At 44.6% G+C, this 270,539-nt stretch overlaps 7 protein-coding genes and 1 non-coding gene across 14 annotated transcripts; 3 read left to right on the forward strand and 5 right to left on the reverse strand.

Annotated features, from left to right (window-relative positions):
- The first annotated feature begins 2,909 nt into the window (after positions 1 to 2,909).
- LOC116408911 (transmembrane 4 L6 family member 1-like) lies at positions 2,910 to 12,704 on the forward strand. The gene is made up of 6 exons (XM_031897334.1): positions 2,910 to 3,146; positions 7,202 to 7,383; positions 9,269 to 9,334; positions 9,741 to 9,886; positions 11,431 to 11,617; positions 11,735 to 12,704. Exons 2-6 carry the CDS (start codon positions 7,213 to 7,215, stop codon positions 11,747 to 11,749), a joined length of 585 nt encoding a protein of 194 aa, XP_031753194.1. The 5' UTR covers positions 2,910 to 3,146; positions 7,202 to 7,212; the 3' UTR covers positions 11,750 to 12,704.
- Positions 12,705 to 13,660: 956 nt separating this feature from the next.
- Positions 13,661 to 36,392, reverse strand: LOC100492076 (high affinity choline transporter 1). The gene is made up of 8 exons (XM_002940139.4): positions 36,034 to 36,392; positions 30,078 to 30,191; positions 25,645 to 25,800; positions 24,770 to 24,918; positions 19,568 to 19,711; positions 18,745 to 18,898; positions 18,431 to 18,648; positions 13,661 to 15,820 (listed from the first exon to the last, which is right to left on the reverse strand). Exons 1-8 carry the CDS (start codon positions 36,209 to 36,211, stop codon positions 15,320 to 15,322), a joined length of 1,614 nt encoding a protein of 537 aa, XP_002940185.1. The 5' UTR covers positions 36,212 to 36,392; the 3' UTR covers positions 13,661 to 15,319.
- Positions 36,393 to 54,847: 18,455 nt separating this feature from the next.
- vstm5 (V-set and transmembrane domain containing 5) lies at positions 54,848 to 72,211 on the forward strand. 2 transcript variants are annotated; one of them, XM_002940140.4, is made up of 4 exons: positions 54,848 to 55,250; positions 66,657 to 66,983; positions 67,839 to 67,976; positions 71,541 to 72,211. In XM_002940140.4, exons 1-4 carry the CDS (start codon positions 55,220 to 55,222, stop codon positions 71,576 to 71,578), a joined length of 534 nt encoding a protein of 177 aa, XP_002940186.1. In that variant the 5' UTR covers positions 54,848 to 55,219; the 3' UTR covers positions 71,579 to 72,211. The 2 variants fall into 2 exon arrangements, with proteins under 2 accessions (XP_002940186.1, XP_004912166.1); XM_004912109.4 differs by having other exon boundaries at positions 54,852 to 55,260.
- Positions 72,212 to 75,943: 3,732 nt separating this feature from the next.
- On the reverse strand, positions 75,944 to 88,575 carry med17 (mediator complex subunit 17). The gene is given in 12 exon segments (NM_001016974.3): positions 75,944 to 76,253; positions 77,721 to 77,880; positions 78,017 to 78,134; positions 78,608 to 78,745; positions 78,903 to 79,087; positions 79,921 to 80,051; positions 82,405 to 82,557; positions 83,440 to 83,524; positions 83,628 to 83,764; positions 85,153 to 85,372; positions 85,696 to 85,862; positions 88,334 to 88,575. Coding segments are annotated over 12 exon segments (1,920 nt in total). The 5' UTR covers positions 88,554 to 88,575; the 3' UTR covers positions 75,944 to 76,047.
- Positions 88,576 to 91,951: 3,376 nt separating this feature from the next.
- cep295 (centrosomal protein 295) lies at positions 91,952 to 140,008 on the reverse strand. Of its 6 annotated transcripts, none has more exons than XM_031895777.1 (29): positions 139,946 to 140,008; positions 123,604 to 123,741; positions 122,745 to 122,945; positions 121,925 to 122,049; positions 120,853 to 120,946; positions 120,654 to 120,770; positions 120,115 to 120,255; positions 112,957 to 113,140; positions 112,613 to 112,780; positions 111,118 to 111,309; positions 109,519 to 109,625; positions 109,079 to 109,294; positions 108,687 to 108,781; positions 107,613 to 108,600; positions 107,221 to 107,344; positions 105,155 to 105,334; positions 104,129 to 104,347; positions 103,715 to 103,821; positions 102,757 to 102,904; positions 101,762 to 101,989; positions 100,937 to 101,091; positions 100,679 to 100,838; positions 99,300 to 99,907; positions 98,616 to 98,756; positions 97,699 to 97,810; positions 96,569 to 96,754; positions 95,526 to 95,634; positions 94,991 to 95,090; positions 91,952 to 93,849 (listed from the first exon to the last, which is right to left on the reverse strand). In XM_031895777.1, exons 2-29 carry the CDS (start codon positions 123,709 to 123,711, stop codon positions 93,814 to 93,816), a joined length of 5,349 nt encoding a protein of 1,782 aa, XP_031751637.1. In that variant the 5' UTR covers positions 123,712 to 123,741; positions 139,946 to 140,008; the 3' UTR covers positions 91,952 to 93,813.
- Positions 103,560 to 103,630, reverse strand: LOC116409395. The gene has a single exon (XR_004221836.1). It is a non-coding gene; the product is annotated as a small nucleolar RNA U2-19 (small nucleolar RNA).
- A 297-nt stretch (positions 140,009 to 140,305) lies between the features above and the next one.
- Positions 140,306 to 163,244, forward strand: smco4 (single-pass membrane protein with coiled-coil domains 4). The gene is given in 2 exon segments (NM_001016119.2): positions 140,306 to 140,349; positions 162,573 to 163,244. A coding segment is annotated over 1 exon segment (180 nt). The 5' UTR covers positions 140,306 to 140,349; positions 162,573 to 162,644; the 3' UTR covers positions 162,825 to 163,244.
- Positions 163,245 to 165,257: 2,013 nt separating this feature from the next.
- Positions 165,258 to 213,875, reverse strand: deup1 (deuterosome assembly protein 1). Its single transcript, XM_002940141.5, has 13 exons — positions 213,788 to 213,875; positions 209,686 to 209,752; positions 205,591 to 205,762; positions 204,585 to 204,680; positions 203,846 to 203,968; positions 201,711 to 201,824; positions 197,133 to 197,387; positions 194,367 to 194,512; positions 192,823 to 192,910; positions 187,814 to 187,990; positions 182,436 to 182,593; positions 169,355 to 169,616; positions 165,258 to 166,018 (listed from the first exon to the last, which is right to left on the reverse strand). Exons 2-13 carry the CDS (start codon positions 209,742 to 209,744, stop codon positions 165,848 to 165,850), a joined length of 1,821 nt encoding a protein of 606 aa, XP_002940187.1. The 5' UTR covers positions 209,745 to 209,752; positions 213,788 to 213,875; the 3' UTR covers positions 165,258 to 165,847.
- Between the last annotated feature and the right edge of the window lie 56,664 nt (positions 213,876 to 270,539).

Below are 270,539 nucleotides of genomic sequence, written 5' to 3' on the forward strand. Positions count from 1 at the left end.
AAAAGTTGAAACCTCACCCTGATAAGCCTGTTGTGCAACGCAGTGAGATTAATCATGTGAAGCAATGCTATTAGATTTGCTATTAGATTTGCCTTGTGATTAAATGATAGACGTGCAGTAGATATGTGTCTATATACTGTATTCCCCAGTTCAGTAAATATGCCCCTTACTGTATTATTGGGACTCATTTACAAATACTGATGGAGTCAGGTGTCTGGCTAAGGGAATTACTGGTTGATGGATATAGGTGCCCCACTTTAGCCTCCTACTGGTCCCCTAACCCCCTGCCCTGTGGAGAAAGGCCCTTCCCTATGTACAGCGCACTTGATTTATATTCTGAGCCCTATATTAAATGGGTTTTTTGTTTCTTTTTACAAAAAAGGTAACAGAACCACTTATCTACCAGTAGGTGGCAATGTTTGCATTCTTTGCAAATTGTGCAGACTTCAAAGCCGCTGTTCTGTGGCTCCTATGGGGCTTATTTAGTATCTGGGGTAGCTTCAGATTGTGAATATTGCGACACTGTGCCAAATACAGGGATTTTGCTTTATTAACGTGTGGAATGTCCTAAGTACAACTTGCAGTTACTAAGCAGCACAAGTGGTTACAGTTACCATAGGGCACTGCTGCCAAACTACAACTGCTAAAACTCCTAAAAGCCCCTTAGGGCTTCTGGGTGAACATCGTCAGAGCTATATACCCTCCTGTATATTCTGGAGTCCCCCAGGTTAATATATTGTGTTGGTTGTGTGTTACAAGTGTAATGGCGAAGACACATAGAGCCACTAGTAGCAGCTACTTGTCATGGCTACTAAGTGCCAGAAAATACCCTGACATAGCAAATTTCCTTGGCTAAAACACACGTAGACTTCAGGCCAATTTGGCAGCTTATCTACCCGAGCATGGGCACCCCCCAGGGGCCTACTGACTGATATATGGCCTAAAATTGGGCAGATCTTAATTGGGCAGGTTTGGCTGATGAGGCCCTCTGTCCGACAGTGCCTATGCCCGATGTTGTAATTATCGTGTATGGCACCTTAATTGTTCATGACTGGGGAGTAACTGGGTGTGGGGTGTGTGGAGCATTGCCTGGAAAGTTGATATCTCTGTATCCCAGATGTAACCTTGTCCTCAAGTAGGGGCCCACCCTCTCTTCAATTCTTGCCCTGTGTATGTCCTTGCTGAATCGGGCTTCTGCACCAATCAATTCCATGATTCTGCATCTCCATATGGGATATTTGAACATTTCCTTAAAAGAAAGCTGAACCATATACAGTTAACAGAGACTGCAAGCCCAGGGGTTGTCGGCCAACGGTACCCCATTTCTAGCTGCTCCCATTGTTGTCCTTAGTTCTCCAGCCAACTCCCTTGTAGTAGTGTCACAAGCTAAACAACTGCTGAGTAGAAAGAGTAAAGGCTAAAGAGTAGCTCAGCCGTGGCATTGTGGCAGCAGCACTATAAATTCCCCCAGTTGCCATATTAAAGGACAGACTGATCCTCACACCCCATGTGATCTCCTGTGCCGCTATCTTAATTGAATTTCCCAGGAGTTTTATGGGCTGCACAAGTGCACCACTGGGATTCCTTTGCATCAGGTTTTGGTGCTGACAATAAAAATCATGATCCAACAACAGTTCTGGAGTAAAAAAAATGATTTATGTTTCCATTTTAGTGCAAACTGGGGGCTGCTACAGCTGTTGGGAAGGAAAAGGAGGTATCAGTGTCGTCATGAACATGGACATAAACATGAGCTCAGAAGGTCGGTTACTGACAGGCTCGGTCAGTGTCAGTGTCCGGGGAGTCACAAGCGCTGGGCACACTGATACCAGCATTCATGAGTCAGATATTCCCTTTGTGAGTGAATAGGGGTCAGGGAATAAAAACGAGCCAATACTTGATAAAATAAATTCAGACTGGAAAGATTAATAATAGTGTCACTGAAACCACAGTGATTAGGTGACTCACGGAGGGGACCTTGGTACAATGGTTATGGAGTTTCACCGGAGTCAGGAATGTGACAGTTACTGATAGACGGGCGCCCATATCCAGAGGGTGTCAGCAGTTGGACTAAATATATATTTCAGGCCTATAGTGTCTGCACCCTGATGCCAAAAATAATTATATGGCAGGGTGCACAGCCAAATTAAATGTAAAGCCAAATTAAATGCACAGAAGTGCAATGTGTTCATAATAAAGTTGTGATTTTTTTACATAGGGTGTATATATATATATGTATATGGCTATGGACCATACACCTTATTTCTCCCTTAATCCCGTCATTTTTTTATGTATACAGAATTAATATTTTTATCACTTGAAGATGGAAGAGACGTTATGGGAACGCAGTGTCGGCTGATGAGAGTTCTGTGATCATATAAAGGCATGGCCAATATCACCACTATTTGCTTTATCATACCCACTCTATCCCATCAAATCCCTTTACCCATTTACACACAGATTATCAGTAATCTTTTATGGAAACCTATGCCCTATTTGAACTCAACTGGCTCATATATATAAACTGTAGTTGTGTCCCTAGAACAAATACTTCATTTTTACCATTGTAACAGAACATTATATTTAAATTCAAATAAACCTATTTCATTTTTTTACTGGTCCTTTACATTCATGGCCATTGGTGCAAGTACAGTTGAGGGCTAAGATCCCCCGGCCGAGGGCAGCAGTATCAGTACTAAAATGTTGACGAGTCAATGTAATGGGCTGTACTTTTAGGATACTGTTTCCCAATGATTAGGCTAGAATGGGGTGCTAGAATTAGAGGGAAGAGGCTGGTTGGTGTATTTCCCATAGGCTAAATTGGTTTTGCCCAACCACGGCCCAGGGTAAGCCATAAATACTCCCTGTACCTGATGTACGTCAGTTACTGAGTGGAAACCAGGAACAGTGACCAAGAGAACAGAACTACATTCATTTGCAGAAAATCAATATCAGGGCTTATCTGACATCCCTGCAGCGCTAGGGGGGCCAAGGTCCTTCCAAATTCTTTGCAAAATAGTCCTGCTCCGGGATTGGCCGCTGGGTTTCCGTGCTGTTCTGTGGCAGGCGCCTAAAATCTGTGGATCTCTGTTGTATCTGGAGTTTTCTTACCTGTCTGCTGTTCATCTACATTATACCTTTCTGAACTGGTAAGTAGATGTGTGTGTGTCTGTGTGTGTGTCTGTGCCTGTGGGGGTACTATATAGTTACATAGTTACATAGGGTTGAAAAAGACCATCAAGTTCAGTCCTTCCAAGTAAACCCAGCACACACAACCTATACTTACCAATCTATCCACTCACATACAGACCCATACTGACCTATCTATCCACTCACATACAGACCCATACTGACCTATCTATCTACTCACATACAGACCCATACTGACCTATCCACTCACATACAGACCCACACTGACCTATCCACTCACATACAGACCCACACTGACCTATCCACTCACATACAGACCCACACTGACCTATCTATCCACTCACATACAGACCCATACTGACCTATCCACTCACATACAGACCCATACTGACCTATCTATATACTCACATACAGACCCACACTGACCTATCTATCCACTCACATACAGACCCACACTGACCTATCTATCTACTCACATACAGACCCATACTGACCTATCTATCCACTCACATACAGACCCACACTGACCTATCTATCCACTCACATACAGACCCATACTGACCTATCTATCCACTCACATACAGACCCACACTGACCTATCTATCCACTCACATACAGACCCACACTGACCTATCTATCCACTCACATACAGACCCATACTGACCTATCTATCCACTCACATACAGACCCACACTGACCTATCTATCCACTCACATACAGACCCATACTGACCTATCTATCTACTCACATACAGACCCATACTGACCTATCTATCCACTCACATACAGACCCATACTGACCTATCTATCCACTCACATACAGACCCACACTGACCTATCTATCCACTCACATACAGACCCACACTGACCTATCTATCCACTCACATACAGACCCACACTGACCTATCTATACACTCACATACAGACCCACACTGACCTATCTATCCACTCACATACAGACCCACACTGACCTATCTATACACTCACATACAGACCCATACTGACCTATCTATCCACTCACATACAGACCCACACTGACCTATCTATCCACTCACATACAGACCCACACTGACCTATCTATCCACTCACATACAGACCCATACTGACCTATCTATCCACTCACATACAGACCCATACTGACCTATCTATCCACTCACATACAGACCCACACTGACCTATCTATCCACTCACATACAGACCCACACTGACCTATCCACTCACATACAGACCCACACTGACCTATCTATCCACTCACATACAGACCCATACTGACCTATCTATCCACTCACATACAGACCCACACTGACCTATCTATCCACTCACATACAGACCCACACTGACCTATCCACTCACATACAGACCCACACTGACCTATCTATCCACTCACATACAGACCCACACTGACCTATCTATCCACTCACATACATAAACCATATTTACCAACATCAATACTAACTGTAGATATTAGTATCACAATAGCCTCGGATATTCTGATTGTTCAAGAACTCATCCAGGCCCCTCTTATAGGCATTAACAGAATCTGCCATTACAACATCACTAGGAAGGGCATTCCCCAATCCCCCCATTTGTGAGAAAAAAGAACACCCCCAACTGCCTATAATCCCCTCTAATGTACTTGTACAGAGTAATTATGTCCCCTCGAAAGCGCCTCTTTTCCAGAGAAAACAACCCCAACCCTGACAGTCTCACCTCATAGTTTAACCCTTCCATCCCCTTTACCAGTTTAGTTGCAGTCTCTGCACTCTCTCCAGCTCATTAATATCCTTCTTAAGGACTGGAGCCCAAAACTGCCCCCCATACTCAAGGTGAGGCCTTACCAGGGACCTATAAAGGGGCAAAATTATGTTTTCATCCCTTGAGTCAATGCCCTTTTTATACAAGACAGCACTTTATTTGCTTTAGTAGCCACAGAATGGCACTGCCTGGAATTAGACAACTGGAACCCACAGAATGTATAGGGTCCCAGGGGTCAGTCTGATTAGTGATACAGCCGAGGCCGTGCAGGTACCGACAGTGTAAGGTGTTGTGCCGCACACAGCCGCGCCAGTATTAATTGGTACCATTTATCCCTGCAAAACTCTGTGTATCGGGGGGGTATGTCCCAGCATAAACACCAATATCCTGCCTAGCGATCAAGTTAATCATTTAGAAGCAACGATATTGATCACACCAGGAATGCTGTAATATTTAACTGAGTATTATACTGTATAGCCAACTTCATTTTTCCAATATCCTGTAAGTGAATCTTTATTATTGGCCACATAAAGTCTTTTTGTCAGTAACCTATAGCAACCAATTAGTATTTAGCTTTAATCATTCTAGCACAGCTATTTTTATTACTATATTACTTTTTCTCACTGCCTCTCTCACATTCATGGGGCAAGGAAGGAATTCAAGGAATCTAATGTTACAATTACAGTATAAACAGTTAGAAGATTTATCAGTATAGCTGGGCATTTCTGCATATATACAGAAGGGACTCTCGATAACCTATATATATATACTCTCTATGCCCTATATAGGTACCTCAGTGTATTTTACCTTTTTCTATCACCTTGTTAATAAAAGGACAGGATTATAAAATTATATTTTAGTTGGGATCAAGTACAAGGTACAGGTATGGGACCTGTTATCCAGAATGTTTGGAACCTGGGGATTTCCCAGTAAGGGATCTTTAATAATTTGAATCTCCATACGTTTGGGCTTGTTTATCAGTTTTTAAGTTTGTTTTCCTCATTTGATTAAACTCACATGTCGAACGCTCCCCTAGTTATTAATATGGGAAACTCTTGTGAATAAAAAAAACTTTAATAAAACTCAAATATCTCAAGTTGAAAATAAGGCTTGACTTTGTCTCGGGTAACTCCTATTGACTTCTACAGAAACTCGCAAGCTTTTAGATGACGTAGATTTACATTTAAGGTTTTGGGGTGTTTGCACCCCAGACATTCCAGTTTTTGAACCATAATTCAAATTTGAACTCAAAGTCTACTAAGAAAATATTTTAAACATTAATTAAACCCAATAGGATTGTTTTGCCTCCAATAAGGATTAATTATATATTAATTTGAATTTTTTTTATTAAAATGGAGTCTATAGGAGATGGCCTTCCTGTACTTCCGTGCCTACTTGATAACGGCTTTCCATTATCCAATAAAAGATCCCATGTACTTAGTTTTCTGTTGTGTTTCCCCCCAGCTCTGTGAAGGTGTCACTGCCTAGCCATGCCTCAGCTAATCTGCCACTGGCAAGGCAACACTGGCAAGACTGGCAACAGCCCCCCTTTATCTGCTACTATAGCCCTCCCATTGTGTTATAATCTCTGAATAAGTCGGAATGGGTGTGGCCTAGAAGTGCTTCAGCCAATGCTTTTATCCCTCTTTAGGGGTTTGGTGCATAAACTGAACTCTGCACTAAAGGGAAAACTCCCTAGATTGGTTCTTCCCTGTAACAGGCACAATCCCAGGACAAAGTGGAGATGATGGAGAGTAGTTATTATTGCCAGGGTCGGACTGAGAAGCCGGGACACCGGGAAAAAACCCGGTGGGCCCCGGCAGCCCAGACCCGACCCTTGCCAGCGCTGACCCTTCCTCCCCTGGGCGTTAAACTTACGGGTGCTGAGGGGAGGATGTCGGGCGGGGACCCCTGTCGGGGGTTGGGGAGGCTGAAGGGGGCCCCTGCAGGGGGTGCAGTGGGGGCCCCTAGGGGGTGCGGGAGACATGGCCGGCACCCCCAGTCCGATCCTGACTATTGCTACGAACTGCAGCACCACTAAATAGGGCGTAGGAAGTCCTTTTATTACAAGGCAGTACTCAGCGCACTTGCACTCACTTACTAACACAGGGCAGCTGTTTGCCTACTTTATTGAATGAGGTGCAACAGAGCAGCATAGCTGGCCTGACAGTTGGTACATTATATGTTGCACCTATAGGTGTCTGGCAGAACAGTCTCAATGGGCAATTACACTGGGGTTCTGAGAAATTGTGGGTAACAAAAATGGCAAAAATGGATTTGTTGACCTCTTTGTTTTTCAGGTTCAGTTAAAATGTGCACAGGGAAGTGCTCAAGATTCATTGGGGTGCTCCTCTTCCCCCTCGGCATATGCGCCATCATTGCCAATCTGCTCCTGTACTTTCCCAATGCTCAGATTCTACAGGTGGAGCAGATAACTGATTTTGTCTGGTTCTTCAATGGTATCATCGGAGCTGGACTACTGGTATGAACTTTGCTTTTCTGTTGCCTCAATAATTATGGGCACCGGTGGGTCTTGAACTTAAACAGGGACTTATTTATAGAACAGATCTACAATAGGAGTATTAACAAACAACAGTGCAGATCTCTTACATATCACAGGTCAGGATTTTACTTGCAGTACTTGGTCACAATGACTTTATCCCCGCAGGGCAACAATGGCAATCAGGTTATAAGTCTCCCCAGTGGAACCCAGGCATTTCACTATCTAGCTGTAGGTCTGTATACTGAGACTCTACTCTGTGCAACAATACACCCGAGATAATAATCCCTCTACGATCCTTGGTTGGACCTACAGCCCTATCTGTCACACCTAGCGTGACCTATAACAGAACTTGCCTGACCTGTCTGGGCCTACCTGGCACCCAGGTTCCACTCATTCTCTACACCTTTCTGCTCTGGGAGAGATCTCTCACAAATAGACTCCTTCCACATGGTTGCAAAACCTTTTATATTATAACACAGTGCCACCTTATGGCCAAACTGTAGAACTGCAAAGGTCATGCTTTGACCCAGGAAAGGATCCCCTATAACAGGCTAACAGGCTGGTCCCATACACAATTATATATAAAATAGGGACTGGCCAGTGATCAAGCTATGTAAAATCTCTTACATAACTTATATAGTGGAATATTTGACCTTTATATCAGTCCCAGCATGGACAGCTACATAAGTGAATGTTTGTGTCTGGTTAAATATTTTTAAATTGTTTTATATTAGGCTGAAATTTTAGAGGAGGAAATCTACCACCCTCTATTATGTGTTATTAAGGTTGCCACCTTCCGAGTGGGGGGAACCCCAGCGGAGGGGGGGGCGGATTTTGTGATGTCACAGGGGTGGGGCAGATAACATGAGGTGTGGTCGATGAGAGGGTTATGAGAGTGGCAATTAGTGATTGGTTTATCACAACTGTCAGTCTAACAGAGTCCTGCCAGATGTTCCTGATTTGGAAAACCAGCAAGGAGTTTTGACCCGGGCAGCCCTCCTGAAAACCAGGTTGTCTGGGTCAAAACTGGCAGGTTACAACCCTATGGGGCTGATTTACTTACCCACGAACGGGTCGAATGCAGTCCGATTGCGTTTTTTTTCGTAATGATCGGTATTTTGCGATTTTTTCGTATGTTTTGCGATTTTTTCGGATTCTTTACGAATTTTTCGTTACCAATACGATTTTTGCGTAAAAACGCGAGTTTTCGTATCCATTACGAAAGTTGCGTAAAAAGTTGCGCATTTTTCGTAGCGTTAAAACTTACGCGAAAAGTTGCGCATTTTTCGCGTAAGTTTTAACGCTACGAAAAATGCGCAACTTTTTACGCAACTTTCGTAATGGATACGAAAAACTCGCGTTTTTACGCAAAAATCGTATTGGTAACGAAAAATTCGTAAAGAATCCGAAAAAATCGCAAAACATACGAAAAAGTCGCAAAATGTTCGTTTTCAAGTCGGAACTTTTCCAATTCGGGTCGGATTCGTGGGTTAGTAAATCAGCCCCTTTGTGTTATTTCAAAAAGGTCTCCTTGCTGGGGAGAGTTTTGAGTGTTGTAGCTGAACAACAGCCTGAGAGACACAGGTGGGACATTTTCAGCATAAAATGTAAGTATAAATGTAAAGATATATATTTGAATTCATACAAATTAAATGTATGTTGGGTACCTTGTGAGTGCAGCTGAGGTTCAGGCAACGTAATGTAAATAATTCTGCATCTGTGGATCTACTGTCTCTTTTGCCGACAGCTCCCTGTGGGCCTGCGGTATGATCCAGTCATTGCCCCCTGGGCTAGTGATTTGGTGTATGGGTGGCACATGATGTTCAGGATGTACAAATTACTATTATTAATTCTTGCCCTACAGGCTTTCCTGCCCGCATTCATGATGTTGGGGGCTGGAGGCGAAGGATGCTGTGCAAACAGATGTGGGGTAAGCATTCAGAACTTTTATAATCACTCAATAGTAAATCCTCATCCCAGTAGCAAGTCTATTTGTTGCCACATGTTTGGCCCCTAGGGGGCACTCTAACACTAAAGTCATTGGCTGAGGAAAAAAAAATCTAGTATAGGATGTTTTTTATAGAAACCATCAGTCCAGTGTCTTCTCCACTGCTTCCATCCCAGAAATACAAACAATCCAATACCATATCAGAAGAAGAAGGTACAGTTCAGCCCCACCTGTTCTGTATATATATATTCTGTATATCCTGGCTTTGCATGCAAGGCCATGGCTGGGCATAGGGCCATCACCAGCTTAGGGTTTGGGTCGTTACGTCCACCCCTGCATTTCATCCCATTATACTTGTCTTGTTGTGACTTTCTCTGTTCTTCTACAGATGTTGTTATCGGTGGTACTGTCGGCACTGGGTGCTGCCGGGGGAGTGTATTGTGTCATTATCTCAGCAATGGGCTTGATACACGGACCTCTGTGTGACACTGGAAGTGGCAATTATGAATATCCCTTCAGGAATAGCACTGAAGAGTAAGTCAAGGGTCACAATAAATTAATGGTCAATAAATATATATATATATATATTTAATATATAATATATATATGTAGTTTTCTTTTTGCTGCTGTGGTGTTGTTTTCTCTGTCTTGCTTAGCATTCTTATCTCATTGCTAATGAATCTAAGGGTCAATATGTGAGAATAAGGAGAATAAACTATACTTCCCTATACAAGCTCGCCAGTGGCTGTAAGGTCTTACCCAAACAACTCTGTTAGCTGTACTGTGTACATATTGATTTTACACTCTCATACAAGCATTATATATAAATGACAACATGCCTTCCAATAGTTCTGGCTTTTGGACAGTTTCAAATTCTTGACCCCCAAAGGTGAGGCTTAACGGAAAGTGGCCAGATTTTTAAGTGGATCAGGAAATTAATGGTTTTGGTTTGGGGGACTTAGCCCCCCCCCCCCAATATCAGGCCCAGACTGGGATTCAAAATAATTCCCTTTTCTCTGTAATAATAAAACAGTACCTGTACTTGATCCCAACTAAGATATAATTACCCCTTATTGGGGGCAGAACAGCCCTATTGGGTTTATTTAATGGTTAAATGATTCCCTTTTCTCTGTAATAATAAAACAGTACCTGTACTTGATCCCAACTAAGATATAATTACCCCTTATTGGGGGTGGAACAGCCCTATTGGGTTTATTTCATGGTTAAATGATTCCCTTTTCTCTGTAATAATAAAACAGTACCTGTACTTGATCCCAACTAAGATATAATTACCCCTTATTGGGGGCAGAACAGCCCTATTGGGTTTATTTAATGGTTAAATTATTCCCTTTTCTCTGTAATAATAAAACAGTACCTGTACTTGATCCCAACTAAGATATAATTACCCCTTATTGGGGCAGAACAGCCCTATTGGGTTTATTTAATGGTTAAATGATTCCCTTTTCTCTGTAATAATAAAACAGTACCTGTACTTGATCCCAACTAAGATATAATTACCCCTTATTGGGGCAGAACAGCCCTATTGGGTTTATTTAATGGTTAAATTATTCCCTTTTCTCTGTAATAATAAAACAGTACCTGTACTTGATCCCAACTAAGATATAATTACCCCTTATTGGGGCAGAACAGCCCTATTGGGTTTATTTAATGGTTAAATGATTCCCTTTTCTCTGTAATAATAAAACAGTACCTGTACTTGATCCCAACTAAGATATAATTGCCCCTTATTGGGGGCAGAACAGCCCTATTGGGTTTATTTAATGGTTAAATGATTCCCTTTTCTCTGTAATAATAAAACAGTACCTGTACTTGATCCCAACTAAGATATAATTACCCCTTATTGGGGGCAGAACAGCCCTATTGGGTTTATTTAATGGTTAAATGATTCCCTTTTCTCTGTAATAATAAAACAGTACCTGTACTTGATCCCAACTAAGATATAATTACCCCTTATTGGGGCAGAACATAATGGGATGGATAATGGGTCCCATACCTGTACTTGTTGAAATGAACTGTAATAAAGGTTGCTTTTGGGTTTTTCCTCTGTGTCCCACTAGGGAGAACTATTTGTTTAACCCAGAGATCTGGAACACGTGCAGGGAACCTGAAAACATTGTGCTCTGGAACGTCGTCTTGTTCTCTATCCTTCTGGGCATTGGCGCCATTCAAGCTGTTCTGTGCCTCATTCAAGTCATCAATGGGCTTTTTGGATTTTTGTGCGGCACATGCATGAGGAAGAGAAAGGTCAGTTATCCACCATTGACAATAATTAAATGTTTTTCTTTTTTGGGGGGCACTTACTTCCCTTTACATATTTCCCTTTGTACCTGGCAGATTCTGACTTTGTCGTTTCTCTTTCAGACGGGCGTTGCCTGATCGCTGTGACACCAGGCAGAACACGAAGCTGCAAATAACTGCGTATTTGTATTTAAGGGACACTCGGGGAACTAACGTTATTTTAAAAAGTGTTAATATATACATTTATATACATGTAATTGTAGAAAACTTGGAAATCCCTTTCTCTATGATATTAAAACGAGAGCCATCCTCACTTGTGTGAGATAAAATGTAGCTGCGTGGCAACTGGCGCCACTTTAAGGGCATCATAACAGGATTCTGTGTGATCCAAAGGGATTGCAAATATATGATCAGGGCAAAAATGGCTTTTGCCCTGGGCCCCCAGTATCTTTTTCCTTGACTCTTTGCATCAGGGACCCTGCCCTTAACTCCAGCAAGATGTCAACATGTGTTCAAAATTATACCGGTGCAGTAACTTATAGCAACCAGCCAACCAACCAGATAATTATTAATAATTAGGACTCATTTATCAGCACTGGGCACATTTGCCTGTGGGCAGTAACCCATAGCAACCAGTGATTGTTTTTTTTTCAGCCAGCTGCAGGTAGAACAACAAATTCAACAATTTGATTGGTAGTTATGGGTTACTGCCCACAGCCAAATTTGCCCAGTGTTGATAAATGAGCCCCAACTAGTTAACGTTTGTTGTTCTGCCTCTACTGTACTAAACAAAGCTAACTGCTGTGAGTGGTCTCTGTGGGTTACAATATTGAAGTGGTATGCATTGAAGAAAATCTAAGAGCTATAGAAACTATGACCCTATGGAGGTGAGTTTGGGCACAGAGAAGCCAAAAAAGGGTTAAGTTGGGGTGGCAAATGCCCCACTTATACAGGGCCCTGGGCAGCTCCATGGGCTCTTTATGAAAGCCTTGTACTGAGCTACAATGGGTAAATTCTTATGATGAGAAGATAAAATTGTGCTTTTGTGCTAATTCCCTCATAATTACTTTGAATAAACTATTTTCCATGTTAAGATTCGAACTTGGTATTTGCCATAATGACGGTGACACAGCTGCATGAAGGATGGACATTTTTGCATTACTATCTACTGTGTGACAACTAATACTGTAGGGCCATGTTGGGAATGATATGTGCTGATCTAATGCAAATGGCCTGGTTGTGCCTCACAGTGGGTAAAACTCACTTACACACTCTCCCCACCCAAAGCTTTAGGGTGAAGACACACAGAGCTACAAGTAGCAGCTACTTGTTGTGGCTACTAAAAAATAGACAATGCTGATCATTTACTGATAATTGTCTCTACGTGTGTTTTAGCAGAGGCAATTCTCAGTATTGTCTATGGCAGGGGATTTTCTGGCGTTTAGTAGCTGTGACAAGTAGCTGCTACTAGTAGCTCAGTGTCTTCGCCATTGGGGCAGTTGGGGGAGATTAGTTGCCCCATGTCAAATCTTCGTTACCGCGAGCGACTAATCTCCCCGCAATGCCGTCCCACCAGTAAGAATGTAAATCGCCAGTGGGATGGCATACGTGTCATTTTGTTTTCCCAAAGTTGCCCCTCAAGGAAACTTTGGGCGACTTTGGGAAAATGAAGCGAAGCTTTTATCCAGCTGGAGTAAGAATACACCACACATCAGTACTTTTTACTATACTGTGTTAAAAATCGCTGCTACGTCTGGTCTCGGAGACTTTTTCAGTGGCCACCGGTAGGTGAATATATGGCCAGTAGGTTGGCCAAAAAGGTTACAAAATCTGTGTCCTTGTTTAGCTTGACCAGAAATTTTTAAAAAAAATTTTAATTTCGTACCATATCAATCATAACAGAATCCCTTTACCCTGTATCTGAAAGGATCGATAACACTAATTACACTTTCCTGTTTGTAACAATGATCACTGGCAAAGACAAAAGTTCTGAAAATATTCTCCCTTCACCAACCGTATCTAAATGAATTGATATTCCAGAAACTTTACTCAAATATGTCAATTTAGCTTTATTCTTAATAATTCTTTATACACAGTCATATATATATAACCTTATGTCCATGATGCATAAATATTACAGTAGGTTATACTTTCTTAGTTAAAGATGCAAATTCCATAATTAAACATTTATTTACATTCATGTATAGATACATCTTATTATGGAATCACTTCCTTCTGCTGTTTCTAATGTTTTCCTACTTGTCTCCTTATCTCTTGTGATATCTCTTTCCTTTTATTTATCCATCACTCTCTCCTATAGTTCCCATTTGCTTTCTCTTTATTTGATTTCCCCTTATGCCTTTCTGCTTTTCTACATTTCTTCTCTGTCTCTCCTCCTTTCCAGTGTTGGACCATCCCATCAGCAAACCAAGAAAATATGTGTTAGGCCTAAGTATCCGCGGGCCCTTCTGGTCCCCCAACCATTCAGCTTTCTATGTGTATATCAGGTCCATTCCGCATTTCTGTATGATACCAAAGAGAAGAAACAGAGGGAATAGACATAATACAGGTATTATGTTATCCAGAAAGCTCGGGCTTGGGGTTTTCTGGATAAGGGGTCTTTCCATAATTTGGATCACCATACATGGAGACATATTTACTAGAACTCAAATTTTTCTCACTTTTATTTTTGAAGTCACAAAAACGCCAACTTTTTCAACTTGTTTTAGATGGAATATTTTTATTTTGCCTCCAACAGGGATTAAACTATATCTTAAGGTGGCCATACATGGGCCGATTCTAGCTGCCAATATGGGTCCCTTAGACCGATTGGGCAGCTTATCTGCCCGTGTATGGGCACTTACGACGGGCCTGCCCGACCAATATTTGGCCTGAAATCAGCCAGATCTCAATTAGGCAGGTTTGAAAATTAGTTGGATCGATGGAAGCCTATACCCTTCCTTATAATTTGATCGTTTGGCCCCAGGGCCAAACAACCGAATTAGCCCAATACTGGGAGAAGATCCACTCGCTTGGCCACCTCGCCAAGCAAGCAGATCTTAGTGTGTATGGCCACCTTCAGTTGGGATCAAGTAGAAAGTACTGTTTTTTATAGCAGAGAAAAAGGAAATGATTTAAAAATGTTTAATTTGATTAGAATTGACTCTATGGGAGATGGACTTCCAGTAATTCAGAGCTTTTTGGATAATGGGTTTCTGGATAACAGATCCCATACCTGTAGTAGGAAATAAGAGGAGAACAGGAGAAGAGAGAAAGTGAATGAAAAGAAGCCTGTTTTCTAAGGATTCTGGAACACCCTGGTCTGTTACTCTTCCTTACAGTTCCTTCCATTTTTCTTCCTTTGGTTCCACTTCATATTCTTTATATATAGTTTTTTATGTTTCTTTCTCTCACTTCTTTCTCTCACTGTCAACTTTGATTTAATGACACGTTGACACATATTTGTATATTGAAAAAGATTATTTAAGAGAAAACACAAAAGGCCTCTATACTGTACATATATATTTCTATATATCGGTGCCCTTAAGGTAATATTTTACCTGTTGAGGAGCAGTTTGTATTATACGTGACCATAGAGTCTATCTCTTCCTATGTATGTTTTTATTAGGTTGGATAAATAAAAGCAAATAATCTGAAAAAAGAAAAATAATGGCGTATATATGGCAGCTAGCAGTGGTTTCCCTTTATTCAGGTCTTTTGTAAACTAAGCTCTTCCTCCAGCTCCTGTTGAGACAGAGGAGGTGTCTCTTTCCGAAAGACATAGCAAATATCCCACTGAGCGGGCAATATATTTTTCATAAACAAAAACTGGGCCAAATAAGATATGGCAACAATGGTGATCAAGCTCACAGTCATGGTGAATGTTTTGAATGGAAACTGCTGTATGAAGACACCATCTACAAGAATGCATCCTGGGTAATGGAGAAAAGGAGGGATCTTCAAGGCGCTTTCTCCTCCTAGAAGTCTCAGAACAAAGCCGAGTATGAAGCCAGCCGCTGAACCATACGTGTTGGTGCCAGGGATGAAAAGGGCACAACAAAGCTGTGGGAACAAGATAGCGTACACCAGCTCTCCGCTGAGAAACCACATGTCATACACAGAGTTGGACAGAAACGCGAGGCCCGTCCCAACCGATCCAAGCAGGACCATGGAGAGACGCATTACCCAGAGGACTTCTCTCTCAGACGCCTGCATAAAAGATAGAGAGTAGTATTACTACTAATGGGTTAGAACAATGTATATAAGGTTGTCTGACAATTCAAAGATGTAGAAAAACAATAATCAAGATGGATAAAAACAATTATTTGCGTTGACTCCAAAGCAGGTCATGGACTTCCCAACATGTATTACACACTCATTTCTTAAATTTAGACCTGAACTTCCTCTGGGTGGCCAGTCTCTTCAAAAGCCAACAGCCAAGGTTTATACCACCATCAAGCACCCTAAATAGACCTTCTAGTTGCACATAGCTGGCACCACTTTGGATGACTTAATATAGTCTGACAAATGCTATAACAATATGCATTACGGTTGTATCCTGGCTGCTTGAAGTGAACTTGGAAGAGAAGAACAGGGAAGAGGGGCAAATAATATACTTTAGTGCATATAAACATGTCCTACCTCATTCTAACACCCATCTTCATCATGCCAATGTTGACTTACATCATTTCCCCCCATATAGATATGATATAAAGCTCTTCCAGTTGTAAGAAGACCCAGTAAAACGTAGCACCAGATACTGAAGCCTAAACCAAACTCAGACTGTTCTAGTTCTAGTAGCACCATCTAGCTAAGGCCTAGAAATTTCCTATAGTGCCAGTCACCAGTGACTACGTGCCAGTTAAGACAGAGACATAACCTGTAGTTATGGGAAGAACTGTTGCCAATGGTTCCACTGAATCTGCCCAAAATACACTCAAAGTTCTTTAAAAATGGAAACATTTGGAAGCTGCTGAACCCAATGCCAAAATGAGGTCACTGATTGTTATTCCTTCTGCGAAACAAGCATTAAACCCTGTGTGGATTGTGTCTCCTCAATAATTCAACTTGAAAGCTGATGTCCTCTCAGTTCCTCATCTAGATCTATACTAGGGGTCCCCAACCTTTTTTACTCGTGAGCAACAGTTAAATATAAAAAAAACTGGGGGTGACAAATAAGGGCTGTGATTGGTTTAGTAGCCCAATTTTGACTGGCAGCCTACAGGAGACTCTGTTTGCCAGTACACATGGGGGCACATTTACTAACCCACGAACGGGTCGAAATGAGTCCGATTGCGTTTTTTTCGTAATGATCGGTATTTTGCGATTTTTTCCGTATTTTTTGCGAATTTTTCGGCGTCTTTACGAATTTTTCGTTACCAATACGTTTTTTGCGTAAAAACGCGAGTTTTTCGTAGCCATTCCGAAAGTTGCGTAAAATCTGGCGATTTTTCGTAGCGTTAAAACTTGCGCAAAAAGTTGCGCTTTTTTCGTAGCGTTAAAACTTACGCGAAACTTCGCACCTTTTAAGTTTTAACGCTACAAAAAAGGCGCAACTTTTCGCGTAAGTTTTAACGCTACGAAAAAATCGGGCGATTTTACGCAACTTTCGGAATGGCTACGAAAAACTCGCGTTTTTACGCAAAAATCGTATTGGTAACGAAAAATTCGTAAAGACGCCGAAAAAATCGCAAAAATACGAAAAAGTCGCAAAATGTTCGTTTTCAAGTCGGAACTTTTCCAATTCGGTTCGGATTCGTGGGTTAGTAAATGTGCCCCATGGTCTTTATCTCTTCAAAACTTAAATACACAAAAAGAGGTTGTGGGAGCACTCCAAGGCTAAATAAAGTATACAAATACAATGGAAGTGCAACTGATCTGGCCAAATTAACTACAAACATACAAAAAACATACAAAAAAACATACAAAACCAGCCCCCAGGTCAAGAATGGCAATAGTGCACGGGAGTGCCAGCCTTTGAAAAATATGACCAGAGGTAAATAGATAGGACCACCATACGGGGTTTACCTTGACGTGGTATGGTGGCTTACCAATCTTATGATCATAATTTTGTAACTAAAAACCCCTGTTTTTTGTCAATATACTGTATGCACTAGCATGAAACTAACAGACAATTTACTTATGAAACAGGGGACCAGGGAATGTGCATTGATCAATCCCTTTTTTTTTTTTTTTTTGTATCTCTTCAAAACTTGCCTCCAAAATGGGCACCTGTTTTGAGGCCTCTGGGGGCAACATCTAAGGAGTTGGTGAGAAACATGTTGCCCCTGAGCCACTGGTTGGGGATCACTGAGCTAAACAGGAGTAACTCTTTTGCCTTTAGCAATAGAATGAACACATTACTAGGATACTGTACAGTTAAAAATAACTCACCCCCTCCCTTAAGAATTGACTTTGGCTCTTGGCTAACTGAGCATGCTCAGCTCTTATCAACTCCGGTTACTAACCACACCCCCCAGTCTAGCAGCCAATAAAGAGATGGCACTGGTTTCCATAAAAACTCTGCTTTAACTGTGCACTCTGCAGGAGAAACCTGTTTTTCTTTTCTCCTAACCTTCTCTCCTGAGCTCAGTTTAACCGTTACAGGGCACAATCCAAGTAGGACTTTTTATCAAAGTAAGTTCTGCCTGTGTAAGCCTGCATTCTTGGTTGCATGAACTTTATAGTGCAAAGCTGCTATTTGTATGTGATCGATCATCTGCATTTTGAGGTCCTAAGCTTGATAAGCCCTGTCATTTAATTTTGTGGGAGATGTCTACTTTATACAAAAGGTCTCTGAAACAACAAAATATAGCTCACCTTCTTCCTTAGCAACCTTTTGTATATGTTGTAGGCAAACATGGAGCTGGCCGACAAAAGTGATGAATCAGCAGAGGACATAACAGCTGCTGCTATGGCTCCTAACCCAGCAACAGACACATAGGTAGGACAAAGATACTGCAGGACCAGGGGTAATATCATGTTCGACTCTCTTCTCTCATAGGGTGTTGGCAAGCCATAGCTAGTCTGGTTCCAGTCTTAAATTATAGCAGGAACATGTGTGAGATAAAACATTTACTGGGTATATATCATCGACAATGGCAAGTGAGAGAGTTCTAGTCTAGTTCCCTTACCTGTAGAGACAGCAACGGCACCAATCAGAATAGAGGGGACACCCATCACAGCACACAGCAACCCTGATAGGTAGGATGTGACCATGGCTTGCTTGGAAGAGGAAGCGGCAAGGACTCTCTGAAAATATGTCTGCCATGCAATGCCTCCCAGGCTCTGAAATGATCAGATGTGGGATATACAATGGAGAGGTAAGTTCTAGATCCAGTTCAAAAGAATATTGCCCTCAACTAGTATGAATAACCAAGCTTGGGTTCCTGGGCTAGCACGAGAACTGGGCAGCTACCAGGTGTATAGTCTGTTGAGGGAACAGAAGAACCACCTTTATCTCATGGTCCTCTTTTATGTAGATTCTCCTAGTATCTGCCCATATGTACATCATCCCCCCCCCCATCATAATAAATAAGTCATATGACTGGAGCTAACATTCTCTTATACAGTATATTGAAGGGGTTCGCAGAAATGATAATCAAACCTGCTTAATATATACGTTGGCAGTAGGAAGCCTATACTAAATGGAGGAACATTAGATGCCTTCAGACCTCCAGGTCCTTATCATGGATATTTCCTATGGACATAAAGCGTAATAATGAGGCCAGCGATAGCGCTCATCTGATCCCACTACTATGTGTACTATGTGTGTAGCTAGATTGTGTTGTTGGTAGAAACAAAGGCTAAAACCAGACTATAAAGGGCTAAATCTTCTCATTTTACCTACCAAATGCCTCCATGTATCATTGGAATCTGCCCAGTTCATCTATAATCACTCTATAGTAAAGTCCCGTAGACTCTATTTTAACTTCAGACAGAAGTAAAAGCGCTTACCAGGTATGCTAAATCATCCAGCCATCTTGCAATGTATCCTGGCTGTATTTTACCAATCCATGGAGCTTGGTACAATGCATTCACTGCTGTGTAAGCAATGTTTTCAGATGCTGAGTTTAGAAGAGCAAATGGTACACAAATCCACTACGTTTAAAATAAGAGATGATTAGTATGTCATGTGACTTTTATATATAATGTAAAAGCAGCATGGAGATTCCCTTCATCTATACTGTCCTCCCAGTAACACAATGATATTCTTACTGATCCAATAGCTGACATATGGCATAGGGCGCCTGTGCTGGGTTCCCTCCCCATCACCAGTAATAAGATAGGTGCCATCTATAGGTGTCCAGTCCAACTGGCCAAGCAGGACTAATAGTATGCCCAATATCCCCCACTGTATAGATAGGTGTCATCTATAGATGTACAGTCCAACTGGCCAAGCAGAACTAATAGTATGCCCAATATCCCCCACTGTATAGATAGGTGTCATCTATAGGTGTCCAGTCACACTGGCCAAGCAGAACTAATAGTATGCCCAATGTCCGCCTCTGTATAGATAGGTGTCATCTATAGATGTCCAGTCACACTGGCCAAGCAGAACTAATAGTATGTCCAATGTCCGCCTCTGTATAGATAGGTGTCATCTATAGGTGTCCAGTCCAACTGGCCAAGCAGAACTAATAGTATGCCCAATGTCCGCCTCTGTATAGATAGGTGTCATCTATAGGTGTCCAGTCCAACTGGCCAAGCAGAACTAATAGTATGCCCAATGTCCGCCTCTGTATAGATAGGTGTCATCTATAGGTGTCCAGTCCAACTGGCCAAGCAGAACTAATAGTATGCCCAATGTCCACCACTGTATAGATAGGTGTCATCTATAGATGTCCAGTCACACTGGCCAAGCAGAACTAATAGTATGCCCAATGTCCGCCTCTGTATAGATAGGTGTCATCTATAGGTGTCCAGTCACACTGGCCAAGCAGAACTAATAGTATGCCCAATGTCCACCACTGTATAGATAGGTGTCATCTATAGGTGTCCAGTCCAACTGGCCAAGCAGAACTAATAGTATGCCCAATGTCCGCCTCTGTATAGATAGGTGTCATCTATAGGTGTCCAGTCACACTGGCCAAGCAGAACTAATAGTATGCCCAATGTCCGCCTCTGTATAGATAGGTGTCATCTATAGGTGTCCAGTCACACTGGCCAAGCAGAACTAATAGTATGCCCAATGTCCGCCTCTGTATAGATAGGTGTCATCTATAGGTGTCCAGTCCAACTGGCCAAGCAGAACTAATAGTATGCCCAATGTCCCCCACTGTATAGATAGGTGTCATCTATAGGTGTCTAGTCCAACTGGCCAAGCAGAACTAATAGTATGCCCAATGTCCCCCACTGTATAGATAGGTGTCATCTATAGGTGTCTAGTCCAACTGGCCAAGCAGAACTAATAGTATGCCCAATGTCCCCCACTGTATAGATAGGTGTCATCTATAGGTGTCCAGTCCAACTGGCCAAGCAGAACTAATAGTATGCCCAATGTCCCCCACTGTATAGATAGGTGTCATCTATAGGTGTCCAGTCCAACTGGCCAAGCAGAACTAATAGTATGCCCAATGTCCCCCACTGTATAGATAGGTGTCATCTATAGGTGTCCAGTCCAACTGGCCAAGCAGAACTAATAGTATGCCCAATGTCCCCCACTGTATAGATAGGTGTCATCTATAGGTGTCCAGTCCAACTGGCCAAGCAGAACTAATAGTATGCCCAATGTCCGCCTCTGTATAGATAGGTGTCATCTATAGATGTCCAGTCCAACTGGCCAAGCAGAACTAATAGTATGCCCAATGTCCACCACTGTATAGATAGGTGTCATCTATAGGTGTCCAGTCCAACTGGCCAAGCAGAACTAATAGTATGCCCAATGTCCACCACTGTATAGATAGGTGTCATCTATAGATGTCCAGTCACACTGGCCAAGCAGAACTAATAGTATGCCCAATGTCCGCCTCTGTATAGATAGGTGTCATCTATAGATGTCCAGTCACACTGGCCAAGCAGAACTAATAGTATGCCCAATGTCCACCACTGTATAGATAGGTGTCATCTATAGGTGTCCAGTCCAACTGGCCAAGCAGAACTAATAGTATGCCCAATGTCCGCCTCTGTATAGATAGGTGTCATCTATAGGTGTCCAGTCCAACTGGCCAAGCAGAACTAATAGTATGCCCAATGTCCGCCACTGTATAGATAGGTGTCATCTATAGGTGTCCAGTCCAACTGGCCAAGCAGAACTAATAGTATGCCCAATGTCCCCCACTGTATAGATAGGTGTCATCTATAGGTGTCCAGTCCAACTGGCCAAGCAGAACTAATAGTATGCCCAATGTCCCCCACTGTATAGATAGGTGTCATCTATAGGTGTCCAGTCCAACTGGCCAAGCAGAACTAATAGTATGCCCAATGTCCCCCACTGTATAGATAGGTGTCATCTATAGGTGTCTAGTCCAACTGGCCAAGCAGAACTAATAGTATGCCCAATGTCCCCCACTGTATAGATAGGTGTCATCTATAGGTGTCCAGTCCAACTGGCCAAGCAGAACTAATAGTATGCCCAATGTCCCCCACTGTATAGATAGGTGTCATCTATAGGTGTCCAGTCCAACTGGCCAAGCAGAACTAATAGTATGCCCAATGTCCGCCTCTGTATAGATAGGTGTCATCTATAGATGTCCAGTCCAACTGGCCAAGCAGAACTAATAGTATGCCCAATGTCCACCACTGTATAGATAGGTGTCATCTATAGATGTCCAGTCACACTGGCCAAGCAGAACTAATAGTATGCCCAATGTCCGCCTCTGTATAGATAGGTGTCATCTATAGGTGTCCAGTCCAACTGGCCAAGCAGAACTAATAGTATGCCCAATGTCCCCCACTGTATAGATAGGTGTCATCTATAGGTGTCCAGTCCAACTGGCCAAGCAGAACTAATAGTATGCCCAATGTCCGCCTCTGTATAGATAGGTGTCATCTATAGGTGTCCAGTCCAACTGGCCAAGCAGAACTAATAGTATGCCCAATGTCCCCCACTGTATAGATAGGTGTCATCTATAGGTGTCTAGTCCAACTGGCCAAGCAGAACTAATAGTATGCCCAATGTCCCCCACTGTATAGATAGGTGTCATCTATAGGTGTCTAGTCCAACTGGCCAAGCAGAACTAATAGTATGCCCAATGTCCCCCACTGTATAGATAGGTGTCACCTATAGGTGTCCAGTCCAACTGGCCAAGCAGAACTAATAGTATGCCCAATGTCCCCCACTGTATAGATAGGTGTCATCTATAGGTGTCCAGTCCAACTGGCCAAGCAGAACTAATAGTATGCCCAATGTCCCCCACTGAATAGATAGGTGTCATCTATAGGTGTCTAGTCCAACTGGCCAAGCAGAACTAATAGTATGCCCAATGTCCCCCACTGTATAGATAGGTGTCATCTATAGGTGTCTAGTCCAACTGGCCCAATGTCGACCATTAGTTCTGCCTGGCCAGATATTTATGTAAGGATTCTGCTGGGTGATAGAGGTTATGATATGTGAACCACATTAACTGGTTGAGTTTTCTTGGACTCTTCACCAGTAGGATTCACTTTCTGGCCTGTAATGTAGACCTCTGGGTTAGTATGTGGACTTCCTATACTTCCTACTGTGCCTCCTGGGTTTTTTGATTTGGAGGTTTAGGAAAACTCTGGGCGAGGACTAAATTTGCACATATAGAGTTGAATGAGAACATAAAATGAATATAATAGTAAGCAGAGAAAAAACTCTTTGCTGAGTTGATTTACAGAATGCCCACAGATGCCAGTCCTGGTGCTTATTTTACTTTTCAATGCCATTGGACCAAAACTGGCACCATTTCTTAAAGGAAAACTATACACCCAGAATGAATATTTATCCAACAGATTTAACAGTTTTTATCATATTAACTAACCTATTAAAGAATCTCGCAAAAGTGGAATATATATATCAGTAAATATTGCCCTTTTATATCCTTTCCTTTGAGCCGCCATTTAGTGATGGGCTGTGTGCTCCCTCAGAGATCAGCTGACAGGAAGTGATGCAGCTCTAACTGTAACAGGAAGTAGTGTGGGAGCAAAAGGCAGAACTCTGCCCATTCATTGGCTGATGGGGCCTAGCATGTATGTGTGCCTTGGCTTGTTTGTGTGCACTGTGACTCCTATGATCCCAGGGGATTTATCTATTTAGGATTACCCAATGGCACATCCTACTAGAAAGGTATATTTTTATGAAAATGGTTTATTTAGATGAAGCAGAGTTTTACATATGAGCTTGTTTATGTAATATATTTGTATAGAGACCTACATTGTTTGGGGGTATAGTTTCCCTTTAATGGATATAAATGAACCCTTGTTGGCTGCGCTCAGCAAATTTGTTTACATTAAGAAAACTTAAGAAGCACAAAATCCCACACCCTCGGATGTTAGATGCCATTGTCTGGCTGCTGCCAATCAAATAATTCAGAATTTTAAAACTGATTTCCTTTTTCTCTGTAATAATAAAACAGTACCTGTACTTGATCCCAACTAAGATATAATTACCCCTTATTGGGGCAGAACAATCCTATTGGGTTTATTTAATGGTTAAATGATTCCCTTTTCTCTGTAATAATAAAACAGTACCTGTACTTGATCCCAACTAAGATATAATTACCCCTTATTGGGGGCAGAACAGCCCTATTGGGTTTATTTAATGGTTAAATGATTCCCTTTTCTCTGTAATAATAAAACAGTACCTGTACTTGATCCCAACTAAGATATAATTACCCCTTATTGGGGGCAGAACAGTCCTTTTGGGTTTAATTAATGTTTTATTGATTTTTTAGTAGACTTAAGGTACGGAGATCCAAATTACAGAAAGACCCCTTATACGGAATACCCTTGGTCCCGAGCATTCTGGATAACGGGTCCTATACCTGTATAACAAAGTGCAACACATAAGCACTATACATAAGTACTAAAATAAAACTTCAGTAACCTATTCTGTTGCCCCGTGCCCCTTACTTAGCCCAATGGAGAGGACCACTGTGAATACGGAAGGTGCTTGGGTGCAATGTTAGTAAGTAAGAGTGCTTTCTGCGCAGCTCGGCACTGACACACACAGATATATACAGAACAATCACTTACCAGACTGATTATCATAAAGAGAAGTTGAATTACGTCCGTGTAGGCGACTGAATACAAACCCCCGAGCAATGTGTATATTATCACCGTGCAAGCTGATATAATAATGGACACGTATCCTTTCACATCCAGGATCACACTCACCGTGGCTCCTGTAGGGGAATCCAGTCATACATAAATATTATATAAAGGAAATAAAAACCCTAACATCACTCACAGCACTCTTCTGAGCACTTCTTTTATTCACATTCTTTCTTTTCTAGTTTTAAAGATATTAGCAGTTTTTACACTAGGAATATAATGAATTTAAAACAGCCGCGCCTCCTGCTGTCCTTTTGTCCAGGGTCAGACTGGGGGATGAAGGGCCCACCAGGGCTCCTGCCCCAGGGGCCCTGCAGGTGCCCGTGCCACCCACCGTAACCCCCCCTCGCAGGGCCCCCCACTCAACGTCCTTCCCCAAGCGCATAAATTTAACGCGTCAGGGGAGCGGTCGGGCAGGGGGAGCCGGCAAGGGTCGGGTCTGGGCCACCGGGGCCCACTAGAGCCAGGGCCCACCAGGATTTTTCCTGGTGTCCCGGCGGCCCAGTCCGACCCTGCTTTTGTCCAACTGGACAGTAGGTAGAAAATTAGATTAGTGAGAAAATAAAAGTCTTGTGATGTTGCTCTGCCTAAAACTGACCAGAGAAATGTCAGGTGACTCTTCTGTACCCAAAATAGGTTTTTGAACCCAACAAATGAGAAAAACCACTAACACCACTATGGTTAGAAGAATTGGCTTGTACTGAACCACCTAACAGTATTATAACTGACACTCTCCAAAAGCAGAAAATGGGGTTCTGGGGTACTGAGGGTCCCTCTCCGTGTCCCCCACTACTCACCCAAGGAAGCGAGAATGGAGGCAAACCAGAAGACGTCACCCAGCAGTGGTGGTAGGAAAAGGATGCTCCCCATGGTGTTTCCAAATGTCTCCTGGAGCGGATCCATCATGGTCACGTAGTTTTTGGACCTCATCGGCTTGACAAAGAAAAGAGCTCCTGGAAAACAGAACAGCAGCGGCTGAAAAGGATTCATGCCCATCAGGCTCAACCTTCTGCTCAAGTGAACTGATCTGGATTTTTACCCACTTCTACTGCTATTCCGCCATTAAAGGGGGTCAGTAATTAGAAAAAAACGTGGAGGTTGTTGGTTCCCCTTACCACAGATTAAGCAAGAAGCTGTATGATGCTATTACATGGAGGGCTGGCAGCACTGCTGGGAAAGGAGTAGCACCATATTCCCATTGGTTCCTGTTCTGCTCAGTAATGCTGCCTGCCCTCCTAGCAAGAAGATAGAAACTGTTTAATGTGCGGCTGAGCTGATTGAGTGATTTTATATTAGAATTTGGGAGACAAAATGACTCAGAAAAGTCCCGTTGTTTTAGACTTAATTCTACTAGATACTGTATATCATGACCTGGATGAATGAGAATCTTCAGAGACGAGACAAAATGACACGTTATTTTATGAGTTGATATTTTATTTTTGGGTCTACATCCCCTTTAAAGCAAACATATTGTTGCAGTTCTTATATCTGTCACTGGGTGGCTCTGTTGGAGCAGCTGGGAAAATGAATGAACAGTACGAACATACACAGCAAATCTATGTGCAGTCAATAAGGTTTTTGTCCCACATCTGTTTTGGGAGTGATTGAAAAGTAAATTCTCAAATCAAGGAAGCAGTTAGGGAGTCAGAATAGCATATGAATAAGAAACTCACATTCAATGTGGTTTTTGGTTGCTGAGGTCAGTGACCCCCTGATAAATAGACAGACATTTCAGTTGCAGATTGAATAGGCACAATGGGAAGGCTAATAGTAACAAAACAATACAAAATAAATAATGAAGACCAATTGCAAAGTTGCTTACAATGGGCGCATATATAAAATACTAAAACTTAACAATGAACTTCCCCTTTAACCTATACATCATTACGTACCAAACATGCCCAGTCTGGCCTAATGTTCTCAGGCTGGCTGGCCATTGCCTTCCATAAATCCTGCCAGAGGCCTCCTTTACTGCTATAAGCCTCACAGACACAAACCCAGGCACAACAGGAGGAAGGATAACCCCCCCCACCCCCCACTAAGTTTGCTCACCGCTCACAGAATAAGATGCAGTGAAATTATGTGAACTTTGGGGTTTGATATAAAATGTCCTAGTTATAGGTAAGGTAAGGGTATGGGTAAGGGTAGTTTGTAAAGGGGTAAAATAAGAAGTTTATTTTATATGGTATAAATAGTAATATGCAGGTTTAGTCAGTAGGTGGAGCTAAGTCCACTTGTGAGCCTATATAAGACAGTACCTTGCTGAGGCACTTCCCCATGAAAACATCAAGGGCAGCGGCAAGACCACGTGGCCATGGGGAGGTTGGTATCTTGGGCTAGCTAGTGGTAGCAGAGGTAGGTGAGTTCACTCTAGGATTGAAAGGCAGTGAGGGGTAGCCAGAAAGGGCAGCCTGTTGTCCCAACGAGGAGTTCTTAGATAGTAGTAGAGTCCCCTAAGGCGAAATGAGCATTCAGGTGTAGGTTATAGGAGAACCTATGGGTGAAGTATGGTCACCGCAGAGGAAGGGGGTAACAGTCCCTAGTGAGCAGGGAGCCCCTGGAACAGCTAATGGCACCCTGTTTGTGCATCCACATGGGACAAGAGTCCTGGAGGCTTCGGTGAGAATGCTGGATGTGTGTGTGAGAAGCAGATAGAGAGAATCTGTAGTTATTGTGCATTATATTATTGTTATCCTTTGTCTGCAACCAGAGCAAAGACCCTGCACCTGTTGGTAAAACAGTAAGTGACTGTCAGCCTCAGGCAGCAACTTTACATTTGGCGCAGTCGGCAGGATCCCAAGTCATGGGGAGTGTGAGTGGTAGTGCCCACTGTGGGGCAGTGAAGGAAAGTCAAGTATTGGTACCTCTGAGTCTGGCTGGCAGGAAGAGGACCAGCTGGCGGTGAGAAGAACAGGAAGCTGCAACTTTACAAGTTGCCATTTAGCACTGTAATGGGGTACATTATATATACATATAGTTACATATACACTATATAACTGGTGCTTAATGATGGCACCCACACTGGCTTCTGTTCTGTGTTGTTTTTATGCCACGGGAAGGGATTTACATCCTGATTTGGATATCTAATGCAAATTGGGCTCCGAGACGCATCTGCCTTTCTTGTATTTACAGCAATTTTCCGTTGAAACAAAACAGGCCTCATTTATATAAGCGACACGAGAATTAGCCAACCATGGGACTACCACACTCATTTACTAGTGCAAGATATTGGTGCAAACTGGTTTTACCCCACAATTTCAGCCCAATGCCAACAGATTGCACAAGAACGTAGGTCCAGGTATCCAAAACAGACACAAATTAGCTTGGGTAAATAAGTGAGTGGTGTTTTTAGGTGCAAGAAACAAGGCCCTTCAAGTAAAATGGCAGGCGTTAATCAGGGCTCCCTTTGTCTGCACCCTATACTCAATTTATCAGAGCACTTGTGTATTGGATCTAGCAGCAGGTTGCAAGGAGTGTGTATATAGGCCCGGACTGGCAATCTGTGGGTTCTGGCAAATGCCAGAGGGGCTGCTGTAAGGTGCCATAGTCACTATTTATTGGGCTGCTGGGGGGGTATTATTTAACCTAATGTAACCAATGAAATGCCCAACTGTAAATTCATGAGCTGTTTAAGGGGTCCCCAACCGCCGCACCGCGGGCTGCTTTGTAGTGGGCTGCCTCTGTTCCTGGTCGCACTGAATATGCACCTATAAAAGCGTGCGCGTAACCCTGCCCACCCACCCTCCGGGCCATGGAAAATTTTACCCGCTTGCCACCGGTCCTTGGCACAAAAAAGGTTGGGGACCACTGGTTTAAATCACAACAGAGCCTTGTAGGCAGTGTCGGACTGAGAACTCAGGGGCCCACCAGAAAACCTTGGACCCTAGGCCCTTTTCCAATCTATTTTTCCTCCTTTCCTCACCCAACCTCTTTATTCTCCTAGCATCTATTCTTCCATTTATTTCTCCTTTTCCTTCCCATTCAGAAATAGAGAATAACCATGAAACAGGCCAAATGGTCAGGAGTAGGAGGGCCCACTGACACCTGGGCCCACCGGGAGTTTCCCTGGTATCCTGGTGGGTTCTATCAGCCCAGGTGTAGCAGGAACCTGTAGTTGGGCCCTTTAGAAAGGAAAATCCCTAGAGTCTGGCACAAAGAGAGATTGCAGATACAAAGAGAAATGGGGACACGCTGTAGGAGACGGCTTTGGCACTGAAAGCTGCCATGGTGCAGGGAGGTTCCTTCCCATCATGCCCTGCCATTGTTAGCGGCCAGTAATCCTACAGGCGCGAGGAGCCCCCATTAAGCCTTTGTGCAGTGTGTGGTCGGGAGAGGCGCTGCCATTCCAGCGGCGCAGTGTGAAAGCAGAGCAGGGAGCACAGAAAACAAGCACAGGCTGTTCCATCCCAGCAAAATAATAACATGGACACATGGGCCACTCTGTGCTGAAAGCTTAACCCTTTGCATCCCCAATAAAAATCCATAAAATTGTGAACATGTATAGGGCTGCTGTACAAAATCCTATATACACCATCATTAGTGAGTATTTGCCCTTTCGTCTAGGGTGCTTTCCTCTATGTCCCCCCCACTTCCCCCAGTGATTAGGGTAGCTGGCTAGAATGGGACGCTATACATAGGCCATAGCAACCAATGTTCCCATCTGGAAAATGAGGGTTGTTTTACGTGACACCCCATCCACTAGCACTTACAAGACTTACAAGGGTTTTGGCTGTCTGGGGATTATGGGAGTTGTAGTTCAGCAGCTGGATTTCAGGTTGGAGACCATGATATGTAGAATAAAAATGCCTAACAATGGCAGGTTCCTTTTTGTAGCTACATTTCCTTTGATGTAGGGGCCCCTGGCCAAACCCTAAAACTGCAATTGATCGGCCTCAGGTTACAGTTTATTTTCCCTATGTGTGACATCAGTGCTCAGCTCGGTACAATGGCGACTTCAGAGAATAAGGGAAAGGCGCAGGCAGCAGAATCAATACATGAGAAATTCTCAGGTTCCACAAATAGACTCCTGCGGCTCAGCAGATGGGCCCCTTATAACCTCTGTCCAAAGCCTCTCAACAAAAAAAAAATCTAGATTTTTAACCCTTTAACCCTGGGTATCACCCTGTGTAGCACTGACTTGGGTTCCCTTGCCATAGTGCTCATACAATCAGTATGTGGGGATCAGGCAGTGTGTGGGCTACGGATAGCAGAATAGGACATAAAGGCTTACCGATAATAAAGGTTGCGGCAAACCCCAAGGGAGCATGGACCCACGCCAGCCCTCGCGAGGGAAGATACACAATTTCTGCCGTCCCGTTGATGTAGGCACCTCCGACCCATGTTGCTAGACAGATGTAAAACATGTAAAATATATAGTCAATATATAATCCATAGTTATACAGGTCATGGAACTCATAGGTGGCTTTTAATATCCTCATATTTTACAACAGGGGGTACATTATTTATTATAATACACAAGTTTTAGTGAGTCATGTGACAGAAATGATATCACTAAACGATTATAACTGATGACATCACTAAGCACAGTTTATAAGCATATAATACCCAAGAGCCATGAATATGGCATGTACAGGTCATGATAACTTATATTATCCTCGTATTTTTCAATAGGGGGTACATTATTTAGTATATTACACATATTTTCAGGAATGACATCACTAATCACTGATTATAACTGATGATATGACTAAGCAGAGTTCATAAGCATATAATACCCAAGAGCCATAAATATCCTTTAAATGATATCCTTATAAACGGTGCTAAGTGATATCATCAGTTATAATCGTTGTTTAGTGATATCATTTCTGTCACATGACTCACTAAAACTTGTGTATTATAATTAATAATGTACCCCCTGTTGTAAAATATAAGGATATTATAAGACACTGAGGAGTTCCATGGCCATATAAAAGGCCAAAGGCCTTGTACAGGTCCTGGAACTCCAAAGTACATTATTTAGTATAATACACACGTTTTAGTGAGTCATGTGACAGAAATTATATCACTAAACAACGATTACAACTGATGACATCACTAAGCACAGTTTATAAGCATATAATACAAAAGTGCCATGAATATCCTGTAAATTATATCCTTAAAACATTGCTTAGTGATGTCATCAGTTATAATCAGTCATTAGTCATGTCATTCCTGGCACAGACTCACTGAAATATGTGTATTAAACTAAATATTGAAAAATACTGAGTGATACTCAGAGTTCCCTGTATAACTCAGCCTGCAGCCTTGTGCCTTTATATGGGCACAGAACCCCTCAGTGACTGCTAATATCCTTATCATTTACAGTAGGGGGTACATTATCCCTTATAATACATGAGTGATACTCAGAGTTCCCTGTATAACTCAGCCTGCAGCCTTGTGCCTTTATATGGGCACAGAACCCCTCAGTGACTGCTAATATCCTTATCATTTACAGTAGGGGGTACATTATCCCTTATAATACATGAGTGATACTCAGAGTTCCCTGTATAACTCAGCCTGCAGCCTTGTGCCTTTATATGGGCACAGAACCCCTCAGTGACTGCTAATATCCTTATCATTTACAGTAGGGGGTACATTATCCCTTATAATACACGAGTGATACTCAGAGTTCCCTGTATAACTCAGGCTGCAGCCTTGTGCCTTTATATGGGCACAGAACCCCTCAGTGACTGCTAATATCCTTATCATTTACAGTAGGGGGTACATTATCCCTTATAATACACGAGTGATACTCAGAGTTCCCTGTATAACTCAGCCTGCAGCCTTGTGCCTTTATATGGGGGGCACAGAACCCCTCAGTGACTGCTAATATCCTTATCATTTACAGTAGGGGGTACATTATCCCTTATAATACATGAGTGATACTCAGAGTTCCCTGTATAACTCAGCCTGCAGCCTTGTGCCTTTATATGGGCACAGAACCCCTCAGTGACTGCTAATATCCTTATCATTTACAGTAGGGGGTACATTATCCCTTATAATACATGAGTGATACTCAGAGTTCCCTGTATAACTCAGCCTGCAGCCTTGTGCCTTTATATGGGCACAGAACTTCTGTTGCAAAAGTGACTTTAAATATCCTTATATAATACAAGAGGGGGTACATAATTGTATATTCTATTGCTATGTTTTGTACATAATAACAAAGTTGGGAGATAAAGCTGATATTTGCATTAGATTTTTTTTTTACCATTAACCACTTGGTCTTTTATTTTCTTTTTAAACGATTGATCTTTAATCAATAACCATCTGGTATTCACTGCTTGGTAGCTAGGGTTGATTGAACCCCAGCACTAGTTTAGAAAGTAGGGTAACAACTGGTGTAACTCTAGGTTTAGAGACTTTCTTTTTTTTAGTAAATATCTTTCTATATTTTCTTAGGGCAACATGGGGCTTTAGGCAGCCCACGACACGTAGTGAAGAGGTCTGTGCCAAAGGAACCCAGTAAGTGGTCTCTGCTTGTGGGGCTCTACTGATATGGTATTCAGCCATTGCCCATGATATGTAGCATAGGTGAACTTTAGTTGTCCTTTACTTGAAATTCTCTTTGACGGAGGGTGAGTTTTGTGTTGTGGGGGAAGATAATTAAAGGCATTTTCTAAACAGATCCCTTCATAGTATCCCAGTGCCAATTCTAATTCTAAAACCCCAACACACATGGCAGGATAAATACAGTGCCAATTCCATGTATAATACCCCAGAACCCACAGCAGGATAAATACAGTGCCAATTCCATGTATAATACCCCAGAACCCACAGCAGGATAAATACAGTGCCGATTCCATGTATAATACCCCAGAACCCACAGCAGGATAAATACAGTGCCAATTCCATGTATAATACCCCAGAACCCACAGCAGGATAAATACAGTGCCAATTCCATGTATAATACCCCAGAACCCACAGCAGGATAAATACAGTGCCGATTCCATGTATAATACCCCAGAACCCACAGCAGGATAAATACAGTGCCAATTCCATGTATAATACCCCAGAACCCACAGCAGGATAAATACAGTGCCAATTCCATGTATAATACCCCAGAACCCACAGCAGGATAAATACAGTGCCAATTCCATGTATAATACCCCAGAACCCACAGCAGGATAAATACAGTGCCAATTCCATGTATAATACCCCAGAACCCACAGCAGGATAAATACAGTGCCAATTCCATGTATAATACCCCAGGACACACAGCGGGATAAATACAGTGCCAGTTCCATGTATAATACCCCAGAACCCACAGCAGGATAAATACAGTGCCAATTCCATGTATAATACCCCAGAACCCACAGCAGGATAAATACAGTGCCAATTCCATGTATAATACCCCAGAACCCACAGCAGGATAAATACAGTGCCAATTCCATGTATAATACCCCAGAACCCACAGCAGGATAAATACAGTGCCAATTCCATGTATAATACCCCAGAACCCACAGCAGGATAAATACAGTGCCAATTCCATGTATAATACCCCAGAACCCACAGCAGGATAAATACAGTGCCAATTCCATGTATAATACCCCAGAACCCACAGCAGGATAAATACAGTGCCAATTCCATGTATAATACCCCAGAACACATGGCAGGATAAATACAGTGCCAATTCCATGTACAGGTATCGGTCCCCTTATCCGGAAACCCGTTATCCAGAAAGCTCCGAATTACGGAAAGCCCGTCTCCCATAGACTCCATTATAAGCAAATAATTCAGAATTTTAAAACTGATTTCCTTTTTTTATGTAGAAATAAAACAGAACCTTGTACTTGATCCCAACTAAGATATAAATAATCCTTATTGGATGCAAAACAATCCTATTGGGTTTAATTAATGTTTTATTAATTTTTTAGTAGACTTAAGGTATGGAGATCCAAATTATGGAAAGACCCCTTATCCGGAATACCCTTGGTCCTGAGCATTCCGGATAATGGGTCCTATACCTGTATAATACCCCAGAACACATGGCAGGATAAATACAGTGCCAATTCCATGTATAATACCCCAGAACCCACAGCAGGATAAATACAGTGCTAATTCCATGTATAATACCCCAGAACCCACAGCAGGATAAATACAGTGCTAATTCCATGTATAATACCCCAGAACACACAGCAGATAAATACAGCACCAATTCCATGTATAATACCCCAGAACACATGGCAGATAAATACAGTGCCATTTCCATGTATAATACCCCAGAACACACGGCAGATAAATACAGTGCCAATTCCATGTATAATACCCCAGAACCCACAGCAGGATAAATACAGCACCAATTCCATGTATAATACCCCAGAACACACAGCAGATAAATACAGCACCAATTCCATGTATAATACCCCAGAACACACAGCAGATAAATACAGCACCAATTCCATGTATAATACCCCAGAACACACGGCAGATAAATACAGTGCCAATTCCATGTATAATACCCCAGAACACACGGCAGATAAATACAGTGCCAATTCCATGTATAATACCCCAGAACACACGGCAGATAAATACAGTGCCAATTCCATGTATAATACCCCAGAACACACAGCAGGATAAATACAGTGCCAATTCCATGTATAATACCCCAGAACTCACAGCAGGATAAATACAGTGCCAATTCCATGTATAATACCCCAGAACACACGGCAGATAAATACAGTGCCAATTCCATGTATAATACCCCAGAACCCACAGCAGGATAAATACAGTGCCATTTCCATGTATAATACCCCAGAACACACGGCAGATAAATACAGTGCCATTTCCATGTATAATACCCCAGAACACACGGCAGATAAATACAGTGCCAATTCCATGTATAATACCCCAGAACACACGGCAGATAAATACAGTGCCAATTCCATGTATAATACCCCAGAACCCACAGCAGGATAAATACAGTGCCATTTCCATGTATAATACCCCAGAACACACAGCAGATAAATACAGCACCAATTCCATGTATAATACCCCAGAACACATGGCAGATAAATACAGTGCCAATTCCATGTATAATACCCCAGAACCCACAGCAGGATAAATACAGTGCCAATTCCATGTATAATACCCCAGAACACATGGCAGGATAAATACAGTGCCAGTTCCATGTATAATACCCCAGAACCCACAGCAGGATAAATACAGTGCCAATTCCATGTATAATACCCCAGAACACATGGCAGATATATACAGTGCCAATTCCATGTATAATACCCCAGAACACATGGCAGATAAATACAGTGCCAATTCCATGTATAATACCCCAGAACCCACAGCAGGATAAATACAGTGCCAATTCCATGTATAATACCCCAGAACACATGGCAGGATAAATACAGTGCCAGTTCCATGTATAATACCCCAGAACCCACAGCAGGATAAATACAGTGCCAATTCCATGTATAATACCCCAGAACACACAGCAGGGTAAATACAGTGCCAGTTACATGTATAATACCCCAGAACACATAGCAGATAAATAAAGTGCCAGTTCCATGTATGTTGTAGGTTTGGGGGAGCTCAACCTTCATTGGAACTTGTAACATTAATAAGCTTTCTGGGTAGACAGGGGGGCTATGATGCAGTAAATACTGAAAAACTGATTAATAAATCTCGGATAAACTTTTCTTTTTCAAAACAAATGTTGCAGCTGAAAGTTGACGACATCTTTTTTGATAGGTTTGTCTTCCTTCTATTTTTCCCCAGTTATGGCAAGAAAGGTCTTTTCCATAGACCACACTGGAATGGCAGCAGTCCAACAACTCAAGGTGGTAAAGGAGTTGCCCTTAAATGACAGTTTCACCAACTGGAAAAGTCCTGCAATGTTTCGTTAATACCATATATACACTGCTAATTTGTTTGTGGTTGATTATTGTGATTCTGCCCCCCTTCAGTTGCAATGTTACTCCTTTCTGTTCTCCACTTCACTTCTTCACTTCTCCCAACCTCTCACAGACTCTTGGGACCAAGTGGCAGCATAAAACCCACCTGGGAGAGAAGTGAAGCCAAAAACAAATTCAAGAACCCACTAATACAAATAAAATGAGGATTTTTGACTGCTATTGGCAACACCGCAATCCTACAACATCCCAGTTTGAAGTCAGTAAATGAACCCTATTCTCCCCAGTGATATTTCACATTCCCAGTAAGTTATAATACTTTACCAGTTGTGGTGAAGAGTCCAACAAATATATTCAAGTTCCGACCCCCCACGATAGCCACCTCTGTTTGTTTTTTGTTCTTCTCGCTCTTTTTGGCTTTCCAGGCAGCCCAGAGACCGGTGACCAAAGTCATTGCGTAAAAGACGATGACGGCTATTAAGCCAGGGACATTGAGAGCCATTGTCAGCCCCGGGCAGATCTCAGAGAGATGAAGGAATGTGCTGGGAAGTCTCAGGACGAGCAAGGAGTGACATTGCTAGACAAGAGCAAGAATAGGATCTATATAAGGGGTCCCCCATACGTTCCAGACGTGCTGGCTCAGCTTGGAGGGGGGAGACCTCCTGTTTCCCTGCAAAACTTTTCTTGTCTGTCCAACAACAACTTGCTGAATGGGAGGTGTTTGGCCTCATTCCCTGGAGATTCATTCAGATGTGAAAGGAGGAAGGGGATTCACTTGGTGCCGGGGTGGGGGGATAACAGTATTAATATGGGAGTCTTGTTCGGACCGGTTCCCTCTGCGGATTTGTTAGGCACCCCTCAGTGATAAAAATCACTTAATACCCCAATCTAGTGCTCCTGTTCTTTATAAGACACACAAGCCCTGGGCAGCACGTAGCCATCTTGACCCCTTGGCCTACCCTGGGCAGAACGTAGCCATCTTGACCCCTTGGCCTACCCTGGGCAGCACGTAGCCATCTTGACCCCTTGGCCTACCCTGGGCAGCACGTAGCCATCTTGACCTTTTGGCCTACCCTGGGCAGCACGTAGCCATCTTGACCCCTTGGCCTACCCTGGGCAGCACGTAGCCATCTTGACCCTTTGGCCTACCCTGGGCAGCACGTAGCCATCTTGACCCTTTGGCCTACCCTGGGCAGTGCGTAGCCATCTTGACCCTTTGGCCTACCCTGGGCAGCACGTAGCCATCTTGACCCCTTGGCCTACCCTGGGCAGCACGTAGCTATCTTGACCCTTTGGCCTACCCTGGGCAGCACGTAGCTATCTTGACCCCTTGGCCTACCCTGGGCAGCACGTAGCCATCTTGACCCTTTGGCCTACCCTGGGCAGCACGTAGCCATCTTGACCCTTTGGCCTACCCTGGGCAGCGCGTAGCCATCTTGACCCCTTGGCCTACCCTGGGCAGCGCGTAGCCATCTTGACCCCTTGGCCTACCCTGGGCAGCACGTAGCCATCTTGACCCCTTGGCCTACCCTGGGCAGCATGTAGCTATCTTGACCCTTTGGCCTACCCTGGGCAGCACGTAGCTATCTTGACCCCTTGGCCTACCCTGGGCAGCACGTAGCCATCTTGACCCTTTGGCCTACCCTGGGCAGCACGTAGCCATCTTGACCCTTTGGCCTACCCTGGGCAGCGCGTAGCCATCTTGACCCCTTGGCCTACCCTGGGCAGCACGTAGCCATCTTGACCCCTTGGCCTACCCTGGGCAGCACGTAGCCATCTTGACCCTTTGGCCTACCCTGGGCAGCACGTAGCCATCTTGACCCTTTGGCCTACCCTGGGCAGTGCGTAGCCATCTTGACCCTTTGGCCTACCCTGGGCAGCACGTAGCCATCTTGACCCCTTGGCCTACCCTGGGCAGCATGTAGCTATCTTGACCCTTTGGCCTACCCTGGGCAACACGTAGCTATCTTGACCCCTTGGCCTACCCTGGGCAGCACGTAGCCATCTTGACCCTTTGGCCTACCCTGGGCAGCACGTAGCTATCTTGACCCCTTGGCCTACCCTGGGCAGCATGTAGCCATCTTGACCCTTTGGCCTACCCTGGGCAGCACGTAGCCATCTTGACCCTTTGGCCTACCCTGGGCAGTGCGTAGCCATCTTGACCCCTTGGCCTACCCTGGGCAGCGCGTAGCCATCTTGACCCCTTGGCCTACCCTGGGCAGCACGTAGCCATCTTGACTCCTTGGCCTACCCTGGGCAGCACGTAGCCATCTTGACTCCTTGGCCTACCCTGGGCAGGCACAGGCACAATATAGCCCATACACCCAGCAAGGGAGCACAGGTGAAGGTGGCAACACTCTGATGAAAAATACTCTTGAAAGAAGATAAGATACCAGCCTGGGGTAGAATGTAAGCGTATGTAGTCTTTCATTATGGAAACAACAGCTTCTAGGTGGAGTTCCCCTTTAAAGGGGTTGGTCACCCTAAAATTCACTATTAGTATAATGTAGAGATATTCTGAGGCAGTTTGCAATTGGTCTTTGTTTTTTATTTTCTATGTTTTTTTAATTATTTAGCTTCTGATTTAGCCTCCCAGTTTGGAATTTCAGCTCCTATCTGGTTGCTAGGGTCTAAATTACCCTAACAACCAGGCAGTAGTTTGAACAAAGGACTGGAATATTAATAGGAGAGGACTTGAATAGAAAGATATGTACTAATAAAGTAACAATAACAATAGGGGTTTTATTGGCAGCCGGGGTCAGTGACCCCCATTTGAAAGCAGGAAAAAGGCAGAAGAAGAAGGTAAATCATTAAAAAACTGTAAAAGATAAAAAATGAAGACCAATTGGAAAGTTGTTTATATTGGTCATTCCATAAAATATTAAAAGCTGACTTAAAGGGGAACCATCCCTTTATATGTCACTTTTTTATTCTAAAAAATTTGCAGTTAGTTTTCAGGTTTTTATTTTTTAAATATTTCATTTTTTTTTTGTTCTTCGACTCTGGGACTTGGGATTCCAACTGCCACTTGGTTGCTTGTTTGGAAGTCAAAATGGAAGCTGACCAGCAGAGGACCAGATAAGGAAGGTAGCCAATTAAAAATTAGAACAGCAATAAAATAGCAGTTTTCTTTGGTTGCTGGGGTCACTGACCCTGATAATCAGTTAGGATTTTTTATTGAAGGACAGAATTTGGTAGAATAACAGCTACTAATTGAAAAGTTACTTGTTAAGGTGAATATCCCCTTTAACCTACTAAGGTCAGAGGAATATGGGCTTTACCTATATAAAAGATCACAGTGTCTGTGTGGACCCTAAGGGGCTGATTTACTAACCCACGAACGGGCCGAATGCGTCCGATTGCGTTTTTTTCGTAATGATCGGTATTTTGCGATTTTTCGGCTAATTGTCACAAACTTTTTCGTTGCCATTCCGAATGTTGCGCAAAATCTGACGATTTTTTCGTAGCGTTAATACTTGCGCGAAAAGTCGCGAATTTTTCGCAGCTTTCGCGCCGAGTACAAAAGATTCGGATTCATTCAAGCTTCAGTATGGTGACTTTTCTTGGGCCGGGTTGGAGCTGCAGAGTGCCATTGAGCCCTATGGGAGACTTTCCTTGGGCCGGGTTGGAGCTGCAGAGTGCCATTGAGTCCTATGGGAGACTTTCCTTGGGCCGGGTTGGAGCTGCAGAGTGCCATTGAGCCCTATGGGAGACTTTCCTTGGGCCAGGTTGGAGCTGCAGAGTGCCATTGAGCCCTATGGGAGACTTTCCTTGGGCCGGGTTGGAGCTGCAGAGTGCCATTGAGCCCTATGGGAGACTTTCCTTGGGCCAGGTTGGAGCTGCAGAGTGCCATTGAGCCCTATGGGAGACTTTCCTTGGGCCGGGTTGGAGCTGCAGAGTGCCATTGAGCCCTATGGGAGACTTTCCTTGGGCCGGGTTGGAGCTGCAGAGTGCCATTGAGCCCTATGGGAGACTTTCCTTGGGCCCGGTTGGAGCTGCAGAGTGCCATTGAGCCCTATGGGAGACTTTCCTTGGGCCAGGTTGGAGCTGCAGAGTGCCATTGAGCCCTATGGGAGACTTTCCTTGGGTCGGGTTGGAGCTGCAGAGTGCCATTGAGCCCTATGGGAGACTTTCCTTGGGCCGGGTTGGAGCTGCAGAGTGCCATTGAGCCCTATGGGAGACTTTCCTTGGGCCGGGTTGGAGCTGCAGAGTGCCATTGAGCCCTATGGGAGACTTTCCTTGGGCCGGGTTGGAGCTGCAGAGTGCCATTGAGCCCTATGGGAGACTTTCCTTGGGCCGGGTTGGAGCTGCAGAGTGCCATTGAGCCCTATGGGAGACTTTCCTTGGGCCGGGTTGGAGCTGCAGAGTGCCATTGAGCCCTATGGGAGACTTTCCTTGGGCCGGGTTGGAGCTGCAGAGTGCCATTGAGCCCTATGGGAGACTTTCCTTGGGCCAGGTTGGAGCTGCAGAGTGCCATTGAGCCCTATGGGAGACTTTCCTTGGGCCAGGTTGGAGCTGCAGAGTGCCATTGAGTCCTATGGGAGACTTTCCTTGGGTCGGGTTGGAGCTGCAGAGTGCCATTGAGCCCTATGGGAGACATTCCTTGGGCCGGGTTGGAGCTGCAGAGTGCCATTGAGCCCTATGGGAGACTTTCCTTGGGCCGGGTTGGAGCTGCAGAGTGCCATTGAGCCCTATGGGAGACTTTCCTTGGGCCGGGTTGGAGCTGCAGAGTGCCATTGAGCCCTATGGGAGACTTTCCTTGGGCCGGGTTGGAGCTGCAGAGTGCCATTGAGCCCTATGGGAGACTTTCCTTGGGCCAGGTTGGAGCTGCAGAGTGCCATTGAGCCCTATGGGAGACTTTCCTTGGGCCGGGTTGGAGCTGCAGAGTGCCATTGAGTCCTATGGGAGACTTTCCTTGGGTCGGGTTGGAGCTGCAGAGTGCCATTGAGCCCTATGGGAGACATTCCTTGGGCCGGGTTGGAGCTGCAGAGTGCCATTGAGCCCTATGGGAGACTTTCCTTGGGCCAGGTTGGAGCTGCAGAGTGCCATTGAGCCCTATGGGAGACTTTCCTTGGGCCGGGTTGGAGCTGCAGAGTGCCATTGAGCCCTATGGGAGACTTTCCTTGGGCCGGGTTGGAGCTGCAGAGTGCCATTGAGCCCTATGGGAGACTTTCCTTGGGCCGGGTTGGAGCTGCAGAGTGCCATTGAGCCCTATGGGAGACTTTCCTTGGGCCGGGTTGGAGCTGCAGAGTGCCATTGAGCCCTATGGGAGGCTTTCCTTGGGCCGGGTTGGAGCTGCAGAGTGCCATTGAGCCCTATGGAAGGCTTTCCTTGGGCCGGGTTGGAGCTGCAGAGTGCCATTGAGCCCTATGGGAGACTTTCCTTGGGCTGGGTTGGAGCTGCAGAGTGCCATTGAGCCCTATGGGAGACTTTCCTTGGGCCGGGTTGGATATGCAGAGTGCCATTGAGCCCTATGGGAGACTTTCCTTGGGCTGGGTTGGATATGCAGAGTGCCATTGAGCCCTATGGGAGACTTTCCTTGGGAAAGGTTGGAGCTGCAGAGTGCCATTGAGCCCTATGGGAAACTTTCCTTGGGCCGGGTTGGATATGCAGAGTGCCATTGAGCCCTATGGGAGACTTTCCTTGGGCCGGGTTGGAGCTGCAGAGTGCCATTGAGCCCTATGGGAGACTTTCCTTGGGCCGGGTTGGAGCTGCAGAGTGCCATTGAGCCCTATGGGAGACTTTCCTTGGGCCAGGTTGGAGCTGCAGAGTGCCATTGAGCCCTATGGGAGACTTTCCTTGGGCCAGGTTGGAGCTGCAGAGTGCCATTGAGCCCTATGGGAGGCTTTCCTTGGGCCGGGTTGGAGCTGCAGAGTGCCATTGAGCCCTATGGGAGGCTTTCCTTGGGCCGGGTTGGAGCTGCAGAGTGCCATTGAGCCCTATGGGAGACTTTCCTTGGGCCGGGTTGGAGCTGCAGAGTGCCATTGAGCCCTATGGGAGACTTTCCTTGGGCCGGGTTGGAGCTGCAGAGTGCCATTGAGCCCTATGGGAGACTTTCCTTGGGCCTGGTTGGAGCTGCAGAGTGCCATTGAGCCCTATGGGAGACTTTCCTTGGGCCAGGTTGGAGCTGCAGAGTGCCATTGAGCCCTATGGGAGACTTTCCTTGGGCCGGGTTGGAGCTGCAGGGTGCCATTGAGTCCTATGGGAGGCTTCCAAAATCATGCTAAGTCTGAAAGTTTCGCCCGCTGCTTACGAGCGCTCAATACGAACAAGTCGCGACAAGATACGAGCGCATCGTAATGGCTACGAAAAACTCGCGTTTTTTCGCGCAAATTGTATTGGTAACGAAAAAGTCGCGACAATTTCCGCAAAGTCGTAAAGGCGCCGAAAATTCGCAAAAAATACGAAAAAGTCGCAAAATGTTCGTTTTCCAATCGGAATTTTTCCAATTCGGATTTGAATTCGTGTCTTAGTAAATCAGCCCCTAAGGGTGAATACACCGAGCTACTAGTAGCAGCTACTTGTCACGGCTACTAAACTCCAGAAAATCCCCTGCCATAGACAATACTGAGAATTGCCTCTGCTAAAACACACGTAGAGACAATTATCAGTAAATGATCAGCAATGTCTATTTTAGTAGCCACGACAAGCAGGGCCGGATTTCTGTTCTGGGCGCCCCGAGGCCGCCCCTGTTGGTCGTACCCCCCCTCCACCCGTGCGCATGCGCGAACGTGACCCCCCAGTGCGCATGAGCGGACACGCGATAACCCCCCGCCCCCCCCGCGCAGCTGCGAGTACGCATGCGCTACTTTAAACTCCTATACGGAGAGGTCCCCACTGCTCCGTATGGGAGCCAAATGTAAAAATTTTCTTCTGCCGCCCTAGGCCTGGGCCTTTGTGACCTCTCCACAAATCCGGGCCTGACGACAAGTAGCTGCTACTAGAAGCTCTGTTTGTCTTCACTCTTTAAAGCCATGTTCCAAAAAAGACTAAGCACTATTACTACTGCTCATTGTGGCCAAAGGTGATCACGGTGTCTTGTCCTACATAGGTGGAGCACCACAATCACCTTTGGCTACAATGAGCAATAGTAATTCCAAGTAAATACGTGATCACTTCTAAACCATATCTTGGGTGGCTCCACTGGCTGCTAGAATTTATCTCTGCCCCAACCCAAAAGGTAAAGAAATGAGCTGCAAGAGTTAAGTAGGATCTGGCTATGCTGCTGCCTGCCCTTATACACATAGTAGGAACGTAGAAAGACAGAGGAGGAAATCAGATTAAACAGAAACAAATGAGTACCTGCCACATTCTGTCCCTGCAAGGGCCACGTGGGCTCCCCTCATATGGCCTGTTTGGCGAAGGAGGCTACCATTGGGCAGTGGCCAGTCATCTTAGTCATCACCAAGCCTAAACAATCCATGTTTGCTCTATATCAGGGGTCCCCAACCACCTGTCCGGGGACCGGTGCCGGGCCGTGGGCTGTGCTGAACTGGGCCACCTCTGCTCCCAATTACCTGTGATCCCAACTCCCTGATGCGTTACACAGCCATGACAACAGCTATGTGAAGCCAAGGAAGATTTCTACTGATTACGACAAGGACCAAAGTACTTTATTAAGCTGTATGTAATAATAATACTAATAATAAAGTGCATAATATAAAATTTAACTAGCACTAGTTGTGCCGCACCCCCCATCCCCGGTCCTTGGAAAAATTGTCTTGCTTGAAACCGGTCCGTGGTGCAAAAAAGGTTGGGAACCACTGCTCTCTATCCCTCAGGGGGAATGCAATAAGGACCAGCAGTCTTATGCCTTAGGTTTATTGGCCTATTTGGACACATTGGGCAGGCAAGTTATAGGTTTTAAAGATTCTAGATTTTTAACAGGAAAAAGAATCATCGGCTGATTATGATTGTAAGCTCTATGGGGCAGGATCCTCCTTCCTCTTAGCATTTACTCTTGAATATAATCACATATATTGTATATATTTATTTATGTTCTGTTAAGTTCTAGATTTTAACAGGTTCTAGATTTTTAACAGGAAAAAGAATCATCGGCTGATTACAATTGTAAGCTCTGTGGGGCAGGATCCTTCTTCCTCTTAGCATTTACTCACATATATTGTATCTATTTATTTATGTTTTGCTATTGTATCGTTATTGCATTGTTTCTTATCTATTCTATTAAAGGAGACATATCATATTAAAAATTAAGAATGTACCAGTGAATTTTACTCCTCTAGATATAGAAGGATTGTACTTAAAAATTGTGTTTCCAACCAAAAAAATTCCACCAAAACCCCACTAGTCCCGACCATCTGTCCCGCCGACCCATCCCACTTCCTGCAAGCTGAATTCTCTGGATGTGCAGGGGGGCCGGCGGCTCTCAGTACATGGAACTGTAAGATAGGAACCAATCAGCAGCCAGGCTGACCTGATAGGGAACAGCAGCCTGTCTTTGCTTGTGTGACTGCAGGGCTGTGATTGGCTCTCCCCCTCCTACTGTGCTTCTGGCAGGGACCATTATGAAACGCCTACCCCTCATAGTGGTCCTATAATAAAATAGTATTTTTTAAGATTCAGATTCAGTTGTTTTTACACCCCTAATATAATGAATGTGTGACTGGAGCACCCCCTACTGTTCTGTCTGGGTAGGGGCCTAGGCATAACTGATGCAGGAAGCGTCTCCTGATACTTCTCTGCTCAGTTCTTTCTTTCCTGTCCCACTGAGTGATAGAACTGAGCAGAGAAGCACCTGGAGCTGATTCCTCAGTATCAGACTAGCGGGGCACTGGGGGAAAACCCACACCTGTTGGGCCCCACAGCCTGGGCATATAGGCAGGTTATACAGTGCAGTGGGGGAGCACAGGTGGGGCTAGAATGCATCAGGCAAAGATCAGCAGAAATCATTGGCACTAGAAGGGGGTGATACTAGCTGGTGTGTAGGGGTCTCTTAGCTGGCAGGGCTCCTCCCCCAGTCCAACACTCTGCTTCCTGGATCAGTAAATTAAGCTTTTGCCATTCTGTCCAACCCCTAGTCAGAAAAGCAGGGGCTACACATTCAGTTTTAAAACTGCTATTTGCAGGAAGTCTAAAAAAATTATTTAATAAATAGTACACTCTGAGGAAATTTATATAATGTAATATGTTTGGGTTTATGTCCCCTTTAATATACACAGCTACATGTACAGGTTTGGGACCTGTTATCCAGAATGCTCGGGACCTGGGGTTTTCTGGGATCTCCATACCAAATGTCTGCTAAAAATCATTTTAATATTGAATAAACCCAATAGGGCTGTTCTGCCCCCAATAAGGGGTAATTATATCTTAGTTGGGATCAAGTACAGGTACTGTTTTATTATTACAGAGAAAAAGGAATCATTTAACCATTAAATAAACCCAATAGGGCTGTTCTGCCCCCAATAAGGGGTAATTATATCTTAGTTGGGATCAAGTACAGGTACTGTTTTATTATTACAGAGAAAAAGGAATCATTTAACCATTAAATAAACCCAATAGGGCTGTTCTGCCCCCAATAAGGGGTAATTATATCTTAGTTGGGATCAAGTACAGGTACTGTTTTATTATTACAGAGAAAAGGGAATTATTTATTAAATAAACCCAATAGAGCTGTTCTGCCCCAATAAGGGGTAATTATATCTTAGTTGGGATCAAGTACAGGTACTGTTTTATTATTACAGAGAAAAGGGAATCATTTAACCATTAAATAAACCCAATAGGGCTGTTCTGCCCCCAATAAGGGGTAATTATATCTTAGTTGGGATCAAGTACAGGTACAGTTTTATTATTACAGAGAAAAGGGAATCATTTAACCATTACATAAACCCAATAGGGCTGTTCTGCCCCCAATAAGGGGTAATTATATCTTAGTTGGGATCAAGTACAGGTACTGTTTTATTATTACAGAGAAAAGGGAATCATTTAACCATTAAATAAACCCAATAGGGCTGTTCTGCCCCAATAAGGGGTAATTATATCTTAGTTGGGATCAAGTACAGGTACTGTTTTATTATTACCGAGGAAAAAATTAGAATTATTTGCTTATAACGGAGTCTATGGCAGATGGTCTTTCCATTGTTTGGAACTTTCTGGATAACGGGTTTCCGGATAAGGGATCCTATACCTGTACCACTATTTGAATAAAATATAGCTAATTGGGACAGACCTACTCTGCGTAGGGTTCCCAGATAAGAATGGGATTGCCTACCCTCAGTGGCGCTTACGGGGTGCTATAAGGCAGCGGTGTGACATCAAAGGCTTTTATTGGGCATAAAGTAAAACAAAGGACCCCCATTGTGGATTCCGGGCCTCAAACTGATTCCTCTCGAGGAACTCGCATCGGAGCAAATAACAGAATAATGAAAATAGCAACTTGTATTTCCAGCTGCAGCGTTTCCTTTTCTTTCTCGTGTTTTCTCTGCTCTGTATATACAGTCACGGCGAGAAAAAAACGCTTTCGCATTCACATAAAGGAGTCAGCGTGGGACTGCGCACACCATGCACTTACCCTCACCGCACATAATGGGACTATTTTCTGCACATGAGAAACCGCAGGAGTTGGTCCCGAATGACTGGAAATTCCTTCTTATTTATCACCTGCCACCGGATATACAGAGTAACACGACGGAAAATATATTCCCTATAATGTAATATTTACTGGTTACTTGAATACATAGAGGGTTATGTAATAAAAGGCACTAAGTTTGCCCAGGAGCAGTAACCCATAGCAACCAATCAGCAAGTAGAATTTACTGGTCACCTGTTTAAAAGCCAACATCTTATTGGTTGCTATGGGTTACTGCTCCTGGGCAAACATAGTGCCTTTTATTGCATATGGGGGATAGTGTCTTACATTTCTTACAATACATCAACAGAACATACAGGGAGACCAATGCAGTAAATAAAGGAAAACCAAACCCTCACAACATCTCTTCTAAGCACTTTTGCTACTTACATTTTTTTCTGGTTTTCAAAATATTAGCAGATTTTAAACTGATAATACAATGAATTTGAAACAACAGCGCCACCTACTGCTCAGTTCAGTCGAATGGATGCTGTTGGCTGAAAATTAATTTCTTGAGAAATGTCTCGTGATGTTGTTGTGCTTAGAATTACACAGAGAAAACATCAGATGGCTCTTCTCTGCTCACTAACTTCAATTTCTAAGCAAAACAACTACATTGCTTCTCTCCCAGTAGCCAGGCAGCTTGAAATGAATTCTGGGAGAAAAACAATGTTTTGTGATGTTTGTATGCTTAGAAAATGAAAGTGAGCGGAAAAGAAGAGGCATCAGATGTTTCTCTGTCTATGCAAAGTAACATTAGAAGACATTGCTTTTCTCCCAAAATTAATTTTCAGCTGACTGGCTACTAGGAAAAAAGCAATTTGTGATATTTTGTGATATTTCTCTGCTTAGAAAATGATGTTAGTAAGAGAAGAGTGATCAAATGCTCCTTAGGTCTGTTATATGCTGGATTACATTGCAAGGTGTTGCTTTCTCCCCAAATCAATTTTTTTAGCCAACTGGCTACTGGGAGAAACCAATATATTTATATATTTCTCCGCTTAGAAAATGACAGAGAAGGTTCATCTAACATTTCTCTGGTCAGTGCTAATCAGAGCAACATCACAACATATTGCTTTTTTCACAAAATTCATTTTCAGACGACTGTAACCAGGCAAAACTGAACAGCAACTGGCGATGTTTCAAAATAGAAAATAATACAGGTATCGGACCCCTTATCCGGAAACCCGTTATCCAGAAAGCTCCGAATTACGGAAAGCCCGTCTCCCATAGACTCCATTTTAATCAAATAATTCAGAATTTTAAAATTGATTTCCTTTTTCTCTGTAATAATAAAACAGTACCTGTACTTGATCCCAACTAAGATATAATTACCCCTTATTGGGGCAGAACAGCCCTATTGGGTTTATTTAATGGTTAAATGATTCCCTTTTCTCTGTAATAATAAAACAGTACCTGTACTTGATCCCAACTAAGATATAATTACCCCTTATTGGGGGCAGAACAGCCCTATTGGGTTTATTTAATGGTTAAATGATTCCCTTTTCTCTGTAATAATAAAACAGTATCTGTACTTGATCCCAACTAAGATATAATTACCCCTTATTGGGGGCAGAACAGCCCTATTGGGTTTATTTAATGGTTAAATGATTCCCTTTTCTCTGTAATAATAAAACAGTACCTGTACTTGATCCCAACTAAGATATAATTACCCCTTATTGGGGGCAGAACAGCCCTATTGGGTTTATTTAATGGTTAAATGATTCCCTTTTCTCTGTAATAATAAAACAGTACCTGTACTTGATCCCAACTAAGATATAATTACCCCTTATTGGGGGCAGAACAGCCCTATTGGGTTTATTTAATGGTTAAATGATTCCCTTTTCTCTGTAATAATAAAACAGTACCTTGTAACTGATCCCAACTAAGATGTAATGAATCCTTATTGGGTGCAAAACAATCCTATTGGGTTTAATTAATGTTTTATTGATTTTTTAGTAGACTTAAGGTATTGAGATCCAAATTACGGAAAGACCCCTTATCCGGAATGCCCTTGGTCCCGAGCATTCTGGATAATGGGTCCTATACCTGTAATTAATGTATATTGCAAAAGTACTTCACCTTTAAGTTAACTCTCAGAATGTTATAGACTGGGCAATTATAAGCAACTTTTCAATTGGTCTTCATTACTTATTTTGTATAGTTTTTGCCTTCTTCTTCTCAAAACAACAAATAATAAAAAAAAGACCAATTGCAAATGGTCTCAGAATATTACTCTCTACATCACACTAAATGTTAACTCAAGGGTAAACAGCCCCTTTAAAGAGTGGTTTATATTTTTGAGGGTTTACATTTCGCTGGAGCAAGAGGTCTATGTGCTTTTGTGCAGAGATCTCTGGATTCTCCTGGCTTTCCTTGCTTCCTTATATACACAGGGGAAATACACACAGCGCTATAAACCCGATTTATTTATTTACAGTGACCCTATCCTTATCATTTGTACCCTAACCTGTAGATTGTAAGCTCTTATGGTCAGGGCCGTCTGTTTTATTTATGCTCATCCTATCATTTGTAATTGTTTTGTCTCTTCCTGTCATGTTTGTTTCCTTCCGAATACATTGTGTAGCGCTGGGCGCAGTCTTGCTGCATAGTAATTGAACTATAATAAACCTTCCCCTATTCGCTCTCACTCTCTTGGTACATCTGCTAACAGCTGAGCACTTAACAGGGTGATTTACTACACGCAACATTGCATTAGTGCTTTTCTTTTCTATATTAGGCTGATCACCACCAATTGCTCATTGGTTGCTATAGACAACTATCCTGCAGCATTTATTTCCTGTTAGTACATTAGTATTTAAGCCCCGCGTGGCAACTTATTTCTTGCCCTCGTGTCAAGAAACCAATTATCAGGGCTGATTTAAAGTCTCCTAGGCCTGCAGCCGAATACCTGTCCATGTAACAATTTAAAATTGCTCTTTTGAGCACTTTTGCAGTTTATTACCTTTTTAGTCTTCGTGATATTAGCAGTTTTACACTGCTAAGATCATGAACGTATAACAGGATGGCCCCCTGCTGTTCTGGGCAGCTGAACCCCACAGCTAACATTACTAATGCAGTGAGCATCTCCTAACACTTCTCTGCTCAATTCTGTTGCTCCGGTCATGCTGAGTGTCAGGGGTATCAGTTGGTGTTTTTGCTTTCTGGACAGATCACGTGGACCTCTCCTGGTACACACTCGCGATAGGAGAAGTGTAAAACTGCTAATAGAATGAAAACAAAAAATATTATTAATGTAAATTGCATAAGTGCTCGGAAGAGCAATTTTACATTAGGGATATATCCCCCTTAAACTAAGATACAGACCATACAGTTTCCAGTGTACAGGGCTTTGCTTAGCAGAGCTATATAAGTCTTTTAGCCTCCAACATATGTTTTTTTAACCCTAAATCAGGGGCATTTCCATTTGCCGTTAAGCAGAGAGCTCAAAACAAGCCCGACAGCAAGCGCCTCGTGTCAAATACAAATACAGGAGAACAAAGGAGAGCCAAAAAGTCAATTCGTGGGCAGAGTCTAATTCCCCCGTGGTGGCAAAGACCTTTTATTTCAGGTCAGGATTAAAGGCTAAGTACGTGGTCTCAGCGGCACGTCTCACAAACTGCATAAAACATCCGTCATTTTCAATAATTGTCGTTGTTGATGAAAGAGGCTGTTTTTTTCCAGAAGAACATGCTCCCTGGGGGGAACCAGCCAAAGAAACCACAAGGGCTTGGGGATTATAAGAATGGCTACCCCCCCGCTGAGCTACGTCTGTCCGTATCAATTCCATTATGGCCCTCTATTGCCTTGTACTGGAGGGATGTACCATTTTGGGGAGAAGGGTGGGGAAAGGGGGGGCAGAATTGACCGATTGCCTCCCCTGAGTGGGTTGAAGGATTGCGCAGACCCCATAGGCTAGAGGTGACCGCACTTGTACAGAATTTTCCTCTACAATTTAGGGAAATCAAGATCAGACTGTTCAATGAGATGTGAATAATAGTTGCCATAGCAACCAGATAGCAATTAAACTGAAGGTTCATCTTAAAATAAACTTTTGGTATTATGGAGGGAATGGCAAGGAATTTACATGGCATTTTCATGTTTTGTGCTTTGCAGCTTTTGCGTTTACTGATATTTTGCCCTGTGCAAAATCCAGAATGCTCGGGACCTGGGGTTTTCTGGATAAGGGGACTTTCCGTAATTCGGATCTCCTACCTTAAGTCTACTAAAAAAATTATATAAACAGTAATTAAGCCCAATAGGATTGTTTTGGCTCCAATAAGGGGTAATTATATCTTAGTTGGGATCAAGTACAGGTACTGTTTTATTATTACAGAGAAAAGGGAATCATTTAACCATTAAATAAACCCAATAGGGCTGTTCTGCCCCAATAAGGGGTAATTATATCTTAGTTGGGATCAAGTACAGGTACTGTTTTATTATTACAGAGAAAAGGGAATCATTTAACCATTAAATAAACCCAATAGGGCTGTTCTGCCCCAATAAGGGGTAATTATATCTTAGTTGGGATCAAGTACAGGTACTGTTTTATTATTACAGAGAAAAGGGAATCATTTAACCATTAAATAAACCCAATGGGGCTGTTCTGCCCCCAATAAGGGGTAATTATATCTTAGTTGGGATCAAGTACAGGTACTGTTTTATTATTACAGAGAAAAGAGAATCATTTAACCATGAAATAAACCCAATAGGGCTGTTCTGCCCCAATAAGGGGTAATTATATCTTAGTTGGGATCAAGTACAGGTACTGTTTTATTATTACAGAGAAAAGGGAATCATTTAACCATGAAATAAACCCAATAGGGCTGTTCTGCCCCCAATAAGGGGTAATTATATCTTAGTTGGGATCAAGTACAGGTACTGTTTTATTATTACAGAGAAAAGGGAATCATTTAACCATGAAATAAACCCAATAGGGCTGTTCTGCCCCCAATAAGGGGTAATTATATCTTAGTTGGGATCAAGTACAGGTACTGTTTTATTATTACAGAGAAAAGGGAATCATTTAACCATGAAATAAACCCAATAGGGCTGTTGTAAGTATGGATATTGGGATTTGGCTGTCTGTGTGAATGGTGAAATCGCTTGGTTCCTTTGGTTCAGGGGACCCACCCAACAAGAGTGAGGGGGAGCTGCGTTGATTAATTATAATAAAGACTTGGGAAAGGCTCAGCCTCCAACCAATTAAATTCCTACAACAAACTGAAGGTATTATACATGAAGCTGTTGTGGGATTAATCCTGCCGTGTATTCTCTAGCCCTGCCGATGGACCTGTATCCATTGCCTTCCTTCCAATCAGGCAGAAGGCCAAGGTGGGATATATAAAGGGGCTGCTGGGAAAGTTCTAAGTATGAATATATATTTTTCCATCCACCGTCGCCAAACATCCAGGCGGATATGGACACTATCAGTCCCATTTTACTAAGTGTCCCAGAGAGAAGGTCTGTGGTTTCATGGTTCATCCCTATGTGTTTAGATTCACAGACAATGTTACAATAAATTGGTGTAACTTCCCCTTGCTGCCTGTAGTGTATCAGGGAGTGATAACAAAGCAGAGAGGGCAGGTTTTATGATACCATATCTGGAGTCGTTGCAGCAATGCCAATAAGCAAGGTCATTAGAAGATTTCCTTGATATTTTCAAGCTCCACCTAGTGGCAGAATGTAAAATATGTTTGTTAGCTCTGCCTTACATAAGTGCTGTGATGTAAGAGCCTTAAGGCTTATGTCAGACGAGGCGCCTGGCGTATATTTTCGGCAAGCGAAAATATTCGCCAGACGCCTCGTCTGACATTAGCCTAAAGGCCTATTGCTGCTCTCCATGGGATTTCTATGGCCCCAGTCTGTACTAGGACTCCAAAGATATTTTCCATCAATATACTGTATTACCATATCCTCTCCCTAAAGCATTTGGTATGAAATTAATTGGGTCACTACATGTAAGAAGCACCGTGCTAGGGGTTGGGTTTAATAACTCAAAACACTGAATAAATGTAAGTCTGCTGCTCCCCTTTCAGTTAAAATTTAATATATGGTAGAGAGTAATTTTCTGAGACAATTTGCAATTGGTCTTCATGTTTTATTATTTGTAGTTTTTTTAGTTATTTTATTTTTTGTTCAGCAGCCTGCCAGTTTGGAGTTATATGGTTGCTAGGGTCCAATTTCCCTTAGCAACCAGGGAGGGGTTTGTATGAGAGACTGGTATATGAATAGGAGAGGGCCTGAATAGAAAAGAAAGTTACAAAAAGTAATAACAATAATAAAGTTGTAGCCTCACAGAGCAATAGATTTTTGGCTGCCGGGGTCAGTGACCCCCATTTAAAAACTGCAAAGAGCTGGAAGATGAAGGCAAATAATTCAAAAACAAATAAATAATGGAGACCAATTGAAAAGTTGGTTAGAATAGGTTATTCTATAACATACTAAAAGTTAGCTTAAAGGTGAACCGCCCCCTAAGTAGTAAGTAAAATAATATATTATTAATTAAGAGTATCCCTTTTTAATATATTTGAAACTATATACATTTCTTGTAATTTTTTGTGTATTCCTAATTCTGTTTCCATGTGACATTTTTTTTAACAAGTTCCCTTGGTGCCCCGCCCCCTTGGCCTCTTCTAATTAACTCTAATTATCAGGTGGGGCTTCCTTGTATGGGGTGATTGATTGGCCCCATTATTCGGTATTTTTGCCTAGAGGTGCCATTGTTTCCCTATGTGCTGTGATTAGACTGTGTCTGTTTCTAGGGCAGGTACCTAGGCCTGGCTACAGCAATCAGCTAAGCAGCAACATAGCAACGAAAATGGATGGTAATTACAGTAAAATAATCAAATGGATAAAATATCTGCCTGATTTTAAAAGAAAAATTAAACCAAAATTACTCTCCTTCCCATTATCCCAGTTCTGTGCTTCCCCGGCAGATAAAGGCTGTGGATGAATGGTATTCAATTTGTAAATTGGGGCTGATGTTAAGTATAGTCTATATAGAACCTTTAAGCCACACTTCCAACACTGCTGTTCTGGCCCACATACTAATTATAGTGAGATATTGATTTCATATATCTGCAGCCTTGCTGTGAGGTAAAGGGGGACTAGGGATTGAAGGGATAGTTGGGGCCTATAGTAGCAGTGGGGGGATAATAGCCTCTGGGAAGGGACTGGGGCTGTGGGATAGCAGGTATAGTAGGGAGAGATGGTGCCTATAGTAGCAGTGGGGGGATAATAGCCTCTGGGAAGGGACTGGGGCTGTGGGATAGCAGGTATAGTAGGGAGAGATGGTGCCTATAGTAGCAGTGGGGGGATAATAGCCTCTGGGAAGGGACTGGGGCTGTGGGATAGCAGGTATAGTAGGGAGAGATGGTGCCTATAGTAGCAGTGGGGGGATAATAGCCTCTGGGAAGGGACTGGGGCTGTGGGATAGCAGGTATAGTAGGGAGAGATGGTGCCTATAGTAGCAGTGGGGGGATAATAGCCTCTGGGAAGGGACTGGGGCTGTGGGATAGCAGGTATAGTAGGGAGAGATGGTGCCTATAGTAGCAGTGGGGGGATAATAGCCTCTGGGAAGGGACTGGGGCTGTGGGATAGCAGGTATAGTAGGGAGAGATGGTGCCTATAGTAGCAGTGGGGGGATAATAGCCTCTGGGAAGGGACTGGGGCTGTGGGATAGCAGGTATAGTAGGGAGAGATGGTGCCTATAGTAGCAGTGGGGGATAATAGCCTCTGGGAAGGGACTGGGGCTGTGGGATAGCAGGTATAGTAGGGAGAGATGGTGCCTATAGTAGCAGTGGGGTGATAATAGCCTCTGGGAAGGGACTGGGGCTGTGGGATAGCAGGTATAGTAGGGAGAGATGGTGCCTATAGTAGCAGTGGGGGGATAATAGCCTCTGGGAAGGGACTGGGGCTGTGGGATAGCAGGTATAGTAGGGATAGTAGGGATAGTGGGTATAGTAGGGATAGTAGGTATAGTAGGGATAGTAGGGATAGTGGGTATAGTAGGGATAGTAGGTATAGTAGGGATAGTGGGTATAGTAGGGATAGTAGGTATAGTAGGGATAGTGGGTATAGTAGGGATAGTGGGTATAGTAGGGATAGTGGGTATAGTAGGGATAGTGGGTATAGTAGGGATAGTAGGTATAGTAGGGATAGTGGGTATAGTAGGGATAGTGGGTATAGTAGGGATAGTGGGTATAGTAGGGATAGTGGGTATAGTAGGGATAGTAGGTATAGTAGGGATAGTGGGTATAGTAGGGATAGTGGGTATAGTAGGGATAGTAGGTAGCATTGCCCAACATGAAAACCTGGTAAAGACCTAAGGTCTGGCTGGGGGTGCTGGGAGTTATAGTACAACAGGTTAAGGCCATAGGATGGACAGTTCTTAACATAATTAATGATCTTCCCAAGGTCACTTTTGCCCTGGGTCCCTGCACCACTAATGACACCCCTGGCACTAGGATCGGAATGTGATTGGTCAGTGTCCCTCTCAGTGTATGTCCCTATGACAATGAGGGGAATCCCAGACATCACATTGCCCCTGTCACACCCTGCCCTATAGGGGCTGCATCATTACTAATGGGCGGTGGGAGCCCCTGGTACAGTGAGTGGGTTCCTCAGTGAGTAGGAGACTGGGTGCTGCACCCATCCCTGCCGCACCGGCGCTGAGTTCCTGTTCCAGTTAAAGGGGCAGAGCCAGGAAACTGGACGAACCGGCGGCGGCGGCTGTTGCGCATATAAAGCGCTGGGAGACGCAGGTGAACGCTCATTTCAGGTGGTTCTGCCCGGGATCCCCCCCCCCTCCCCTTTCCATGGATCGGGCTCTGCAGGGGCCACAGGGGAAGCATGGAATGAAAGCGCCGAGCCCCTCAGTCTGATGAAGCCTCTCCGAGCCCGGACCCGAGTCAGAGCCCCGACATGGCTGCTCGCTGCGCTCCTCATTCAGCAGGTGACTGACAGTAAGTGCAAGCTCTGCGGGTTCGATACCCCTCTCCCCCAGCTGTCTCATTAGGCTGTCACTTTAGGCTGTCACTTTAGAGAGCCAGCGGCTCCGTATCGGCACATTCTGACAGACTCACATCACTGGGGGGGTCGGAGAGAACATATTCACAACCAATCAGTAGTTATTTGGGTGGGGGGATCATCCGAACCCCCTAATCCCTGTTTGTGCTGTACTTGTATTGCTCATAATGAGAGATTATCTTCTAAATACTTTGCTAAATATTTTATCTTCCATTTTTATTCTGTAACCCTTGTTTGTTAAATGACTGTGAGACCCCTGTGTCTGATCAGTGAATGTAATGATAGAGTGCTGATAGAGTGCTGATAGAGTGCTGATAGTGTGCTGATAGAGTGCTGATAGTGTCAGGCATGGGGGGGGGGGGGTCCAGCCAAGGCAGGCAGGTATCCGGGTACTGTGCCCTGGAACCCAAATGCAGGAGTCGCTGTGCAGCAACAGGCAGCATTCAAGGGGTTAATCAGGATAATCACAGGTGATACATATATAGAGAGAAAGTGATACTGTACATAGAGATATGTATCAATCCTATTAGCTCCTTACCCTCAAGAGCAATCATCATGTAGCTATCCAATCTATCTAATCTGTAGATATTGTCTATTTATCTATCTATCGATCTATTTATCTATCATCTATCTATCTATCATCTATCTATCTATCATCTATCTATCATCTATCTATCTATCTATCTATCTATCTATCTATCTATCTATCATCTATCTATCATCTATCTGTCTGTCTGTCTGTCTATCATCTATCTGTCTGTCTGTCTGTCTATCTATCTATCTATCTATCTATCTATCTATCATCTATCTGTCTGTCTGTCTGTCTGTCTGTCTATCATCTATCTGTCTGTCTGTCTATCTATCTACCTACCTGTCTGTCTATCTATCTGTCTGTCTGTATGTCTGGTCTATCTATCTATCTATCTATCTATCTATCATCTATCTATCTATCTATCTATCTGTCTGTCTATCTATCTACCTGTCTGTCTATCTATCTGTCTGTCTGTATGTCTGGTCTATCTATCTATCATCTATCTGTCTGTCTATCTATCTACCTGTCTGTCTGTCCATCTGTCTGTCTATCTATCTACCTGTCTGTCTATCTATCTGTCTGTCTGTATGTCTGGTCTATCTATCTATCTATCTATCTATCTATCTATCTATCTATCTGTCTGTCTGTCTGTCTGTCTGTCTGTCTGTCTGTCTGTCTGTCTATCTATCTGTCTGTCTGTATGTCTGGTCTATCTATCTATCTATCTATCTATCTATCTATCTATCTATCTATCTATCTATCATCTGTCTATCTATCTATCATCTGTCTGTCTGTCTGTCTATCTATCTATCTATCTATCTATCTATCTATCTATCTATCATCTATCTATCTATCTATCTATCTATCTATCTATCTATCTATCATATATCTTTCTATCTATCTATCTATCTATCATCTATCTATCTATCATCTATCTATCTATCTATCTATCTATCTATCTATCTATCTATCATATATCTTTCTATCTATCTATCTATCTATCTATCTATCTATCTATCTATCTGGCATCAGGACACGTTCCCCCATGCTTGCCCGGCTGGCCTGTTGCTGGCCCAGAGAATAAGGCAGGGTTGGGCTGGGTGCTGGGATTGCAGTGAGTGCAGGGCTGGAGCCAGCAGGGAGCCGCAGGGATGAGGTTCTTTCTGGCTTACAGACTGGCCCTGAATAATAAAAGAGAATTTCTGTAGTGACCTTTGGCTCATCGCTCGGCTGATCATAAAGTATGTGATTAACTCCCCGACGCGCCTGCATTATTACTAAGCAGATTTCACTGGCGAGAGTGTTCCATGGCTTTAGTGGCGAGAGTGTTCCATGGCTTCAGTGGCGAGAGTGTTCCATGGCTTCAGTGGCGAGAGTGTTCCATGGCTTCAGTGGCGAGAGTGTTCCATGGCTTCAGTGGCGAGAGTGTTCCATGGCTTCAGTGGCGAGAGTGTTCCATGGCTTTAATGGCGAGAGTGTTCCATGGCTTTAGTGGCGAGAGTGTTCCATGGCTTTAATGGCGAGAGTGTTCCATGGCTTTAGTGGCGAGAGTGTTCCATGGCTTCAGTGGCGAGAGTGTTCCATGGCTTCAGTGGCGAGAGTGTTCCATGGCTTCAGTGGCGAGAGTGTTCCATGGCTTCAGTGGCGAGAGTGTTCCATGGCTTCAGTGGCGAGAGTGTTCCATGGCTTCAGTGGCGAGAGTGTTCCATGGCTTCAGTGGCGAGAGTGTTCCATGGCTTTAATGGCGAGAGTGTTCCATGGCTTTAGTGGCGAGAGTGTTCCATGGCTTTAATGGCGAGAGTGTTCCATGGCTTTAATGGCGAGAGTATTCCATGGCTTCAGTGGCGAGAGTGTTCCATGGCTTTAATGGCGAGAGTGTTCCATGGCTTTAGTGGCGAGAGTGTTCCATGGCTTTAATGGCGAGAGTGTTCCATGGCTTTAGTGGCGAGAGTGTTCCATGGCTTTAATGGCGAGAGTGTTCCATGGCTTCAGTGGCGAGTGTTCCATGGCTTTAGTGGCGAGAGTGTTCCATGGCTTTAATGGCGAGAGTGTTCCATGGCTTTAATGGCGAGAGTGTTCCATGGCTTTAGTGGCGAGAGTGTTCCATGGCTTTAATGGCGAGAGTGTTCCATGGCTTTAATGGCGAGAGTGTTCCATGGCTTCAGTGGCGAGAGTGTTCCATGGCTTTAATGGCGAGAGTGTTCCATGGCTTTAGTGGCGAGAGTGTTCCATGGCTTTAATGGCGAGAGTGTTCCATGGCTTTAATGGCGAGAGTGTTCCATGGCTTCAGTGGCGAGTGTTCCATGGCTTTAGTGGCGAGAGTGTTCCATGGCTTTAATGGCGAGAGTGTTCCATGGCTTTAGTGGCGAGAGTGTTCCATGGCTTTAATGGCGAGAGTGTTCCATGGCTTTAATGGCGAGAGTGTTCCATGGCTTTAGTGGCGAGAGTGTTCCATGGCTTTAATGGCGAGAGTGTTCCATGGCTTTAGTGGCGAGAGTGTTCCATGGCTTTAATGGCGAGAGTGTTCCATGGCTTTAATGGCGAGAGTGTTCCATGGCTTTAGTGGCGAGTGTTCCATGGCTTCAGTGGCGAGAGTGTTCCATGGCTTTAGTGGTGAGAGTGTTCCATGGCTTTAGTGGCGAGAGTGTTCCATGGCTTTAGTGATCCGAGAGTGTTCCATGGCTTTAGTGGCGAGAGTGTTCCATGGCATCAGTGGCGAGAGTGTTCCATTACATCAGTGGCGAGAGTGTTCCATGGCATCAGTGGCGAGAGTGTTCCATGGCTTTAGTGGCGAGAGTGTTCCATGGCATCAGTGGCGAGAGTGTTCCATGGCTTCAGTGGCGAGAGTGTTCCATGGCTGTGAGATGCCTGGCAATGCCGCCGGCTGGGTTTGCTCCCAGGGGCTGCTCTTGTTTAAGCAGAAGAATGGAAATATGGCAAATGCTGATTGTGTCTGTGTTATGTGCATTTGATTTGGATTTGTTATCAGTCGTTTTACTAAATGGGAAAAACAAAGAACACACGGGCAACCTAAGTAAAAGGATATGTAAAAAAAACATAATAAGGAGGGGGCAATTAATGGGACATTAAGACAAAATTGAGACTTTTAGGAGGAGGTTTAATGATAAGGGCAGTTTGTTGCCAGTCTTGTATCCCCTAGCAACTACTCAGCAGGCAGTATAGAAAGAAAACATGATTGGTTGCTATGGGTTACTGGACCTTGAGTAAATGTTCCAACTATTATAAAACCCCATAGAATCTTGTAGAAAGAACTGTTTGCATTTTATTATTCTGCCTGCCTCCAGCTTGCAGGGCTTATACCAAACGGTAAGGGGAGAACCTTGTCCCGCAGAATATCAGGGAGGCAAAAAAGCAGCATCAGAATTGCCCCTGACAGCTTGGGATTTAAAATGAGGTTGCTAGGGACAGTGACCATAGTCAGAACCATCATCAGAATTCATACTAAGTAGCTGGCAGGGCCCACCTCCCCATTGGGTCTAAGTTAGGGTTGCTGGTTGTGAAAACTGGGAAAAGGGGAGGGGTCAGAATGGTGGTGTTGGGGGCGGGACCATGACATAAGGGGGTGGATCTGTGAAATTCATTGGTGGGGTTGTGACATTAGGGATACGACATTAGAGGACAGTGAAGGTCTCACAAGGCAGAACCAGATCGTATCAAGAAAAACCAGGCTCTCCTGTTCAAAACCAAGCAGGTAGCAACCCAAGATTGAGTTATAAGCCCCCGGCTACCCATGCCCCCCGGGGGCCCAGTTTTAATACAATGCTTGTCTAAACAGACCCTGCCCAACTATGTCCCTTATTAACCATAGCAACCCACTGATAAACCTGTCCCCCCATGATGGCGGCCTTGGCTGCAAATTGCCTTAGAATTCCGCCATTTATATCCCTCTCTATTAATATCAACTCTTCATTTAAAAACAGATGTGTCAAATATTTGAGACAAGTTAGTGTAAAATAAATATATATACAAAGCTCTAATTTTGCCCTTGGCCATGAATTAACCTCATAGGCCGCTATCACAGAAACAACCAATCACAAAGCTCATCGCTATATTTATATAATTGTGCATTTTTTAAACACTGGACTCCACCAGAATCCACCAGTGTCAGCCGCTCAATCTGTCATATTTCAAATTCCATTTATTCCATTCACTTTGCAGCTTTACATATTTTGGCAAATTCTTTGTCGTTACTAGAAAACACACTCACATCACAATCCCTGGGGCATAGACACTGATATTCTGAGACAATGATCTGGTTGCTAGGGTCTTGTTTACCTTAGCAACCAAACAAATTTTTAAACGAGAGTCTGGAATACAAATAGGAGAGGGACTAATTGAAAGATTAAGCATAAAAAGTAACAATAAATTAAACTTGTAGCCTCACAGAGATATAGTTTATTGGCTGCCGGGGTCAGCGACTCCCTTTCGAAAGCTGAAAAGAGGTAGAAGAGAAAGTTATGTTAGGAATAATTAAAAATCTATAAAAGATAAATAATGAAGACTACAAGGGATGTTTTGAACTGAAGGTCCAAATGGGGCTTTACATAGAGTTGATAAAACTACATTTGGGTCCCACAGGGAAATAGAATGGGTATGGGTAGAGCCTGGTAAAACGTTCTACATGCAAGTTCTTTTCTTAGTGCTAGGTTTTAGTTACCCTTTAAAGAAACTATCTAGCAAGATTTGGAAGTGGAACAGTACTTTTAAAGATAAGTAAAGCTCCCAAACCCATATTAGACCTTTATAGTTTCAGTGTAAATGCCGTCTCCATCTTGGACCATACCAAAAGCACAGAGCAACCTCAGTTTTTGTGTATGGCTGAATTTGGGATACATTTATGACTGTTATGTGCACCAAATAATCATTTCATATGTACCACTGCATACCATTTATATTATTATATTGTCTATTCTACGGCAGTATTCACACCTGTATCAGGTGACCTACTCCTAGGTACTTGTTATAATTGGTATATTTATATAAAAATGCTTATTGGCACCAGTTGGTTTTACTGGTGTCACCTACTATTCCCTTTGCAATGAATACACATTCGGAGGACTTGTCTGGAAGGCTTTTGTCCCTCTGAGGCACCCAGATGAGTCACGTGGTTTAAATGAAAGAGCGCTTCCATCCAATGGCTGGGTCCAGTTTTGCACAATTTGGTGCTTTTAGAAATGATAGTATTTAATCTGTGGAGTTTTGCCTGTATACTGACTCACTGTCATGGTGGGCATGTTATTGATCTAAGGACCCACTGACATGGAATAACTGAATGGTTGGTGAATATATATATACAGGTATAGGACCCATTATCCAGAATGCTCGGGACCAAGGGTATTCTGGAAAAGGGGTCTTTTCGTAATTTGGATCTCCATACCTTAAGTCTACTAAAAAATCAATAAAACATTAATTAAACCCAACAGGACTGTTCTGCCCCCAATAAGGGGTAATTATATCTTAGTTGGGATCAAGTACAGGTACTGTTTTATTATTACAGAGAAAAGGGAATCATTTAACCATTAAATAAACCCAATAGGGCTGTTCTGCCCCCAATAAGGGGTAATTATATCTTAGTTGGGATCAAGTACAGGTACTGTTTTATTATTACAGAGAAAAGGGAATCATTTAACCATTAAATAAACCCAATAGGGCTGTTCTGCCCCCAATAAGGGGTAATTATATCTTAGTTGGGATCAAGTACAGGTACTGTTTTATTATTACAGAGAAAAGGGAATCATTTAACCATGAAATAAACCCAATAGGGCTGTTCTGCCCCAATAAGGGGTAATTATATCTTAGTTGGGATCAAGTACAGGTACTGTTTTATTATTACAGAGAAAAGGGAATCATTTAACCATGAAATAAACCCAATAGGGCTGTTCTGCCCCCAATAAGGGGTAATTATATCTTAGTTGGGATCAAGTACAGGTACTGTTTTATTTCTACAGAAAAAAAGGAAATCAGTTTTAAAATTCTGAATTATTTGATTAAAATGGAGTCTATGGGAGACGGGCTTTCCATAATTCGGAGCTTTCTGGATAACAGATCCCATACCTGTACAGTATATGTAGTCTCCTCTTGTGAGCACTTTTATTTTCTGTGTTAACTGCTTGTGTTTTTCTGTGTAGTTTGAATTTGGCCAATCCTATTTGCATTGTGAGCACGGCGCCTAATTTCCATAGGACAGAAATACACAACCGGGATGTTTATATTATTATCTATGCTAGGGGCTGGCTCGGAACCTAACCCCACTGTGTGCTGGCTGAAGGACGTTGTGAAAATGCTGAACTATAAATAAGCTGCTTTCCAACAATAGCAAGTTAGAAACAGCCTATAATGTGAGCGTTTCTTTTATTCTCTTACAAGTGCAATGTTGGGTTGTAGGGCGTGGAGCTCTTACTGGATAATATTGTCTGTACCAAGCTAACGTCCCGGGGCTGAGTCAGAAAGAATCAGGGTTGGACTGGGCCAGCGAGACACTGGGGAAAAACCCAGTGGGCCCCAGATTGGAGATATGCATGCAGGGAGGCCCCTGGGGGGTGTGGGGGGGCGCTGGAGATGCAGTCCCAGTGGGCCCACACCCCAGTCCAACCCTGGAAAGAATCCATTTTCCTTAAGGTATCCAAAACTACGGAAAAATCCGGAAAACCGCTGGCCCACAGCATTCTGGAACGCAGGTCCCATACTTGTATAAACAGGCACATTAAGAGAACATTCAATCAGAATTCAGTATTTGTAACACTCTCTAGTTAAAGAGACAATGCCACAAAATCTGATATGTGGAAATTCAATATTTTCCGGGGCAGCCATAGAGAGAAATGACACGTTGGAAGGTTACGCTGAACACATTATGCATTTTGCTCAGGAGTCTGGCTTATATTTGGATCTCATAGCAATATTTATGTTCATTTTATTGCCGATTCTCATGGGGGAGTGTAATGCAGCTCCTAAGTAGCTGAGAGGCTGTACATTTCCTGACTTCTGCCCCAATGGAGCATTATGTTTACAATGTGCATTAGTGTTTCCTTGTCAGTTGCTATTTGCTCTGTTATTATGGCTTGGGCCAGGAATGAGAAACTATTGAGATTGTGTTTACTATGCTCAGCAGTGCATTTGTCTGTACAGTGACCCGCGGATTCCTCTATACTGGCTGATTAGTACAAATATTTGGCTACATATGAGTTTCTATGGCCTGCACGGAATTCATGGTCTCATTTGAGATCCGGGAGGCCATGTGAATGCTGTGACAGCTATAGGTGCAATCACACAACAGTTACAGTTCTACTTGGCACGTTCCCAGGCTACTCAGGTACTCAGCCCGTGGTATTTAGCGCCTTGCATTGCAAGAGACCCGCCAGGATCTATGTGGGTGCTCGGCCAGGGGTGTGACAAACCTGAGAGCAGTTTATTTTTCCCTGTATGAAGACTGAGCTCTGATAGGCTCCCCACATCCTACTTTGCGTCTACAGGCTACTATGTCTGCAGTGATCCTTCCCCTGCCCCTCGCTCACTGCTCCAATCTCTATACATATCCCCACTCTCCCCCAATGGCGTCCATGTTCCACCCCAGACACACGCCTCTTCTGCGTACCCCTAGTTCCAGCCCTGACCTCAAACATGACCAGAGTGAACCCACAAGTGGGTTCCAAAGTGTAATCTTTAAAGGAGACAGCAATTTTTAGCCCAAATTTAAATCAGGTTCCATATATTATCATTACCTTGATCAGGGGGCCCCCAAATGTAAAAGAGTTGGATTAGATATTGGTAGCCCCTATATGGACTAATAGCCCACAGGAGGCTCTATTGGGCAGTACATACGGTTTTATACAAGCAAAACTTGCCCCCAAGTCAGGAATTAAAAAATAACTCCCTGGTTTGGGGGCACTGAGAGCAACACCCAAGGGGTTGGGGAGCAACATGTTGCCCCTGAGCCACTAGTTGGGGATCACTGCTCTAGATGATGAAAGTGATTCCCTTGAAGTCTTCTTCACAGAAGAAAGACCTTGGGTGATACAGTTATAAACTCTTTGGATCAGGCACTCGAGTACCTGCCATAGGCCCTTAGTACTCCCTGATTACGTGGCACAGCTCAAGGACTGGACAGTAGAAGGCCCAGCAGCCCCGATCCTATCAGCCCCCTACTGATTCCCCCCCCTACTGATTACTAATTCCATCCTGACTAGAAGTGACCAATACTAGAGTAAAAGGCTTGGAGTAGGCCCATAGGTACAACCTGCCTCCCCAGAAACCCGTTTGTTAGTTGGGCACCAACGTTAACCAACTCATGGGGCAGAGAAGGACTAACCCAGCCAGCAGGATATAGCAGGTCCAGCTTTGTTTCTCTTTAACTATGACTGATTTAGATGGTTCTCTTGCCAAGTTCTTCTCAGGGCAGTTACACAGGTAAGTGCTATTTAACTAGATTAATCTCTCGGAAATGGGCGAGTCCAGGAGACTCCCATTGTACTGGAACTTCTTAAAGGGGACCTGTCACCTGCCTGACATCAAAAACTGTATAATTAAAGTCCTTTCCAAATGAACCCAATTCCTTTTTTTATTAACACATTCATACCCATAATAAAGGTATTTAAAAATCCCAGCTGTCAATCATACAATGCCTGCCCCACCTCTATGCCTTAGGCAGACAATTACTTTCACTTTCCATTCAGCACTCACTTTCCCCCTCTCTCCTCACTATCTAATTATTTAGCCAGTGCATGGGCATTTGCTTTAGGTCCTCCATTCTGGCACATACATAAGATTTTGGGGTGATACAAAACTTGCCTTAATAACAGTGCCCACAATGGTGCCTGCCTGCTTTCTGGGATTGGGTAATTCCAGAACTGAAGGAAACTATTTATATTATTTATTTAGTGTAAGTGATGTTTATTTTGCTTGAAAATATATTTTAATAGAATATAATTTGGAATTATTCCTTAGGGTGACAGGTCCCCTTTAATTCTATAGTTCACCCAATAAGTGCTGATATTGCTGTATTAGGCGGCTCCTTTGTGCTGGGCTGTAGGTTCCACTGTGACTGGAAGTCAGGGTACGTATCAAAGACATGAAACCTCTGCAGGCACGGACTGGCAATCTGTGGGTTCAGGCAAATGAGGGGCTGCTGTAAGATGCCATAGTCACTATTTATTGGGCTGGTGGGGTCTGTTTGGGCCTCTGGGTACTTGGAATGCCAGGGCCTATTTGGAATCCCAGTCTGGCTCCCACACTACTTCCTGTCATGTGATGCTTGAGGGAGCACACAGACCAGCACAAAATGGTGGCCCAGAGGGGCTGCTGTAAGATGCCATAGACACTCACTATTTATTGGGCTGGGGGGCTGTTTGGGCCTCTGGGTACTTGGAATGCCAGGGCCTATTTGGAATCCCAGTCTGGCTCCCACACTACTTCCTGTCATGTGATGCCTGAGGGAGCACACAGACCAGCACAAAATGGTGGCCCAGAGGGGCTGCTGTAAGATGCCATAGACAGTCACTATTTATTGGGCTGCTGGGGGGCTGTTTGGGCCTCTGTGTACCTGGAATGCCAGGGCCTATTTGGAATCCCATTCCGGACCTCTACCTCTGGCTTCTTCACTAAAGGGTGGTATCTCAATACATTTCAGTTATATACTGGGCTTCTCAGTGTTATTGGGGAGCCTCGGTCCTGCCTACTTTATAATATGGCTGTGCAGCGCCTCATTTCATTATAGCTTATACCTACAGCACAGGATGTTCCTTACTTTCCCTCCTCACCATGGGACGGGCCGTATAGGCGAGGCATGTACTGTGTGTGCAAAGAATATGCAGATCAATTGTAATCTCATCTTAAAGCAACATCTTCTAATAAAAATCATGAAACAGCTGCATATTTTTTAATTGTACAGGTATGGGATCCCTTATCCGGAAACCCGTTATCCAGAAATTACGGAAAGCCCGTCTCCCATAGACTGCATTTTAATCAAATAATTCAGAAATTTAAAACTGATTTCTTTTTTGTCTGTAATAATAAAACAGTACCTGTACTTGATCCCAACTAAGATATAATTACCCCTTATTGGGGCAGAACAGCCCTATTGGGTTTATTTAATGGTTAAATGATTCCCTTTTCTCTGTAATAATAAAACAGTACCTGTACTTGATCCCAACTAAGATATAATTACCCCTTATTGGGGGCAGAACAGCCCTATTGGGTTTATTTCATGGTTAAATGATTCCCTTTTCTCTGTAATAATAAAACAGTACCTGTACTTGATCCCAACTAAGATATAATTACCCCTTATTGGGGGCAGAACAATCCTATTGGGTTTATTTCATGGTTAAATGATTCCCTTTTCTCTGTAATAATAAAACAGTACCTGTACTTGATCCCAACTAAGATATAATTACCCCTTATTGGGGGCAGAACAGCCCTATTGGGTTTATTTCATGGTTAAATGATTCCCTTTTCTCTGTAATAATAAAACAGTACCTGTACTTGATCCCAACTAAGATATAATTACCCCTTATTGGGGGCAGAACAGCCCTATTGGGTTTATTTAATGGTTAAATGATTCCCTTTTCTCTGTAATAATAAAACAGTACCTGTACTTGATCCCAACTAAGATATAATTACCCCTTATTGGGGATAGAACAGCCCCTATTATTTAATGGTTAAATTATTCCCTTTCTGGATAACGGGTCCTATACCTGTATATTGTAAAGTTGCTTGAAATTGTGTTTCAAAAAGCTTGTGTTTGGGTGGAGTTCCCCTTTAACATACAGGTTTCCATTTCTTTTCCAGACCATGGTGTCACGCTTCACGTCCAGGACCCCATCATAAACACCACCGTGTCACAGGATATCGTTCTGGCCATAGAATGCCTGTGCAATGGGACCCCTTCCATCAAGTGGGATCACATGTCCAGCCGAGGCATCCAGCACATTATCCAATGGAAGGCGGGGTCTTACCTTAACATCTCGCAGAGCTACAGCGACAGGGTCCACAGTTACGAGAACGGTTCTATAAAACTGCTGAATGTTGGAGTGAAGGACACTGGGTTTTACGTGGTGACGGTCACCGAAGAATTTGGACTCACCAAACATGGTACAATTGTCCTTAATGTTCATGGTAGGTACCCCAAGGGCAGGCGTGATGTTGCGAAGATGCTTATTGGTCTTGGGTTTCTCTGGCATTTAATATAAAGAAAAACTATATTAATACAGGGTCAGACTGGACCCCTAATATCCAGTTATTCTGATTAAAAAGCAATATATTTCCTCCCTGGAGGGTTGGCCTTGCCTTGGCAGATGCTTCCTGTGTGCAAATCCTCTTCCTCCTTATTGGTTTACCTATTCTTAGCAACTTTTCAGTTGGTCTTCATTTTTTAATTTAGCATTTGAATTATTTGCCTTCCTCTTCTGACTCTTTCCATCTCTTACATGGGGGTCACTGACCCCAGCAGGCAAAAAGCAAATGCTCTGGGAAGCTACAATTTTATTGTTACTTTTTATTACTTATCTTTCTATCTAGGCCCTCCTCTATTCATATTCCAGTCTTTCTTTCAAACCACTGCCTGGTTGCTAGGTTAAATTGGACCCTAGCAGCAAGATAGCTGCCAACATTCCAAACTGGAGAGCTGCTGAACAAAAAAAAAAGCTAAATAATTACAAAACCACAAATAATAAAAAATGAAGACCAATTGCAAGTTATCTCAGAATGGCACTCTCTGCGTCACAATTTAAGTTAATGGTGAACAACTAATTAATGGTTTCTATGGTTTTCAAGAGTCCATAGAGAGGGCCTTGTTGTCCATCAGCGCCGCCATTCCTGGGGCCCATAGGGAGAGTATGAGGAAATGATAATTCAGGGCAGTAATATACATTTGTGTAGGGAGCTGGCAGTTGCTGGTGAGGTTGGCGGCAGAATGAGCGGCACCCCCTACTGGTGACTGATATCAGTTTATGTTCCACCACTTTCTTCCAGAAATCCTCTATGAAGACTTCTATTTTGTGGCTGTGTTCATTGCATTTCTGGCTGCCGGGTCGGCGGTTTTAGTCTGTTTTCTGTGGATTTGCAACAAATGCGCAAATATTTATCATAAGAAAAAGCAGCTCAAAAGAGGTAATCACTTGTGTTGCTCGTACTCACTGGGGCAGGGGAGGGTAAAGCTGGGCACACACAGCTCTATGGGGTTCAGTCACTTCCAGCAGAACTACAATAATCCTAACACACAAAATTAGTGGCACCTTTTAGCAGTTAGACTTCAAGCAGGTGATTCTCCTTTGTTTTGTTAGTCAGCTCGGCTGTGCTGATCCTTCTTCAGTCCAACCGGATTGAATTGTCAGAGGAAAAGCAGAGATCTGTCGGAGCAAAGCATGGATATTCTATGGCCACAAGCCCATCTCCAGGGACCTTATTGACTTTAATGTTCCTGAGTCAAACATTTACTAGGAAGAAGCTTGAGGCCCTAGCATTGTAGCAAATCTCACTGGAGGCAGATTCAGGAGAACAATGAATCAAAGATTGCGGATTATTCAAACTGTGGTCAAATAACCTCAATTAACAGCCAGACAGTTTCAAGCTGACCTTTAACAAAGTACAACAGTTTCTCCTCATCGCCAACTCAATGATAGGAGACCCAGGAAGACCCAACTGCTTCTCCTCACACCATCCATTACCAACTCAATGGTAGGAGACCAAGGAAGACCCAACTGCTTCTCCTCACACCATCCATCACCAACTTAATGGTAGGAGACACAAGAAGACCCAACTGCTTCTCCTCACACCATCCATCAGCAACTCAGTGGTAGGAGACCCAGGAAGACCAAACTGCTTCTCCTCACACCATCCATCACCAACTTAATGGTAGGAGACACAAGAAGACCCAACTGCTTCTCCTCACACCATCCATCAGCAACTCAGTGGTAGGAGACCCAGGAAGACCAAACTGCTTCTCCTCACACCATCCATCACCAACTTAATGGTAGGAGACACAAGAAGACCCAACTGCTTCTCCTCACACCATCCATCAGCAACTCAGTGGTAGGAGACCCAGGAAGACCAAACTGCTTCTCCTCACACCATCCATCACCAACTCATTGGTAGGAGACCCAGGAAGACTAAACTGCTTCTCCTCACACCATTCAACAACTCAATGATAGGAGACCCAGGAAGACCAAACTGCTTCTCCTCACACCATCCATTACCAACTCAATGGTAGGAGACACAGGAAGACCCAACTGCTTCTCCTCACACCATCCATCACCAACTTAATGGTAGGAGACACAAGAAGACCCAACTGCTTCTCCTCACACCATCCATCAGCAACTCATTGGTAGGAGACCCAGGAAGACTAAACTGCTTCTCCTCACACCATTCAACAACTCAATGATAGGAGACCCAGGAAGACCAAACTGCTTCTCCTCACACCATCCATTACCAACTCAATGGTAGGAGACCCAGGAAGACCCAACTGCTTCTCCTCACACCATCCATCACCAACTTAATGGTAGGAGACACAAGAAGACCCAACTGCTTCTCTTCACACAATCCATTACCAACACAAAGGTTGGAGACCCAGGAAGACCCAACTGCTGACAGAGAAACATAAGAAAACCTGACCAGAATTCACCAAAACACAGCCAAACAAGCCAAAATTCTTCTGGGTGAGTGTCCTGTGGACAGATGAGATGCAATTAGAACTTCAAATGAAGCCTTTAGTTAAATTAAAGACCATCCCTACAGTAAAACATGGAGAAGGTTCTGTGACATTTGGCGGTTGCTTTGCTGCCCATGGATCTGGGTGCCGTGTGTCTGTGCCATGGCTTCATGAAATCAGGAGATGAGCAAAGGCAGGAGTGCATAATTAAACCCAGTGTGAGAAGGTCACAGATCATGGGTAATCAGCCGATCCACACTACCACTTAGGAATTGGTTATAGACAAAGCATCTAAATCCCATGGAACACTTGTGCGGTGGAGGGATCTGAAAACTACAATTGGGAGAAGGCACCATTAAAATCTGGGAGAACTGAAGCTGTTTTCAAAAGAAGAGTGGTCCAAACTGTCAGTAGAGGGTTGTAGATGTTTGTTCATGGCTATTGGTATCCATATGGCCTGATACCAAATACTAACTCTTGGGTGCCAATAGTTTTGCCAGTGTTGGTTATATTTTACATCTGAAAGGAAGGTGACATCAGGAAAGCATGGGTTGGGTGTGGCTACATAAATATAACAGCTGGGTTGGAGTTGGAGTGGGTCAGTATATTTGGTTTAGAATATAGATTAGATAGATAGATAGATAGAAAGATAGAATAGATGATGATAGATAGATAGATAGATAGACAGATAGACAGACAGACAGATAGAATAGATGATAGATAGATAATAGATAGATAGATAGATAGATAGATAGATAGATGATAGATAGATAGATAGATAGATAGACAGACAGACAGACAGATATAATAGATAGATAGATAGATAGATGATAGACAGATAGACAGACAGACAGATAGAATAGATGATAGATAGATAGATAGATAGATAGATAGATAGATAGATAGATGATAGATATATAGATAGATAGATAGACAGATAGACAGACAGACAGATAGAATAGATGATAGATAGATGATAGATAGATAGATAGATAGATAGATAGATAGATAGATGATAGATAGATAGATAGACAGACAGACAGACAGATAGAATAGATAGATAGATGATAGACAGATAGACAGACAGACAGATAGACAGACATAGAATAGATGATAGATAGATAATAGATAGATAGATGATAGATAGATAGATAGATAGACAGACAGACAGATAGATGATAGATACATAGATAGACAGATAGACAGACAGACAGACAGACAGACAGACAGACAGACAGATAGATAGATAGATAGATAGATACATAGACGGACGGACGGATAGAATAGATGATAGATAGATAGATAGATAGATAGATAGATAGATAGATAGATAGATAGATAGATAGACAGATAGACAGACATATAGAATAGATGATTGATAGATAGATAGATAGATAATAGATAGATAGATGATAGATAGATAGATAGATAGATAGATGATAGATAGATAGATAGATAGATAGATAGATAGATAGATGATAGATAGATGATAGATAGATAGATAGATAGATAGATAGATAGATAGATGATAGATAGATAGATAGATAGACAGACAGACAGACAGATAGAATAGATAGATAGATAGATGATAGACAGATAGACAGACAGACAGATAGACAGACATAGAATAGATGATAGATAGATAATAGATAGATAGATGATAGATAGATAGATAGATAGATAGACAGACAGACAGACAGATAGATGATAGATACATAGATAGACAGATAGACAGACAGACAGACAGACAGATAGATAGATAGATACATAGACGGACGGACGGATAGAATAGATGATAGATAGATAGATAGATAGATAGATAGATAGACAGATAGACAGACAGATAGAATAGATGATAGATAGATAGATAATAGATAGATAGATGATAGATAGATAGATAGATAGACAGACAGACAGACAGACAGACAGACAGACAGACAGATAGATACATACATACATAGACGGACGGACGGACACAATGTTATTCTTTCCCTTTATACTAACACATGTTTCTTGGTTCCCCATAGCGGAGGAGATTGAAATGCGAATAATATCGGACCAATGAAGCACCTGATGTACATGATCTACCTCGAGATCCACATTCGCCAGAGGAAGATCACTTACTTTTATGGAAACTGTGAAAGAACTGTAAGGTTACTCTTCTATAGGCACTGACAGTATTCCCCACCATTGTGTAGAGGGTTGGTAGCCTCTCTGCACTCGGGGCACTTCTGCACTGACTTTCATGGGGGCTCATTTACTTACATTTGTTGTAACCCCTGGCAGCCAATGAAACTTTTTCTTTAATTGTTGTTCTGCAGCTGTCTGAACAAAGCTTATCTCTGATTGGTTGCTATGGGTTCCTGGGGGAAATATCCCCCAGTTTTAGTCAATAAGCCCATACTGTAAAAAAAGCACTTGATCATGGTTTGCACATAGGCAACTGCTGTGTACGGGGCAAGGGATCCGGCGCCCAATCCTAATCTCCAGACATTGATCTTTTCAACTGACAGAACCAGTTGGATGAGATGCCAGTTGCGGCTCGGTGACGTGTCACAACGCATCCATATCAAGCGGATACACATTGCAGGGTGGGAATGATAATTTATTTTGTGTGTGTGTGAGTGAGTGAGTCCTATGGTGACTTTGTTTACATTTTTATTGTCGCTATTTGGAAGTAAATGAATACATTAGTGAGTCTTGTGAGTCATTTCTTTCCAATGAAGGGGTTGCATACCTACTCAGTGACACTTGCTCCAAAATGGTGGTGGGGGGGGGTCATGTCTGAAGTTAATGGAGTGCTCATTGGCCATTTCTGCAGTGATATTACTGGCATGTTGGGGGTTAATGGAGTGCTCATTGGCTATTTCTGCAGTGATATTACTGGCATGTTGGGGGTTAATGGAGTGCTTTGGCCATTTCTCCAGTGATCTAACTGGTAAGTCTGCAGTTAATGGAGTGCTCATTGCCCATTTCTGCAGTGATCTTACTGACATTTCAAGGGTTAATGGAGTGCTTATTGGCCGTTTCTCCAGTGATCTTACTGACATGTCTGGGGTTAATGGAGTGTTTATTGGCCATTTCTCCAGTGATCTTACTGACATTTCAAGGGTTAATGGAGTGCTTATTGGCCGTTTCTCCAGTGATCTTACTGACATGTCTGGGGTTAATGGAGTGTTTATTGGCCATTTCTCCAGTGATCTTACTGACATTTCAAGGGTTAATGGAGTGCTTATTGGCCATTTCTCCAGTGATCTTACTGACATGTCTGGGGTTAATGAAGTGCTCATTGGCCATTTCTCTAGTGATCTTACTGACATGTCTGGGGTTAAGGGAGTGCTTATTGACCATTTCTCCAGTGATCTTACTGACATGTCTGGGGTTAAGGGAGTGCTTATTGACCATTTCTCCAGTGATCTTACTGACATTTCAAGGGTTAATGGAGTGCTTATTTGCCATTTCTCCAGTGATCTTAAAGGAACAGTAACGCCAAAAATGAAAGTGTTTTAAAGTAATTAAAATATAATGTACTGTTGCCCTGCACTGGTAAAACTGGTGTGTTTGCAACAGAAACGCTACTATAGTTTATATAATAAGCTGCTATGTCAACATGGGGGCAGCCATTGAAGCTGGGAAAAAGGAGAAAAGGCACAGGCACATAGCAGATAACAGATAAGCTTTGTAGAATATAATGGGGGTTTATCTGTTATCTGCTAAGTAACCTGTGCCTTTTCTCCTGTAAATGGCTGCCCCCATAGCTACACAGAAGCTTTATTATATAAACTATAGTAGTCTTTCTAAGGAAACCACACCAGTTGTACCAGTACAGGGCAGCATTACATTATATAGTAATTACTTTTATACACTTTCATTTTTTGGTGTTACTGTCCCTTTAAGTCATAACAGGATTCTGGAAAGAAATTCCTTAAGGCTCCTAGAAAAGTCCAATTTACATGGGTTTATCCTATAGGCTAAAGCTCACCCACTGGGTTTAAAGCAGAAGCCAGGATAATAGCCGATCAGATTCCCAACTACAGACCGGTTTCACCCTTCTTGGGGCTCATCAGTGTAGCGCAGGGTTTTCTGATCAGCTTAGGTAGAGCCAGGAGTGGGGATACACAAACAAGCTAAAGGGATTGAGGAGACCGCCTCATACGTATGCAAATAAGTCATAACAGGATTCTTAGTGACATGTCTGGGGTTAATGGAGTCAGTGATCTTACTAACATTTCAAAAGTTAATGGAGTGCTTATTGGCCATTTCTGCAGTGATCTTACTGACATTTCAAGGGTTAATGGAGTGCTCATTGGCCATTTCTGCAGTGATCTTACTGACATTTCAAGGGTTAATGGAGTGCTTATTGGCCATTTCTCCAGTAATCTATCATACGGACATGTCTGGGGTTAATAGAGTGCTCACTGGCCATTTCTGCAGTGATCCTACTGGAATGAAATGTTAATCTTCTGATGTTCTTTGTGCTTCTGATGCTGCCATTTAAAATGGGTGTGACCCAAAAATATTTATGCGCTACAAGCAACAGATCATTATTTTACTTTTTCCGTTTTTTAAATTTTAGGAGGTATACATTTGGCAGCCAAGTGGGCTTCATGTCCTCTGAGTGGGGATGGGGGGCTTCCCAAATCAAGTTATACCATGATAGGCCCTGCCTTCCTATAGCAGGACAGAAATCCATGTGTCTTTCTGATAACCAGCTGAAGCCATATTCACTATGCGTTACTGGGAGCCCACTATGAAGGTCTGATGGGATAGGATTTCAATTAAATGTCTATTTGCTGCCATGGAACTATATCAGGATGGCCGATGTATTAATGCTGGAATGAGTAAATAAATAGCAGTGAGAGGGCAGGGCTCTTAGAATCTCCTGGCTTCTCAAACAAGGGACAGCCATGGGCACCGGAGTCCCCGGAGCAGCTCAGTAGGTAAGTGGCCTTCACTGAAACAACAAAAGCACTGACTGCTGCTGCCCAGGGAGTCACTAGCAGGGTTTCAGTTCCTTTAATGGTGGCCATATCTGTATTGTATGACTATTTATAACAAGAAATGGCTTCTTATAATGTTACAGTCTGTTATATTCCCTTTTCATAGCCCCTATGCAATATCCAGACAGCAGCTTCCTTGGATAAGGGCAAATGGCCCAGCCCTGGGGGGGGGCGGAGGAGGACACATTGGCTGGAGTATTTCACGCTGGGATATGACCTGCTAAACCCCAGCCCAGATGTTCAAATATTTTCCTTAGCAGATTTTAGCTGATTGTTTTATGTACTCGCAGAATATGTGGTGCAGAACTGGCCAACAGATCCCCATTACAAACCCAAGGGGGGTAAGTGTGTTTGTGTATTGATCCCCACTGCTAAGAGGAAGGAATAGGCTTTACACACTGCTTATCAGGTTACACAGACCTCCCTGGGTTATGGGGTAAATGTAGTAAAACGAAGAGGAAACTGGAGCTCTATGCAAGGCCTTAGGGCAAATGAATGATCCCCATAACATGAAATCCTTATCCTACTTCAGACAGCATTCCCAGAGAAAAGTCCTAGTGATCCAATTATCCTGTATCTCTCTATGGACACACAGCCTCTCAAGCAAGTGAAGCCTTCCAAGAGGGTAATATATTAAAAAGGGCAACATTTCACCCGGTCTAGTATCCCATAGCAACCGATCAGCTGCCCCAATTACAGGTCACCTGCTTGAAAGCAAACAGCTGAATGGTTGCTATTGGCTATTAGACTTCCACAACTTTCTTTATCCCAGTGGGTGCTACCTACAAGCGGATAGGGGCAGGGACTGATGGGAAGATGTATTATCTCTGTTTAAGGACAAATAAAGGCCAGACAAGTTTCTCTCTATAAATAGAAGCCTATTAAAATGTCAACTCTTTAAATACCTTAAATCACATGCACTTGGAAGCTCTTCAACTATGCATTTGCCAAAACGGCTGAAATCTTCTAAAGTATTTACCCAGAATGCCCTGGTCTTTACCAAGACAGAGATTCTATGCAGTGTTGTTTATCTGAAAACCAGAGCTTATGCATAATGAAACCGCTTTCCTATCCCAACGTCATCGCTGACCTCCGGATTGCCCACCCTCCAAACCAGAAGTGCCAATAGAATAACCATACATGGGTTGCCATAGAAACACACAATTTAAAAAAGCACTTGTTCTGCTTCAGTGTCTTTAATGCAATGCTCAGTGGTGCAGCTAGCTAAAAAAAAAAAAGCTAAAAAAGGGTTGACATTTCCTTTTAGCGCTACGGAACATGTGTTGTATATTGATAAGAAATCAATAATCAAGTTGTATCTGCAAGTGAAGTCAATAGGCTTCCATGCTGCTTATCCATTTGGCCCAGATACCAGCCAAGCTCTGTTGCTCTTCAGTTTTGTGCAACTGCCGCATTGTCAAACACAAAAGAAAGGTAGAAAAATATTTATTTCAATGAAATAGTAGTGATTGGCTGCGGCCAAGTGTTTCTGGGATATTTGTCCCAGATAATAGTCTTCATTAGGGGGCACGACTTAGCAGGGAGTCAAAGCTGCCATTAGCAACTCCATCTTATAGACGAAGTTCCGACCTTCCATTTTGTTCCACTGAACCTCTTTGTACGGCCCCCGGAGATACTGCCACTTATTCTCCTGCAGGACGTCACCCTTGGGCAGATCCTTGCACTGGGACCGTGGGAACTGCACCATCACCTTGGTGCCACTCTCCGGCCCGTTCCTTACTGTAAAACAAGAGATCAAGGGTATATTAAGCTGTTTGGGGGGGTTACTGTGGCCACTGGCTCCGTTTCAGTTCATAACAGACTGGAGATTTGACCACAAAAGGTTAAGTGTAAATGAATTATTTCTGCAATGAAGACGGAAGAAAATAATCAGAAGATAGAGATCTGGTTCCGTTCCAAAGAGCTGAGAAATGAAACAGACACGAAGCATAATGCATTGCTGGAAATCTCTGCCAGTGGAGAGAGTGGCGACAGCAGACTCCATTAAGGAATGTAGTGTGTTATGAAAGCTAATGAGGCATAGGAAGGAAGGGAAGGGAGGAAAATAATAACATTAAATATTTAGGCAGGGCCCATCCTGAATATGGGATTTGCTTCTGGGCACCGGCTCATTAACAACGGTCTGGTAGAGTTTGGGTTAACAAAAGGGCATGATGGGTCAGCAGAGCGTATGGAAGAGATTAGTAATAATAAAACTGAGCCAGTGCTAGATTTGGATATATAAAGGGGATACAATGTTGCACTGACAAATGCCAAGTCAGCAAAAGGATCTCTTAAATCATATATGTCAAACACAAGGCCCGGGGGCCAAATCCGGCCCCCCTGGCTGTCTTATGTGGCCCTTGGTGACTGTGTCTGACCATCCAGCCTGATCATTTTCCTCACATAGTAACTAAGACTAAGGGGTATATGTATCATGCTGTGTAAAAAGTGGAGTGAAGCATTACCAGTAGTGTTGCCCAAGGCATCCAATCAGTAATCAGATTTCAATAGTAGCAAAGCATCTATTGGCTGCTATGAGCAACATCACCGGTAATGTCTTACTCCACTTTTTACACATTGTGATAAATATACCCCTTAGTATCTTACTAAGTATATTTATAAAAAATTTGGCCCGCAACTTAGCCTGTGTTTTAGATTTTGGCCCCCTTATGTGATTGAGTTTGACACCCCTGTCTTAAATGGATGCGGTGATCCATACGCGGTTGTACTGGTGCCTCAACCAGCTGTGAGGGGGGGCGGTGTTGCCATACGTCAGCCAGCACCTAGTATGTGGCAGATCAACTTGTTACCTGCACCCCTATTTCAGCTACTGCCTAATGCTTTGCACTGTGACTTTACTTCTGAGCCATTCCGACTAACAGACATTGAGAAAGCAGGGTGAAGACACACGGAGCTACTAGTAGCAGCTACTTGTTGTGGCTACAGAAATAGACATTTACTGATAATTGTCTCTACGTGTTTTAGCAGAGGCAATTCTCACTATTGTCTATGGCAGGGGATTTTCTGGCGTTTGGTAGCTGTGACAACTAGCTGCTACTAAGTAGCTCCGTGTGTCTTCACCCTGAAACAGAGAAAGATAAAGGGGATATATCTGGGGCAGGGATTGATGGGAATGATGTATAATCTTCTGTAGGGATACCACAGACATGGCGTGCAGACCCAGAAGCAGATACACAGACTCACCTGAAATGGCATAATCCCCATTCGGAGATGTCACTGTGATGGAAGATGCGTTACCAACGCTTTCTACTTGCCCAAGCCCCACGTGATTGGTGAAGCTCAGTACATGCCAGCCCATCACTTTCGCCAACTGCTGAACGGCCAGAACCTGGTGCTGTGACATCTGGCGCAAAAAAACAAAAACAACAAATTCTTATTTCTGCCACAGTTCATATAAATCATTTGTTGCTGCAACAATCTAATCTACAGCGTGTCCTCAGCGCTGAACTGTGATTGGCCATGGGTGGACCAGCTCGTACCTGTGATAGGAGGAAATCCTGCAGCTCCTGTTCTTGGTGGGACAGTGTGATCACGCGTCCATCCCTGTGTACCACCCTGATCTGATCCACCCCGATGTTCAGCTGCAGTTGGATAGACCTGGGATAAACATAAGGCCTTAAATAAAACATTATGCACATCAGGTTCATCACTCCTATGTCCCAATTTACCCTGTCACCTCCATGGGTTTTGGTACCAACGCCCTAACCTTAATTTTTTTGTTTTATTTGTGTTTAAATGTATGCTAGGAATACATTAACTTTAATTTCTTACAAGCACTCATTATAACCTACTGCCCCCAGGGTATCATGCATAAGGCCTGTTCATATCTGTGGGTGCAGCCATGATTGCTCTTATGAGGTCACCTCATCCGACTGCAATGGAAGATTCCCTCTAGTGGTCACACTCTACAGAGCATGTTACAAAGGGGAAGTAAAGCCACTAAGACTATGCAGCTTAACAGGCCATAAAATACAGCTCGAGGCCTGGAGCAATAGAACAGCTTTCCTTCCTGGGTTGCTTTCTGGAGAGAAACAAATAAATGAAATACTTTTGTGGGCTGGTTAACTCACTTGCAGATCTGTTCGTAGCCCTGAGATGTAATTAATACTTTCACACTCGACTCGTAAACGTCGTTGATACTTGACCAATGGGCCTGGATTTGTGGATCTTCGATTCGGCTGGCAAGGCTGTCAATAGTGCGGGCAGTTCTAGAGACCAGCAAGAGGAAAGAGCCAAGTAAGAAAAAGCAGAGGAGACACAGCTGATCTTACTACATACAGATGGGGTCCTCTCCATGCATAGGGACATGAATCAGAGGGGACACACATCGGTGAAGTCCTGGCTCTCCCAAGACCAACCCCTTACCTGCGCCTGAGGAAGATGTGCTTCGCTTGCTTGATGATTTTCTCCAGCAGACCCTCATTTTGCTGCATGAAACCCATTTCATTCTTATCAAAGGCCTGCGGTCCTGCCAGGCGCATTCTCTTGTGCCCAAAGGGTGCACTCGCAGGGTGGGGCATAACGATGTTGCTCAGAGTCTGCTTATGAAACTGAGAGAATAAGGGGCTTTTAGAATCTAACACACTTAATGAATTTTTGGATTCGGTAGTTTCAATGTTGAAGTATAATAGGACAAGATGATCCTGGCAAAGGGAAAGCAGCAGCTGCTTCAGTTGGCGCAGGGTGCCAGTTACCAGGCTGTATTTTCGAGCCTAATGGACCAATATGCTACAGTGTATGGCAATACATGGGATGCTATGAGCTGGCAACACTAGCCCTGTTCTTCAAAGAGAATGGGGCCAGGGATCAACCAGTGGGCAGGTCTCACATTCCTGCAGGCTGAATACCCCATCAGGAAAATGATGCAGTCTTTTCTCAAACTGTCAATCCTTGGCTCAGAGCAAAATGATTGGACCTCGCCCCCCCCACCCCACTTGCGAAGCTGAACTTTACCCTCAGGGTCTCTTCTTGCACTTTTTCCCTTTTACCTTAGCAGGGCATCGTGTCATGGAGACAGGGGGGGGATATAGCACCCCTCTAATGTCTAATAAACTAATGCTTTTATTCTCTCCACCTGATATTCACAGGTAACACTAGGTGGGGTTGTTATTTTGGGGAAATGCATTAGCCCCACTATCCCACCAATTGGGGCAATATTAAGCTCTTTTCATTCAGGTGGGATAGGAGAAAAGTATCCCAATTACAACCTTATAAACCGCCTTGCGCTGGGGAAGCTTATTATTATCTTTATGGGAAAGGCAAGTAGGATTGGAGGTTAACTGCTCTGATCTACGCAGGGTTACTGAGACTGAGGCATCATGGGAGCCAGCCAAAAGGCTTATGCTTCCTGAGGCTCCTCTGCAGTGATGGGACATAGGCCTACCTCTCTAATCAGCTGGTGTAGGTTGTGTTCCAGGACATACAGATGATCTTCCGCTCCCATCTTGTCACTGTTAGACTTCTGTGACTTCTTGTCATTCGAGGAGTGACACAGGGAAATGGACAGCTGTAACCCTAAGGGTGACATAAAAACAAAGCACAAATATTTTTATTTGCTTCACAACACACAATGGCAAATTTATGGAGACAGGACAACATTTCTTTTATCAGTCACTGAATGAAGGGAAACTGAAGGGCAAAACAGCAAAGCCCTGCCTTGCAGACAGGAAGGGTTAAGGTGAAGGGAGACTTGGCCCTTTGGATCAGTGGCACCTGGTGGCAACTGAATCTTCCCACTATGGTTGAACTTGATGGACGTATGTCTTTTTTCAACCCAACTTACTATGTATGTTACATCCCTCTGCAAATACACCTGGCACTAAAGTGGTACTTTGGTTACTTGTCCCAGGTGTATAAATAACTACATATGGAAGTACAAAAGCAGTACTAGACTACCAGCCAATCCAGTCCCTGTAAAGTGTAGCCTACAAAAGGGCTCATCCTATAAATATATCAGGCCTTCGATGCGGACGCTTAGTGAATACCAAACGAGCATCAGACAAAATAAAGGAAGTGCGGAGCGCTGAGCCAGGGAACAAGCTGTGCACGCTGAAAGATGGATGCTTTACTGGGTACTATAACAAAGAGATACCAGGGCAACGGCATAATGCCTCCGCTGCTGTGCCCCTCATTATGCCGCTGGATAAAGAAGACACTTGGAAACTTCCATTAGGCTCTGTACTATAAATAAAATGTTGTGGTTTTCGCTCTCTGTTGTCTGACAAAAGGAGGAGCTGCCATTTTACAAGCCAAGAAAACACTGGATGGTTTTAGGATTTCAGCATCAATCCAGCATTCAGCCGCACAATGTGGCCTTACGTGTCCTGGGTGCAATGTAAAGGCACAGAGGAAACCCATATAGCCCAGTAGCACAGGCAACGCTAATAGGCCTCCTACTATGCCTTTGTTTGGGAATCTATAAAAGATCTCTGATCAACACACTCTTATTTCGGGAAGTTACCTTTATGGCTACTGCAAACACTAAGGAAACTCTGCAATGAATGGCTGAATAAAGAGAGCAGGTCCCCAATACACAGGCTTTCCACCCATGATCCCCAATGCTCCCCTTTCGGATACCTGAGAGATTACTATACAGCTGCTGAGCATAAGTTCCTTCCAATCCTGCTATAGAGATGATCCTGCCCAAGCTGCTCACTATGGGAGTTCTCTAATAATGCTGCAAGGTTTGCTAGTAAAGTCTAGTATCCCCTAGCAACCCATCAGTCGTTTCCTTTGAAATAGTTCCTATTGGGTATTTAAAATACTCCCCAAAGGCAAACATTTGTTTCGCTGAACAACATAAACCGACATGCTTTTCAGTGCCTGGCCTCTAAGTATTTTTTTGGGGAAAAGGGGGTTGTTGGGACAATTGTCCCATTGCCATATTAAAGTGTCTATACAGCACATTTCTAGTTTAAAGAGCAGCTTCAATCATATTAGGACAGGGGTCCCTGGCCATTTTTTTTTACCTGTAAGCCACATTCAAATGTAAAAAGAGCTGGGAAGCAACACAAGCATAAAACATGTACTTGGGGTGCCAAATAAGGGCTGTAATTGGTTATTTGGTAGCCCCTATATGGACTGGAAGCCTACAGGAGGTTCTGTTTGGCAGTATTCCTCCAAAACTTGCCTCCAAGCCAGAAATTCTTTGAGGCCACTGGGTTGGTGAGCAACATGTTGCCCTCAAGCCATTGGTTGAGGAATAATACATTACACCTTTTCCTTGGCTTTAACTTAAAAAATATGTCTTGTTAGCCTTTATGGAGCAGGACACACAAGTAATACTTCGATAAAAAGAAACCAGCAGTACTGCTTGATAAGACTAAGGACCTGGGCCATCCCCAGAACCTGATGTGGTTCCTGTTGGCAAAATAAAGGTTAGGGGGTTTAGAATTATTGAGCAGTTCTGATGTATTTGTTGCACCCAAGTAAGGAGTATATGGAGGAGTTACACAGTCAAGACAGACAGAAAAGCATTGGTAGGTACATATTCTGTTTATGGTGAACCAACACCCCACCCCCCCACATTGTATAGAGTATGGATTACGGTAGGGCTACAGAACATTGCCTGCTCCAGCAGGACATTTGCAGTTTATGACCAGTCCAACCCAATTCCTGGGGCTTTTGTTGACACTTACCCAGTACTTATGTAATAACATACATAGCATGCGTTGTTAGTGTGCAGTTAGTACTGACTGGTTGCTGTGAATCATTATACTGTATCTGAGAAATCTTAATGTTCCTGACAAATCATTTAACCCCCCCTTATCCCAAGCCCCACAGTTTGGGGACCACTGGGTATTACTATTGGAGGAGCAACTACCCGCCGTAACATTCAGCTCATTAAGCACATAAATATTTATCTTACCAGGAAACGGCTGGGAGATGATTTGGTTTTTGACGACAATGTGAGGGATTTGGGATTTGATCTGAACAGCTTCGCGGGACAACTGGGCAAAGACCTCCTTACAGAGTAGTACATTCTGTGCAGCCTCCAGTCGGGTCTGCCAGTGCGGCGTGCCTGGAAAAGGAAGGGAACAAGTGAAACCACTATGAGGATAAAATCATCAGCCTATTGTATAGTGACAAAGGTATCCTGTGAGCCTTTGCAAGGGAATGTGCCTGAGTGAAGTTCTCACTTGGTTAGTGAAGCCTGCCTTCTTCTGGCACTAAGCCTCCTTTCCAAAAAATAATGGGATCTATTATGCTGCCTGATAAGATTTAGCAAGATGCAAACCAGCTGCAACTGTCCCTGCTCACATATCCTTAAGGGGATACTTCCATGATTTTTATGGGGTACTTTTTATTTCTATATTACACTGTTTACATAGCAAATAATTCCCTCTGCCAATTAAAATTTTATTCTTGAACCAACAAATGTATTTATTTAGGTGTAATATCGGTGTGTAGGCACCATCTCAGTGCATTGTGCCTGAGTCTGAGCTTTCAGCCAGTGCTACACATTAGAACTGCTTTCAGCTAACCTATTGTTTCTCCTACTCCCATGTAACTGGAGGAGTCCCAAGCTGGACTTGGATTCCTTACTATTGAGTGCTATTCTGATACCTACTGGGAGCTGCTATCTTGCTCCCTTCCCATTGTTCAGCTGATCGGCTGGGAGGGGGGGGGGGAGTATCACTCCATATAGTGCAAACCTTTCTCTAGGCCTTGTCTCAAGAGCTGGCATTCTCCTATTTACAAAAGGCACAAGGAAGGATCAGGCATTTATCTGCCGGTTAAAATACTGAGACTGGGCAGTGCTACAACTGACACAAGCCTAAAGTTCAAACAGAATTAAAGTTATATATGATACACTGCAGTATTTAATCCTGCTATCAAAGTCATTATACTGTACAAATTCACATTATAATAACAGCACAAAGACTAAAGTTGACTCATTTACCTGGTTTTGCCTTCGGCAAAGGACGTCTGAAAAGATTAACTGTTCCAAGGTCGCCTATGTCTGGAGCTTGCTTCTGAATTGAAACCTGCACAATAAATTGAAATATATATATATATACACACATATAGTTAATATGTATATTAAGATAAATAACAACATTGGGAAAAAGTAAGGAGTCTGAGACAAACCTTGAGATAAGCCGACCCTTCCAGGTCACTAGGGATGTGAACATCAAGAGGGCAGTAATCTTCTGGCATCTTTTTATCCAAGTCTATGTCTGTGTTTTTTATTACTTCAAATGTACCGTGATGAGGAAACAGAGAGCCTATAAACAAGAGTAAGACAGAATTAAACCCAGTTTAAAACATATTGAGAATATGCCGTGCAGTTTTGGCCTCTAGTGCTCAAACGGGACATTATTGAGTTAGAGAGGGTCCAGAGAAGGGCAACTAAGCTGGTAAAGGGTATGGGAAGTCTCAGTTATGGGGAAAGACTGGCCAAGTTGGGTCTGTTTACACTGGGGAAGAGGCGCTTAAGGGGGGACATGATAACTATGTATAAAAATATAAGGGGATCATATAATAACATCTCTAATGTTTTATTTACCAGTAGGTCCTTCCATGGACACGAGGGCACCCACTCCGTTTAGAAGAAGGGAGGTTCCATTTAAATATTGGGAAAGGGTTTGTTACTGTGAGAGCTGTGAAGTTGTGGGATTCCCTCCCCGAATCAGTTGTACTGGCTGATACATTATATAACTTTAAGGGGTTGGATGGATTCTTAGCACTCTGGGTCAACTAGCAGTTAGGCAGGTTATATATAGGCATTATGGAAGTGTCTCTTTCCAAGCAAACTTACTATGTTACTATGTAGCATTTGTGAAACCATTCGTCTTAGTTAAAGGAAGACTTAACCCCAAAAATGCTGCATGTTATACACGGAATTTACTGTCACATACAGCCCAATAATAGGCTTTCAATGTTGCCACAGCAGCTTCTCATCTTCTGATCCTATTCCGTCCCAGACAAACAATGAGCACAAGCTTTATAAGGCTGCCGGCCAAATATTCTCAGCACATTCTAATCAATGCCGCTGTTTTGAGAACTGGAAAATCTGCTGATGCCACCAACATGAAATGACGGCTGCCAAATTCCAGTTTAAAGGGGAAAGCCACCCAAACATAACTTAAGCTTTTAAAAAGTACGTTTTATTTCAAGCAACTTTGCAATATACATGCACATTCAAAAATATGCAGCCTTTTCATTGTTTTTACTGTAATAATATGGTTTGGAACAGTTCCCTAAGCCCCGCCCCCTGTTCCCCTGCTGATTACAATAGTCAACTGTCCTCAGCCTGCATTGTCCAAATCCCACAGTGCAATGCATTGTGGGTTATGTAGTTCCTGCATGCTGCCTGTAAGCTGTGGAGAAGTTAAATTGTAACATCAATGTTTTAGTCCCTCCTCCCCTGCCAGGATTTCAAATGATGCAGAAAGAGAAGAACTGCTTTGCAGCTGGATTGCAGCATAACAATGGTATTTATTCATGCCTTCTGAAGGCTGTGGGGTAAAGCAGTACCAGTCATGGCATGCCTACTTTGCTTAGATCGAATGTCCTGGAGAGTGGAGCTTTACCCCGGCTGCCCTGTGTACCCCAGAGATGGCAGAGTTCCCCTTTAAAGCTGCTGAACCAAAAGCAGCAGCGACTCTCTTACCAGCGCTACGATAGCTCAGGTCTCCCAGGATTTTGTCCCCCAACTTCCTCAGCTTCCAGTGCTGACGGAGTCTCAGTAATTCCGAATTGAAGTCTCTCTGTCGCTTATTCTCTTGGTTCTCCGCTACCGATTTGGACAGCCTCTCCGCGCCTTTCAGGAGGATTTGCGCCGCTGCAGCCAAGGACTTCTTCTTAGAAACCAACAGCAGGCCGTGCTGATTCTGGTGAGAAAGGAGCAGAATACGATTACATTTTATCCCCTGCAGATGCTCATAGGGTAAGTGCTTACTGCACTGAAATCAATGACTTTTTAGGAACAAGAGGCCAGGAGGGGGGACTCCTATGATATTCTACAGGCCAAAGCACAGACTAAAGGGCAATCAAGCCCAAGCACAGCTTATACATCCAATGGACCAAACCACTGGGCATTCTTCCCCTGGGAATAGTAACTACTAGCCCTCTCAGTCTATAAGGCTAATGGCACACAGGGCTGTAGTCACTCCATGGTCAATATAAAATACAATGTATGCAGACAGGTAGGTACCGGCTTGGGAGGGAGTGCCTCTTGGGAGACAGGATCCAGGTGCATGTATCTCTTCTCCTTCACTATGTTCAGGACATCATAGAGCACACACATCTCGGTGAGGGTGCTGCGCAGATTGTTCCTTACAGAATCCCAGGGCCACAGCGACGGCTGGAACTTTACTAAACCTACGGAACAAGATTCATGTGCTTTACTGAGGGGACATTTCATTAGCAAGTAAAGCAGTGATGGAGAGGCAGTCTCTGGGCAGTGGGACAGTGATGGAGAGGGAGTCTCTGGGCAGTGGGACAGTGATGGAGAGGGCGTCTCTGGGCAGTGGGGCAGGAAGTGCCTGGGCAGCGGGACAGTGATGGGCAGGAAGTGCCTGGGCAGCGGGACAGTGATGGGCAGGAAGTGCCTGGGCAGAGGGACAGTGATGGGCAGGAAGTGCCTGGGCAGAGGGACAGTGATGGGCAGGAAGTGCCTGGGCAGAGGGACAGTGATGGGCAGGAAGTGCCTGGGCAGAGGGACAGTGATGGGCAGGAAGTGCCTGGGCAGAGGACAGTGATGGGCAGGAAGTGCCTGGGCAGAGGGACAGTGAAGGCAGGAAGTGCCTGGGCAGAGGGACAGTGAAGGGCAGGAAGTGCCTGGGCAGAGGGACAGTGATGGGCAGGAAGTGCCTGGGCAGAGGGACAGTGATGGGCAGGAAGTGCCTGGGCAGAGGGACAGTGATGGGCAGGAAGTGCCTGGGCAGAGGGACAGTGATGGGCAGGAAGTGCCTGGGCAGAGGGACAGTGAAGGGCAGGAAGTGCCTGGGCAGAGGGACAGTGATGGGCAGGAAGTGCCTGGGCAGAGGGACAGTGATGGGCAGGAAGTGCCTGGGCAGAGGGACAGTGATGGGCAGGAAGTGCCTGGGCAGTGGGACAGTGATGGGCAGGAAGTGCCTGGGCAGAGGACAGTGATGGCAGGAAGTGCCTGGGCAGAGGGACAGTGATGGGCAGGAAGTGCCTGGGCAGAGGGACAGTGATGGCAGGAAGTGCCTGGGCAGAGGGACAGTGATGGGCAGGAAGTGCCTGGGCAGAGGGACAGTGATGGGCAGGAAGTGCCTGGGCAGAGGGACAGTGATGGGCAGGAAGTGCCTGGGCAGAGGGACAGTGATGGGCAGGAAGTGCCTGGCAGAGGGACAGTGATGGGCAGGAAGTGCCTGGGCAGAGGACAGTGATGGCAGGAAGTGCCTGGGCAGAGGGACAGTGATGGGCAGGAAGTGCCTGGGCAGAGGGACAGTGATGGGCAGGAAGTGCCTGGGCAGAGGGACAGTGATGGGCAGGAAGTGCCTGGGGCAGAGGGACAGTGATGGGCAGGAAGTGCCTGGGCAGAGGGCAGTGATGGCAGGAAGTGCTGGGCAGAGGGACAGTGATGGCAGGAAGTGCCTGGGCAGAGGGACAGTGATGGGCAGGAAGTGCCTGGGCAGAGGGACAGTGAAGGGCAGAAGTGCCTGGGTAGAGGGACAGTGAAGGGCAGGAAGTGCCTGGGCAGAGGACAGTGATGGGCAGGAAGTGCCTGGGCAGAGGGACAGTGATGGGCAGGAAGTGCCTGGGGCAGAGGGACAGTGATGGGCAGGAAGTGCCTGGGCAGAGGGACAGTGATGGGCAGGAAGTGCCTGGGCAGAGGGACAGTGGATGGGCAGGAAGTGCCTGGGCAGAGGGACAGTGATGGGCAGGAAGTGCCTGGGCAGAGGACAGTGATGGGCAGGAAGTGCCTGGGCAGAGGGACAGTGGATGGGCAGGAAGTGCCTGGGCAGAGGGACAGTGATGGGCAGGAAGTGCTGGGCAGAGGGACAGTGATGGGCAGGAAGTGCCTGGGCAGAGGTCCCTTTTTGCCCATCAGTGTAGGCAATGACATGGGGGGACAGGGGAGGTGCAGGGGGGTGTTCAGGGGGGACAGGTGGGGTGCAGGGGTGCAGGGGAGACAGGTGGGGTGCAGGGGGACAGGTGGGGTGCAGGGGGGACAGGTGGGGTGCAGGGGGGACAGGTGGGGTGCAGGGGGGACAGGTGGGGTGCAGGGGGACAGGTGGGGTGCAGGGGGGACAGGTGGGGTGCAGGGGGGACAGGTGGGGTGCAGGGGGGACAGGTGGGGTGCAGGGGGGACAGGGGAGGTGCAGGGGTGCAGGGGGGACAGGTGGGGTGCAGGGGTGCAGGGGGGGGACAGGTGGGGTGCAGGGGGGGGACAGGTGGGGTGCAGGGGTGGGACAGGTGGGGTGCAGGGGGACAGGTGGGGTGCAGGGGGGACAGGTGGGGTGCAGGGGGGACAGGGGAGGTGCAGGGGTGCAGGGGGGACAGGTGGGGTGGAGGGGTGCAGGGGGGGACAGGTGGGGTGCAGGGGGGACAGGTGGGGTGCAGGGGTGGGACAGGGGGGACAGGTGGGGTGCAGGGGGACAGGTGGGGTGCAGGGGTGGGACAGGGGGGGTGCAGGGGTGGGACAGGGGGGACAGGTGGGGTGCAGGGGGGACAGGTGGGGTGCAGGGGTGGGACAGGGGGGGTGCAGGGGTGGGACAGGGGGGTGCAGGGGGGACAGGGGGGTGCAGGGGTGGGACAGGGGGGGTGCAGGGGGGACAGGGGGGGTGCAGGGGGGACAGGGGGGGTGCAGGGGTTCCCTTTACCTTCTTCTTCCTCCTGCTCCGCCCATTCGAGCTCCCGGGCCGCTTCTGCCTCCTCCTCCCCGGACTCCTGGCTGAAGTCGATGCGCTGAGCCAGCCGGGCCAGGTTCTGGGACATGGACAGGGGCAGCACGTACGTCTCGGAGCCATCCAGCCCAACCTCCTGCACTTGCTTCTCGGCGGAAGACTCGATGCTGATATTCACCGCTGGGACCCCAGACATTGTTGCGCCGATAACAGCAACCGGGACGCACTACAGACACCAGCCCAACGCGCCTGCGCAAATCCCTCCGTCAGGGAATGTATGTACGTACGGTGCCTCAGTGCGGCCAAACCCCTGCACTCGCGTTTAGCCCGGTCTCCAGCTGGTAAATGTGTCCCGTTCAATTGTTTGATTTATATTATCCTGTGCTGGGACCCAAAATATCTACCCACAAATGTTTTAAAATGTCCTCAATAAAATAACAGAATTTTCTATACAAAGGAAATTGTAATTTTTGATGCTGGAGCCCCCATAAATGATGCCCATAGGCTACAAATGTAGGGGAATAGCTCAGGGGTGCAGTGAGTTTGGGTGGATCAGGGTATGACCGTGTGTGGGGGCATCTTTTCCTCATTGGGGCCCATTCTGCAGGCTGAGGTGCCCATTCTGCAGGCTGAGGTGCCCATTTAGAAAAGCAACTTCTCAGGGGCATCAGAACAGGCTGCTGTAAATATGAATGCAGGCCATGGGCTGATCTAAAGGCGGCCATACATGGGCAGATTTAAGCTGACAATTTGGGCCCCTCAGACCAATCCCGCAGCTTCTCACCCCATGTATGGGCCCTCTGACAGGCTTCCCCAACCATTATCTGCCCAAAAATTGTCCAGTTGTCAAGCAGGCAGGCTTGATTCTTCTGACGGATTAAAGACCTCATTGGCTCATTGATTTGTTCCTCGCTCTGACTTCTTGTATCCCTTTCATTATAATGTGATTATGTGGCCCTAGGGCCAAACAAGTACATTAGCACATGTAACACTTGTTTGGCTTATAAATGGAAAAACCCAAGCTAGTAATTGGTATAGAGCATGTGTTACATGCGACACTTAATACAAAGGAGTGGGCCTCCACTAAGTGGGAGGTATTAATGGAGCTGAGGGTGTAGTTGAACTACAACTATATAAGCTCGTGTGGTGCAGATAGAATAATGGACGCCAGAAAGGTTCTTGCAGATGAACTATAGTACAGGTTTATTGGACAAGGCACAACTTAAATAGTGCAAATAGGGTATATACTCACAGACACAGCAGTATAGGATTATATCACAATGGAGAGTAGCAGATGTGACACTTAAGGAACAGTATAACCCACTTAGAGGATGTGCAGAGTATTAGCTGGATACCTGAGATGAAGACCTTTACAATAGGGAGTGTTCCAGTCAACTATGGTCCAGGGGCACAGCACCTAACCTGAATCCTGCGTCTAAACCGGTCCCTTCAGAAAGACAACAGAGCCGGGGTAGGCGAAACCCTTTTACAAACTCCTTGATGGGGCTATTGACTGCCCTTACTAAATAAGCTATCTATGCTCACCACTCCTAGAGGGTGCTATTAATAAGACTGTCTGTGCTGGCTTTACCTCGTTCACGGGCCCTGTCTCCGACTTATCACTAGGGTATGAGGTCCCCTAGGGCACAAATTGGCTTCTGGGCCTATGTCTGGTCCAGGCTCAGTTGGGGCTCTGCCTGGGACACAGCATGCAGCCAAAAGAGGAAGACACTCCTCCTTGCAAGACACTATATAGTCTGCCAAGGGGAGTGGTCAACCAAGGCTAAACCTATTGGGAATAGCTTAATAACTGTAACCTGAGTGTAGAGGGCTCTGCCCTATAACAGTACAGATAAGGATAGATAGGGAAGTAAAGCCATAGGGAGCTTAAACCTATGGGTCCCTACACACACTTCATCCTGCAACAAGATAATGATCCCAAACATACGGCTATGGCAACATGGGATCTTAGGGTCAGACTGGAGGTGCAGGGCCCACCCAACCCCCTGAGCCCACATACTTTATTCTTATTTTAGGGAGAGGGGGATCTGTAGGCCGGGGGAGGGGGTGAGGCCCAGTCCAAACCTGCACGAGTTTCTCAAAGATGAAAAAAAAAAAAAAAAATGGAAACTTCTTGAATGGCCAAGCCAGTTACCCGATTTAATCCAATTGGGCTTGGGCCTTCATATGCTGAAGCAGAAACTTAATGGGACAAAGCCCCCAGGAAAGACAGGAGCCGATAGAGGCTGCGCTAGAGACTTGGGCAGGGCAGGACCAGAGAAGATACTCGGCACCTGGTAATGTCTGTGAATCACAGGCTTCAAGCAGTCACTGAATGCAAGGGAAATGCAACAGAGTACTAAACATGGCTGCTTTAATATACCGAACATTACTTCATCCCCAAACATTTACAGTGCCCTGAAGTGAGGGGGGATATGTATAAAGTCATTTCTACTAGTGAAACTGAAATGAATGCAAATAACTTAAAAGTCTGGAATGTGCATTTTTATTATGTCTTGTTGTTGGATTTAAAAATTTCCACTGAGGAGCAGAGGGGTAAATCAAGGAAAAATGTGTCTTTGCCCCAAACATTACGGAAGGCACTGTATCTGTTCTCATCCAATAGGCTCCACCCTCTCTCACCCTCTGAAGCAAGATCGCTTTTGGGTTGTTATTGAGTCGGGGGGTAGCCAAGCGCTGCATGCAACACATAGGGACAGATTTATTTTCCGTGCGCCCAGCGACCATCCCCCTCTTTTGGCTTCGGTGGCTTCTCAGTGGACATTTGTTTCAAAGAATATAAACCCACTCCAGAGCAGCTCTTCTACCACTGCTGCAATTTACTTTGATCAGCAGATTATACAGTTACGGTGAAGACACACAGAGCTACTAGTAGCAGCTACTTTTTCATGGCTACTAAATGCCAGAAAATCCCCTGCCATAGACAATACTGAGAATTGCCTCTGCTAAAACACATGTAGAGACAATTATCAGTAAATGATCAGCATTGTCTATTTTAGTAGCCGTGACAAGTAGCTGCTACTAGTAGCTCTGTGTGTCTTCACCCTAAGGGCAGTGACGGACAGGGAGATTAGTCGCCCCGCAACAAATCTTCTCTGCCGCGGGCGACTAATCTCCCCGCAATGCCATCCCATCGGCTAGAATGTAAATCGCTGGTGGGATGGCATACGCACCGCTACAATTCCTGGAAGTTGCCCAAAGTTGCCTTGAGAGGAAAATTCAGGCGACTTACGGAAATCGCAGCGACGCGTATGCCATCCCACTGGCAATTTACATTCTAGCTGGTGGGATGGTATTGCGGGGAGATTAGTCGCCCGCGGCAGAGATTTGTCGTGCGGCAACTAATCTCCCCGTCTGTCACTGCCCTAAATATAATCAATTTGAAACAGTGCCACCTGCTGGTCATTATGGCCACAATGTCGGGAGGAATTCGTTTGCCGAGTCCTGTGATGTTGCTCAGAACGAATTTTTCTATTGTTTAACGTTCATTCATTAATATATCGTTATCCCAACCCACCATGTGATATTTTCAGTTTATCACCACAAAGCCTGTACTGAAAGTGCTAAAACCAGTAGAATGAAGAAACATTATATTTATTTAAAAGACATATAAAAGCAATAAAAATAAGTTCCAGTACAACTGACCTATAAACTTCATAAATTAAAATATTTATAGCAAATAATATTAACAAGCTTGTTATTACATATTTAGTTACAAGGGTAACTCAACGAGTTGGAAAATAACTGGGATATCAGACATAAATGCTGGGGGGGGAATCTTAAGCAAAAAATAATTTATCTTTTTATATGATGCAGATAATAAAAAAATGAAGACCAATTGCAAATTGTCTCGGAATATTACTATTTGCAGTTTAGTTATTTCACTTTTTGTTCAGCAGCTCTCCAGTTTGGAGCATCAGCAGCTATCTAGTTGCTAGGGTCCAAATGACCTTAGCAACCAGGAAGCAGTTTAAACAAGAGGCTGGTATACGAGTTGGACAGGACCTGAATAGAAAACAAGTTAAATAAAGTAACAATAACAATAAAGGTGTAGCCTCACAGAGCAATAGGTTTTTGGCTGCCGGGGTCAGTGACCCCCCCATTTGAAAGCTGGAAACAGAAGAAGGCGGCAAAAATTGTTCAAAAACAGAGCGCTGCTCTGCCATATGGAAGACTTTAGCAGTGTAAAGCAAGGATTGAAAAATTTAATTTAATCTAAAATTAGGTTTAGGTTGCTTTTCTAAGCACTTTTTCTATTTACATTTTTTTTTTAAAAATTCCAGAGCAATCTAATGAAGTTATGTAATAGCGCCACCTGCTGGTCAGTTCCTGTAACTGTACAGAGAGATGCAAAAGGCAAACAGAACAGTGCTGCTGTTGAAGTGCTAAGAAAAGCAGCCTGAGCAGTATTATTTATTTAAGGTTTATTTACCCTTTAGGGTGAAGACACACAGAGCTACTAGTAGCAGCTACTTGTCACAGCTACTAAAACAGACAATGCTGATAATTTACCGATAATTGTCTCTACGTGTGTTTTAGCAGAGGCAATTCTCAGTATTGTCTATGGCAGGGGATTTTTTGGTGTTTAGTAATGATGACAAGCAGCTGCTACTAAGTAGCTCAGTGTGTCTTCGCCCTTAAAGGAGATACAAACCCTCAACACAAATGAATCTAAAATGACTCAGAGCTCTTTTAGATACTTTTGCAATTTAAGGCTCTGATGTTTTTTTTAAAGCTGAGCCAATAAAGTGCAGTTTTTATTGGCTGCGGCCAACAGCTTTCTCCCTTTGCTATTTATACTGGGGTTTTTTTCGCTCTAGTTTTCATGATATGAGCAGTTTTTAAACTGGCCAAATAGTGAATCTGAAACCGTGCCATCTGCTTTTTATTTAATTTTGTGAGAAAAACAACATCTTGAGAATATGTTACCAAAGATGATAAATCTGGCATTTTCCTCTGGTGAATTCTAATCCCAACACCATCGGACTTTCCTTTTATCAGAAAATTCATTTTCAGATTGTATGTAGGTGGCTAAACTGACCAGCAGGTGGCACTGTTGGCTCTAGTTCATTATACTGATAATATCTCAAAAGCAATTGTACAGCAATTTTCTGTACTAAGAGTTTACTTTTTCTCAAAAAAAACAAAACATTTTGGCTTTAGATCCCCTCCCTAAAATATAAAGTATAGTAAGTGTTTCCTTTCTATTTCACAGCTTCTATATTGCCGAAAGTCTTAGTGCAAAACAATAGCGGAGGGGGAGATTTAGTTAGAGACATTAGAACAAACCTAAAAACAAAAAAAATGTCAATTCTTAGTCTTGGATGCCAAGAGCCATTTCTTCTCTCACACAAATTAGTGGTTCAAAGATTTTTTTTCAAACAGTGTCTTTTTGAACCCCCCGTGCAAAGGTGGCGCAGTCTGTTCTTTCCAAGTTATTTCCTCCTGGATCTCAGCTTTTCCAGAGTTTTCTGTAATACAAAGTAGGAAAATAATATTGACTTGTAAAAACAGAAACTGGAGAATTTGTAGAAATTAAGTGGGGGGGGGGGGGGGCTGGCAGTGCTGCTGGGTTGGTTACATTGCACTCTAGGCCTGGGGAAGAGAATTCTGCAAATAAAGCTATGATCTGGATCAGATGAAGCTATAAGAACAGGAATGCAACACAACACAAGACTTGTGGGTAACAGGAGAGTAGCAGACATATGTAGCTGGGACACGATTGGTGGCTGTAGGCGATTAAAGGGGTACTAAACCCTCCCTGCTGCACAGCGCTGCTCAACCAAACTTTACTCAGTTGCTGGACTACAAATCCCACAATAATGTAACATAACAGGTTGAAGCATGCTGGGAGCTGTAGTCCAGCAACATCAGGGTTGTATTCTTAAAGCAATAATACACAATAAATGTTTCCCCTTAATCTCCACAGCATTAAAATAAATCCACCAATGAGAATCCCAGCTGCTCTGTACAAGTCTGACTCCTTGTTCTTTGTTCCTGCAAATGGAGTTAAGGTGGCCATACACGTGAAGATCCTCTCGCTTGGCGAGGACGCCAAGTGAGCGGATCTTCTCCCGATATCCCCACCTACAGGTGGGCGATATCGGGGAAAATGTAGGCTAATTCGATCGTTTGGGCCAAGCGGCAATGGGGCAGTCGGTGCGGGGACCGCATCAACGAGCCGATGCGGTCCCCGATCCGAATAAATCTTTTAACCTGCCCGATCGATATCTGCCCAATTTCAGGCCAGATATCGGTCGGGCAGGCCAGTCGTCGTTGCCCATACACGGCCCGATTTGCTGCCGAATCAGCCCAAGGGACCCATATCGGCAGCTACAACCGGCCCATGTATGGCCACCTTTAGAAGCAATAAACAGTTTCCCAGCACGGAACATGTCTGTTTAATTCCAGTTTAATACAATTAAGAAAACAAAGGGCATACTTAACAAGAAGATGCTGCCATATTATGCATTTATTATGAAGTTTTTGATCAGTAGAGTACTCAATGGAGAATTTTCTTGCATCTATAATTATGTATTTTGGCAACTTCTATAGCAAAAACTAGGGGGCGCAGTGGGACAGTGTTATGATTGGTGCAATTTATTCACATACCTTCTTAAACTCGTTAGCCTTCTCTCTGTTTCTGGCATAGGACTCCTTTCTCATCTTCTCCTCTTTTTTGGTTTTAACTTCGTCGAGCTGGTTGTACAACCTAAACATAGCAAAGGCTTGTGATTGGATGAGAAGGCATCCCTGTGTTGGGGTGGGCACTTACACAAAGGGATACAAAGATGGCAACATTGTTTTAGAACAAAAATTCTCTACTTAAGTACTAATGCCTTTTTAAATCCCTAGCCCCCCCCCATATCCTCCCAACCCCCCCCCCCCAAATCCTTCCCCCATTTGCCCCACCATCTCACTATGAACAGGAGAGAGTGGTGTGTGCCTACCAACCCCACGGCACTACTCTGCTTTGAATGCACAAGTAAGGCAAATGGATCAGTATTGGGGGTCCTCAGTGGTGCAGTTTGGGAGGGATTTATAAAAAGCTTTCACTCTCCTGTAAGTAATGACTATTCTTGTTCTTGCCCTGTAATGTAACGGCCCATAAAATACACTGCATATAAACACATGCAGTAACAATCACCTTATAGTCCTCTGGTGCATCTCTATCTCCGACAGCTTGCGCTCCTCCGGGGTACACACACGAACTTCTACAACCTTCTTCAGGGTGCTGCTGTCACTTGCTGAAGCTTCTAAAGGAATACAGATGTATTCATACTGGTTACACACACACACATTGTATACCAAGCATGCAAATGTAATGTAGTGTAATGTAATGCTGTGCACAATCCCTGCTTACAAGTTTACCTCCTCCTCTAGTGTGGAAGGACAGATACGACAACTGAGCAAAACAGGGGATTAAAGGATAAGTTTAAATCTTTAAAATGACTCTGTACAGCCCCCAGAATAACATTCTTTTCTCACTGCATCTAGATTTATTTTGTTTCTCTTTTACAAGCAGCTGAACTGCAGCTCTTTTACCGACTTCCTTGTCTAGCGTGAAGCCCCATCCCCTTTTGCTTTGAGCCCTCCTTCTTTCTCCAGCTATGAAGACCTCAAAGAGGTGCCTACTGTGCATGCCTGATTGATCTGAAATGGAGCAGAGGCAGTGTGCATGCCCAGTAGGCACCTTTTTGAGGTTATCATAGTCAGAAAACGAGGGAGCTAAACAAGGAAGTTGGTAAAAGAGCTGCACTTCAGCTGCTTGTAATAGAGAAATGGAATGCAGGGAGAAAGGTCTGTTATTCTGGGGGCTGTACAGAGTAATTTTAGGGGATTTTAAAATAAAAGGCTTACTTTTCCTTTAAATACAGATAGATGGATAAAGAAGTTAGCTTTATCCCTTTGATAGGTCGATAATGACATAAGAAGAGCAACTTTAAAGTAGATAATTGGAAAAGAGTAAGGGAACAAGGTGAGTAAGGTGACATTCAGCACCAGAATCATGGCAGCCTTCAGAGGTTGGAGGTAAAGCCTGTTGGATTGGGCCAGTACAGTTCCCCTGAGAGGCCAGTCAGCTCATTTGTTAATTTACTGTCCCGTTGCCTCCTGGAAGGCAGGATTTGCCCTACAATGCCAGCGCCCCTCTAAAGTGACTCTATGGCTCCACCCACACCAATAACCTACCGTCACAGGCAGACGCCTCCTCCTGCGCGCTGACTCCAACATTCGGCGTGGAGTTAAATACAGGGTTTCCGACTGCCGCAGCTTTCTGCTTGATTTGTTCAACTCGTTTTGAAGAGCTTTCGATAAAATGTTTTTTCTTCTTTAATAAGGCTTCCTGCAGGCTCACAGGGGATGTCCAATCAAGTGCTGAGCAAATAAAGGAAACCGTCGGTTTATACGTCAGAGAACAGGAGAGTTAAATACTAACAAATTCCGTGGCCCACAAGTGCAGTCTTGTTTGTGGTCCCTTGGCAACACTAAAGCTGGGGCTGGCTTCCCTTGGTTTGAATCAGGAATGTACATAAGGTGGTTCTATGGAAGGGAATGTGTAACTTACACTTTTGCTTCAGCACAGGGTCGGGCCCCGGCGGCCCAGACCAACCCTTGCGTCGCTCCACCTGCCCAACCGCGTTAAATTTACGCGCTCGGGGAAGAACGTCAGGTGGGGGGCCCTGCAAGGGGGGTTAGGGGGGCCCCTCGGGGGGGAGGCTATGGGCGTGGGCCCTTCACCCCCCAGTCCGACCCTGCTTCAGCATAATAGAGATTTCAGTCCCCTTACTGTAACTTTAAAGGGGCAGTCAGGGGCGGGCCAAGCCGACCGGGCGCCCTAGGCAACCCGGTCGGCCAACGCCGCCCACCTCCCCGCGATTAGATCGGTCATTGCCTCCGCCGCTAATGACAAGTGGCGGCGGCGGCAATGACAAAGTAGCACTGGGGGTAGGCAGGAGAGGCTCCTGCCTGGCGCCCCTCAATCGTTGCGCCCTAGGCAGCTGCCTCTTCTGCCTACCCCTAGTTCCGGCCCTGGGGGCAGTTCACCTTGAAGTCAACTTTTAGTATATAACAGAATGGCCTGTCCAAACTGAAAAGGTGCCTACTGGGCATGCTCACTGCCTCTGCTCCATTTCAAATCAATCAGGCATGCACAGTAGGCACCTCTTTGAGGTCTTCATAACTGGAGAGAGAAGGAGGGCTCCACCTGGACAGTTTTTAGAGATTATGATTTATATTTGCCTTTTCGGTTCTATTGTTAATTCTACTCAGGCATGCATCTATTCATTGTCCATTCTGTCATTCAAAGCCTGATAACTAACCTGCAAAGTGCTGTGGTGTAGATTGGTCAGTAAAGCTTGGTCCCGCTGCTGACCAGTCTGGCATGTTAAACATGGAGTGGTCCACTTCAGCTGGTAGGGGATGAAAGCAACCCTGTAAGAAAATAAACCGGTTAAACTACCAGTGGATTCTAGGCTCACACAGGGGGTAAAGCATCAGTACAAATAAACACGATCTCCTAGGAATTGAGAGAAAGATCTCCCCACAGAGATCTGTACCTCTATATATGCTCCCAGTGGCTCCCCATGTTCATATATGTGGACTCCATTATATACTATATTATATACACACACACTCCGTATAAAATGAATGATGATCGAAGATGTGCCTATTGCATATGCCTAGGTGCCAATATGTCCATCGTCACACTCAGAGATAAGGAGAGCTCAGCAATGGGAAGGGGGGGCGGGGCTTCACGCTAGACTAGGAAGTAGCTCAGAGCTGAAATCAAGCTGCTTCTACAGGGGGGCTGATTGAAGTCTTTATGTGCTTTTATGATAAAAGGCTTACTTATCCCTTATAACTAATTCAGGTTCACATGAGAAGGCAGCATAAAAAACAGTGTACCCTAAACCAGAATACACAAGTCACCCAAGTATATGATCACTTTCTGCTTATGTTTTGACGAGCACCAACGACCCCTAAGCTTAGCCTCTCAATAGCAGCCCAGAGTGCACTGAGCATGTGCAGTGTCACCGACTCAAAAGCTGCCCTAATACAATCAGATGATGGGGAGCTGCTGTAGACAATGTTACTTTAGAAGCACTGCTGAAACTCTGGGCCATATTAAACAGTAAGTACAATATATAAAATACAGCATTTCTAGTTATATTCTTCATTAAGAACATGTTATAATTAACAAAGGTTGGTCGATTGAGTTATGTGAAACGCCGATTACCTCTGCAAAGCTTGGGTCCACGTGGTGATCCGACATGCTAGTCAAGGTGGTAACGTGCTCTGAACCAGCAAAGCTGCTGTCAGGGAAACTCACTAGCGATAACTCAGGTTCTTCCATGATGCCTCGGGCATTGTGTGTGTCCTGGAAAGGAACAAAATTCATAGGAACTTGGGCAAATATTTTATACAAAGGCTGATACACATTTGTGCCACAAAGCATAACCAGGGTAACTATTTTAGTAACCTTCATTGGGTAGTGAAGGGCTCAGCCTATACTGGGACAAACTGGAGCATTAGCCAACTCCAACAGGAAAAGCATCACTGCATGGAAATCAGTTTGGACATCAGGTTTGTTGGGAAGCAGAGAGACATAAAATGGGGTGATAGTAATATGGAGTTGCTAGAGTACTCATCTTATTCTATTCTTACCCTAAGCCTAGGGGCATGTTTATTATAGTGTGTAAGCCAACACAGCAACCAATCAGCAATTAGATTTGAACTGTCACCTACACGATAGGAAACAAAAGCAAAGATCTGACTGGTTGCTATGGCAAACTCTCCGATGATGTTGGCTTACACACTTTAATAAACATGCCCCTATATCTACATTAACCAAAAACAAAGACAGTTTACATTAATTTGATTAGAAATTCCCCAGCCCAGTTTCAGCAATTGTTTTTTTTACCCTGAGAAGAGAAAAGCTGCCCAAAGAGAATGCAGAAGAGCTGATGGCAGATGAACTATCTGGGTGTACGCTGGATTCTGCCTCAGTAAGTGTGTCGCTTTTCAAGGTCAGAGATGAAGACTCCACTTCTGCCCCTTCATCACCGTTGGAATGCTGTGGCACGGAGCCCAGGCCTGGATAGTCCCCTACAGATGCCTCTATTTCTGCCGGTTCGAGTGCTTCGTACAATACAGGCAATTCATGAAGCTGCTGAGAGTCGCCATGTTTGGTTTTGCCGACAGCTGTGAGTGGGTGCTCAGACAGCTCAGATTCATTAGCCGTCGTTTCTGTGGCCATCAGCTCATGAAAAGAGCCCAGATCCTCCAGCAAGGTGTGGCTATCGGCCCGGAGAGGTTCCACGGAAGGCTGAAAGGCACCAGGGCTGCTGTTTGTGTTCCAATTGCCAGAGTCAACACTGGATGATTGTAAGGCATGTTGTTTAGATGCCTTCATGCTTCCATTTCCCAGATCATCAACTGCACTGCTGCATCCGCAGAGACCTGGGCTGCTCAGCGGTGGCTCATTAAGGGTGCATTCTGGGTGCAGAGGGTGGAACGATCCAGAGGAACCTGGATTTAAAGGAACAGCAGCTTTTAAGACATCGGGTATAAATCTCATGCAGTGCAACACGTCCCATTGAATTTCCTAGTACCCAAGCCAGATGCTTGTCATGATAAACACACAAACACATGTGCATAGAATTCCAACGAGCTCAGCTCAAATGTAGAATGATTCATTGCATGAAATGCTCACCAGCTTGTCAAACACTGCTCATTAAAGGGGAACTCTGGCTTCCTAACCAAAATTTGTTAAAGAGCCCCAACACAGAAACCCCATATTACACCTATCACTGTAATCTGCGTCTTCAAAGTGATTAAATACCATTTTTATATGCTGAAATCCAGCTGCAAAACAGTTCTTCTCTTTCTGCATCATTTGAAATCCTGGCAGGGGAGGAGGGTCTAAAACACTGATGTTACAAATTGTAACAACTTCTCCACAGTTTACAGACAGCATGCAGGAACTACATAACCCACAATGCATTGCACTGGGATGTTCCTTTCCTTATTGACATCACGTGTGCAGCAAGGGATTGTGGGATTGGGAGGAGGCAGGCTGAGGACAGGCGACTACTGTTACATTTATTTGAGTCACAAAGTAGTCAGCCAATCAGCAGGGGAACGGGGGGGCGGGGCTTAGAGAACTGTTCCAAACCATATTATTACATTAAGAATCATGAAAAGGCTGCATATTTTTTAATTGATGTATATTACAAAGTTGCTATACATGTTCGATGTAATTAATCCCTATACTGGGAAGCTTGCCACTCCCGTACATACCTAGAGTTTGATCCCCACGAACATGAGGGGTGATTTCCACATCCACGTGCTGCGCACTAGTTATGCCAGGGGAAGACATCGGACTATGGCTGCTGTCTGGATACTGGAAGCTATGAGATTGTTCTGAAGACCACTCTTTGCTGCTTGGGTAAAACGAGCTCTACAAATTAGGAGGAAAAAAAAGACAGACATTTTAATTTGCAATGAAATATTTCAGAGCTGAACTAAATGTGTATATGTGCAGCCTGCTGACACTACCTGGCTTGTGTTCTTTGACTCTTGAGAGCTGCCGGTGTTGTTTAATTGTGAATGGGAAGTTGTAGAGACATTGAAGTCAGGTTTCGGTTCCAGGGCATAGAAACCCGAGGGCAGGTGATTGTCATTCCCAGATACATCTAGAGCAGCAGTAGGAGCTGTGGGGAACAAAGCAGCAATAGTAACATGTCCCTTCAAAAAGTAGGAATAAATAACATTTTATATGCTGAAATCCAGCTGCAAAACAGTTCTACTCTTTCTGCATCATTTGAAATCCTGGCAGGGGAGGAGGGACTAAAACATTGATGTTACAAATTGTAACAACTTCCCCACAGCTTACAGACAGCATGCAGGAACTACATAACCCACAATGCATTGCACTGGGATGTTCCTTTCCTTATTGACATCACATGTGCAGCAGAGAATTGTGGGATTGGGAGGAGGCAGGCTGAAGGCAGGCTGAGGACAGGCGACTACTGTTACAGTTTGAGTCACAAAGTAGTCAGCCAATCAGCAGGGGAACAGGGGGTGGGGCTTAGGGAACTGTTCCAAACCATATTATTACATTAAAAAAAATAATTAAAAGGCTGCATATTTTTTAATTGATGTATATTGCAAAGGGTTCCCCTTTAATAACTCATTATTAGGACTGTATGGAGCCTCCTCTCAGGGTGAATGAACAGCAGCTTCAAAGTTCTCTCCAGATGTAGCAACTCTGTGTTGGGTACTCTGGGTTATTAGATCTGGAGTAAATTCTGCACCTACATACCCTAAAAAGCCCAGTTCTAGGTGTCCCCATTCACCGTCTTATTATTTTTTTAAACTCACTATGAAAGCTTAGATTTCTCTCTAGGGAAGCACTGAGATCCCTGGTGTATTTATCAATGATCTGCTGAATGTGGCTGCGCTGATCCGGTGCAGTCGACAAATATTCCGGGCTCGGGAACTCATCCCTTCTAGTCGGCTGTGGAACCCCGTTGACTGAGGTACTCCAGTTGCCGTGTTCCGCGCCATTGATAATGGAGAAGTTGCATTTGTGAAGGTCTGAAATAGTCTCTAAATGAACAAAATAGGGAAAAGGAGAGAAAAAAACAAATTAAAGAATCAACTATGGCTTTCCTCCTTGAAGTTAACTAGCTGGACTTGGTCTAGTTACCAATAGTAACCAAGTTTCAGTCAACTATATTTTACTTGAAGGGGTAGTTCACCTTTAATATGTTACAGAATGACCAGTTCTAAGCAACTTTTCAATTGGTCATAAAAAACTATAAGAAATAAATAATGAATTATTCAACTGACCTTGGTCACTGACCCCGGCAGCTAAACTAGCTCTGTGGGGCTACAGTTTTGTTAGTTACCTTTTTATAACTTTTTTTTATTCTATTCAGGCCCTCCACTATTTATATATCGGTATCTCATTCAAACTACTACCTGGTTGCTAAGGTAATTTGGACCCTAGCAACCAGACAGCTGTTCAAACTCGAGAGTTGCTAAACAATTATTGAAATAATTAAAAAACTACAAATACTAAAAAATGAAGACCAATTGCAAAGTGTCTCAGTATTACTCTCTACATCATACTCTAAAAGTAAACTCAAAGGTGAACAGCTCCTTTAAGACTGCAGCCAGCCTTTTAGGCACCAGAAGTATAGCCACATGGGCAGAAAGAGGGTAAGGGAAAATTACTGTTGTGAAGTCATCAGATGGAATTGTAACGGTCCGTTAAAGAACTTTACAAGTTGCCTTTACAGCAGAGAAAATACACATACACAATATATAATATATATTTTATATAAAATAATGTAAAACTAAAGCTTCCAAACCTAAGTTGCTAATGCTTGAATCGGCCTTCTCGCTGGTCAGAAAACTTCCCGTAGAGATTGTGGTTGTTGACAAGTGATCGCTGAAAGCTTCCCGGGCCTGCGTTTGAGCACTGTATCCAATGCCTGTTTTTCCCAGCTCAGCTGCCCCCTGTGTGAGAAAGACACATCTGATACCTGAGCTCAGATCAAGAGTAGAAACCACCATAGTTAATATCTGGATTATGCCATGGTCACCATTGCTCAGACAGGTAAATGCACATTTTCTCCATTCACTCATTACACAAGAACCCAGACACAAAGACACACACACACATAAGATATCTGGGCTCAGATCAAGTGTAGAAACCACCATGGTTAAGATCTGGATTATGCCATGGTCATCATTGCTCAGACATGTAAGGGTAAAGACACACAGAGCTACAAGTAGCACGGCTACTAAAAAAAAAAAAAAACACACTGCTGATCTTTTACTGATAATTGTCTCTACGTATGCTTCAGCAGAGGCAATTCTCAGTATTGTCTATGGCAGGGGATTTTCTGAAGTTTAGTAGCCATGACAAGTAGCTGCTAAGTAGTTCCGTGTGTCTTTGCCCTAAAGACACACACATATACAATCACAATATCTGGGCTCAGATCAAGTGTAGAAACCACCACTGTTAATATCTGGATAATAAAATGGTCATCATTGCTCAGACATGTAAATGCACAACATTCTCTTATACACACACACAGCCACACAAACACCCAGACACAAATGCACACTTTCAACTCCTATGCAGACAGACATACACACAGCTAATGCTTCCCCGGCACAGACAGATCATACACCAGTGTTAAACTGGTGATCAGATTTGGCTATGTTTCATCGTTGATCATGAAATAAAATGATCTCAGATAAATACCCAGCCTTCCCACTAAAGGGCATCTGTCTCGTTGCAGTTTTGCTATTCAGACTTACCAGCCAATCGGATCTCTCCTGGGCAGGTTGCTGAAAGTGGAATGCTGTTTTGGTACCAGCAGGATGAGGAGAAAGGCCTGAGTGCACTGAAGAGCTCCAGGATTGATCTGAAGAAAGAAAAACCAATTACCGACATGCACAGATTTATTCAAACAATAAAAACTGGCCTGCATGGTTCCAGTTAAAGAAAAAACAGGACATTAGGGGGAAGGAACATCAGTTTCCTGTATACCTGAGGGCTGTGGTCTCCAATGTCAGCCATGGATGTTAGTGGTGCATTTATGGACCACAGGATAGTATAAAATCATACCCAGAGATACTGTACAGACTAAAGAGTATAAAGGCACTTAGAGGGCTGTATACACCACAAGCCCTTTAGTAAATGGAGGAATGTATTAATAGATGTGGTTTTACCTGGGAGAGTCAAGTTATGGGATGAAGCAGCTGCTAGAGACAACATCTGTCTCCAAGATAACTTAGTCTGGCTCCTATTGCTTTCATTGCTGCTCGTCGATGTTCTGGAAAGATCCGGATCTCCGAGAGAATAGTTACCGGCTTCCCTCAGTCTGCTGTTTTCTTGCATGCAAGCAGGGGGCACAGACGAGTTCCCACCCTCAGCACCATCCTGTCGGCCTGGATTGAAAATTTGCAGTCATTAGCACCCATTTCTAGTATAAATAAATCTAAAGCAACTGGACTTGTTAAGTAATCATTGAAGACATAATCTTCAATGATTACCTAACAAGTCCAGTTGCTTTAGACTTATTTATACTAGATATACCATGACCTGGATAAATGAAAACCTTCATAGTCATTAGCACCCATGTATTGCGGCATATATCATCTAGACCCCCATCTGGTACAGCATTTAGACTGGGTAAAGGGGTTCTTACCCTTCATTACTTTAACATAGAAGGAACTTAAACATATTTGTCTGTGTTTCAAGGATAACTGATCCTACTCACAAAGCCACAGCCTCCTGGTGCATTTGCCCATGGGGCTACTGCCAGCCAAATAACCAGCAGGTAGAGGTGTAAATATTCTCTGAACTCCAACCTATCTAAATAAAATTGTGACATTCAAGTGGGATCAGATATGGCGGCTAAAGTTAGAAAGTCCAGTTTCTGGATTTGGTTCTGCGTTGTACAGTAATCAGGAACCTTTTGTAGCTCCTGCTGAACTGCAACTCTCAAAAGCTACCAGCAGCCAAATTGTCACAGGTCAGACAATTTACACCCATGCTATTCACTCACAGCACAGGTCATAGAAAATGCAGAATTTGTCATTTAACACAAAATATAAAGGATTTCTGAGCTCAGATCAAGTGTAGAAACCACCACAGTTTAGATCTGGAAAATGTCATGGTCATCACTGCTCAGACAGGTGAAAGCAGAAGAAGTCGTTATATAAAGTGCCTGTATTGGGATTCTCAGCTTGTACCTGAGCTGCTGTTCTTGTGTTCCGGCGGCCCAGTACTAGAAGGCCTGCCACTTGGCGTTTCCACTTCCAGAATAGCACTGAGCTCATGTTGTTCCAACGATGGACCCAATTTGGTTTTTGTAACCGGAGGTTTAGACGGTCTCCCTTTCAGTTCTCTCCCAGCAGCTCTAAGGCTACTACCTGTTCAACAGATACAAATGCATTATATTACTTACAGCCCTACTCAACATGTTGCTTTAGAGATTAAAAGAAAAAGTAAACCTTCAAAACCAGTTAATGTAAAATTACTCGGAGCACTTGTGCAATGTTGCTCTGCTTAGAAAATGAAGTTAGTGAGCAGAGAAGTATCATCTGAGGTTTCTTTGGCTAGTTCTAAGCATAGCAACATCATGGGGCGTTACTTTTCTCACTAAATTAAAGGGCGTGGTTCACCTTTTACACAAAACACAGAAAGAAATCGCCAGCGCTCGGTCTAACCCACGCTGTAGCGTTGACCAGCTGATAGAAACACACTATTGTGCCAGCGCTCGGTCTAACCCACAATCTGGAGTTGACCAGCTGCTATAAACGATAAAAAGCCATTAATTATACACAAAGAGAAAGAAAGTTTGCCAGCGCTTAGTTTGCCTTTAAAAATAATTTTTACAAAAAATGAGGTGTTAGTACCACACTTTGGCCAAAATATGTAAGCTCACGTGCCACGTCAAGGCCCCTCATTGTACGTGAGTCCTACACTGTCTAATGACTTTGAGTCTGTGATGCAATTAAAATAAAGTCCCCCAGAAAACAATGTGACTGAGTATTAAGACCTATTGCACCTACCTTTAGCTCAAAAAGGCTCTAGTGGAAAAGCAGGGAGTTTTTAAGCCCCAGCTCATTAGCACACACATCACAGACTCAGTCATTAGACAGTGTAGGACTCACGTACAATGAGGGGCCTTGACGTGGCACGTGAGCTTACATATTTTGGCCAAAGTGTGGTACTAACACCTCATTTTTTGTAAAAATTATTTTTAAAGGCAAACTAAGCGCTGGCAAACTTTCTTTCTCTTTGTGTATAATTAATGGCTTTTTATCGTTTATAGCAGCTGGTCAACTCCAGATTGTGGGTTGGACCGAGCGCTGGCACAATAGTGTGTTTCTAGCAGCTGGTCAACGCTACAGCGTGGGTTAGACCGAGCGCTGGCGATTTCTTTCTGTGTTTTGTGTACAAATTGTAGCCAAATTTTGCAGCCAAAACTCCCTGCTTTTCCACTAGAGCCTTTTTGAGCTAAAGGTAGGTGCAATAGGTCTTAATACTCAGTCACATTGTTTTCTGGGGGACTTTATTTTAATTAAAAACGTTGTACTTGGTCTTCATCTTTTTTTTTTTTTATAGTTTGATTAGTTTGATGTAGTTTAATCACTATAGTTACTTCTTATTCCTTATCTTTCTTGTAGGGATGCACCGAACCCAGTTTTTTGGGTTTTGCCGAACCCACGAATCCATGTTAAGGGATTCGGCCAAATACGAAACCGAATTAGCAGCGAAAAATTTTACACTTCCGTTGTATTTGCGGGACATTAACCCTTCGAAATTGGCCGAATACTGAACCGAATCCTGGATTCCGTGCATCCCTACTTTGTCAGTCCCTTTCCTATTCATACTTCAGTCTCTCATTTAAATCACTGCCTGGTTGCTAAGGTAAACAAAATCCAAGCAACCGGATAGTTGCTGAAATTCCAAACTGGAGAGCCGCTAAACAAAAAGCTAAACTGAAAAACCACAAAAAATAAAAAACAGATTGTCTCAGAATATCGCTCTGTACATTATATTAAAAAGTATATTTAAAAGGTGAACATCCCCTTTAATATTCGGCCAACTGTAGCCAGTAGATCAAAATAAACAGCAAGTAGCGCTGTTTCAAATTGATTATATTAGTTTAAAAACTGCTAATACTTTGAAACCTAGAAAAAAATAAATAAAACCGGTAAATTGCAAAAGTGCTTAGAAGCACATTCTGAGCAATGTTAGATTAATGTTGTAAAGGGTTCACATCCACTTTAGCCATCTGCATCTCACGTACCATTTCCCAGACTGAGGTTCTCTTGTTTACCGTCACCCAGTGCTTTCAGCAGCGCAGACATAAGGCGAAGACGTTCGTTATTTGAAATCTGACAGAGATCAGGAGGTAACGCCCCTTGTGCAGACTTTAGAAGGAGAAAATAAAAAACATTTGCCTCACTTTTCCACACAAAATCAGATTAGAAAAGATGTTCCCCAGAAGTCAATACTGATCTGTAATCAGATACTTAGATCAATTAAATCATCCACAGAATTCAGTAAATTCAGTGTTAATAAATAAAACTATTAACCTTACACCAGGTTGCATTAGTGACTGATTCTGCCGATAGACTCAGCAAGCAGCAGCCATAAGCCATAACAATCCTAAGAGAAATGACTGTAGGTGCCACCTACCTCCTTGTTGGCCAGGAAATGTTCCAACGACTCTTGGTGCTTGCGCATTTGATCTTCCAGCTCTTTCTGTTTCTGTAACAGACCTTCTTCTTGGGATTTCTGTTTAGACAAGAGGGACTCCCTCTGCATCTCCAGCTGCAGCTGCATATCCCTAAGCTGAGTCTGCTGAGCTTGCATCTTGGCCGTTGAAGAGATCAGCCCCTTGCGGAACTCGTGCACATTAGAGAACTCTCCGAATGGAACACTATCCACTTTTTGAACATGAGGTTCTTGCTCTATATTCTCTATATTCTGTGGCAGACCCAAAGACAAGGAAGAAGGAAGGGCGTAGAAACTATCAGAGGCCGTATCATAATCACCTTTGCTTGATGTGGAGGACTGCTTTTCCAGATCGTACATAGAATATGGAGGACTGATGGAGTCTTCTTCGGGCGAAGAAGTGTATTGTTCTAGCCTGGGAGCTGCCACTTCCAAAATAAAATTTCCCAACGGTGTTGCTCTTTTAGGACTTTTAATGCCGTTCGCAGCAATGTCTTTTCCGGTCATGCTTTCTGCCCCTCCATATTGTTGTTGTGTTGGAATAGTCCCAGAAGAGTATGGAATAAAGTTATCTTGCTCTGTAGAATGAGGGAGGGGACTGCTTCCCGACTGTCCAAACTCTGCTGTTCTGCTTACTGGTGAAGGTGCAAATAAGTTTTGTCCAGAAACCGGCACTGCAGATATTAAAGAGCTACCCAGAGATACAAGGTGCCCTGCTAGACTCTCCCCAGGGTAAGAGGTTACTCTAACATGGGAGTCTGAAGCACCGCCAATGTCTTCCAAGTGCTGTGCAGGTTTCTGTGCGAGACCGGGCTTTATAGCGAAACTAACGGGTTCCTTGGCTGCAGGCTGCAGCCTCGAGGCAGACAAATGCGAATAGCGTTTTTTCAGCAATTGCTGGTATTCTTGCAAACGTTGTCTCGCCTCTTCTACCGACTGCTTGTGTTGTCTAAAGCCAAACCAGAAATAAAATTTCACTACAGACAAGTACAAGGAAAACCAGGAAACACTGAAAATAAATACAACTGCCAGTACCTGTTTTGCTCAATTAGACGTTGCTGGTACTGTCGAATTATCTGAATGTGCGGGCTCTCGGTGGAAACATTTAGGCTTAAACCTGGAGGTTCCTGCTGAGTGAAACAAATACATAAAAACAATGTTATATTAAGAGATATGATGAAGAGGAATGTACGTTAGGTCTGCCAAACCCCTGCCACCTCATAGGAAGATTAAAGATACAGGTAAGGGATCATTGTCTGGAAACCTATTATCCAGAAAACTCCATATTAGCCATTTCCCATTACATTACAATTTTTAAAAGTGATTTCCTTTTTCTCTGTAATAAAACAGTACATTGCACTTTATCCCATCTACAATATAATTGATCCTTATCGGAGGCAAAACAAATCTTGACAGCAAATACATACCGCAGGTTTGGGCTCTTCCATGGTTTTGGGTTCAGTCACTGCAGGAGGAATTACAGCTGCCTCTTCCTCCTCCTCCTCCTCTGGAGGTTCCATTCCTTCTTGCTTTGATTTTTGCATCTGGAGTTGAACCCTCAAGTATTCGGCTTCTAAGCGTTTTTTCTCCTCTTCTAGTCTGTTCAGCAAATCCAGCTGCTCCTGTTTCTGCCTCTCTAAATCCTGCAAATAAACAAAAACAAAATGGGCAGGTTTAACCACCAGGACTGTGTACAAACACTGTGCCACAAACATGGAAAGATCAACGTTCCCCCTAAATGAGGAGCTGCATGCTAAAATACACAGGCATGGCACACCTGTAATTACTTTGTATCTTAAATAGCATTTAACCCTAAAAATTGAAAGATGCTCAAAAGCAGATATGTACCCAGTGATTTACAACTGACCTGCTTGTTCCAATCAGAGGCCTGTTTTGTTGGTGTTCCTGGCTCCGTTGCATGACGAGGAACTGCATTACCAGCTAGAATGGTACTATCACTCATGTTCTGAATGCCTAGGAAAGACCATAAATACTGTAATGAGCCGAGCCAGTGCTTGGGAGGAGAGGAGAGGAGAGGTAATATACAAATCACATACATCAGATTGGTTATCACTGGCACTATATATAGTTAATGGCAGGGCAGGTACCACAGAAACCCTTGACATCACACCAGGTTTACAGTACAGAAAAATGTTTGTGCCCATTCTCATCATATATGCATACACTAGGCTGGTTATGTATGCAAGCTTTTATTTCTTATTTTCACAGGAACAACTGGGGTCATGTCCCACTCTCCAGGTGCCAGAAGTCAGAGAAAAAGCATTGCTTCTTGCAGCTGGACTTATGGCCTCTAGGGACACCCACAGCAAAGTGGTTGCGTGCAGATATTAGCAGAACTAGTGGAATGGAAATGGCATTTTACTTGAAAGCCTGCAACTCATCTCTAATAGGTCAACTGCATTAAAAGAACAGTAACACCAAGAAATGAAAATGTATCACGGTAATTAAAATATGATGTACTGTTGCCCTGCACTAGTAAAGGTTGTGCGTTTGCTTCAGAACTGTGCTATAGTTTATATAAATACCCTGCTGTGCAGCTATGGGGGCAGCCATTCAAGCTGGAAAAAGGAAGAAAAGGCACAGGTTACATAGCAGGTAACATTGTATTCTACAGGACTTTTCTGTTATCTGCTGTATAATCTGTGCCTTTTCTCCAGCTTGAATAGCTGCCCCCATGGCTACAGAGCAGCTTATTTATATAAACTATAGTAGATTTTCTGAAGCAAAAACACTAGAGCAGGGCAACAATACATTATATTTTAATTAAAGGGAGAAGAGACACGGAGCTACAAGTAGTGGCTCCTAAAAACAGACAATGCTGATCATTTACTGATAATTGTCTCTACGTGTGTTTTAGCAGAGGCCATTCTCAGTATTGTCTATGGCAGGGTATTTTCTGGCGTTTAGTAGCTGTGACAAGTAGCTTCTACTAGTAGCTCAGTGTGTCTTCACACAAAGGGCAGTGGCACACTTGGAGATTAGCCGCCTGCGATAAATCTACGTTACTGCAGGCGACTAATCTCCCCGATATGCCATCCCACCAGCAAGAAGGTAAATGGCCGGTGGGATGGCATACGCATTGCTTTGTTCGCCCGAAATTGCCTCGCAAGGAAACTTCGGGAAACCAAAGCAATGTGCATGCCATCCCACCAGCGATTTACACTCTAGCCGGTGGGATGGCATATTGGGGAGATTAGTGTCGCCCACAGTAGTGAGGATTTATCATGGGCACCTAATCTCCCCATGTGCCACTGCCCTAAGGGTAAAGAAACACAAAACAACTTAGTAGCAGCTACAAAAAAAACAATATATACCCTGCCATAGACAATACTGACATTTTGCCTTATCTAAAGACACACAAACAATTATCAGTAAACTACCAGCATTGACTAATTTTGTAACCATGACAAGTAGCTCTGGATAACATCTGGAGCAAAGCACTTACCCTCAGGCGCAGGCTTCCTTGCCTCATGGAGTTCTGCATGGATTGTATGTATTTCATTAGGCAGAGATCCCGATTCCACAGTGTCGCTCTGCGTCTCCACATCACTTTTGGCGCTCCACTGATCCTGCTGGCTTCGTATTTTATTCAACAGTCTCTTAAAAACAATTCTCGATTGTGGCTCGCGGCTTTTGTCTATAACAAGAACAATGACAAGTGTACAGATGATATTTGTAGGGATAATGGCAGCAGATGAAAATCAAGGTTTGTATCAACAATGGCAGCAGCATGCTTGTGAATATGATATTCAAAGTTAATAAGGGTGCAATAAACAAACCATGGATAACCTGTAAAATGTAACATTTATTTGTGCTGCATTTAGTAATATCTTTAGTTATAAACAGTGCTTAGTCATATCACATACCTCAATGCAAATTCTGTATTTTCATAAATAGTAGAACTTATAAAACTTATAAAGAGTATCATGGTCTATATAAAAAGCCTTGTGCCTATGGAACGCCTCTGTGATTTCTAATATCTTTATAATTTACAGTAGGGGGTACATTATCCCTTATAATACATGAGTGATACTCAGCCTGTACCCTTGTGCCTTTATATGGTCACTGAACCCCTCCCTCAGTGACTTTTAATATCCTTATCATTTACAGTAGAGGCTACTTTACCCTACATACACTGCATTATTTTAAGGTAAGAATTGTTAGAAGAATTTCTAAATTTTGTTGCGAGTTAATTTTCTCATGTTCTCAATTAAACATCTCTAGGGCCAAAAGGTGACAAGAACCATTTTATCCAATGGCAATAATATCCATTCTATTCTGAAACCCAATCTTGTGGGCAACCCCTCTTTACCTCTTGTATTGGTTGTTTTTGTATGTTTTCATGTATGTTTAATGTATACACCAAATTGTTTTACAACACTGCTGAATAATAATAAGTCAAGCAGTTGGATTAGTGAATCCATTGGATAAAAACTTATGGGAACCTAGTGCAAGCTGAAGAACCGTTGCAAAAAATAAATAAATAAATATCAAGGAATAAAAGAACGGGTCCACAATATTTCTCATTCAAGAGTTCAAACAATAAACAGAGAAAGTTTCTCTGATTTCGATAAATCTTCTCCTAGAACTGAAGTTTAATTTTAGTGAAAAATACCTAGAAAATGCCTAAAAACATCATAATACGGATTATGATCTGGTCTTTATATAGCTCTCGTATATTCTGCAGCACTGTACAGAGATTATCTCTCATTCCCATCAGTCCCTGCCCCAGTGGAGCTTACAATCACACAGACTACAATCAATGTGTGGGAAGAAACTAGAGCACCCAGAGGAAACCCTCGCAAACATGGGGAGAACAAACAAACTCCTGGCCGACAGCGCCCTGGCTGCAATCAAACTCAAATCCCCAGTGCTACAACAGTAAACAATTGGCAGTTTTGTAGAGAAATGATTTATATTGCCATCGCACTGACACCCACCATCCGTTTTCTCAATGTGACTTGGTTCCTCAACAGCATCAGTTTGTGGCTGGGTTTCACACACGGGCTCTGGATCCACAGACAGGTCCAGGTCATCATCAAAACTTTCAGCAGATGGAACTGGTAAGGGCTGTGGCTTGAGGTGCAAAACCATGTCCCCTCTAACCCCTGACAAAAAATAAATAGTTTGTTAAAATGAATTTGTACACACATCAACATAAAAATAAAAGCTGTACCGATGAGGCAAGTCAGGAGCTACTGGTGATTGGTAACAGAGTTATCAGGCCCCACAGCAAAGTCATTTGTAAATTAGTCCCCAAACACCCTTAAATAAGCTCTCTCACTTCTTTCTCCAGTGTACATGTCTTCAAAAGCAACCTCCAGTTCCCTCTGCCACTCCTCCTGTATCTCTTCTCGCCTATAGGCCGGTTCAAATAGCTGCTGAGGCATCTGGGCGACAACCTGCCTCCTCTGAGCCAAATCCTCTTGCTGCATCTGTTCCAGTTCTTTCAGCAGTTTGTCCCGGTCCTGAAATAAGAATGCACAAATCTGTAAATGGCTGCTATGGAAAACACTATTTGGCTGCTCATATTCTCTGCATTATTGGTTCTGACTCCTTAAAAGATGAAAAGAGAAAGCCTAACTAAAAAAGCAGGGTAGAATGTGTGTTTTGGGCTTCAACCCAAGCCGACTACAGGCCTTTAGCAGGGACGATCTGTGCCTCCAAAGATGTCCCCAGTAGCCCCCCCATCTTCTTTTCCGCCGATTCACTAAACATTACTCACTTACCTGAGCTTGGGAACCCACTCACACTATACTGTATATATAGAGTATAAATGTCACACTATCCTGTATATAAAGAATATAAATGTCACACTATCCTGTATATATAGAATATAAATGTCACACTATCCTGTATATATAGAATATAAGTGTCACACTATCCTGTATATATAGAATAAGGAGATTTTGTGATACTCACCGTTAAATCCTTTTCTCTCAGGAAGTCTGTGGGACACAGGGACCATGGGGTATAGTAGGTACCAGCAGGAGGCAGGACACTAGAATAGGAAGAAGAGGCCTAACCCCTCCTCCCTGCTGCTATACCCCCTTGCACTTCCTGCCTTCACCAGTTTTGTCAACAAGAACCAACAAGGTAACGAGTAACTAGTAACTATATACATGTAGGCAGAGAGAAGTTCAGATGTTTTCCGCTTCCAGGGGGGGAAGCCCTGTGTCCCACAGACTTCCTGAGAGAAAAGGATTTAACGGTGAGTATCACAAAATCTCCTTTTCTCTAGCAGTCGTCTGTGGGACACAGGGACCATGGGGACATACCAAAGCTGTCCCAGTAATTCAGGGTGGGAGAAGCGGTCTGATATGCTAAGTATTAATTGACTGCCGCTTGTAGAACTTTTCTACCAAAGTGCGCGTCTGATGCTGCGAATACCTCAAATTGGTAGAATTTTGTGAATGAATGGATGGAGGACCAAGTAGCGGCCCTGCAAACCTGTTCAGCTGAGGCTCTGTTCCTGAAGGCCCAGGAGGTGCCTATGCCCCTGGTGGAGTGCGCCGTGATTTGTGTGGGGGGAGATCTCCCACGGGCGATGTAGGCTCTTCGTATGGTTTCCCGTATCCAGCGAGATATGGTGGTCTTAGATGCCTGGTGACCTTTTCGTTGTCCTGAATGAAGGATAAATAGAGAGGTCGTCGCTCTTATGTCCTGGGTACGGTGCAAGTAGAATTTTAGGGCCCTCACCGGGTCCAGGGAGTGTAAGGCCACCTCTTTGGGAGAGGCTGGATGAGGACAGAACGAGGGAATGGTGATGTCCTGATTTATGTGGAAGGACGAAACAACCTTGGGAACAAAGGATGGGAGGGTTCGTAGAACTGCTCGATCCGCGTGGAATATGAGAAATGGATGCTGATTGGAGAGAGCGCTAATTTCCGACACTCTGCGAGCTGAAGCGATGGCCAGAAGGAAAACTGTCTTCCAGGTCAACCAGGCTAGTGGAATGGTGGCTAGTGGCTCGAATGGAGAAACTTGCAGTGCTGATAGTACTAGGTTGAGATCCCATGGCGGCAGCGGTTCTCGGAAGGGGGGACAAATGTGAGATACCCCTTGGATGAATGTGGCAACGTCGGGAAGGATGGCTAACCGTTGTTGGAAAAGGACGGAAAGAGCAGAGATTTGAGATTTTAAGGAACTCAGTGAGAGGCCCTTGTCCAGGCCTGACTGCAGAAAGGATAGTAGTCGGGGGACTGATAGGTCCTGGAAGGAATTTCCTGTCTGATTGCACCAGTCACTGTACGTTTTCCATACACGATGGTAGGTCTTGGATGAAACGGGCTTTCTGGCCGCCATCAGGGTGCGTATGACATCTTGGGAAAAACCTTTTCGGGCAAGGACTAGCGACTCAATCGCCACGCCGTCAAATTCAGGAAGGTTGGATCGGGGTGTAGGATTGGCCCTTGGGTGAGAAGATCGGGAGTGAGAGGTAGAGGCCACGGATCTGCTCTGCTGAGGGCCACCAGCTCGGTGAACCAGGCTCTTCGGGGCCAATGTGGAGCTATCAGTATGACTGTGCATCTTTCGGATCTGATCTTTCGGAGGACTCTTGGAAGCAGAGGGAGAGGTGGGAAGACGTAGGCCAGGTCGAAGTCCCACGTGGCCGTCAGGGCATCCGCTGCTAATGCTAGAGGGTCTCGACATCTGGACATGAAGTGTGTCACCTTCCGGTTCTGACGAGAGGCCATGAGGTCTACTTCGGGGAGACCCCATCGGTCCACGATGTCTAGGAAGATCTTGGGATTCAGGGCCCATTCCCCTGGATCGATTCTTTGACGGCTGAGATAGTCTGCCTGCCAGTTCTCGAGTCCCGGAATGTAGATTGCTGTTAGCCGGACGTCCCTTGCTTCTGCCCATGTTAGGATGCGACTGACCTCTTTGAGGGCTTGTCGACTTCTTGTGCCCCCCTGGTGGTTCAGGTATGCAACCGTGGTTGCGTTGTCCGATTGGATCTTGATGTCGCGCCCTGTGAGTCGGTTCTGCCAATGGTATAGGGCTAGGCGTACTGCTCTGATTTCCAAAATATTGATTGGAAGTTGAGCTTCTGCTGCTGTCCAGGTTCCCTGAGCTGAGAGCTGTCCCAGTACTGCGCCCCAGCCCTGGAGGCTGGCGTCCGTGGTTAGAATAATCCACTGTGGTTCCTGTAGGGAGCGTCCCTTCTCCAGGTGAGTCGGGTTGAGCCACCAAGACAGGGCCACTCTTGTTCTGGGTAACAGTTTGATTGGCTGGGAAAGGGAGCTGCGGTTCCATTGATCCAGAATGTTCCACTGTAGAGTCCTTAGGTGGAACTGGGCAAAGGGAACTGCTTCTATAGAGGACACCAGAGACCCCAGCACTTGCATGGCAAACCGAATGGAGGGCTGAGGAGTATGGATGAGCTGGCGAACTAGGCTCTGGATTCTGCCAATCTTTTCCGGCGGGAGGTAGACCTTCTGCCGTGCTGTGTCGAAGAGCATGCCTAGGAAGGGCATGCGTTGGGCTGGCGTTAGCCGGGATTTTGTTATATTGATCTTCCATCCCAGGGTGATCAGGGTGTCCATGACCAGGGAGAGCTGGGATGTGGCTGCTGGACGAGAGGGAGCTTTGAGTAGTAAATCGTCCAGGTAGGGAGTGATGGAGACTCCCTTGGATCTCAGCGAGGCTGCGGCTGCCGACATGATTTTGGTGAAAATCCGGGGGGCCGAGGTGAGGCCGAAGGGAAGGGCGGTGAACTGGAAGTGTTTGTTTTTGACCGCAAAGCGCAAAAACTTCCAATGGGGAGGGAAAATGGGCACATGCAGGTAAGCATCTTTGATGTCCAGGGCCACCAGGAATTCGTTGGGGTTCATGGCTGCGATCACTGACCGTAAGGATTCCATCTTGAATCGTGAGGCACGAATGAAGGCGTTTAGATGCTTTAAGTCCAGGACGGGTCGAAAGGATCCGTCCTTTTTTGGGACAATGAATAGGTTGGAATAGAAGCCTCGAAACTTGTCGCCGGGTGGGACCGGAACAATAACTTTTTCCTCCAACAGGTCCTGGATGATAGAAAGGAAGGCATCTTGCTTGTGTGGATCTGGAGAAAGTCGAGACATGAAGAAACGATTCGGTGGTCTGGACACGAATTCGAGACGATAACCTGAGGTGATTATGTCGTGTACCCACGTGTCTGTGGTGAGGCGAAGCCACTCGTCCCGGAAAAGGCGAAGCCTGCCTCCGACCGGTGTGTGATCCTCTGGTGGAACGTAGTCATGCTGTGGAGGACTTATCGGAGGGTTTGGCTTGAGGCTTCTTGTTTTGCCATGAGTACTTGGGACGGCCTTGGAATCTAGGCTTGCTCGAATTCTGGGATTGGTAATCCCTAGAGGGTGGTGCCTTAGATGGCCTTGTACGAAAGAAGCGTCCTCGACGAAAGGAGGTACGGTTCCTTGGTTGCGGAAGTAGGGTGCTCTTTCCCCCAGTAGCCTGACTGATAATTTTGTCCAGATCTGGGCCAAACAGGAGTTTACCCTTGAATGGAATGGTGGTAAGCGATTTCTTGGACGAGAGGTCGGCCGACCACAGTTTGAGCCACAGGGAACGGCGTGCCGCCACCGATAGTGCCGATGTTCGACTGATGGCTTGGACCGCATCGAGGGATGCTTCGCAGAGGTAATCGTTGGCATCCTTGATTTGGGATGCCAGGGTTGCCAGTTCTTGTCTAGGGGCGCCGGAGTTTATGCCGTCGATTAACGAGGAAGACCAGGATTGGATGGCTCTTGCTACCCACGCCGAGGCTAAGACAGGTCTCAGGCTTTCCCCGGACGCTGTGTATGCGGCTCTAAGGAACCCTTCCGTCTTTTTGTCCATGGAGTCCTTGAAGGAGGAGGAGTCGGGGACCGGAAGGGCAGTGTTCTTAGAGAGGCGTGAGACAGGTGCATCCACAGAAGGTGGAGTGGACCACTTGTGAAGAGATTCCTGAGGAAACGGATATGAGCGCTGAAACCGCCTATTGGCTTGGAAACGCTTCTCTGGGTGATCCCACTCTGACTGGATGATACTATCCAACTGTTCGTGAGTGGGAAATGTGGATAGGAGCTTCTTCTGGCGCTTGAATAGGGATTGCGCCGAACTCTGAGCCTCTGGCGCCTTGAGGTCAAGGCAGGATATGACTGCTGCAATGAGGGAGTCTACCGCTTCCGATGGGGTTTTAGACGTTTCCTCAGTTTCGGCAAGGTCATCTTCGTCTGAAATTTCCCCTTCGCTTAGGGATTGTTCATCCCAATTGGCTGAGGGCTGAGGTGAATCAGAGTCGCTGTATTCTTCAGTGTGCGGCGGCACGTGACGTTTAAGGGATTTGGTTCGGGGATCTGGGTCCTCCCGATCCAACTTGTCCAACAGTTTGTCCAGGCATGCTGCCGATTTGGGAATGCCTGTAGAAAGAGAGACAGCCCATGGTGGAGGTTCCTGATTGGAGACCGTTGCCTGTGGCTGTATCGCGTGTGTATCCGCGGAAGGAGGCCCATCCCTTGGTTCCTCGGTCTGGACCGGAGGCGTAGGTTCCTGGGCCTGGGAAGTAGTCTCAGCTGGAATCTTGGAACAGGAGGAGCATAGGGGGTCCTTCCTGCCTGACGGGAGGCGTTTGCAGCACCTGGCGCAAGCAAGATACTTTACTTTGGATGCGCTAGAGGCCCCCCTGGAAAAGGGACCGTCTGAATTGCCCTCTGCCATGATTAGGAGCGATAGAATGGAGAAAACACGGCAGGAAAAACAAACAAGCAGAAAGCAGTGCCAATACAGTGCCAATACAATATCAGTATAGTGGCAGTATGGTGCAGAGTGTAAGTAGGCCAAAACACGGAGTTAGTACAGTGTCAGTACAGAAACAACCGTATCAGTGTAGTGCCAGAGCAGTGCTAGTACAGGTCAGTTTAGTACAGAGCAGGTATGTTGCCAGTGTAATGCATCAATGAAAAAAAGTAAAACTTTTTTTTTTTTTTTTTTAATATATATATATATATGCCTTTAACAGAAAAACAAGGGGAGGGAATCCCCCTTGTGGCCTGCGTGCCTGTCCACCCCACCCGGTAAGCCTAGTCTCCCATATGCCAGTGCCTGTTTCCTGGAGGAACAAAAAAGGGGTACCGGTCCCTGTGAGCCCGTGCTGCCTGGGGAGCCTGAGTCAGGAAGAGAAGGAGCCAGCAATCAGGATGGAGAGCGGTGGTCAGGATGGAGAGCGGTGAGCTGAGTGATCCGGTGCTGCCTGTAAGGCGCGCGAAAGGAAGGCGCGAAGAAGAGACTTCGGCAGGGGCGCGTGACGTCATCCGGCTGTGCAGAAGGTGGAACGCAGACGGTGGAACGCAACGGTGGAACGCAAACGGTGGAACGCAGGCGGTGGAACGCAGGCGGATCGGAAGGCCCAGGGGAGCCGGAGAAGTAGCAGAGGTTATAGAAAATAACGGTGGCAGGCTGGCAGAGTTAGGTAAGGCTGGAGAACGCAGCAGGGCTGACAGTATGGCTGGGAGGCACAGATAGAACCGGGGGAAGGAGTAAGGCAGGCAAGCATAGGCAGCGCTGTTAGCTATGCAGGCTTACTGGCACTAGGAGAGCTGGGCAGCTTCTGCACTCTGTAGTCAGAGGCAGGGAATCTGCAAGGCCGGTAGCAAGAGCTTACGTGAAGGGGGCCCCAGCGTCCTGTTTTCCCACGTAGGGGGAAGCCTGGATAGAGGGGCTCCTGTTGGAGACCTCTAGGACAACCCCTGTTGCCAGATTGTATCTGGCCGATGAAATAAGGACTGTGAGTAGTAGGTGATCCTGTCTCCTTGTGGGACACTAGAAAAAAACTGGTGAAGGCAGGAAGTGCAAGGGGGTATAGCAGCAGGGAGGAGGGGTTAGGCCTCTTCTTCCTATTCTAGTGTCCTGCCTCCTGCTGGTACCTACTATACCCCATGGTCCCTGTGTCCCACAGACGACTGCTAGAGAAATAAATGTCACACTATACTGTATATATAGAATATAAGTGTCACACTATCCTGTATATATAGAATATAAATGTAATTCATTCAAAATCACATTACATGACAGATCTGAGACCAGGGCAATTGCATCAGAATTGAATAATCATCCCTGTAGCATCAGCTTATGGACAGACAAACCTAATTTTTCCTATAGTCAATTTAATAGTGGCATTTCTAGCCATATTCGTTTGTAGGGTTTAGTTCTTCTTTAAAACAATGCAAATAACAGGCCCGGAGGAGAACGGACTTCAGTCATACGGTTGCAAAAATTGAGAAGCAAAGAACAATGGTTTTAAATGAATGTAGGCGAAGAATTTGCTTAGCGTTGCATTTTCTTTCATTCTACAGACACAAAAAGTGCCCCCTTTTTAAAGCAGTGATGAATTAAATAAAAGGTATAATATGCAGTATTTTGTTCTATCATGGCCCTTTGCAGAAGCGAACTTCACGCTACTTACTTGGGTTAAAAGAACCTTTTTCAAGGCATGGGATCCCCGTAAGTGAGCCTTCTCCATCCTTTCCCTCCTTTCTCTCTCTTCCTCTTTCTGTAAGGCATCCAAACGCTTTGCTTCCTCTTCAGCGGCAACCCGAGCATCTGGCTAGTGGGCAAACAGTATAAGTACAATATACATATAGCGAAAATGTTCACAGAAAGAGACAAATGGAAGGTGTGAAAATGATTGGTTTTGGTTACATTTATACACAGCAGATGAGGTTAAAACAGGAAACAACCATCAAGTTCAACCTTCTCTAACTGTAGATATGCCATAAAGAAAAGCCAGATCCTTATAACTATGCCTCGCTTAGAAAAGGGCACCTATCCACTGATCAGATATAAATACAGCTGCTTTATTTGTAAATCTCTATGTTCTCTATGTGCGCTGCAGAAGCTCTCGAGTTTGTTTCATAACACGGAAAATCAGGTTGTCCGACGTGTGAAAACCATACGGCTTTTTAACAACAATTTAAACAGTGGCAAACAAATATAATACTTTACCTGTTCCGTATCCGTCTCTCGGTCTACGTATGGTTCAGGCAGATGATAATGAGATACAGAGAAGCCATCAACATTGCACAGCTTCACGGTTGGGAACCTTCGCAAAACCTCAATATTCTGACAGCAATAAAAAGAAAAAATCAGTGTAAATATTGTGAGGTATACACTTTCACTCTTGATGATCATTGTAAGGGTTTACCTCTAGAGGGTCTGGGGGTGGGGGAGGAAGGCTTGCTATCTTTGCAGCACGCTCCTTCTCAGTAATAAGCGCTTTCCTGCGGGCTTTCAAAAGCCTAAAGTGAAGAAAAGAAATTATAAATACAGACTGGATACACAGAATTTAGAAAATATAAATATTAATAAACATAGAAAATAAGGAACGGATTGTTTCACTTGCAAAGAAAAATCCCAAACATATATATAGGTATTTATGAGAGAATGGACAATTGAGTTCCCCTTTAAGGAATATTGGGAGGATTGTTTTTATTATATATCTCATATTTGGTTTGAGGGAACAAGCAGAAGTGCTTAGTTCGTTCTACTTCTCTGTATACAATATTGAGGCCAGTGCTGCAGCACTCTTTCCCCCTACATGTAATAAAAGGCCCTAAGTTTGCCCAATAGCAGTAACCCATAGCAACCAATAAGCTGTTTGCTTTAACAGGTGACTAGTAAATCCTACCTGCTGATTGGTTGTTATGGGTTACTTCTCCTGGGTAAACAGTGCCTTTTCTTACATAGCTCCCATAGTGTAGCAAAGATGGCTGAGCGATGACCAATGGGATACAAAACATGGCACATAGCAAAGTAATTGTGGACAAGGCCAGTCTGCCTAAAACTGAAATCAGGTCTTCTCTATGGTACCAGTGTATTGGAGGAAATTGGATATTTCACCATTTTTTTGTGGCGCATAAAATACCGCAGAACAACGCAATCCATCCAGTATGCTCACTGGGGAGGCAGACAAACCAGTTTTCTGGGCTTAAGTTACTGATGGAGGAAGTGTTTGACACCTCTGCACTGTTCCATAAAGCAGTGTTTATCTTCTAATATGATCAAAAGGAATTATAAAAACATTGAACATAAACTGTATAAGTGCTTAGAAGAGCACTCTGAATACATTTTTAGTTGTATTGGATGGTATATGTCAGAGATATATATATATATATATATATATATATATATATATATATAGCAATGGATATTTAATGATGCAGCCAGTCACAATATAATGTTTTCACTAATACAAATTATATGCACATCAGACTCACCAGGTTTGCTCTCTCAATTGTTTTTCTTTGTGCTGCTTTAATTCCCTGAGAGCTTCTCTGTGCCGCTTCTCTGCTTTCTGTCTATTGGCTGCCGCTTGCCTCTCAACGGCTTGAAGGTCCGGTTCCTTTAGTATAGAAGTGCCATTACTAGTATTATTCAGTGTGTATTAAGGCCCAATCTCTCTTTTGCAGGGGCACAAGACTTCAAAGCCTCAAGGCTCTGGTCATGGGATCACTAACTATATACAGGTATGGGACCCGTTATCCCGAATGCTCGGGACCAGGGGTTTTCTGGATAAGGGGTCTTTCCGTAATTCGGATCTCCTACCTTAAGTCTATTCAGAAAATTATTTAAACAGTAATTAAACCCAATAGGATTGTTCTGCCCCCAATAAGAGGTAATTATATCTTAGTTGGGATCAAGTACAGGCACTGTTTTATTATTACAGAGAAAAGGGAATCATTTAACCATTAAATAAACCCAATAGGGCTGTTCTGCCCCCAATAAGGGGTAATTATATCTTAGTTGGGATCAAGTACAGGTACTGTTTTATTATTACAGAGAAAAGGGAATCATTTAACCATTAAATAAACCCAATAGGGATGTTCTGCCCCCAATAAGGATTAAATTAAATATTACTTAATTCGGAACTTTCTGGATAATGGGTTGTTGGATAAGGGTTCCGATACCTGTACTTGGATTATATCTATGTAGAGACATTGAGGTTCTGTCATTTGAATCTCAATGCAATACAATAGGGCTTGCTCTAGCAACAAAGAACAGTATGACCTTAGAGAAGGACGCATTTCCCAAACTTACATTTTCCTTGGCTTGCCTGTGCCCCTCTCCAATCGCACTTAGACTGGACACATAAAGCTTCTCCAGGGCTCGGAGCTTCTCAGCCTGCGATGCCTGCCACTCCAAGCGCAGCTCCTCTGCCAAATTCTGAAGCTCCTGTTCCCTCCTTTCTTTAACATTGTGACGGATTTGCAGGGCAATGAACTTCTCCTGTTCTCTAACCTATCCAAAAACATACATGTTTGGGTTTGTTTGTTTTAAATTCACCACAAGAACCTTAAAGGGGAACTCCACCCAAAGACAACTTAAGCTTTTTGAAAAGATCATCATGTATAGCAACTTTGCCTTATACATTAAAAATATGCAGCCTTTTCATAATGTTTAATGTAATAATATGGTCTGGAACAGTTCCCTAAGCCCCGCCCCCTGTTCCCCTGCTGATTGGCTGACTACTTTGTGACTCAAATATGTAACAGTAGTCGCCTGTCCTCAGCCTGCCTCCTCCCAATCCCACAATTCCCTGCTGCACACGTGATGTCAATAAGGAAAGGAACACCCCAGTGCAATGCATTGTGGGTTATGTAGTTCCTGCATGCCGTCTGTAAGCTGTGGAGAAGTTGTTACAATTTGTAACATCAATGGTTTAGTCCCTCCTCCCCTGCCAGGATTTCAAATGATGCAGAAAGAGAAGAAGAACTGTTTTGCAGCTGGATTTCAGCATATAAAATGGTATTTATTCATACTGTTTGAAGGAACAGATTACAGGGATAGGGATATTAGGGGTTTCTGTGCTGTGTGGGGCTCCTTAACAAATTTAGGTTGAGAAGTCAGAGTCCCCCTTTAAGAACTAGTCCAGGCCTGTAGGAAAAGGTACGGTTACCTGTTGTAAGCGGAGTTTGCGCCTTCTTTCACGTTCCTGCTTTAGCAGCAAGGCTTCTTCATTGGGGCTAAGTCTTATGACGCCGGTATTTGCAACTTTGCGTTTCATCTTCACATTAGTTAATATTTATAGGCTGTGCTGCAAATATTAATAGAGGAAGAGAGTAAGTTATATCACCTTATGAGCCATTCCTATATACAGAATTTAAAGTGGTAAGTCAAATAGGACCATTAATGCGAGATGTCAGCAACCAGGCAGTGGTCTGAATGAGGACCAGTAAATATAGTAGAGGGCATGAATAATAAAAAATAAACAATAATAATAAGGAAAAAAAAATTTTGTGCCGGGGTCTGTAACCCCAGTTTGGAAACGGGTAAAAGAAGGCAGCAAATAATTTAAAAAAAAAGACAAATTGAAAAGTTAAGAATAAGCCAATCTACAACATCATAAACAGAATCAACCGTTTAAACTACCTATATACACACACAACAGAAAGAATAAATGCCGTTCTGCAGAAACGTGAAGCAAGGCCAGTAAAGGTGGCCACACACGTGGCGATCTGACTCGCACGAAACATCGTCAGATCCGCCACTAACCTTCAGGGCTGAAACGGCAGATAAGGAGGTAGAAACAATAGGATTTCTACCTCCTTCTGCCGATTCAGCGCTGAAGGCAGATTTTGCTCAGACGCCTTCTATGGCGCCCGATCAAAATCTTTTAACCCGCCCGATCGGCGAGTCGTCCGATATCAGCAGCTTCCTGCGATACCAGTCAACTCGCCAACTTGCCATACACACACCGAATATCGTACGAAACGAGGTTTCCTACGATATTATCGGTGCGTGTATGGCCAGCTTAACCCTTGGTGTACGAATTATTCACTCAGTAGTGCCACCCAGTCGGGCCCAGTCCCCCCAGTAGCCCTCAGTCAACCCCCAGTAGCCCTCAGTCAACCCCCAGTAGCCCTCAGTCAACCCCCAGTAGCCCTCAGTCAACCCCCAGTAGCCCTCAGTCAACCCCCAGTAGCCCTCAGTCAACCCCCAGTAGCCCTCAGTCAACCCCCAGTAGCCCTCAGTCAACCCCCAGTAGCCCTCAGTCAACCCCCAGTAGCCCTCAGTCAACCCCAGTAGCCCTCAGTCAACCCCCAGTAGCCCTCAGTCAACCCCCAGTAGCCCTCAGTCCCCCCCCCCAGTAGCCCTCAGTCCCCCCCCCAGTAGCCCTCAGTCCCCCCCCCCAGTAGCCCTCAGTCCCCCCCCCCAGTAGCCCTCAGTCCCCCCCCCCAGTAGCCCTCAGTCCCCCCCCCAGTAGCCCTCAGTCCCTAGTGTGCATGTACAGAGACTTGCAGTTCAGCCACACCATAAGATGTTATTTGGGGGCAAATGGTGTCTAATACAAGTGCCATATGAGTGCTGACAGCCCCCCATGCCATAGGGCTATTAAACAAGGGCTCATACATTTTGTTCTGTAAGGGCCCTGCCCCATAACACAGGCCAGTTACTGAGGGTACCATGTGATATCGGGGCTCCCCGGGGAAATGGCTAGTGCATAACAGCCCACTACCTATGAACCCTGATGTTGCTGGATAAACAGATGCGCCCCAGGAGACCCTTGGCATTTGTACCCAACTGCAGAACAGGAACATTACCGCTTTGTAGCAACCGCTGCCCCTTTCCCGTATCCGCGTTACCTGAAGTGAAACAGCTGCACCAGTGCCGCACTCCAGCACAACCAATCACAGCCTCCAGGGAATACATTCTACTGGTTTCCTTTCTAACATCGCGTCATTTCCGGCCTTTAAACGCCGCGCCAGTACTGTGTAGTTCCGCGGGGTTCTATCGACACCATAGAGACGAGAAAAATCCTAGACCGGCCGCAACCAATTTGCGCCTGCGCATTCGCTGACACGCACAGCTGCATTCTGGGAAGTGTAGTTTGAACTAAACTAATGAGGTGACGAGCTTAGCTGTGCCTTGTGTTTAATTTGATCAATTTCTTGAAATAATTGTATACTCTCTGTTGATAATGGAGAGGCATGCAGGGCAGTGTTAGGCCAGTAATTTCATTAAAGCATTATAGTAGATAGTTTGTATATACAAAGAGTAAGATCATGTGGTAATAGACTCAGCTGGAAGCAGTAGGGCCCACCAGAAAACATGAAACTTTAGGCCCACTCTCCCCTTCTCTGTTCAATCACTTTCTTTAGTCTCTTAATTATTTTTACACACTTTTTTTTCTCATATAGAATTGAGTAATGGCCATGGTATACCTGGGCCCACCGGGAGTTTTCCTGGTATCCTGGTGGGCCAGTCCGACACTGGCTGGAAGCAGGTCCCTGCTCCTTAGAGTTTAAGTGGGTGGTTAACACAAGGCCGCCATCAGGGGGGCACAGCGGGGACAGCTGTCCCGGGCAATTTTTACTTTTAAAGGGGGCCCGGCGGTGCTACAGTTTTCTTAGTCACTCAATAAAATCCGGGCCCTGTCATTGGTTATCTGGATGGTTGTGCCCCGTGTGCAGGGCCACCATCAGAAATCACGGGGCCCCTCACAAAAAAAAATTCTGGGGCCCCCTCCCACTAGTACAAAGGACTCACAGATATGAGACATTGGTAGCCAGCAGGGCCCCCCTAATACATGGAAGCCAGCAGTGCCCCCCCCAGTACATTGGTAGCCAGCAGGGCCCCCCTAATACATGGTAGCCAGCAGGGCCCCCCTAATACATGGTAGCCAGTAGTGCCCCGCCAGTAGTGCCCCCCCCAGTACATTGGTAGCCAGCTGTGCCCCCCTTCCCCCAGTACATTGGTAGCCAGCTGTGCCCCCCTTCCCCCAGTACATTGGTAGCCAGCTGTGCCCCCCTTCCCCCAGTACATTGGTAGCCAGCGTCTTGTGCGGCGGCTCCTCCTTGGCAGCGGTTCCTCCTTGGCGGCGGTTCCTCCTTGGTGGCGGCGGCGGCTTCGCGCTTCTCCGGCGAGGCCTTCCCTGTATGACACCTCGGCGCTTCTGAGCGCCGGCAGAAGACAGGCCCTTTTATAAGTTTGCGCCCCGTGCGTACTGACGTGATGTACGCACGGGGCGCGACCAATAGGATCCTCCGCTGACCACCAATGACAGGGGGCCCGGAATCGATTTAAGGGGGCCCGAGCTACTAAGAAAACTTTAGCACGGCCGGGCCCCCTTTTAAAGTTAAAATCGCCCGGGCCCGGGACGGCTGTACCCCCTGTGCCCCCCTGATGGCGGCCCTGCCCGTGTGTACATGTGACGTCAGTACGCACGGTGCGCAACCTTATAAAAGGGCCTGTGTCCATTCACGTGGGGATGTAAGTGCAGAGGCGTCGCCTGTGAAGGATCGGAAGATGCCGCTCGCTGAAGATAAACTGCTGCAGGTCGCCAATGTGTTAGGGGGGGCTGTGGGGCACACTGACCACTAATGTATATGGGGGCACTTCTGCTGGGCATCAATGTATATGGGGGCACTGCTGCTGGGCATCAATGTATTATAGGGGCACTGCTGCTGGGCACCAATGTATTAGGGGGGCACTGCTCTTGGCACCAATGTATTAGGGGGGCCCTGGCTACCAATGTTTGTGTGTCCTTTGTACTGATGGGAGGGGTCACTTGTTGTGAGGGGCCCCGTGATTTCTGATGGCAGCTCTGGGTTAACACAAAGGCACAAAAGGAGGGCAAAAGCAGATAGGATTAGCCATTTGCCCATAAGTGCTAGCTCTTCACAAGATAGTGTTCCATACCTCCCAACATTTTGAAAATGTAAAGATGGACAAAAAGAGATGCCGCACGCAGTGCAGCAATTTTTTTGACCACGCCCATTTTTGTGAACACCCCCCCAAAATACCACTCCCATTTGACTAAATTTGGCAGGTTTGAACACATTTCTGGGGGTTTGGGGGTCCTGTTTTATATGTTATTACAGTTTTGCTGAAAAAGGTAAAATTGCCCTTTATGCTGTGAGTCTCAGTTCCCCCAAGAGACCTGTTAAGCTTATAAATTACAACTGTATCTCAGTGCAGGGGGGCTTTTTACCTTTCTGGGCTCTCTGCCAAAAGCCCACTTATTTAATTAAAAGTGAGAAACAATGTATCTAAGTGCAGGTGACGCTCATTAAGATTTCTGGGCTCTCTGCCAAAAGCTACTTTTGATTAAATTTGTATCTTTTTTAGCTTCAGTGCAGGAGATCAAAGGAAAATGAGGGACTTTTCAGTAAGAATTCGGGACTGTGGGTTGAGCTGTCAAAAGAGGGACTGTCCCGCAAAAATCGGGACAGTTGGGAGGTATGGATTAGGTATCTGGAAGGAGGTCCCTGCTCCTTAGAGGTTACAGCTATGGAGTTATTCAGAAATAAAATGCCATAGGGAAGGCAGAGCTCTCAGCTCCCCCATTTAATCAGGAGTTAACTGATTTTGGTGACCCCCCCCCTTTGATGTCCCACCGTCCTGCAGCATTATCCTGATATGTAAGCATTTTCCCGATTTTTTAGGAAAGGTCTTAGAAAAAATTCAATGACATAGTACGGAGAAAATGCGCAGGAAAATTGCTCAAGTGGTCATGGTCGCGGGTAATTTTGGGGTCTGGGGAAGTCGTGCTAGGTGCGTGGGGTAGTCCTGGCCACAAAGAGCACGTCAGAGTGGCTAAAAGTAAGTGCAGGGAGACAAGTGAAGAGATGTAGTGAGGAGAAGGGGAGTGAAGGGCTTTGACCATCAGCAGAAGGATTTGGCAAGCTGTACATCTACAGTCCTCACTTGCAATTGCTTATCATTCAACCAATGAGAACTAAAGAGCAAAGCAGTCTGTTAAGTGAGCAATATCTGGGAAACATAATAAATAAACAGATACAACATCATTGCATTTCTGTGAGCAGCCACTTGCTATATTCTGATATTCTGTATATGTAAGGTTACTAAATAGGTGTGACCTTATTTAGCTATTTTGGAAGTGGATCTTGGGCCATCTGAAAAAGGACACATTTTTTTGCAAACTAAAACACAAAAGAACAAAACGAATTTCAAATCCGTGCACACTTTTGGGTACAGTACCTTTAGTAGTGACATCTTATCATGGCAAGAATGCGGCCCTGAATGAGCGGATTATGGGGCAATACCAAACGAGATGAATATAATCTGCATTAACAAGGTTACATCTGGGGCCTAACAGGGATTCCCACTTCCCTGTATATCTGTCCAATGTGACAGGAATGACTGAGAGCCTGGCTTAGTAACCAATGTTCAATGACCAAAACTCCTGGAGTTGTCAAAAGTCACTGCAGTGGGACCAATTGCAATTTTATTTCACAATCACCAAATTTTTTTTACCCACGATGCAGCATTTTTTCCCATGTTTCCATGGTTTATTTGGCAAGATAAGATGTTACTCATGTGACTGTGGCCAATGCGTCACAATTGATGCAGTCGCACTTACACTTCCATATGCATTGGATGCAATAGCGCTGAAAATTTTCTAAGTTCAGTCGCTGTTCTTTTCAGCATTTGGCATCGAAGTGACGTGTGTGAGGGATTTTTAAGCCTCCCTGGCTGATATCTGGTGAATCCCTCATTAGGCTGATGCCACACCAGGCGTAGGGCTGATTTTTTCGGCAAGCGGAAAAACGCTTGACGAAAATTCAGCCCTATGCCTGCTACTTGTGCCTGCACCCGAATGAATGAGATACGCTCGGGTGCAGGCACACGTAGCCGATATACGCATGAAAACGCGTGAGAATGCAAAGTCTCAGCCCTACGCCTGGTGTGGCATCAGCCTTAGATATCACAAAGTAACTATAACTGGTGGCCCTTACCCCGTGTAACTCAATTGGCACACCAGATCTGAGCATGTGGGAGGCTCCGGCAGGCCCCAAGGTGGTGTAGGCCCGGGTGCAACCCCCGGTAATTGCGCCACTGGCAGATATGGAATGGGCTTGAAGTTATTTTGGCCTCATACATGGTCCAATAATCTGGCAAGAAGAGTGGCTGATTTGGCAGGCAACAATGGCCACCTTTACTATTTACTATTATTATGACTGTGAATTTACTGTGGCAGTGGTTATCTTCATATTATGTCTCTTAAAGTGGCCATACATGCTAAGGTCGCCAAGTGAGCGGATCTTCTCCCGATATCCCCTGGGGCCAAGGGATCGAATTAGAACGATGGGTATAGGCTTCTGTCGGTTCGGGGACTGCATCAATGAGCCTAATTTTTAAACCTGCCCGATCGATTTTAGGTTAGTGCCCATACATGGGCAGATAAGCTGGCAAATCGGTCTAATGGACCCATATCGGCAGCTAGAATCGGCCGTGAATGGCCACCTTTATTCTGTATTTTTAACTCTATATGTTTCTTGCAGTCTGTATTCCCCCCTGTCTGTGATATTAATGTAATAAACAGAAACCATATACACGTAGTGCTATAAAGAGATATGTGCATGCATGAGTGTGAGCCCTGGATTAAAGAGTAGAGAACAGATTAGCGTTGCTACAGTAGAGGGAGACAAAGATCATTTCTTTATCAAAGTCAGAATGGCTAAGGCTGTACCTGCCATTAGATAGGATTCTACCAATCTCAGTAAGCAGATCTCTGACAAGTGAATAGAAATAATTATGGTCTCAGATAGCACATCATCCAGCAGGCGGAATGATGCAGTTGAATCAGACATGAATACAAACTGTTAAGAGAATTTTTTTTACAAGATTTGTGTAATTTGTAGTAAAAAGGATTATGTACATGATACACTGTCAACATTATGTAACTAATTTAGTGTATTTTATATCACTGGTCCCCTCACAAAAAAATGAAATTCTGCCTATAAAAGCAGCGGGATAATACAACCATCTGATTCTGTCACTAGTACAAATTACAAACAAACATCATGCAGAATGTAAATGAAAGGCTGAGGATATGTACTAGCATGGCAAGCAGCAGTGGGTATAATAACCTCTGGCTATGGAATAGTAGGGAGAGATGGTGCCTATAGTAGCAGTGGGGGGATAATAGCCTCTGGGAAGGGATTGGGGCTGTGGGATAGCAGGTATAGTAGGGAGAGATGGTGCCTATAGTAGCAGTGGGATAATAGCCTCTGGGAAGGGACTGGGGCTGTGGGATAGCAGGTATAGCAGGGAGAGATGGTGCCTATAGTAGCAGTGGGGGATAATAGCCTCTGGGAAGGGACTGGGCTGTGGGATAGCAGGTATAGTAGGGAGAGATGGTGCCTATAGTAGCAGTGGGGGGATAATAGCCTCTGGGAAGGGACTGGGGCTGTGGGATAGCAGGTATAGTAGGGAGAGATGGTGCCTATAGTAGCAGTGGGGGGGATAATAGCCTCTGGGAAGGGACTATGGCTGTGGGATAGCAGGTATAGTAGGGAGTGATGGTGCCTATAGTAGCAGTGGGGGGATAATAGCCTCTGGGAAGGGACTGGGGCTGTGGGATAGCAGGTATAGTAGGGAGAGATGGTGCCTATAGTAGCAGTGGGGGGATTATAGCCTCTGGGAAGGGACTGGGGCTGTGGTATAGCAGGTATAGTAGGGAGAGATGGTGCCTATAGTAGCAGTGGGGGGATAATAGCCTCTGGGAAGGGACTGGGGCTGTGGTATAGCAGGTATAGTAGGGAGAGATGGTGCCTATAGTAGCAGTGGGGGGATAATAGCCTCTGGGAAGGGACTGTGGCTGTGGGATAGCAGGTATAGTAGGGAGAGATGGTGCCTATAGTAGCAGTGGGGGGATAATAGCCTCTGGGAAGGGACTATGGCTGTGGGATAGCAGGTATAGTAGGGAGAGATGGTGCCTATAGTAGCAGTGGGGGGATAATAGCCTCTGGGAAGGGACTGGGGCTGTGGGATAGCAGGTATAGTAGGGAGAGATGGTGCCTATAGTAAGCAGTGGGGGGATAATAGCCTCTGGGAAGGGACTGTGGCTGTGGGATAACAGGTATAGTAGGGATAGATGGTGCCTATAGTAGCAGTGGGGGGATAATAGCCTCTGGGAAGGGACTATGGCTGTGGGATAGCAGGTATAGTAGGGAGAGATGGTGCCTATAGTAGCAGTGGGGGGATAATAGCCTCTGGGAAGGGACTGGGGCTGTGGGATAGCAGGTATAGTAGGGAGAGATGGTGCCTATAGTAGCAGTGGGGGGATAATAGCCTCTGGGAAGGGACTGGGGCTGTGGGATAACAGGTATAGTAGGGATAGATGGTGCCTATAGTAGCAGTGGGGGGATAATAGCCTCTGGGAAGGGACTGGGGCTGTGGGATAGCAGGTATAGTAGGGAGAGATGGTGCCTATAGTAGCAGTGGGGGGATAATAGCCTCTGGGAAGGGACTGGGGCTGTGGGATAGCAGGTATAGTAGGGAGAGATGGTGCCTATAGTAGCAGTGGGGGGATAATAGCCTTTGGGAAGGGACTGTGGCTGTGGGATAACAGGTATAGTAGGGAGAGATGGTGCCTATAGTAGCAGTGGGGGGATAATAGCCTTTGGGAAGGGACTGTGGCTGTGGGATAGCAGGTATAGTAGGGAGAGATGGTGCCTATAGTAGCAGTGGGGGGATAATAGCCTTTGGGAAGGGACTGTGGCTGTGGGATAACAGGTATAGTGTAACAAATCTAGAAGGAAAGGTTGATGACATTACATTCTATATCATCTTTTGGAACCTGTAGAGAAGGCATATGCGTCTGTTTAGTCCAACTGATTGGGGAGGTGTATATATCTACAATCCTGCAATATCACCATAAGAAGAAGTGCAGCCCTCACACAGTTCGGGTAGGGGGAATAGAGGTTACGTTATTACATTTTTGGCAGTAGAATATGATAAAAGACAGCAAAGATCTTTTTCTGACATCATTATATTCTAGCGGTGTTTTTGATGAATTCAATGTGCCGGCGCCGTTGGTAGGGAGATAGCATTACTCACTGTATCTGGGAACGTGTTTTCACAAACAAACAGCTCGTTCCAAGTTGAGGGAAATGAGTGTGATTAGGAGATCACATGCTGAAATATTATTCTAAGCAGCATTTATACAGGGATTACAAATAGGAGGCAAATAAGCAGCACCAGTTCAACTCCTGTTGGTCTCACTGGATACCAATTTGCCTCCCATTAAGAACCAAACACACTAAATCCTTAAGTGTCAGTCCCCCAGCCTATGGGGCATCTATTAGCCTCCTACTCTGCTTATTAGTAAGAAGCTTCTCCCTTGTGATATTGTTTGATTGAGCATGTTTGCAGTACATGGATTATTATTCTTTTGGTCTTCTTGATATTAGCAGCTTTACACTGCTACTGTCATGATTTTATATAAGGAGCTCCGCCTACTGTCCTGTCCAACTGGCCGGCTAGACACAATGCCAGAAGCTTAAGTTACAGATGCAGGAAGCATCTCTTTTTGTTTCTCTGCTCAGATCTATTGCTCAACATGAAAGGAGCACTATAAATATAGCAACCCACAGCAATCAGCTGTTTGCTTTTAAACAGTTTAATAGTAAATGCTACCTGCTACCTATTTATTATATAAATGTCTATTGAGGCTCTCAATTTTATCATCAGTTCTTCTTTCCTAACTGCTGCCTGGTTGCTAGGTTTCTCAAGCCCTAGTCCCTAAAATAAATATTTTTGAGGCACTGGCCTCTTTCCAGTTGCCAGGAATTCCAAGAAATTAAGAATTGTGTTTAGTCTGACCCCCTTAGTATAGTGGCGTAACTACATATACAGCAGATCACGTGATCATGGGGGGGCCTGGGCAACAGGGGGGCCTAAACTGCGGGGACTGCTTTATAGTAGTCCCCCCTTCCCGGCGCCTCTTCTGCCTTAAAGGGGTAATGATATTCTGAGACAATTTGCAACTGGGTTTCATTTTCTATATTTTTTTTGTGTTTTTTTCAGTTATTTAGCTTCTTTTTCAGTAACTTCCTAGTTTGGCATTTCAGCAGCAGGTTGCTAGGGTCTTGTTTACCTTAGCAACCAGGCAGTGTTTTGAATGAGACCTGGAATGTGAACAATCGAAAGATAATTAATAAAATGTAACCATGAAATTGTAGCCTCACAGAGCAATAGTTTTTTGGCTGCGGAGGTCAGTGACCCCCATTTGAAAGCTGGAAAGATGTAAAAGAGGAAGGCACATAATTTAAAAAAAACTATAAAAAAGTAAATAATGAAGACAAATTGCAAAGTTGCTAGGAACAAGTACATTCTAAAAACAGATGGGCTGGGAGGGGGATGGGAGAAAAGGGACTGTTCACGCTGGCTCTCTATATATATTTTTTCCGGGGGGTTCCCACGCTTTCAAGGCACCCTGCTGCCTTAGGGGCCCATTTATCAAAGTCCGAATTTCGGACATTAAAAAGTACGATTTAAAAAATTCAGATTAAATCCGATAATTTCTGATGTACGTTAGAAGCACAAAAATTTTACATTGTGGTCATACGAAAATATTGTGGTACGATCCGAAAGTTACAAAATTTTCATATCCCGAACGATCGTAAATGGCGCAAAAACCTTTCTGACCAAGGAAAGTCTCCCATAGGGCTCAATGGCACTCTGCAGCTCCAACCCGGCCCGAGGAAAGTCTCCCATAGGGCTCAATGGCACTCTGCAGCTCCAACCTGGCCCGAGGAAAGCCTCCCATAGGGCTCAATGGCACTCTGCAGCTCCAACCCGGCCCAAGGAAAGTCTCCCATAGGGCTCAATGGCACTCTGCAGCTCCAACCCGGCCCAAGGAAAGTTTCCCATAGGGCTCAATGGCACTCTGCAGCTCCCAACCCGGCCCAAGGAAAGTCTCCCATAGGGCTCAATGGCACTCTGCAGCTCCAACCCGGCCCAAGGAAAGTCTCCATAGGGCTCAATGGCACTCTGCAGCTCCAACCCGGCCCAAGGAAAGTCTCCCATAGGGCTCAATGGCACTCTGCAGCTCCAACCTGGCCCAAGGAAAGTCTCCCATAGGGCTCAATGGCACTCTGCAGCTCCAACCCGGCCCAAGGAAAGTCTCCCATAGGGCTCAATGGCACTCTGCAGCTCCAACCCGGCCCAAGGAAAGTCTCCCATAGGGCTCAATGGCACTCTGCAGCTCCAACCTGGCCCAAGGAAAGTCTCCCATAGGGCTCAATGGCACTCTGCAGCTCCAACCCGGCCCAAGGAAAGTCTCCCATAGGGCTCAATGGCACTCTGCAGCTCCAACCCGGCCCAAGGAAAGTCTCCCATAGGGCTCAATGGCACTCTGCAGCTCCAACCCGGCCCAAGGAAAGTCTCCCATAGGGCTCAATGGCACTCTGCAGCTCCAACCCGGCCCAAGGAAAGTCTCCCATAGGGCTTCAATGGCACTCTGCAGCTCCAACCCGGCCCAAGGAAAGTCTCCCATAGGGCTCAATGGCACTCTGCAGCTCCAACCCGGCCCAAGGAAAGTCTCCCATAGGGCTCAATGGCACTCTGCAGCTCCAACCCGGCCCAAGGAAAGTCTCCCATAGGGCTCAATGGCACTCTGCAGCTCCAACCCGGCCCAAGGAAAGTCTCCCATAGGGCTCAATGGCACTCTGCAGCTCCAACCCGGCCCAAGGAAAGTCTCCCATAGGGCTCAATGGCACTCTGCAGCTCCAACCCGGCCCAAGGAAAGTCTCCCATAGGGCTCAATGGCACTCTGCAGCTCCAACCCGGCCCAAGGAAAGCCTCCCATGGGGCTCAATGGCACTCTGCAGCTCCCACCTGTCCCAAGGAAAGTCTCCCATAGGGCTCAATGGCACTCTGCAGCTCCAACCCGGCCCAAGGAAAGCCTCCCATAGGGCTCAATGGCACTCTGCAGCTCCAACCCGGCCCAAGGAAAGTCTCCCATAGGGCTCAATGGCACTCTGCAGCTCCAACCCGGCCCAAGGAAAGTCTCCCATAGGGCTCAATGGCACTCTGCAGCTCCAACCTGGCCAAAGGAAAGTCTCCCATAGGGCTCAATGGCACTCTGCAGCTCCAACCTGGCCCAAGGAAAGTCTCCCATAGGGCTCAATGGCACTCTGCAGCTCCAACCCGGCCCAAGGAAAGTCTCCCATAGGGCTCAATGGCACTCTGCAGCTCCAACCTGGCCAAAGGAAAGTCTCCCATAGGGCTCAATGGCACTCTGCAGCTCCAACCTGGCCAAAGGAAAGTCTCCCATAGGGCTCAATGGCACTCTGCAGCTCCAACCCGGCCCAAGGAAAGTCTCCCATAGGGCTCAATGGCACTCTGCAGCTCCAACCTGGCCAAAGGAAAGTCTCCCATAGGGCTCAATGGCACTCTGCAGCTCCAACCCGGCCCTTAGAAAACTTAGAAAAAATACGAATTTTTAGTATTCGGACTCAATCGTACTTTAATGAATAGGCCCCTTAGTGCATGACTTATTTTGCTCAGTTCTTTGTAAATCTCTTTCACTTGAGATTCTATATATCAATATATGTGTGTAATCAGGGCAGCTCCTTCACTAATATATGTATATAAAGGTACATTAGATACATTAATTCATATGGAAACTGCAGTAAATGGGTACTCACAAGGATAAGCTGTTGGCTCATATAGGTTTAAATGCCGTGTACTGTGCATAAATGAGGGGCAAAAAGAATATATATATATATCCTGCCAGTGTGTGTGCTCCCTGCCGGGGGGTGTAGGGGGGCTGTAGGGAACAGATGTGAGCAACCAATCACTGGGGTGGCAGCCTGCTCAGATTTAGTTTCACTGTGTCAGTGAACTCGGGTACTAAAATAGCACTCACTAATATAAAACAATATTAAATTGTATGCTCTTGGAACTACAGATATATGTATAAAGCTCACGTCAGTGCCCTGAGTCATTGCAGCCATTTTCCCACCACTTCTTACTGGGCCTTGGGTAGCTAACACCATACGCCTAGGTAAGGCCAACAGTAAATCAAGTGTAATTGGAATTAATGGTTCACATTAAGTTAACTTTTAGTACATTTTTAATTGGTCTTGATTTTTTATTGTTTTAGAATTATTTGCTCTTCATCTTCTGACTCTTTCCAGCTTTTAAATGGGGGTGACCGACCCCGGCAGCCAAAAAACGATTGGTTACATGGTTACATTTTATTAATTACTTTCTGTTCAGACCCACTCTTATTCATTTTCCAGACTCTCAATCAAACCACTGCCTGGTTGCTAGGGTAATTTGTACCCTATCAACTATAGAGCTGCTAAAATTCCAACCGTGAGAGATGCTAAATAATAAGCTAAATAACTCAAAATACACAAATAATAAAAAAAAAAAAAAATGAAGACCAATTGCAAATTGTTTCAGAATAGCACTCTCTAAAACGTACTAAAAGTTAATTTAAAGGTGTACAACATAAGTTTCAATCCTTTCTCCTTGTAGAGTGTAAGCTCTTTTGGGCAGGGCTCCCTTCCCCTCCTGTATCGGTTACTGATTGCTTTATATGTTACTCTGTATGTCTAATGTATGAAATGCAGTAATTCCTTGTAGAGTGTAAGCTCTTTTGGGCAGGGCTCCCTTCCCCTCCTGTATCGGTTACTGATTGCTTTATATGTTACTCTGTATGCCCAATGTATGAAACCCACTTATTGTACAGCGCTGCGGAATATGTTGGCGCTTTATAAATAAATGTTAATAATAATAATAATAATAAACATAAGTGCATATAGAATATTGTTTCAACACATACTTCCCCTACAGCTTTATAGTTTATACCTTGTGTCTCACTTATCCCAACCCCTATAGATTATAAGCCTTTGTGTACAAGGGTCCTGATTACCTAATATATCAATTTGGTTAAAATTTATGTACAGCGCAATGGCCTATCTTGGAGCTTTATAAATAAGTGTATTAATAGTAATATAGAAGCAGAATAATTGAACGTCCATGCCTATGTAGAAATAATTGGGTTAAGTTCCCCTTGAAACTAGTGAGTTTAGATAGAATAACATTCACAAAGCACATAGGTATCTATGAATTACTGGTGTTCTGTCCTTGTATGTACACAGGCATGATCTGCCCCACGCTGGGATAAAGAATTGGGTTGCGCGCCGACCCCCTATTTAATTAAGCCGCGTTCTTCGAATGGAGGAAACAAGCGACACAGAGGAATGATCCATTGCTGGCACAGGCGCCGCCGATCCCATCATTAACAATACAAGACTTTTAGAGAGATTAGATGTCGCCGTTCTACGCTAATATATCACAGAAATGAGACCTGTTCTTTATGTTATTGGTACATTTGCTTCAAGTCGTTTCCATAATCAGCAAAATTTTTAATAATTATTATTTCTTGAAATGGAACCTGCAGTTCTGTTAGCAAAAGGCCAGAGATAAATCCCTCCGAGCAGGTCTGGCCTAAGCACCATTATCCGTGGGCAGCTCCTGCTTGAAGGGTTAATATCAGACTTGCAGGGTTCCTGTAACTGCTTTATATTAGGGCTGGGCGATATACCGTTTAATACCAAATACCGGTGTTTTTTTTTTTAAACTATATTCATTATTCAGATACCGCAATACCGGTAATTGTAGCCCTGAGCGACTGTGAGCTGGCCAGGCATGGTGGCCGCCAACCCTACTGCGCTTTTGCCCTATGTACAGTGGGGCAGAGGCTCTTTTGGGTGCAGCAGTTAAGCAGGGCCCCTCTTTTGTAAAATAAGGTTTAGTTCTCCTTTAATTTCAGGCTGGGTGGAAAATAATGCATTGTCCAGATCAGCCAACTGATTGGCCAAGCAATTGCTTAACTAGTAACTCGCCAAGTTTTGCTCATCCCTCCTGGCTTTTGGTGAACTGCAACTCTCAGCATCTGATACCCCCTATTAGTCTAAAAGCAGCTATAGGCCTAATGGCTGGAGATCCCTTATGTATGTTCTAGGAATGCATGGAAACAGAATCCATCATTAGTATTAAATCTTCCACACTTGATTTGCCCAGTATCGGACTGGGTTGTCCAGGGCCCCCCACTAGAGCTGCCTCCCCGGGGCCCCCTCCCTGGTCGTAAAGTCAGTGAGCCCCCCCCCACGCAGTGTAGTGGTTTGTCTCCTTGTTTTATTTACATTTGCCATATGATGCTTTCCAAAGACGATTCCTATTGCTGCCGGTGGAAAGCAACGTCGGACTGGGCCGCCGGGTACTGGAAAGAAACCCAGTGGGCCCAGATCTGATCCCCCCCCAGGGCAGTCCCATGATCCACCACCTCCCCCTGACGCACAGCAGGTAAGTTTCTTTTAGGAGTGCTCAGGGGAGGGGGTCGGAGGGTGTTGGGGGCCTCCGTGGGGGGTTGAAGGCTGCGGGGGCCATTGGGGGGTGCAGGGGCCCCTGAGGCAAAAGCCCCGGTGGAAAGTCTGACCCTGGTGGAAAGCCATTTGGGAGCGGTTTGTGCCCGCATTATATATCTATGGGTTCTTACCCAAATGTTTCTTATTTAAACTATTTTAAAAACTACAGTATTTGAGGACTTAGGGAACACGGAACAACTAGTAGTTGCTGAAATTGCCCCGCCGCGTCTGCCATCCCGCCGGCGACTTACATGTTCGCCGGTGGGATGGCAGGGGTAGGCAACTCGGGGAGATTAGTCGCCCGCGAACAGGGAGTTTTATCGCGGGCGACTAATCTCCCCCGTGTGCCAGAGCCCTAAGGCTGTGATACACAGGGAGATTAGTTGGCGCGCGACAAATCTTTGTTGTCGCGGGCGATTTGCTGAAGTCGCCCAAAGTTAATCCTCTCAAGGCAACTTCAGCAACATGGCAAATCACGGCACCGCGTATGCCATCCCCGCGCTGCGACTAATCTCCCCATGTGCCACTGCCCTTAGGGAACACAGAACTACTAGTAGCAGCTACTTGTCAAGGCTACAAAATGCTGATTATTTACTGATAATTGTCTCTATGTGCGTTTCAGCAGAGGCAACTCTCAGTATTGTCTATGGCAGAGGATTTTCTGGGGATTAGGGGCTCTGGCACACGGGGAGATTAGTCGCCCGCGGCAAAACTCCCTGTTCGCGGGCGACTAATCTCCTCAAACATGTAAGTCGCCGGCGGGATGGCAGACGCGGCGGCGCGATTTCACGCAAATCGCCCCGCCGCGTCTGCCATCCGCCGACGACTAACATGTTCGCCGGTGGGATGGCAGGGGTAGGCAACTCTAGGAGATTAGTCGCCCGCGAACAGAGAGTTTTGCTGCGGGCGACTAATCTCCCCGTGTGCCAGAGCCCTAGTAGCTGTGAAAAAGTAGCTGCTACTAAGTAGCTCCGTGTGTCTTCACCCTTACTTATTGCATTCATTTATGAGACTTTGTTAGCTTTCAGACCAATACATCATTAACTGAGTATATCACATATCTAAACTGCTCTTGTGATGCTGTTTCTGCCCCATCCCAGACTTTACCTGGCCTTATCAAGTAATGGATCCCTGTAACCGGAGGGATCCCTGTATCCGGAGCCGCAGAGCCGCTGCAGCAATCAGTTGTGACTCAGCTCTCCCCCCGGGAATGGGCACAGACATTACACAGCGGGGCTAAGGCTTTTATTAGTAATTGTCTCTGCCCCCCCCCCCCCCCCCCCCGGGCCGGACTCTCTGCCCCGCAGCGCGGAACGGGTTAATCGGAGCGGAGTTGTAGGGGGCGGGGCCCCGCTGCAGCCACGTCACCTTGCGATTCCCTCAGCCGCTTCCCTTTCTAATAAAGTTCTCCCGTTTGAATGGTTTCCCCCCTGCTGGCTGCCTGGCTCGGCGTGTCGGGAGTTGTAGTTCCTCCTGCCTTCCCTGCGGGCTGGGACTGAGCCGGACTGGAGGTAAGGGCGCCGCAGCGATTGTCGCAGCTGGGAGTCGCAGCACTGGGGGGGGGATTTAAATCGCACTGTCTGGGGAGCGGAGCTGCAGACAGCTCTGTGTGAGCCCCGTAACTTTGTCACATAGCGACACAGTGTGACACCCCTCTATTCCTCATGGGGTTCCCCGGCCCCTCAGACTTCCCTCAGGGGGCCCTGCAGCCCCCCAGCTGTCACTATGTCTGATACAGGACTTATGATTGGACATTGCTGTTATATACACTTAACTTTTACTGTACTTTTAACAGCTAGGTGGCCTATCGAGTGTAGCAATTGCAATTGAATACAGTGTCCTGTGTGGATTCTGCTGGGGATTTTCCCTAACACCTGCCTCTAATGATACTGACTCACTAGCCCACTACTGTATCTACTTGCCCTGTGGGGCTATAGCGGGGAGTGCGGCAAACTTGCCCAAACGTTACTTTATTGGCTGAGTAATGAGCATACCAACTCTATAGCCCTCTTTGCAACTCCCAGTAACTACTAAGGCTTATTGGGAGTCCGCGTAGCTGCCGGCTTGGGTAAAGGTGGCAGTTGGCACAAAGCAAGCGCAGACCTGGCACATAGATATCTGCCCATTCCCCAGGCTGGTTGTTATCTTGGCCCTATCCACCAGCCAATAAGCTGCCAGGGTGGGACGGAGTTGGCCAGCTTGGGGGCCAGTGTTAGCCCGTATATGGCAACTTTATTGGTCAGTTTCTTATTTGCAGCTTGAAGTTAATTTCTAATTCTCTGAGTCCCTTATTAGGAATAAAGTAACCAGTGGTTTTAAAGTTATAACATTCTTAGGGCAACTCATGTAAAAGTGCCCCATACAGGGAGTGATGCCTCGTATAGAAGTTGGCCGGCCCTGGCCCATAGTTGGGCACCGCTCCAGTGATTGGGGCACTATAAATATTGGGAAAGGATTCATTACTGTGAGAGCTGTGAGGTTGTGGGATTCCCTCCCGAACCAGTCGTACTGGCTGATACATTATATAGCTTTATATAGGGGCTGGATGGCTTCTTAGCAAGTGAGGGAATACAGGGGTATGGGAGATAGCTCTCAGTACAAGTGAGGGAATACAGGGGTAGGGGGGATAGCTCTCAGTACAAGTGAGGGAATACAGGGGTATGGGAGATAGCTCTCAGTACAAGTGAGGGAATACAGGGGTAGGGGGATAGCTCTCAGTACAAGTGAGGGAATACAGGGGTAGGGGAGATAGCTCTTAGTACAAGTGAGGGAATACAGGGGTATGGGGGATAGCTCTTAGTACAAGTGAGGGAATACAGGGGTATGGGGGATAGCTCTCAGTACAAGTGAGGGAATACAGGGGTAGGGGAGATAGCTCTCAGTACAAGTGAGGGAATACAGGGGTATGGGGGATAGCTCTTAGTACAAGTGAGGGAATACAGGGGTATGGGGGATAGCTCTCAGTACAAGTGAGGGAATACAGGGGTATGGGAGATAGCTCTCAGTACAAGTGAGGGAATACAGGGGTATGGGAGATAGCTCTCAGTACAAGTGAGGGAATACAGGGGTAGGGGAGATAGCTCTCAGTACAAGTGAGGGAATACAGGGGTAGGGGGATAGCTCTCAGTACAAGTGAGGGAATACAGGGTTATGGTAGATAGCTCTCAGTACAAGTGAGGGAATACAGGGGTATGGGAGATAGCTCTCAGTACAAGTGAGGGAATACAGGGGTAGGGGAGATAGCTCTCAGTACAAGTGAGGGAATACAGGGGTAGGGGAGATAGCTCTCAGTACAAGTGAGGGAATACAGGGGTATGGGAGATAGCTCTCAGTACAAGTGAGGGAATACAGGGGTAGGGGAGATAGCTCTCAGTACAAGTGAGGGCATACAGGGTTATGGGAGATAGCTCTCAGTACAAGTGAGGGAATACAGGGGTATGGGAGATAGCTCTCAGTACAAGTGAGGGAATACAGGGGTAGGGGGATAGCTCTCAGTACAAGTGAGGGAATACAGGGTTATGGTAGATAGCTCTCAGTACAAGTGAGGGAATACAGGGGTATGGGAGATAGCTCTCAGTACAAGTGAGGGAATACAGGGGTAGGGGGAATAGCTCTCAGTACAAGTGAGGGAATACAGGGGTAGGGGGGATAGCTCTCAGTACAAGTGAGGGAATACAGGGGTATGGGAGATAGCTCTCAGTACAAGTGAGGGAATACAGGGGTAGGGGAGATAGCTCTCAGTACAAGTGAGGGAATACAGGGGTAGGGGGGATAGCTCTCAGTACAAGTGAGGGAATACAGGGGTATGGGAGATAGCTCTCAGTACAAGTGAGGGAATACAGGGGTAGGGGAGATAGCTCTCAGTACAAGTGAGGGAATACAGGGTTATGGTAGATAGCTCTCAGTACAAGTGAGGGAATACAGGGGTATGGGAGATAGCTCTCAGTACAAGTGAGGGAATACAGGGGTAGGGGAGATAGCTCTCAGTACAAGTTGCCCCAGGGACTGGTCCCATTGCCATCTAGGAATTTTTTCCCCTCTGAGGCAAATTAGAGAGGCTTCAGATGGGGTTTTTTGCCTTCCTCTGGATCAACTAGTAGTTAGGCAGGTTATATATAGGCATTATGGTTGAACGTGATGGATGTACGTCTTTTTTCAACCTAACTTACTATGTTACTATGTTAATTTCTTAACTGCCATGGTGCATGTATTTAATGATATAGTACCAGTTGGCACCATCTCTCCCTACTATACCTGCTATCCCACAGCCCCTCCCCAGAGGCTATTATCCCCCCACTGCTACTATAGGCACCATCTCTCCCTACTATACCTGCTATCGCACAGCCCCAGTCCCTTCCCAGAGGCTATTATCCCCCCACTGCTACTATAGGCACCATCTCTCCCTACTATACCTGCAATCCCACAGCCCCAGTCCCTTCACAGAAGCTATTATCCCCCCACTGCTACTATAGGCACCATCTCTCCCTACTATACCTGCTATCCCACAGCCCCAGTCCCTTCCCAGAGGCTATTATCCCACTGCTACTATAGGCACCATCTCTCCCTACTATACCTGCTATCCCACAGCCACAGTCCCTTCCCAGAGGCTATTATCCCCCCACTGCTACTATAGGCACCATCTCTCCCTACTATACCTGCTATCCCACAGCCCCAGTCCCTTCCCAGAGGCTATTATCCCCCCACTGCTACTATAGGCACCATCTCTCCCTACTATACCTGCTATCCCACAGCCCCAGTCCCTTCCCAGAGGCTATTATCCCCCCACTGCTACTATAGGCACCATATAGGCAGGTTATATATAGGCATTATGGTTGAACGTGATGGATGTACGTCTTTTTTCAACCTAACTTACTATGTTACTATGTTAATTTCTTAACTGCCATGGTGGATGTATTTAATGATATAGTATAGTAGGTATAGTAGTATAGTAATGATATAGGCCCAGAGGCCATTTGCTCATTGCTGTTGCTACTGAGTGGAGGTGCTCTGAGTGCTCTGTGGAGTTGTGACTTTCTCCCAGGCCCGGCTGGGTCTGGGGGTTAGTTTTGTGGGTACTTTTTCTCTGTTTTTTACTGTTTTTCCCTACTCAATGGGGAAGAAGACGAAACCATTTGGCCGGGTAGTTGAGACCCGTTTGAGAAGCAGCAGGAAGGCCACTGAGTCCAACATCATGGTGACAGTGGAGCGCACTGCAGAGGGCAATGTTTCCTGCTCTGATAAAGGAAAGGAAAAGAAAAGCAAAAGCTGTTCCCAAAGCGGCATGGAGAGTGACTCTGAGGACCTGGGCGCCGGTGTTGGAGTAACTGCAGGGAGCTGCGGAGCTACAACAGAGGCAGACCAGGAGGTGAGAGGAGAGTCTGATGGCTGCAAAATGGCTGCTGGCAGTGAGGGGCATGGAAGCCATATGGCAATGGTGGTTGCAGAAAGTGTTCTGACCAACCAGGAGATGGCTGCTGCCAATGGGGAACATGGAAGCTGTGTGGCCCTGGAGGTTGCAGAGAGCGCTCTGAGTGACCAGGAAATGGCTGCTGCCTGTGAGGTGCATGGAAGCCGTGTGGCCCTGGAGAGTGAGCAGGTAATGGCTGCCGGCCCCCTGGGGAAAGCTGGGGAAGGGCACAAAGGTACTGAGACTGTTATACAGTATGACACCATTATTAATGCTTTGAAAGAGCTGCGGTGTTTGGAGGAAAAACAAAGTAAGTTAAACAGAGACATTGACAGACTGATAAAGAGTGAGGATTCGCTGAAAGGAGAGAGGAGAGCTCGATTTATCAGAGAGGTGACTTTCCTCAATAAGGAGCTGGAAGAGACTGAGATCTACATTAAAGACATTCTGGCTGTTATAGAGCCATGGAGGGCGCTGTATGGCAACAAGCAGAGGTTTGAGCAGATGAAAGAAGGCAATGTGACTACTGAGAGACTGCTTAAAGTCGTTGAACTGCTCAAAGAGACTGAGGTTTCAAAAACTGTTGCAGAATGTAGCGTTGCTACTGATACTGTGCATAGTAACGGTCTTTCCAATACTGATGGTGTGTGTGCAGCTGCCGTGAGTGGGATGAGGGCTGAGGTGCAGGTGATTGCAGGTAATGCAATGTGTGTGAGTGAGGGGGGAGGAGCAGTGAGTGTTGGGGCAGCTGAGGTGCAAGCGGCTGGGAGTGGTGCAGCTGAGGTGCAGGTGATTGCAGGTAATGCAACGTGTGTGACTGAGGGGGGAGGGGAAGGAAAAAATGTCGTTTATTCTGCTGGGGAAAGCAATGTGCAAGGGGGGACTGAGAGTGTTGCGGGGGGCAGTGTTTGGGAGGGAAGGAGATTCTTTGCACGTGAGCAGGATGAGGAGTTTGATGATGAGTTTGATAAGAGGAAGAATGTTGTGAAAATTAAGTGGGAGAAAGAGAGGGAGGATTTCCCGGGGCGCAGGTTTGTGGGCAGAAACATTATTAAACAGTTGCTGGGTTTTACCCCACAGGATGTTTATGCCTTGCTGAGTGTCACAGACACTGAGTTTGATTTAAGCTATAAGTTATCCCAAGGGTTAGAGGAGTTCTGGAGGCGGTACCATCTGAGTAAAGAGGCCAAGGAGTGGGAGGGGTTTAGGGTAATCCCTGTGTCTAAACCTGAAACCAAACTGGTCACCATTATCATGAAGAGAGAGACCGTGCATGAGCAGGACATCCTCATATGGCTCCGGCGCCAGTGCACTGTCCTATCCCCCCTGGAGCCCGTGTTTGATGAAGAGGGATTCTGGGTAGGGGGGTATAAAGTCCAAGTAAAACTGCATGTGGATCAGAATGTTCAGAAACATCTCCCAAATTCCTTTTTCATTGGGAAAGCAAGGGGTGTCTGTTTCTATGTGGGCCAGCCCAGGCTATGCTATAAATGTGGGTCCAACAGGCATTATGCTGTAAAGTGTAACATACAGAAATGTGCTTTGTGTGGGGAGACTGGGCACCCAAGCAAGGAGTGTGTAAAGGCCATAAAGTGCAACCTGTGTATGCAATCCGGCCATGCTTATAGGGCCTGCCCCGACGCCTGGCGCAACATTAGGAAGGCTTGTCCCAATCTGGAAAAAGTAATGAGTACCCCAATGCCAGGGGAGAACTTGCCCCAGACTGAGGGAAGGGGGGAGGAGAGGGCAGGTGGGGCAAAAGAGACAGACAGGGGGCGCCCAACAGAGGTGAGAGGGAAGGAGAGAGAGAACAAACAGGCAAAGGTACAGGCAGCCCAAGAGGAGGGAGGTGGAGGGGATGGTTGGATAGTGGTGGGCAGCAAATCTAATAAAGCTAAGGAGGCTCAGTGCCCAGGTGTAATTACCCTCCCAACTGAAAATAGGTTTGTTTTGCCAGGAGGGAAGTCATGGGGGGATTTAGCAGAGGAACAGGTAGAGTTGGAGAGAATGGAGGAGGGAGAGGAGGAGAGGGAGAAAAGGAAAAGTCTCTCATCTGATATCATCTCCAGCAGGAAGAAGAGCAAGAGGGAAGGGGCTTTTCAGTCTCAGGGGGCAGAAAAGGAGTCACTGGAGGAAGGGGAGTTGGGGGAGCAAGATGTGATGGAGAGTCAGGGGGCAGGTGTGCGGGTACAGGTTAAACGGTCTGCTGGGAAATGTTTGGACAATTTTCAAAAAAAGAAACATAAAGATGCCTCTTGATATGTGTTTCATAATGATCTGTAAGAAATAAGATGCTTTGGAGGGAGGTACGCTTTGTTTTTTTGATGTGATATTGATTTATATGTTTGTTTTTTTTTGCTTGATTGAAATGTAATTATTGTTTAATTGTATTTGTTTAATATATTTTAATAAAATTCTCTCCCTACTATACCTGCTATCCCACAGCCCCAGTCCCTTCCCAGAGGCTATTATCCCCCCACTGCTACTATAGGCACCATCTCTCCCTACTATACCTGCTATCCCACAGCCCCAGTCCCTTCCCAGAGGCTATTATCCCCCCACTGCTACTATAGGCACCATCTCTCCCTACTATACCTGCTATCCCACAGCCACAGTCCCTTCCCAGAGGCTATTATCCCATTGCTAATATAGGCACCATCTCTCCCTACTATACCTGCTATCCCACAGCCCCAGTCCCTTCCCAGAGGCTATTATCCCCCCACTGCTACTATAGGCACCATCTCTCCCTACTATACCTGCTATCCCACAGCCCCAGTCCCTTCCCAGAGGCTATTATCCCCCCACTGCTACTATAGGCACCATCTCTCCCTACTATACCTGCTATCCCACAGCCCCAGTCCCTTCCCAGAGGCTATTATCCCCCCACTGCTACTATAGGCACCATCTCTCCCTACTATACCTGCTATCCCACAGCCCCAGTCCCTTCCCAGAGGCTATTATCCCTCCACTGCTACTATAGGCACCATCTCTCCCTACTATACCTGCTATCCCACAGCCCCAGTCCCTTCCCAGAGGCTATTATCCCTCCACTGCTACTATAGGCACCATCTCTCCCTACTATACCTGCTATCCCACAGCATCAGTCCCTTCCCAGAGGCTATTATCCCCCCACTGCTACTATAGGCACCATCTCTCCCTACTATACCTGCTATCCCACAGCCCCAGTCCCTTCCCAGAGGCTATTATCCCCCCACTGCTACTATAGGCACCATCTCTCCCTACTATACCTGCTATCCCACAGCCCCAGTCCCTTCCCAGAGGCTATTATCCCCCCACTGCTACTATAGGCACCATCTCTCCCTACTATACCTGCTATCCCACAGCCCCAGTCCCTTCCCAGAGGCTATTATCCCCCCACTGCTACTATAGGCACCATCTCTCCCTACTATACCTGCTATCCCACAGCCCCAGTCCCTTCCCAGAGGCTATTATCCCACTGTAATGGTGGCCATACACAGTGTATGGGGCCCCAGATGGCCCTACCTGACCAATCTCTGGATAAAGATCCTGTAGGAGTGAGGAGAACTCTGGCTTATTAATGTGTCCCTCGCCCCTACATGCTGTCAATGTGATTGGACTGATTGGTGCTTGGGCCACACAATTGGAGCAATCGGATATCACCCACTTCAAGCCGGGCACATCAGGGATAGAGGCACCCGTTGGGTGAGCTTACCTAGGATCGGCTGTGTCCGTATTTGGGCACTTACAGACCAAGCAGTGTTCGTGCCCAGCCTCTGTCATTTACATTCTGCACGCAGTTGGAGATGGTTTCGCTGATTTGAGTCTCCGTGACGGAGTCGGATGCTTGGTTGTTATGGATATCTCTAAACTCCCTGTATTGACTGCAGTTTATATTTACTAACTGTACCATGAAGGGGGAATTTATTTGCAGATCCTGGTTTTGCAGCGAGTCAATTGGAGTTTTATAAATCATCCCGGTTTCATCTCTCATCTCACTATTTATTTCCCAGTAATGATGGTGGGTCGCTTTGTGCGTCGCGTGGAGAGCGCCATTATTCATACCGGCAGCATCGCCGAATAATCACATCTTATTGCTGATAATGATTATTATTAGGTTTCTGTAGGCGCTGGGAGTTTATTGGTGCAGAAGTGATGCCCACACACTGCCCGTGGCTGTGCCATACAGAACACTCTCCAATAATTGTTGCCCAAAATGCTCTGGGGTATGGTGGGGGGCAATAATAGCTCACTGAGGCAGCTGGTCCTATTGGTGTTGGTGCTATTGCTTGTTCTGTTTACTAAAACAATGTAGCAGAAGGCAGCTCTCCCCCAGCCAGGACTTAATTTCCCACAGTGCCTTTGTGATAGATATGCCCCCCCTACACTGGCAGTGCCCTGTTACCCTCACACATCAGTGTGGCAGCAACTGTTTTGGGCTGATGAGCTGCTGACTTGATCTGAAGTGGTTGGGCAATATCGGGCAATGCATTGCCAACCTATAGGGTTGCCCCCAGGCTGCTGTGTCACTGGCCCAGGCAGATAAAGTGTGACTTGGGCCGGATTGGTATTTATAGCAAGCAGTGTAGTTGGCAGTAAAATTTTTCCTGCCCCATTGTTATGCCTGCCACCTATTAATGCCCTTTATCAGTGTAGGACTGCCCACCAAAATACCAGGAAAACTCCCGGTGGGCCTGGGTGTCGGCGGGGCCCTCTTGCTCCCAACCATTTGGCCATTGGCATGGTCATTCCTTATTTCTGTATATGAGTCTCTAAAATAGACTTGGATAATGAAGAGGTTAAGGGAGGAGAGGAGGAATAATAATAATAACTTATGCCATCTCACCGGCGATTTACATTCTAGCCGGTGGGATGGCATATTGGGGAGATTTGTCGCGGGCGATTAATCTCCCCGTCTGTCACGGCCCTTGTGTGTTGATGTTGTCCTCTCCCAGCTGGTCTCTGTAGGCTGCCATTATGATCCAGTCATTGGCCTGACCCTTGCTGACTTAAGGTGGCCATACACGTTAACATCCACTCGCTTAGCGAGGTCGCCAATCGAGTAGATATTCTTCTGATATTCCCACCTATGGGTGGGTGATCTTGGGCAAATTTAGGCTAATTCGATCATTTGGCCCTGGGGCCAAGCAATCGAATTATAACGGCAGCAATGGGGCAATCTTTTAACCTGCCCGATCGATATCTGGCCAATTTCAGGCCAGATATCAGTCGGGCAGACCAATCGTTGCTGCCCCTACACGGGCCGATAAGCTGGCGAATCGGTCTAAGGGATCCATATCGGCAGCTACAATTGGCCCGTGTATGGGGACCTTAAATTGTATGTGGTTGTTTTCTATGAGACTCCAGTAAGCACGTGCTTGAACGTAAGTACAAGGATAAATCTCATTTTCACACAGAGAACTAAAGAGCTAAAATTGGGAGTGATTTACAGCCTGCAATTTCCAGGCGCTCCGTGGGATGCGGAATTTTAATGGACTGCCGGAGCTTTAATAAGCGCCTTCGCAAAAACTCCCCGGCTGTGGGTCCCTTATGCCCTTAGTGCTGAATAGAATTCACATTTAGCTGGGAGTAACCACTTTGTGCTCCTCCCCGCTGCTCCCCTCTACCAGCAATGAGCTTTTCCACCTGGGCTTTCTCATTTTATTGGGATTTTGTCGGGGGGAGGGGGGATTATAAAGCGCTAGCACGGGATATGATTAATTAAAATATTCATCTTGTGTCCATCCCCCTAGGAACCATTAGTAGTTCATGTAACAGTCTGTACAAGCTGTGAGTTCACGGGGCACTATAGATTTTGTATTTGTTTAAAGAATAATATTTTTTTTTTCATTTCTCTATTACAGCCATTTAAACTGCAGCTCTCTTACTGACTTCCTTGTGTAGAGTGAAGCCCCGCCCCTTTTGCTTTCCGACCCCTCCCCTCTGTCTCTGGGGATCTCGGAGGTTTATTACCTACTATATCTGACAAAAAGTACTAAGATTGCCCAAGTGCAGTAAGCCAATAAATGCCACCCATTATTGGTTGTGTTATAATGCACAAACCAGAAGAGGAGTGGCTTAGGAGCAGAGGGGAGTGGCTCACACATTATTGGGGGGCTGACCAATTTAACAAGCAGGGACTGCTTCCGTGCTTTTCCCAGATGCTGCACAGAGAGATCCAATAATCGGAGGTTTGTGCAGAAATTGTCTGCGGATTCCTCATGGCAAAGGGTTAATTTACAAGCAGTTGGGTTTTGTCGCCCTGTTTAAACACCCCAACACATTACTTCATTAGTTCTCTCCGGCATGTTTCTGTTTTCTGTCATTTATTTCTTAATTAGTATAAATTACGAGTGCGGAGAACCCAGCGAGAATGGCCGATCCCGCTCAGAATGTACAGAGAAGCGAGCGTCTTGGGTTTATAACCGACTACATTGTGTTTGGCCCCGGGATCCGTACGCGGCGCCGGGGTCCCTGCTGGGATTCATTAAATTTAGTGTTAAATCTGTGTCAGACGCTGCATGAAGCCGTGTTCCTTATCTCTCTGGTACAGGTATGGGACCTGTTATCCAGAATGCTTGGGACCTGGGGTTTTCCAGATAAGGGATCTTTCTGTAATTTGGATCTCCATAACGTGTCTGCTAAAAATCATTTAAACATTAAATAAACAGAACAGGACAGTTCTGCCCCCAATAAGGGGTAATTATATCTTAGTTGGGATCAAGTACAGGTACTGTTTTATTATTACAGAGAAAAGGGAATCATTTAACCATGAAATAAACCCAATAGGGCTGTTCTGCCCCCAATAAGGGGTAATTATATCTTAGTTGGGATCAAGTACAGGTACTGTTTTATTATTACAGAGAAAAGGGAATCATTTAACCATTAAATAAACCCAATAGGGCTGTTCTGCCCCCAATAAGGGGTAATTATATCTTAGTTGGGATCAAGTACAGGTACTGTTTTATTATTACAGAGAAAAGGGAATCATTTAACCATTAAATAAACCCAATAGGGCTGTTCTGCCCCCAATAAGGGGTAATTATATCTTAGTTGGGATCAAGTACAGGTACTGTTTTATTATTACAGAGAAAAGGGAATCATTTAACCATTAAATATACCCAATAGGGCTGTTCTGCCCCAATAAGGGGTAATTATATCTTAGTTGGGATCAAGTACAGGTACTGTTTTATTATTACAGAGAAAAGGGAATCATTTAACCATTAAATAAACCCAATAGGGCTGTTCTGCCCCCAATAAGGGGTAATTATATCTTAGTTGGGATCAAGTACAGGTACTGTTTTATTATTACAGAGAAAAGGGAATAATTTAACCATGAAATAAACCCAATAGGACTGTTCTGCCCCAATAAGGGGTAATTATATCTTAGTTGGGATCAAGTACAGGTACTGTTTTATTATTACAGAGAAAAGGGAATCATTTTTAAAAATGAGAATGATTTGCTTATAATGGAGTGTATGGAAGATGGCCTTTCCGTAATTTGGAACTTTCTGGATAACGGGTTTCCGGATAAGGTATCCTATACCTGTATATGTCAAAGCTATTTGTATAACCGTATACCTACATAGTCCCAAAGCTTATACTATATAAACTATAGGTACTGGGGGGTATTATATGTACAGGTGATTTGTGGATTTGGCCGAATCCGAATCCTGCCGAAAAAGGCAGAATCCTGTACCGAATCCTGGATTCCTGCTGTCCCATAACTCATTCCCACACCAGGGGTATTCGTCTGAATCTGCTTCTCTCTTTGCTGCTATACCAGACCCTGCTCTGTATATGCTTAGGGCTACCAGTTTAGCTGGTAAAGGAGAAGCCAGGGCCAGTATTACAAATGTACCCACAACATACTGGCCGGTAAATTTGTAAATTATATTTGTTCTACCTATAACCTGCCCCTGATCTGCCCAATTCAATTCCCATTCAATCCCACCCTTTACTCTTTTTACTCTCTGATTCTACCCCTGTTTTTGCTACCAGTATCACAACTCTGCCCCCATTTGCATCATAGTTCTGCCCCTTCGCTTCATAGACCCACCCCTTCTTAGTCCTGCCCCCACCTCCGCATATTCAGCCAGTATGGGGCCAACCCCTGCATATGCTTCATACATACAAGAGATCGTTAGTGATGTTGGGGATCAGTTATCACAATAGGGGTTCCGATTCATCCCACAGGGGTTCAGTTGGGCTGAAGTCGGGCTCTATGTAAGTTCCTCCACTCCCATCTCAGCCAACCCATACTGTATGGACCTTAAATTGGTTATTATCATGCTGAAAGAGTCACGGTCATTGCCCAATCTGTTGACATAAAGTAGGAAGCAGAGAATTGTCAGGAATGTTATTGGATCGTGTGGGCAATGATGGGTGGGGCTTAAATTGCCAATTTAAAATGTAATATGAAGTCCACATGTTTTTGGCCATGCAGTGTGTCCGCTGTCTTTGTCTTTAGAGATTTTAGAACATTGTACCTAGTTAAATAATAAGACCTTGATTTACTCTCAGATTGTAAGCTCTTGTGAGCAGGGCCCTTCTCTCTTGTCTCCTTACAGTATCCATGTGTATTAGTTTGTATATGTAGGTCTTTCATATACAGCCCATTACTCTATCCGAATGACTGGCCTGCAGTCCAGGGGGACCATGTTTCTGGTGGGATTGGGGAGCTGATGGTTTTGCACCCCTACACCCATCTCGCATGGAGAACAGGGAGATGGAACTATTCTTGAGCTTGACCGGGGCTGAAATGCCCAACCCCAGATTATAGGGGGCAGCTGTTAATAAGCTTCGGCCTTGGTGAGCTCCTTCCCATCATGTACAACTGATCATTAGGCTTCTCTAATACTGACAGTAGGTCGGAACTGGCTAGAACATAATTCATATAAAATCCCAATAAAGGACCGGATGCACTTGTTCTTATAGAGCGCTGGACATACTTTCTACTGAGAAATGTACAGATGGCTCAGAGTTTCTTCTCTCAGTAACGTTTCCCAATTTGGGGTGATTTTCCGTTATTTCGCAATATCATTTATACTTGCTGGATGTCACGGCTTGTGGCCACAAATTGCTTTTCTTCAGTCTGGTGATGGTCGTCGTGTTAAATCTTGTTTATTGCTTGGGCGCAAATAAAAGTTGTCCAGTAGGGGGCTAATGAAATAAACGGCCAGTGGTATTTAGTAAATCTGCAGCTGGACGGCTTGGTTTGAAGGGAAGGATTTTTGTATTAGTATCTGTGCAGGCCGACTAGAAACTGGGGGGGGTTTGTGCCAACATTCACACAGGATTTGCAGGTCGTGGGCAGGTTCTGGCCCCCACCTTGCCCAGCTTCTGCCTCCTGCAGCCTCTGTCTGTTTATAGGTGTGCACCTGCCCCGCCCCCTGTGACATCAGAGATGGGTGGGGCCGGTGCGAGTCTATTAATAGAGGTGTCTTGCCAGGTCAGGTTGAGAGTGGGAGGGTTAGGGTTGGGTTTGGGTTAACTTTTTGTCAATCTGCGTATCTTGTACCTTGGGGCACAGGGAGGTATATGGGGTAGAAGGAGTGTCCAGTGGTGGAACCTGGAAGGTATGCTCCTGTTGAAAGGGGGTGCTGGCTGTGTGAAACCCTATTTTTTTTAATACTTATCAAAATACCTACATTTAACCTGACTCTCTTGCCTTGTAATACTTGAATACAGGTGGTAGGTGCAAAGTGGCACAAATGCCCAGAGAACTAACGTCTTAAGGTGGCCCATACATGTAGCAATTCCGATCTTTCCTCCACTGACTTTCAGGGCTGAGTTGTCCAATATGGAGGTAGAAACAATAGAAATTCTACCTCCTTCTGCCGTTTCAGCCCTAAACGTAGATTTTGCTTGGGCGCCAATCAAAATCTTTTAATCCGGCCAATCGACGAGTCGACCGTTTTCGCGTTATCTGTCGCCTCTTCCAGCCGCCATACACGCACTGAATATCGTACGAAACAAGGTTTTTACGATAATATCGGAGCGTGTATGGCCAGCTTTTGTTAGGAAGAGTGGGGCAATGGCCAAGAGTAGAGCACGTTGGATACAGTACTACTTTATTGGCTGATTGACCTTCAGGTTGGGTTTCTTATTGACTCCATTGGGCCTCGCTATTGGGGGACAGCTGACAGTTTGGGAAGAAGTTTTATAAGGGCAGTATCCGTATGGTTGCCGCCTAGGCAGTAAAATAACAGCCAAGGCAATGTACTTGCTGGGGAATTTGTAATACATTGTCCCACCCTAATCCCACCTTTTCCCAAATCCTCCCCTTACTCCCCTAGAAACACAGTTGTTGGTCCTTCATTTGCCCAGATTCCTTCATGCTGAGGCTCAAACAAACGGAATGTTTCCTTATTCTTCCTATAACAAAGCCACCTTTCTGCGTTCCTTATGTTCCGGCTGAGGAACAGTAGATAAAAGTCACTATCGATCTCCGTCTTCCCTCCTCAGCCGAGCGCACTTATTAGGAGCGAGGGGAATATTGGCAGAAGAGCGGGCAGGTAGAACGTTAAATTAATAGATGCGGTGGCTACAAAGGAGCCGCTGTAAGTTCATTATATTATATCCTGGTGCTTCGGGGCGCGCTGGGAACCTTTTGTTATTTCTCTTGTCACTTGAGATTATTTACCTCTTGCTTTTTGTAGAGTTTGCTGCTAATGAGACTGGCTTTTGGTTTGTAGGCCATTGCTGCCGGCTTCAACATTAATCATTTCTAAAGAGTGTGTGTGTGTGTTAGGGGTGGGCAGGGATTTGCAGAAAGACTCTATAATTTGTGGGGACGGGGGGGTCAGTAGCACCGGAGGGCCCAACAAGGCCCACAAGTGGGCAACCATGTTTTGCCATGTTCAGACACAGTGGAGACTGGAGGAGGCTTTTTATTCAGAAAGGACTGAAATGCCAGTTCAGTTAAGGTGCCACCAAACAGGCAAAACTAAGGGTGCGGAGAAAGCTGGGAAAATAAGAGCAGGTAGGAGTCTTGGAGGGTCTCCAATTGCCTAGGAGGCCAGGAGGAATGCATAGAGGGCATTGGGGAATGCATAGAGGTGGCAAACTGGCCATATTATGATCTGGTTCCAGTGCCGGTTGGTGCCTTCGCCTTTGTACGTGTGCTAGAAGGTTCTGCTGCCGCACAGTGACCATCTGGGGCATTTGTTCAGTCACAACTGGCCATGCCATGGCTGCCTAATGTTCCCCACACCTTTTCATTTAAATCTCTGTTGTTGCTGGGTGAATGACAAGTTTATACCTTATATTGACTTCTCTCCAGTTTATTGGCCATTAAAGGAATCAATACATTAAGTCCACAAATCCCTTTTGTTGCCTCTGGCAATCTGAGCCCCCATGCCCGGTTCTGCTAGCCTCACATGAACCAAACAGTCTTGTTCAGATGAACTTTGTTCTTCAGACTAGCAATGTAGTAGTAGTAGTAGTGTTTTGCCCCTGCCATGCCACTTACTCTGCCCTGTCTGGGGTATAATTATAAGTGACTCCCTGACAATCAGTTCGGCTTTACTTGCTGAGTTGCCTTTAGTCAGAATGTGACCAGCCGGGCCAGTAAATCACTGGGTAAGGTCGGGGCTGTATTACAAATTTAGTGCCAATGTAATATGATTTCCATAACTTTTCCACCACTAACTTGCCCTTTAAATAGTCCTTAATTCTCCCCACTTCCACCATCTGTCCCTCTCTATTAGGGTTGCCACCTGGCCAGTATTTCACCAGCCTAGTGGGTAATATCCGGCTGGTTCTGCCCAACCCAATTCCCTTGCAATCTAATTTTTCCTGCTCTGCCTCTCACCCTTAACTGCTCTCTAACCCTGCCTACTCGCCCATCTCTGCCCTATCCGCTCCTTCGGTGTCACAGCCCCGCCCCTTCTGTGTCACAGCCCCGCCCCTTCTATCCCCCTCTACAGTAATGTCATCGCTCAGCCCCGTATCGGGCAAAAGGTGGGAACCCAACTCTTGATTTGCCCACTTTTCACCCCATGATGCCACCCCTGCCTTCCCTCCTCTAGTGGCTGGTATGAAGTTTCCATAGATATGGCAATCCTAGCTGCTATAGAGAGACCTGGGCTGGATCTTTAGGTACATTAAAGGGGAACTCCAGCTTCCAAACCAAAATTTGTTAAAGGACAAGGAAAGTCTAAAAACAACATGAGCTCAATAACTTAGCCTTAACACAGTCCTTAACATATTTCCTGAACTCACCGTGCTGTTGCTTAATCTGGCTCTGACATGGAAAAGTCTTGTCAGTAAATGCAGTACCTGCTCTAAGCCTGTGCAGCTTCCTGTCTCACTGAACACAGATTGTCCAGGACACAGACATGCTCAGTGCACAGCAGAGAGCTCCGTTTTTTTTTTTTTCCTTTCAAGATCTGCAGTCTCTGAAGAAATGCTTGACCCCCCTTAGCCCCGCCCACTTCACTCTACTGTCCAATCGGAATGCTCCTGTGTTTTTTCTAGTCCTGCACAGTGCCTCTGGCTGCATTTGCTGTGCTGAAATCGAGTTGGATAGAGCAGAAAGACTTTCCTGTGCCAACTTGAAACTGCATTACAGACCTGCTATCCCACAGCCCCAGTCCCTTCCCAGAGGCTATTATCCCACTGCTACTATAGGCACCATCTCTCCCTACTATACCTGCTATCCCACAGCCCCAGTCCCTTCCCAGAGGCTATTATCCCCCCACTGCTACTATAGGCACCATCTCTCTCTACTATACCTGCTATCCCACAGCCCCAGTCCCTTCCCAGAGGCTATTATCCCCCCACTGCTACTATAGGCACCATCTCTCCCTACTATACCTGCTATCCCACAGCCCCAGTCCCTTCCCAGAGGCTATTATCCCCCCACTGCTACTATAGGCACCATCTCTCCCTACTATACCTGCTATCCCACACCCACGGTCCCACATCCCTAGCCATAGTCCCACTATCCCACATTCACCAGCCATCCCACAGCCACATTCCTACATCCCCAGTCATCCCACAGCCACAGTTCCACTATCCCACATCCAGCAGCCATCCCACAGTCCCACTATCCCACAGCCACAGTTCCACATCCCCAGCCATCCCACAGTCCCACTATCCCACAACCACAGTTCCACATCCCCAGCCATCCCACAGCCCCACTATCCACAACCACAGTTCCACATCCCCAGCCATCCCACAGTCCCACTATCCCACAACCACAGTTCCACATCCCCAGCTATCCCACTATCCCACAGCCACAGTTCCACATCCCCAGCCATCCCACAGCCCCACTATCCCACAGCCACAGTTCCACATCCCCAGCCATCCCACAGTCCCACTATCCCACAGCCACAGTTCCACATCCCCAGCCATCCCACAGCCACAGTCCCACATCCAGCAGGCATCCCACAGCCACAGTCCCACATCCAGCAGGCATCCCACAGCCACAGTCCCAGGAAGTAAAGCTCTTAAAACCTTTCTGCCCAAAAACTCACTCGGCTCCTTGACAGATCAGCGCGCCAGCGCGCCAGCTACGTCACAGGGTTCACCAAGCGGCGCATGCGCAGTAGAAGCGGCCGAAGGGGGAAGTGACGTCACCGCATTTGAAAATGTCGGCGCCAAAGACAGCAGACGGCAGAATCTTCTCAGGCACAGTGCGCCGATCCAGTAGCAGAGGCTAATTTGGTAATGTAGCGATTCAAGACAGGGGCTGATGCCCTAACAAAAAATATGTATTTCGTTTTTTTGCTTTCCTTCTCCTTTAAAGAGCCCCACACAACACAGAAACCCCTAATATCCCTATCCCTGTAATCTGTTCCTTCAAACAGTAGGAATAAATACTATTTTATATGCTGAAATCCAGCTGCAAAACAGTTCTTCTCTTTCTGCATCATTTGAAATCCTGGCAGGGGAGGAGGGACTAAAACACTGATGTTACAAATTGTAACTACTTCCCCACAGCTTACAGACAGCATGCAGGAACTACATAACCCACAATGCATTGCACTGGGATGTTCCTTTCCTTATTGACATCACGTGTGCAGGGGATTGTGGGATTGGGAGGAGGCAGGCTGAAGGCAGGCTGAGGGCAGGCGACTACTGTTACATTTTATTTGAGTCACAAAGTAGTCAGCCGGACCAGCAGGGGAACAGGGGGTGGGGCTTAGGGAACTGTTCCAAACCAGATTATTACATTAAACATCATGAAAAGGCTGCATATTGTTTAATTAATGTTTATTGCAAAGTTGCTTTACATTATGTTTACTTTTCAAAAAGCTTAAGTTTTGTTTGGGTGTAGTTCCCCTTTACTATAATAACAGTAAGGCTTAGCAGGCCTTTCCTGGCTGTGTGTTTGGAAAGCTTTGGCAGAACACTGTAAAAAAAAAAAAAAAAAACCTCCAGGTCAGATTTTTCAAGGCGTAGATGAAAATTCGGCTTTTGTGCGGATCATTGGGGTGCATGGCGTTTGTGCAGCTACAGCGCATTTTACTGCGGGAATAATTGCGGCCGTATTTCACAACTCCGTGGCACCGAAGGTTAGTGCTAATAATTGAAGAAACGGTAAATCTCCATCTTGTAATTGGGATATAAATTTCTAATTGTTCTTTCAATAAGGCAATTTAATTATCACAATTTTTCTCTGCCGTGTGGGAAAATGCTGCTTGGAAGCTCTGGTTTTCATATTGTTCCTCCGATGGTTCCCAAAGAGGGGTATTATCCCGTTATATCGATGCGGTGCAACTGGTTATACATTATAAACCTGTGTGTCAGAGTGTTACAGTTTAGCTCTGACCACACACATGTTGCATTGGATTTGATTGCCAGCTCTTTGGCCTACGTATGGAACTAAGAAGATGGTCTCGATATCTAGTTGTGGCTCAGTCAGATATCCGTCAGGGTGACTAACACAATCCTGTTGAACGAGATCCAAATTTGGCCAAGAATATGTTCCTTCTGATCGTCTTCTACACAGGACCCCTCATGAGATCCATTTGTTGGCCTGGGGGGGGGGGGGGGTCAAACCATTGGGTTGGTTATCCGGGATTATCTGTAGGTTAGTTTCTCTTAAGAAAAATTAACTCTTTGCCATGTTGAATTAAACCTATAAAGCCATTAGATTTGCCACATTAGTGCCACCTAGAACACTATGTTTATTCTGCAGAAACCATTACCATACCTGAGTAAACAGCTTTAGAAGCTTTCTCCCTTTGCTTAAGACAGCAGCTGCCATTTTAAATAGCCTCCTGCTGCAGCTCTAGCCGTTATAGCTGAGATCACACATTCCTAAGGGAGGGAGGAGGGAGTTCTTAGCATTCTGGTGGGAGGGGGAGCAGGAGAGGGGAGAGAGGAGAGAACTGGGCAGACTCTGGCCCCCGGGAATTAAGGATGTTTCTGAGAGAGGAAGTTTGACACTGGAACATCATGTTTACAAAAAAAGAGACAAGAAATCCTGTGTTTCTTTTGATAGAGGACTCTGTGAGTGCTTATGGCTGTATTTACATGGACCTTTCTGATAAAGCTTACTTAGTTTTTACCTTTCCTTCTCCTTTAACGTTGGAGTGTGACTTATGGTGCACAAAAGGATGTCACATGGTTGAGGAATAGTTGGATGGGGTGGGGAATGGGTGGGTCTGGGAACTGTAGGTGGGTTTGCAGACAATGAGCACTTAAAAGGGCTGGGTTGGGTAATCCAATAGTTCAGGCAGTGGTGGATTGGGGTGTCGGGGGCCTACTGGGGCTGCCACCTGGGGTCCCCCCAGCCCGGGGCTGCTACACCCCCTTTCCCCACTGCGCTTCCTTCTTTCGGCCTCCATGTAAGGGTAAGCGCGGGGGGAGGGGATAGAGTGGGCATGGATCGCCGAGGTCCTAGTGCCCCCCCAGCCCTGTCCAACCCTTAGGGGAGGGATAGACAGATACAGGTTCATTGTGGGTAAATTTGTAATACCAGAACCTGGCCCTAGCTGACTACCAGCTGGGTAGCAACCCTACTACCTACTACTACAGGTTTAGCTCTGTGTATATTAATCACTGCTGAACCTATGGAGCTTCTTCATCATATAATGCAGCCTCTCCCTTTGTAAATCAAATCTGTATTACAAACACATAAGTGTCTTGTGTGCATTGCTTTTAGTCATACCCCCCAACTATCACGCTTTCTGCGGGACAGTCCCGGTTTTTAGAGCGCATCCCGCTGTCCCGGATGGTTCCATGAATGTCCCGCATTTCCGTAATAGATTAAGCAAATGCAGGACATTCATTGAACTATCCTGGACACTGGGATGTAATGGCTGTAGCTGGGCGCTCCTGCTCCTTGTGTGGCGGCGACAGGCCCTTTTATAAGGTTGTGCCCGTGCATATTGACGTCACACGTACACATGGGGCACAACCTTATAAAAGGGCCTGTCGCAGCCGCAGAAGGAGCACTGTGTATGTGGGCACTGTGTATGGGGGCTACTGTCTGGGGCAATTGGGGGCACTTTCTATGGGGTCAATGGGGGGGGCACTTTCTATGGGGTCAATGGGGAGCACTTTTTATGGGGTCAATTGGGGGCACTTTCTATGGGGTCAATGGGGGGCACTTTCTATGGGGTCAATGGGGGGCACTTTCTATGGGGTCAATGGGGGGCACTTTCTATGGGGTCAATGGGGGGCAATTTCTATGGGGTCAATGGGGGCACTTTCTATGGGGTCAATGGGGGGGCACTGTCTATGGGGTCAATGGGGGGCACTTTCTATTTCTGCGCGCGCCAAATCTTTTTGTCCCTCTTTTCATTTTTCAAATGTTGGGAGGAATGCTTTTAGAGGGGCTGATTCTCGGCCTGCATTTTCCCCACAGCCTAAGCCTAATGGGGTTAACCTTGAAAGCTACTGTGTATGCAAATGGAACAGTCCCACAGGGGTGGGTTGGGAGTCACATGGTAATGTCAGCTGACAACCAGTTCCTTTCAAACAGACCCAGGATTTCACCAGGGGCTGCATTGTGCCCCCATAGTGTTAATTAATCCCATTACTATCCTGCTCGTTTCCTTACTGTGGTTAAGATTCCATTCCAGTAGTGCAATGAACAGGTTAACAGACTGGATGGAGCTTCAATGAAATAGAAAATGACAGAGTAGTGCAGAGAATCTGCGGGCAGAGTGCTGGTAGATAAATGGTATATGGCAATAAATGAGGGGTTTGTAGAGGTGTAAGTGCTGCAGTTTTTAACAAAGCCGTTGATGTTGCTGCTTCCCAGTAACCGTTATTTAGCCATGACCTGGATCCCTAGGGGGTATCAGTGTTGTACTGATCCGCAGCCGGCACATCCCCAGCATTTGTCAGGTAATAAAAGGATATAAAACACAAGTGCAGCAACAGTTCTGTTTTTGTATGAAAGAGGTTTCCATTGTATTGATAATAGCTTATAATTGTGCGCTCAGTGGGCCGATACCCTGCTGGAATCCTTTTAGCCATCGAGTCCTGCAGCCTCCCATTTAGGCCTTCATCCTCTCATTTCTGGCTTGGAGACAAGTTTCTTGGGAGCATAAAAATGTAGTTTTACTCCAAGCAGCCTCCTGTCCCTATGGGGCTACCAAATAGCCAATCACAGCCCTTATTTGCTCTCCCCAATTAACTTTTTTCATGCTTGTGTGGCTCCCCAACACCTTTTATGTCTAAGGGGCCCATTCATTAAACCACAAATTAATGTCCACGATAATATCATTAAAATTCCACGACTTTTGTGGTTTTCGTTAACTTCCACGAAAAAGTCAGGTTGGATCTGTCGATTGCCATTGAGTCCTATGGGAGACTTCCAAAATCATGCATTGAAGTTTCCGAACGTTTGGATCTGAAAATTTTGTGACTTTCCGATCGCAACCACAGTATTTTCGTACGACCAAGAAAATAATTTTCGTGACATTTTTGAACATCAGAAATTATCGTGGTTACTCCGATTTTTTTCCAATCGTGCTTTAAACCACCCAAAAATCGTGGTTTAATGAATGGGCCCCTAAGTGTGGTAGATGAGTAAAAAGGTTGGGGGGCAACCCTGCTGTAACCGTTAAGGTGGCCATACACGTTAAGATCCGCGTGCTTGGCAAGGTCGGCAAGCGAGCAGATCTTCTCCCGTTATCCCCACCTACGGGTGGGCGATATCGGGTGAATTTAGGCTGTTTGGCCCCGGGGCCAAACGATCGAATTAGAATGCTGGTAATAGGCACAGCCGGTTTTGTGGTCCCCGATCCGACTAAATGTTTTAACCTGCCCGATTTCAGGCCAGATATTGGTCGGGCAGGCCCGTCGTTTCTGCCCCTACATGGGCCAATAAGCTGCCGAATCAGTCTAAGGGACGTATTTTAAATCCTTTTTGTTCATTTACAGAAACACAACCTGCTGAAATCTGAAGAGGCGCGTAACTTGGCAGCACCACCGGTTTGAGCCGAAGGAGTCACGATGCGGCAGCTGAAGGGAAAGCCCAAGAAAGAGACGTCGAAAGATAAAAAGGAGAGGAAACAGGCCATGCAAGAGGCCCGGCAGCAGATAACCACTGTAGTGCTTCCCACGCTGGCCGTGGTCGTGGCATTAATTGTCGTATTTGTCTACGTGGCAACACGGCCAAACACAATAGAGTAGATTCCTCTCACAGCTGCCTTCTGGCAATGGAGCCAAAAACAGAATTTTTTTTTTTATTTTAGAAATTTTACCAGTTTGTAAAATGGACCCTTGAATCACCTGCAGTGTTTTTAGCGCCGACTGTCCTGTTCTGAATGTAACGAGAAGCAAATACGGATAACAAACGTGCCATGCATTTCCAGTAAAACGATTACTGTGCCTTTTATAATGATTTTTTTTAAAATAAAATATGCTGATACAACAGTGTAAATGACCCCCCATAATCTGAAAACAGTATTGCCCTAATGTCAATGTTTCAAGAACCTCGTATCTGTGTTCTTTATGCAGTTGCCAAAGGACGCTACCTTACGGTAATGTTGATTCTCTATATTGTATCCTCCATCTCTGATATTTATTTTTGGAATAAAGAATGAAAAAATATATATTGTGTGCTGTCCACTGAAAAGAATATTGTGCGTATCAGAGAACCAGGCTGTGTGCTGAATGGTGCATTGGCTAGGTTGGCCAAACACTGGACACCAATCCAGATTCTCTTGAAAGCACAGGCTAATAGTAATCACCTCCCCAACTATTCCAAATATCCAGTCATGTTTTTCAATCTACCAGCCCAGTTGGATATGGTCCCCCCCCAACCCAAGATATGAGCGCTGAAAGACCAGATGGGCCCAAGTGAGCTCAGAAGTTGGCCAAAATGCACAAAGACTAAAGGTCCCCATACACGGGCCGATCCGCTCGCTCCTACGGGTGGGCGATATCGGGAGAATCCAAGCTAATTCAATCGTTTGTCCCTGGGGCCAAAAGATCGAATTATAACGACAGGTACAGGCAAAGTCGGTCCGGGACCGCATCAACAAGCCGATGTGGTCCCCGATTTGACTAGATTTTTTACCCTTCCCGATGGATATCTGCCCAATTTCAGGCCAGATATTGGTAGGGCAGGCCCGTCGGTAGTGCCCATACACGGGCCAATTAGCTGCCGAATCAGTCTAAGGGACCCATATCGGCAGCTAGAATCGGCCCGTGTATGGGGACCTTAACTCTCTATTGTGTTAAGGGGGGGCACAAATGCTCCATAGATGAGCACTAAGGGGCATACTCTTGCCCTTGCATCCCTTGGGGTAATAAATGAACCCTCCAAGCTTTCACTCTGTGCCTAAATATTCTAAATGTTCCTTATGAGAAACATCCAGGGGTCAGTTAAGGAAACAAATAGCATGTTATGGACAAATAAGTTATTTTACGGAATACTGGAATAAAACAGAATCTACTGGTTCTTAAGTAACTGGACTTGCTGAGTTATCTTGCAAGCAAGTCTTCATCCAACTGAGCAACTCCATTAGAAGACATAGATGGGGGGCCTGTGACCCAATTATACCATCTCCTCTGGAACATTCCCAATGGACTGTACTTAATGACACCTCTTGGACCAGACTGGCAGTTGCAGTCAGCTGATTAGGAGCTGCTCATCAGTTTTACCTTTCCCGAACCATATTCACAGAGATCTAGGTTGAGGGATGATGACGTATGTGACTTATGTTCCTCATGAAATGGCAGCACAGTGGGTTCCGGCCACGCATCCATCAGTAACAGCCCTGTGCCCAAACACGCACCGATATTATCATAGGTTGACGAGGTGACCGGTATCGGCTAAAGCCTTGGATATCTGTCGTCTCACCGACTGGCCAAGGTGGAAAATTTGGATGGGGCACCTTTGAAGGTGCCCAAATATCAGCAGTAGGTTGATGCTGAATTGTCAGAAAGGGGTAGAATTCTATTGTTTGACCATTCAGGTCTTAATGTTAGTGGAGTGGGACAAATGTTCCTTCATGCAACCAATGGTCGCAGGAAAGTCGTTATCGTTATTGTAACATAGTTTTTGTAGCATCCAGACACAGTGGTTGTGAGCTGTAGGCTGTTCTGCAGGCCTGCCCTTACTAGGTTGGTAAACGTCTAACTATAGCTCTCACATAAAGGGCACATTAACCTTTACAATCCACATACACCCTAGGGAGCTTCATCTCCCACCATAAATCTCTGGTGCTGGAATAACGGAAATCATGGCTGAAATCAGGCTTGGCGCACACCATTATATACATGTATTATTTACAATAAGAACAGAAAAATATACATAAAAAGTTATCAAATATAAAAAGGAATAATTATATTTTCATTTAGAAATCTTAATAACTTAAAGGCCCCCATACACGGGCCGATAATAGCTGCCGATATGGGTCCCTTGGACCGACTCGGCAGCTTATATGCCCGTGTAGGGGCAGAAACGAGCGGACTGGCCGACCGATATCTGGCCTGAAATTGGCCAGATATTGATCGGCCAGGTTAAAACTGATACATTGCCGCCTACATAATCCGGATTATTTTTTCTTTTAACTTCAAGCTCCCCGATATCGCCCACCCGTAGGGGGGGGATATCGGGGGAAGATCCGCTCGCTTGGCGATCTCGCCAAGCGAGCGGATCTTACCGTGTATGGAGACCTTAAGTAATTTAACTAACGAGTGTAGATAACGGGGCTCATTTACATTCAGTTGCCCACAATCAGTTGCGCAGGTTCTGCTGCGCCTATTGACATAGGGGGGCCCTGCAGATGCACCTCCTGACCAGGCGTTCCCTTTAGCCCAGAGTCTATAGGTGCGGCCCACCAGCGCCCAAAGAACCGGGAGTAGATGCCATGTGTATGCTGAACAAACAGCAAGTGGACTACTGTGCTATTGTGTCCAATTTGTGGTGAAAAGCACGGTCAGTTGAGATCATTTTGCCAGATCGGAAGCATTTGCGGTTGTCACAGCTCAGTTAAGCATTAACAGACTGCAATGATCATTGTGGGAAGAAAACATGGCGATTGCACTTGATATTGCACTTTGCTCACTGCACCTGCGGCGTGCCCTATTGTGCATAAATACTATAGTGAATATGGACAGTCACGGGTATCCGGGTTCCCTACTGGATCAGGAATCTCATCTGTGTGATCTTCTTAGGTGTTCATTGTTAGCCCTGGGGCTCAGTATCATATGTGCCTGCTCTGGCCATGGCTTTGATATCTGCTCACTGTGCTTTCTGAGTTTCTCTTCATTTCCTCGATGTGAGAGTTCAAGATCTTCTCGAAGTCGCTGGCTCTCCTGGTTTCCTCCAGCAGGAATTTCTCTGCGGCAGAGATCAACGATGATCCGGCAAGGGACTGCAAAACATTAAATGTAGGATTGAAGAGAGAAGAAGCAACCGCATCTACTAAACAATGATGTGATTGGCTCTCATTAGATGATGCAGGCAGTTACCAAAGTATAAAGGTGACTGACCTGTAGCCTCCAACTGTTGCTGCTGCAATATTTGGGGAAGGTAGGATTAGCTTATAGTATGTGCTTATATTTATTGTCTACAAGACATTTTTGGAACCTCGGTCCCTTCCCCACTGGCACAGCCGTAAGATGGCCATACACTGAAACACCAGCTCATGTCGAGAGGTTGCCAAACAAGTGGATCTGTCCCCAGTATGCTTACCTATCAGATTGATCTGATCATTTGGCATTGCAGGCAAACAGGGTAAGGACCACGTTAATGAGCCAATGCCCCGACAGGATTTTTAAACCTGCCCGTTCGATATCTGAGTGATTTTTGGCCAGATATCAGTAAGGTAGGCTGTCGGAGGGCCCCATACATGGGCTGATAAGCTTCCCACAGTCCGTTAACAGCTTTTTATTGGCCGGTTATGGCCACCTTTAGGTCCCTAGCACATCACAATCAGTCCCTTTCATCAGAAACCAATGATCCTCTCTGTGTGTCTTTGGATTGTTGGTGGAGATCAGAATCCCCAGATTAAACCCACACAATAGAGAGACATTCACACTCCTTGCCAATAGTGCCAAGGTCAGTGCTAACCACTAAGGCACCATGTTGCCCTTTGCTGAGAGTGCCAAGTTTAATAGGGCAGACATCTCTGGAGCCTGCAGCTAGATCTATAAAACACAATGACGTTCTAGAGTAAGATTAGTTCAATTCTTTCTGAGAGCCGAACGGAATGCCTTTCATTCGTGTAGGTAAAGAGAAGCTTGGAGGAGCCGGTTTAGGTAAAGAGAAGCTTGGAGGAGTCGGTTTAGGCAAAGAGAAGCTTGGAGGAGTCGGTTTAGGCAAAGAGAAGCTTGGAGGAGCCGGTTTAGGTAAAGAGAAGCTCAGAGGAGTCAGTTTAGGCAAAGAGAAGCTTGGAGGAGAAGGTTTCAAGCTTACACTGACAGCACCAGGGTATAAAGATGTTCCCATGTTGGAACGGCACAATACTCTGTATGGCACAATACTCTGCATGGCTATATATTTAGCTTGTGTTTCAGAATCCTGTTTGCTGTCACTTGTTCCTACTGCCCTTTTGTGCACGATGCATTCTCTGGGATAAAAGAGATGCTTTATGTGACCTTTTTATTCTCTACTTTCTTTGATTTTCTTGTAATAGACCCAGGCATGGGGCTTGCATTGAATGCCCAGTCTTTTCTAATCACATGAAACGCAGGGGAATGTGGATCTGACAGCCAAATAATAGTTAATTAGCAGAGAATGGGTAAAATGGATTAAAAGAGCCAATAACCCTACAGTAGATATATAAAGAGGACTCTATAGATTCTACATGACCTAAATGGTTTGGAGTAAATTCTAATTTACAGTTCCAGATACATTTTCATACCCCAGGCTGGTGCATTTTTTGAGCCAGGGGTAGGAGGTAAGTAACTTGTTGCAGGCCAGTTTGGGTAAATCAAATCATTTCGCCCTTATGGCATCACATGGGTGTTACAAGCAGACCCGTTGCCCAATCACCATCTGAAGGTGGCCATACACCCAGGGCCAAACGACCGAATTAGCCTGGATTCTCCCGATATCGCCCACCCGTAGGATTACTGTCAGAGCCATAAGCACCACATCACCGGTGATGTTGCCCACAGCTGCCAATCAGATCTGTGCTTTTGTTTTCTAACTTGTAGGCAACTGTTCAAATCTAATTGCTGATTGGTTGCTACGGGCAACAGGTGATGTTTGTCTCTAATGTGCCCTTAGGTGTAACTGGATGCCTCCCTAGACACTCTTATTGACATCTAGGGCATCGTGTTGATATTGTTGATGGGGTACTCACAATGTGAAAGGGTCCCGAGGCAGAGATTAAAGGGACAATGGAATAATAATTGGACCAGATTAGTGCCACATACCAAGCAATCAGATGCTTGTTTGTGTTTTAACAGCAGAGCAGCAAATCCTCAGTTGCTATGGGTTACTAGAAGAGGAACAAACTTTCCATCTATTGTTCCGTTCCCTTACTGGGCCAAGCCAAGGTACAAGTCATGGTTACAGAAATCAGACTGATTGTGAGACCAGCTTTTACTGCTATTATTGTTGGCTATGTTTCTATCCAGCTCCTTTCCTCTTCCCCCTTCCTTCTTATACTTAAAGGGAAACTATACCCCCAGAATGAATACGTAACCAACAGATAGTTTATATCATATTAAGTAACCTAATAAAGAATCTCGCCAAACTGGAATATATATATCAGTAAATATTGCCCTTTCCCTTGAGCCGCCATTTAGTGATGGGCTGTGTGCTCCCTCAGAGATCAGATGACAGGAAGTGATGCAGCTCTAACTGTAACAGGAAGTAGTGTGGGAGCAAAAGACAGAACTCTGTCCATTCATTGGCTGATGTGACATAACATGTATGTGTCGAAGCAGGTTTTTCCATGTAAACTGTTTTAAGTGATATATTATTATAGAGCGCTACATTGTTTGGGGCTACATTGTCTGGGCCCCGTAGGCCTGTAGGCATGGCACTGATTGGTCTGTTTAGACTTGTCCAGCTAACGTTCTGATGACACAAATCAATTGATTGATGACATGTAAAACAATTGAGTACATCCAAGAAGTGGGGACAGCTGCTGATATGGACCTGATGACCGCATCAGGTCCCCGGACCGACTTTGCCTATACCCGTCATTATAATTCCATTGTTTGGCCCCAGGTCCAAACGACCGAATTAGCCTAAATTCCCCCTATATCGCCCACCCGTAGGTGGGGATATCGGGAGAAGATCTGCTCAATTGGCGACATCGCCAAGCGAGCGGATCTTAAGGTGTATGGGCACCTTTAGGGTCTGGTTTTGACCCAGATAGTCCAGTTTTTGGAAGGGCTGTTCAGGTCAAAACTGCCTTCCAGGTTTTCCCAATTTGAAAAACCAGACAGGACTCTTCAAAACTGACGAGGTGATTGGCCAATCGCTGATCACCATGTCATAGTCCCGCACCAGTGATGTCATGCCCCACCGTGACATCACGTCCCCACCCCTGCTTGAATTTACGCCTACAGAAAGGCAGCAATCCTATGTTCAGTTAATTCAGGCAAACCTTTTATGGGGAAGGACCTAGGGCTACTTATAGTTTATAAATATATATGTATTGTAACAACCAATGGCAGCCAGCAAAGCATTGTCCTTTATGAAGAGGGGTATAAAAGATATATAGGGGTACAGGCTCAGTAACATTACTCACGGAGTTAGTGGAATCCTTCAGCTGATCACAGGCATAGCTAATAGGGGGCAGATCCAGGCCGGGGTACAGGGTACTATTGTACAAGCTCAACCATTCATTTTCATTGTCCACTAAATCACAATCGTCATCTGTGGCACTGCCCAGTGTGGGAGTATTCCATGGGCACAGACTCTTCTCACTCTCCCATTCGCTGCCCACACTGTGATTCCTCGTATCTGCGTAGTTTGTTGGTTTCAGCGAGTTATTTTCTCCATGAAACGATCTGAAATAAAAAAGAAGAGCAGTTAGAACTGTTAATGGCAACCGTAAAGTTACATTTTGTGTAAATAAAGCAAGGGCACGTATCCCATATGACCTAATGGTGATTGGTTGCCAATTGTAACAAGACCTGTTTTCTACTGCTGTGAATTTCAATTCCAAATATCATCAGTGGAGGGACTCTACTGCCCAACGGCAGGATATCAGCTCATCCCTACTTTAGGCTGAGCCTATGATTAAGTGCTGGGTAAGCATGAAACGCGTTAGGCTTTGTATATGGGGTTTATATTAATGGAGTGTAATAAAGTTTTCTATTTTTAACTTTTTGTAGTGGTGTGGCTTTGCATTTGGCAGTTGTTTCCCTCTTTGGCCACTAGAGGGTTTAATTTGCACCTAAATAACTGTGATTTATACTCACTATAATGACCATCCGATATTTGGGCTTTTGAAGTGTAGCATCCCTACTTTAGCTCTTGTATCCTGGGGCATCTTTAGATGTTGGAAATGTGAGTAGGGCCACCTTTTTATTAGCTGGCTGCGGGTCATGATGTATACGGGGGCGTGGCAAGAGGGCAAGTGGCGTTAAAAAGGGGCAGGACTGTGACTGTGCGCTAGAGAGTGGATCAAGGGGAGATTGAGGGAGGGAGAAGGGCTTAGCTGGGAGCCAGGGGTGAGGATGTTACAAATTTACCGGCAGCTACATTGCAGTAAATTTGTAATTACGTCTCCGGCCTTGACGGGTGTTTTACCATCTAGGTCGGTAACATACTGGCAACCCTATTAGTGAGACACGGAGCAGCAACAGAGGCGAAATAAGAACCAGTGGGTCCCCTGTTTAACCGGGTACCTTATGGATACCCCTATAGATGTTAATGGAGATTAAAAACCCTTATTCAGTTTCCATTGCTTTAATATGAATGCACTGAATGCCAAAAAGGAACCGTCCCTCGGATCTAGGTAGGGAAAGTATTTAGTTAATGAAGATTATTTTGTCTCTGTGGCCCAGGATCTCCCACTTAGGGTTGCACCTTACTATTATTACTGGCCTATAGGTTGGCGAGGGAATGGGTGCATGGGATGGGGAAATGGGTGGGTATGTAGAGATAACGGGCGGGGCAGAGGCTGGCCTCTCCATAAGGGTTGTGACACATGGGGAGATTAATCGCCGCGCAACAAATCTTCCCGAAATGCCATCCCACCAGCGAGAATGTAAATCGCCGGTGGGATGGCATACAAGGCGGCGCGATTTGCCGAAGCCGTCGAAGTTTCCTCTCAAGGCAAGGGGGTGATCTGCTGCAGAAAGAGTCAGGGAAGGGAGGGATTATAGGTAGGGTTGCCACACATGCAAATTTACGGACATATATATTTAAGGTAAATTTGTTATACCGGCCCTGGCTGGTGATTCGCTGGCTAGACTGGTCAAATACTGACTGGGTGGCAACCTGAATCCCACTTGACTGCTAGAGGCCTGTACGTGTTGGCCCCTAAAGGGTTACGTTATCCCGAGGCGCGCAGCTTCTCACCACTGATTCGCTTGCAAGGCTGCACCGTGCGTTCTGCGCTCATGGCAAGCCCTAATTACACGCCCAGGAGACGCACAATATTGTGACATTTGCAAGCGCTCTAATTACTGGGATACGAGCGGCAGCTGCGCCGGCCGACTGCATAGGGTTGAATGATAATGTATAATAAAGGCTGAGCGTCTGGAAATGGTCGGCCGCCGCTACACAGAGGGAAGGGGCTTCCGTGCTGAGCTCCCAACGCACATTTATAATCACAGGCTTTTTTTCCAGTACTTTCTCTCCAGAAACACTAACAGGTAATTGTCCCAAGTAACATTCCGTCATGCTTTCTTCTTTCTCAGCTTAATCACCATGAGTTTCATAACAATCCTGCAACTAAGTGCTTCTTACATACAGGCTGGAAGGTCTAATGCATCTAATTATAGGAGAATAGGGCAGATGTGCCATAGTGTGAATAGAGGCGCCCTATTCCTATATGGTATGCAGGGACGTCCGGAGCGGTAGCGGGGACCATTGTAAAACAGATGTTGGGAGTCCCCATTATTTACATCAAGTAAAAGTAGGTTATGAATGTTCAGCTGCAGCTAAACTAAAACTCACTGCTCTTTCCAACACCCTTGAGTTGTCAGGGATGCAGGGAATCTTCCTTACTGTCTCTCCCTACTATACCTGCTATCCCACAGCCCCAGTCCCTTCCCAGAGGCTATTATCCCCCCACTGCTACTATAGGCACCATCTCTCCCTACTATACCTGCTATCCCACAGCCCCAGTCCCTTCCCAGAGGCTATTATCCCCCCACTGCTACTATAGGCACCATCTCTCCCTACTATACCTGCTATCCCACAGCCCCAGTCCCTTCCCAGAGGCTATTATCCCCCCACTGCTACTATAGGCACCATCTCTCCCTACTATACCTGCTATCCCACAGCCCCAGTCCCTTCCCAGAGGCTATTATCCCCCCACTGTTACTATAGGCACCATCTCTCCCTACTATACCTGCTATCCCACAGCCCCAGTCCCTTCCCAGAGGCTATTATCCCACTGCTACTATAGGCACCATCTCTCCCTACTATACCTGCTATCCCACAGCCCCAGTCCCTTCCCAGAGGCTATTATCCCCCCACTGCTACTATAGGCACCATCTCTCCCTACTATACCTGCTATCCCACAGCCCCAGTCCCTTCCCAGAGGCTATTATCCCCCCACTGCTACTATAGGCCCCATCTCTCCCTACTATACCTGCTATCCCACAGCCCCAGTCCCTTCCCAGAGGCTATTATCCTACTGCTACTATAGGCACCATCTCTCCCTACTATACCTGCTATCCCACAGCCCCAGTCCCTTCCCAGAGGCTATTATCCCCCCACTGCTACTATAGGCACCATCTCTCCCTACTATACCTGCTATCCCACAGCCCCAGTCCCTTCCCAGAGGCTATTATCCCCCCACTGCTACTATATGCACCATCTCTCCCTACTATACCTGCTATCCCACAGTCCCTTCCCAGAGGCTATTATCCCCCCACTGCTACTATAGGCACCATCTCTCCCTACTATACCTGCTATCCCACAGCCCCAGTCCCTTCCCAGAGGCTATTATCCCCCCACTGCTACTATAGGCACCATCTCTCCCTACTATACCTGCTATCCCACAGCCCCAGTCCCTTCCCAGAGGCTATTATCCCCCACTGCTACTATAGGCACCATCTCTCCCTACTATACCTGCTATCCCACAGCCCCAGTCCCTTCCCAGAGGCTATTATCCCCCCACTGCTACTATAGGCACCATCTCTCCCTACTATACCTGCTATCCCACAGCCCCAGTCCCTTCCCAGAGGCTATTATCCCCCCACTGCTACTATAGGCACCATCTCTCCCTACTATACCTGCTATCCCACAGCCCCAGTCCCTTCCCAGAGGCTATTATCCCCCCACTGCTACTATAGGCACCATCTCTCCCTACTATACCTGCTATCCCACAGCCACAGTCCCTTCCCGGAGGCTATTATCCCCCCCACTGCTACTATAGGCACCATCTCTCCCTACTATACCTGCTATCCCACAGCCACACCCCCTTCCCAGAGGCCATTTGCTCATTGCTGTTGCTACTGAGTGGAGGTGCTGTGAGTGCTCTGTGGAGTTGTGACTTTCTCCCAGGCCCGGCTGGGTCTGGGGGTTAGTTTTTGTTGGTATTTTTCTTTGTTTTTTGCTGTTTTTCCCTACTCAATGGGGAAGAAGGCAATTAAACCGTTTAGCCGGGTAGTTAAGACCCGTTTGAGAAGCAGCAAGAAGGCCACTGGGTCCAACATCGTGGTGACAGTGGAGCGCACTGCAGAGGGCAATGTTTCCTGCTCTGTTAAAGGAAAGGAAAAGAAAGGCAAAAGCTGTTCCAAAAGCGGCATGGAGAGTAACTCTGAGGACCTGGACGCCAGTGTTGGAGTAACTGCAGGGAGCTGCGGAGCTACAACAGAGGCAGACCAGGAGATGAGAGCAGAGTCTGATGACTGCAAAATGGCTGCTGGCAGTGAGGAGCATGGAAACCATGTGGCCCTGGAGGTTGTAGAAAGTGCTCTGACCAACCAGGAGATGGCTGCTGGCAGTGAGGAGCATGGAAGCTGTGTGGCCCTAAAAGTTGCAGAATGCGCTCTGAGTGACCAGGAAATGGCTGCTGCCTGTGAGGTGCATGGAAGCCGTGTGGCCCTGGAGAGTGAGCAGGTAATGGCTGCCGACCCCCTGGGGAAGGCAGGGGAAGGGCATAAAGGTACTGAGACTGTTATACAATATGACACCATTATTAATGCTTTGAAAGAACTGAGGTGTTTGGAAGAGAAACAAAGCAAGTTAAATAAAGAGATTGACAGACTGATAAAAAATCAGAAGTTGCTGAGAGGAGAGAGGAGGACTCAGTACATCAGGGAGTTGGCTTTCCTCAATAAGGAACTAGAAGAGACTGAAATTAACATTAAAGACATTCTGGCTGTTATAGAGCCATGGAAGGAGCTGTATGACAACAAGCAGAGATTTGAGCAGATGAAGGAGGGCAATGTGACCGCTGAGAGACTGCTTAAAGTTGCTGAACTGCTCAAAGAGACTAAAGTTTCAAAAACTTTTACTGAATGTAGCGTTGCTACTGACATTACCCATAGTAACAACCTTTCTAATGCTGATAGTGTGTGTGCAGCTGCCGTGAGTGCCGGGGGCAGTGTGGGGCAAGCGGCTGGGGTGCAGGTACATGCAGGTAATGCAATGTGTGTGACTGAGGGGGGTGGGGCAGTGAGTTCTGGGGCAGCTGAGGTGCAAGCGGCTGGGAGTGGTGCAGGTGATTGCAGGTAATGCAATGTGTGTGAGTGAGGGGGGTGGGGCAGTGAGTGCTGGGGCAGCTGAGGTGCAAGAGGCTGGGAGTGGTGCAGCTGAGGTGCAGGTGATTGCAGGTAATGCAACGTGTGTGAGTGAGGGGGGAGGGGAAGGAAAAAATGTCGTTTATTCTGCTGGGGAAAGCAATGAGCATGAGGGGACTGAGAGTGTTGCTGGGGCTGCGGGGGGCAGTGTTTGGGAGGGAAGGAGATTCTTTGCACGTGAGCAGGATGAGGAGTTTGATGATGAGTTTGATAAGAGGAAGAATGTTGTTAAAATTAAGTGGGAGAAAGAGAGGGAGGATTTCCCGGGGCGCAGGTTTGTGGGCAGAAACATTATTAAGCAGTTGCTGGGTTTTACCCCACAGGATGTTTATGCCTTGCTGAGTGTCACAGACACAGAGTTTGATTTAAGCTATAAGTTACCCCAAGGGTTAGAGGAGTTCTGGAGGCGGTACCATCTGAGTAAAGAGGCCAAGGAGTGGGAGGGGTTTAGGGTAATACCGGTGTCCAAACCCGAAACCAAACTGGTCACCATTATCATGAAGAGAGAGACAGTGCATAAGCAGGACATCCTCATATGGCTCCGGCGCCAGTGCACTGTGCTATCCCCCCTGGAGCCGGTGTTTGATGAGGAGGGATTCTGGGTAGGGGGGTATAAAGTCCAAGTAAAACTGCATGTGGATCAGAATGTTCAGAGGCATCTCCCAAATTCTTTTTTCATTGGGAAAGCAAGGGGTGTCTGTTTCTATGTGGGCCAGCCCAGGCTATGCTATAAATGTGGGTCCAACAGGCATTATGCTGTAAAGTGTAACATACAGAAATGTGCTTTGTGTGGGGAGACTGGGCACCCAAGCAAGGAGTGTGTAAAGGCCATAAAGTGTAACCTGTGTATGCAATCCGGCCATGCTTATAGGGCCTGCCCCGAAGCCTGGCGGAACATTAGGAAGGCTTGTCCCAATCTAGAAAAGTAATGAGTACCCCAATGCCAGGGGAGAACTTGCCCCAGACTGAGGGAAGGGGGGAGGAGAGGGCAGGTGGGGGAAAAGAAACAGACAGGGGGCGCCCAACAGAGGTGAGAGGGAAGGAGAGAGAGCACAAACAGACAAAGGTACAGGCATCCCAAGAGGAGGGAGGTGGAGGGGATGGTTGGATAGTGGTGGGCAGCAAATCAAATAAAGCTAAGGAGGCTCAGTGCCCAGGTGTAATTACCCTCCCAACTGAAAATAGGTTTGTTTTGCCAGGAGGGAAGTCATGGGGGGATTTAGCAGAAGAACAGGTAGAGTTGGAGAGAATGGAGGAGGAGGAGGAGAGGGAGAAAAGGAAAAGCCTCTCATCTGATATCATCTCCAGCAGGAAGAAGAGCAAAAGAGAAGGGGCTTTTCAGTCTCAGGGGGCAGAAAAGGAGTCACTGGAGGAAGGGGAGTTGGGGGAGCAAGATGTGATGGAGAGTCAGGGGGCAGGTGTGCGGGTACAGGTTAAACGGTCTGCTGGGAAATGTTTGGACAATTCTCAAAAAAGAAACATAAAGATGCCTCTTGATATGTGTTATAACGATCTATAAGAAATAAGATGCTTTGGAGGGAGGTACGCTTTGTTTTTTGATGTGATATTGATTTATATATTTTTTTTGCTTGATTGAAATGTAATTATTGTTTTATTGTATTTGTTAAATATATTTTAATAAAATTCTCTCCCTACTATATCTGCTATCCCACAGCCCCAGTCCCTTCCCAGAGGCTATTATCCCCCACTGCTACTATAGGCACCATCTCTCCCTACTATACCTGCTATCCCACAGCCCCAGTCCCTTCCCAGAGGCTATTATCCCCCCACTGCTACTATAGGCACCATCTCTCCCTACTATACCTGCTATCCCACAGCCACAGTCCCTTCCCAGAGGCTATTATCCCACTGCTACTATAGGCACCATCTCTCCCTACTATACCTGCTATCCCACAGCCCCAGTCCCTTCCCAGAGGCTATTATCCCCCCACTGCTACTATAGGCACCATCTCTCCCTACTATACCTGCTATCCCACAGCCACAGTCCCTTCCCGGAGGCTATTATCCCCCCCACTGCTACTATAGGCACCATCTCTCCCTACTATATCTGCTATCCCACAGCCCCAGTCCCTTCCCAGAGGCTATTATCCCCCCACTGCTACTATAGGCACCATCTCTCCCTACTATACCTGCTATCCCACAGCCCCAGTCCCTTCCAGAGGCTATTATCCCACTGCTACTATAGGCACCATCTCTCCCTACTATACCTGCTATCCCACAGCCCCAGTCCCTTCCCAGAGGCTATTATCCCCCCACTGCTACTATAGGCACCATCTCTCCCTACTATCCCACAGCCCCAGTCCCTTCCCAGAGGCTATTATCCCCCCACTGCTACTATAGGCACCATCTCTCCCTACTATACCTGCTATCCCACAGCCACAGTCCTTTCCCGGAGGCTATTATCCCCCCACTGCTACTATAGGCACCATCTCTCCCTACTATACCTGCTATCCCACAGCCCCAGTCCCTTCCCAGAGGCTATTATCCCACTGCTACTATAGGCACCATCTCTCCCTACTATACCTGCTATCCCACAGCCCCAGTCCCTTCCCAGAGGCTATTATCCCCCCACTGCTACTATAGGCACCATCTCTCCCTACTATACCTGCTATCCCACAGCCCCAGTCCCTTCCCAGAGGCTATTATCCCCCCACTGCTACTATAGGCACCATCTCTCCCTACTATACCTGCTATCCCACAGCCCCAGTCCCTTCCCAGAGGCTATTATCCCCCCACTGCTACTATAGGCACCATCTCTCCCTACTATACCTGCTATCCCACAGCCCCAGTCCCTTCCCAGAGGCTATTATCCCCCCACTGCTACTATAGGCACCATCTCTCCCTACTATACCTGCTATCCCACAGCCACAGTCCCTTCCCGGAGGCTATTATCCCCCCCACTGCTACTATAGGCACCATCTCTCCCTACTATACCTGCTATCCCACAGCCACACCCCCTTCCCAGAGGCCATTTGCTCATTGCTGTTGCTACTGAGTGGAGGTGCTGTGAGTGCTCTGTGGAGTTGTGACTTTCTCCCAGGCCCGGCTGGGTCTGGGGGTTAGTTTTTGTTGGTATTTTTCTTTGTTTTTTGCTGTTTTTCCCTACTCAATGGGGAAGAAGGCAATTAAACCGTTTAGCCGGGTAGTTAAGACCCGTTTGAGAAGCAGCAAGAAGGCCACTGGGTCCAACATCGTGGTGACAGTGGAGCGCACTGCAGAGGGCAATGTTTCCTGCTCTGTTAAAGGAAAGGAAAAGAAAGGCAAAAGCTGTTCCAAAAGCAAGGGGTGTCTGTTTCTATGTGGGCCAGCCCAGGCTATGCTATAAATGTGGGTCCAACAGGCATTATGCTGTAAAGTGTAACATACAGAAATGTGCTTTGTGTGGGGAGACTGGGCACCCAAGCAAGGAGTGTGTAAAGGCCATAAAGTGCAACCTGTGTATGCAATCCGGCCATGCTTATAGGGCCTGCCCCGAAGCCTGGCGGAACATTAGGAAGGCTTGTCCCAATCTAGAAAAAGTAATGAGTACCCCAATGCCAGGGGAGAACTTGCCCCAGACTGAGGGAAGGGGGGAGGAGAGGGCAGGTGGGGGAAAAGAAACAGACAGGGGGCGCCCAACAGAGGTGAGAGGGAAGGAGAGAGAGCACAAACAGACAAAGGTACAGGCATCCCAAGAGGAGGGAGGTGGAGGGGATGGTTGGATAGTGGTGGGCAGCAAATCAAATAAAGCTAAGGAGGCTCAGTGCCCAGGTGTAATTACCCTCCCAACTGAAAATAGGTTTGTTTTGCCAGGAGGGAAGTCATGGGGGGATTTAGCAGAAGAACAGGTAGAGTTGGAGAGAATGGAGGAGGAGGAGGAGAGGGAGAAAAGGAAAAGCCTCTCATCTGATATCATCTCCAGCAGGAAGAAGAGCAAAAGAGAAGGGGCTTTTCAGTCTCAGGGGGCAGAAAAGGAGTCACTGGAGGAAGGGGAGTTGGGGGAGCAAGATGTGATGGAGAGTCAGGGGGCAGGTGTGCGGGTACAGGTTAAACGGTCTGCTGGGAAATGTTTGGACAATTCTCAAAAAAAGAAACATAAAGATGCCTCTTGATATGTGTTATAACGATCTATAAGAAATAAGATGCTTTGGAGGGAGGTACGCTTTGTTTTTTGATGTGATATTGATTTATATATTTTTTTTTGCTTGATTGAAATGTAATTATTGTTTTATTGTATTTGTTAAATATATTTTAATACAATTCTCTCCCTACTATATCTGCTATCCCACAGCCCCAGTCCCTTCCCAGAGGCTATTATCCCCCCACTGCTACTATAGGCACCATCTCTCCCTACTATACCTGCTATCCCACAGCCCCAGTCCCTTCCCAGAGGCTATTATCCCCCCACTGCTACTATAGGCACCATCTCTCCCTACTATACCTGCTATCCCACAGCCACAGTCCCTTCCCAGAGGCTATTATCCCACTGCTACTATAGGCACCATCTCTCCCTACTATACCTGCTATCCCACAGCCCCAGTCCCTTCCCAGAGGCTATTATCCCCCCACTGCTACTATAGGCACCATCTCTCCCTACTATACCTGCTATCCCACAGCCACAGTCCCTTCCCGGAGGCTATTATCCCCCCACTGCTACTATAGGCACCATCTCTCCCTACTATATCTGCTATCCCACAGCCCCAGTCCCTTCCCAGAGGCTATTATCCCCCCACTGCTACTATAGGCACCATCTCTCCCTACTATACCTGCTATCCCACAGCCCCAGTCCCTTCCCAGAGGCTATTATCCCACTGCTACTATAGGCACCATCTCTCCCTACTATACCTGCTATCCCACAGCCCCAGTCCCTTCCCAGAGGCTATTATCCCCCCACTGCTACTATAGGCACCATCTCTCCCTACTATCCCACAGCCCCAGTCCCTTCCCAGAGGCTATTATCCCCCCACTGCTACTATAGGCACCATCTCTCCCTACTATACCTGCTATCCCACAGCCACAGTCCTTTCCCGGAGGCTATTATCCCCCCACTGCTACTATAGGCACCATCTCTCCCTACTATACCTGCTATCCCACAGCCCCAGTCCCTTCCCAGAGGCTATTATCCCACTGCTACTATAGGCACCATCTCTCCCTACTATACCTGCTATCCCACAGCCCCAGTCCCTTCCCAGAGGCTATTATCCCCCCACTGCTACTATAGGCACCATCTCTCCCTACTATACCTGCTATCCCACAGCCCCAGTCCCTTCCCAGAGGCTATTATCCCCCCACTGCTACTATAGGCACCATCTCTCCCTACTATACCTGCTATCCCACAGCCACAGTCCTTTCCCGGAGGCTATTATCTCACCTTCCAGGTGTCCAAAGTTACTAAATTGGGGATCTTTAGTTATTGATCAAGGATTATATCAAATTGCTATTTTGAAAGGACCTAATTCTAGTGATCAGATCAGGTGTAGGATTTGGCCAAATCTGAGTCTTTTTGGCTGGCTGAAGCGAATCTAAAATTTATTTTAAGATTTGTCCAATACTTTTTTGTTGATTTTGGTGCTTAGTGCATCCCTACCCATTACTGTTGCCTAAATCTCATTTGCTCCATTCACAACTAAGGACCATGTACTATTTCTATTATTCAGGGAATAATGAGGCCCCTCGGGACATCCCTGCACTGCCCTTGCTTGTGTTTGTACACATTCATCACAACTGCTCAAAGGCATCATTTTTCTAGATTAACCAATGCCAGTTTGGCATGCCTCTCTTTATAACTTCCACCCCTTCATCACATTATTTGCCCTTCTCTGAACTTGATCCTTAGCAGCACTTTCTGTGGGTTCATCAGTCACAAGATCAGCAAGAATCATTTCTTGTAGCCAAAGCCATGACACCATATTTCACACTAGGGAGAAATAAATCAGCAAAGTGCAGTAGCAAAAATCTAAGGCCACCAGTAGGTAGAGATGAATAGTCAGCAGGAGGAATTCAACAGCAACTCCTTTAAAATTGTAACAGAACTGATTCGTCGCCCCCTTTTATCCAATCCTCACTTAAAAAGCGCCCTGGGGGTTGTGTGGGTCACTAAACAGATATTTATAGTGTGACTTCCCCTAGAAACCTCCTGCCCCAGGTCAAATAGCGGCAAAGATTAATTTGTAATAAACACAAAATCAAGACTTTTGGGCAGGAACGTTATATTGTTTAGAAGGGCAACCTAGTCAAGTGTCTTAAAGTAACAGTAACACCAAAAAATCAAAGCGTTTTAAAGTAATTAAAATATAATGTACTGTTGCCCTGCACTGGTACAACTGGTACCATTGCTTCAAAAACTTTATTATAGTTTATATAAACAAGCTGCTGTGTAGCCATGGGGGCAGCCATGCAAAGCTGGAAAAGGAGAAAAGGCACAGGTTAAGGTGGCCATGCACTGAATGATTCGCTCATGTGGCAACGTTGCCAAACAAGTGGATTTTTTCTCGATATGCCCACTATATCAGGCTAATTCGATCGTTTGGCCCTAGGGCCAAAGAAGCATATTACAATGGCGGGCAAAGGCGTCGTTGGGCCGAGGACCACATCAACGAGCCCATGTGGTCCCTTATCCGACGGAAAATCAAACCTGCCCGATTGAGATCTGACCAATTTAAGGCCAGATATCAGTCAGGTAGGCCTGTTGGGGGTCCCCATACAAGGGCAGATAATGTTCCAAATCGGTCTGAAGGACTAGAATCGGCAGCTGAAATCTTCCTGTGTATGGCCACTGTTACTCAGCAGATAATAGATAAACTCTGTAGGATACAATGGGATTCAGCAGAGCTTATCTGTTTTCTATTTTGTATTCTGTGCTTGAATGGCTGCCCCCATGGCTACAAAGCAGCTCTTTTATATAAACCAGGGGTCCCCAACCTTTCTTACTCATGAGCCACAGTCAAACGTTGATAGACTTGGAGAGCAACACAAGCACCATAAGGGTGAAGACACACTGAGCTACTAGTAGCAGCTACTTTTTCATGGCTATTAGGGCTCTGGCACACGGGGAGATTAGTCGCCCGCAACAAAACTCCCTGTTCGCGGGCGACTAATCTCCCCGAGTTGCCTTCCCCTGCCATCCCACCGGCGAAAATGTAAGTCGCCGGTGGGATGGCACGCAAGTTGCCTCGCAAGGCTTTTTGGTCGATTTGCGCAAAATTGCGCCGCCGCGTGTGCCATCCCACCGGCGACTTACATTTTCGCCGGTGGGATGGCAGGTGAAGGCAACTCGGGGACATTAGTCGCCCGCGAACAGGGAGTTTTGTCGCAGGCTTCAGAAACTTCAGAAAATCCCCTGCCATAGACAATACTGAGAATTGCCTCTGCTAAAACACACGTAGAGACAATTATCAGTAAATGATCAGCATTGTCTGTTTTAGTAGCCACAACAAGTACCTGCTACTAGTAGCTCCGTGTGTCTTCACCCTTTAATTTCATGGAGGAGCCAAATAAGGGCTGTGATTGGCTATTAGGGGCCTCTATGCACCCTATCAGCTTACAGGGGCTTTATTTGGTAGTAAATCTTGTGTTTTATCCAATCAAAACTTGCCCCCAAGTCAGGAATTCAAAAATAACTCCCTGGTTTGGGGACACTGAGAGCAACATCCAAGGGGTTGGGGAGGAACATGTTGCCCCTGAGCCACTGATTGGGGATCACTGATATAAACAATAGTAGTGTTTCAGAGGCAGTTTTACCACTTCAGTACAATGGTACATTATATTGCCATTCTTTTAAAACACTTTCATTATTAGGTGTTACTGTTCCTTTAATATTTTCTGGAAGCCTTCAACCTTCAGCGACATTCTCTGATGCTCTGCTCTAAACAACAAGTGCCACCACAAAACGTTAACACAAACCTGTGCTTCTGGGGTTTGTCATGCTCTCCACATTTAATGCTGATCCATGGGTCAACTTCCCCTGAGTCTGTCTGAGGCGCCTTGTTAACTGCATGTATTTGGGGCATTTCACTTTCCAATTCTGCAATAACATCCTTCTGGCTGAGTGGCATTGAAGTCTGGAAAAGAAACAAAAATAAATCACTTTATCATAGAGATAATTTTTGTGTTTCAACTGGTGCCAGTCTGGTGCCCCTATTCACCCAATTCACTGTGGGAACCCAGCAGGTCCAGGGTGGCAGTAGCTCCAGGGTTCCCCGGCATCAGTATGTGCAGTTGTATACCATTCATGATAATAGGCAAGATGGATTCACTAGTACCTTAAAGGGGAAATTAACCCGAACACAACTCAAAAGCTTTTTCAAAAGTAAACAATTTCAAGCAACTTTGCAGTATGCATTAATTAAAAAATATGGATCCTTTTCATGATTTTTAAGGTAATAATATGGTTTGGAACTAGGGTTGCCACATTTTGCGGTGGCTAAAGGTGCCCATAAACGTTAAGATCCGATTGCTTGGGGACCTCGCCAAGCGAGAGGATCTTCTCCCGATATCCCCACCTACAGGGGGCGATATTGGGAAAATGTAGGCTAATTTGATCTGGGGCCAATGATCGAATCCTAACGGCAGCAATGGCACAGCTGGTTCGGGGACTGCATCAACGAGCCGATTCGGACCCTGATCTGACTAAATCTTTTAACCTGCCCGATCTATATCTGGCCAAGGGACCGGTATCGTCAGCTACAATCGGCCCGTGTATGGCCACCTTAACTCCGGACAGGGGGCGGGGGATCATGGGGGTGGGGCTATGGGATGGTGATCTGTATTTGGCCGATTGCCATGTCAATCTCAAAGAGTCCTCTCTGGTTTTCCAAATTGGGGAAACCAAACAGGCAGTTTTGACCCGGACAGCCCTTCCGAAAACCGGGCTATCCAGGTCAAAACGGGACAGGTGGCACCCCTATTTGGAACAGTTACCTAAGCCTGGCCCCCTGTTCTTCTGCTGGGTCAGGCCAGGTCTCAAAAACTGGTTCCGTGCAGGACTCTAGTTAACACTGACAGAAGTACTCTTTTATTAGGGAACTGCTGTGTTTCTGACAATAAAGCAGCTGACATTAGCCGGCACAACTTTACTGCGGAAAGGGTGTCTTTTGGCACGAAAAGGTTAATAAAATAATATATCTGCAGCCATCAATGTGAGATTGCTTGGCCCGCTCACTAATCCTTCTTCTTTCTTGCTTCATCTTGTTTGTTTTGTCTGGGTCAGACTTGCTTGCGAGCTGACAGGGCCCATCCAAGCTGAAAGTCAAACGACAGATCGGTGAAATATCGCCGCTATAATTGGCCGTTTTTTGGCAGAGGCCAAATAATTGTAACAATGCGGGGGTTAGATGGCCGCTCTGCGAGTGTAAGAAAACCTTTGATGCCTGCGTGGCCTTGTGTACCATTAGTCAGAGCCGTGATGCATCGCTCTTCTCCTCTATCTGGATCTGGAAATTTCTTTGAAGATTGATGAATGTAGGAATTTAGGACAAAAAGCCTTGTTACAATGCAGTCACAGAGCATACAAAGCGCTCGTTTTCTTTATTTTCTTCCAAATAAGACAGACAAGATAAATTGCTGGGGTTTGGGCCCTGTTTGGCTAAATGGCTTCTGCATCTGAATGCTCCTGCTTGTGTCTTTGCCTCTACATATAGTCTGCAGGTGCTGATTGGGAAGCTTTATGGGCGCAATATCCCAAGCCGCTCTATTATACATAGAGAACACGTAGGGAGCATTATTAATACAAAAAAAATGATTTTACCAGTGTTATTAGCACTGCGGCAGTTACTATTCTGCCATTGGTAAATTAACAGAGACATAAAGGGGTTGTTTGCATTTACAATAACTTTTACTTTGATGCAGAGAATGCTATTCATTTTTTATTATCTGCGGTTTTTTTTAATTATTAAGCTTTTTGTTCAGCAGCTCTCCAGTTAAGAATTTTTTGCAGCTACCTGGTTTCTAGGGTCCAATTTAACCCCAGCAACCAGGCAGTGACTTGGAAGAAAGACAGATATATGAACAGAGGAGGGCCTATCTTTATGACTTAAGATAAGTCATAAAAAATGAACAATAACAATAAAATTGCAGCCGCACAAAGGCTTCTGGGGTCAGTGACCTTCACTTGCAAGCTGGAAAGAGTTGAAAGAAGAAGGCAAATAATTAAAAAAACATACAAAATAAGAATGTGTAATTCTATAGAATACTTATAGGATAGTTAAACTGAAGGTGAACCCACCCCTTTAAGGGTTGGCCAACAGGGATGCTTGCAGTTCAACTACAGAAGGGCGACACGTTGTGTATCCCCTGAAATAAACTGTAATCTCTTTAGGACAACAACCCTCGTAGCCTTTATCAGTGTCAAAATTCCATGGGTGGGTCATGGCGTCCAATAGAAATGTGCCGCCTCAACGCCCTTACAATCAAGTAAAGGCTAATTATAACAATATTAATCATTTATGAACGCATTCACAAGCGCGGGTGCTCTAAAATGGACAGAGTGTGTTTATGTGCATGTTTGTGTTTGGGTGCAGTTCCCCTTTAATGGTGTATATACTCTACACTTAATCCTCATTACTGTAAGAAAACATTTAATAACAACCCTAAGGTGCGATTAAACCAAAAGCCTGACACGGTAGTGATTTTTTTTTATTACACCCGCCGGCATGTTTATATAAATGTGTTTAGAATGAGTGGAATGTGTACTTACTGGAGCTTATTATATCATGTTCTATTTACAAAGGATTACGGCTGCAGATGACAAGGCATACAGATGACAAATGTTGCTCTCGGAACAACCACACACTTATCTTACTATGTTGCTTTATTATGTTGCTTACCATATATGACACACAGCCAGCTGAAGCCGTTATGGAGGAGCACAGGTACAGCCGCACTGTACATTCCACTGGACAGACAAAGCCATTATAGAGGCATATATACTGTACATATATATACCTGCAGCTAGACTTTATGTTCCATTGAGCCAGGCAATGCAATTGTACAGGCGCACGTTCTATTCAGCTAGAAACACAGAGGTGCACATCTGCACTGTACATTCCACAGTGCACAATTGTACATTGTATTCTGCCTAGGGTTACCACTTTTTTTTTTTTTGCACTGGTAGCCCCGTCCAAAACTGCCTGTCCTTATTTCAGAAATCTAAATGTGGCCATACCCGGGAAGATTCACTCGTTGACGTGGTCGCCAAATATGTGGATCTTCTCCCAATATGCCCACCTAAAGGTGGGTGATATCATGCTAAATCGAATTACAACAGCGGGCATAGGCACCATCAGACCGAGGGCCACATCAACAAGCCTATGCGGCCCCTAATCTGATGGAAAATCAAACCTGTCCAATTGAGATCTGCCCAATTCTAGACCAGATATTGGTTGGGGAGGCCTGTTGGGGGTGCCCATACACGGTCAGATAAGCTGCCAAACTGATCTGAAGGACCAGAATCTGCCCAAGTATGGCCACCTTTACACCTGGACAGGACTCTGTACACACCCAATCATAGACTGCCATGTCACAGCCCTGCCCCCTGATGACATAACCTGCCCTTTAATGTCATTGTCCCAACTGTGACTTCATTAGGTCCACCCTTGATGTCACTCCCCATGTCTGGATTTCCAACAACACAAAGGTGCCAACCCTAATTCCACCAACCAAATCAGTTATACGAGCATAGGTCTCGACTGTACATTTTATTTAGCCAATCAAATCAGCTATAGAACTGCACCACCTCTGTTACTATGCCAATAATTGTACAGTTATGGGATCCCTTATCCAGAAACCCATTATCTAGAAAGCTATGAATTACTGGAATGCCATCTCCCTTAGACTTATAAGCAAATAATTCTAATTTTTAAAAATAATTTTCCTTTTTCTCTGTAATAATTAAACAGTACATGTACTTGATCCCAACTAACATATAATTACCCCTTATTGGGGCAGAACAGCCCTATTGGGTTTATTTAATGGTTAAATGATTCCCTTTTCTCTGTAATAATAAAACAGTAGCTGTACTTGATCCCAACTAAGATATAATTACCCCTTATTGGGGGCAGAACAGCCCTATTGGGTTTATTTAATGGTTAAATGATTCCCTTTTCTCTGTAATAATAAAACAGTACCTGTACTTGATCCCAACTAAGATATAATTACCCCTTATTGGGGGCAGAACAGCCCTATTGGGTTTATTTAATGGTTAAATGATTCCCTTTTCTCTGTAATAATAAAACAGTACCTGTACTTGATCCCAACTAAGATATAATTACCCCTTATTGGGGGCAGAACAGCCCTATTGGGTTTATTTCATGGTTAAATGATTCCCTTTTCTCTGTAATAATAAAACAGTACCTGTACTTGATCCCAACTAAGATATAATTACCCCTTATTGGGGGCAGAACAGCCCTATTGGGTTTATTTCATGGTTAAATGATTCCCTTTTCTCTGTAATAATAAAACAGTACCTGTACTTGATCCCAACTAAGATATAATTACCCCTTATTGGGGGCAGAACAGTCCTATTGGGTTTATTTAATGGTTAAATGATTCCCTTTTCTCTGTAATAATAAAACAGTACCTGTACTTGATCCCAACTAAGATATAATTACCCCTTATTGGGGCAGAACAGCCCTATTGGGTTTATTTAATGGTTAAATGATTCCCTTTTCTCTGTAATAATAAAACAGTACCTGTACTTGATCCCAACTAAAATATAATGAATCTATATAGAAGGCAGAACTAGACTACTAGGTTTTGTTAATGTTTAACTGATTTTTTAGCAGCATTAAGGTATGGAGTTCCAAATTACGGAGAAATCCCTTATCCGAAAAGCCCAGATGCCGAGCATTCTGGATAACAGGACCCATACCTGTACACAGCACCCATAGGCATTGCTTTCTACATGCATAACTCATCACTTTAGTATCCCTTTAAGCTTGTTTTTATTTCCCTATATCAGAAACAATGAAATAAAGATCCGACAACCACCAAGGGATTTTTATTGCCCCCCAGTCTGTTAAAGGGCTTTTTCACTTCTTTGTATTGCACATTGCACTTATAAGAAATAATTGGACCCCTTTCAATAAACCTGACAACTGACTTGTTAGAATATAGGTACAAATAAGTACTAAGGGCCCTACAGACATCCCCCGGATCAATAAAAGTATTAATTGGTCACGAAAAACAGCATAACTCTATGCGGCTTTTCTCACAGGGAAGAACATTCGCTGCTTTTCTGTTCTGAAATAAATAGAATAAAACAACAAAGCGAGTAATCTGCATACCTGTCGGTTCTGCGCTCCTTTCAGTTCCAACTCTCGCTCCAGGCGAGAAACTTTCCGGCTGACGGTTGCTATAGTGACATCTTTCTGATTAAGCTTTGCAGTCAGGTCACCGATATCTTTCCTCAGTCGTTCCAGGTCACTGTTTTTGGCTTCCGTTCCGTGCAGATCATTTTCAGCCTGATAATAATCACACATTAAGAAGAACATCTGCTTTAGATCTAGAACGGAGACGGGATAACTGCTCTACTTTTGGAGATGTATCAGCTTCTCAGCACTAAACATGTGATTGGACTTGAATGGTTGTTACTGGATTAAATTATGTTGTCTCTCACTTTGGATTAGTGAAGAAGTTGAGGGTCCACCAAGCTCTAAACATGACCTCAACTCTATGAGAACAAGGAGGTAGCAGTGACCCTACTATTATTTCATCTATATACAAACAGTAATTTAGCATTTACTCCCATATTCCCTCATTTTGCTTTAGGATGGGCCTAACCATCAACTGGACTGGACACCTAAAGGGGAAGGGGCTAGAGATCTGCATTGGGTCAGGTAATTAAGGCCTTATGAAGATGAGGAATTAGGTCAGTGTGTCTTGGTAGGACCATTGCTCAAAGGGTCCTGGTTGGAAATGGGTCTATTGAACTAAACCCACACAGGACTCTAGGTTCAGCCCCACCATTTGGTCCCCATACACGGGCCGATTGTAGCTGCAGATATTGGTTCCATTAGACTGATTCAGCAGCTAATCAGCCTGTGTATGGGCACTCCTGACGGGCCTGCCCGACCGATATCTGGCCTGAAATTGGCCAGATCACGATCAGTCAGGTTAGAAAATCTAGTCGGATCGGGGACTGCATTGGCTCGTTGATGTGGTCCCCGGACCGACTTTGCCTATACCCGCCATTATAATTCGATCGTTTGGTCCCAGGGTCAAACGATCGAATTACCCTGGATTCTCCCAATATCGCCCACCCGTAGACATCGCCAAACGAGCAGATCTTATGTATATGGGGACCTTTAGACTAACACCACAATATCCTTATTAGGGATGCACTGAATCCCGGATTTGGTCCGGGATTTGTCCGAATCCCGGCGTTTTTTTAAGGATTCAGTTTCGTCTGGATCTGCGGTCCCGGTTGAACCGAATCCGAACTAGCATAAATTAGCATTTGCCAATTAGAATTCCGAAAGGGTTTAATGGGCAGTGAAATTTTTTTTTCGCTGTGCGCGCTTAACCCCTTAGGATCCTAATCAGCATATGCTTATTAGGATTCGGTTTGGGATTCGCCTGAATTCTGCTAGGTGGGTTCGGGGGTTCGGCCGAACACAGAAAAGTGGGTTCAGTGCATCCCTAATCCTTATGCCTATAAAGGGACCCTATCATTTCATTTTCACCTTCTCCTTTGTATAAATCTAGTGGAAATAGTAAAATATTTATGACTTGTGACTTTTCCTGCTCTATTTCTACTAGCTATTGAGAGGTGCTACTGACTCTACTGGCATTTCCAGTCTTCACTATGTCTACAACTACAACCTTCCTTATCACATCACATAGTCCTTCAGAAATATTATAATCCCCTAAACCTGAAGGGAACATGGGCAACCAGTGTTGGGAAATGGAATGGAAGGCATTGCAGCACTAGTCACCATAATTCTTGGTCAGGATAAATATTTCCCAGTGACGGTATGGGATCCCTTATCCAGAAAGCTCTAAACTAAAGGAAGGCCATCGCCAATACCAATTGTTTTATTTATTTATTTATTTAGAATTTCTCTGTACAGATATGGGATCCATTATCTGGAAACTGGTTATCCAGAAAGCTCTGAATTACGGGAAGGCCATCATCTCTGAAAATGGCAACTTTCTTGTTAAAGTTCGGCACAATAACATAAGAAGTTATTGCAGTTACCGTGGGCTGGTGCGGTTTTCTCCTAACAGGAGCACCAACCCGGGGTATAAGGTGATTACAATCACTGGGGGGTATCTAACATTGTGGCACCCCCAGTGATTGTACCTTTCCTTCTCCTTTAGTACATAAAATCTCATCCACGTTCTTTTCATTTCTGTGGGATTTTTAGAAGTGTGTTTATCTAATGGTGAACTCTACCTTTCACTCATTTATAAATATGTTTCCAGAAATCCCATAGAAAGGAATAGAATGTGGGTGAGTTTTTATGTATTAAGCTCTAAACTCACATTTTAATAAATCAGCTCCTTAGGGCTCTTGCACACGGGGAGATTAGTTGCCCGCGAGGCATTTTTGGCGATTTGCCAAAATCGCCTGCGCAGCATGTGCCATCCCACCGGCGACTTACATTTTCACCGGTGGGATGGTAGTTTGGGAAGATTAGTCGCCCGTGACATGGGAGATTCGTTGCGGGCGACTAATCTCCCCGTGTGCCAGAGCCCTTAAGGTATGGTGATCCAAATAACAGAAAGATTCCTTATCCGGAAATCCCTGGGTGCCACGCATACCAGATAACTGATGTTTTATCAAAATCCTATTTTTCATTGATAGGAAATGATATCCCAGTATGGATGGAAGGGATGTTCCGTGCACAGCTGAAGCTAACCCTTATACTTCTGTAATTAGAAGATAAATCCTACCTTTATACAGGGTCTCATTTTAGCCTTTCTTTTTTTAAATTAAAAATACATTAAAATGTTATCTGTGCACCAGAATGCACTACTTTTCTACCTAGAATTTCTTTATCTTCATCCTCTGTCTCTGGCAGATTTTATCTTAAGTCATGGAATATTAACATCGGGGAAATTATCCCCTAGAAGAGCTGCATCTTATTGCTGAAAATTACAGGCCAGGAGTTTTGTTCTTTAATGATTACAGATCCTTCTGCCAAGCAGCACATTCTCGTCTGCAAACAAAGATCCCTAAAACGCTAGCTCAGTAACTATTTACTCGGATCTTCCTTTAGTGTGAAAGGAACGTGTTTCAAACAATCTGTATTTCCATCTGTCTCCCCGAACGGAAAGTGGCTGCTCTTTGACTGCGCTACTGTGAAAAGCAGATTGTTTGTAGATGAGCACCACCATAAAATGCAGATTCCCCAAATAATATTTCTGCAACGTGTCTATTAAGGGAGGACTGTATAATTGTATTTCTTTTGCTTATGGGGGCAGGGGGTAAAAATCTGCTAGCTGATTCTACGTTCTACCATTCTATGTATATGAGACTACATGATAACATACCCTTACAGGAAGACAATAACCACTTAGATTGTAAGCTCTACGGGGCAGGGACCTCCTTCCCACTGTGTCTCATACCACATGGCATTTATATATATATATATATATATATATATATTTACTGTATTTATTTATTATATCACTTGTCCTCCCTGTGTGTAATTTTGTATTCTGTAAGATTGTACAGCGCTGCTGTTATACATACATACATACAATAGTAATATATAGTAATATAGACATAGGGGCACATTTACAAAAGCACGAACGCTCCAAGCGTATTTTTGCCAAATTTTTCGCTGTTTACAGTGGTTTGGTACGAAAATTTTGTGACTTTCGGATCGCCAATGCGATATTATCGTGGCTAATACGATTTTTTTGTAAGCATTTTCGGGATATTTGTGATCTTCAGAACTTTTCGTTTCCAATCCGAATTTTTCCCATTTGGGATTCAAATTCGTGGATTAGTAAATCTGCCCCATAGTGTAGTGTAGAAATGGTAGTGGGGCAGTTGAACTCGTGATATTTTGCACTACGAAGGAAGCAATGTTAAGGAACAAGTTCTAAAGCTGAAATATGGAAAACCATGGAATAACAGCAGTGTATTACAGCACTGAAATGGCGTAGAATGTAGATGGTTGGAATAAACAAGTACAAGTGATTCATAATGAAAGATGTGTGGGATAAACACAGGAGTACCTAAGAATAAATGTAACTGCTTTAAAAACACTAATGGAATTGGCAGACTGCATGGGCCATCTGCTCTGTATCTGCTGTGAAGTTAGTGTCCGACCCTGATGGGATGAACACTGAGTTGCATAGAACTTAAGTACATAGTGGTCTCACTGGGTCACCAAAGTAATACAGTAATAATGCACTAGATTAATGTGTATAGTATATCAGAAGGTTACAAAGTAACATGATGATGATTAGTCTTGTGAATTAATTAAGAAGTTTCTGGTGTCAACATACTTAATAAACCACAGAATCAGTTCTTTGCCAACACCAGTCTTATTTATGCAAGTTATAATCAATTTGAGCACCTTAATTGGAATTAAGAGTTGAAGGTAATGGTTGGTCATTCCTTGGGAAGGAACTGGCCAATCATTATTGGTTCATAATCAAATGGTTTGGATGAGCAGCACATAGCTATGTATATGGTCATCAGGCAGGACGGTCTGGGCCCTCTGCGATCTGATCATTTGCCCCATGGGCCTGATGTTTGTGATAAGTTTGTCCAAGCTGTATCTGCCCTATGTGGCTGTTCCCAAATCTGGCAAACCCATTTCTAGGTTTATTAGTCGACCTGGATATTTACACCTGCACAATTCTACTCCCCCTTCCCTGTATTTGTGTTTCATTTGTCAGCTTCCAAACGTGGGCTTTGTGTGTCCCACCTACACTTTTTACCTGAAGGTTGGGGGTCAACAGAGCGAAAGCAATGGGAATATGGAGTAGCTCAGTATTAAATAATAAAGAATATGATGACAGACGGAATGGGTAAGAACTCGCTAAAATGGGAGAGGCATTTGATAATTGGGTACAGGGGATTGCTTAACAAGACTGAGATGAATACGATGGATGTGTATGAGGAACAAGTGATTTTTATGAATTGACTTATGAGTTATAAAGTATTTTTAGACGCTAAGTTTTTCAAGTTCCCAAGGATTCTAGATAATGGATCCCATATCTGCATTTTTCTGTTGGAGTAGTCTCTCTCCTCAGAACTTTTCAGTATTGCTCTTATAGACTGTCCTGCTTTGGTAGGTAGGCATTCAGTTATGATGTATTTATTAGCTATTACCTGATATTTCTCAGATTTAGAAAGATTAAAGCTCTTGTGTTCCGGCTCAGATGTCATGTAATTCATGCGTGGATCTGTCACCTGGAAACTGAAAACAAAAACAAATCAAACAATTATTCTGAAATAAGAGATTATACACTAAACTAGATATGTTCTGGGTATCAGGTGGTGCTGGGAGGGGTGGTTCAAGAGCATTTGGAAGGCCACAACCTGCCCTGACACTGATTTATTTAATAAGCATAAGGGCTGTATCACACAGAGTGTTTTCTCCATTACTGCCTTATACTGACATGAATGGAACCCATCTGTCACTGCGCACAGAGAGGGATTCGACTGAAAACGCTAAACTGTGGGGAGGTTTGTAGCAGTATTTCTGTTTTCTCACTGGAGTAATAAAGGTAATGTGGCCATGCACTGTTAATTCAACCTGATCCAAAAAAAAGTTAATTGTACTTAACTGCCATCGCCCAAACTTTGCGGATGAGATAAAATACCACTATTGAATTAAATAAAATAAGTTAACTACTCGGAAGAAAAATAAATCTTAAATTCAGAAGACATAAATGGGAACGCCAGTGCAATTACATATTTATTATCTGTGTTAAAATGGTTGCTTTGGGGGGTAATGTAGCAACAGCCACAACATTTGCTCCAGGTCTAGGAGCTCATAGCAACCAATCAGCAGACCAGCTAATGCTATGTGACTGGTTGATATAGGTTACTAGTACTGGAGAAAGCTCCAGCTATTATTGTTTTTATTGAGGCAAGAGTTGATACTGATATAAGGTCGTTTTCATGTGGTGATTTAAGCAAGGAGGTGATTTTCAGTAAGGGTGTAACATTATGGGGGAGCAGACCCTGTGGCAGCCATTTGCTCCAGGTCTAGGAGCTCATAGCAAACAATCAGCAGACCAGCTAATGCTATGCAACTGGTTGCTATAGGTTAATAGTACTGAAGAAAGCTCCAACTATTATTGTTTTTATTGAGGCAAGAATTGATACTAAGGTCGTTTTCAGGTGGTGATTTTAGGCAAGGAGGTGATTTTCAGTAAGGGTGTAATATTATGGGGGAGTTAACCCTGTGGCTGCGGAGGGGTCCGAAAGCATAAAGCAGTAGATATGCAGTTTTAATATATTAGTGAAAATGAGTCATCTTCAAGTTTGGAGTATTAGTTTGCCTGATACAGTCAGAACACCAATCTCCATGCATTGGGTAATAGCCCTAAGCTGAAGTAGGAGTCTTGTCCATAGTGTAAGTGCAAAATGGCTGTGAATTCCCTTTCCAAGTTGGTGGGGTGCCATCACCAACACAATTCCCACTAATTGTAATAGATATCAGTCTGTAACAGTTCTTGCCGTAATGTCATAGCCACTTGTAAAGGCAAGGCAACCAACATTACTGGCTTTATTAGCCAACAATCATCAGGGGTCCCACTAACCCTTGCTCAAAATGCTCAGAATGTGTCTATGCCTCATACATAATGCTTATTCCTCCAGTTGCACAAGGGCATAAAAATAATGTACAGTCTATTTCTGTTGGGTACCTAGCCTCTTCTCCTTGTGCCGTCTTCTGATTCGCCAAGTTTGCTGTTTCTTTTTGAGCCTGTCGTTCCTCTAGTGCCGGAACTCTCAGGAGGTCATTGCATGACTGTAGCTCCAGCTTGGCCTTATAAAGTTGAGCTTCCATGTTCTGGCGGGAACACATTATACAGAAGGAATTGATTATGTGTCACATAGGATAGTGTATGAAGTCATTACATTGCAGGGAAATAGGCAAGTTCCTTTCCTGTGTAGAGTCATGCCCTGACCTAGGATGATGTACTATATTGACTTCAGCCTGATGTATTAATTGGTCTGTGGAAAGTCCCTATGTGGCCAAGTAAATTTATGCCAAGGAAGGATTTATGGTATTTCTGAACTACAGCTTAGAGTATATACTATATAGCTGTTGATTTGGCTCCTTGGTGGACTATTGATGCCAACTTCCCAATTGACGTAAAGCCACTCCAATGAGCTGTGTAACTGGATAGTGCCTTTAGTTTAAATGGACAAGTATCATATGTATCATAAGTATCAGATTAACCCCCAAATTGAATGCAGTGGGTAAACCATCAATACTAAATACGACTGAAGGTAACTTTTAGTATGATGTAGACTGTAGAGATTGTTGTTCTCTGTTGGTCTTTATTTTTCATTACTGGTGGTTTCTTAATTATTTGACTTTTTTGTTCAGCAGCTCTCCAGTTTGGAATTTCTGCCGCTATCTGCTTGCTAGGGTACAAATTACCTTAGCAACCTGGGAGTTGTTTGCATGGGAAACTGATATATGAATAGGAGAGGGCTTGAATAGAAAGATACGTAATTAAAAGTAACAATAACAATACATTTGTAGCCTCACAGAGAAACAGTTTTTTTGCCAGTCGGGTTTAGAAGAAGGAGGAAAATAATTAAAAGAGAAGGAAATGGAGAATCACTAGGGGGTGCCAAACGTTAGGAACCCACCCCCAGTGATAAAGATCGCTTACCAGATACCTCAGGCTGGTGCTCTTATTAGCAAAAGATCGCACCGGCCCTGGGTACATGCAGGCAACCGATCCATTTCCTTTCTTTTGCTGCGATTCTGGGGCCCACACACGTGCAGTAAAGTCAAAAAGCCAACTTTTTTGAAAAGTGTCACTTTTCACTCTACTGAGAATGTGCAGCCGGTGTAAAGAAAAAATATGGAAGGAAGGGGGTTACTCTCCTGCATATGCCCCAGTCCAGTGCAGTTTTCTCTTAACAGGAGCACCAGCCCAGGGAATCATGTAAGTGATTACAATCCCTGGGGGGGGTAACATCTTGGCACCCCCAGTAACCCAGCCTTTCCTTCTTAAAGGCGAGCCAACCCTTTAGGGTAAGAACCCACAGATAGATCTCTGATATCTCTGCTATCTCAGGTAACAGGACGCTCTGAAAAGGCTTTCCACCGGCAACAACAAGATTCGCCGGTGAAAAGCCCTTCGAATCGTTTCTTTTTCCGAAGTCCTGTTGTTGCCGGTGGAAAGCCTTTCCAGAGCGTAGCAGAGATCTATCGCGGACAACACAACTGCTCCGTGGGTTCTTATCTTTAAACATGACACATTGTTCAGATGTAATCAATGCCAAAGGTTCATTAAATTGCTTACTTATTCTTCCTTTGTATTTCCCTAACAAAAGAAGCAGTAAAATGATGAACAAGGTGTAAAGTGGTCTCTTCCAGCTGAAGTATGCTTTTACCAGCTACATACAAAAGAAAATAAAGGCTAATTCTCAAGAATAAATGATTGTGTTGGAATTACATTTTCAAGTGCAAATATCTCCAAAAACTGTTCAGCGCCACTGAATAGAAAAAAAAAGGCCTACCAGTCTGAAAGAGAAAAAAGTCTTTACCCAGACTGATACTGGCTGCAGTATGGAATGGGGTAGGAAGGCATAAAACTGTTTGCTAGGCACATGATCAGCTAAAGGAACAGTGATCCCCAACCAGTGGCTCGGGGGCAACATGTTGCTCACCAACCCCTTTGATGTTGCTCCCAGTGGCCTCAAAGTTGGTGCCCATTTTTGGATTTCTGACTTGGAGGCATAAACAAAGCCTCTAGTAGTCTGCCAGTCCACATTGGGCTACTAATTAACCAACCTGAGTCCTTATTGGTCACCTACTAGGAAAGTTTTTGTGCTTGTGTTGCTCCCCAGCTTTTTATTCATTAAAATGTTGCTCATGGGTAAAAAAAAGTCTTTACCCAGACTGATACTGGCTGCAGTATGGATGGGGTAGGAAGGCATAAAACTGTTTGCTAGGCACATGATCAGCTAAAGGAACAGTGATCCCCAACCAGTGGCCAGGGGGCAACATGTTGCTCACCAACCCCTTTGTTGTTGCTCCCAGTGGCCTCAAAGTTGGTGCCCATTTTTGAATTTCTGACTTGGAGGCATAAACAAAGCCTCTAGTAGTCTGCCAGTCCACATTGTGCTACTAATTAACCAACCTGAGTCCTTATTGGTCACCTACTAGGAAAGTTTTTGTGCTTGTGTTGCTCCCCAGCTTTTTATTCATTAACATGTTGCTCATGGGTAAACAAAGGTTGGGGATCCCTGTACTAGAGGGTGGCCATTAAAGCTCTGCATCTTCCTACATGATAGCGGATATAACTGCGGCAGCAACTCTTCATAATAATTTCCATATTTACACGGAACTGTTCGGGTAACCTGATAGCTGGGTAAATGACACGTTATTATTTCGCTTGACAGATCAACAGATGATAGCTGCGTGCCGCCATCTATCCGGCCATTACCTGGGACTGCTTTTGACATCTCCTTAGTTCCTGTAAGAGCTGCTGATTTTCATCTTTCAGCGAGTCCCTGCTTAATGTGATTTCTTTTACAGTAGACTTGAGGTTTTCTATGATGACCCCGTCACTCCTGATGGTCTCCTGGGAAGTATCAAGCAGGCACCGCAGTCGTCGCATTTCAGACTGGTTATTGGTAATTGCTTCACTCTGCAGCTGCTTCTGGCTGGAAAGCTGCTCCTGATAGCTCAGCGACTCCTTCTACCAGGACGACACATAAAATCAGAATTATTTTGTGACCCTGCAATTGTAACGACATACTGAGAATCAATTAGACAAATGAAATGGAAGAACGGCTTCTGGTAACTGCGCCACCACAATTATTAGATGTGATGAGAAGCCGGGGAGTAAATATAGAACGTGGGGGAGCCAAAGGAAAGGTTTCCATTAAATCACAAAAATCCTCTAATGGAAATGTTCTGCTGGATATCTAAGTTCTTGAATAAAAATCTGATTTTAAGCTGGAAGCGATCCAGCGTGAGCAAAAATGGGATGAAGTACAAAATAAATCCTATTATGTGCACAGAACAGCAAAAATTGTATTACAGAGGCAAACTTAGAACTTCCCTTGGTCTGTCTGTAGGGTCCAATGTTCTTTCCTTCAGCTAAGCTCTGTCTCTTGAGCTTTGCTTTGTTCCATGTAACAGGAAGACAAATACCTACAAGCTTTGACTGATTTATGGATTGAATTTATCTACAAATATATCAAACAATACAAATAAACCTAAAGGTAGAGGTTTTTGGACTGTTTTCTTACTCAGTACCCTTCTGAGGGGCAAAGCTTGGGCTCAGAACCCATCACTCATAACAAGAATCATTAACAGATTCAAGAACATCTAGTACAGCAAATGCATGTTTTGCCCCAAATCTCAATCTATCCATCAATCTGGGCTTCCAAGAGCATCTAGAAGAGCCAACAAGCCTTCTCCCCAAAGGCTGATGGGACACGTGGCATCACTGCCATCGGGTAGAGAACAGCGGTGGTCAAACACCTTAACTTGACTCTCATTACCGTCCATTGATGTCTATTTGACTCAATCTCATTCTTGCCTAATCTAATATCTGGTACTTTCGAATCCACCAATCGAGCACATTCTAATAGTGCTGTTCACTAAGTTCCTAAACATCTGATGCTGCCATGGCATCAGCACATTATACAAAGTTCCCAACCAAGATGTCAAGATTTTAGACAATGATTTCTGTAAAAAATATTTTGGCCAAGATATCTACAGATGGAAGTCATTTTTATTAGGGATGCACCGAATCCAGGATTTGGTTCGGGATTCAGCTTTTTTCATCAGGATTTAGATTCGGCCGAATCCACGCTTTTGGCCGAACTGAATACGAAAAGTCACGTGACCTTTTTGTCAAGCAAACATGGAAGTTGAAAATTTTAAACCTTCAGAAACGTAATTAGCTTATGCCAATTAGGATTCGGTGCATCCCTACTTTCTATATCCGTTAGTGCTCTGAGACTCCAGCTACTTTATCAATCTGCCTGGCATGTGTGCCACTTGTGCCCGCGGCCTTGATCCAACAGTACGATGATGCCAAAGAGAAGAGAATGACAAATTCTAAGCAACTTGCATTTTATTTATTGTTTACAGTTTTTTAAATTATTTGCCGTCTTCTGACTCTTTCCAACTTTCAAATGGGGGGTCACTGACCCCAGCAGCCAAAAACCTATTGCTCTGTGAGGCTACAATTGTATTATTATTGTAATTATTATTACTTATTTTTCTCCAATTACTATTCCAGTCTCTATTCTGCTGAACGGAAAGTACATGGCCTTTTGGGTCACTACCACCATTATTTTGCATCCATCTGCCCAGACATCAATATATGAAAAGGCAGAATGGGCCATTTTGGTCGCTTCTGATTGAATAAGCAACCGGCTGCACAAAATAATTTCTTATTCTAGCCAAAGACTGCTCACATATGTGTTGGGTGGAGAATTTTAATGGTTGAAAAATGCATATGTCTAGGTATGCCAACTCCAGTTCAATGGCTGCCAGCATGATCTGTTCATTGTGACTAGGATCAGCGCAGTGAGTTGGGCAATAATGTTTGTTTAGGGGAATGCATGTAAACTAATCTTTACATTTATTTCTCATTATATTTATACTAAAGTAATGCTGACCAACTGCAGGCCTGTTCCAAAAGGTATCTTGGAAAGTGTTTTATTGGATAACTGGTCAGCTACATGGAAGAAATGGACTGCACTGCAGTAATGTCTATATCACAGTGCTGTCTATCTCTTACTCAGAATCACATTGCCTTTTACTTACCCTTTATGAGAACTGACTGAAAGTGCAAACATGGGCAAATCAGGCAGTTTTCATAGGGGCCAGTTTCAGCCTGTTTATTATTTCCTGTTATTTATATAGCGCCGACCCATTTCCACAGCGCTTTATAGAGATTATACATTATTCGCATCAGTCACTGCCCCAGAGTACTGAACTCAGGACCTGCCCGTTTGTGATACTAAAATGCGGTGGGCAAAACAATTGTGATCGTGCCTACTGACTGCTATATTATTTGATATCAGCATCTGTAAAGGTGATCGGGTAAGAGCAACATCCAAAGCATTTATTCTGGTAAATAAGTTTTTTAAAAAAAGCAAAGATGTCAATGGTTGCTATGGGCAACCAACTGGCGCAATTTCCATAAATACAAACTCCTTCCTTGCAAACCTAATAGCCAGACCCCATCAGTCATAATCGCTTACCTAGGGGGTTCATGGCTCTACGATTTATAAAATACCAATTATTTTTTATAGCACTTCAGAGCTTGTTTTTCCAAGTGATGTAAAAAAAAATATATTGTGTTTCATGGCAACAGTTGTTTCAGTAATTCTTCCTATTCCTTCAGAACTGCACTAACACTGGGCAAATTTACACCTGGCCATAGCAACCAATCAGTGATTAGCTTTTTTCAGGCACCTGCTGGTTGAAAAGTTTTTTGTTGGTTGCCATGGGATACTGCCCAGGTGTGAATTTGCCCAGGCTTTATAAATGAACCCCAGAGGGGCTCCCCTCCCGGGACAAGTATGAGAAGGAGATTTGGGTCTTTCACTTCATGTGGGTCTTTCACTTCATGACACCCTTCACCAGATGAGCCACCATAGACAAGAGGTCCAGTTGATGACCCATGGGCCAAACAATCTGATCATCCCGATCTGACCCAGCGTGAGGGTGGTGACTTTTTTCAAAGAGCAATCTTAAAGGGGTTGTTTACAAAGTTACCTTTTAGTATGTTATAGAATGGCCAATTCTAAGCAACTTTTCAATTGGTCTTAATTATTTATTGTTTATAGTTTTTGAATTATCTTCTTCTAACTCTTTCCAGCTTTCAAATGGGGGTCACTGACCCCTGAGCCAAAAAACTATTGCTCTGTGAGGCTACAGTTTTATTGTTATTGTTCCTTTTTATTAGAACTAGGGGCAGGCAGAAGAGGCACGTGCCTTGGGCGCAATGGTGGGTGGAAGCCAGGCACATACCTCAGCGCTGCGGAATATGTTGGCGCTTTATAAATAAATGTTAATGTAATGTAATACCTTGTGTATGGGGCACAAAGGTGGGGGGTCACCAGTCATTTACCTCTTCTGCTTGGGTCCCATGAATTGCTCGCCCGGCATGACTCCTTCTCCCCGCCCCCACTGTGCGCCACTATAGGCGCAAGTGAGCACTGACGCACGTACTTTGCCTTGGCCATGCCCCTGATTTGTGGTTTTAAAGTGATTTGTAAAGGTAATTGCTACTGGAATTGGTAATTGTTTGTCCCGTTCTGTCCTCTGATTCTTGAAATGATGTAGCAGGAGTCAGATCCTTTCTTGGTCTGTTAATCAGCTGGCTTCTGCTACAATGTTTCAGGAGTCAGAACCAGTAATGCAGAGAATCAGTGTGTATGTATTTTAGGCACGAAGACAGGTATACTGCAATACGGCCAGGCATCCTGCACAGGGATATACCGTGCTGCCATAAGAAATCACAGGGCCCTGTAAAAGAAAATGACCTGGGCCCCCTCCCACAGTACACAGTAACATCACTGACTTTTTGTACTGACTTAATGGAGGAACATGTAAGGGCTGAGGCAGCCAGCAACCACCCCCTCAAAATGACCCAAACTGGGCTCCCCAGTTAATAAGAGTAACCCTGGCAGGGCCCGGCTAATGACAGTGCACCATGGCTTAAGAACCAAAACCGTACCCCCCTGATGGCAGCCCTGGGGGTATAAAGAATTATGCAAAAGTCTAGAGGCACCTAAATGTTCCAGAACCAGTCAGGCTGTATGAGTTGGCCCTGGTTTATAGCAACATGCCAACAGCAGAACTAACCCTGTAAGTGCCAGTAAGCCCTAGGGCAATGACAGGGAGATGGTAGTCACCAGGGCCCTACAATGGCATCATCCAGTTACCATATCACTACATCTGGGTGCCCAAATGAACGTGAGCTGCTCTACGTATGGCACGTATGGCAGCTCTAAACATCCTATGGGTCAGAATAAGATAGTTCTAAACGCACCTGAAAAAGTTGACATTTCTCTGCTAGAGTTTTCCTCTGCTCGTCCAGAGACTTCAGCTGATCCTGATAAAACACTCGCTGTTTCTCCCACTCTCTGGATCTGGCTTTAAACTCCTGCAGGACAGACAGACAAAAGTGTATCATAAGTCATAAAACCAAGGCCGGTTTCGGGTAGGACCCTCAGCATGTGCGCTGGGAGCTGTACTTCCACGATTAATAAAGAGATGCAGCTTGCCCAACACTGATATAAAGCATATATGTCAAACACAAGGCCCGGGGGCCAAATCCGGCCCACCTGGCTGTTTTATGTGGCCCTTGGTAAGTGTGTCTGGCCATCCAGCCTGATCAATTACCATTTTCCTCACATAGTAACTAAGACTAAGGGGTATATTTATCATGCTGTGTAAAAAGTGGAGTAAAGCATTACCAATAATGTTGCCCAAGGCATCCAATCAGTAATCATTTCAACAGTAGCAAAGCATCTATTGGCTGCTATGAGCAACATCACCGTCTTACTCCACTTTTTACACATTGTGATAAATATACCCCCTAGTATCTTACTAAGTATATTAATAAAAAAATTGGCCTGCGACTTATCCTGTGTTTTAGATTTCGGCCCCATTATGTGACTGAGTTTGACACCCCTGATATAAAGCATTACTGTTTTATAGTTGGTCAAGTTGCATCTCTTTATTAATCATGGTAGTACTGCTCCCAGCAGTTAATGACTAATTAGCCTTGTTCAGCACCGGATTTCTCCACTGGGCACCCAGGGGCTGCCCCCCATCCCATACCCCACCTCTCCCCCTTCTCCCCAGGATCAAGCGCAAGCACATCATTTTAACTCACCTGGAGCAACAGGGAAAGGATGCGCAGAAATCTCCCCAGTGCTCCGGATGTGAGCAAAGTTCAGGTGGTGCTGAGCGGCATGCCATCCCTAAATTTGTGCTGCCCTAGGCCCGGGCCTTTGTGGTGTTGCCACAAACCTGGGCCTGGCCTTGGTTGCAGGCATCATTTGTAACTGGCACATTAGACAAATATTCTGGCACACTGCTTTGAGTAAATGGGAGCACAACAAGCAAGCTCTAAAGTCTGACTGTAGTGTGCTACTTTGATCCATATGGCAACACTTGTATGTACTCCATATAACCAACATACAGATTACATACAGAAAACAACAGCTGATACAAGAAGCAGAGACAAGCTGACAAACAAAAGAAGGGGTATGAGACATAGGATGTGGGAATGGACTGAATCAGACGTTGGCAAGGTGAGAGATGTGGCATTGAGCATTTCATTTAGCAGCATATACTGAAGCTATGTTAGGCTGGATGAGAGCAAAAGGGTTTATCTGACAGTTTTAGTGTCCACTTCCTCTCTAGTTACACCCCGGGCCACACTTAGGGGCAATAAACCATGTATAATATTTAATTGATCCAAGCTTGTTTTCCTGGATGAAAGCTGTCAGATGGTATTTATGTATGTCTTTTATTATACTGCACTCTAGTGGTCCATTTTGATATTGCAGCCAAGCACTTTTAGACTTTTAAGCTGGCCATACACCACCAGAAATGACAGTTTGCCACAGTCAAAAACTATGCAGATATTTACCTAATTTGGCTACCCAATTGGTGGGTTGGACTGGGCTGTTCCAAAAGTTTGGCCCTTGGAGACATCAACCACAGACTGCAACCACAGTTATGCTAAACTAGTAGAGTAGGGGCACCTTACATGCACAAGAGTGCAAACTTCATTACTTAGAAGACCTGTTGAGTATTTATTAGACAGTAGGCTTTTAGGCACTCACTGGTGAGTAATAACTGGCTGTATATTGGCTGTGATAATGGGGGACAACATAAGTGTGCACAGGTCTATAGGCAGAACTGACCCCAGCAGGAAGCACTTACACCTTATAGCTACTACTAAACTATCCCCTCAATCCTAGAATCCTGTGGTGCTCAATGTGCCCTGCTGACAACTAACTGTTGTACTGAATGAACTCTCCCACTGCCTGTACCTGCAATGTGGGAGAACTGAGCCACACGGAAGCACCTTAAACTAAAACTAAACGCGTAATGTAATTTACATTGCAGAATAAGGTCTATGTATCAGGTCTGCTTATTAACCCTTCTTACCTCTATCTTCTGAGTCAGCCATTGGAGCTCACAGCGGCTCCTCTCCTGCGCTGCATTCTCATTCTTTTGGTGCTTCTCTTGGTGGAAATGGAGTTTTTCATAACTTTTCTTCAATTTACACAGCTACAGAAACAACACATCCGGTTACATATCAGTATGGACAGGGTCGGACTGGGGGGTGCGGGGCCCACCGGGGCTGCCACCGCAGGGGCCCCGCACCCCACCCCAAGGGACCCCCGCTATGGTGAAACCTACACTTTCATTTACAAATTTTGTATATTAAATGTTTTAATATTCAAAGAGTTGCAACAGGTTTTGGCTTGCTAGCACTGAATATACAGTATATATATGGGTGGGCAGGGTGTAGGGGTCCTTACATGCCCCTTACCTTGTACATCATTCAGATGCTCAAGTGAGGGAGGGTCAGTGTGCTCACATACTTACTGCCTTCATATTGTAGGAATTACACAGGGCTGACTTGAACTTGGCAATACTGTGCTCTGCACCTTGGGGTGGGTTTTTCATGGGCACTAGAGGGTGCAATTGTACTCCCCTTAGTGCCTGTATGCACACTAATGTAGGTTGGATGCATTATACACAGAACTAATCGTGCACAGTTAAGTGGATCATGTAGCACCACTTACGTCAGCCAAAAACTATATGGAGCATCTGTTGGCCGGAGCCAAAAAAAAAATCATAATCATAAATCAACATAATAGTGAATTCTGAAGGAAGGAACCTGAAATTTTAGGGCTTGGAGTTGCCTTTCATAGTTCTGCGCCATTTCATGCTGAGCCGTATCCACTCCTTCCAGTTTCTTGCAGAGAATTCCGATCTGTTGTTAAATGCCAACAGGATTTTGTTAGTACATAACTCTCAAAGTAGTGTCTAAAACATGGGGGTTCAAAATGGTTGGTGTATATACTGTATTGCCAGTTGCTGGATTTCTTCCATACATAAAATAAGAAGCTGTTATGGGGTTTGAGAACTGAAGTTCAACAACAGCTGGAAAAACACAAGAAAAAGCATATCTATGTCCTTTCAGATTGGAGCCCCAGTCTATCCTAATGAAGGCCCAGCGCCACCGTGTATGCAGACATAGTTGCCTGCTATCATTATTCTAAGGGCACTGAACCAGTAAAAGCTAAGTGCTGATTGGCTGCTATGGCCTACTGCATCAAAGCCAACTTTGTCCTTGTTACTCCACTAATTCCTTCTTAGAATTTCTTTTGATACAAAATTTGTTAAAGAGCCCCACACAACACAGAAACCCCTAATATCCCTATCACTGTAATCTGTTCCTTCAAACAGTAGGAATAAATACCATTTTTATATGCTGAAATCCAGCTGCAAAACTGTTCTTCCCTTTCTGCATCATTTGAAATAATGGCAGGGGAGGAGGGACTGGAACACTGATGTTACAAATTGTAACTACTTCCCCGCAGCTTACAGACAGCATGCAGGAACTACATAACCCACAATGCATTGCACTGGGATGTTCCTTTCCTTATTGACATCACGTGTGCAGCAGGGAATTGTGGGATTGGGAGGATGCAGGCTGAAGGCAGGCTGAGGGCAGGCGGCTACTGTTACATTTTATTTGAGTCACAAAGTAGTCAGCCAATCAGCAGGGGAACAGGGGGCGGGGCATAGGGAACTGTTCCAAGTTGTGTTTGGGTGAAGTTCCCCTTTAATAACCTATATAGCTGTACATGCCAAGGATACACTGCACGACCCGTGATTACCTCGTGGTTCTTCTCATCTACAAGGTTCCTGGCTTCTGTCAGCTCTCGATCCTGGGCTTCCAGCTTCTGCTCTAGAACCTTCACGTGCTTCTCCCATTCCACTTTCCTGTGACTCACCATGATGTCAATTTGGTGCATCAGTTCTTCAAGTTCGTTCTCACAGGAGGAATTCCTAGCAATTGAATGGATATTGGTGAACATTAAAGCAAGGTAGCAGCCGCAATTCAAGGGGTGAATCTGGGGAGATTCGGAGGTTCTCCTGGTGCCACAGAAGCATACAGGGGTGATCACTAGGTCTATGGCCCCTATATACCCCTATATACCCCATGTATATTCAGGGAAGTATATATCATTTGGTTGGCTATATTGAAAGTACCGAAGAAGCCTTGCTCTTGACTAGTTCTCTAGTTTTCAATGACTTTTGCCTTATGGTGAATAATCTGTTGGGCCCCCTAGGATCTGTTAGCCCTCAGCACAGGAGCGATGCATTGGCCCATCTATGTACCCATCCTTCAATTAGAAAAGGCCATGTCATAATGAAATTAAGGCATTAAAGGATAAGTAAACCTAATAAATTTAATATAAGTAAAATGTAAATTTGATGAGAGTGATATTCTAAGAACTTTTGCAATTTACATTCATTATTTATTTATTTTTTTTAAGGGATAAAGTACTGTCAATACGGGCAGCACAGAGGCTTAGTGAGTAGCATTTCTGCCTTGCAGCGCTGGGGTCCTGAGTTCAATCCAAGCCAGGGCATTATTAATGAGTTTGCATGTTTTCCCTGTGTGTGGGTTTCCTTCAGGCAGTCTGGTTTCCTCCCACACTCCAGAAACATACAGGCAGGCTTCTAAATAAATTGACCATAGTGTGTGTGAATGTGATAGGGACCTTAGATTGTAAGCTCCACTGGGGCAGGGACTGATGGGAATGTGATAGGGGCCTTAGATTGTAAGCTCACTGGGGCAGGGACTGATGGGAATGTGATAGGGGCCTTAGATTGTAAGCTCACTGGGGCAGGGACTGATGGGAATGGGATAGGGGCCTTAGATTGTAAGCTCGCTGGGGCAGGGACTGATGGGAATGTGATAGGGACCTTAGATTGTAAGCTCACTGGGGCAGAGACTGATGGGAATGTGATAGGGACCTTAGATTGTAAGCTCACTGGGGCAGGGACTGATGGGAATGTGATAGGGACCTTAGATTGTAAGCTCACTGGGGCAGGGACTGATGGGAATGTGATAGGGACCTTAGATTGTAAGCTCACTGGGGCAGGGACTGATGGGAATGTGATAGGGACCTTAGATTGTAAGCTCACTGGGGCAGGGACTGATGGGAATGTGATAGGGACCTTAGATTGTAAGCTCACTGGGGCAGGGACTGATGGGAATGTGATAGGGACCTTAGATTGTAAGCTCACTGGGGCAGGGACTGATGGGAATGTGATAGGGACCTTAGATTGTAAGCTCCACTGGGGCAGGGACAGATGGGAATGTGATAGGGACCTTAGATTGTAAGCTCCACTGGGGCAGGGACTGATGGGAATGTGATAGGGACCTTAGATTGTAAGCTCCACTGGGGCAGGGACTGATGGGAATGTGATAGGGACCTTAGATTGTAAGCTCACTGGGGCAGGGACTGATGGGACTATGATAGGGACCTTAGATTGTAAGCTCCACTGGGGCAGGGACTGATGGGAATGTGATAAGGACCTTAGATTGTAAACTCCACTGGGGCAGGGACTGATGGGAATGTGATAGGGACCTTAGATTGTAAGCTCCACTGGGGCAGGGACTGATGGGAATGTGATAGGGACCTTAGATTGTAAGCTCCACTGGGGCAGGGACTGATGGGAATGTGATAGGGACCTTAGATTGTAAGCTCCACTGGGGCAGAGACTGATGGGAATGTGATAGGGACCTTAGATTGTAAGATCACTGGGGCAGGGACTGATGGGAATGTGATAGGGACCTTAGATTGTAAGCTCACTGGGGCAGGGACTGATGGGAATGTGATAGGGACCTTAGATTGTAAACTCCACTGGGGCAGGGACTGATGGGAATGGGATAGGGACCTTAGATTGTAAGCTCCACTGGGGCAGGGACTGATGGGAATGTGATAGGGGCCGTAGATTGTAAGCTCCACTGGGGCAGGGACTGATGGGAATGTGATAGGGACCTTAGATTGTAAGCTCACTGGGGCAGGGACTGATGGGAATGTGATAGGGACCTTAGATTGTAAGCTCCACTGGGGCAGCGACTGATGGGAATGTGATAGGGGCCTTAGATTGTAAGCTCCACTGGGGCAGGGACTGATGGGAATGTGATAGGGGCCTTAGATTGTAAGCTCCACTGGGGCAGGGACTGATGGGAATGTGATAGGGACCTTAGATTGTAAGCTCCACTGGGGCAGGGACTGATGGGAATGAGATAGGGACCTTAGATTGTAAGCTCACTGGGGCAGGGACTGATGGGAATGTGATAAGGACCTTAGATTGTAAACTCCACTGGGGCAGGGACTGATGGGAATGGGATAGGGGCCTTAGATTGTTAGCTCCACTGGGGCAGGGACTGATGGGAATGTGATAGGGACCTTAGATTGTTAGCTCCACTGGGGCAGAGACTGATGGGAATGTGATAGGGCCTTAGATTGTAAGCTCACTGGGGCAGGGACTGATGGGAATGGGATAGGGACCTTAGATTGTAAACTCCACTGGGGCAGGGACTGATGGGAATGTGATAGGGACCTTAGATTGTAAGCTCACTGGGGCAGGGACTGATGGGAATGGGATAGGGACCTTAGATTGTAAGCTCCACTGGGGCAGGGACTGATGGGAATGTGATAGGGACCTTAGATTGTAAGCTCACTGGGGCAGGGACTGATGGGAATGTGATAGGGACCTTAGATTGTAAGCTCCACTGGGGCAGGGACTGATGGGAATGTGATAGGGCCCTTAGATTGTAAGCTCCTCTGGGGCAGGGACTGATGGGAATGTGATAGGGACCTTAGATTGTAAGCTCCACTGGGGCAGGAACTGATGGGAATGTGATAGGGGCCTTAGATTGTAAGCTCACTGGGGCAGGGACTGATGGGAATGGGATAGGGACCTTAGATTGTAAGCTCCACTGGGGCAGGGACTGATGGGAATGTGATAGGGACCTTAGATTGTAAGCTCACTGGGGCAGGGACTGATGGGAATGTGATAGGGACCTTAGATTGTAAGCTCCACTGGGGCAGGGACTGATGGGAATGTGATAGGGCCCTTAGATTGTAAGCTCCTCTGGGGCAGGGACTGATGGGAATGTGATAGGGACCTTAGATTGTAAGCTCCACTGGGGCAGGAACTGATGGGAATGTGATAGGGGCCTTAGATTGTAAGCTCACTGGGGCAGGGACTGATGTGAATGATGAATAATTGCTGTAAAGCACTGTGGAAATGTGTTGGCACTATATAAATAAATAAAATATGGATGAATTTTGTCACAACAGCGCCACCTGCTGGTCAGTTTCCAACCATGATGTCAAGGAAGAAAGATAAAAATGTTCTGATGTTCTTCTTGTTAGGAAAAACATTACAAACCTCAGATAACTTTTCTACTTATCCTTTTTAATGCCTTTCATGAAGGCATTAAGGCTAACGTCACTACTAGGATGGAACGTGATTGCAAGCCAAGAAGGATGGAGGTTATATTGGTACTTTTCACCCTGTTTGTTTACTATGCTCAGAGTTGCTCTATCTACTTTAATGGGCAAGCCGCCATTTTGTTAATGGTAATATTACACAGGAGAGCAGAGGCGGGCTAACCAATGGGCACGCCATATTTAGGGCATATGCACTGTACTGCTGGAGGGGGGGAATGGCTTTTCAAAATAGTAATTTTTCTGCATATTTTGCGATGGAGGGAAAAAGTCTATTCTGCCTTCTCCATTACAGACATAATAGAAAAACTGACCCCCATGGTGAGCAATGGGATGGACTGGAGGACCTTACAGGAAAGATGTGTATCCATAAAGAATTAGGGGACTGGCTATTACAAAGCCCAAACATATGATGTCTCTAGTCACAATAAGTAAGGGTAAACAAACCACACTCACCTAATGTGAAGCTGATTTTGAAATCCTGCGAGCGGTTGGATATCAGCGTCGGTTTGCATTTTTCAGTCTATTAAAAGAAAAAAAAAATCTCCATAACTGGACGTAAATATTACCCTCCCATCACCCAGAGAGAACCTGCCATCATCATCATCATCTACATATATGTTGTGAAATCATAGTTTACATATATCAATGTTATTAAAGTTCTGAAGTGCACAAATAGTGTATCACACTGCACAGTTCAACCACAGCGCCCCCTACAGGCCAATGTGTGAGCCTACAGACTGCCAACATAATGTCCTTGAACATCTTTGCCGGGATGGAGGCACTTTATCCTGCCATGTTTTACTGGAGGTATTTCAATGTGCAGATGGCACTGTATTTACCCTGGCATGTATTTTGGGATGAATTTGGGAACTGCCACTGCATTTATCCTACCATCTGTTCTTGGGCAATTATGGGCAATATTGGCATGGCTTTTATCCTGCAATGTGTTCTGGGGGCACTATATATGGAATTGGCACTGTATTTATCCTGCTGTGGGTTCTGGGGTATTATACATGGAATTGGCACTGTATTTATCCTGCTGTGGGTTCTGGGGTATTATACATGGAATTGGCACTGTATTTATCCTGCTGTGGGTTCTGGGGTATTATACATGGAATTGGCACTGTATTTATCCTGCTGTGGGTTCTGGGGTATTATACATGGAATTGGCACTGTATTTATACTACCATGTGTTCTGGGGTATTATACATGGAATTGGCACTGTATTTATCTGCCATGTGTCCTGGGGTATTATACATGGAATTGGCACTGTATTTATCCTGCTGTGTGTTCTGGGGTATTATACATGGAATTGGCACTGTATTTATCCTGCTGTGGGTTCTGGGGTATTATACATGGAATTGGCACTATATTTATCCTGCTGTGGGTTCTGGGGTATTATACATGGAATCGGCGCTGTATTTATCCTGCTGTGGGTTCTGGGGTATTATACATGGAATTGGCACTGTATTTATCTGCCATGTGTTCTGGGGTATTATACATGGAACTGGCACTGTATTTATCCGCTGTGTGTTCTGGGGTATTATACATGGAATTGGCACTGTATTTATCTGCTGTGTGTTCTGGGGTATTATACATGGAATTAGCACTGTATTTATCCTGCTGTGGGTTCTGGGGTATTATACATGGAATTGGCACTGTATTTATCCTGCTGTGGGTTCTGGGGTATTATACATGGAATTGGCACTGTATTTATCCTGCTGTGTGTTCTGTGGTATTATACATGGAATTGGCACTGTATTTATCCTGCTGTGGGTTCTGGGGTATTATACATGGAATCGGCACTGTATTTATCCTGCTGTGGGTTCTGGGGTATTATACATGGAATTGGCACTGTATTTATCCTGCTGTGGGTTCTGGGGTATTATACATGGAATTGGCACTATATTTATCCTGCTGTGGGTTCTGGGGTATTATACATGGAATCGGCGCTGTATTTATCCTGCTGTGGGTTCTGGGGTATTATACATGGAATTGGCACTGTATTTATCTGCCATGTGTTCTGGGGTATTATACATGGAACTGGCACTGTATTTATCCGCTGTGTGTTCTGGGGTATTATACATGGAATTGGCACTGTATTTATCTGCTGTGTGTTCTGGGGTATTATACATGGAATTAGCACTGTATTTATCCTGCTGTGGGTTCTGGGGTATTATACATGGAATTGGCACTGTATTTATCCTGCTGTGGGTTCTGGGGTATTATACATGGAATTGGCACTGTATTTATCCTGCTGTGTGTTCTGTGGTATTATACATGGAATTGGCACTGTATTTATCCTGCTGTGGGTTCTGGGGTATTATACATGGAACTGGCACTGTATTTATCTGCTGTGTGTTCTGTGGTATTATACATGGAATTGGCACTGTATTTATCCTGCTGTGGGTTCTGGGGTATTATACATGGAATTGGCACTGTATTTATCTGCTGTGTGTTCTGGGGTATTATACATGGAATTGGCACTGTATTTATCCTGCTGTGGGTTCTGGGGTATTATACATGGAACTGGCACTGTATTTATCCTGCTGTGGGTTCTGGGGTATTATACATGGAATTGGCACTGTATTTATCCTGCTGTGTGTCCTGGGGTATTATACATGGAATTGGCACTGTATTTATCTGCCATGTGTTCTGGGGTATTATACATGGAATTGGCACTGTATTTATCTGCCATGTGTTCTGGGGTATTATACATGGAACTGGCACTGTATTTATCCGCTGTGTGTTCTGGGGTATTATACATGGAACTGGCACTGTATTTATCCTGCTGTGGGTTCTGGGGTATTATACATGGAATTGGCACTGTATTTATCTGCTGTGTGTTCTGTGGTATTATACATGGAATTGGCACTGTATTTATCCTGCTGTGGGTTCTGGGGTATTATACATGGAATTGGCACTGTATTTATCTGCTGTGTGTTCTGGGGTATTATACATGGAATTGGCACTGTATTTATCCTGCTGTGGGTTCTGGGGTATTATACATGGAATTGGCACTGTATTTATCCTGCCGTGTGTTCTGGGGTATTATACATGGAATTGGCACTGTATTTATCCTGCTGTGTGTTCTGGGGTATTATACATGAAATTGGCACTGTATTTATCCTGCTGTGGGTTCTGGGGTATTATACATGGAATTGGCACTGTATTTATCCTGCCGTGTGTTCTGGGGTATTATACATGGAATTGGCACTGTATTTATCCTGCCGTGTGTTCTGGGGTATTATACATGGAATTGGCACTGTATTTATCCTGCTGTGGGTTCTGGGGTATTATACATGGAATTGGCACTGTATTTATCCTGCCGTGTGTTCTGGGGTATTATACATGGAATTGGCACTGTATTTATCCTGCTGTGTGTTCTGGGGTATTATACATGGAATTGGCACTGTATTTATCCTGCTGTGGGTTCTGGGGTATTATACATGGAATTGGCTCTGTATTTATCCTGCTGTGGGTTCTGGGGTATTATACATGGAATCGGCACTGTATTTATCCTGCTGTGGGTTCTGGGGTATTATACATGGAATTGGCACTGTATTTATCCTGCTGTGTGTCCTGGGGTATTATACATGGAATTGGCACTGTATTTATCCTGCTGTGGGTTCTGGGGTATTATACATGGAATTGGCACTGTATTTATCTGCTGTGTGTTCTGGGGTATTATACATGGAATTGGCACTGTATTTATCCTGCTGTGGGTTCTGGGGTATTATACATGGAATTGGCACTGTATTTATCCTGCTGTGGGTTCTGGGGTATTATACATGGAATTGGCACTGTATTTATCCTGCTGTGGGTTCTGGGGTATTATACATGGAATTGGCACTGTATTTATCCTGCTGTGGGTTCTGGGGTATTATACATGGAATTGGCACTGTATTTATCCTGCTGTGGGTTCTGGGGTATTATACATGGAATTGGCACTGTATTTATCCTGCTGTGGGTTCTGGGGTATTATACATGGAATTGGCACTGTATTTATCCTGCTGTGGGTTCTGGGGTATTATACATGGAATTGGCACTGTATTTATCCTGCTGTGGGTTCTGGGGTATTATACATGGAATTGGCACTGTATTTATCTGCTGTGGGTTCTGGGGTATTATACATGGAATTGGCACTGTATTTATCCTGCTGTGGGTTCTGGGGTATTATACATATAACTAGTCCTATATATATATATATTTATTATATAATGTGTCATTGGATCTATTTTGCATGAAATTAGCCCTGCATTTCCCTGGGGTAATATACACAGAACTGCCCCTGAGAAACCAGATATTCATGTAGAAGTGTTTCATTAGCCCCCCAAATGCCCCCCCCTGCCTATGATACTTTCCATTTTGGAAAACAGCGCATGTTTGCACCACACCTTACACATAAAGTGCAAATAACTAATTTCTTTTAAAACTTTTTAACTTGTGCGGAACTACAACTCTCAAACCCCAGAACATAGAACTGTTTAACAATATCCCTTATGGACATCCCTGTCTCCCATCCCTCTCTCCCATCCCTGTCTCCCATCCCTACCTTGTGTCTGGCTCCCAGGTGTAAGGCTGCGGTCGGGTCTCGGTGGAAATTACTCCGCTGACAGACCCTAATAGAGTTTACTATCAGCGCCCCGTCCCCGCCCATTCAGCAGTTAGACACGCCCCTGCCAGTGATAAGCCTCTCACACACGGCCTTCTGTCCCGCCCACTCCTCATCTCTCATAGAGCGCTTATCCCCGCCAGTTTGCATGACACGCCCCGCTCCGCTGTTAGCCACGCCCCTAAGCTTTCTCTGATTGGCAGTTGTAAAAGTTTCCCCTTTAGCGAGCAGTTAGAGCGGTGCTGGTTGCCGGAGCAACCAAGAGCGAAGCGGGAAGTGTAGCGGCTATAGAGAGCCGGAGGGGCGGGGCTGTTTGAGTAACATGTGGTTGGAATGTAGTTATGGGCCCACTCTGAGGGGAATCCTAATGTGAAATATCCCTTCAGCCGTGGGTAGAACAGTTAGGGGCAGGGGCAGTTTATAATGTATCGCAAAAACTGATATTGTTAGTATATAAATCAGCTATAGTCAACTCCAGAAACCATAATTTGGGGCAATAAGTGTAATGGAATTGTGCCACTCCTAGGCCAGGAATGGCAAACTGAGGGGCTGCTGTAAGTTGCCATAGAGCAGGGCCCCCCAACCTTTCTTACTCGGGAGCCACAGTCAAATGTAAAAAGACTTGGGGAGCAACACAAGCACCATAAAAGTTCATGGAGGAGCCAAATAAGGGCTGTGATTGGCTATTAGGGGCCTCTATGCACCCTATCAGTTTACAGGGGGCTTTAGAGCAGTGGCAGATTGGGAGATTAGTTGCCCCGTGACAAATCTTCATTACTGCAGGCGACTAATCTCCCCGCAATGCCATCCCACCAGCAGGGGCGGGCCAAGCCGTCCGGGCGCCCTAGGCAACCCGGTCGGCCACCTCGCCTGCCCCGCCCCCTCCGTTGGCGCGCATGCGCAGTTCGGGGGGGGGGTGCGTTGCCGTGGGTCATTGCCCCCGCCGCTTGTCATTAGCGGCAGGGGCAATGGCAAAGTAGGGGAACTAGGGGTAGGCAGCAGAGGCTCCTGCCTGGTGCCCCCTAATTATTGCGCCCTAGGCAGCTGCCTCTTCTGCCTACCCCTAGTTCCGGCCCCGCCCACCGGCAAGAATGTAAATCGCCGGTAGGATGGCATACGCGTCGCTGCGATTTGTGTTTTCTAAAAATCCCTGTTTTTGGCATAACAACAACTTTGTTTCATGTGCTGCTCCTCTAATACGGGTATGTACAGTATGTATGTATGTAGAAGAGAGGCCTTTTGGAGCTTAAGCCGGCCATACACTCACCGATGATATCTTATGAAACCTCGTTTCGTACAATATTCGGTGCGTGTATGGCGGCTCGACGAGGTGAGCGATATTGCAAAAGGCTGCAGATATCGGTTAAAAGATTTTTGGCGCCCAAGCAAAATCTACATTCAGGGCTGAATCGGCAGGTGGAGGTAGAATCTCTATTGTTTCTACCTCCATATTTGACGATTCAGCCCTGAACGTCTGTGGAGGGTGGGAACGATCTTTGTGTGTTGAAATTGCTATGTGTGTGGCCACCTTTAAGCTGGCTATACACGCACCGATACTGTCGTACGAAACCTCGTTTCGTACGATATTCGGTGCGTGTATGGCATGTCGGCGAGTCGGCCGATATCGCAGGAAGCTGCTGATATCGGACGACTCGCCGATCGGCCAGGTTAGAAAATTTTGATCGGGCGCCATAGAAGGCGCCTGACCAAAATCTGCTGTCAGGGCTGAATCGGCAGAAGGAGGTAGAAATCCTATTGTTTATATCTCCTTATCTGCTGTTTCAGCCCTGACTGTGTGTGGCGGATCTGACGATGTTTCATGCGACCATCGCCACGTGTATGGCCAGCTTTAGTCTCTGGATTGGGTGGGGAAGAAAAACAGTATTTATGGGGCAGGGTTACACAATTTGCAATACCTGTTTTAAAGGTTATAATTGCCCAATCATGTCAAAACTTTAATAAAATGGCACATAAATATTTCAGACCACGTGGAATGGGAGATTCCTATAATGAGCCAAATGCATTTATAGTTCATTCTGCACTTGTCGGGTGTAGATGTAATAAAGCATATGCGTAATAATGAAACATAATTAGGAGTTATCGCCCAAATTAGTTGTGTACCTGAAGTGCATTGTGGTGCCTAATTATATGTGCCACTGCTAGCAATTAGATATTAATGAGCGTTCTGTTGAAGGCTGAATGGGAGTGGAGTCCTGATTACTTGCCAAGTCTTCCAGTTGAATCTGGCAAATATATATCACCCAACAGGTTGGTATGAGATAAAACCTGCCCATTGAGTGTTTTAATGGCTATATTTGTTGCATATGAAGGCACCTTTTTCATATCTATTTTTTCTTCTATTTTACAGTTATGCTGGGCCCCGTAAAATCATCTTACATAAGCGGGCTGTGTTGTGTAACGTACACAAACTGCGTTTGTTACATAAAAAGTTTTTCTGAAACTTACGCAATTTTCGGAATTTCCACAAAAACCTTCTAATTAAGTTTCCTAAACCTTGAAACTGCTGATGGGCACTTTGGAGAGGCTCTCATCATGCTCATGGACACTGATTTCTTGTGGATGCGCTTTGGGTCCTACGGGAGAAAAGCACTTTACAAATGTTTGTTGTTGTATAATCGAAATCAGAATTATTAGGATATCCTACCTCTTCATCCTCCAATGTAAAGTCTGGATTTATTTATTTCTCTTTTTTTCTAGGGTAGAAAAAAAAAATCATCTGCCCTGTAGTTTTCCCAGTTGACAACTTCAAGAACAAAATAAAGTAGTAACGCGATTTTGGATTTCATTTTGTTCTTTTATGCCTCTTTAATCTCTACTATAAGAAGAGAAATATGTGGTAAATCGTCTTCTACGATGAAGTCTGAATGGTCTGTCACGTTGCATTAGTGACAAAATTTGAACTGTCATCATCATAATCATCTACTTGTGTTGAGGACGTCTCTTGGTCCTGAACTGATTTTTACCTGTATTAGAGGTAAGTAGAATATAAGGGCATGTCACATTGAAAAATATATGAGCTTTTGCACAGACATCCTTCTGTACTTGTGTTTTCATAAATCAAATGTTCAAGTCGAAAATTGCTCAACCTTTCCCTTTGTAGACAATGTGGATGAGAGTGACAGTTCCACAGCATGCTCAGTACAAAAAATAGTGGGAATAGTTTCATCCGGTAGTATTTCCATCCCTTTATGGGCTTATTTATCAATTTTCGAGTTTGTGAAATCTAGGTTTTTTTTTCTAACTTTGCATTCTAAAAAAAAATTGAAAGCTTGCTTATTTATTACCGTATTTTTTGCCGTATAAGATGCACTTTTTCTTCCCCAAAACTGGGGGGGGGAAAAGTTGGTGCGTCTTATACGACGAATACTCACCCCCAGTACCGCCAAGTCATCGCCGAAGGCTCCTTCTCTCTAATGCGGCACTGTCAGGCCTTTTTATAAGGTTGCACCTGTGCGTATGACGTCACACGTCAGCGACGAGGCGCAACCTTATAGAAGTGCCTGTTGTAGCGGCATAAGAGAGAAGGAGCCTCCGGCGGTGACTTGGTCTGTTGGGGGTACTTTCTATGGGGGCAATTGGGGGCACTGTGTGTGGGGCTACTGTCTATGGGGGGTACTGTGTATGGGGGCAATTGGGGGCACTGTGTGTGGGGCTACTGTCTATGGGGGGTACTGTGTATGGGGGCACTGTGTATGGGGGCAATTGGGGCACTGTGTATGGGGGCAATTGGGGCACTGTGTATGGGGGCACTTTCTATTGGGGGCACTGTGTGTGGGGGCTACTGTCTATGGGGCAATTGGGGCACTGTTTATGGGGGAAATTGGGGTACTGTGTATGGGGGAACTTTCTATTGGGGCACTGTGTGTGGGGGCTACTGTCTATGGGGCAATTGGGGCACTGTGTATGGGGGCACTTTCGTAATATTTGGGGGGATATTACCCCCCCCGTGGACGTCCGTACCATGCATCCTCTTCCCCTTGCAGTGCCGATCGGCGCGCACTGACACTGCTGACATTGGCGCGCGCACCTCTAGTCATGCAAAGCACACAGCAGGATGGCAAGTACTTGATAATTACGGTAGTATATTATATAGTTCAGAATCTTTTTTTTTCTAGATTTTTCTCCTTTAAAATTGGGTGCGTCTTATATTCCGGAGCGTCTTATACAGCGAAAAATACGGTAATATGGGAAACTATGGCCTAGGACAATTGACTTCTACATAAACTCGCAAGCTTTTAGATGCCGAAGTTTTACCTTCAACTTTTTGGCTTTTGACTTAATAAATATCAGACATTCCAGTTTTTAAACTATAATTTGAGCTTTAGCACAAAAAAACTCAAATCGTGAAAAAAAATTGTAATTCAAAGGTTGATAAATCACCCCCTTGGTCTCATGAATCTAATTTGACACATACGCAGTATGCTGCAACTATCAAATAGACATTTTTTACATTTTACCAAATAATTAAAACCATTTATGGCCCCTTTGGAGAGACATGACATTTTACACTGTACACAACTGAATAAAGACATGATTTAGTACTAATAATGTACCCTCTATGCCCCTATGTCTCCCTTCATAATCATCTACATTCATTTTCTGTGCTACATCAAAATCTACATTTTCCAGACATTCTGGATTTAATCTCTTAGTGGTAAGTCTGAAACATTCAACTTCGAATTTCCATTTCTTTCTGGGACAGAAAAGAAATAATTTTGTATGTGTTTTTCTTAATTGACAGCTAACAAACGTAGCCTATTTATCCTTGTTCTACTACGGTGGATATTGGAGTTGTTGAAGGCAAAGAACTGTTTCGTGGCAAGGCCTAAATCAAATACCAGAACTTTATGCTCAAGGGTTTCTCATCACAATAGTCAGAATTGTCCAGACATTTACCTCTTTATTTTCTAATGGGCCATTCAACTTTGCATTTTGGAGTCTTTCACATTTTGTTTGGTTAAAGGAATTGCTGACAGGTTTTCTAAATTTCTAGGATCAGGCTCCAGATTGTCAATAAGATCAAAAATATATTTAGGAAAAGGTGGAAAATTGATATTATATCTTAAAACACATGATGTATATAATTTTTATCTAAAATTCAGAAAGTATATACACATGAATGATACTTAAAGGTCCCTGTAGCCTTGTGCCTTTATATGGTAACAGAACCCCTCAGTGACTGCTAATATCCTTATCATTTACAGTAGGGGGTACATTACCCCTTATAATACATGAGTGATACTCAGAGTTCCCTGTATAACTCAGCCTGCAGCCTTGTGCCTTTATATGGGCACAGAACCCCTCAGTGACTGCTAATATCCTTATCATTTACAGTAGGGGGTACATTATCCCTTATAATACATGGGTGATACTCAGAGTTCCCTGTATAACTCAGCCTGCAGCCTTGTGCCTTTATATGGGCACAGAACCCCTCAGTGACTGCTAATATCCTTATCATTTACAGTAGGGGGTACATTATCCCTTATAATACATGGGTGATACTCAGAGTTCCCTGTATAACTCAGCCTGCAGCCTTGTGCCTTTATATGGGCACAGAACCCCTCAGTGACTGCTAATATCCTTATCATTTACAGTAGGGGGTACATTATCCCTTATAATACATGAGTGATTCTTATATTTCTCTGTATCATCCCTGCAGCCTTGTGCCTTTATTTAAAAAGTTAAAAAGCTGTAAATAAAACACTTAGCAAGCCAAGCCCCCATGTTGTTCTTTTAACAGCAGCCACTTGATGGCAGCAAATCCATAGTTCAAATCAAAGTTTCACAATTGGCTTTTGTTTCTCACCATTATTTATGGAAGGAGAGGAGATTTTTTCATAAACATAAAGCAAAAGGCATTCCAAAAAAATGATCTTCTCAAATGATACCTGCATCCAATTTACAGTTTGAATATGCCAAAGAATAGAGAACCGGAGAATGTTTCCCCCATTTCATGGCAGTTTCTACCAATGAGATGACAGGATCCAAACATCTTCATCCTGCAAAACCATGTTGCCCGGGTCAGTGACCCCTATAATGCTCAGAGCGCAGGTAAGCAGAACCAGGCCAAAGAGCTGTCACAGACAATGTGAGTGATTCAGTTACCTGTCTCAGCCCAGTACAATACGGAGGTATCACGCCTGCCGCTATCAACTGTGAAGTGAGCTCCTCGGGGACCGCGTCTCATAGGAAATCAACCAAATGCCTCCTAATGGGCTGCTGACTCTGCTGGTTAAATCACACAGTGCTGCCTCGCTCCGTGCCTGTGATTTAAGATATAAAGTGAATATCAAGTGTGTCACAAGACATGAGGCTAATGGCACAACTGGTTCTTTGCCAGCGGATGTCTGACAGTTTGCACTGCCGGAGGCACCTCCTGCTTTGCCCATTAACCCAAGGCAGGGTCAGTAAAAGGGGAAACACAACTCAAACACCCAAACACAACTTAAGCTTTTTGAAAAGTAAACATAATTTCAAGCAACTTTGCAATATACATCTATTAAAAAATATGCAGCCTTTTCATGATGTTTAATGTAATAATCTGGTTTGGAACAGTTCCCTAAGCCCCGCCCCCTGTTCCCCTGCTGATTGGCTGACTACTTTGCGACTCATATAAACAGTAGTCGCCTGTCCACAGCCTGCCTCCTCCCAATCCCACAATTCCCTGCAGCACACGTGATGTCAATAAGGAAAGGAACATCCCAGTGCAATGCATTGTGGGTTATGTAGTTCCTGCATGCTGTCTGTAAGCTGTGGGGAAGTTGTTACAATTTGTAACATCAATGTTTTAGTCCCTCCTCCCCTGCCAGGATTTCAAATGATGCAGAAAGAGAAGAACTGTTTTGCAGCTGGATTTCAGCATATACAAATGGTATTTATTCCTACTGTTTGAAGGAACAGATTACAGGGATAGGTATATTAGGGGATTCTGTGTTGTGTGAGGCTCTTTAACAACTTTTGGTACGGAAGCTGGAATTCCCATTTAAAGTTTATGTAAAAGTCTAATGCACATTTACAGCACTGCTGCCTGGAGAAGTCGGTGATTATAGATAAGAAAATGAAGCCCCTCTGATCTTCCTCCTGGTCCTGCGTTAACATTATGCAATCTAGGTTCTCCTTGGGAGCCACAAAAGTCCTACATGAATAATTTAATGTTTCACTCGATGGTATAAATACCAAAAGGTCATTTCATTTAAACCATTTAATCATATTATTTACTCTTGTGTGATTCGACCCCTAGGAGATGTCAGCTCCAGAGAGACCACCTTAAGGCTATTCATTGCTCAATGCACTATTCTTACTGCTCTGCTGGGATGTATGTTTGGGTTTTTTTGTTCAATTTGTGGCCATATATTAACCACAAAACTCATGTGTAACAAACCATCTGCTTTGTTATGGGTTTAAATGTATCCATAATCTCCAACATGCCCATTTCGTTGTATATGCAGCAGCCGATCAGCAGAACAATGGGAAGGGAGCAAGATAGCAGCTCCCAGTAGGAATAGCACTCAATAGTAAGAAATCCAAGTCCAGCTTGGGACTCCTCCAGTTACATGGGAGTAGGAGAAACAATAGGTTAGCTGAAAGCAGTTCTAATGTGTAGCACTGGCTCCTTCTGAAAGCTCAGACTCAGGCACACTTTACTGCTGCGCTGCAAGTTGGAGTGATATCCCCCCCTCACCCCCAGCAGCCGATCAGCAGAACAATGGGAAGGGAGGAAGATAGCAGCTCCCAGTAGGTATCAGAATAGCACTCAATAGTAAGAAATCCAAGTCCGGCTTGGGACTCCTCCAGTTACATGGGAGTAGGAGAAACAATAGATTAGCTGAAAGCAGTTCTAATGTGTAGCACTGGCTGAAAGCTCAGACTCAGGCACACTTTACTGCTGCGCTGCAAGTTGGAGTGATATCCCCCCCCCCTCACCCCCAGCAGCCGATCAACAGAACAATGGGAAGGGTGCAAGATAGCAGCTCCCAGTAGGTATCAGAATAGCACTCAATAGTAAGAAATCCAAGTCCGGCTTGGGACTCCTCCAGTTACATGGGAGTAGGAGAAACAATAGGTTAGCTGAAAGCAGTTCTAATGTGTAGCGCTGGCTCCTTCTGGAAGCTCAGACTCAGGCACACTTTACTGCTTCGCTGCAAGTTGGAGTGATATCCCCGCCCCCCTCCCCCCCCCCGGAGCCGATCAGCAGAACAATGGGAAGGAAGCAAGATAGCAGCTCCCAGTAGGTATCAGAATAGCACTCAATAGTAAGAAATCCAAGTCCGGCTTGGGACTCCTCCAGTTACATGGGAGTAGGAGAAACAATAGGTTAGCTGAAAGCAGTTCTAATGTGTAGCGCTGGCTGAAAGCTCAGACTCAGGCACAAGGCACTGAGATGGCGCCTACACACCAATATTACAGCTACAAATACATTTGTTGGTTGAAGAATAAAATGTTAAATGGCAGAGTGAATTGTTTGCTATCTAAACAGTGTCATTAAGAAATAAAAAGTACCCCATAAAAATCATGACAGTATCCCTTTAAAAATTTTTGGTTTGGAAGCCGGAAGTTCCCCTTTAAAACAAATGATTAAGAAACAAATAAATGAAAATGAAGTCCAATTTCTCCATCAGCTCCTCTTGTTATTATTGTTTGATAAGCTGTGCCTAGATCTCCAGGACATGGTTCTGATGCTTCCAACAGCTCATTTAGATTTGTTAGGAAGGTTTTATCCACTAAAATCATTTTATAACTCTTAGATAATCTGATCTGTACATCTGGGGCACGCTCATTAGTCCCCTAAGTATGTAGGTTGTGCTCAGGAATTAGGAAGTGCATTGATGCCTAAATGTGATTAGGCTGAAGCCGAAGACATGGGTCAGTGGCGGCTAATATGCTTGGCAGCAGTTAATATCCATTTCTGTATATAAAATCTAATCAGAGCATGTACAAGGCTGTGGGGAAGGTATAGACTGTTCCTGCTATGAAGATTCAAACTCAAATTCAATTTGAGAATTTTAGAAACACAGTGCTTTGAAAAATGTTATATTTTGGGAACAAGAAGATAAGATAAATTAGGGCTGATTCACTAAAGTGTGATAACGCATATTGCATGCTTTTTTGTGCTAAAATTGACGCGGAAAAAAATGCGCAATTCGCTAAAGTATTATCGCATTCATTAAGTTGTGTGCGTTAATTAGCGCGAAACCGCAAGCGTTAATTTTACTGCATTGCATTAATTAGCGCGCAGAAATAATATTAACGCATGATTCATAGACGCGCTAAATATCGCATTCGTCGAAAATTAACCCCTACTTGGGGCAGACGGTAATTATAGAAAAGTACAGTTCATGAGCTTTTGGCAACACAATATGGACTTTGCAGTGGGATTTATTCAAGTCTGTGTTGGCCCCAGAGTGATGCAGCCGCCAGTTTGCAGGGAAATGGGCATCTTCAGAAAAGTAGTTTTACGAAAGTAATGCCGTGTACTGCTAAAATGGCGTGCGTTTTTTCGGACGCAGCAACTATTTATGCGCGATGCGTTCATTAGTGCGTGTTCCGTCAAATATGGCACGAAAATAGTCTTCGCGACTTAAATAACGCAAGCAGCATCACATCTAATTCAACGCAAGTATCCTTTTAGTGAATCGTGCGTTAAGATGCAAAAAATTAGACGCAATAAAATTTTTAACGCTTGCTATAAATAGCGCACGTTTTATCGCACTGTAGGGACCCATAGGGTTAAGCTCCCTATGGTGTTATCCCTTATCTTTATGTTATCTGTGTTGTAATAGGGCAGAGCCCTCTACACTCAGATTACAGAGTTAGGCTACCTTCTATAGGTTTAGCTCAGGTTGACCACTCCCCTTGTGCAGACTATATAGTGTCTTGCACCAGGAAGTGTCTTCCTCTTTGGCTGCTGTTCTCTCAGGCTGCATGTCATCGGGCCTGAGGCACACGGTCTCAGTAAAGAGAACTGCCAGTTTGTAAGTCGGGGACAGGGCCCCGTGAATGAGAACTAGCCAGCACAGACAGTTTTACTTATAGCACCCTCTAGAAGTGGTGAGAGTAGTCAGATTATTTAGCAAGGGCAGTCAATAGCCCCAACCAGGAGTTGTAACAAAGGGTTTAGTCCACCCCGGCTCTGTAGTCGTTCTTTAGGGACCGGTTTTATTAGACGCCAGGTACCAGTGTTAGGAGCTCTCCCCTGGACTACAGTCGGCCGGAACACTCTCTTCTGAAAGGTCTATATCTCAGGTGTCAACTAATCCTCTGTGCATCCTCCAAGTGGGTTATTCTGTGCCTAAGTGTCACCTTAGTATCTTCCACGGTGATCACATGTTCTATACTGCTGTGTCTGTGAGTATAACCCTGCTGCACTATTAAGCTGTGCCTTTGTCCAATAAATTGTACTATAGTTCATGAGCAAGAACCTTTCTGGCGTCCATTATTCCATCTGCACCATACAAGCTCTACCTAGTTGTAGTTCAACTACACCCTCAGCTCCATTAATACCTCCCATATAGCGGAGGCCCACTCCTGTGTATTAAGGTCGCATGTAACACATGCTCTATACCTATCACTAGCCTGGGTTTTGCCATATCCTAGCCAAACAAGTGTTACAGCACTTTAGTGAATCAGCCCTATTGCCTAAAGCCGGCGATTCACATTCAGATTTTAGTCTTCTTCCGACGAACATTCGGATATTGATCGTAAGTTTACACGCAACATTCTAAAACTCACATTCAGACTGAGATTGTAGGATAAAGCCCTAAAAATAACAAATGGGAGGATGTTCTGAACATGAAATAGTTGGCAGACACCAATCGTACAAAAGTGGTAGGTCCCCCAAGGATATCATCAGATACACAATACAGAGCACAGATGCACACAGGGATCGGGAGATTTTGCAAACTGGAAACAGAAATAAAGACTGAAAAGATGAATCTGCAGCTGTAACTTTACCTGAGAACCAACTCTCAACTTTTGCTGCAGTTTTCATCCCACAGGTACTATACAGTTCTAAAGAATCACTAGCTGACATTAAATTGTTTAATTTATAATCTATCCCCTACCCTAACACATGGAGGGTAAGTTAACTCTTTCCCTCTGAAAAAGCTCATTGTGTGTTTATATATGTGTTGTTGTTTTTTGCACTTACTATTTTTTTTTTTTTTTTGTCATTGTTTTGTTCATTTATAGTAAGTTACAGTGGGGCCAATGTTGTGTATCAGTGCCAGTGTTATAGTGCCAGGGCCTGAATATCTGCCATCAGTACCCACTGCTTCTCATGGCATATAATGTGCTGGTTTTGTAACTACGGACTGTGTCTCACTGTATATAATGGGGAGTCAGTACCCACTGCCTTTCTTGCTATAAAACTAACATAAACACATCTAAAGGGGTGGTTCACTTTTAAGTTAACCTTTAGTATGTTATAAAATGGCCTATTCCTAGCAACTTTGCAATTGGTCTTCCTAATTAATTTTTTTGAATAATTTGCCTTTCTCTTCTGCCTCTATACAGATTTCAAATGGGGGCCAAAAAATATTGCTCTGCGAGGCTACAATTTTATTATTATTATAATTTTGTATTACTTATTTTTCCAAGTAGGCCCCTTAACTATTCATATTCCCATCTCTTGTTTAAATCACTACCTGGTTGCTAGGGTAAATAAGACCCTAGCAACCAGATAGCTGCTGAAATACCAAATGGAGAGCTGCTGAACAAAAAGCTAAATAACTGAAAAACCATTAAAAATAAAAGTGAATTCGAATGCGAACTACCCCTTTAAGCTAACTGATCCCAAACACAAATGTTTGCAGATCCCCTAACAGAAGTGCGCGTATGAATACTTTTACTACTAATACTAAACATTTTAGGGTAAAAAAAAAAAGCACCCCCACCCACACTTTTGTACAGTATCCCTGGGAGTCAGTGGGAACGGCAAGAGGTAGTTGGGAGGTTAACTTTTTACGTCAGCAGTGAATCCACTAAGTGTCACATTAGCTGTAGGTCAGTCTGTGTATGGGCCATATTTAGCCTCCCCTAGTATCATCCTGCAAAAAAAAAAAAATATATATATATTTATCTGTTGCAGGATGATGCTAGCTTACTTGCCCCCCCTTGGAAAATTTTCTGCGGACGCCCATGGGCCCAGGATAGCAGAAGCTACAGGTAGGAAGAATATTGGCATGCTTTTCAATAGGTTGAAATGGGAAAGATCAATGTTTTGTTATTGCTTGAAGCAGAAGCTCTGCCTGCTCCTTTGCTTTTATAAAAAAAATTCCATTGGGGGGGGTATCTAAAATCCCTGTTGTCCAGTGTCAGACTGGCCCACCAGGATACCAGGAAAACTCCCGGTGGGCCCAGGTGTCAGTGGGCCCTCTTGCTTCTAACTATTTAGCCTATTTCATGGTCATTCCCTATTTCTGTATGGAAACAAGGAAGCTTGATAGATGGAAGAATAGAGTATAGTATGTGGAGAAAAGAGACTAGGATAATAAAGAGTTTGAGGGAGGAGAGGAGGAATTAAAGTTTTGCGAGTGGGCCTATTGTCCAGGGTTTTCTGGAGGGCCCCTGCCATCTCAGTCCGATTCTGCTGTTGTCTGAAGAAAACAGTTATCATGGACACTGCAGACTTTACTACCCTGGCCAGCCAGACAGAATGGAGCCCATAGGTCAAGGGGGCCAGTAGCACCATGTGGAGAGCATGGACCTACCAAGGGGGCTTTACTTCAGCTCAGAAAGGTGGCATTGACTCACATCACAAGAGATCATGGAACTGTTGCTGTAACTTGAAAAATATAGCGGAATATAAAGGACCCTTGCCTTTGTAGTAGTCTCACCACATGTCCCTCTCCATGGCAAATGGAGTGCTGATGACCGAAAAAAAGTTAATTCTGCATCTGCCGCTATCATACCCCAGTTGCTGGGCATAAAGTCGTCACTGAAGAACTTTTCTGGTAGCAGAAAGACGAGAATACTGTCTTCTTCAGGAGGGTATACTAGCAAAAATAAAAGTGCACCTCATGTGGTGGAGGGGTACAGTTAGGCGGGGAGAAGCCTAATGTCCTGTCTTCTGGAAGAGGAAGGTTTCCTCCATACTCCTGTATTCAAAAAATAAATATAGCACTCCGATGAAGAACATTTATCAATGCCATACAGGCTTGTACAGCGAGAGACCTCTGTAAATCACCGCTACGGGGGTGAACACTGGTTCATACAGGATTTACAATATTAATATGGAACACTATTAATCTTGGGAAGTTGGATTTTCTCAAGTTTGTTTCTCTTATATTTTTATATGTATCAGTTTTTAACCTTATAAGTGATAGAGGCACTATTTCTAGCTTGGGTATTATCAAGACACCAAATCCTTGCACAGAGCCATACAATATTAATGGGAAGCGTGCTATCGCTGAAGGGTAAGCGGTAAAGTTCAGGAAGAAATCTAAGGAGTAAAGCTTTACTCCTTCCAATGTTAAAATGTGCACATTGTTAATAACAGCATTAGCACACAGTCGCTTGGTGGCTACTGGCACAACCTGCTAGTGAAACCCTGGAGCTACTACAAACATTGCATTTTTGTGTTTTTAAATCAAACAACAATCTAAACCAGAAGTTGGTGCACCCAAAAGACCCAACACCAAAGCACAAGAAAAGTAATGTGGTCTGTACTGTCCAGTGTAGTGAAGAGTGCTCGAATCTATACATTGGGGAAACCAAACAACCACTCTGTAAGAGATTGGCTCAACATAGGAGGGCTAAAGGCCCCCATACACGGGCCGATAGAAGCTGCCGATATCGGTCTCTTGGGCCGACTCGGCAGCTTATCTGCACGTGTAGGGGCAGAAACGAGCGGGCTGGCCAAACCGATATCTGGCCTGAAATTGGCCGGCTATCGGTCGGCCAGGTTAGAAAATCCAGTCGGATCAGGGACCACATCGGCTCGTTGATGCGGTCCCCGAACCGACTGCCCCATTGCCGCCTACATAATCCAAACGATCGGATTATTTTTTTTTTTTAACTTCAAGCTCCTCGATATCGCCCACCCGTAGGTGGGGACATCCGGGGAAGGTCCGCCAAGCGAGCAGATCTTACCTTGTATGGGAACCTTAACTCTTCAGGATAAGACTCAAGGAAAAGGGACACTCTTTTGAGGACAGCAGTGTTTGTATTTTGGACTGAGAAGACGGATGGGATGAAAGAGGTGTGAAGGAGGCCACTTATGCTAGACTCGAAAAAACATCCATGAACAGAGGAGGGGCCTTCTACACAGCTTGCCAGCAACATACAATGCCGCTTTGACATCCTTACCCTGGCGGTTTCATTTGCAATTTACGCTTCCAATCACGTACATTGACAGATTAACAGCTGCCTCGATAACAATCATGGTACCATTGTGACTGGATCCCACTTTCACACACCTGTGAGTTCCAGCCAACACCTAACTGAATAGGTTCAATGGAACCATTGTGATTGGATATCTGTGACTGTACTACCCTTAAGCCAGGGAATTCCCTACCGCTCTGTTGAACTGAAGAAGCCACTGGGATGAGCAGTGAAGCTTTTCAAGAAAACTCAGTGCAAATGCTTTAGACTTAATTCTTCTATCTCCTGAAACAACTACCACAACCAAGCTGGCAGGAACTTCAGGGTTCAATGTGTCAATGTGTGCCTTGTAAGTTATTCATTAGAGCAGGCTGGGTGGGCACATTGGCACTGCCCACAAGTTGCTCGAGGCAGGCATTGCTTCAATTACCTTTGTCATTAGTGTCACCAGGCACTCAGTAATTGCACCAATTTTATTGCTTTGCTTCCACTCTCTCTTTTGGATGTAAATGAGGCTCATGGACTAGTAACTGAGTGAATTTACAGGGTGAATTATTATTGCTGATTGTCCTTTGGCATAAAGATCGTGGCCCTTGTGGAAAAGTGCATAGTGCAAATATTGGTGCAACTTGACACTTGTTTGTTCCAAGCCCAATGACCCTCACTGGGGGTTCAAGTCAGGACCAAGGAGGTAGCTGAGTTCAGAAAATCCAATGCACAGTATCCAAGGGGTTAAGAAAGCTTAAATCAGGAACAAGGCAGAAAAGTTAGGAAACCAGAAGATTAATTTAGAATAACAAATCAGGTGAATCCAAGAACTCCATGAAGAAGAGTCTATTTATTTTGATGACATCATGTGCCTGCGCGTTGACACCACTGCACCAGTGCCGCACCTCATGTAGTGTCCAGGGTTGCCACTCAACTGGTATTTGACCAGGACAGTGCCATTATTACAAATTTACTGGCAACATACCTGCTGGCTGGCAACCCTACCAGACAGCATCTGTCCTGCCTATTTAGTGCCCCATATACCCAATCCCCTGCCTATCCCGTCCATTTCCCTGCCCCGTGACATTATTGCCTGGTCCCCAAACCCAAAGGCCAGTATTTTTTTAGGAAAAAATTGTGGGAACCCTAGTTGGCACCCATGGGTGCTGGAGTAGAGAGGAGTGCCATTGGGAACTCACATTGTTTCTCAAAATGTGCCATTTTTTTTCTTAGCAAAGTTTTCGAAATGTACTCAATATAAGAGATTAAATCTTAATGTGTTTCTTGGCTAAAAGGATGTAAGAGCTGTGCTTGAGGTTAGAATGCAAGACCCGCGGGCTGCACACTGCTTATGGTTTTAGTGTCGGTTGCAACATGGGCCTGGCAGTTAGTCAATATCCGATTTCATTATCCTAAGTGGAGCAACTTCTCTAGAGCTGTGCTTTTTATTTCCCAGTGAACATTTTACTTTTATTATATCGGCAGCTTCCAAGTTAATGCTCACTATATAAAGGCCACCCTCTGGCTATCAGCGTTTTGTGCAGCACCATTACTTTTATTAAGTGGGAATGTCCTATCAGTAGCTCTATAGCTGCTATTCAAAGGGCATCTAAACCTACTGTGGGAATGCACTCAAATGGCAGGAGTGTCTAACTGCAACACTCAGGGTCATTTTAAGGAGCTGTTTGCCTGGGTTTTATTCAAAGCAGGGTTTTTTTCCAACAAAATAAGACACGGTTTTATACAGCATATGCTACTAATCTCTAATACCAGAGATGACAGTTTGAATATATGTATATTGTCTATCAAACACTATTAGGGCAAATAAAAAAGTAATACACTTAGGGGCCGATTTATTAAAGCTTCTTTTTTTTTTGTTTTCCCAAATTGAACATTTTAGCTGTACAAATTTTATATTTAGATGAAAACTCTAATACAAAACTTCACCATCTAAAAACTGGCAAGGCTTTTCATCGTATGAAAATTCTTATAAAAAAACTAGGATTTCTTATTCCTATTTGTATTAGTTCTGTGTTTTTATTCGCTTGTGCTTTTTATGTTTGGATTTTAAAATAAACGAGCAACTCAAAAAATTACACAAAGACGAACTTTAATAAATCAGCCCCTGAGTATTTTTCTTCCATTTCCCTTTCTTAAAACTGCAGGACCAACCCTCCTGGGCCTCCCAGACCCTTATCCACTTCCAGAGGCAGTGACTCATCTAAACCAACACCTTAGGGGCCCATTTGCAACTTTTAGAACTGTGTGTACTTTCTGCAATTTTTTCGTTAATTTCCGCAACTTTTTCGTGCTTTGCGACAATTCTTGCAACAAATTGTGCGACAAAATCGTATCTTTTGTACTTTGTGACAATTTATGTGACAAGTTGTGCGACAAAAATCGTATTTTTTGTGCTTTGCGACAATTTGTGCGACAAAATCGTATTTTCCGAAATTTTCAGAATGAAACAAAAAGAATCGTATTTCGTGATTTGGATTTGTACTTTAATAAATGGGTCTCCTGTACTGGCTTTTCTAGCCCCAGTGAGCACAGCCCCTGTTAGTCTCCTTATTTGCTAGCATTATGGTTCTTCAAGCTAGTGTGCCACGGCTTCATTCCATTGGAATGTTCTATTACTAGTAGACCTGTAAACAAAGGGAAACACAAATTTGATCAAGGTATTGTGGGAAAAGGGGTCATTTTTATTACAGCTGTCCGGCTCTATTTCTGTTGGCCCATGAACAAAAGACATTTTCACCATCTATTCTCATTGTGTAAAATAAAGTTACCACTGAATAGAAAAACTTTTTACCCACAGTTAAAAATAACATGTAGATTTTCTATCAATCTCTGAAAAACCTTTAGACGCCATTGCACATCTTTTAAACGAAGCAGAAACATATAACGATTTAACATTTAACGAATGTTCACTGTCTTGATAAATCGGCACTTTGCTCAGGGAGCGTAATCTGTGGAGAAAGGTTATTTTTTTATCTTGTCTGCTTTGAGCCTGACGTTTCATATGAAAATTAACAGATCCTTTTAGATATGCCAAGATTATAGGAATTGGAAACAACTTTTTGGTGTCTCATCTGCCTTAAATGATTGTTTGTGCCATTGCCTTAACATCATGCTATTGCAACTGTCAGTTGTAAAATTTTCAAATGAAGAAACAAGCAAAGATTACCAGTCCCCTTGTTAACAGGGAGGGGCATGTCCTTGGTCCCTTCTTCTATGTGTGGGTTCCATTATGGTAATATCAGTAAGCAGCCCATTAAAGGAAAACTATACCCCCAGAATTAATACGTAACCAACAGATAGTTTATATTATGTTAAGTGACCTATTAAAGAATCTCCCCAAACTGGAATATATATATCAGTAAATATTGCCCTTTTATATCCTTTCCCTTGAGCCGCCATTTAGCGATGGGCTGTGTGCTCCCTCAGAGATCAGCTGACAGGATGTGATGCAGCTCTAACTGTAACAGGAAGTAGTGTGGGAGCAAAAGGCAGAACTCTGCCCATTCATTGGCTGATGGGGCCTAGCATGTATGTGTGCCTTGGCTTGTGTGTGTGCACTGTGAATCCTATGATCCCAGGGGGCGGCCCTTAGTACTTAAAATGCCAGTTTTCTATTTAGGATTACCCAATGGCACATACTACTAAAACAGTATATTTTTATGAAAATGGTTTATTTAGATGAAGCAGGGTTTTACATATGAGCTGTTTTGCGCAATATATTTTTATAGAGACCTACATTGTTTGGGGGTATAGTTTTCCTTTAAAATAAGACAGAGGACTAGGCAACTTTACCTCGACTCAAGAATCAGCCATTGATGCCCAAAATGTTTAGTGAAGAATTGAGTGTTTGCAATGGCAAGGTACTACTAGCATCATTATGAGTGGGCATTTATCAGGTCCAGGCCCTTCTGTAAACTAATGACATACAGAAATACAGTTTTATATATATTTTTTTCAGAGACAAAGAAGCCAAACTTTGCCTAAATACATATAAAGAGCGTATGGAGTGGATAATATCTGTAAAGTAGGTCACCATAGAATCTAGCAAATAGGTCTGAACTATTGGATGCATAATAAATAACATGAGAACATTGAATTGCATTGATACAAAGAAGTGTTAATGGCACATTGCTCGGTTCTACTAGTCAGGTTAGTATCGTGCAGGTGACAAATGCGTAGGAAAAAGTCTCTCTCTGTCTTTTTTTCTTTAATTGATCATGGCATCATTTACAAAAGATTAACACCACTGATAGCTGCAATTATGAGTGTTCCATTTGTAAGAATAAGAGTGTTATGTCCTAATTTCTTTGCATGGCACATGGATATTCAGAGGTTCTAATTATCACTTTTAGCAGATAAAGCCTTTGCCTTGATCCATAATTATATACAACAGCCTGCAAAAATGAATGCCCTTGCTGTTGTCTAATGACCTTGCATGAGTATTTCTTCCTCACACTTTCATGTTTGGCAGAGCCTTTTTGTGCAGCAATAACAATGGATCGAAATCTGGACCAGGCCATTGTAGGACATTCACCTTTAGTTGAGCCACATAAGTGTTACTATGGTCTTGTGTTTGGGATAACTGCTCTGCTGAAAGATGAACTTTTACCTAAACTTCAGTTTTTCTTGAAACTAAACTAGGTTCCCTTGCATTATTTTCCTGTAATTTGGCAACATTTTTCCTCTTATTATAACAAGATTCTCAGCATGGAGCCATCGCCGCCAAATGTCATTGTTTAGTAAATAAATGGATTCCAACATGTAAATAGTAATCAGCCAAACAGACTGCAAGGGGGAGATTTACTAATCCACGAATCAGAATCCCGAAAGGGAAAAAATCGTACTGGAAACGAAAATTTTGCAACTTTTTTCGTATTTGTCGCGACTTTTTCGTCGCCGCCACGACTTTATCGTATTTGGCACGACTATTTTGCCGCTGCCACGATTTTTCCATATTGAGCGGTTGTAAACGGCGGAAAAACGAATCCGATTTTTTCCGCGATGGCAACGAAAAAGACACGGAAAATATCCGAAAAAGTTGCGACTGCGATGAAAACGTCGCGGAACATACGAAAAAGTCGCGACGGCGACGAAAAAGTCACAAAAATACCGATCATTACGAAAAAAACGCATTTGGACGCCTTAGGACCGTTCGTGGATTAGTAAATCTCCCCCCTAGTGTCTTCCCACGTACTGTATATAGCAGTTGGGCCAACTTCTGATCAGATCTGTGCTTTTATTGGGTCTTTTTGCCCTTCATATATATGTGTTCTTTTTCCACAGTTTTGATTGAGGCCATGGGCTAGATCTGCTTTAGGCTGCAGTAGAATTACCCTTGTCTAATTGAAAATATCTACAGTGTCAGGCTGGCCCACTAGGCTACCAAGAAAACTCCCTGTGGGCTTCCTGCTCACCCAACCATTTGGCTTCATATGCCATACTATGGACATATCCAATTTCTATATCTGTAGTAATAAGTCAAATGAACTGGACTTGCTGTTTTTTTTTCTTGAAGATGTTTTGCCAGTCATCCAACTGGCTTTCTCAATTCTCGTTCTGAATTGAGAAAGCCAGTTGGATGACCGGCCAAACGTCTTCAAGAAAAAACACAGCAAGTCCAGTTGATTTGACTTATTACTACAGATATACCATGACCTGGATGAATGAGAATTTTCAAACATATTCCATTTCAAGAAGTTTAGTAAGAAGAGGGGATAAAATAGTATGGAGAGTGGGCTTGAGGTTTAAAGGTTTTTTGGTGGGCCCCTGTCATCCAGGTTGATACTCAGTATATAGATTTGAATGTATATTTATTACCCTTTTGCATTTTTCCCTCTAGCTTCTATGAAGGGTTTGCTGCCCATAACTAACTGACTCCCATTGGCCTCCTTAATTCTACAATACAAAACCAAAAGGATGTGACCAAGCAGCACAGAAGGCATAGCAAAATGTCACAGGGGTTGGTGTCAGCAGCTGAACTGGGTCATAAATGGAACTTGACATGGCATCTATTACTCCTTACTTCTGCTCATAGTCAGTAAAGATCCATATCAGTAACCTCACAGTTAAGGTCCCCATACACGGGCCGATTCTAGCTGCCGATATGGGTCCCTTAGACCGATTTGGCATCTAATCGGCCCGTGTATGGGCACTACCAACAAGCCTGTCCGACCCACATCAGGCAGATCTTGATTGGGCAGGTTAAAAATTCTAGTTGAATCGGGGACCGCATCGGCTCGTTGATGCAGTCCCCGGACCAACTATTCCTATACCCGTCGTTATAATTCGACCTTTTGGCCCCAGGGCCAAACGACTGAATTAGCCTGGATTCTCCCAATATCACCCACCCGTAGGTGACATCGCCAAGCAAGCGGATCGGCCCGTGTATGGGGACCTTTACACAATGCAGCCCCTGAATTGCTTTGCAACCCCACCATCATTAAAAGCCATCATAAGACTTGTTATAAATATATAAATACTGTAATAAGCATAAATTCGGAGTGTTATTTATCTTTTTTGTCACTGGAACCTTCTAGCATTGCCTCTTTTGCTGGCAACCATAGGCCCAACATAAAGTTAAAGGAGAAGGAAAGGCATTTTGGCATTTTATTGCTAATAGAATGCTGTATTTATTCTGCAGAAAGCTTTACCATACCTGAATAAACATCCCTAGAAGCTCCCTCTGTTTCTTTAAAATAGCAGCTGCCATTTTAGCTTGGTCTCAGTAACTTCTGTGCTGGCAGCTCAGATTACAGCACAGTTGGGAGGGGGTGAGAGAGATGATGGGAGTGGGAGAGACTCGTGCTGTGCCCTGGTGGGTTTATCTGAGAGAAGGATGTCTGACACAGAAGAACACGTATACACAAAAGAAGAAAATAAATCCAGTGTTTCTTTTGATAGAGGACTCAGTGCAGCGTTTCTGTGAGTGCTTATGGCTGTATTTACATGGACCTTTGTGATAAAGCTTACTTAGTTTTTACTTTCCTTCTCGTTAAAGAGTTAAAAATCAGAACCAAAACTTATGAGCTGAAGTTGATAGCTGGCATTCTACTCACAGAGAGTTTCTGCATGCGTTTATCAAGGAAAATAGGCTGCAGCTGCCTTAACCAGGATTAGAGGCCAGAGATAATTAAATCTGCTCCCAGAACATACATCTGGGCTTTGTATTACCAACCTGAAACAAAAGGAATATGTTCCCAATAACATGTGTTATCTTTGAGATAGAATAGTCGTTTTCTTTCATTATTTTTCTGTGCATTTTAATAGGTGGCGTTCATTTCCCTAAACACACTAATTAATTCCCTAAAAATACATTTCCTGATTAGCCCAGTGATTTTGCATGCTACAAATGGCTTTTTTTTTAAAAAAAAAATGCTTGGCTTACAGTTTTCCTATTTATCCTTGACACGTTGGGGTATTTTCTTTCTACAAAAGCACAAGGAGATTATGAAAAGATTACAGCGTCGGGTCCCGGTGCCTCAAAGCTAAATATATGCAATCGGAAAATACATTATGCACGGAATCTAATGTAGTAGAAAAAAGGCTTTTCTTCTGCTCTGTTGTTTGGTACCACTGGGACTAGTTAACGAGAATCTTTTCTGAGCTTAACATTTTGTTTATCTTTCGACTTCAACTTATTCTGGAAACTATAGGGGTCATTTACTGAGGTATCTGCAAGTGCTGGTGCTCCATAATGGACACACTGGAGAGTGCCTATTGATGCACATATTGATATATGCTCCACCATATGCTGGTGTCCACCCTAACTCTTTCGATGAATGATGCACCACTAATGACCCAGGGGAACCCTGGATCTACAGCCACCTACGGACCAGACCGTAGTTACTATACAGTAGTTACTATAGGATTGGACATTTGGATTCTCCCTGCTGCTATAATTTCCAGTTTATTCTTTTCCTTCATAAGAGGCAGAGAAGGGACTGGAAGCAGAGCAATGTGCAGGTCCACAAAAAGTCACCTGCTCCCAGGCCTAACACGCCTGTTACCATCCCATACTCAGCCCAACCTTGCAAGCTGTGATTATTTATATACCATGTCCAACCCTCCCACCTCTGACATCACTGGGGGGGTGGGGCAGGGATGAGTATTTAGATAAACAGACGGCTGGAAAAGGAAGAGCAGAACTTAGATGTCGTGAAAGAGGAGGGTTGTGGGCAGATTTTGGGCCACTAAAGTAGTATTCAAACCCACCAGACCCATGGTTTTTGTGCTATCATGGATCTTGCTGAGATATTTATTCCCACATATCCCTGGACTATTCTGTGTGATGCCTACATTTCTATGTAAATTGGGCTTATGGAGCTTTCAAAGGTCAAAGTCATTAGTCTCAAAGTCAATAGTTGCGTTGCGGTAAAACTGAACCATATATAGATTGTAAGCTCTACGGGGCAGGGACCTCCATCCTCTTGTGTCTTTGACTCTTAACTTATTGCAACTGTATTTATCTTGTATCTATCTGTATTTATTGTTGTACTTTGTATTTATCTATTATTATCTTATGGGTACATAAGTAGCACTTTATAAATAAAGATATACATACATACATACATACTATATACTCAGTTCATGTCATGTTTCCTTCTCAAGCCATTTGGCAGCAATAAGTCCCTCTGTGGTTCCTGACCCCTTCTGCCATGTTTCCCAATGCTGAAAGATCTGATGTTCAAAACATTCAGACATTATTACACTTGCTACACCTAAAACACACAAAAATATGTATTCATTTATCAGTACTGCAACTGGGAATACCCAACTGCACACCCTAGGGATGTAGGGATGCACTGAATACTGGATTTGGTTCAGAATTCGGCTAAATCTGAGCCATTTTTAGCAGGATTTGGATGAATCCAAGAGCCTGGGTAAACCAAATCCAAATGCTATGTATTAAAAAACATTTGTTGTGTGCACCAGCATTCTCCCTTAGTTCCCCTTAGTTTTCACTTTCTGCTTCTAGGTTTGGATTTGGTTTGATATGAGGACAAACCCATACCCCAGGATTTGGCCAAATACCAATATCAAGGGTTCTGTGCATCCCTACTCAGCAGGTCCTGGGAGGCCTAGAGATGTAAAGGGGAGTAGATACAATATATTAGCACAAAAAAGATTGCCCCAATAATTGGGGGGCTCAAAAAATTATATTATAGGGCCCTACTATTGTCACTTTGTGTCACTAACTGTCAACAGGTGATCCAAAACACATAGAGAATCCCTTAAAGGACAATGAAAGGTTAATATAAATTAAAAGTAAGTCTAAAGGCATTCTTTTTAAGTACTTACTGCATATCTAAATTCCCAGATCCCTGCTTGCTTCTCTGAGATATGGTGCTGGCAGCCTACAGCAGTGTGAAGCCTACAGTGACATCACTGAAATCTCTCTCCCCTTCCTGTAGGTGCCAGCGGCAGCCTTCCTATTCTCTGAGCATGTGTGTAACTTGATCCTGTCTCCTGTTCTGAGCTACACATGCCCACCAGCCAATCAGAAGCGGATCTGGCAGAGGGGAGGGGGGGGAGGGAATGAAACACATGTGCAGTATGAAGCAAGGAGGGAAAGGAAGGGAGAATACCTTTTTAGAGATGGCTGCCTGTTCTAGAATATGTGAGTAAGTGTGACTGAGTAAATATGTGATTAGGTGAGCCAAAAGTGTGGCGTTTGTACTAAACAATAGGAGGGCTATTGGGCAGTATGCTTTTTACATTTTGACTTGCATTCTCCTTTAAACTGGAGGATATTTGCACCTGGTCCATGGGCCTTCAGTTGTACAAATCTGGTCTATCATAAAGCAAACAAAATCTAAACATATCCCAAATCAACACCAAAATTTAGAAGAAAAATCACATTCTTTATTAAAAAAAGTCATATTAAAAACAAAAACCCCACAAAATGCCACCTTTTTCTATGTTTTTGGTGTTGAGTTTGGGATACATTTAACTTTTGTATGATTTGCCCTTTAAATCTGGGGGCTGTGTCCCATTAACTCTGACCCTTTTTTTTCAACTGGCCATTGAGGCCTGTGTTCAGAAATCAAACATTCTGCACTGAACTTTTTGTTGAATACCCAGAACTAGAAAACATCTCTTGAATGGACTTTTTGTGAATTTTCCTACTGATCTACCTTAGGATCAGACAGCTAGAGCAGAATTTCTATGGGAACCAGCAATGCCATCTCTTCATTGGCTGCAGGCTGGAGCGCATGTTTAGTAATCTGGGTTAAGAAGAATTGAGCATGCCCAGTAGCCAACAGCCAAAGTGATGAGTGGGTTAAAGGAACAGTAACACCAAAAAATAAAAATGTTTTTAAGTAATCATAATACAATGCACGGTTGGCCTGCACTGGTAAAATTTGCACATTTGCTTTAGAAACACTTCTATAGTTGATTTAAAAAGCTGCTGTGTAGCCATGGGGGCAGCCATTCAAGCTGGAAAAAGGAGAAAAGGCACAGGTTACATAGCAGATAACAGATAAAACACCATTGTATTGTACAGAACTTATCTGTTATCTGCTATGTAACCTGTGCCTTTTCTCTTTTAAATGGCTGCCCCCCATGGCTACACAGCAGCTTCAATTACTAAACTATAGTAATGTTTCTAAAGCAAATACACCAGTTGCACCAGTGCAGGGCAACAGTACATTATATTGTAGTTCCTTTTATACACTTTGATTTTTTGGTGTTACTGTTCCTTTAAGCTTTTTACAACCGGAGGGGCAGGTATTTATAGATTTTTTTTTGTGGGGGGTTTCCATGTCCTTTAAAGGAGATTAATATTATAGGTTTAGTAAATTTAGAAGCACTCCAAATAAATGTGCATTTAAATTTAGGGGGACGTTTTGTTGAGTGTTCTGGAATTGGAATGAATTGATAATTAGTTATGGTATTTTGGCTGCCTCTTAGATATGCCAGTGGCACACTAAGCACAGGCAGAGAAAATGCCCATTGTGCTCCTTATGGGTATTATAATGTTGCCTCGGTTGGTTTACCCAATTTATACATGGCTACTAGGCCTGCTGTCCTTTGAGTTATAAAGAGAATGCCTCAGCAAGGGAAATATACATGCAAATAGGCAGAGGAAGAGTAATCCATGGGCACAATAATTGCCCCATATAGTCCAAGGTTCAGGAAGGATAGAAAGAAAAATGCATATATAGATGAATTAACATTTGTCAGTCAGTGGTTTGGGGTTGGGGTAGTCATCAAAAGTGCTAAAGGCAACAGATAAGGCAAATCCAGCCATGCCTCCATACAGCACATTAATGCCAGTACAGGTATGGGATCCCTTATCTGGAAACCCCTTATCCAGAAAGTTCAGAATTATGGAAAGGCCATCTCCCATAGACTCCATTATAAGGTAATAATTATAATTTTTAAAAATGATTCCCTTTTCTCTGTAATAATAAAACAGTACCTGTACTTGATCCCAACTAAGATATAATTACCCCTTATTGGGGGCAGAACAGCCCTATTGGGTTTATTTAATGGTTAAATGATTCCCTTTTCTCTGTAATAATAAAACAGTACCTGTACTTGATCCCAACTAAGATATAATTACCCCTTATTGGGGGCAGAACAGCCCTATTGGGTTTATTTAATGGTTAAATGATTCCCTTTTCTCTGTAATAATAAAACAGTACCTGTACTTGATCCCAACTAAGATATAATTACCCCTTATTGGGGGCAGAACAGCCCTATTGGGTTTATTTAATGGTTAAATGATTCCCTTTTCTCTGTAATAATAAAACAGTACCTGTACTTGATCCCAACTAAGATATAATTACCCCTTATTGGGGGCAGAACAGCCCTATTGGGTTTATTTAATGGTTAAATGATTCCCTTTTCTCTGTAATAATAAAACAGTACCTGTACTTGATCCCAACTAAGATATAATTACCCCTTATTGGGGGCAGAACAGCCCTATTGGGTTTATTTCATGGTTAAATGATTCCCTTTTCTCTGTAATAATAAAACAGTACCTGTACTTGATCCCAACTAAGATATAATTACCCCTTATTGGGGCAGAACAGCCCTATTGGGTTTATTTCATGGTTAAATGATTCCCTTTTCTCTGTAATAATAAAACAGTACCTGTACTTGATCCCAACTAAGATATAATTACCCCTTATTGGGGGCAGAACAGCCCTATTGGGTTTATTTAATGGTTAAATGATTCCCTTTTCTCTGTAATAATAAAACAGTACCTGTACTTGATCCCAACTATGATATAATTACCCCTTATTGGGGCAGAACAGCCCTATTGGGTTTATTTAATGGTTAAATGATTCCCTTTTCTCTGTAATAATAAAACAGTACCTGTACTTGATCCCAACTAAGATATAATTACCCCTTATTGGGGGCAGAACAGCCCTATTGGGTTTATTTCATGGTTAAATGATTCCCTTTTCTCTGTAATAATAAAACAGTACCTGTACTTGATCCCAACTATGATATAATTACCCCTTATTGGGGCAGAACAGCCCTATTGGGTTTATTTAATGGTTAAATGATTCCCTTTTCTCTGTAATAATAAAACAGTACCTGTACTTGATCCCAACTAAGATATAATTACCCCTTATTGGGGGCAGAACAGCCCTATTGGGTTTATTTCATGGTTAAATGATTCCCTTTTCTCTGTAATAATAAAACAGTACCTGTACTTGATCCCAACTAAGATATAATTACCCCTTATTGGGGGCAGAACAGCCCTATTGGGTTTATTTAATGGTTAAATGATTCCCTTTTCTCTGTAATAATAAAACAGTACCTGTACTTGATCCCAACTAAGATATAATTACCCCTTATTGGGAGAAAAACAAGCCTATTGGGTTTATTCAGTATTTAAATGATTTTTAGCAGGCTTAAGTTACGGAAAGATCCCTTATCCGGAAAACCCCAGGTCCCGAGCATTCTGGATAATGGGTCTTATACCTGTACTAAAACACAATGACTAAAAACAATTCTAGAATAGGATATATTTTCAACTAATGCAAAAGTTCGCTGACATCTCACTTATTTCTTAACAGAGAGTTTCAGCTTGCAAAAATCATAACTTTATTTGTTTTGCTTTTCATATGCATGAAGGTCTGCATTCCAAGGACTCCCTTCTAGCCAGGAGCCAAAGAAATGAAAATGAGAAGCACAATGCTACGCTGAGTAGTTACCTTGCTGCAGGTAATGTACCCACAGTGGTACCGGATGGGATCGTTTCTAGGTCTTAGTGGATAATTAATGGATTCTGAAACATCTTGTAATTTATACAGTAGAAACCAATGCGAAACCCCCAACATCAGGTCAAGTTCACAGCAAATAAACTTGGGATATACGAACTAATGAGCAAAACTGCAAATTATGTTATTGAGTGAGTTGGTACAGGGAGGGGGGGTCATTAGGATAAAATATTCCATTCGGAGAACATTCCAAGGATGCACAGCTGTCTGCTGACGGATATGGAACTTGAACATAAATGTGTAAAACCAAAAGGTGGCTGTTACCAACGCCATTAGAACAAGTGGTTAGTTTTAACTGTTGTGAAATAGTTTGAAGCAACATGATCAAAGCTTTTAAGGTGGCCATACACCTTCAGGTCCGCTCGCTTGGCGATGTTGCCAAGTGAGCGGATCTTCTCCCGATATCCCCCACCTACGGGTGGGCGATATCGGGTGAATCTGGGCTAATTCGATTGCTTGGCCCTGGGGCCAAACGATCAAATTATAATGACGGGTATAGGCAAAGTCAGTTCGGGGACTGCATCAACGAGCTGATGTGGTCCCCGATCCGACTAAATTTTTGAACCTGCCAGATCGATATCTGGACGATTTTTAGGCCCGCCGTTAATGCCCCTACATGGGCCAAATCGGTCTAAGGGAATCAGCCCGTGTATGGCCACCTTTACCCTTACTACCTCCCCCTGTAACCCCCCAGGGGAGATAATTTAAAGAAACCTGATCCAGTAAATAATAAAATCACATTCCTTTTCAAGACTCCCAATTGGAAAACCTGGACAAATTAGGCCAGGCCTCCTACCAAACCAGACCATGACCAATTATGCTCTGACAGAGCCTTGATGCATCTGAAACCCTGTCCTTTTGTGTAAATTCCACCCATTTTACAGTCCACAGATTGACACAATAATACCCAGGGTCGGACCGGTGCCCCCGCCGGCCGCGCACCCTTACCCGACCCGCAGGGGCCCCCCTAACCCCCCTCACAGGGCCCCCCATCCGACGTCGTACTCCGAGCGCATAAATTTAACGTGTCAGGGGAGGAGTGGTCGTGCAGGGGGAGCACTGCAAGGGTCGGGTCTGGGCCGCCGGGGCCCGGTGTCCCGGTGGCCCAGTTCGATCCTTGCAATCCGACCCTGATAATACCTAAATAAGGGCCAAAAGGTGGAAGAGAAATTGCTCTGATTCCCATGTCTGACTGTGGCTAAAAACCTAGGCCAAAAAGTAAGACTGAGAAATTTTTCCACAAGCATAGAAAATACATTTATTTTTCTTTAGCCTCACTGGTTTAAAGATTAAGGACACTGTTTCTGTGCGAACGATTTTTATATTTAAAGTCAATTGAAACCATAATTACACTTCCTAGCATGTCAAGCTCATTCACAGGCTGTATTGGAGCCTAACACTGAAAGTCATTAGGCTGCCCATGGAGCCATTTCAATCAAGCTTTGCAGAGTTTTAAATTAACAGCCCAATTCCAGCTATGTTTTTATTCCCAGGAAGAAGCGTGTGGTGAGAAGAATACTAACAAAACATACAGGAGATATTGTCATTCCTACATGCAAGCGACCATTATTATATTGATGCTCTCTAAATAGGACCCATGAAGGTTTATTCATTATGGGTATGGCGCAAGTGCTGGAGCGCTAAAGGTTGGAGCATTTTGGATTGGGATTTTACTACATTGAACCTTAACACAAAAGGTCCTAAACAGTTATGCAAGCAGAGATTTACACATGCTCAAGTAGATAGGTTCACACCTAGGCAAAAAGACATACAGATTTATATGTCCAAAAAGATTGGTTCCACCCTAAGCAAAAATGTATTGGTAAGTAACTAGAATTGACAGAGGCCTGACTCTACATGCCTACCAGGCCTTTGTGCATAGTTTAGACCAGTGATCCCCAAACAGTGGCTTGAGGGCAACATGCTGCTCACCACCCCGCTCCCAATGGCCTCAAAGTAGGTGCCCATGTTTGAATTTCTGGCTTGGAGGAAAGTTTTGGGAGCACCGAGACACAGTTTTACTCCAAGCAAAGCCTCCTGAAGGCCAGCAGTCCACACGGGGCTACCAAATAGCCAATCACAGTCCTTATTTGAGACCCCAAATAACTTTTTGTCATGCTTGTGGGGCTCACAAACAGATTTTACCTCTCAGTGTGGCTCACAAGTAGAAAAGGTTGGGGATCCCTGGTTTAGAAGAATAAAACCCCATAGCAGTCAACACGGGGCTACCAAATAGCCAACCACAGTCTTTATTTGGCACCTCCAAAGGACTTTTTTCATGCTTGTGGGGCTCACAAACAGATTTTACCTCTCAGTGTAGCTCACAAGTAGAAAAGGTTGGGAATCCCTGGTTTAGAAGAATAACTAGTGAACAATCTACACTCCTTTTCTGGTTGCTCTGGCTTTAGATCATAGACAAGTAGGGTGAGAAAATAAAACCCAAATGAGAGTGAGGTGGTCATTTAGGATGATTTTAATAAATTATAAAGGCCAAGTAAAGTTAAACGTTCTTCATAATGTAAGGAGATCCAGAAAATGAAAACGGTTTACCCATAGAGGGGGCACTTGAAGTAGAGTAGAAGTTCTTCCGTAGCAAGTTTGCATATGCATTGCATGCTTGGCTATCATATTTCCACAGTATTGCAATCATTAATTCCTAAATCTCTTCTTCTCTTCAAGTCCGTAATTGTTCAGTGCAATATTACCAAACACAAAGGTTACATAAGAAGGACATGTTAATATTGTATACCATTGAAGGCTACAGGGAAGGCCAGTTCCAGCTGGCTTGGTCTTTGTATTAATAACAGCTACATGATAGAAGGCCACACAATGAATACATATACAAGATGATTACATGCTATTCTCAACTCCTACATGCTGACACTCGACATCCCTCCCAGGCTTTACATAAGGGCTACACTATTTGTTAGGGCTGCACAAGAGAAGTACAAAATCCACTTAGACCTCAAGGGCCCGTAAATAAAAATGTTTACAGAGTCAAGTTGTATGAAAAGATGAATGTTCTCAACATACAAACATAGCATGTTGAGAAGAGAACTTTTTCTGCCAGTAACTGATTCATTAACAAACACAATAGTAATGCATTGGCGGTGACATCACCAGAAGAGTGGAACATGTCTGTTGATGTCACAGGAGTGGGTTGAAATAGGGGAAAAGAGAGAGGAAATCAAGAAAGGCCTGATGATCGACCCAGAACCTACAGTAGTTTGGCCATCAGTTAACCCATGGATCCAAGAGTTTCCGGTCAACTTGCACAGCACTAAAATAAAGTACTTCAAATAAGAGAAAAACCAAATAATGATGAACCAAAAATTGATATAAAAACAGAACCTAGAGACCTCTTTAGCATTCTCTTTGAATCCCATGTGGAACATCCCCAAGAACAAATGGACCTTCAGTCAAGTTATACCCCCCCCCCTTGTCCACCATACTATTACAAATAAATTGCTGGAGAAGCAAACTCTCATTAATGCTACACATGTAAGCGGGGCTAGGGGTGGGCAGAAGAGGCAGATGCCTAGGGCACAACGATGGGAGGGCAGACAGATACCTCTCCTGCCTCCGCTGCTTGAGAGGGCAAGAGGTGAGGTGGCCCGCCCCTGCATGTAAGTATACATCTGTATGACACATACCACCCTATAATGCTACTAACAACCTTTTTCAAAATACTTGCAAATATGCCCCTGGATCACTGTAGGTATGAAGGACCTTGATAACCCATAGTATTAAACTGTCCTCAAACATAGCAGAATGGATTTCAGTAACCAAGTGGATGTTGGTTCTTCCAGCTACAAAATAGGGGTAATTACTGAACACACACACAATTGTAATTGTGTAAAAATGTGCAAATGTTGCACACATTGACATCATTCATTAAAGATTCTTGTGCCTAAACAGGCTTCTTGCTCTTTGGCGAATTTGTGGCAAACTCTATTGCACCTCTCCAGTTTGTTCTGATGAATTTGAGCACAAGTGAGCCTATAAATGCTCCAGCATAAACATGGCGGTAATTATTTTCTGCAGGCTGCATCAGTAGCCACAGTAGGCTTGAGCCCAAAGAATTATAGAGGTAAAGTATGCTCACTCATATATACTCATAGTTCTACATGTGGCCCAGTAACATGGAAACTTCTTAAAGTGATATCCTGCCGCATTTCTAGTATATTGCTGATATGTACACATGATATGTAATAATAAAACAGTACCTTGTACTTGATCCCAACTAAGATATAATTACCCCTTATTGGGAGCAGAACAGCCATATTGGGTTTATTTAATGGTTAAATGATTCCCTTTTCTCTGTAATAATAAAACAGTACCTGTACTTGATCCCAACTAAGATATAATTACCCCTTATTGGGAGCAGAACAGCCATATTGGGTTTATTTAATGGTTAAATGATTCCCTTTTCTCTGTAATAATAAAACAGTACCTGTACTTGATCCCAACTAAGATATAATTACCCCTTATTGGGGCAGAACAGCCCTATTGGGTTTATTTCATGGTTAAATGATTCCCTTTTCTCTGTAATAATAAAACAGTACCTGTACTTGATCCCAACTAAGATATAATTACCCCTTATTGGGGCAGAACAGCCCTATTGGGTTTATTTAATGGTTAAATGATTCCCTTTTCTCTGTAATAATAAAACAGTACCTGTACTTGATCCCAACTAAGATATAATTACCCCTTATTGGGGCAGAACAGCCCTATTGGGTTTATTTCATGGTTAAATGATTCCCTTTTCTCTGTAATAATAAAACAGTACCTGTACTTGATCCCAACTAAGATATAATTACCCCTTATTGGGGCAGAACAGCCCTATTGGGTTTATTTAATGGTTAAATGATTCCCTTTTCTCTGTAATAATAAAACAGTACCTGTACTTGATCCCAACTAAGATATAATTACCCCTTATTGGGGGCAGAACAGCCCTATTGGGTTTATTAAATGGTTAAATGATTCCCTTGTCTGTGTAATAATAAAACAGTACCTGTACTTGATCCCAACTAAGATATAATTACCCCTTATTGGGGGCAGAACAGTCCTATTGGGTTTATTTAATGGTTAAATGATTCCCTTTTCTCTGTAATAATAAAACAGTACCTGTACTTGATCCCAACTAAGATATAATTAATCCTTATTGGATGCAAAATATCCTGTTGGGTTTATTGAATGTTTTATTGATTTTTTAGTAGACAATTTATGGAGATCCAAATCCACATGAAAAAATGAAGCACTCATGGTACTTACAAACAAGTGAATAAGTTTTAATTAGCTTGTCGATGTTTCGGTCCTCCTAAGAGAACCTTTCTCAAGACAATAAGGCCTTCCTAGCAGGACTGAAACATTGACAAACGAATAACTTTTTCACTCATTCGTAAGTCCCACGAGTGCTCCATTTTATCATGTGAGTATTCATTCCTCTTGGATGTACCTGGGCCATTTTTCCCTATATTGGGAATGCTGTACAACCATTTGTTATATATATACATAATTGGAAAGTGCATTCCTCCAGGAAATAGTTTAGGAAGGGGTGGTCTTTGTTAATGGATCAATTACTGATAGAAAGAGTTCATTCCAGTAGCTTGCATGTACATGTATGGTAAGAACGTTGCTCCTTTTCATACGCCTTACTGTAGATTTATAAAGGTCTTTATATATAACCCTTAAAGGTCAAGGTGTTTTTTTGTGCAGCTCTGAAGATCGTGTAGCCCTCCTGTGAAGGCCATGTCAGCACGTAGGAGTTGGAATATCATGTAGTCATCGAATTAACATAAGTTAATTGTGTGTCCTTCTATCGTGTAGCTATTCTAAGCCCAGAGACCAAGCCAGCTGGAACTGGCCTTCCCTGTAGCCTTCCAAACTATTCAATAGTAACCTGATTTTGTAACCTTTGGTTTCAGTAAAATTGCACTGATCAAACATGGACTTTGAAGAAGAGATGTAGAAATTAATTATTGTGACATTATGATAGCCAATGACGCAATGCATGCAAACTTGCTTTACTGTATCTTCCTCTGAAAGGACTTCTGCTGTGCTTCTAGTGCCACCCTTAGGTAGTAAAAACTAAAATCTATCAACAGAATACTCCAAATACCGACTATTACTAATATTTTGCTTTATATGTCCCAAATTGTTTCTCAAGTTAAAAGACAGTTCACTCATCTGTTGCAAAAGATAAATATTCAAAGTCTATGTGGCCAAACTCCCTTGTGATGAAGGAGATTTTTATTTGGGATGCACCAAATCCACTATTTTGGGATTCAGCCGAACCCCGTATCCTTCGCGAAAGATTTAGCCGAATACGGAACTGAATCTGGATTTGTATATGAAAACTAAGTCATAGAAGGTGAAAAAACAACCACGCGTGGAGCACGCCGTTAAAAATGTTCAACTTTATGTGACGAAAAGTCACACGATTCTAAGGATTCGGTTCGGCCAAGACAATGGATTTGGCCAAATCCTGCTGAAAAAGGCAGAATCTTGGCCGGATCCTGGATTCGGTGCATCCCTAATTCTTATGGAAAGTACACACATATGTCTGTGAAAGTTACATACACAATTTGTAGATTGTCAGTTCAATAACATGTAATCAGAACTTCAATAATATAAGAAATAAAAAAAGTTGTCCAAGTCTGTATGGCTTATGCCTTTCAAGTGTACTATGTGGACAGCGCCATATTTATAGTCCTACAGGTAAACCTATATAAATCTATTGGTTTTAAGGAAAATGGAATGTGTGTGGGAGCCCTGGCAGACCCGTACCTGTGCACCCGCATTGCACCTCAACCTTATCCCTACTCAAACCGAGGAGGAACCTTGCTAAAGCCAACCTTGCCCCTACTGGAAGTCTCTGTAAACCAGAAATAACTTTCCTGAAGCCAACCCACCCCTTATTGGAAGTCTCTATAAACCAGAAGTGACATCAGTAGTGGGGACGGGACTTACATAGTGGCACCTTTGACAGGCAATTAGGGAGCCCTTTTTTATTTTACCTACCCGACTACATCTGGTGGGTACCCATGGACCTCCAACATGGTCAGGGCATCAGGGCTTTTCTGTCCCAATCTACTTTATACCACTTTGTTGGTATTCTGCGGGTACCAAACCCACTGCAGTTTAAAACACTCTGGCTCTGGCTGCCTTCTGCACCTAACAAAGACCAGCACTGGTGGGCACAAGATAGCCATGCTCACCATAGAGTGTCTGAATGATGCAAGTTACCAGCACCACCACATTTTCCTAAAACAAATAGCATCTTTCACTCAGTGGCCATTTTCCTTTTGACATCACCATTGCCATTTACATCTGCAAACGCTGTAAAGTTCATGCAATGAAGAATGCAGGCTTACACAGGCAGAACTTACTTGATTATGCTGTAAAGTTTGTGCAATGAAGAATACAGGCTTACACAGGCAGAACTTACTTTAATTACTGTATGTTGTAAAGTTCATGCAATGAAAAATGCAGGCTTACACAGGCAAAACTTAATTTGCTAAAAAGCCCTGCTTGAATTGAGCATTTTAATGGTTAAGCTGAGCTCTGGATAGTAGGTTAGGAGAAAAAAAACATGTTTCTCTAGCATAGTTCACAGCTAAAGCAGAGTTTCTATGGAAACCATCAGTGCCATCTCTTCACTGGTTGCTAGACTGGAGGGAGTGTTAGTAACCTCAGTTGAGAAGAACTGAGCCTGCTCAGTAATCCAAGTGCCAAAGTCAGTTCCTAAGGGAGGGGGCTGAGTGGGTTACAGGAGGAGAAGGAATCCCAAGTGATTAAGGGAATGCTGCAGCCTTACTATTAACCTTTGAGTGTCAGGTATTTAAAGATTTCAAAGAGGCTGTTCACTGATTACATTTTTTTGTGGGGGGTTTACTTGTCCTTTAAAGTAATTTTATAAATCATTTGTTTTTTTTACGCCTTCACTCTGTACAAAACATTACCAAGGGGTGCAGAAATAAGTTGTATTTTTCTAATCACTTCTTTAGGCTACTTTTCTACACCAAACAGAGCTTAATTATTTCACTTTATTTCCGGTTATGCTGTATATCGTTTTTTGAATACGAATGTGCTGTAGAAATGCAATACATTATCAATATTCCTATAATGACTTTAGGACTCTATCAAACATACTGTATGAATTATTCACTATGTAGGAAAAGGAGAGAAAAAGCAAATGGCATCTGTCAGCAAGCTAGCCCGTTACGCACGTAGTCGGAAATTGCCTTCACGTCCGAAAAGTTTAGGAATGAATAATGCACGTATTAGCGAGAACGCGGTCTTTGTGTTGAGAAAGAGCCTTGGGCAATATTGGCCGGATCCCACAATTGTCTCAGATTTTAACCCCCCGCAGAGAAACTTACAGCAAGCGTTTTCATAACAAGGGGAAATTAAATCAATACGAATTACATGAATTGACTCTCAGCCCGCAGGCAAAAAAAAAAAAAGCAGAGGAAAAAAAATTGCTTTTCTGATGAGCTTGAATGTAAGAAAGTCAGTGGAGATTCTGGAGAATTTTATCAACACAGTCCAGATAATACGTTGGCACCGGTACCAAGAATGGATTTAATTATAACACAGAACTCAAACTTAATAAGTTGCGTTCTTCCATAGCAATACTGACTATAAATTGTAACGTTGTTATTGAGGATAAGAATGTCAAGTCCTAAACCTTGCCACTATGGGCATTGCTTTTGTTGAGCGTATAAAATCTACTAAAAAATGACTTGTTGGGTTTGCGTTACACCATTACTTAACCCTTTAAGTGCCAGGGAATGCAGATATAACATCAACAATATAAATAGGTACCATTCCGCCAGCTCCATAGATTCTGCATTTCTGGGTGACCCTGTGATCTAAGTGGCACGGTGCTTTCACAGTCAACCTGTGGCATGGCCAGAGGAAAAAGGCTTTGGATAGGAAGGGGTTACAGTAAGGAAGAAACACAATTTCCTCCAAAGGAAGGATGAAAAATAGAAGGATGGACGTGGAAAGCAATGTGGGAAGTAGGTGAAGAAATTGATTTCCGGTCCAAAATCTCTGGAAGCACCTTTATAGAAAGAGCAAGGACTGTGTAATAATCCAATTTCTCATTCTTTATATCTCTGACCCCAACTTGTTTAAACCCCAAAAGGTATTCTCCGAACACTGCTTTGCATCTCACAAAAAGGCATTGAACATGCTGAAGAGGGGGAAAGAGGGAAAGAGCTACTTCAGATACTACAGATAGTTAAAGCAGGGGTCCTCAACCAAATGTAAAAAGAGCTGGGGAGCAACACAAGTGTGGAAAAGCTTCATGGGCTGTCAAATATGGGCTGTGATTGGCTATTTTGGTAGCACCTATGTTTACTGTTTGGCAGTACACCTGGTTTTTATGCAAAACTTGCCCCCAAGCCAGAAATTCAACAATAAGCACCTACTTTGAGACCACTGGGAGCAACATCCAAGGGGTTGGTGAGCAACATGTTGCCCCTGAGCCACTGGTTGGGGATCACTGATGTGGAGAGTAATATTCTGAGACCATTTGCAACTGGTCTTCATTTTTTTATTATTTCTAGTTCTTCAATTACTTCACTTTTTGTTGCAGCTCTCCAGTTTGGAGTTTCAGCAGCTATCTGGTTGCTACGATTCAAATTACCACAGCAACCAGGGAGTGGATAAAATGACTGGTATATAAATAGGAGAGGTCCTGGATAAAAAAAATAAGATATGAAGGTAACGATAACAATAAAACTGGAGCCTCACAAAGCAATAGTCTTTAGGTTGCTGGGGTCAGTGACCCCCATTTGAAAGCTGCACTGAGTAGGAAAAAAAGGCAATTAATTTAAAAACTATGTAGCCCACTTTATGATTAGATGTGGCACTACCTGCTGAATTACCCTGTTTTGGCGCTTCCAGGAGTCCTGAGCCCCGCTTACTTTGGGGAACAGCTATTCCTTTATACTTTGGCGTTCCTCCACCCAGGATAGGGATAAAATGAACTATAACTCCCCTCCTGGGAACTTGATACTGTACTGCAATGTGGGGACTCCCAACACTCCTGGCACCTTGCCCCCTCCCTGGGGTAGTTGCTTACCAGGCAGGTGGATCCTCCAGATATGCAGAGACAGGACACTGGATGGATGTTTAACCAGTGGAACTTATTTATTATCACCGAAGAATCAGATAGGCAGGTTACACACAGGAGCAATGTTACAGTCAGGGTATACTCCCTCTTCCTTACGGAGACCCTCTCTCCACGAGATATTAGCAGTACTACACGCCAGATGATTCCCTTTAGGGGTTCCCTCCGGTACTTCTCGCCAGAAGCCCCTCTCTAGGGCACTTCCCGGTACTACACGCCAAGCGGACACCCCCTCAGCAGACCTCACCCCGGTACTTCCACTTAGATACCCCTGGATTAGGCAAATCTCCTACACTTAGCACTTTATACCCTGACTCCAGCTATGAGTGCTGGTGGATCTTAATCCAGTAAATCCTCCTGTAGGGGCCACGCTGCCCAGCTAGATAACCTGCCTACCACTCCTAGAGCGGTCTATAACAATCACTTACTGTCTAACTCTGACCTGTTGTTAACCTCTTCTCCAAGAGGGGTCCCAGGCTGAAAGACCTGCAGGCACATGGCTGCACAGCCTTATATACTGTGTGCACCCTGTGGCCTAACTATTGAACGGCAGGGAAGCTAACTCCCTGTTAACCCTTATAGTGCCAACCACCCAAGGTGTCCCACTACTAAAGTACTACCCTCCCTTGGGGTCTATCCTGGGGCAACCATCCTAGGGGACCCAAATTTTGGGGAACCCTACATTCTCCCCCCACAAGAAAAATGTCACCTCCCGGCTGACATACCTTTTACAAAACCATATACATTTTACCCACACATCACTTATACCAAAATCACTTCTTCCACAGTTCCTCGCGGTGTCTGCGCAGAAACCTGTATTACCTGGGAAGGAAACAGTAAACACAATTTTACCTTTCCCACCACCCCCCAAAGTCTTGGTATAAGTCCCAAAGAGTCCTTGTAAGAATTTGCACACATATACTCAGAAAGGCACAGGACAATTATCTTTCAAAAACAAAAAGAAATTTTTATTAAACTGCTCCTTGTTCCTCCCTCCTCCTCCTTGAGGGAGTCCATACCCCCGGGTGGTCATCACCTCCAGGGGTCTTCCACCAACGGGTGGGTACACTTTAACTGGGCAACTCCAGCCGGCAGCTGCATCACCCTCCTCGGGTCAGAACTTGATGGGGCATATCCCCTCCAACTGAAGAGTAACTCCCCTCTTTGGGGAAAATGGCAGGCAGTCCAGGCCTCCACTAAACAGAAATTGAGCACAGTTCACCTTGTGAGAGTCCTCCTCACACCATATAAGTGAAACGCTGCTTCACATCCTCGTAGGGAGTATAATAACGGGGATGGGGCTTCTCCACAGTGCGGCCATTCTCCAGCGTATCCTCTGTGCTGAAAAACCTGGGCTTAGGGTTATGTTTGCCACAGCTTTGCACCGCGTGCTTTAAGATGGTGCGGCCCCACCACCACTCCTTCTCCCTGGATCTTACATATCTCCAGGCCTGCCTGCGCTTAGCCCGGTCAGGGCTGGCTAGGATGTTGGGGGGCATTTTCTCCTTCTTTTGTATTTCAGCCACCACCCATTCTTCCATCATATGCTCCATCCGCTCATACACCCACAATGGGGCATAGGGCATATAATACCCCCAAAGCATATGTACCCGGAAATTTATAACTCTTTGAATCCGGGATACTGACTTAAATATGGCTGGGTCTGCCTTTCCGGGCAGCACCCAAAACTGTCTCTCCTCTTCTGGGCTGATTTTGGGGGGAGCTATAAAACTGGATGGGGAGGCAAACATAGGCCTCATGCCCCCTGCGGCCTCCTCCCCGGACTCATCACCCCCTGGGGTGTATTCGCTAGAAGAGTATGCCCCTTCTCTGTGATGAGGAGCAGGTGCCCTCTCTACAGTAGTATCTCGAAGGGACTGCAGGTAGGATGGCGGGGCTAGGACCTCATCTAGTCCGGTCTCGGATGGCACTGGCGATGGGGGCCCCATGTACTCCTCCCACTCCTGGTCCCTTACACCTTGGTATTTTCCCCGCCTGGGTCCCCGCCGGCTCTTCCGGTCCCGGGGAAAGGTAGCCCGGGTGGCATCCCCCCCAGCGATTACATCTGGCCTGACCCACGAGTCACTCAGGGTCCCCCGGTTACTCACCCCCTCGGCCGCAGCTTCCACCGCCTGCGCAGTATCTTGTTGAGTGTAGGCGGGAGCGCAGGCCCCTTCCAGGTCAGTCTCTCGCTCAAGAGGGTCCTCCTCCAGATCAAGGTTGGCGGTCGCCTTCGGTAGTTCTAGGGCCCCCTCCTCCTCCTCTCTGAGGGATAGGTCATCGCAGGCATCGACTAAGGCTTCCACCTCAATCTCTTGGGTTCCTCTGGGCCCAGCCCCGAACGGTCCACTCCAATAGGGCCTCTCACATGTTGAGCAATTCGCTCCTGGGTGTTTCATGGAGCCGAATGACTCCATCTCGCATCCACCGCAAAGGGGCACCATCCAGCGTAGGGACTCATCTACTTCCATTTCCGCAAAGCTGCCGGACCAGATGTACCGCCGCCCGGTGTCGCGCAGTTTCACCGCTGTTCGTCTCTGCTCCCCGGCCATAGTTGGGGATTCTTGCCCTGGGAGTAGCGGTTTACTTAAGTTAGGCATCGCTGGTCTCGCAGTTGTTTGTCAGCAGCTCCTCACGCTAGCTTAGCCAAACTCACTCTGGCAAAGTTCCAAAATGGCCGTGGTGACGTCACCGGCCAAGTCGCGCCCACTCACTTTGGCGCACTTTTTCAGCCACACGGTTGGCTAGGCGCTCTAAGGGGCGGCTCCCACAATCAGGATGGTCCTGTCTCCTCCTCCTCACGGGGCCTCCCACGTTATCTCCCGGGTCTGTTTGGCGCCACTGGCCTGTAATCTGATTGGCCCAGCGCAACTCCTCTGCTCTTTTGGCGCCAATTATCCCTCTCTGGATACAGATTCAGGGTGCCCAAAATTTAATCCAGACGGAGGTCAGGCTTCCAAATTCACACTAGGCCCAAATGCTGTTATGGCCCTTCTGCACTGTATTTGCTGTTCTTTTGCTGCTGTTTCGGGATCTCAGCAGTGCCTCCAAATGTAGCCCACTTTATAAATAGATGTGGCACTACCTGCTGATATGTCACTATACTTGGCTCTTTCAGGAGTCCTGAGCCCCGCTTACTTTGGGGAACAGCTATTCTTATACTTTGGCGTGCCTCCACCCAGGATAGGGATAAAATGAACTATAACTCCCCTCCTGGGAACTTGATACTGTACTGCAATGTGGGGACTCCCAACACTCCTGGCACCTTGCCCCCTCCCTGGGGTAGTTGCTTACCAGGCAGGTGGATCCTCCAGATATGCAGAGACAGGACACTGGATGGATGTTTAACCAGTGGAACTTATTTATTATCACCGAAGAATCAGATAGGCAGGTTACACACAGGAGCAATGTTACAGTCAGGGTATACTCCCTCTTCCTTACGGAGACCCTCTCTCCACGAGATATTAGCAGTACTACACGCCAGATGATTCCCTTTAGGGGTTCCCTCCGGTACTTCTCGCCAGAAGCCCCTCTCTAGGGCACTTCCCGGTACTACACGCCAAGCGGACACCCCCTCAGCAGACCTCACCCCGGTACTTCCACTTAGATACCCCTGGATTAGGCAAATCTCCTACACTTAGCACTTTATACCCTGACTCCAGCTATGAGTGCTGGTGGATCTTAATCCAGTAAATCCTCCTGTAGGGGCCACGCTGCCCAGCTAGATAACCTGCCTACCACTCCTAGAGCGGTCTATAACAATCACTTACTGTCTAACTCTGACCTGTTGTTAACCTCTTCTCCAAGAGGGGTCCCAGGCTGAAAGACCTGCAGGCACATGGCTGCACAGCCTTATATACTGTGTGCACCCTGTGGCCTAACTATTGAACGGCAGGGAAGCTAACTCCCTGTTAACCCTTATAGTGCCAACCACCCAAGGTGTCCCACTACTAAAGTACTACCCTCCCTTGGGGTCTATCCTGGGGCAACCATCCTAGGGGACCCAAATTTTGGGGAACCCTACAACTATAAAAAACAAATACTGAAAACGAATTGAAAAGTTGCTTAGATTTAGTCATTGTATAACTAAAAGTTAACTGAAAGGTGATCGACCCATTTAACAAAGGAGTAGGCTAGAAATGTGCATTAGGGCTCGTGTACCCATGCAAGAGCAGTTGTGGCTCCTTCTGTTTCCCTGCAGTCAGTTGCACGTAAAACCACTTTCATTAAAGGCACTTGAGTTAAAATGTACTCCTTGCACTTCTGTGTAGTTCTGCTAGGCGCTACTCAGTCCTTCCTGCCTTCCGTTCCAAATCTGTGCAGAGGAAGCAAGGAAACCCTGGGGCTTCTGCCGCCTCCAAACCTGGCGGTTGCTCCTGCGTCCTCCCCATTCTCATTTTCATGGTTTTAGAGGTTTTTGAAACTACTTTTCATTAAAACCATGAATGTCTTGTCATTTATTAAAAGATTTGAATTGAAAAAGTATGAACAAATAAAGACGTAGAAAAAGCGCTAAAACCACGAGTATTTCGTATTGTTGCAGGCCCCAAAACCCCAAAAACCATGAAGCAGAGAAAGATTTTCCAGTTCTAAAAAGGAAACCTGCCGTTGACTTCTACATAATTGTGACAGCTTTTAGATGTATTTTTGCTTTCGGATTTGTCAGTTTTGTTACATAATAAATCTAAAGAAAACCTTGTTTTTTCTGCAACAAAATCGTATTTTGGCACAAAAAAACAAATCGGACACTAGTAAATCCCCCCTTAAGGTGGCCATACACGGGCAGATCCGCTCGTTTGGCGATGTCGCCAAGCGAGCGGATCTTCACCCGATATCCCCACCTACGGGTGGCGATATCGGGGAGGCATGTCGGTGAATTCGATCGTTTGGCCCTGGGGCCAAACAATCGAATTCTGCAAGCGGCAATGGGGCAGTCGGTTCGATCCGACGGGATTTTCTAACCTGGCCAACCGATATCTGGCCAATTTCAGGCCAGATATCGGTCGGCCAGTCCGATCGTTTCTGCCCCTACACGGGCTGATAAGCTGCCGAGTCGGTCCAAGGGACCCATATCGGCAGCTTCTATTGGCCCGTGTATGGGGACCTTTAGGGCTCTGGCACACGGGGGAGATTAGTCGCCCGCGACAAAACTCCCTGTTCGCGGGCGACTAATCTCCCCGAGTTGCCATGACCCGCCATCCCGCCGGCGAACATGTAAGTCGCCGGCGGGATGGCACACGCGGCAGCGCGATTTCCCGAAATCGCCGAAAAAGACTCGTCGGCGGGATGGCGGGTCATGGCAACTCGGGGAGATTAGTCGCCCGCGAACAGGGAGTTTTGTCGCGGGCGATTATGACAGAAAAAACTAATTTTGTCTTGACAGCAGCCCAGAACATATGCAGTGTCACCCAAAAGCTGGCCTAACAAGATCCAAGATGGCGGACTGCTGAAGCCATGTATTGTTTTTGTTACAGGCTGCTGAATCGCTAGATTCATGGGGGAGATTAATCAGTGTTTGAGTTTGATTTTTTTCATGTTTCGTGTTTTTCCACTCTAAAAAAACTTGAATTCAAATTATCTTTCGAAAACTCGAATGTCTGATATTTATTAAGTGCAAAAAATCTAAAATTTAAGTCTAAAAGTGAGTTTCTACAGAAGTCAATGGGAGATGTCCTAGGCCAAATCAAGCCATATTTTCAAACTCAAATTTTTCGAGTTTGTAAACTTGAAGAATTTAAGGTATTCAAGTTTTTTATTCAAACGAGTTCTCTTTATTAATAAATAAGCGAGCATTCAATTCAATTCAATTTAGAACATTGGTTCTCAACCTGTGGGTCGGGACCCCTTTGGGGGGTCGAACGGCCCTTTCACAGGGGTCGCCTAAGACCAGGGATCCCCAACCTTTTATACCCGTGAGCCACAATCAAATGGAAAGAGAGTTTGGGAGCAACACATGCATGAAAAAAGTTCCTGGGGGTTCAAATAAGAGCTATAATTGGCTATTTGGTGGCCCCTATGTCGACTGTCAGCCTATAGAAAGCTCTGTTTGGCTTTACACTGGGTTTTATGCAACCAAAACTTGCCTCCAAGACAGAAATTCAAAAATTGGGGAGCAACATGTTGCTCACGAACCACTGGTTGGGGATCACTGCCTAAGACCATCAGAAAACACATATTTCCGATGGTCTTAGGAATAATTTTATGGTTGGGGGTCACCACAACATGAGGAACTGTATTAAAGGGTCGCGGCATTAGGGAGGTTGAGAACCAATGATTTAGAAAGACAAACTCGAAAATTGCTAAATAAGCCCATAAGTATTGAACATATTTTTAACCACATTCATTTTAGTCTTTTATTTTGCTTTTTGGTCTTTTTTTTAGCTCTTTTTCTTGTAACATTCCGTAGCATCCTCAAGATGCACCATGGATTGTTTAGTTGTAATTTTAGGGTAAGGCACAAAGCAAACACGGGACATTTTTGTTATAAAGGAGGACGCTCAAATTCAAGGGACAATCTATTAGCACTTGAAAAAAATTGTAAGTGACCTTGTAGCCAATTACACCAATTACAAATTGTCCCAATAGCAAACAACCCAAGACACCAAGAGGAAGATGCTTCGGACTGTGATGAGGCACTTAGAGCTCATAAGAAGGAGAAGAAAATGTCGATTGCGATGTGTGTTCAGGCAAATATACATTATTTTCAAGCTATATTTTCTAATATTATGTGCTAACCCTGATAATAATATTGATCTCCGCCACCTCTACTAGCTGGTAAATATAAGGCCCAGGATGGAGGATCACGCGTCCCTCTCTAATCACTGAAAATAACTCTCTAATGTGACTTTATCCATTTGGTGATTCAAGATAGCAGGGTTATTTATGAACCATCACTGCCATTAATTCACTTTGCTCCCAGAAGGTCGATCTACAAGTGGAGTATTGAGCGATCTGTCCTAGCAAATCAATTGAGCATTAAAAGAGGGAGAGGTTTTAAAAAACAGCTCCACGTCCAATTTTAGGGAGGAATTTTTTTCCTTTATGCCTGCGGTGAAGATCATTCCATACCGATCCAACTACAATGGAAAAGATCTGCGGTGCCAAACAGTAGGATGCATGTATATTCACGTGTGCAAGATTACATTTATTGTTTGAAACAATTGATTGAAGCTTTTAACTTTGCCTTCGGGACCACCTCTTTAGATGCCACCTGTGGATATATTCTCTATAGGTCATCAGCTAAAGTGTGCAGAACCTATCCCTTCCTGTGGATCTTCACTTTATGTTCAAACTCTATCATTCTGTAACTATATTAATTATAGTAATTTCACTGCATGTCCTTTATAAACACTCTCTGTCCAAATATGACTGTGTCGGATTTATAAATATGAGATTTACTGATGCTACATAGGACATAGAATGTAGAAGCTTCCCAGTTTCATCTTAAGAAAAGCTCTTTTATAAAGAGGAACGTCAGCTTCTGGACCAATATTTGTTAAAGAGCCCCACACAACATAGAAACCCCTAATATACCTATCAATGTAATCTGTTCCTTCAAAAAGTAGGAATAAATACCATTTTATATGCTGAAATCCAGCTGCAAAAGAGTTCCATTTCTGCATCATTTGAAATCCTGGCAGGGGAGGAGGGACTAAAACATTGATGTTACAAATTGTAACAACTTCCCCACAGCTTACAGACAGCATGCAGGAACTACATAACCCACAATGCATTGCACTGGAATGTTCCTTTCCTTATTGACTTCACGTGTGCAGCAGGGAATTGTGGGATTGGGAGGAGGCAGGCTGAAGGCAGGCTGAGGGCAGGCAGCTACTGTTACATTTTATTTGAGTCACAAAGTAGTCAGCCAATCAGCAGGGGAACAGGGGGCGGGGCTTAGGGAACTGTTCCAAACCATATTATTACATTAAATATCATGAAAATTGATGTATATTGCAAAGTTGCTTGAAATTATGTTTACTTTTCAAAAAGTTTGTGTGGGTGGAGTTCCCCTTTAACATTTTGTGACTATGTGAATTCCTTTAGATATCAGTGTAATTCTATTCCAATGTTTTTTATTCACTCCTTATAAATGTGAAATATTAATCAATAAAATCATGATGGCCGTTAATATAATTAAATGGTGTAGTAATACCTCAACTAGTTTTTAATCACGAAATGCCTGAATTAATCAAATATGTGTGTATGTTTCATCTACTGAGGGTTAATTACAGAAGTATAATTTGTTATATTATTTGTTATACAGTTATCTAAGTAATTAAACATCTTTCATTCCTCAATATTTTCTGCTAAAATAAACTATAATGTTTGTATAAAAAATAAATATTGGGCCAGATTCAGTTCTATAAGAAAATATTATTTTATGGTTAATTGAGTGAAAACTTATGGACAAGAACACTTTTCTTTCAAGGTTTTAAGGTTTTTCCCGGAGACCATAAAGTTTTCACTGACAGTGAGGTAAGTTTTTCTCATTGAATTGCATCTGGCTCTATGGAAAAATCTGGAATTGAATGAGGAGATAAGCTGTTCTTATCTAATGGAATCTGTCCCATTATCTTTTATTCCCATCCCTTCTGCTATGGACAATCCAGCAGTACTAGGAGACAATGGGGCCCATTAATTAATCACAATAGCAAAAAAATTGGAGTAACCACGATCATTTCTGATGTTCGAAAATTTCATGAAAATTCTTTTATTGGTCGTACAAAAATATCGTGGTGGGGCTCCGAAAGTTACAAAATTTTCGGATCCGAACGTTCGTAAACGGCACAAAAACCTTTCTGGCTTTGAAACCTTCAATGCATGATTTTGGAAGCCTCCCATAGGGCTCAATGGCACTCTGCAGCTCCAACCCGGCCCAAGGAAAGTCTCCCATAGGGCTCAATGGCACTCTGCAGCTCCAACCTGGCCCAAGGAAAGTCTCCCATAGGGCTCAATGGCACTCTGCAGCTCCAACCGGGCCCAAGGAAAGTCTCCCATAGGGCTCAATGGCACCCTGCAGCTCCAACCCGGCCCAAGGAAAGTCTCCCATAGGGCTCAATGGCACTCTGCAGCTCCAACCCGGCCCAAGGAAAGTCTCCCATAGGGCTCAATGGCACTCTGCAGCTCCAACCTGGCCCAAGGAAAGTCTCCCATAGGGCTCAATGGCACTCTGCAGCTCCAACCCGGCCCAAGGAAAGTCTCCCATAGGGCTCAATGGCACTCTGCAGCTCCAACCCGGCCCAAGGAAAGTCTCCCATAGGGCTCAATGGCACTCTGCAGCTCCAACCCGGCCCAAGGAAAGTCTCCCATAGGGCTCAATGGCACTCTGCAGCTCCAACCCGGCCCAAGGAAAGTCTCCCATAGGGCTCAATGGCACTCTGCAGCTCCAACCCGACCCAAGGAAAGTCTCCCATAGGGCTCAATGGCACTCTGCAGCTCCAACCCGGCCCAAGGAAAGTCTCCCATAGGGCTCAATGGCACTCTGCAGCTCCAACCTGGCCCAAGGAAAGTCTCCCATAGGGCTCAATGGCACTCTGCAGCTCCAACCCGGCCCAAGGAAAGTCTCCCATAGGGCTCAATGGCACTCTGCAGCTCCAACCCGGCCCAAGGAAAGTCTCCCATAGGGCTCAATGGCATTCTGCAGCTCCAACCTGGCCCAAGGAAAGCCTCTCATAGGGCTCAATGGCACTCTGCAGCTCCAGCCCGGCCCAAGGAAAGTCTCCCATAGGGCTCAATGGCACTCTGCAGCTCCAACCCGGCCCAAGGAAAGCCTCCCATAGGGCTCAATGGCACTCTGCAGCTCCAACCCAGCCCAAGGAAAGTCTCCCATAGGACTCAATGGCACTCTGCAGCTCTAACCTGACCCAAGGAAAGTCTCCCATAGGGCTCAATGGCACTCTGCAGCTCCAACCTGGCCCAAGGAAAGTCTCCCATAGGGCTCAATGGCACTCTGCAGCTCCAACCCGGCCCAAGGAAAGTCTCCCATAGGGCTCAATGGCACTCTGCAGCTCCAACCCGGCCCAAGGAAAGTCTCCCATAGGGCTCAATGGCACTCTGCAGCTCCAACCCGGCCCAAGGAAAGTCTCCCATAGGGCTCAATGGCACTCTGCAGCTCCAACCCGGCCCAAGGAAAGTCTCCCATAGGGCTCAATGGCACTCTGCAGCTCCAACCGGGCCCAAGGAAAGCCTCCAATAGGGCTCAATGGCACTCTGCAGCTCCAACCCGGCCCAAGGAAAGTCTCCCATAGGGCTCAATTGCACTCTGCAGCTCCAACCCGGCCCAAGGAAAGTCTCCCATAGGGCTCAATGGCACTCTGCAGCTCCAACCCGGCCCAAGGAAAGTCTCCCATAGGGCTCAATGGCACTCTGCAGCTCCAACCTGGCCCAAGGAAAGTCTCCCATAGGGCTCAATGGCACTCTGCAGCTCCAACCTGGGCAAAAGATAGTCACGATACCGAAGCTTGAATGAATTCCGAAATGGTCACAGTCTTTGCGCAAAAATATTACTTTTTTGTGTTAACGAAAACCACAAAAAACTTGTGCTATTTTAACGAAATTATCGTGGACATTACGAAACGTTCTAGAAATTAGAAAAAATACAAATTTTTGAATGGCCCCTAATGTTTGTTTAAAGGAATAATCAGGGAGTATGAATTCTGTAAGGTGGAAAGATCTGACCCATTTATCAAAGCTGAATGTGTTTGCTCTCATTACATGTTATTGCATAATACACTGCGTTTTATATGAATTAATTAATTATAAATATTTCATTTACATGAAGTGACATAGCATGGATCAAAGAGGAAACTTTTCAACACCTTCATTAACATCTGAAACTGAGACTCTGATCTCTAAGTGAGAAGACAGTTTTAGGGTAAAAAACCCAATACTCAGAGCTCCTTGGTGGTAGTCCTTGAACAAGATCTTCAGTGCTGTGAACAGTGCAATAATGTGCTGCTTCCTCTTAAAGACAACCCCCCTTAAGACGGGCCTCAGATACGTGCACAATAGTGATGCTAGAAGCGCATGAAAATAGAAAACAAAACAAAATATAGTGCAAAATGTATAATTGCTGCGTGAGCAAAACATCAAAAGTACCAGCGATAAAATATATTGCAGTGTGCCAACACCCACTCAATATGTCCAACATATACCTATAGGCTCACCAGACATAATTGGAATGATGCAAATAGGAACCCAAATCAAGTATTGATTGTAGTAGCAACTCGGTCCTCAATATGTATAAAATAGAAAGGAAAGCGAAAATAGTGTAAAAACGTTTAATAAAACATACACCCTGCACAGTGCAGGCTACTTACAAAATACCAAAGGTAAGGTAAGGTTACTGGCTCCTGAGGAAGCGTGCCGTCAGCACGTGAAGCGTGTTGAGCTACTGGTCATTGTCCATTCATTGTAACATGTATGCCATTTTAAGTACTGCGTGCACCGTAAATAGTATGACCCCAGGGGGCGGCCCTTAGTACTTAAAATGGCAGTTTCCTATTTAGGATTACCCAATGGTACATACTACTAAAAAATATATTGATATGAAAATGGTTTATTTAGATGAAGCAGGGCTTTACATGCTGTATGAGCTGTTTATGCAATATATTTTTATAGAGACCTACATTGTTTGGAGGTAAAGTTTGCGTTTAAAACATTTCATTAATGTATACTGGAGATGTACCTGACACTAAATTTCTTTTTCTTTTCTTCTTTTTGTCTGCTGAGCTGCGTAATTCTTTAAGTCATATTGGCAACTTTGCATTCAACATGGTTATTCACACATTTCTGGCCTCTTCTTTTGAGCTCTGCAATAAGGGAATCTATCAGTACAAATAATGTTTAAGGAATTTTGTTTCTTGAGAGATGTTGATTATCCTTACTCTGTGATTCATCAGAAAATGTTTTACATTTTCTTACAAGTGCATATGCATGATCTGTAGTAAGCTCTTTGCCTTCCATCTCATATGAGGCCAATGAATCCCTAACTTTTAGCACATAAAGTCAGGGTTGGATTGGGGGGTTCAGGGGCCCTGCAGGTGCCCCCACCAGGCATGTCCCCCGCACCCCCTAACCCCCCCTGCAGGGGCCCCCACTGAGCCTCCCTAACCCCTCCGTAGGGGCCACCCTAACGCAGGGTCCCCCCACCCAACGCCCTTCCCTGAGTGCGCGTAAGCTTAACACGTCAGGGTAAGAACGGTCGGCCGGGGGAGCGCCGGCAATTGTCGGTCTAGGCCGCCAGGGCCCACTAGGACCCGGGTCCACCGGGATTTATCCCGGCCCAGTCCGACCTGCATAAAGTAAAGTGTGACTACTTCTAAAAGAGTGATTTCGGTCTTCTGCAAAGTTTTGCTTGTTGCATTTAGCTTTTCCAAGATGTTTCCTCACACAAGAAGAATGGTGGTTTCAAAGCTGTTCAGTTTAGCCTCCTGTCAGGCCCTCCTCCCCTGCCAGGATTTCAAATGATGCAGAGATAGAAGAACTGTTTGCAGTTGGATTTCAGCATATAAAAATGGTATTTATTCATATGTTTTGAAGGAACAGATTACAGGGATAGGTATATTAGGGGTTTCTGTGTTGTGTGGGGCTCCTTAACAAAGTCTATTTGGAAGCCGCAGTTCCTTTTTAAAAAGCCTTACAGATTGCCTTAACAACAGAATAAAGCTTCCTCTGGGGTAACAATAGGAGGCATTAGGATGTACCCAGAATTCTACCTTCTAAGATTTGTAATTTTATTTTGCTATTGATTTTACTCCATCCCACTGATACCCATGGATTGGCAATGGCACAATGATGACTGTATACAGTTACACAATAATGAAAATGACGCATTCGATGAAGAATTAATAAATGTATGGGTTACAAATACGCACGGTGCTATTCTTGTACCTGAACTGGTGGGCATTTGTAATCTGAGTAAATGATGTTTCCCACCTACAGCAGTAGGTTCTCCTTCTATTTAATGTATTAAATATATAAACTGAATGGAAAATATCTGCTTTTATTACACCCAGTATCCAGTCTATGTACTGCAGAAATACTGCAATTATAGGCACTGTACAATGCGCTAATGGCCAAATGATCACATTAGCAATTCTATGTACATTTATCCAAACTGAATAGGGTTTATAAAACAGGAATTAGGCTTTCTAAGTCCAACTCAGGAACCGTATTTATATAAACAGCCATTTCAGCTGTAATTATGTCTCCTGAAAGCTGCGCTAACAGTTTCTTAAGGGCTGAAGTTTCGGGTGAAAATAATTCCTGCTCTCAGGCGCCTCTTTCACTCTGCCCACAATGTGTTCATAAGGGAATTAGGGGAAATAATATCCCCTGTGCTTTCTAATCTATTGTGACTTTAATCCAGAAGGATCTCAGCAAAGCAATGGTTCCAACTGGCAACTGAAACAAATATGTATGTATGCATTTGGGCTATTAAATTATCACCCATAAATAACAATTTTTATTAAGGTTATTAACCTTTGCTTTTTTTACACAGGGAAAATTGTTTAGCAGCTGGATATCAACATATGAAATTGGTATTTATTCATACTTTTTGAGGGTACAGATTACAGGGATAGGGATATTAGGGGTTTCTGTGTTGTGCGGGGCTCTTTAACACATTTTGGTTTGGAAGCTGGAATTCCCCTTTAACCATGAAAAGAACATGCTTAATATGAAATAAACTTTGCTGACTTTTTTCATACACTGGCGTGCCCTATTCCTCTTTCTTTTTGGCTATATTGATATATAAAAGAGTTTTCATTTTATTCATTCTTAATAAAAGAGTTTTTAGTTCAAGCAGCCGTGGCTTATATGGATCCTCTAAGGCAGGGATTCCCAACCTTTTGTGCTTGTGAGCCACACTCAGGTGTAAAAAGTGTTGGTGAGCCACACAAGCATGAAACAAGTTCTTTGGGGATGCCAAATAAGGGCTGTGATTGGCTATTTATTGGATCCATGTGGCCCGCAGGAGGCTCTGCTTGGAGTAAAACAGTGTCTCTGAGTTTCCAAAACTTGTCTCCAAGCCAGAGATTTAAAAATGAGCACCTACTCTGAGACCACTGGGAGCAACCAAAAGGGGGTGGTAAGCAACATGTTGCATAAGAGGCAATGGTTGGGGATCACTGCTCTAAGGCTCCTGTCCCAGCACAATAGTAGTAAATCAAAAGAAAATGATGGAGGAAGCAGAGAAGCAGAACTATGCTGCAACTTACTTTCTTGGTTTTGCACCACACTGTACAAAGTAAATTGTTCTGCTCCTCTGCTTCCTCCATCATTTTCTTTTTTCCATTCTTCCCTTAATTTTCCATCTCTCACTTTGACTTCTGCTGTCCCCCTTTTTTCCCTGTTGGTCTCCCTAGGGCAGCCGATAGGGGGTCCATCTGAACCCTCCCAGAACAAAATACGTAATATCCAAATTTTGTAATTTATTTATGGTTTTCTGTCCATACAAACAGGGCCGCCATCAGGGGAAAAAGGGTAACTGGGCCCTGTGCTGTCGCCGGGCTCAGTTATGTAAAACGTTATGGCAAAACGTAAGCAATTTATGTAACTTCTGCAAAACCTTTATGTAACCTGCCTAAAACTTGTGCGTCAAGCAAAATACAATGCAGAGAAGCTTGACGGGGCAAAGTCCATTGACTTCCAATGAATTCAAAACCACTGCCCCAATGAACTATTAGCCCCATTGACTATTTTATTAACTATTTATATGCACAGTTTATTAAAGAGCAATGTCAGCTGTTTATATTGAGATCTATTTACTGAATTATACAAGTGTCTCTTGCATTAACTTTTCAGCTGTGGAATGACTGGTATTTGGGCCCCTAAGCTTATGCAATTTATGCTCCGTATGCAAAAACTTAACTTATAAAGAAGATTATGCAACTTATGTATAACCTGCACTCACCTCCCCAATTTAAAGATTGACTTGTCACTATTTTTCTGAAATAATACTGACTAGTTATTGGGCTTCTAAATTTGTGTAGTTTACGTAAGCAATGACAGCACAGAGCAGGGGCAGGAAGGAGTGTAGGGTTTAAACGTAGGGCAAACTCCACTGACCCCCCCAATAAACTGAATTAGCACATTTCTTAAAAGAACTCTGCACGCTTGTGTTTATGAGGGGGACAATATAAATAACTTGTACACTATAATTTAGTTTCTCCTTCTCTCTGAATCCAACTTCTCTGCCACTCTGCCCTGCATCCTTCCATCCTCTCTCCCAGCATGCCCCTGGCACCCTATTGCTGCAGTATTCACCTTTGCTGTGCAGTGCTGATTCAGATTACACTTATTGCTGGGAATAGGTCCCTTTCTTTACCTGCCCACCAGGCCTGGACTGGCATTCTGTGTATTTTGGCAAATGCCAAAAGGGACGGCTGTAAAATGCCATAAACACTATTTAGTAGGGGTGCTGGCGGGCTGTTTGGCCTCTGTGTACTTGAAATAAAGGGGCTTATATTAAATCCCAATTCAGTCCTGCTGCTCGCTTAGCTGCCAATAATCCTCCCTTCCTCTCAGTGCTTACTATTTGGCTGCAACCGTCACCACTTTTTGTTGTGTTCCGCAATTATCGGTGCCTGTGTCTTCAGACTCATTGGGAAATATGAAATTGGTTAATGCATGTGTTGCTGCATGGAACTGTAATGCACAGCCGATATGTTGGGAATCACCCTGCGGCAGTGTGTGCCTTTACTGTAGGGCTCCTGTATGATTTTGGGATTGTTGCCATCTTTGAGACTGTATATGCTGCAGGAACAGTAACACTAAAAATTAAAGCCTATCGATGTAATTCAAATATTATGTATGGTTGCCCTGCACTGGTAAAGTTGTGTTTGGTTTAGAAACCCTATTATAGTTTAGGGTGAAGACTAGTGATGTAGTGGTGCCGTGAATGGAGAGGGGAGCACAGTTACAAGCAACACCGGGGGATTGCAGACTATAGGTAGGCAGAAGAGGTACCTGCCTAGCACCCCCGTACTGTTGTGCCTTAGGCAGGTACCTCTTCTGCCTAGTTCCGGCCCTGATGAAGACACATGGAGCTACTAGTAGCAGCTACTTGACACGGCTACAAAAATAGACAATGTTGATCATTTACTGATAATCGTCTCTATGTGTGTTTTAGCAATTCTCAGTATTGTCATGGTATTTTCTGATATTTAGTAGCTGTGACAAGAAGTTCTGTGTGTCTTTGCCATTATATAAACAAGCTCCTGTGTAGCCACGGGGGTAGCTATTCAAACTGAAATAAAGATAAGACACAGGTTACATAGCAGGTAACAGATAAGCCCTGTAAAACACTATTGTATTCTATAGAACTTATCTCTTATCTACGTTACCTGTGCCATTTAGCAATAATTCAATTTGATATAAAAACTATAGTAGTCTTTCTAAAGCAAACACAGAACTTTAAGGGCTCTGGCACACGGGGAGATTAGTCGCCTGCGACAAAACTCCCTGTTCGCGGGCGACTAATCTCCCCCAGTTGCCTTCCCCTGCCATCCCACCGGCGAAAATGTAAGTCGCCGGTGGGATGGCACACGCGCCGGCGTGATTTCAAAGTTGCCTCGCGAGGCTTTTTCGCCGATTTGCGCGAAATCGCGCTGCCGCGTATGCCATCCCACCGGCGACTTACATTTTCACCGGTGGGATGGCAGGGGAAGTCAACTCGGGGAGATTAATCGCCCGCGAACCCAGGGAGTTTTGTCGCGGGCGACTAATCTCCCCATGTGCCAGAGCCCTAAAGCTGGCCATACACGCACCAATAATATCGTACGAAACCTCGTTTCGTACAATATTTGATGTGTGTATGGCAAGTCGACCGATATCTCAGGAGGCTGCTGATATCGGTCGACTCGCCGATCGGCCAGGTTTAAAGATTTTGATCGGGCGCCATAGGAGGCGGGAAATCACCGAAAAAGCCTTGCGAGTCTTTTTCGTCGATTTGCGCGAAATCGCGCCGCCGCATCTGCCATCCCTCCGGCAACTTACATGTTCGCCGGTGGGATGGCAGGGGGGAGGCAACTCGGGGAGATTAGTCGCCCGCGAACAGGGAGTTTTGCCGCGGGCGACTAATCTCCCCGTGAGCTACTAGTAGCAGCTACTTGACACGGCTACAAAAATAGACAATGCTGATCATTTACTGATAATCATCTCTATGTGTGTTTTAGCAATTCTCAGTATTGGCAAGGTATTTTCTGATATTTAGCAGCTGTGACAGGTAGCTGCTAAGTAGTTCTGTGTGTCTTTGCCCTTATATAAACAAGCTCCTGTGTAACCACAGGGGGGGTGGGTAGCTATTCAAATTGATATAAAGGAGATAAGACACAGGTAACATAGCAGATAACAGATAAGCCCTGTGAAACACTACTGTATTCTATAGAACTTATCTCTTATCTGCAACGTTACCTGTGCCATTTAGCAATAATTCAATTTGAACAGTTGCCCCCATGGCTAAACAGCAGCTTTGTTTATAAAAACTATAGTGGTCTTCCTAAAGCAAACACAGAACTTTTAGGGGGAAGACACACGGAGCACTTAAGGTCCCCATACACGGGCCAATAGTAGCTGCCGATATTGGTCCCTTGGACCAATTTGGCAGCTAATCGGCCCGTGTATGGGCACTTCCGATGGGCCTGCCCGACCGATATCTGGCCTGAAATCGGCCAGATCTCGATCGGGCAGGTTAGAAAATCTAGTCGGATCAGGGGCCGATGCGGTCCCTGGAACGACTTTACCTATGCCCGTCATTATGATTATATAATTACCCTGGATTCTCCCGATATCGCCCACCTGTAGGTGGCGACATCGGCAAGTGAGCGGATCTGCCAGTGTATGGGGACCTTTAGTTGTGGCGACTTTCCACTCATAGAGTATAATAGCATTGTCCCGTGTCTTCGCTCTTAGGGCAATGGCACATTGGTAGATTAGTCGTCCCGTGACAAATCTTCGTTACCATGGGCGACTAATCTCCCTGCAATGCTATCCCACCGGCTAGAATGTAAATCACCGGTGGGATGGCACATGCGTCGCTACAATTTCCCGAAGTCACCCGAAGTTTTCTTGAGAGGCAACTTTGGGAAATTGTAGCGACGTATATGTTATCCCACCGCCAATTTACATTTTAGCCGGTAGGATGGCATTGTGGGGAGATTAGTCACCCACGGCAACAAAGATTTGTCGCGGGGCGACTAATCTCCCCGTGTGCCAGAGCCCTTAGGACAAGTAGCAGCTACTAAGTAATTCTGTGTGTCTTTGCCCTTGTATAAACAAGCTCCTGTGTAGCCACGGGGGCAGCTATTCAAACTGATATAAAGGAGATAAGACACAGGTCACATAGCAGATAACAGATAAGCCCTGTAAAACACCATTGTATTCTATAGAACTTATCTCTTATCTGCAACCTTACCTGTGCCATTTAGCACTATTTCAATTTGAACAGTTGCCCCCATGGCTACACAGCAGGTTTGTTTATATAAACTATAGTAGTCTTTCTAAAGCAAACACAGAACTTTTACTAGTGCAGGGCAATAGTGCATTATTTTTTAATTACTTTAGTGGGTGGTCAGGGGGATCCAAGTAGCGAGAGGGGTGTACCGGGCCCAGGGCCGCCATCAGAAATCACGGGGCCCCTCACAATAAAATTTTCTGGGCCCCCCTCCACCCACGCCCTGCCCAATGGCCCCTCCCATCAGTAAAAAGGACACACAGACATTGGTAGCCAGGGCCCCCTAAAACAGTGGTAGCCCGGGCCCCCCTAAAATATTAGTAGCCAGCATCTCCCCAGCATCCTCCAGTTAACCCCCCTCCCTTGTCCTCCAGCTCCTCCCCCTCAGCATCCTCCAGCTCCCCCCCAGCGTCCTTCCCACTAGCCACCAGCTCCCACCCCCCCAAGCATCCTCCGGCTCCCCCCCCGCTCCCACCAGCATCCTCCAGCTCCCCCCAGTGACTT

Source organism: Xenopus tropicalis, chromosome 2 (genome assembly GCF_000004195.4).
Source record: "Xenopus tropicalis strain Nigerian chromosome 2, UCB_Xtro_10.0, whole genome shotgun sequence".
Classification (NCBI taxonomy): domain Eukaryota; kingdom Metazoa; phylum Chordata; class Amphibia; order Anura; family Pipidae; genus Xenopus; species Xenopus tropicalis.

Excerpts from the sequence above, each read along its gene's own strand:
- vstm5 (XM_004912109.4), top strand. The coding sequence starts at position 55,179 with ATGAAGCCTCTCCGAGCCCGGACCCGAGTCAGAGCCCCGACATGGCTG. Across the intron at positions 55,261-66,656 it reads CATTCAGCAGGTGACTGACA|ACCATGGTGTCACGCTTCAC; the intron begins GTAAGTGCAAGC and ends TTTCTTTTCCAG. Across the intron at positions 67,977-71,540 it reads GAAAAAGCAGCTCAAAAGAG|CGGAGGAGATTGAAATGCGA; the intron begins GTAATCACTTGT and ends GGTTCCCCATAG.
- deup1 (XM_002940141.5), bottom strand. The coding sequence starts at position 209,744 with ATGCAAACCGACGCTGATATCCAACCGCTCGCAGGATTTCAAAATCAG. Across the intron at positions 192,911-194,366 it reads GCACAAGGAGAAGAGGCTAG|TTTCCAGGTGACAGATCCAC; the intron begins GTACCCAACAGA and ends TTTTGTTTTCAG. Across the intron at positions 166,019-169,354 it reads TGAAGGATTCCACTAACTCC|TCCCTTGCCGGATCATCGTT; the intron begins GTGAGTAATGTT and ends AATGTTTTGCAG.
- LOC116408911 (XM_031897334.1), top strand. The coding sequence starts at position 7,213 with ATGTGCACAGGGAAGTGCTCAAGATTCATTGGGGTGCTCCTCTTCCCC. Across the intron at positions 7,384-9,268 it reads TCATCGGAGCTGGACTACTG|GCTTTCCTGCCCGCATTCAT; the intron begins GTATGAACTTTG and ends CTTGCCCTACAG. Across the intron at positions 9,887-11,430 it reads TTCAGGAATAGCACTGAAGA|GGAGAACTATTTGTTTAACC; the intron begins GTAAGTCAAGGG and ends GTGTCCCACTAG.
- LOC100492076 (XM_002940139.4), bottom strand. The coding sequence starts at position 36,211 with ATGGCTCTCAATGTCCCTGGCTTAATAGCCGTCATCGTCTTTTACGCA. Across the intron at positions 30,192-36,033 it reads TGGACTCTTCACCACAACTG|CAACATGGGTCGGAGGTGCC; the intron begins GTAAAGTATTAT and ends ACATCTGTCTAG. Across the intron at positions 15,821-18,430 it reads AAAGGTTGCTAAGGAAGAAG|GCGTCTGAGAGAGAAGTCCT; the intron begins GTGAGCTATATT and ends TCTTTTATGCAG.
- cep295 (XM_031895777.1), bottom strand. The coding sequence starts at position 123,711 with ATGAAACGCAAAGTTGCAAATACCGGCGTCATAAGACTTAGCCCCAAT. Across the intron at positions 120,947-121,924 it reads CAATTGAGAGAGCAAACCTG|GCTTTTGAAAGCCCGCAGGA; the intron begins GTGAGTCTGATG and ends TCTTCACTTTAG. Across the intron at positions 95,091-95,525 it reads ATGCACCAGAGGACTATAAG|GTTGTACAACCAGCTCGACG; the intron begins GTGATTGTTACT and ends TGCTATGTTTAG.